This window comes from Mauremys mutica, chromosome 5, assembly GCF_020497125.1.
Source record: "Mauremys mutica isolate MM-2020 ecotype Southern chromosome 5, ASM2049712v1, whole genome shotgun sequence".
Lineage (NCBI taxonomy): Eukaryota > Metazoa > Chordata > Testudines > Geoemydidae > Mauremys > Mauremys mutica.
This window is the reverse complement of record NC_059076.1, coordinates 85,497,956-85,786,313: the sequence shown is the minus strand read 5'-3', so window position 1 is coordinate 85,786,313 and position 288,358 is coordinate 85,497,956. Positions and strand designations below refer to the sequence as shown.

Genomic DNA, 288,358 nt, shown 5'->3' with positions numbered 1-288,358 from the left:
CATATAAATTGTGTGCAGTGCTGTTGTAGCTGTGTTGGCTCCAGGATATGAAAGTGGTAAGGTGCGGGAGGCAATAACTTCTGTTTGTGAAACAGGCAAGCTTTTGACATCCACAGACCCTGAAGAAGAGCTCTGTAGAGCATAAAATCTTGTTTCTTTCACCAACAGAAATTGATCCAATAACATATATTACCGCACCCACCTTGTGTCAAGCATATAAATTGTTACTTATACATTTATACTTTTCATTAATTACACCCATATGTAGAGGCAACAGCAGGGTGGGGTTTGATTTTGTTTGTTTATTTGTTTTTAAACATTAGCAGAAATTCACTTTACAGTCATTTTGTTTCTTTTGGCCAGCCCTACATGCTTTGTGATTATTTTTTTTTCATATTCATGTGTTGTGGTCAGGTTTTATTACATGCAGGTCATGAAGCAGCTTGATAAACCAAGAAAAATTGGAACTTACATAGGAAAAATACATTCTGTACTCTTCTCATGCAACTCTGCAAAAATGTTATCAGACAATTAATTTTTTCATTAAAAGGGCACACAATATTCCTTGGTTATTTCTCTGTTATCAAAATGATATTATATTCCTCAGCAAAATAAACCAGTCTCCTATTAGCTTCACAAAATGAAACTTGCCTGTTTGTATTTATTTATTTTAGCATTTAATCCATAATTTTAAACCTTTGTTCATTTTTTTTAATATGCCACTTGGTATTTTTATATGAACAACGTCAAAGACTCGCCTCTGTTGTTTAGCACAGAGAGTAGCAAACATATGTAAGTACAAGCCAAATGTGGCTGACAAGTTCAAAAGGATACGGTAGCAATACTATATACTTGCCTTGCTCCCAAAGCTTTCCTATGATGCTCAGTACTGTAGCACCTAAGCACTTCACACTTGTTAATGAGTGTATCCTCACGTCACCCCTGTGAAACAGGAAAAGTGTTATCCACATTGTACAAAAAGGGAAGTTAAGGCATAGAGAGAGAAGTGACTTGCCACAGGAAGTGTGCATTAAAAATGGAAATCAAAGCCACATCTTTTGGCCAATCCACATCTCTTGGCCAATTCAGTGCCTTAACCACAAGATCATAGTTTTGCTATAAAAATGTTCAGTGTTGTGTGAAGATTGACCATGAAAAAGGGAGGTGCTAAGAGAAGCAGCAATACCACACAATTTCAGTGGAAACTAGTTGTGTTCCTTAAGGCCTGTTCCTGACCTAGCCAACTTAATGGCAAAACAACCACTGACTTAACTGGAATCAAGTTCAGTCCTTTAATTTTGCTCCTTATATTATTACATCACACTTCACATCTGCTAGCCTCCTCAGAAGGGGATGCAGAGCACTCTTGTAGGGGCCATTTTGATAATCATGTTATCAGGAAGAAGAGAGACATTGGAGAACATGTCAAAGGGTAGGTTCCCTTGGGGGTTGCCTCTTTTCTCTTCCTCCAAGATGGAAACCATTGCATTGTCTGTGCTCTTATTCCAGTGTACTTTGAAACTTAAGGGTTTTTCCCCCCTTTTTTTTAGTTTTTCCACATAAGAGAGGGATTTCACTGCACTAAATAACAAAAATGTTTGCTAATTGAAGAAACAACTGAGGGGGGAATAAAAATAAATTGAGAAAGGATCATATATTGTCAGCACTTCAAATATTTAGGGCTCGATTCTCAAGTCTGCTACATTCATTTTGCACTGAGAATGCAGCGCAAGTGAACATACACTGCCTAGACACTCCCCTGGACAATTCCCACTGTGTAGGGGGAATCTTCAGCTAGTATAAAAGAGGTAAAGGCAACCAGCTGCATCACCCATTCCTGTCACCTGGAGCATAAGACATTAAGTAGTTAATGAAGAAAGAATTTATAGTCTCATAAAAGAAAAAAACAGGCCAATCAATGCAGAGTCTCATAATTAGTAGTGTGGGTTGTCCTTCTGGATAATTCAATACATGACATTTTGTATGTAATATAAATAAGATGAGACTCTACTTTTACAGCATATTTTCCCACACTGATCATTTACGTGGTGTCCTTTGCTCCTGTTTTCTCTGCACTAGCATCTCTTTCAATGGTTTTGTACTTGTACATTTTTCTTGCATAATAAAGAACTGGTGTTTGTGGCTATCCTGTGTTTGAGATCCAGTGCACACAAATGCCCCATAATGCCCTCCATTTGTCCTGTATCCAATGCATTGGTCAAAGTGCATATTTCATCTCCAATTATGTTCTGTGATATAGGCAATGTTCTTTCTCTGGAAAAGAGTTGGTGAATGTATGTGTTGGATTTTGTGTGCCTGTGCTGGATGGGGTTCGTAGCCTATGATATGCAGGAGGTCAGAGCAGATGATCTGGTGGTGGTCTCCTCTGGCTTTAAACTCGGTGACTCTATGACATGCCTTAGGAGAGCAACACAGACTTGCACAAAATATTTCCATGCTTGTCATCTCTCATTTTTGCTCCAGACCTTTTTGTTCATATTTCTAAGTGTAAGCCTAAAAGTCATCAGAATTCCTAATTAGATTAATATAACATGACATGTAATTACTTTTTTGTACCTGTTCATACATACGTATATCCTCATCAGCGGAGAGTCCATTACTGGGCTTCTAAATGCAGATCTTTGTAATTAGCAATTCAAATGCTTTGTTATTTCATTTCCTCTTTGTAAAATTCTTTTGATATACCACAGTGACTTTGGTTTCACATACCTTTGTTCTTTTCTATCTTTGTGTGTCTGTGATTTGCCATGGTGATTTTTAGAAAGGGTGCTCATAAGGAAAGGGGCAAAATCATGGAAACACAAGATTGAAAATGTCCAAAGTCACAGGCATTGTTCTGTGTCTGAAATAACTTTTATCTTTCCATGTTTAGGGTGAATTACAAGAATAGCACGTTTTGTGATAATAGCGAGTAATTTAGAATACAGGAATTCACAGACCACAGCCTATTTTTTGTAAATTCAACCAAAGACCCCACCTTTAGATAGATAGAGGGGTCCTTCTCAACCCTTAGGGATATAAAGTTTTCAGAAAGAGGTCTAGTCCTATATTTTGTTCCCCTTTTGTTACTGACCATTCTTGTAGCCTCCTATGAAACCTAAGATTTAAACAGGAGACTTTTGATGAATGTTTAATGCCCTCACATTCACTCACTTGTACACAACAATGTCAAGAACTTAGAGAAGCATAACAATCAGTTGAATCCATGACCTTCTACGGCAGCTGTAAGAACATTTCTGCTTAAGTTCTAAGATATTTAAAACAAACTATAAGATGTGTTCACTACCTCCACTCCTCTCACTGGCTAAGAGTGGACTTAACCCTGGCTAGTGCTAGTCAATGCAAAGTAGACAGCTAATGAACTCAGCAACATCCATGATTTCAGGGATTTCTTGTATAGCCTAGGCCTGCCTGAATGACTAGCATGACATGATTTTGGCTTACCATTTTCCAGCATAGCATTCAGATCAGCATGAGCCTAAGGAAGATCAGGGAAGGGGAGTAGCTGTACTTTCTGTCTCTATGGTGTAGAGGCTTCTTCATCACGCCATCAGATTCCTGGTCCTGCATTTGTCTGGCCTGCTGTTATTTGTTAACAAATACAGCCTATTTGTGGTTTGCAAATGATTTCATTTAACTATGTCTTTAACTTTTTTGTATTTGCTATCCATTATTTGTGGTATGTGACTGATCACGGAAATTAAATGGTGATATTTCTGTTAATTGATTGGATAACAAACTTTATAAACAGGCAAACGGTGAATGATGATTAGTGAATAATAAATAACAAATAATGCATTTCCAGGATAAATTTTCAGGACTGGCAAATATTTTCATGAATACAATGACAGTCATCTGAACACTCATGAACACCGAATAATATGGCAAACACAACATGTTTGCTGCTTTATTTCCAAAAATATTCATGAACCACATTTTTTACTATTTAAGTAGCTCCGCTTTCCACACTTCCACTTTTACTTTTCTATTTATATTCATGTTTGTTCCCACATGTGATGCATCTAGATTCCACTGTGATAGGTGCTGGTTTCCACAATGTGATTATTTCCATAATATGAGTATTTCTCACCTTGATTCATTACCAGTTCACTCACTGGTCTCCTCTGTAACTATTTATCAGAGGGACTCCAATCTGTAAGTTAGTGAGTAACTGTACTACAAGACAAAGTTGCAATATGTCCAAGCCAGCAGTCCTCTTTCTCCAATACTATCAGACACAGATGCTAGCCAGCTCTTCTGGCACACCTCCTTGTTTGTTATATAGTGGTACTATCTCACATTAGCTAGGCATGTTAAGCATGTGAAGTTGAATGCATCAAGGTATTTAGCACAGAGAGATTCTGAATTATTTCATCTTGCCAACCTATTACACATAGATCATCACAATTATATGTCCAAAAGAGTAAAATCCTCCCCTACCTTTATTGCTTCATTACTATTAGTGCATTCTCTCTCTTAGTTTTCTTCCTACTTCAAATATTGTATTATCTCTGTTGGGACTCTGTAATGTTTTCTTTGTTTCGTGACACTATACAAACTCTATAGGACAAATCCTACCTCATGATGTATATAGATGTATATCTGCAAACCTATGGCTGGCAGCAGAAATATGAGCCAGAAATTAGCTACGCCAGTTTTAAGTCTTCTTAAATACAGTGCTGGTGATCTCCAGTTCTCTGAGACAGGAGTGAAGAAGGGTCACGATAGAGCATAATCAAGGGACCAGTACATGATCCACATATTAATTTGCCAATATTCGCTGAACTAGCAATGGCTGCTGTGCACATCCATCCATGCAGATCATTTCTGCTTTGTAAGGGCTGTTCTGATGTAGGGAGATATCAGAAGTATTTGAGGGCAGGTGTGGGCTATTGGGCTGCTCATAAAGATGTTAAGACTGAGTAAATTGTCAGAACAGTAAAACAAAGAGTCTTTCATAAAGATGGCTTCCCTCCAAAATCTTTATTATCCAGCTTGTGGCATTAACTAAATTTAAAAACAAACAAAACACAAAGTGTTTATAACAAGCAGAAAAACAAAAATCCTCACTCATGTTACAGATAAAGAACTACTTCTCCATCTGATGTAGTACTCAGCCTCCTCACAGCACCAACCCAGGTAATCTAAGAGTTCTTTTTATGGAGCTTCCTGGATTACCCTGATCTCTTTAACTCCAAGGATGAAGGCCGAGATATCCCCTTACCTGCCAGTGGTACTGTAGGGACACTGCACTCTATCACACACTTTTTTTTCAGTATCTATGTGTACTGGTTTGGGAGCACATTATACCACTTTCCCCCACACTCATCAGAGTTTGGTGTTATGGTAACAATGTAGGGCAGGTTGACAATTTTCAATTTAAATGAAAAATTGGTTTTTTACTAAACTAAATTGTTCACTAAAAGTGTACAATTTCTGCAGAAAATTTTAATAAAAAAAAAATCAGTGCCCAAGCACCAAAATACTGCCACAGTGTCTCATGAGAGACGTAGTCCTATTGCCTCATGTTCCCATTCTCCTCCACAGGCCAGGCTTCCCAGCCAGACCACATCCCCAATGATGCACTATGGCCAGAGACTCCATTTATGGATGCTGCCGCTTCTCACCAAGAGGGGAAATGGCGGCATGTCATGGGAGATGTAGTCTTATTGGGAAGTCCAGTCTATAGAGGAAAATGGGAGCATGAGGCACTGCAGAGGCATTTCCAAATCAAATTATTTCAAAGTTTTTAGCCAAAATATTTCTGGTATTTATTATTCTCCAAAAAGTCACAATTTTCCCAGGGATGGGGATGGCAAATGATTCTGATCAGTTCTACAAAAGTGTTCAAATGCAGAGGCCTAATGCTAGTCACTTAAATCCTCATATAGGCACATCAATAACTGGCCTGATTTTTTTTTCAGAGTTGCTGTTGACACTGACGTGTATGAAAGCTGCAGGTGCTCAGCCTTTTGACATCTCTTCCTTGACAAAGAAATCCCAAAGAGAAAATGGAGAGAATTATTTCTAAAAAGCAAAATTAGAAATGGTCATATTCTGTTATAAGTCATAATTATACTGATATATACATATGTGTATATGTAGATAGATACTCTATAAGGTTTAGATGAAGAACACTACATAAATATACCAAAAATATATACCTGAAATGGCAAGGCTTGTGCACATTTGCTATTGGAAATTGTTGTTGATCATACAAAACAGTTCTTCCTCCTTCTCACCTTTCTATGTATATTTGGACACTCATTGTTCTCCCCTTATAAATATGTAACTCCCATTGGGCTATATTTCTCTACTTGTGCAAAGAGAAGCAAATTGTGCCTGCCTGTCTTGTTCTGGCCTGCGCCTCTTAGTTAGGGGTAGCTTTAATCTCCACTGAGGGCTCAAGTCCTTCCTTGGAAATTTGCTAAGGAGATGAATAATGCAACATTTCTTTCAGCTGCCCTGTACATGCCCCCTTCTTGACTGCCCACTTTCTGGGCTACACTGACTGGCTGCAAGCCCCTGAGGGGAAGGGACAGTTTGCAGGCAGCCTTCCAAAGCTGGTACGGACCCTGGGTGAATGTGGCCCATTGACTTCAATGGAAGCAAGATCAGATTGTAAAAGAAGACTAGATCTTAACTATAAGGATGTAGATTTTATTTTCACACAAATATTTGCTTACTACAAACCCGACATTCATGCAAATTGCTACATTCCTAAATTTTCTCAGCAGATTAACATTTCATTATGCGTGGGGAATATTTTGAAAATATAACCGCCAAAGTGTTTTCTCTCCTTTTATTTCTCCCTCCTCCCCTTATCAATTTAAATAGTTTTCACATCCCAGCTGAATTCTTTCTATTTTCACTTTCTGTCTTCTTCAGGTTTGCTCTTATCACATTCGCTATTCATACTTCTTTACATGCATACTGCCTTCCTCAAAAACGGTCTTATTTTCCAAGGCTTGTCACAAATATGTGAGAACTAAAGCAACACAAAAGAGTAAAATAAATAATATCTGCTTTTGCATACAGTGTCATTTTAAAATGTTAGTATTTGAAGGATGATAAAATAGTGAATGGGGATTTTTTTTTAAATGTTTAATTTATAGTTAATTAAAAATAGCAAAAACCATCAGGCTTTTTTTAAAAAACCTAATGGATGATACTTTTGTGTGTGTGTGTGTGTGTCAGGGAGTATAATGAAGGGCTCAGAGGACTGGCAATGGACTAATAGAGTCTCCTATCTTTATATCACTCATTAGCTGAAATCTTGACTAAACTGGCAAAGAAATTACTAACAGATTGCAGTGTTGTTATAGCTGAGTTGATCCCAGAATAGGTGAGGGACAAGGTGAGTGAGGTACTATCTTTTACTGGACGTACTTCTGTTGATGAAAGAGACATGCTTTTGAACTATACAGACTCTTTGGAAGAAGGCATGATGGCATAACACAAGGTCCTCTGAATAATGGTATAAGTCATGTGAAATTGCATAGAAACAATGGGAGTCTTGTAAACTGTAACTTTTATCAGCTATTTCAGTGAGCCATTTCAAATATATAAATGGGGTCAAATTTATCCCTAGTGTACATCTACTGATGTCACCAGAAGGACACTGATGTGTAAATCCATTGACAACATCAGTGTCTCTCTAGTGATGTCAATAGATTTACACCAGGGATGAATTTGATCCCTTCTATAAAATGTTCAATATGCATCACTGTCTTCCACCATAGATTTCCAAACTTTTCAATAAACTATTTGCATTTTGGACAATAATGCAAATCAATCCCTGGTTGTACACAAAGTGTGATGATTATATGATTCTCGTGCCTTTGTGTTCAGAGAAGAAAGGCAGTGACTGTGCTGTTCCTGAAAGTCAAAAAAGTGCTCTCGAGCTAATATTATTGTCTATATCAATAGCAGCTTTAGTAGCCTGATGTGATGCTATCATACACACCAGAGATTACATTAGAATGACATCAGTTAAAAATACTAGTGTGCAATCTATTCAAAGCTTTGGTGTACATTTTATTTAAAATATGATAATATACAAAAGTACCATAAAAGTACAGATGCACAAAAATATAGAGCAGGCCTGATTCTTCACTGCCTTGCACATTGTGTAGGCTTTTACCTCTGTGTAAAGTGAGTGTTAAGTAAAGGTCCAATCCATTCTCACTTGGTAACATTTTACACCCACTTAGCATTAACTCTGCACCGGGGCAAGGATATGAGAGGCAAATAGATGCTGGGGAAGAAGGAGCCTAATTTTACAGATGTAGAAGCAGAGGAACTGAGTAGCTTAATCAGTGGCTTAGTTGTGTCCCTGACTGCTCTTGGCTGACTAAGGGCCTGAGTGCTATTGAAACTGCAAACTGGGCAGCCACCCTTTTAATTACACCCATGTGCCATCCACTTGAAGACCTCTACCCCCAGATCACTCAAGACTCAGGAGAGTTGGGTACAAATTGTTTAGAAAATCACCTGAAGTGATTTTGAAGTTCACAACAGGTCACCTGTGCAAGCACAAACTTTTGAACATCCTGGCTCAGCTCCTATAGCCGTGCTTACATTGCACCCAGGCCCTGATTCTCTTGACACTTACACCAGCTTTATGCCATTACATCTCCACTGACTGCAATGAAGTTATTTCTTGTATAACCAATGTACATGAGATCAGAATCAGGCCCTCAGTAGTTGATCATGCTGCCACTGAAATCAACAGCAAACTTTCCATTCATTTCAATGGGAGCAGCATGGGCTTTACGTGATTTTATTGCATATTGAATAACACACAATCAAACCTGATATCTGCCATGTTTCATTATAGATAAGGGGTATGGCCCCAATCCACAAAGGGACTTGGGTGTTGCGATGCTCAACATCACAATCCCTATCTTTGTGTCATCTAGAAAATTGCTGGAACAACAATGGGATCCACAAACCCTGAGTTAGGTACATAGGCTCCCTATACAATGAATGGGGAGAGACGGGCACCTAGGCATGGGATCTACAAAAGCCAGCATGCTAGGTGGGAAGCTGCCTAATGCAGCCTATGGGAGATGGTTATTAGGGAGGGCGTGTCTATACTAAGGGCATCCCCTCTCACAGAGATAGGCGCCTAAGTCTGGACTGCAGGGAGGCACCTATCTCTGCTTGTGATCCACAGCCAGAACCCCCTGTGCTAGAATAAGGCAGTTCAGGATCCTAAGCTGTTTCTTGCATGAAACATTGGAGGAAGAGCAGGAGCTTCTCTTACAACATTAAGACCGGTGGGTAGAATGCTTACTCAGGACGCAAGACACATGGGTTCAATTTCCCCTTTGCCTCAGGGGGAGAAGGATTTGAATAAGGGGTCCCCCACCTCTCAGGAGAGTGACCCAACAGCTTGCACTATATAGTATTCCGATGAGAGTTCTCTCTCAATCTCTTCCGTTACAGCTGCGTGTATAAATAATTAAAAAGTCATTGGAGCAGGATGGACTCTGGGTCTCCCGCTTCCCCTTGGGAAGTTCTAACACCCAGCCAATAGAATTTTTCCTCTCTCTCTTTGGCCCAATGGCTATTTAAATATTTTCCAAAGTGAAACAGCTTCAATGGGAGAGACTGAGGGAGATCCACAGCAGGGGTTTTGTGAATCATCATTGTGCCTACATCTGGGATTAAGGAATTTAAATCTGGTGTTTAGGCACTAATTATCTTTGTGGATCTGGGCCCAAGGGCCTCTCTCAAGATCTGGCTTCTTCATGCCATATGAAAGCACCACAGCAGCATAAAGGGACTGTAAAAGGCCTTTGTGCAGCTGCAGAACTCCTCCAGTGCAAGTACTGCAGAAGACAATTATAAGGCTACCTTCTGAGGACCCCCTTACAAGCCCTGCCAGAGATTCCAGGGAGCACTGCGTCCCTTGGGCAGTCCAAGGAGGTTGCTGTAATTTAGACAGGCCTCCAGGGCTGTTTAAATTATGCGGGGGCCCTCTCCCACCTCCAGAGCACTTAGGTGGTGAGTTCTGTGATGCACTTCCTAGAAGCACAGCATAGAACGTCACTTAAGAACTTGTCATTCTTGACCTGGGTTCACCCCTTAATGGAAGCTGGCAAAACCCAGGCTGTGGGTCCCACTCAGCAGTAACTCCTGCTCTATGCTGTCCAGAACTCCTGGAATTGAGAAAAAGGCAGTGATTAGCTAGTGTTGACCCAGATTTAAGCAGAGTGTTTTACTCATTCGGTACACTTATTAGGGAGCCTCTATAGGCATGGCTTTATGAAGCCATACCACCTATTAAAACCAAAAAAAGTGTCACTTCTCCATAGCTGAACTCCTGGGCATGGCAGCAACAATACTGCCACCAGCCCTACCCCAGGGGTGAAAGCCTCTGACAGCATAGATTCCCTATTAGGCTCAGGGGTTAGAATTTACACACCCATGCCATTGGAGGGAGAGGCAAGACAAGGAGTCAATCTGACTCTTAACAGAGGAAAAAAAATTGAGCTCTAAAAGTAAGCAGCAAAATCTACTGGCGATGACTCATCCAGGGCCTGATCCTCCTCCCACTGAAGTCAATGGGAAATTTACCATTGACTACAGTGAGATTACGGTAGTGCTCTACAGTTGCTACATGCGTAAACCTGCTGTAAAATACATTCTATAATCTGTCTTCCATTAGTGGGGTCACATAAACATCAGCTATGAGCATGTTTATCAGAGTCCTTTTTTTTCCCAGTGCTTTAAAGAGATTATTTATCTATGCCATAAATCTCAAAGTTTCCAGCTCAAGGTCACATACAGTGTTAAAACGTGGTAGAGTATCTGCTCACCAAAGAGATGGTCAGAATCACACACAAATGAAATGTAAGTATCATGCATGCTTTTAAGGGCTTTGCATACTTATGGTTGAATTGCTGGAGAAGTATATTTTCTATTAATCAAAACGTGTGTATACACGCAAGCTCCAGACATCTTAAAACAAGTGTAGCAGTGTGTGCCATTGCAGCCACTCTAAGAGCAATCTTTGGCATAAATTGTGCTCTTTTATTTGAAGAATTGTAGGTCCAAAAGTAAATATCAAAATTTAAGACAGATTGCCCAATGATAGCTGCTACAAGCATAAGCCTGAGTCAAAATACGTTGCATAATCTGTCTTCCATTAGTGAGGTTATTAGTAGATGTTGTAAACACCAATTCTAAGCCTATTTACCAAAATTATTTCCCTCCCCATTGCTAAAATAAAAATATTATTTATCTATGCCAAGTTTTTTTTTTTAAGTCTGTGAAACATGTCTTGTTCCAAAGAAAAGACGCGGGTTATAAATCTTTACTTAGATTAGAATAAAATACAACTTCTTATTTCTTATTTCGTTGCTTTCTGCTAGAATTAAAATGGCTGTGGGCTATCTAATTGTTTTAGCATTTCGAACTCAGCAAAATGGGGTGAGAAATGTAAACCACCAGAAGTAAACTAGTATTCTGAACTTGTTAGTTTGTGTATTTTATATATTTGTTTGCATTAACTGCTTTGAACTAGGATGATGTGATTTATATTGAACTGCCTTCTAGAAAATGTGCTTTGTGAAGTGATTCCAAAGTAGGCAGCATTTTTTTCCTTTGATAGATTCACCCCATTATTTTGTATTCTCTCCCTTCTGCTTAGCTGTTCTATAGAGTTGGGGGAGGTATTTTTGAAATATTAACAGAAGCACATACACATACACACCCTCTGAAGCCCATTGAATGTATACTGAATGACTGAACTCTTACACTAAAAAATATTGTGCATTCCCTATTTTTCTCTCTTTCTGCCTTCATATCTGTTTTACTTACTATATTTTTTCCCTCTGAGATCACTAGGTCAAGATGAACTAATTGGTAGCCAATCCTCTCCTAATAGTTTTATATATGGAACAATCAGTTCTTATCCCTTGTTAATTCCAGAGCTTGGGCAGCTGGTCAGCCCCACATAAAGAGCCAGATCTTCAGCTGGTGTAAATTAGTCTTACTCCATTGATGTCAATGAACCAATGCCAGTTTTATATCAGCTGAGGATCTGGCTCATTGTTTTTTTTTAATTCCCGATAAAGCCAGCAAAGCGCAATTCTCAATTCTGAAATCCCAAGGCAATTTAAGCAACCATTAGACTATTGGTTAGTTTTGTTTGTTTTTTCTCTCTTTCTTTCTTTTATTTTATTAAGAAAAGAAAGATGAATGTGTTAACATGTATCTTCTTGGCCTCAGAAAATTTTATATGCTCGTATAGACAATTTGATGCTGTTTTCAGAGGCAATAATAAGAAAATGTAGTCTGCAAATTATATTTTATCCACTCAGTTTCATGTTCTTAGTATTTTTCTAATAGCTAGAGGGATTAAAATTGCGAGTATATAAAAATTAAAAATTCTCCACATTTTGCACACTTTTTATTATGCATGCTATAGGCAAGCTAATAAATTTAGATATGCCAATGATTAGGAATGAATACATTATTGCTGTATTATAATGCACAAACAGGTTTTATGTTCTTCTGCATAATATTAGAAGCTCAAATTTATTGAGTCACAGCATTCTTATCATCCAGCTTTTAAATTAAGGCAGCAACCATTGATTTATATCAGACATAAAGAAGTTCTCTTGTCAAGGTGCTTGCTGATCCATAGTGTATAATTCTGATAAACCACTGGAGTCTGTGACTCGGTCATTAAGAATTTACTTGGGTGTGTGTTCAAAAAAAAAAGTTCATTTTTACTGTTAATCTCTTTAAAGTAGCATCCTCCTCTTACCTGCTATTATCTGCTATGAAATTGTAAACATTCACCAAATTCACATGCACAGTTTTTCACTTCATAGAGCTTAAAGATAAAATGAAACTGCAAGATAAAACATAAAAGGGTGATACATATCTGCGACAATGGGTTGTAATATATTTTGAATGAGTAAATATTATTTGGTAAACGATTTAGCTGTAGAGACTGTTCTGATAGCTAAACAATCATTCACTCATCCAGTTAGCAATGATTAAGGATCTCGTCCTGTCTGCTTTCTTTGAAATAAGCAGCAAAACTCCCATAGACTTCAATGGGATAAGCTAAAGGAATGGGTGGAAGTGGCTGTGCCTGTTCTTTCTGTTTGTTTGTTTGTTTTCATGGACCTTATCCTACAACCTGTACATATGTGAGTAGTCCCATTGATTTAAATTGGACTATTTTCATGATCAAGAGCTGCAGGATCATGCCCCATGTTTATATGTGCATTTTTGGACATTATTTATGTATGTTTCTCGAGGATAGTTTGTGAAACCCTCCATCATGCTGAATAATACCTGAAACCATTAATAGTCTCATTGAAGTCAGTTGAACTGTTACTACTTGAGGAGTAATGTACTACTCAGTATGAGTAAGAGCTTGTCTACATGATGAGGCAATGCTCTCTATGGAGGACATGATTTCTAAAGCATAGTAACATGGTGCATTTATTGGTTCATGTAAATTCTTCTGGTGTGCACAAAAGATTCCCTGGTGTGTCTTAACATAGTACTGTTACAAACAGCACTACATTAAAGCACATCAGCAGAGTCTACACAGACTAGTTAATATACAACATGTTAGTGCACTTTAGAAATCACACCACTGTAGGCTGTACCCCGTCCCCCACCTTGCAGACAATCTCTAAGTGTATCACAGTTGGGTACGTCTACACTACGGGATTATTCCGAATTTACATAAACCGGTTTAACAAAACAGATTGTATAAAATCAAGTGTGCGCGGCCACACTAAACACATTAAATCGGTGGTGTGCGTCCACGGTCCGAGGCTAGCATTGATTTCTGGAGCATTGCACTGTGGGTAGCTATTCCGTAGCTATCCCATAGTTCCCGCAGCCTCCCCCGCCCCTTTGAATTTCCGGGTTGAGATCCTAGTGTCTGATGCGGCAAAAATCATTGTCGCGGGTGGTTCTGGGTAAATGTCGTCAGTCACTCCTTCCGCTGGGAAAGCAACGGCAGACAAGCATTTCATGCCTTTTTTCCCTGGATTGCCCTGGAAGATGCCATAGCATGGCAATCATGGAGCCTGTTTCGCCTTTTGTGACTGTCACTGTATGTGTACTAGATGCCGCTCACAGAGGCGATTCAGCAGCGCTACACAGCAGCATGCTTTTGCTTTTGCATGATAGCAGAGATGGTTATCAGCCATATTGTACCATCTACCATACCATAAATTGGTAATAAGATGATCATGGCTACCAGTCCTTTTGCACTGTACCATTTGCTGCTGTCATAAGTGCCCCTGGCTGCTCTTAGCCAGGGGCGCAAAAGCCAAAATTGGGAATGACTCCCTGAGTCAATCCCTCCTTTTTGGTATCTAAAAATAGAATCAGTCCTGCCTAGAATATGGGCAAGTGTACTAGAGAACCACTGTATCAGAGAACCAGAGAGCACAGCTGCTCTGTGTCAGATCCTGCAGAAATTATGAGCTGTATTCTATTCACAGGGGGTGCTCCTGCAACAACCCCACCTGTTGATTCCGTTCTTCCCTCAGCCTTCCTGGGCTACCGTAGCATTGTCCCCCCACTTGTGTGATGAAGTAATAAAGAATGCAGGAATAAGACACAGTGACTTGTTAGTGAGCTATGAGTGGAAGGCAGCCTCCAGCTGCTATGATAGTCGAGACAGGACAGTAAGGAGTGTGTAGGAGAGGAGCCCAGCATCCCTCTGCTAGTTCAGGGGCAATTGAATCTTTTCTTTACACATGAAGGGTGGGGGCTGATGGAGCTCAGCCCCCTGTTGCTATGATGACGATGGTTATCAGCCATACTGTACCATCTACCAGGAAAAATTAGGACCAGGCGCCCTTGATCGACCTAACAGATGCTAGTCAGCATGGTTACCAGTCCTTTTGCACTGCCCCATGTGCCAATAGGCTGATGATGAGGACAGATACCAGTCATTTTGTACCATCAGCCATCCATAGCGTGGGGGGAGCAAGGATGTTGGTGTTGAGTGCTGCACCATCGCGTCTATCTGCAGCATTCAGTAAAGATAGGGTGACATGTAAAAGAGTCAAGAGAGGATTGTTTTCTCTTTCACTTCTGGGAGTGGGTGGGGGGGTGCATAAATTGCCTAGCTATGCCCTGACCCACCGCGGACACTGTTTTTGACCCTAGAAGCATTTGGAGCTCAGCCAAGAATGCAAATGCTTTTCAGAGACTGCAGGAACTGTGGGATAGCTTGAGTCCTCCAGTCCATGAGAGTCCATTTGATTCTTTGGCTTTCCGTTATGCTTGTCACGCAGCAGTGCGCTGAGTCCCTGCTATGGCATCTGTCGGGAGATATTTAAAAAATGATTTTGAATTTCGTCTTCTGTAACGGAGTGCTGATAGAACAGATTTGCCTGCCCTTACAGCGATCACGTCCGCATCGTCCATGCGGGAGCTCTTTCTTTCTTTTGATTTTTAACTGCATCACCACCTGTGCTGATCGGAGCTCCACGCTGGGCAAACAGGAAATATTCAAAAGTTTGCGGGGCTTTTCCTGTCTACCTGGCCACTGCATCCGAGTTCAGATTGCTGTCCAGAGCGGTCAGTGGTGCACTGTGGGATACCGCCCGGAGGCCAATACCGTCGATCTGCGGCCACACTAACCCCAATCCGATATGGTAATACCGATATTAGCGCTACTCCTCTCGTTAGGGAGGAGTACAGAAACCGGTTTAAAGAGCCCTTTATACCGATATAAAGGGCCTCTTAGTGTGGACAGGTGTGGCGTTAAATCGGTTTTACGCTCCTAAAACCGGTTTAAACGCATAGTGTAGACCAGGTTACAGTCTGTCCCTTTAATGCTAAAAGAAACAGAAGGTCCAAGGAAGAGACTTCAAACAGGTAACTTTGCCTATCTCCAGACATTTTGAGCTAGATTCTTCCAAACAAAAATGATCTATTTGTTTTTATTTTAGATTCTTAGAAAATTAAGAACCAGGACATTCCTCACATGAGTAGTCCCATTGACATCAACAAAACTATTCTCATGAGAAAGGACAGCTTGCACAAGTGTTGATATTCGGGTTATTTCAAATTTGAACAAATAGCTTCAGTGAGAATAATCAAACTTCTGTAGTGAAGGACAAGCAAAACTTCATAAATACTGAATTAGGCTAGTATATACTGCAAGTTATTTCATGGTATTACATTGTCTCTCAAAAAAGGTGAAAATCTATGCACTCCAGTTTGTCAACAAAATATAAATAACACTGCTGATTATGTGAATTTTATCTGATACTTTCTGTGTTTATACACATCAGATTTGATACCCATATGTGCTGTCAAATCTTCCCCATGTACCCTGTCTACAATATAAGATATATCTTTATTTAAAATGCAAAATGGACTCAGCCTGATTGCTGAGATGGATTTAAATAACGTCTCTGGTTATTGAATGTATATACACTGAAAAGAAAACAATCCCAGAAACATGCTTCCATCTTAAAGACTTGATCCTGAGAACACAGGCTACCCCAATTAACTTCAGTGCTCAGTATTTCTCAGGATCCGACCATGAAGTGCTTCAGGAATCACTGAAAATATTACAAATTATGTAAACATGAATGGGATACATTTTATTAATTTGCTGATGTGCCAGTTAGATTTTTAAAGCTGTAATCTAACAAATTAATAGGCCTATCATGCTGACTAATACTGTATCATTGGCTCCTTATACTCCTCCGTCTGTGTGTTTCCCTCTGTTGGATCATCTTATACTTAGATTCCAAACTTTTTGGGGCAGAGACCAGCATTTGTTCAATGTTTATACAGCATGTAGCATGATGGGGTCCTACTGAATGACTGGGGCTCTTAGACAGTATGGTAACACAAATAAAAATTATCATTATTTTAATTACAAGCAATGTACTTTAATTACAAAAGTCTGGTACAGAGACTTCATTGGTATATTTCCTAATTTTCATTCTTCATTTACACCTTTTCTTGCTTTTTCAATGTCCCAACAGTTAGTACTTTGCTTCCACTATGCAAGAGACTTGAGATCCACGTGCAGGTCTGGAACCTGATTCTCTTCTCACTTGAGGAGGAAATAAGGGATCTTTTATGAAGGATCCTTTTAAAAATTAAGAACTCTCACTACTACCTATCATGACTGCTGACACAGAACTTAGCTGAGCTGTGAGTTTTATGTCTTTTGTTCCATCTGCCAGATTTTGCTATCTTCCCTTTGATAGTTCCAAAATATTTCAAAGGAGTTTACAATATTATACCCATAAACTGTTAGCATTCTAGATCCAAGTCAAAATGAGATTATCCTGGGTATGATACAGAAGTTCCAATTTGACACAAAAAGAATACCTGCACACAGCCAAAAAAAAAAAAAACTTTCGTAAGGAGGATAAATCCAGTGCTTGTAAGTTATCACATGTCACTCAGCTGTAACTGAGCAATTTAATTTCTGGTGTCTGGCCAATTTAGAATCTATAAGAGAAATGTGGCTATTGGGCCTGATTCACCCTTCACTTATACTAGGTTACCCAGGCGTAAATCCATTGATTCCAATGGAGTTACTGCTACTGATTTACACTGATGTAAATCAGACCTGCAGTTTTAAATCAGATATCTGTCCAGTCATTAACTCTTCTTCTAATTTAACTTTGCACATTTCTGCTATTAAGAGAGAAATTACAGAACAAAAGAAAATTATTTACACTACTAACTTACCTAACAGAAATCAAGCACTTACTCTGCTGTTGGAAGCAACACCTTCAGAGCCACATTCTTTCTAAATTGTTATTGGAAGCTTTCACAAATATGGGAGCCAGAAGTTAAATAGTCTCAAAGATTGAAAAAAAGCCAAGATGCAGAAGAGGTAGATGTTATGTGTCTGATTCTGATTCTAATTCAGTTTGAATGCTTTTATGCTGGGATAGCCATTGAATTTCAGCCTCAAAAATATTTTTTACCCGAGCTAAACTTGCTTTCTACAAACATGAAAAAAAAATTAATAACACCCAGAAATGTAAGTAAAATTCCTGACTTAAAATCTAATTTAGCTTTCTAAATTGCATAGAATACTACTGCACTATTTTAAGAAATGACAGCAGGTGTATAAAATTTATAGGAAGCAGAGGTGAAGGGAGAGTTATTTTACTACATTTTTGATAGAGGTTATGCAAACCAAACTTGTATAAATATTCTTATTAAATTGAATTTTTTGACAAGTTTTGTCATGGATGGTTAGGAAAATGTGTAGGAAGCATGCTGAATGTGTAGAAAATAATTACAGAAATGACTCTATTTTGGTGCATTTCTGCATAATTCAAATACAGTAGATAGTATGTTACATTAATATGTAATAACCTACAATCTAAGTCATCTGTGGTTACCAAATAAGTCGCTTGTAATTACTATTGATGTGGCACATTCATGCTTCTGAATGAATTGTTCCTTCAAGATTTGTATTTGATTAAACACAGATAGGTAGTAGGGGATCATATAATATCTTTCAGTGAAATTATACAGACCCAGCTACAACAATCACATTTGAAAAATTACAGCTTTTAAAAGGACTGTCATGCTTTGTGCTTTTGAAAAACTTCTTAGACATTTGCATGAAAACCACAGGTTAATAATGCAGATTTTAATTGTTCTCCTTTGATTACACTTTTGTAAGTAATACAGTATGCATGTTAAAATGAATCAAGGAATAATGTTATCTGTCTTCATTAACTTAATTTCTCTCTAAATTTTGGGTCTAGGTCAATAAAAATATAACATCCTGTATGTGAAATATCCTCCGATGATGGAAGTATCTGCCTTAAAGAGTAGGAAAGTTGTAAAAACATGAATTATTAAGCCTGACTTTTTTTCACATTCCTAACAGGCTAGGTCAACAAAGAGTATTTAGGAAGGAATGAACTTTTTTTCTCCCTGCCAGATATAATTCCAGCATATAGTGGACCATGCTTTCCTTTTAAAGCCAATCTTTCAACTGTGTTCATCTGTGTCAATACACATAATGCCTAAAGCAATGAAGGAATTAAAAAAAATGAAACCCATTAACAGAGTGAGGCTGGACAGCTGTTATTTTTGGTTAAGGATATTATAGTTTACAGGAAAGCTCCCAGAAAAGAATGGAATGTTTATATGCACATTCTTTTGCAGATGAAAGTCGTTTAAGAATGGCTTGGGTGGTAAAGCCCTATAAATATGAATGTAGTGATTCTGGTAGTAAAGACAATTGTATATTATCACAATCCCCAGGAAACATTTGTTTTAAATGTGTTTATTATACGCTCATGGAAAAAGAAATGAAGTGGGCCTGATCTTGCTCTCATTGAGCCCAATAGGAATTTTGTCACTGACTTTAGCAGGAGCAAAATCAGGCCCTATAATTCTATATTAAAGAGACAGATCAGTTTATGTACCTCCAATCCAATGTAAAAATTTACGGTATGGCTCTATGCACCCAGCAAAAACACACGTTAAAAAGAAACTCCTTCTGAAAATTGAAATTCCATTCGTTTTAAAGATTCTTTCATACAGGTGGCAAAGAGATTTTGGTAAATGTGAGTTCTTTGACAATTTTAACTAGTATGCATAGCAGAATAAACAAGATAAGTTAGTATAGATAAAGTGACCATATGTTTCTGATCTTATGTAATAACAATAATTGTCACTTACATAGTAGATCTCATAGTATTTTATAAAGCACTATTATCCATTCCCATTTTATACAGATTTGAAGTGATGCAGCAAGTAAATGGCAGAACCAGGAATAGATCCCCCTATTCCTGATTCCCAGTGCTATAGTTGCCTTTCTGCTAGACCATAGAGACTTCCTACTACTTTGGTTACGATGACTAAACGTGGCATAGACATCACAAATGACACCCTAAATGTAGCTAAGGCACCTTTTTTCTTATGATGTATCTATTTCAAGCAGTATCTATAGTTAATTATGATTGAGCAATGGATAAGTCAATTACTGGCATCAAACTGCCTTTCTGTGGTTGGAAATGAAGGCAACCAATGTCAGACCTTAGGAAATCTTTGACTAATAAATAACATATGGTCAGACAATTAAATACTGTAAAGGTTTGGACCAGTGCACTGAGCTGAAGAACCACTTAGAAACCAGGTACAGAAATAGTCAATGGATATTTAAAGAGCAATTCTGTGAGAACTAATTTATTATCCTTTCAGCATTTCCATTTCCAGTCCTGGCTGGAAACCAGAATGGCACAATCAACAATTGCCCAAATTAACCTGAAAATTAAGACATTAAAATAAGGACTATAGATAGGATGAAAAAGGAGAAAAGTTTAATATCACTTAGAGTTTTGATAGTACTGCTAATAAACAGGTTATGCATCTAAATGTAAGAAAAAACAGAAGTTTGCACTTAAACATGAGATGATGAAAGACTTTAACTGATGCTATCAACTGACAAGACAGAAGAGTAGAAACACATCATCCACAATACGTAATCAATATCACAAGGTTGAAGAAAGGGACTAGTAGCAGGCCTTGTCGTGATAGCTTTAGGGATTCCCATAGGCCAATTTATAATTGTATAGTTGTGTATATACTAAGTTTATATCTAGTTAAGTTGATAAACATGTTGTCTAAGACTTCTGTTGCAAAAGAATGGATCTGTTATTAAATAGAATAAAAGAAAAGAGAAATGAAATGGGAAGAAATTAAAAAGGAATATTTTTCAAATCTCTAAATGAGTTGATTTTTGTTTCAGCTCATGCAAAGATTGGTTTCAGTTCAGTTCACCTAAGATCTGTGATTTTACTAAAAAAAAATTTCACTGTTAAATCCCACATCTTTTGGGGAGATTGAATGGAAAACTGCCTGTATACAGAGTCCAAAAGGATCGTCAATATAATACTCACAAATTACTGTCTGAGGGTCAAATTCAGTTCTCCTGTTGGGTCAAATTATTCACTGACTTGTACTCAGTGCAGCCCAGTTGAACAAAGTGGAGTTGCCCACAGTGTAAATCAGTACAGACTCAGATATGGTCCATTGTCTTTAATGAGACTGAGCACAACAGAATTCGTCTCTTTATATACAAATGTGCAAGTCTTGTTGAACTGAGTTCCAGTTCATGGTGGATTTTCTTTTAAATCATTTTTTTTCGCTGCTGGCTTCTACAGCCTCTATATTATCCATAAGAATCCAGGCACTCTTCCAACAAAGACTTAGCAGAGTGCTTTTTAACAATTTTTTTATACTCATGGTATGTAATAAGAATTTTCTTCCAATCTTGTAAAAATGCAATATTGTGAACATTTAGACATCTGATGTGGTACCAAATCTCTTACACTCATAAATGTACAGATACAAACATAAGAGAGGAAGAAGATGAAGAATAATATCACTTACTGTTTAATTAACTACAATGTATTTTGTTTGATTAGCCAATAGGTTTGTCATATTGTTCATTGTGTTATATTATTCTTGGTTGCAATGATGTTGCTTTAACAGAGATTGGCGTTATTACTCAGAGAAGGGGAGAGAGGGCTCTAGCATTCATTTTTCAAGTCTACTTCTTCGATACAGAAACCTCTGAGTTTCTTCTGTTATAAGTAGATGTTACCAAGCCAACTGTTTAATAAAATAAAAATTCTATTTAATAATAATAAACACTAAGCATTTACCAGTACACAATACTTTGCAAGCATTAAGTAATTAATCACCATGATGTATCTGTGTGGTAAGTATTACTATCCACATTTTACACATGGGGAAAGAAAGACCACTAGGTTAACTGATTTTTCCAAGGTTACTCTGTGAATCAGTGACACAGCTGGGATTGCATGATACTGTATTGTGCTTAGACTTTTCTTGCTACCCACCACCATCTTCCAAATCTCTAATCTTGATTAAATGCTAATAGGCTTTAAAGACAAAGAAGCAGATACAATAAGTTTAATCTCCTCCTATCCTTTAAGAAGGACAATAAGGGCCAAATTTTAAAAAGACATTTAAATTAGGCATGCAGAAATGTAAAAGAGGACAGAAGCAGTTAACTTTACAATGAAAATAAGAAGTTCCGCACAGAAAAGCAGGTATGCACACAAGTTAGTATTTGCAATCACTTTTTTTGTGTGCCCAAATCCACATATGTTTCAAGAACAACTTAGGAGTCCAGTTTTGAAAACTTGGGCTCAATTGCCCAGCAAAGAGACAGTCGAATGGCTTTTGAAAAACATAGCAATGCATTTGTAAGGCAGAGCTCTAGCCTTATACAAATACTGAAGTCTTTTCCAGGAATTGGCCAAAACACTCTGAGTACTATTATAATATGTAGGGTAACATTTTTCAAAGTTCCTAAGCAGGTTAGATTCCTAAGATCAATAGGAGTTAGGCACCTCACCTGCTTAGGCACTTTTGAAAACCACACCAGGCTCTGATTTCTCTCATCAGGCACCCAAAATGCCTTTAAAAATCTGGCCCCTAGTCACTTTTGAAAATCCTCCTGGTGCCTATCTGCATCTTTAGGCACATCAATACCTTTAAAAATCTACCCTCAAAGTAACATTGAGCTAGACCCACTAAAAGATTTAGGCACCTAACTGCCACTTTAGGCACCTCATTCACAAAGTTTAGATCCTCAATACCTGCTCAGTTGAAATCTAACCCTATAGGCACCTACATTTCCATAAGTAAAGTCCCTGGGTACATTTCTGTCAGTGCTCATTCACAAAGCTCCCTAAGGCCTGACAGCACCAAGCTACATGGCACCTAGCTCATGCCTAAACCCAGCAGGATTCAACACACTAGATGTTCCCCTGCCTATCCTGCCTGATCCAGTAAGTATTCTCAGAGAATGGCTAACCTGCACAAAAGACAGGCAAGGAGACAGTGGTGTACCACACTCTCCTTTTACATAAAAGAGTCATAGCACTCACTTGGGGGACCCAGATTCAAATCCTTCTCTTCTTGATTTTCAGTAGGGACTTGAACCCAGGTGAGTGCCTTAGCCAGTATTAGGATATTTGGAGCTGGCATCAAATGCTCCCATTGAAGCTGTTCCACTTTTATAAAATACTTTAAATAGTCACTGGGCCACAGAGTGCGTGAGAATGCCTCTATAGCCTAGGGGTTAGCATATTCACTTGGGGACCAAAGTTCCAGTCCCTGCTCCAGGGAATATTTATATAAAGTGGAATAGCTTTGACAGGAGAGAAACCCCAACCCTAGAATACTGTATAAGCCACTGGTTAAGGCACTCAGCTAGGAGACCTGGGTTCAAGCGCTGGTTCTGAATCAGGCTTATGTGGGAATCTGAAGCTAGGTACATCCTGGGTGAGAGTGCTAACCTCCACCACTATTCATTGTGAGAAAGGGTTTAGACACCTAAATCTAGGATCAGGTTTGTGGCTGTGAATCCTAAGTGGAGATAGGCACCTCCCTCCAGTCTGGGGTTTAGGGGCCTAAGTTCCCTTGTGAGGCAGAAATGTGGACCTACCCCTCTCCTTGGCATTTACCACTGGCTATCTTAGGCAGCTCCCTGCTCAGCTTGCTATATTCTTTGAATCTCATTCCAAGACACCTAATTCTGCCTATATACTGCATAGAGAGCCTGGGCACCTCACTCGAAGCTCGGAATTCTACCTTATCACAGGGTGCCTAAGGTTAGGTATTGCAACTCTGAGCAGAAGTCCCCTTTGTGGAGATAGTCCTTAGGTACTTTGGGAAATGATACTCCCAGTGTTTTGAACTAGTATTGAAGAATGCCACAGTACATTTGAAAAGGGTGAGTACGATTATCTCATGGAAAAGGATAAAGTAGAGTAAGTTAATTTAAGTTAATGCTCAATGAGTTTCTAATCAGATACTACTAAAGTGATCTTTAACTTTTCTGCAAACTGTGTTAATTGTCATTGGGACAGATCCTCAGGTGCTGTAAATGGATTTCAGTGGTGCTACCCTGATTTATACACTATCTATTCCGAAATGTTTATGGTCCTTCCCTATTCCTTTTGCCTTCATCTTTCTTTTTAAGACCAACAGCATCTGTCTATTGACAGTTATATAATATTGTAACTGGGGAATTAAATTAAAAATTTAAATCTCAGGAGATAATGACTCCATTATGTGAGATGCTACTTAGGTCTCATCACGAAGCAGCAGGAGCTGATGTTAAATTGGAATAAAGGCTTAATATTGAAAGGTGGCTTAATAATGATATACAAGTATATGTGAGGGTGAGGTGTTGGGGAAAGGGAAGATATGAAGTAGGAATTCACTTGCTTTCAGTATAGTATTACAATAAAATTCAGGGGAATAAGCTAAAATGATAAAACAGATATTTAACCTGGGTCGTAAAAAATAAATGTTTCATCCAGAGTGTTGTTGATATATAGAAGAGTCTTCCAAGGGACATAGTTAAAGCTAAAAGCATCAGAGAATTTTAAACTGATATAGATGAGTATTTGTAGTCCCATCACATTTTGTGATATATTTGCTGAAAGCCAAGTTGAATCAGTGATATCCAAAAGGCAGCACATGAAGTCCAAGAGGCCTGCAGTGAAATACAGGCACCACCATTGAGCACTCCTCCCTAATTTCAAAGATGAACTTGGGACCCAGCTGTAGCAGTGTTGGATATGGTACCTTCCGGTTGAATTGCTGCATATTTTAGCACCCAGTAGACTCTGGGGTGTTCCAAATCCCATGTGAAACCAGATTGTGTGACACAAGGCTCTGCATATCCCAGAGTCTTGCGTGATCTGAAGCACAACACTTTGCTTATGAAGTGGCACCTCAGGCCCCAATAGATATGCATGGATCTCAAGATCAACAATGTAGATAAGGAGGGTCCACTAGAGATCACTACAGAGGAAAAGGGGAAGGAACAATGTAAGAGAATGCCTCTTGTGGGTTTTGACTGTAGGATGGAGTGATCCAGCTCACTGCCTCAATCTGTATCATGTAAATGCGCTCAAAGTTTCAAGGCAAATAGGTGCTATTTATCTTTAAAAGAACAGCTCACCAGAACTACATTATTTTGCATCTATCTATTATTATTATTGTTCTTGACCTTTTAAATCACTAAATCATCTCCATAGCACCACACATTAAATAGAAATATTTTTTGAAGTAAAGCACCAGACACAAAATGCATGTGTAGGCCGCAAAGTCGAAAACATCCCACATTACATGGTGCTGCTGCTCCAAAACCAAAAGAAATGTTTTCAAGCACTTGCCCAGCTTCTAAAAGCTTTTAACATTGTTATTGCCACCAGAGAACTGATGTCTCTTCTTGCTAACTGGAAAATACAACTTTATAACTGCATTAAAAAGCTGCTGTGCAACAATGATCCAGAGATGTGTCTAGAAGCATTTGTCAAGTCATTATTTTATTGTGTGGCATTATATGCTTAGGGCACCTTTCATGACAGGGACAAATGAAAGATTACATTTGGATGGTCAAGGATACCTACAAAAATAACAATAAGAAATCTTGAAGTGCCTTTTCTTTCAGGCTATTGCTGTGGTTTTGAGAGGGAGAAAAAGGCTTTAAAGACAGTGAGTTGCACTAGGTGGCTTGGATCTTATGACCCAAATTTTTTGAATGAATTTCAAGTTTAGGCATCAAGGATCAATAGGGAAACAGTAGGATGAAGTTAAAACAGAAGTATATAATCTTTCAGTCTCATGGCAAGTGGTTTTGAAAACTTGAATTAAAATTGACTAATTAAAATGAGGAAACAGATTTTTACCCTGTGGGTAAAACAGAACAAACGGCAGATTAAAAAACTGATGTCTGACATGTTAAGCCCTGTGCAGGTACCAGCTCTGAATCTTCACAACAACACTGAGGGCCCAGTCCTGCATTCCATGCTCATGCCAAACTTCTTTTGAAGTCAATGCATCAAGAAAATACAGGACCAGACCTTTTGATTGGTGTCATCATTTTGCAGTATTTATGCTAGTTTTAATTAAATGCTAATACAAAAGCCTTCTGCTATAGGGTAATTAAAAGAACAAGGCTTACCTTTTCCTAATTTGCTCTGTTTGGTAAAAGGAATGTCACTAATGTAATTCATTTCCTGTAGTGTACACCACTGGCCTTCCCACATTAAACATTGCAGCTCATATCTTTAACAAAAAAAATTAAGACATGTAGAAACACAAACCTCTCTTAACAATTACACTTCTGTTAGGAGAAAAGAAGACACGACATAACACAGCAGAGCAGGTAACATGCTGCTTCTTTCTTAATGAAAAATAAACTGGTTTGATTGTTACTGATGTAGATAGTGGAACTACACTGAAAGGAACAGAAGAGGCTAGACAAAAGTATGATTGACCTGAGTCTTTTATGCAGCAATTGATCGTGCTCAGGCATCAAAAGAGCTGTATTATTATGCTGCTTGTGACAGATTCTAGGGCTGGCAAGCAAGCCCCTTCAGGATCTCACAGACTTTCACATGTGAATCAGGAGATGAAGAACATGTGAAAATCATACAAGACTAAATTGTGTCCCTCCTCTCCCATAAGGAGGAGCAACCCCATGTGGGTGCTCAGTGGGAGAGATAGGGAGAAAGGAGTTTTCTCCTTATGTAAAAAAGAGGCCCAGAATTTCAACTCTGGGTACTAACAAATATCACCTCTCTGGGAGCAGGCAGAGCTATGATTCTGTTTTCATTATGCATCAGTCAGCAGAGCCAGCCAGCCAGCTGAGGGGCAAGAGAAGAGATGTTTTAGACAGCATTCCCTCCCAGCCTTCTGGTGCTGTCCCTGATTATAGTGCAGCTCTGGGCCTCATGGTGTTAGCATAATCAAACCCAGAAAGTCAAATGTGTGACAACTTGAACAGATGAGAATAAGGGCAGCATGGACTGAGCCCTGAAGATATGGCATTGTCCCTATATGAATTTCAATAAAGTATCCATACAGAAAGGAAAATACAGGAGAAGCCATTCCCTACTGTGACAGGGTCAGGCCAGATGGCTACAAGAGAGTGGTCGAAGGTAGATACATTAGCTCCAGGTTAAGCTGGGTAAGATAACAGGGACTATTCCAGAACACTCAGGAACTTTCTAGAACTAATTAAGGCAGGCAGGCTAATTAGGACACCTGTAGCCAATTGGGAAGTTACTAGAATTAATTAAGGCTAATCAGGACACCTGGTATAAAAAGACTTTCACTCCAGTTAGTTAGATATGCATAAGGAGCTGGGAGTGAGAGGACGTGCTGCTGGAGGACTGAGGAGTACAAGCGTTAACAGACGTCAGGAGGAAGGTCCTGTGGTGAGGACAAAGAAGGTGTTGGGAGGAGGCCATGGGGAAGTAGCCCAGGGAATTGTAGCTGTTCCAGAAGGCACTCTAGACAGCTGCAGTCCACAGGGCCCTGGGCTGGAACCTGGCATAGAGGGTGGGCCTGGGTTCCCCCCAAAACCTCCCAACTCCTGATCCAACACAGGAAGATCTCTGAGGCTAGCAAAATCTGCCAATAAGTGCAGGACCCACCAAGGTAGAGGAGGAACTTTATCACACTACATAAAACCAGACTGTGTCTTGCCATATCCAGGCACCTGAAATTAAGGAGGGGAGAAGTCAAGTGAACTGAAACTGGAAAAAAGATTCAAGTGAACCCACTGCAAACCAAAACAAGCAAGCTTGGCATTGGCACTGCTCTGATTTAGCTGTTTGAGCTAGAATGAAAAGGCCAAATTGTGAGCCACTACTCACAGGAGTATAAGACAGACACATCCTATCCTTAAATATGTAGGAAGAAATCCTGGCCCCAATGAAGTGAATAGGAGGGTGTATTTTTTTTCTCCATTGACTTCAATAGGAGCCAGGAGTTCACTCTTGTTTTCAGTTTGTATAACATTATAGTGTGTTTAAATAACCCCTGGGGCCAAATTCATCCCCGGTGTAACTCAAGCAACTTCCATGAAATAAGACCATTTCCCTTTAGTGAACTGATCCTAGGAATTGTGTTGTAATATCTGAACTATGATATTTTAAGGACCAGAGGGCAATGTCGTTCACAGCAGCTATGGCTCCTCAAGTTTAAATAAAGACCTGACAAACAGACAATGCTGGATCTCTGTATGCAACAAGTCAAAAAAGTATGAAGAAGTCATGCTTTGCTTGTATTTGAATAAACCTCATTATCTGTAACCTTTTTACCAAAAGGTATCCTTCAAATAACAATAACTGAAATATGTTTTTATAACTACTCAATATGTTTATCTAAAGGAAAACTGAGAGGCTTAATACGAGGGGCAGTCAGAAAGTTTCTAGCCTGACAAAGAAAAATACATAGTTTGGGTTCAGTTGTTTTATTTTCAGTATATATCCTCCCCCCTTGACATGAATGTATTTGGTCCTGAGCAGCTGCAACTTGACTATGCCTATTCTGTACAAGTCCTTGTCCTGCATATTTAGAAATTTCTCAGCTGATAGAAGCACCTCATGATCATCACTGACACTCTTCCCTCAAAGGTCTTCCTTCAACTTGGGGAACAGGTGGAAGTCTGAGGGAGCCAAATCTGGTGAATAAGCTGGATAGGGAAGCAGCTGAAAGCCAGATTTGGTTGCTATGGTCACTGCAACCTGGGATGTGTGAGGTGATTCATTGTACTGGAGAAGCAAAAAGTTCCAAATGTTCCCTGAAAAGGTCAAATCATTCTCTAGTCTGATCATCCCTCAACATTCTGGGCACCCAACTTGCTGACACCTTTCTCATGCCCACTGTCTCAGCTATGTGTCTGACTTGTTGATCTTCTGTCATTCATCCCCATCTTGTGAACTGCATCAACTTTTTCAAGGGTAGTGGCCTCTCTGTGGTGTCCTGACCTTGACTCTTTCTCAGTGCTTATTCTCCATATAACTTAAATTCAGCAGCCCAATTTTTTTACTGAGTCATATGAAGGAGCATCACCCTCTGTGTTGCCACCATGTCTTCACAGATTTTCTTTGGGGAAGCTTTTCTTATGGAAGTACTTAATCACCACTCTGATTTCATTCTTCTACATTTTTCAAATCTTCAGTGACTGGCTCACTGGGATACATCCATGTACAAATTCTGAACAGATGGAAAAAGTGACTTCTAACAAGGAAACATCAAAATATCAGTACTCTAATCTGTGAAATCTGATGGGCCCTAGGATATCATTAAATATATCATGCTAGACCCTCAGTAACTTATCTATTAATTTTGTTAAGCCATTTTGCTTTCCTGTGTAACTATAGTTTTACTTTAAAGGTATATAGTTCAACTTCAAAATTAAAAATCAATTAAAAGTACAGTAAAGAATTTTATGTCATCAGGGACCATGGTCATTCTGGATAGGCCCCCAGATGTACTCCCTTATTGGAAGGTAAATCCTGTGAAGCATTCCTGGAGGATAAGGATAGCAACAATATAAAGATAATACTTAGCAATTATATAGCATCCTATATCTTGAAAGCACTGTGCAAACATTAAATAATTAATAGAGCTGGTCAAGTTATTCATTGCAAATAAAATATTCAATTAGTTCATCCCTTTTTTCTGCTTCCAGACTATTCAGCATTTAATTCTGATTAATGCAGTGAAGGCAGCTTTATGCAACTAATAGCTTATGTGAAAACATTTCAGCCTATGGATTGTCTGCAAACTATTCATTCCCTGTTCATTATTCCTGGTGGTCACTTTAGTCACTAATACACATATTAGGTTTAGATATATGTTCCCTGTGTATATGGACTGACTGAATATAATGTGTGTATATGGACTGACTGAAACTGAAATAGATTAGTAAATTAATAAGTCATCCACGGCATTTTTATAGACTTTTTTGTCAGGCCTTTGATTCAGTGCACTGAGCAAACTTGTGGGAGCTGATGAGGAGGCAATGTGGTGTCCCTTGGGAAAATTATGCCATTGATCATAGAGCTCTATAATGGAACAGAAAGTTGTGTTGGTGTTAATGCTAGACACATGGCATGGTTTCCTATTTCCCAGGGACTTCAGCAAGTCTGGTTCCTGTCACCATCATAGTTCAATATCTGCATTGATTGGTTGATGATTAGGTTTGAGGATGCAGCTGTTGGCGGTGTCAAGCTGAATACCATTTTGTTTCAAGACCTTGAATAGGCCATGATATTGCCTTGTTGGTTCCATTTGGTGAATCACACCAGGTAATGCCTGATCTGGTCAGGCAAGAAGCAGCGCAGATTGGTCTGGTTATTCTGGATAAAACTAAGTCCATGCCCATGACCATCAAGCAGCCTCCAGCTCTAGATTACAACCAGCTCAGTATTAACGTGTCCAGATTGGATATTAAGTAGATGGCAACCATCAAATATTTGGCAAGCATCATAGACAATGCTGGAGAATGCTAGAAAGATGTGGCTGCTAATGTAACAGCAGCAGAACCATTGTCATGTTCTGGGCCCTTCAGAGGCTTCTGTGGTGACATTGTGACATCAAGATTGCTACACAGCTATATCTATATCTATATATATCTATATATCTATACCATGATTATACCTGCTTTATTGTATGACAGTGAAACATGGGCAGTGAGAGGGGCTAACGTGTGGTGGATTGATATTTTTTATTTTCGTTGTCTTCATCAGCTTCTCCATTTTAAGTGGCAGGACAAGATCAGCAATAAAGATATTCCTAGCCAAACTTAGCAATCAGCTCCATCAGCATTTGTTCAGTTTCCGGGGGCTTTCTTTATAATGGACATATTATTAGTCTGGAAGACTAACAAATTACAAAGTGTGTTCACCAAGGAATGCCGCTACACAACCAGTGATCACATTGTCACCAAAAGCTTCAGTGGCACAATACGATTACCAGCTATGGATATAGACTGAACAACCAGCCAGACCAGCTTAAGGTCTTAGCTAGAGAACAATCTGGGTGGCACTTGATATGCAAATAGTCTATGTCCCTTTTGGATTTGTCATGATGATAATGATATACCTCCATAACTATGGAAAACTAAATATATTGGCTAGTTCTTAGAAAAATATTTACAGATGATTCCTCTTAGAAATCAACCTGTTGGTAAAAATATTATAAATATTATGATTTGTACAAATAAAGCATTACTCAGTTATGTTTGTTTGACTCTTCAGACCTGCTTACAAAGATTCCACATTGTCGTTTTGCAGTATCAAATTCTTATTCCTCTGTGAGGTGCTGGATATTCTGATTTCCTCGACTTTTCTTTCCCATTTGATATCACCTTATGGTTTCTAAGGATCTTCTTCCTTTTAATTAAACCTAAAGGTATATTAGCAGCTGAACATAGGGTTTTCTTGCTTTCATTTACTGCAAAATTTACTTAGTTGATAGAGAGACAAGGTGGGTGAGGTAATATCTTTTATTGGACCAACTTCTGTTGGTGAGAGAGACAAACTTTCAAGCTTACACAGAGCTCTTCTTCAGATCTTGGTGACAGAGACAAGCTTTCAAGCATACACAAACAGAAGTTGGTCCAATAAAAAATATTCCTTCACCCACCTTGTCTCTCTAATATCCTGGGACTGACACAGCTACAACAACACTGCATACAACAATTAGTTGATAGGTGCATTTATATTAATTTATCTAATACATAATGGAAGCTGCCTACACAGTTTTCAATTGAAAATCACACCTGCAGAGGTAAGTTATTGCTTCATTCATTCCCCATTAATCTTTGCATGGTGCAGAAACAATTGCACATGCATGTGACTGCCTATCTGACTACCCTCTTCTTTGGGGAAAATCTGCAGGAAGGATCTAAAGGGAAGGAGATCTCTGAGAAGCTGTCCTCACAGAGATTTCCCACAACTTGAGGAGATAAACACAAGGGATCCCAGGAAATCAGAGCCATCCATGCAGAAGCTCTATATCCCCAGACTCCTGGTGTCACTTTTCCCTCCACTCCCTGGCACCATTAGAGGAGTACCAGCAGGCCTCTTGCAGCTGAATGTTGGCCTCGGGAAGGAGGATGAGGACCTCACTGTGTCAGGAGCCCAGCAGAAAGGCAATATAATCAGATATACTATCTTTCTACTCTGAACTCTGCAGATATCCTTCCATAGGGCTCAGGGACAAAGTGTCAGAGATGCATCAGGGACTCCCTTCCATGCAGGAGGACAGTCTCCTTTACACACATAGATCAGAAACACAACTAAGCTGTCAGTTACAGCAATGCACTTCCAGTGTGTGACACTCTGTACCTTGAGGGAACACCCAGCACCCCCATGTTCACCCTTGTAAAATGATTGTGTGGTATCCAATGCAAAGTTTGTCATGGTGGATGTCTTCAGAAGGCTCATGATGCCCTGAGCATGGTTGTTACAGTAATGTTATAGTAAAGTTATAGGTTATAATTTCATGTATGTAGTTATGAGGCTTAAAATGTATCCTCATGGCTTGAAATAAGCCCAGGCAAAAACTCTCCAGGAGCTCAGAGGCAGTTCACACTTCATCAGGGCATGTATGGGACAAACCCAGCCCAGCCTCATAGCAACAAAAGAATCTGTTAGACCCCTTCCTTTGGTCAGATTGGAACTGCAATGAGGTAATGCTCACCTGACTCTGAATGGGGGGAGGGAAACCCAAGAGGGAAGAAAGGACATGATAAAAAGGAGAGACATTTGCTATGCGCTCTCTCTCTCTCTCTCTCTCTCTTTTCCACTTACATCTACAGACACCACCACCACAAAGCGACTGAAGTGCTGATCAAAGGGGAGAGCCTAGCTGAAGAGCAACCAGCCAGCACTGTGGTGAGAAGCATCTAAGGGCATGGCTATGCTGGAGACTTCAAAGTGCTGTCGCGGGAACGCTCCCGTGGCAGTGCTTTGAAGTGCAAGTGTGGTTGCGTGCTCCTGGTAATCCACCTCCACGAGGAGATTAGCTCCGAGTGCTGAGAGCATGGCTCCCAGTGCTTGGAGCCTGTTTACACTAGTGCTTTAAAGCACTCAGACTTGCTGCGCTCACGGGGGGTGAGCCAGCAAGTTAGAGTGCTATAAAATGTAAATGTAGACAAGCCCTAAGTTTTTGTAAGGACATTGAAAGTGTTAAGATCATCTTAGGATGCATTTTGCTTTTATTTCATTTGACCAAATCTGACTTGTTATGTTTTGACTTATAATCACTTAAAATCTATATTTGTAGTTAATAAATCTGTTTGTTTATTCTACCGAAGCAGTGCATTTGGTTTGAAGCATGCCAGAGACTCTCCTTGGGATAACAAGCCTGGTACATATCAATTTATTTGTTAAATTGACAATTTTATATAAATGTTCAGTGTCCAGCAGGTATAACTGGACACTGCGAGACGGAGGTTTCTAGGATTGTGTCTGGGACCAGAGATATTAGTTAGTGTCATTCGGTTGCAAGTAACCGGGAGCAGCTTACATGCCAGAGGCTGTGCGTGAACAACCCAGGGTGGGTTCTCACAGCAGAGAAGGGTAAGACATGCTCCCAGAGTCAAGGATTGGAGGGAGCAGATCACCAGTCCGGAAACCAGAGGGGAACATCACACAGTGAAATCAATGTACGTTATTGCCATTTAACTGAGAGGAGAATTTTGCCCATTAGGGGCAATTCATTTGTTGTAAGATTGTCATTTTGTGCTAATGCATGCCAATTGTCTGGGGTTTTGTCAAAGTATAATTGAAAAAAAATGGTTGTATATTATGCATGAATAACATTTGATGTACATTTCATAAATTATAATATGAAAAATATATCTTACAAGTTTCATTTTAGACCATGACATTTTAGGCAGAGGGAAAGGAGCTGAAGCTATTAGATATATAGCTTTTTGTAGTCCTCTCTTTAGATGTTCCCCATCATCCCATATTGTTTCATGTGTGTTCTCAAGGTTTCCACAGATCCCAAAGAAATCTGGCATCAAACTAATGTATGCAATTTGGTGTAAGATTTAATAAAAGGATCTTGGTTTTATTAGATAATATACATTATTATGCATCATGTTTTACTGACTTGTATGAACATGTCTGTACTGACTTCTAAATAGAGCTTGAGGAAGGCATAAGTCTTGTATCTGCTTATGAGCTGAATTATTGAGATGTCCTTGGAAAGTGAGTGTTTCTCAGACCATGCTGAACAAAAAGGCATAGCCATGAAGGAGTCAGTCATGCCATGCGGTAACCTTCTTCACAGTTGGTTGAACCATAGGAGTCTGTATTTTTCAACTTTGAAGGAACGATGAAAAACAGACAATGTTTCATTGGTTTTAATGTTTTTATTGTTAATTATTTACGGTAAACTAACTATCCCACATTTCATGGTCTAAATCCTTCCCATGTGCAATTAAGCAGATGTAAAGATCATAGCTGCTTGTTCTTTTTGATGTATTATTTTTATTATATAGTTGAAAATGTACTTCCTTTTTGGGGAATAATAGTAATGGTATGTAGCCGGTGACCATACACTGAGTTTGTTCAAAAGCGTATGCAAAGGTTAAAACTAAAGGGCAGATTCTGCACTGATTTTCTCCCTATGTAACTACCTGAAACTCATTGCATAAAAGGCACTGCAGAATGGCACGTATGCTTATGGAATTAGCATCTTGGGCTAAGATTTTCAAAGCTAAAAGAGCTGTACTACATAATCTGAAAAGGAGCAAGTTATCTGTGTGATCCCGTTTAGCTGCCAGGATTGATTAGATGTCTTCTGGAATTACTTCATGGAGATTTCTTGCATTTAAGATCAGGGGTCAAATTGGAAAAAAAAATAGTGCTACTATCCGACACTCTATCTCCAAACCCAGCTCTGGGTTTGGTACACTAAAATGAGATGCCACATAAAATAGATTGTGCAGATTTCTAATTTATGATTATCCCTCTGTGACCCTTAGAATCCATCAATGCCAGCTGGCAAGAGGGTTGCAAGAATACCCTGTTCCTGGTCTGTACATTCTGGTTTTCCAAAGAATATCATGTGAAGCCTTAAATGAAAGCCAAAGTCTCGCTGCTTATTAATATTGTTGTAAAATGTACGTACAGATACTATACAAGAAGTTATGTGTGTATACTGAAAATATGTTCCTAATTCCTGTATCAAGGCAAAGTAGACAAACAGGTTTTCTGTCAGATCAAAGATGTTTATGCACCTCTCTCTCTGGCATGTAAATTATGCATTGTAAGTTAACACAATGGAGAGTTATTTACATACAAAATTAACAGGAGTGTGTGAAATCAATAGGGAGGCATAAGAGAATAAGCTAGAGGGGTCATTCTGATTCTGATGTACAGACAAGGAAACTTGGGGAATACAAGGAAAAGGTGAGGAGTTCCTGAGTTGGATCATTCAAGCTGTTCCTTTGCGAACAGCAGACCGAGTATTACTGTGAGTGTCCAGTGGCAAAAGAGCTGGACACTACAGGCTAATGCTTCCATTGGCCTCAGGGACTGGGGTACGCCTATAGTTAACCTGCAAGGCACATGAAGGGCTGACATAGCCCAGTGGAGAGTTCTCAGGTGGCTGACAGGCTGGAGCTGATACTCAGTTAAAGACAAGCAGGTTTCCCTCTTACTGGAGGCTGGGGAGTACAAGGTCACTCAAAGTCCTGGCTACCCCTAGGATCATCACACCCTCTCCTTTCTTTTGTGATTTCAACAGTAATGAAATAGTTAACGATCTTTAAAAGTCATTGTTTCAAGCTGTCTGCAGACTCAGACAGACTTCACGGAATTGGTTTACATTGGATCGTATTTTGAAGATTGTTTTTGAAAAGGTACGGAGGAAAGACCAGATTTACAAAGATATTTAGGCATTTACAAATGTAGACAGAAACACAGTAGGGTTTATAAACACAGCTAAGTGAGTTAGGTTCCTAACTCCCATTAAATGACTAGTGGGATTTTCAAAAGCAGGGGAGGCACCTATCTGCATATTTAGGCACCTGAATAATTTTGATAATCTATCCCAACTGTTTTAGATCACGGAGCACCAGATAGTAGTCCCCAAAAAAAGTATTTGCTTGTTGCACCACAATGAGTTGGCCCAATTTTCCCCCCTGTATAAGATGGTTCTTGCATCTGTAAGCAGAGTCAGAATGAGCTCTATCCTGACATCTGGTGGTGAATTATGGCGAGTGTGGAAAAGAATTTCAGAGGCTGATCGTGTTTGCATAGGCACACCCACTCCGCCTAGCATAGCCCATGGCAGCCTAAAATGGTTATTTTCACAGCTGTGGGATCCCCAATTTCTTTGTTATTGGGGCAGGAGGAATAAAGTGTTGTCACCCTGATTAAGTAAATGAGGAACTATGAAACTGTTTTATGATAAAGGGTTTCACTATCAACTAAATAGCACTTGCTAGACAAGGGACATGTGTTCCAAAACCCAGTGAATTGAGAGAGGCTGGGGACAGGTATCTGTACCTGGTGGTATAGGTGCCTTGTGTGAGCCAGAAGCACCAGTTCCACCTACTCCTCTCTCCACTGTGGAATATCAGAGTTGATTTTTGATTCCCTTAAGAATCTAGATACAAGTTAGTGGGCTGAACTCACTTTGGGCTAATGGTGCACTAGCACTGGGGCTCCCCCACTGTGAGCTGAAATCACTAAGAGCTGAAATCACTAAAGAGCTGGAATTGTGAGCTGAGAGCACTGAGTACTGTGCTAACTAGTGGGGGAGCCTGAAGATATACTGCGGAGCAGAGCAGTTTGTGGGGACGGCTGGAGCGGATCACGGGACAGCTGGTGGAGCAGAGCAGCTGGCGGAGTGGAGCAGTTTGTGAGGATGGCTGGAGGAGCAGAGTGGAGTGGCTGGTAGAGCGGAGCAGTTCGTGGAGAAGGCGGAAGCAGAACCCCACTGAGAAGCAGGGCAGTTGGCCCCGGACCACGTAAGGTGCCCCTTTCTACCCAGGCTGGGGGGGAACCTCTGCAGATAGACTCTCGAACTCTGGGGCTGCACTGACCTGGGACAGAGACTTTTGGATTGTGGGACTTTTGGGACTGTGAGTGATCTTTGGGTTGCTGGACTCTAGGGACATTTGGGGTATTGGACTTTGGAGTCTTGGGGTGATTTGGGGGTTGCTGGACTCAAGAGCCCAGGGAAAAGGACACGGCCCAAATTCCTGTGGTGGGTCTTTGCTCATGGTTTGATCTATGAACTCTAGTTGAGGTGTTTTCCCAATTTAATGCTTGTTGTTTATCTCATGTAATTAAACCTTTTCTGCTACACCGAGACTCTGTGCTTGCGAGAGGGGAAGTATTGCCTCTTCGAGGCACCCAGGGGTGTGTGTAAGATTTTCCCAGGTCACTGGGTGGGGGCTCGAGCTGGTTTTGCATTACGTTGTAGGGAAGAGACCCCTATGTATTGAACCTGGCCCTTGCTGCTATCAATTCGGCCTGGCAGAAGGGTTACACATCTTTTCTTTTGAATTACATTAGTAAAGATATGTGATGCTTGCTGTTGTGTTGTCTAACTGAAATTTAATGGGAATTAAGCTCCTAAATCACTTGGGTGCTTTGGAAATTTTTACCCCGGGATCCTAACTTTAAGCATCGGAAGTTTTTTTTTTAAATGTTGGTCATCGGGTTCAATCCTGCACACCCTTTTAAACTTCAGTATTCTTACTTAGAGTAATCCAATGGAATTTCTCGTTTGAGTGAGTAAAAGTTTGATATTCAGGCCAGAGTCAGGTTCCCAGATTTGTTCTGTAATTCTTTGCTCTTTGTTTCTTCGAATGATTTCTCTCTTCAGATTTTCAGCTCCAAAATCATCAGCTGTTCTATTATATTGCATTACCATATCAACTTTTAAAGAATGGTTATACCTTTTTACATAGCCTGAGAGCAAAAGACCTTGATTTTTAGCTATCTGACAGCACCAACCTTCAGTGGCAACTTTTAACAGTGGATAGCAGTTTCTCTTGTCCAAGAGCAGATACAGCAGCAATGGTAATGTCTCATAAGAATACAGCAAAAATAGAGTTTGGTACTGATATTATCCAATAAATGGCTTCAGTTCTGTGTTGTGTTGGGCTTTGTTTATCTGTCTTGAGGGCTGGGACAGTTGCTAGATCAGTATTTAATCTTTAAGAGGGCCCATATGCACCCATTTAATTTTGCTATGTGTTGTGTATTTGGTTGTCATGGGTTTTGTTACTATGGCAACTGAGTTAGACTATTAAGGGATAGCTCAGCCGGTTTCAACCGGCTGAGTGAGCTCTCTGTGTCTGTAAATAAAATGGAGGTTTTGGTTAGCTGTCTGCTCTTTGGCCTCAAGTGATTGCTTCCTACACCGGCTGCCCCTAGGACATAACACTGGCAACGAGGGTGGGATCCTGGTGCTGCTCCAGTAACAGAAGGAAGTAGAAGTCAAGGTAAAGACCAAACAAAGAAAAAAAGCTGCTTGTTTGCACTGACTGTGAAAGTGAAACTAAAAATCATGGCTACTCTGACCAGGCCCCTGGAGCCTTTTGATGAGAATACAGAGCAGTGGCATGTGTATACTGAGCGTTTTGAGCTTTTTGGTATTGCAAATGACATTACAGAAGCGAAGAAGGTGCCAATATTCTTAACTGTTGTAGGGGCTAAAACCTACTCCCTGCTACGCAGCTTACTACACCCTGTTAAGCCTGAGACTAAATCTTACAGTGACATTGTGGAAATCCTGGGGTCTCATTTCTCCCCAAAACCACTGGTAATTGCTGAAAGATATAGGTTCCACAAAAGAGACCAAAAGGAAGATGAAACAGTTGTACAATTTGTAGCCATTTTAAAAAAGCTAGCAGAACACTGTGAATTTAAAGAGATGTTAAATGATGCCCTGCGTGACAGGTTAGTGTGTGGCCTCTGCAGTGAAGCTATATGGAAGCGCCTACTGACAGAGGCTCAGCTTACATTACAGAAGGCTGTTGATATTGCTGTCTCCATGGAACTGGCTACAAGGGAGGCACAATACATCGGTGCACCCCCTAGGGTGCAAAAAGTGTCACAAGAACCGACCCACAAAACTGTGCAGAGTCAAGAATGTTACCGCTGTGGTAAGCCAGGACACCAGGCATCAGAATGCTGGTGTAAGGACCTGGTGTGTCGACACTGTGGCAAAAAGGGACACATTGAGTGTGCCTGTAAACAAAAGAAAAAGAGGCCTGTGGTCTGGCCGACAAAAAGAGGAACCTTGCATACCCTAGAGCAGACCCAGGATGATCAAGGTGACATCGCCTCACAAGAGGAAGTGCCAAGGCATGTTTTGTCTTTGGCAGCGGGCTCACATGAATACTGGGTAACCCCCTTATTGGAGGGCAAACCTATACGCATGGAACTAGACACCGGTGCAGCTGTCTCGCTGGTTCCTGAGACTGTGTATAAGGAAAAGCTACAGCATCTTCCGCTTAAGGCAACAAAAACTGTTCTGAAGATGTATACAGGTGAAGCTGTGCCCATGTTGGGCACTATTGATGTTAAGGTGGAGCTCAATGGACGGGCAGCTAAATTGCCACTGTTTGTGGTGAGAGGTAACTACCCAGCCTTAATGGGTAGGTCTTGGCTTGGGAAGATTCAGCTGAACTGGGCAGAAGTGCACCGGATGACTAAAGAAGAAACCAGTCTAACCCCTATACTAAGGAAACATGCTGCTGTTTTTGGAGATGATTTGGGAAGTATGAAGGGAATCACTGTGACATTGAACATTAAACCTGGCAGTCCACCAAAATATCTGAAAGCCCGAACTGTGCCATATGCCATCAGGCCAAAAATTGAAGCAGACCTGGAGCACCTGGTCACCAATGGAGTCCTAATACCAGTTACCCATAGCTCATGGGCCACTCCTATCGTTCCAATAGTGAAGAAAGATGGCTCTCTCCGGATTTGCGGAGATTTTAAAGTCACTGTCAACCCAGTGTTGTGTGCAGAGCAATACCCGCTTCCCCGCATCGATGACCTCTTCGCAGGCCTGGCTGGGGGACAAAAGTTCAGTAAGATTGATCTGAGTCAAGCATATTTACAGATGCACGTCGATGAAAAGTCCCAAGAGCTGTTGACTATTGTGACTCATAAGGGGCTTTATCGATACTGTCGCCTACCCTTCGGAATCACATCGGCTCCTGCCCTGTTCCAGAGGGCTATGGACCAGATCTTGTGTGGCTTGTCAGGAGTTCAGTGCTATGTGGATGATATCCTGGTCACTGGAAGAAATGAAGAGGATCACTTAAAGAATTTAGAGGCTACCCTACAAAGACTGGAAGAGTATGGCCTACGAGTTCGCAAAGACAAGTGTGAATTCTTCAAGCCCTCTGTTGAATATTTGGGACACATCATCGATTCTGCAGGTCTTCATAAGGCCCCTGCAAAAGTTAAAGCTATTGTGGAGGCTCCCCCACCTCGAAATGTAAGCCAGCTGCGCTCATTTCTAGGACTACTGAACTATTATGGAAAGTTCATCTCACAGTTAGCCACACTGCTAAAACCACTTCATGAGCTCCTTGGGCAGAACAAGGCCTGGAAGTGGACTGAAGCCTGTGATGTTGCATTTAACAAAGCTAAGGATGCATTGTTAAATTCTGAAGTTCTAACACACTTTGATCCATCCTTACCCCTGCAATTGGCCTGCGATGCTTCCCCTTATGGAGTGGGAGCGGTCGTGTCACACATTATGCCTTCGGGAGAAGAAAGACCTATTGCTTTTGCTTCACACACTCTAAGCAAAGCAGAAACTAACTACGCCCAAATCGAACGTGAGGCATTAGGAATTGTTTTTGGAATTAGGAAGTTTCATCAGTACTTGTTTGGGCGAAAGTTTACTCTTCTTACAGACCATCGACCTCTGACATCAATTTTTGGACCCTACACAGGCATTCCCCCATTAGCTGCTAGTCGTATGCAACGTTGGGCATTGATACTTTCTGCACACACATATGAAATCAAATATCGGAAATCCACTCTGCACGGCAATGCAGATGGCCTCTCAAGGTTGCCTTTACCGGTCAAACATCAAGATAGTGCCCAAAAGGAAATCTTCTACTTTGAACAGGTAGAGAATACACCCATCACTGCTACTCAGATAAAGAAGGCAACCCGCGTTGACCCAGTATTATCCCAAGTTATGGACCTGGTGATGCATGGAAAATCTCGACAAACCTCTCCGGTCTCACCCGACCTTGTTCCCTACATGTCCAGGCGGACAGAGTTATCGGTCCAATCTGATTGTTTGTTGTGGGGGAGGCGTGTCATTATTCCACCACCCCTGAGATCACAGATGTTAGAACAGCTACATTCCGGTCACTGTGGAATAGTGTGCATGAATGAAATTGCACGAAGCTATTTTTGGTGGCCTAGATTGGACAGTGCTATTGAAGAGAAGGCAAAAGCTTGTATGTCATGTCAGGGTGTAAGAAATGCACCCCAGTTGGCACCCCTACACCCATGGGACTGGCCTGAAAACCCGTGGCAACGTATTCACATTGACTTTGCTGGCCCCTTGAAGGAAGCATGTTCTTGGTGGCAGTAGATGCCCATTCTAAATGGCCAGAAGTTTCTATAATGCAGTCCACTACTGCAGAGAGTACTATTCAAAAACTACGAGGACTCTTTAGTCGTTTTGGTCTGCCAGAACAACTTGTGAGCGACAACGGACCGCAGTTCGTCTCTCAGGAGTTTCAAAATTTTATGAAGGCAAATGGGATACACCACATCACGTCAGCACCATATCATCCGTCCACCAACGGATTAGCTGAAAGATTTGTGCAGACAATGAAAAACGCTTTGAAATCAGCAAAGGGACAACACTCCATTCAAAAGCGTCTGGATACCTTCTTACTTTCCTATAGAAACACACCTCATGCTACGACCCAGGCTTCCCCAGCCTTTCTAATGATGGGACGACAGCTGCACACTTGCTTTGATCTGCTGAAACCTTCTGAACCCAGACAAACTGTGCAACATCAGCAGCAATATCAAGTCATCAGACGGGCACCCAGAGCAAAAGACCGAACCTTTAGCCCAGGACAGACAGTTTTGACTCAGAATTATACTTCCAGAGCTAAATGTGTCCCGGCCACAGTCATCACTCAAACAGGACCTGTTTCCTATACAGTCCGGACTGCAGAGAATCTTACCTGGCGGCGACATGTAGATCAGCTGTTGCCAGGTCATGCCAGTCTTCAGGACGCATCTGCAGTTGAGGGGTCTGACTTCACCCCTCCTGGTGAGACACCGAATCATGAGTCACCTGTTCCTGACTGTTCTCCTCCATTACCGCCGGCAGCTGAGATACCCCTTTGCCCAGCACGAGCTGATACCACCTCCTCACCTATTCGTGCTGCGGACCCTGAGCCCCTAGTACTTTCGGGTGCAACAACACCAGAAGTTCGCCGTAATCCACCTAGAGACAGAAGGCCTCCTCATCGGCTGGATCTTTAGTTAGGGCGAACCCACGGTTATGGGGCAAAATAATCCCCAGGGTTTAGCCGAGAATGGAGGCAGTCTACCCTCCTTCTCTAGTTTAGTGTGTGTTTTATTTTGGGGATGTTCTTATTAGGCGGGGAGGAATATGTTGTGTATTTGGTTGTCATGGGTTTTGTTACTATGGCAACTGAGTTAGACTATTAAGGGATAGCTCAGCCGGTTTCAACCGGCTGAGTGAGCTCTCTGTGTCTGTAAATAAAATGGAGGTTTTGGTTAGCTGTCTGCTCTCTGGCCTCAAGTGATTGCTTCCTACACCGGCTGCCCCTAGGACATAACACTATGTATGTTGCCATGTATTTCTGACTTTGTTTCTACATAAATTAAATTTAAATGTATTTTGGGGTCTTGTGTACCCCAACTTTTGTTTGATGATAGATAAATATATATTATGCACAAGCACAATTTTAGATTTTGAGGTGGATCAATGAAATGTTTTCCTGGAACAGGCTCAAATTAAACTGATTTATTTTGTATAAAAATGGTTATCTTTCCCATGTTCCCCAGCCTTCTGCTACAGGGGAAATGAAGCCCAAATGCTTGTGATGGTGTCCATGTATAGTGTAGTTATTTTTCAAATATATTTAAAGTTTCTATCTCAGAACTTCCTATTGACTTGTACAAGCATTTCAAATAAATGGAACCAAAGTCAAAATACTTATATAACAAAATGTAAACCACTCAACTAACGATAGTTTTCCCTCATCCAACCTGTCCCCATAACAAAACCCAGAAGCCTTGCAGCACACTCAGAAGCTCAGTAATTCCAGTTTCTGATGGACCAAAGAAGGAAATGAGTTCCACAGTCCAGGACCTGATACGGAAAATGCCATCACAAAGCACAGAAGACTTAGTGTCTGTCCCTAATTTGTCAGAAATTGTTCTGTACCCATGGGGAGGACAGCTCAGTCCAGATCTAAATGATTATAGCCTCAAAATACTATAAGAATGTCTTATAACAAGAAAAACTCAACTCTCAGCAAGTGGAGGTAACTGAGGTTCATCAAGCTGCCCAGCATCCTGAACTGTTCTGCTGTTTGGGAGTCATTATGGTGATTGTTGAGGAGTGTAATACCCCTTTAATGGACAGCCTGGATCTTAAAATGGGACAGCCTAAGATGTAATCAAGGAGGACTTGTCCCATCCTAGGGCTCGGCTAAATATAAATCAGAAGAGGAAGCTGAGAGAGAGAGAGAGAGAGAGAGAGAGAGAGGGAAGTAGCAGTTATGTAGAGGGCTGTTTTCTCTCAGGTTCTAGGGGACTAGCCTAACCACAGGCTTTGTCTGTGGACTTTAAGTTTGAGACTGAACCAGTGGTGAGGACCTTATGAACTGCTTATTTGAATTATTCCTGACCATGAAGGACATGCTATTTTGTTCATGTGTGTTGGCTTCTTTTTCCCTTGGGCTGTTAAAGCAAACCTACTGTTGCCCAATCAGGAGAAATTAAGGTGTGGCACACTGACAAGACCACACTAGGTTGCAAAGGGGTGCACATGGACTGCTCACACCTTTACCTATGGTGCCTGAAAAGGGACCTGAGACCCATCTCCCTTCAAGGAGGAATGAGATTGCAGAGAGGTGCCTGCACTATCCTTGGCTATGAGGTGTCCAAACTCCCTGGATGGCAAATGAAGCAACTATGATGACCTCAGAAGCAGTGACTGGACAGACTGGCCCATCATGAATGCCAAAAGGAAAGGAGACAAATGGTCCTGCCAAACAGGTGTGTGCACTGTCACTTAGGCCTGGTCTACACTGGGGGAGGGTTCGAACTAAGGTACGCAAGTTCAGCTACGCGAATAGCGTAGCTGAACTCGAACTACCTTAGTTCGAACTACTTACCCATCCTGACGGCGCGGGATCGAAGTCCGCGGCTCCCCCGTCGACTCCGCCTCCGCCGTTCGCGGTGGTGGAGTTCCGGAGTCGACAGGAGCGCGTTCGGAGTTCGATATATTGCGTCTAGATGAGACGCGATATATCGAACTCCGAGAAGTCGATCGCTACCCGCCGTGGGTAGTATGGACGTACCCTTAGAGGGACATATAAGCTGGGTCTGCCCCTGGGGAACCAGAAACTATATGGCTTGCTGGCTGACATAGGGTGCTGAGACACCTGGGGAGGTCTGGGCTATTGAGTATACTGGGACCCAGAGTTGAGGGACCCAGACAGCTGCAGCAGTTGAACAAAGGACTGAGGGGACAAAGTTTAAGGCCAGGAAAAGTGACACCAAACACCTGGTTTTTTTGCCTTCACCACTGGCTTTACCCCACCTGATTTAGGGACCTCCAGGAGTTTTCTTCCTCACTACAATGTCTGCAGGCAGTTACCACCATGGCTTCTCTTCATTCCCTCCCTCTCTTACTTAGATTCCTCTTTCTACTTATATAGCCCAGCCCTAGAACTGGGCAGAGCCTCTTTAACTACACCCCAGGCTGTCCCAGCTGTAGGCTACAGCCTATCCATTAAAGAGGTAGTACGCTGAGACCCTAACAGCATCTCAATGCAAGAGGGCAAGGGCCTCAATGGTATCCAGCAGTGAGTTTCAGCTGATCTGGCCAAATGAATATACCCCAATGCACTAATGCCACAACTTGTATCTAAACGATATCAGTAGAAAATTAATAACATACTGATCATTAATATCATTGTCATGTATGTATGGAGGAAAAATTCAAAATTACAAACCTATTGGAAACTATGCTATCAAAGTGTGTCTGCCAGGCAGGGCTAAGGTTACTAAATGCTGGACGCAGGAATGTGGTTCTGCCATCTGGAAGGCATTTCCAAGGTACATTAATAGACAATGGGAATGCAAATAATATAGAAGGTAAACCAGACTATCAAAACAGCACGGGGATGAGACCGCAGGAAACAGATCAGTTTGTATTTTAGCAAACACCAGCAGAGGAAGAAACCAGCATGAAACTTTCTTCATCAGGAGACTCCATGTCGCCTTCTTCACAGCTTGAATGAACTTTACTTTGGAAGGGTAACCTTCTGAAGAATCCATTTCAGAAGTTCACTGGATCACAAAGAGAAGGGCAGAAAACCCCATGTTATCTTTTACCTAAGACAAAGGAAACAAGCACAGATGGGTTGGTCAGCCAACTTGCTGGAAGGTAGACTGGCAAGGTAACTACCTTGAACAAAGGCTGTAGCTTGTTTTGTTAAGTCTTAGCCTCTAGAAAGCGTTTTTCACTTTTATTTGCTTGTAACTATTCCTTTATACTTGAACCCATTTAAAATCCTATCTCCTTTTGTTAATAATCTTGTTTGACTTTTAATCTAAACCAACCCAGTGCTGTGCTTGATTTAAAGTGAATGATAACTCCAGTTAATGTGGCAAGCTGTGGGGTATTGTACTTTTAAAGGAATAAACAAACCTTAATATCTCTCTGGATGGTCCAGGAGAGGGCTGGACATTGCAGAGCACATGGTTTGGGGAAAATCTGGGACTAGAGCATGTTGGGTCATCTTTCCAGGTGTAACCAGAATGTGGCTGGGCGGTAAAAAGCAGGCTGCTGAAATCAGAATTGCTGAATCAGAGGTGTTTAACTCACAGTCCACGCAAGCTTCTATGCTGGTTGGGAGTGTGCTACAACCACAAAGCATTTTGAGGTATGGAGGGTTACAGGACAGCCAGTGACACAACCCCTCAGTGGTCTGAGCTGCACCCCAGAATGTGACAGACTCCTTCACAGAACTGAAGAAACTTCAGGACACCTTGGCATAATAATTACAGAAAAATCTTTGTTGCAATCAGTCCTTAGACTTCTATCACTTGCACTCTAGCTGTCTTCTAACTCACTTCATCTTTCATGAGCCACCACTACACCATGGTGACAAAGCCAGGGACGAAGGCGTTTAGGGGCTGATGGCTGAGGACAAAAGATCACTCTGAAATTCTACCTAGAATGTTGTGGTTTTGTTTTTTTAGACAAGCAGTATTTTCCTTCATTGCCATCTGAAAGCATATAGCCCAACAGTTGCCAATATACTCAAAATGCTTTCAAGGAAATAATTTGTCAAACAAACTGGGTGTTCAAGGGACACAAAGGGCCTAGCCATTGAAGTGTCTTGTGCACACTTTGATTTATTTCAACACTTGGGTGGCAGGGCTTTATAATCCCAAACTAATTAGTCATCACTACAGCCCTATAGGGTAGACATTATTATCTTCATTTTGCATGTAATGAAATGATAATATAAATGCTGAGTTTTATTTGACTAAGTTCCCAAAGTCTTCATTTAAGAAGAAAGAGAGGAATGCAAAGACTGACATTGTGCCTGGTCTTTATGCAGAAGTGCAAGGGGAGAAGGCACCTTGCACTTTCTCTGGTACACCTATTGTAAGTGGGGTCAGACACAACAGAGGCCATAGGGTACTGGTATAACGGAATATGTTAATGTGTGTCTACTTCATACTTCTGTAACAGGATAGGTATTAACTAATGAAAGGGTTACCATGGTAAAACCTATTCATTTAATAGCAGCTTGAACAGGAGCATAATTAAACTATGTCAGTTTATTTTAGAATAGGATAATTTACACACTTTGTTTCTAAAAATATTTCAAGATTTTAAATCTAATGGGGAAAACAGTTAAAAAGATCAGTTCTTGGTTAATTGTGTTCCTGTTTGATGACTGCATAGCCCACAAATGAAAAACGGAAAGGTGTCCACATATGAAATAAACTATCACAAAATTTACTTTGAGAATATTACATTTTTTCCCTGAATTTACTCCCATCAAACAGATTGGATTCATATGCAGTTTAAGACTTTGGTGGACAATTTTCCTTTTGATCTAGCTTTATTTGCGAAGTGCCCAATTTTGCAACCTTTACTTGTGTTGGTGGCACTTTTGCCAGAAGTTCCATTCAGTGAGAGTTACAGACCTGACCCTTAATTTTTAAAGGGGCAGTCTTTAAAATAAAACATTATTTTGAAGTGAATTTACTGCCTTTCTGAATTTACTGAGTTAACCGCCTTAGAAACTGAATCCCTCAATCCATTGAACAAGTACGCCACAAAGAGTGAGAGTGCAAGCTTCCCTGTATGCACCACGTGCACTAAGCTGGACAGAGGGTGTGTCTACACTGGAGCTGGAAGGGGTAAATTCCAGCTTGAGGAGACATAATCATGCTAGCTGTGATGAACCTAGCATGTCAAAAAAGAGAAGTGTTGCAGTGCTGAAAGGAGGGACTAGCCATTCTGAACACATACCTGTGGTCTCGGACGGGATCGTACTTGGGATAGCTAGCCCCTTATGCTGCTTGAGCTACTGCAGCTGTACTTGACTGGAGTAAGGAAGGGATGATGCACCCAAGATCAGATACTTCATCTGATCTGAGATGTAGACACTTTTGATCCAGGAAGGAAAGTTGGTGCAGTTTGTACTGATCCGAGGGCAGTCTTTGAAACTGTGTGACATGCCAGTCTGATTGCCAAGCTGCTGCAAGTTATTTCTTGTAGGCAAACAGCATGGTTCATGCAAGAAAGTATTAGCAAGTGAAACTTCATTCTGTAAATTGGAGAGAATACCAGTCACCTTAAATGTCCCCACAATGGCCGCCTATGGGATCAGTTTTGGCTCTCGTTTTTTCAAAATATGCACATATGACCTTCCTAAAATGCAAGGAAATACATATGTGCATTCTGATAACATCTGTGTTGCTGACACTGGAAACAACTTCCAGAGGATTGAAAGGAATCTCAGCCAAGACATGGATACTTTGACCACTTAATTCCAGCAATGGAGACTAATTCATAATGAAACCAAGACAGTGGCAACTAGTTTCCATCTAAACAATTGTCTTGCCAATCAACTCATCTTGATCCATGTCCAACGATAGTTACTGCCATTCCATCCAGTTGCCACATACTTGGGAGTTACACTTGAACATAGCCTGACATACCAGCCTCACCTGGTACATCTGAAAAGGAAGCTCTCTTACCATACTGCCTTGAAAAATTATTGGGAACCTCCTGGGGAGAAGACCCTTCATGCATCTGTATTGGCCCTGGTGTTTGCTCCAGCTGAATCCTGTTATGCAGTCTTGGTTGCAGCCACCACTATACGCTTGTCAACATGGAGCTGAATTCGGCCACTCATATTATTAGTGACAGTTTGAAGAATACAACAACCTCCAGTCTGTATGTGCTAGTGCATATAGCTCCGCCAGAGATGCCATTACTGTTAAGTCTGCTTGGAGAGCTGCCACAGATGAAACCAACCTATTACATCTCAGGTTGACTGATGCCCCATTCTCAGATAGGGAACAATATGCTGCACCAACTCAAAATAAATATAATGTCTGCTTTACAGAAGAGAAAACTGAGAAGGAGAGCCAGATAACTAACTTGCCTGAAGCCAGTGAGGGAGATAGTATCAGGTTTAGAACTCAGGACAGGCATTCCTGACTTATTCAGACCATAATTCCTATTGTAAGCACAGGACTATAACTACTTGTCAGAAAGAAAGAAAGCTTTAGTACTAATACTCTGCAAAATGGAAAAAAAATCACAAGGACAATACCAACCAAAGAAAATGTTGTTTAAATAGGAATTTGCTTCAAAGTGACTTCATACTGATATAATGTATTGGTAATGGCAAACATAAAATATCAATTAATTATCCACAATATTGCTTGTTACTAGATTTTCTCAGTTCACAAATCAACTGCAATATTTTTTCCTTTGAGTATTAGTGTGTCAATTAATATGCACTGTGAATTATAAAAACTGGGTTTGTAAAACATTTCATTTCAGTGGTCAGAGCATTAGCAACAGCATGGCCCCAAGCAATCTCTATGGAATTCCTTCCATAGGGCTGCACCAGTCCATACATAAGAGACAGTATCAGGACAAATGTCTTTGGGCATCAATATTAAGAGCAAGATTGTAGTTTTAAGACACAGCCATATCTAACTTTATTGGATCATTGAAAATCTGCATATAATCTACATAAACTTGCATGGCACACGATTACAATAAAACCATAGTATTACACATTTGCACATCTTTATTGGGACAAATGGTATGCCTGTTCTTCTGTGTCATCTTCATTTAAGGAGAGGATTCTTCCTTTCTTTCTTCTGCACTCCAAACTCCTTCTGCCTCAGCACAGTCATGCCCCACCATCTTTCTCTTGTCTTTGTCCCTGAAGTCTGGGTGCTGCTTCTCCTCTCAACCCTTCCTCAGCTCTCCACTCCAGCCAGCTTTCTCACAGACATCATTTCTCCCCTTCTCCCCACCCTGGCTCATCCCAGTCCGGATTCTTCTCCCAACTCTATCGTCCCTTCCCTGTCCAGATCCCTTCAACAAACCACCTCCTCACCCAGCCTGAATCAAACCAAAGGGTAATTTCACTGAAGTCAATGGGATCACACAATGTGAGTCAAGACTGTAGGACTGAGCCTTTTTGGCATTCAGCTCCATTTCAGATTTTACTGCAGAATTTGTTTTTGAGACACTGACTTGATAAGTACTGTCAATGTAAAGAATCATGCAATATTTTTTTATTTATAGGGCACCTCACACCTGAAGGTCTGTTGTGTAAATAAAAGTAGGTAAATATAAAATGATGTTACAGCTGCAATCAGGAAAGAACATATATGCTTTGATTTCACAACCATTGACCTTTATATGATCCCATTTAGGTGAAGAAATTCTTGAATACATTCACGTAATGCAATATTGGTCTAAATGAACAATTCTACAGTGTTCATTATATGTCTAATTTACATAGTAATAGCCCTGTCGGAGGCACCATAACAGTACTAAAGATAGTATAGAGACCAAACAAGCATTATAGCTTTGTTATGGGGGACAGTGCATTACATTGACCTCAGACCTTCTGTGTGGCCTTTAGTGATTTAATGATTCATAATATGAAACTTGGGGGAGGGGGGATTTCTTTAAGATAATAATAAAAGATTACTGGGAGCCTTGAAAATGCTGAAGCTGTTGGAAGAGAGGCTGGTTTACATAAGAACATAAGAAAGGCCGTACCGGGTCAGACCAAAGGTCCATCTAGCCCAGTATCTGTCTACCGACAGTGGCCAATGCCAGGTGCCCCAGAGGGAGTGAATCTAACAGGCAATGATCAAGTGATCTCTCTCCTGCCATCCATCTCCATCCTCTGACGAACAGAGGCTAGGGACACCATTCTTACCCATTCTGGCTAATAGCCATTTATGGACTTAACCACCATGAATTTATCCTGTCCCCTTTTAAACATTGTTATAGTCCTAGCCTTCACAACCTCCTCAGGTAAGGAGTTCCACAAGTTGACTGTGCGCTGCGTGAAGAAGAACTTCCTTTTATTTGTTTTAAACCTGCTGCCTATTAATTTCATTTGGTGACCCCTAGTTCTTGTATTATGGGAATAAGTAAATAACTTTTCCTTATCCACTTTCTCAACATCACTCATGATTTTATATACCTCTATCATGTCCCCCCTTAGTCTTCTCTTTTCCAAGCTGAAGAGACCTAGCCTCTTTAATCTTTCCTCATATGGGACCCTCTCTAAACCCCTAATCATTTTAGTTGCCCTTTTCTGAACCTTTTCTAGTGCTAGAAAAGTTTTCAGTTTAGATGTTCAAAATGAAGGTAGGAAAAATCAAATATACATGTTGTACATTAAATCCTTTTAGTTTAATCTTTATTTTAAAGTACATATTACTTTTGTTGACAGAATCTCTTGAACATACTAAAAATGAGGAATCAGTTCTATTAACAGTACAATTTTATACATTTTCCTACCAAAAGAAAGTGCTTTTTATTGTGCTGCTCTTAAGCTATGTAAAAATACTGTATCCATCCTGTAGTAAGGCAAACATTTTCAAAGTTGGGTGTCTAAAGTTAAACATCTAAATCTACATTTAGACACCTATATAAAACTGGCCTGATTTCCGAAGTGCTTTGCAGCCATAACTCCCACTGAAGATAATAGGGGCTGCAATGCTCAGATGTTTTGAAAACTGCTGGGGACTATTATTTAAGAGCCTTAAAGTGGATTTGGATGCCTAAGTTTAGGTATCTGTATTTGAAATATTTAGCCGCAGCTTTGAAAAATTTCACCTAAATTTTCATTAACCGTGGTGAAGATATTTTACTTTTCAAGGGAATTTATTTATGGATTGATTATTAATTGACTGAGTCCCAACAACAGAGTGATCCCTGCTACCATCATCTCTGTCATTTCTACTCTTAGTCGGAGGATGCTGATTAATTCCTTAAGAAATATATTGCTTCCAAGGAGGCTAGATTGCCTCTCTCACCAACCACTCCACTAGTTCTTCCTTACCATATCTCTCCCTATCCCTTTATGGCTCCTCCGTCATCTTCCCCATTCCCTACTTTCTGTAGCAGAAGTCCCAGGTGAAGAGGGATCCTTGCTACTCTGAGCATCTCTTGTTGGCTACATAGTTAGGGCTTGCCTACATGGAGAGTTAGTGCACAACAAGCCAGGGTGTGAATCTACATCACACCAGCCTGCCACATACTGAGTTATTGTGTGGATCCTGCTACTGTGCACTAAAACCTCCATAGTGCCAGGGCTGGCTCCAGCTTTTTGGCCACCCCAAGCGGTGGGGAAAAAAAAGAGAGAAAAAAGAAAAATCCAATTGAGCTGCCGCCAAAATGCCACCGAAAAGGATGAGAGGAACTGGAGGACCCGCCGCCGAATTGCCCTGCAGACCCGGATGTGCTGCCCCAATAACAGACGGAGTGCTGCCCCTTTCTATTGGCTGCCCCAGGCACCTGCTTCCTTCGCTGGTGCCTGGAGCCGGCCCTGCATAGTGCACTTTGTGCCTAGCAAATTCTACACAGCCAGTTAATGAGTGGCACCATGTACATTCACACCCAGGATTGCCACGCACTTTCTGTGTGGATAGGCCCTTAGACTACTGCCATAGGGCCTGATTCAAAGCCTGCAAAAGTCAATGAGACTCTTCCCATTTACTTCAGTGAGACTTGGATTAGGACCATATTGCAGCACAGTAGGTGATGAGAGAGGCTGTTAAAGTATTCTGAATGAGGTAGGGAAGCTAAGCAAAGCAGCTTGCTGGGTAGGCTGCTGTCTTCTGCATGTAGTTCCACTGAGTAGGGAGCTGCAGGAATAGAGAAGGAAGGAATTAAATTAAATTAAAATAAAATAAAAACCTTTACTCACTAGCCAACAAAATCTAATCAGCCTGGATTTAAATACAGTTTAATTACACCTATATATTTTTGCAAGGCTGGTTTTAATGTGGAGTGTATATATAGAGCAGTGGTTCTCAACCTGTTTATCATTGAGGGCCACATATGCGGCCCACAATGTGTTATGTGGGCCGCAGGTTGAGACCACAGTGACCCCCCAAACTGCCCACAGTCCCCTATGCCCAGCAATCCCGCCTTCCCCACACCACAGCGGGGCCAGGAATGGAGCCCTGGGTGCAGGCCAGGCGGCCAGATCACGGGACCCTGCTGTGTGGGGCCGGGCAGCAGCAGCCGGACCGTGGGACCCTGAGTGCTGTGGTGCACGGACAGGCAGCCAGGACCCCCAGCACCAGGCCAGGAGCAGAGCACCCAGCACAGGCCGGCAGCCAGGACCTGAGCAGGGGGGCCAGGAGCTGAGTCACCTAAAACCTGGGGGTGCTGCAATACCACGGCAACCCCCTAGTTCCCAGCACCCGCACCCTCTCAATGCCCAAAGCCCCCACCCCACCCCCCCCAGCCTGCCCACAGACCCATTCTCCTGCCCCCTACTCTCCTGCGGCACTCACCAGCTCCCTGCTGGCAGGAGCACTGGTGCAGGCTGCAAGACACTGTCTACCCTCAGCCAGCCCTGTCTCCTGTCATACCAGAGAAGCAAATTTTGATTTTTTTTTTAGCACACAGCTGGCCCGCAGCTGTGTGCTAATTGGGCCGTGGGTTGAGAACCACTCGTATAGATATTCATGTAATTGTAGGTTGTACATTGGCTTGAGGTAATCACTATTTAAAATGTATGTGTAAAAACTCTATACTATATTAAAGAATGTTAGAACGTCACTGTATCAGTTAATTAGTGTCAGTGGTGTTGGTTGTCAAAAAATGTCTAATTTTATGTCTTTCAATATATTTATGAAATTAATACTTCAAAAGTGTGGTAGTATGTAGTAAAACAGTTGCCTGAAATGATGCAAATATAAATCTTTATTACAACAGAATGTTAAATATTTATAAGAACTGTTTGAGACACTGATGTAAAAAAACCCACCCTAAATTAAAACATAAACGTTTTAAGTCTACTATATTGTAACTATTCAGTGAATTGAAATAACCTTAACTAGAGAATATAAAACCATGCTGAAATGGACACTATCAAGGAGTTTAGATACAACATTTAACTTTGGAAGAAAATAAATAGACTTTTCCCTCCATGAACTTAAAAAATTATTCCATGAAAACAGGGGTTTTTTTAATTAGCAAATTTCTTTCCAGGTTGTAAACTGGGGACACAGCAACATTGTGCTAGTGCAGGAACACCAGAAAATAAATTGTTATATCAGGCTTTGCTGGGTACTTTACAGGAATTATCACTTGAATCACTTTGAGTGAAAGTAAGTTAATCCAACTCCTAACAACACAGTACCTTCAGCTTCCCCTTTCAATCCCCTCACTAAATCACAGCCACTGAGCCCACTGACTACCCCTCTTCTGCTCCTGTATCCCAAGGCCAGACTTTTTCTTCTTACTGTCTTATGTACTTCACCACATTAATTACTAGGGCCCGGACCCTCCAAAGGTATTTAGGCACCTAACTTCCATCCATTTCAAAGGGGCCATAGACTTAGTTTTGCGAAGCCCATGCAGTGTTATAAGTCTAAATCTTATTTTCAAATATGACTTAGGCACTTAGGGCTAGATCTACAAAGATATTTAGGCAACTAACTGCCTCTTTAGGCACCTATATCCAACATGTAGGTGCCACTGACATTCTCAAAACCACTGCTCAGCTGCCACATAACCCTGTAGGCATTTGAAGTCTACTAGGAGCCTATGTTTCCCCTTGTAGGCATGCCCAAAGCTACCTGGGTCCTTGGGCCCAGATTTTCAAAGGTATTCTCTAAGTGTCAAGTGTTCACAATACAAAACTAACTACAGTCCAACACACATTGACTGAGCCATGGATAGCCAAAACTTGGTTATGTCACTGTGGCACACAAGTGATTGTACTGTATTGTTTACTGTACTCTGAGCTCCTCAAATACAGTATAAAGCACAGTGAAGAGCCACTCTCTAGCCTCCCTGAGGTTGGGGATTTGAAACTGATGGGGATGATGCTGCCAAGTCTGCCTAGCACTGAGCAGCAGACTACTGTGAGGGATCACAGGCCTCAAAACTAGGCTCCCAAGTAGTGTTCAGGCCATAATTACCACCCAGTTCACCTGAGTAACGAGGAAAGGGTCCAGGGAAGGGCTAGCTTGCAGAGGGCCCCACCCCCAAAGCTCCCAATTAGGAGAAACATTCAGCCCCCTGATTGGCTAAGGAGAGCTATATAAGCCAGGAAGTCACATCAGGATTCAGGAAGTTGTCTGAGCAACCAAAGGAATCTTTGGCTGGCTGCTACTATGGACCCTTCCTGCCAGCTCCTGATTCTTGCTTCCCTATCTGCTCCTGGTTCCTGTCTTCCCATCCCAGACTCCTGTCTATTCCCAGTTCCTGCTTACCTGCTCTACACCAGGCACCTGCTCCTTTGCCTTACCCCTGACATTGTCTCTGGCTCTGACCTTCTGCTTGGTACCTGACACTGTCTTTGGTTTTGTCCCTCTGCTCTAACCTCTAGGCCAGACAGCCCATGCCCCAGTCATTGCAGCTACATATTGGTTTGCTAGCCCCAGAACACAGTGAACAGTTAGATGGATGGCATTATAAAGAGCCAGTTGATCCATGAGAATTCCAGTTTGTTCACTATATAATGAATAGCTCATCTATGGGCCCAGGCTTTAGCCTAAAGTAGGGTGGTGGGGAAGAGTGTTGCGTTCTTAAGTACATATATACTCGTTCATAAGCCAAATATTTTTTAGTAAAAAAGGGAAGCACCAGAGAAGGGAGTCGGCTTATGAATGGGTATAGAGAGGGAGAGGTGGGACACAGCCCCTCCCCCCAAAAGAGGGAGCAAGGAGAGGCAGCACAGCCAGAAGGGAAGAGGTGGGGCCAGAGTCTCTCCGCTTCTGGCCATGCTGCTCTCCCCGCAGCCTCCAAAGCAGCTGCAGCCGTGCTGCTTGGCCCCGCCCCCCCAGAGCAGACTGTGGCTGCACCGCCTGGGCGCCGGAGCACACTGCAGCCGTGCCACCCGGCCAGCCCGCTGGAACATGCTGTGGCCACGCTGCCCGGTCTGGCCTGCCGGAGCAGGCTGTGGCCGAGCTGCCTGAGCGCCAGAGCACACTGCGGCCGTGCCGCCCAGCCCAACCAAATGGAACATGCGTGGCCCGGTCTGGTCCAGCCAGGCCAGAGACATCCTCCCCATATAAGGTGGGAAGGGATGGGATGGGGAAAGCGTTGGGGTCCCAAGATAGGGGTGGGTTCATGTGGGGGGTGGTCACAGGGATTACTCCCCTGACCCCCAGTTTCTGCCCCCCCCAAATTTCCCCACCAGTTGCTGTCCTGGCCATCCAGGGTAAGCAGCTGGCACGCCAGGACACTTTGTTTACTTAGGCTTACCTCCGTTCCTGTGGACGCTTGAGGTAAACAAACCATCTCGGCCCACCAGCGGCTTATCCTGATGGCCCGGGAGCCAAAGTTTGCCGACCCCTGAATTATAGTGTCGGTTTATGAACTGGTCATAAAAATTTTCCATTTTTACTTATCCATCTTCGGGGGGTCGGCTTATAAATGAACCAGTTTATGATCGAGTATATACGGTAGGTTCCCATTTCCAAAGCACAGTGAAGCTGTTCCCCTACTGTTGGCTGGTACTTAAGGGCAATTTGTGCCCTTGAAATGCAGTAATAAAAGGTTGCCTGTCTTGCTCAAGGTCAGTTGGCATTTGAGTGGAAGATGGATGGTAGGCTTTCCAAACTGGCTGTTAAGAGAGACGAGCAGCTGGCTTTTCAGATTAGCTAGTTCTCCCAATTAGTCAAACAGAGATTATCCAAAGATTTGGGTTGCCCCAAGACCTTTGGGTAATTGGAGTTCAACCAAAAAACAAAAAGTGAAATAATTGGAACGTTTTACCTTTTATTGTAAACCTACCAAAGACATCTTTATCACTAAATGTGAGTATCTTTAGTGGGAATCCACCATAGGGTCTAATGTTTGAGTTGCTTAGAGTACTTGTCTTCAGGCTCAGAGTACACATGACATACTACCAAATAGTTGTGAGGGCTTTTGCATTTCATGGTATTCATGGTGATATATGATTTGTTATTTTGAGAGTGTCTCTTTGAAAAGTCTTTATAAGCACAATAAAACAGTAACCACATCAAATAGTTGTGTTATTTCTACGTTGTGCAAAGTCCCTGGGTATAATTTCAGCAAAAAGCTAAATTATAAAAAATAAAATATTCCTACCTGAATACTGTCAGCTAATTGAGTGTGTTCAGTGTCAATCCTACAGATGTGTATTGGCCAAGCAAAGCTTTGCTCATGCATGTGGGCTTTCCTAATACAAACCACACCTTTTTCCTTCCATGACATAGTGGTGGGATCCATAGATAAGTGAAGGTGAGGGGGGTTGCTCCACTCTACTAGGTTTGTGGAGAGTCGGAGCCAGGAATCACGCAGCAGCTGGGACCTTCTGTCCTGCGAATCCTGGACCTGTAAGGAAGGGAAACCAAAGGCAGACCACAATGAGGAACTGCTGAACCTTTCCTACTGTCCAAAGACAGAACCACTATGGAGCACCTTCTTTTCCTGGGGCTGGAGGAACAAAGTGATGATTAAGCTACTGATGTTAACTGGGGGAAGAGAGCAAGTCCAGAACACAATTTGTACCAACTAGCATCTCCTCTTTTTTTGCTTCTCCTTTGAGGGCGTAAGTGGGATTTAAGGGTACATAGGCTCTGCACAGGAGTGAATTTCACCCTTATCATATCGCTTCATATATAACTAACTGAGAATTTGCGGAATTTGTGCCTGACCCCATTACTGAAAAGATATATTAGCCCTTTCCCATGAAGGCTCACAGTTTTACAGATGGTTATGGATCCTTGATTACTCCTGGAGGCCCAGACAGTTTTGATGTTCAGAAGTACCTTTTATCATCTGCACTTTGTGTGACAATTACCACCTTTTCTCTCTGATACAGACCTTGTCACAATTATCCGTGACCTTGTCATCTTTAAATTGGATGTAATTCAATGCGCTGATTTTGATTTTTAAATCTTCATGTAGTTTAGGTCCCTGTAGCCTGAGTGACTGCAACTTTCCCCAGATACAATCGCAACAGTTGAATGATTAGCTGACATGCATGAGAGCAGTCCCTCAATGTAAATGTCTGGGGTATGGTAGCAAGGTAATTTCTGCAGAGGACCCTTGACTTCAGTATTTACTTTCACTTTTGTAAGTGATCCATCAGAACTCTAATTTGTTAACTATAAGAGTAAAAAGCTCATTTGTGTGCCCAGGCTTTTGCCTGAGATAGGTTGTTGGGGAAAAGTGTTAGGAAAAGTGTTGGGGAAAAGTGTTAGGACTTTAAAGAAAGTTTTGTGTTTGGAGCAGGGGCGGCTCTAGCCATTTCGCCGCCCCAAGCACGGCGGCACGCCACGGGGGGCGCTCTGCCGGTCGCCGGTCCTGTGGCTCCGGTGGACCTCCCGCAGGCGTGCCTGCCAGGGCCGGCTCTAGACCCCAGCGCACCAAGCGCGTGCTTGGGGCGGCATGCTGTGGGGGCCGCTCTGCCTGTTGCTGGGAGGGCGGCAGGCGGCTCCGGTGGACCTCCCACAGACGTGCCTGAGGAGGGTCCGGTGGTCCCGCAGCTCCGGTGGAGCATCCGCAGGCATGCCTGCGGGAGGTCCACCGGAGCCGTGGGACCAGCGGACTCTCCGCAGGCACATCTGCAGGAGGTCCACCGGAGCCGCGGGACCGATGACCGCCAGAGCGCCCCCCACGGCGTGCCGCCGTGCTTGGGGTGGCGAAATTCCTAGAGCCGCCCCTGGTGCCTGCGGATGCTCCACCGAAGTCGCGGCACCAGCGGACCCTCCGCAGGCACGTCTGCGGGAGGTCCACCGGAGCCGCCTGCCGCCCTCCCGCCGACCGGGAGAGCACCCTCCGCGGCATGCCGCCCCAAGCATGCGCTTGGCGTGCTGGGACCTGGAGCCGCCCCTGGTTTGGAGATATTATTTCTGAGTTTCTGCTCCTTTTTGTGACGAGTCCTTTTATGTAGTCAGTTGCTGGGGGTATGATGTTGAAAATTTTAGTAGCTGTATCTTAGTAGCTGTAAATCTTCCCAGAATTTTAGACAATGAGTGTACGTTTCTTTTTTTTTTTTAAATCTGTCTAAAGAGCTAAGTATTATTAATAATTTACAGTGGAACTAGGTTTCAGAGCTAAAGCTTAATCCATTATGGGCACCTTTACAAAGGCTTGGTCACACTCATTGATCAGGTTTGTGATTACCTAGTCCAGAATATTCTTTGCTCCAAAATACACCGTGTTAAAGATCTTTTAAAGTAGTGTCCAAGTCTCTTCTCCCAGACTTCTCAATGTTGAGTCTGATAACCATGGGTCCATATGACTCAGTTTGATCCTATCAGAGACTCCCAAAGTGTTCTTCTCTTGTACAGACACCCTGTTTTCTTTTACAATAAAACAATATTCTCACTATCCACTGGTGCTGTATTTTGAATGCTCGCCTCTCTGTCTTGCTAGTGGGTTTATTAAATACCATAATAATATACTAATTTTCTTTTGGATAATATGTTAAGAAGTCACCTTGCAAGGATACATCCTTAAGTATGATGCTGTCAAATATAATTATAATTGTTTTTATAGACATTATTTGTAAGACCAAAAAAATCAAAGAGGAGAGAAAACATAAAATGAAAATAGAATATTGAGTAACCATCTTGAAAAAATTACCTAGTCATTTGGTTCATTATCTTAGAAACCTATTACAGAAGATCATAAAAATTATACACATAATAAAACTTACAAACACCAATGACTAGAGATCTGAGTTTGACCTTTTTCTTTTTCTTGAGTTGATAATATCACCACCCAATGTGTCAGAGTGATTGTGTATCTCCTTTGTTCCCTGTTTTAACTCTCTATGAACCACACAGCATAGTGTGAGAATGGGATAGGATATAGTATGAGTAGTAGTAGTAATACTCACCTAAATCTCAATCCTTCTAAATTTTGAATTTCTAGACATATGTACACCTTTATAACTTCCCCTAAGAGAAGTTCACTGGCCCACCTATGGATGGTCATCATTTAATGAAACAGCTACTTAATGTCTCCAGATCTTGGGAGTCTGTAACAAAGCCTATAAGGCTACCTTGACCAGTTATTATCTGACCCATGAAAACCAGCCAACAAGATATATAATAGTCAGCTTTGAATTACCGGGCTATAATAAGACTTGGAAAGATTAATTATTGGTAATTATTGGTAAACTTTGATTACATTGTACACATAGAGACTGATGGAAAAATATTTCCATCAATAAATCAAAATTTCAGATAGGCAACGTAATAAAAATGCTTATTAACTTATTAGAGTTTGATTTAAGAATATTTACTTCATACACTTTAATATGTGATGTTGACAGTTTGTGTTTTAACAGTTTATAAACTTTTAGCTTTTTGAATCTCAATGTCTGCTCCTATTAAATAATTTTTGAATGACTACCTCCATAAGTTTCTGTAACTGAAAATTTTGATCGCTAAAAATAAAATATGCTTAAGACCCATAATTTTGCCCAACTGCAAATGCTTAAATTGATAAAAATCAGAACAAAATGCTTAAAACTACACATTGATATTATTCATCTAAACTATAAAAAAGTAAAAATCAAATTCTGCCAACCCTATTATTCAGTTTTGGCATTTCTGGTGCCCACACAAGCCACTCAAGTTGGAAAGGCCTGTGTAAAAACCAGAGCCCCCAAATTGAATTATAGTCTTGTAATTCAAAATGTGGTTGTATTTATTTCATAAAATATATAAATGTTACAATTTAATCCAATTGAGGAAGTAAGCCATTTATGTGAAGAAGAAACCAAGTGCTTAGTCTTGGAATAATATGAAATGAGGAGTGAGGCGATGAATTATCCAGATTTGAGAAACCACTTAATTAACCATTGAGGAGACTTCACCTTTGTTTCACCAGAGAGGCTCATAGCTCCCTCCCAGTATTTCCATCTTCCTTCAGTATCCAGCTCTTCCTTTGGCAACGTGAAGAAAGAAGGGTACAAATGATCACCATCAATGAGGCCTATCTCAGGAACAGTTGGGCACTGTTGCAAAGTCTGATGTGGGTTAATGTCTTATTGTTATCCAATTAAGTTGGCCAACCATGAGGGCAAGGCCCTCTGTACCACGTAAGCTTCATATAGGAGCTGTTCTGAGGGATCTGCTGCAGAGACGATCCGTAACTCTTGATAGTGGTGGGGGACACAATGTAAAGGTTTGGGGGCACATGAGCACCCCACACATTGCCTCTGGGCCCTTTCGTACTCCCCCTGCACCTCCCACACTTGCTCCAAGCCAGCACCACCTTGCCCCCACTCCCTTCACAGCTCCTTTCTCACTTAATTCTCTTATCTCCTCCCTGCTGCGGGCACAGCATGGGCCAGAGTGAGCTCCAGACACTGCAGATAACTGTGGCTGTAGGTGAGGAAGGGATGAGACTCAGAGGGCTTCCCTGTGCCCCCTCCGGTGGAGCTGCACTGCCAGCCCCATCTCTCTTCCCTGCTCCAGGCACCTCCTAGCGGGGCTCAGCATGAGTGCTAGGTGTCGGTGCCTTTCCCAGCCACATCCCTCTCAGCCGTGCTCAGCCCAGCTCCCTCCCTAGAAGAAATCTGGGGGGACACATGACCTCGTGTGCCCCTGTCGCCTCTGGTCTGCTGGCATATCAACCTGTATCTGCTGTACTCCAAGGTTTCTACACCCTGCATAGTCCATTATAGAAGGCTAAATTGTGGGACACCTGAGGTGGGCTATAGGAGGGGCTTTAGTTCTATAGTTTAATTTTATACAGGTGCAGTAACCCCAGTACCTTAAGTGCTGGCAGAAAGGGGTTGTAGATGCTATTCCAGTAGGACCCTGGGAATCTTTCCATTGACTTCAACTGGCTTTGGATCAAGGCCATAGATTGTAAAGTGATTGAAGATCCTTAGGGATGAAAAGTGCTATACAATGCTACTTTGCACTTCTACTCCATCATCCACCTGAGAATCTCAGGGTGCTTAGTCTCACAACACCCCTGTGAGGTGCATAAGTAAGCAGTACAGTAGGAGCAGCAGGGACTGCTCTAGTTAAAATTTCATAGGCAAGTACCATTCTGTTTCATATGCCTTACCATTCTGACCCCCTGTTTACAGTTACTTGCAACTTTCTGAAATGTTAACCTTTGGGGCTGAAATGTTCCAGTCTGGTTTCTGCTGGAGGGTGAATTTTTTGTTTGAATGGATGAGCAAAACAGTTTATTTATGTATTTGATTATGAACAGAGTGAGAGAAAAACATATCTTTCCCCCGTTAGAAACAAAACCAACCCTCCCCCCTTTTATTTATACAGATCTAGTGCCAAAACAGCGGGGGAGGGGGGTGTCATTGGAATTTAACATAATAGCCCTTTTAGACTGTCCTGTTGACAAACGGCCTGGAGTTGATCCAGCTATGACCGGGTGGAAATTGCACCCGGTACATGTTCAGTACCCTCCGGGGGCTGGGGTGTTAGTAAAGCGTTTGAGGAGTAAATGATGAGAGCGGAGTCGTAGCTCAAAGGTTTATAAGGGGAAAGTTACCCAGCATTTGCTACAGGCTGTGCTGTGCTGCTGTAGTGCAGAGGCCGAGGGAGGGGGCGATACAGCAGTGGAGGAAGGGAACGGCAACAGCCCAAACTTCTGCTGCCAAGAGGGGCTGGAACGGTGACAGCGGAGCCCGACTTCCAGGCCAGGAGCTCAGACCCGTCGCCACTAAGCTCCAGGAAAGGCAGCGGCGCATCACCTGCTGTCACACACAGGCTCAGGAAACGCTGCGAGCTGTAGTGGGAGGGAGGCTCCGGCTCAGGTGCCAGTGCCAGAGGCAGAGACCCGCCCCCAGGGAGCCGCTGGGGCCAGGCTAGGAGGACAGGCTGCCGCCGCTGGAGAATCCCTTCAATCCAACGCTTGGAAGAGGGAGGGGACGGCGCTCCAGCGAGCGATGTCCAAAAGCGAGCGAGGGAGAGGAAAGGGAGTGAGTCAGTGATCCACTGCAGCTCGCTCTCTGCTGCTGCTGCGCCTGCTGCTCAACTCTACCCGCTCTTTGCCTGGACATGTCTTGAAAAACTTGAATCGTTCCGTCCCTTTCCTTTCTCCCCCCCCTCCCCCCTTTCAAGTTTAAACCGGGTACACGCCGAAATGCGGCCATCGGGATATGGGCACGGGCGCTGGATTTGCTGCGCGTTGGGCATGTGCTGAAGAACCGAAGGGTGGCAAAGTTCATACTTTAGAGTGACGCTTGACCATTTTTTGAATTAAAGTGTGCGGGGATCAATTAAACTAGAGTGGACTTTAGGAGAGAAGTATTAAGTCCAGCTGGTCTGGTGAGTTCTTTGATGTTTGTTTTCCTTGGATTTAAAAAAAATATTAAATGTGTGTATTGATGTTGTCCAGTAGCATAAATGGAAATATTTAGGCTTTAATGAAGTAGCGACTATTGTGTTTGTATGGCTAGTGTGTGGGGGTATATATACACACACTCCTATGTATACCTATGTTTTGATCCCTCAATGCACACACATATATTTCCCTCCCTTGATATAGACAAAGATATGTAGATAGCTCAGTCAAAACCTGTAAAATACAGAACCAAATTCAGAAGGCTTGTTGCAAAGATGTTCTACTGGGTTTTGCATTATTTTAAAGTGTAACTTGTTTTAGAAATGGTGCCTCTGGGAAGGAGAACGAGGAGTCCGGGACGATGTATTGTGGTGCAGCGCCCTCTAGCCTGCGCACTGGGTACAGCGGCTCCTTTCCCCACTCCAAGACTGCCAAGTTCAGCATTGTCCGGAGACACGAGGGACCGGGAGGAGCCCCCACTGCCCTCTTAGCCCGCTGGTCCTTGCTCTAGGGGGGCTGCAGTTCTGTCTAGAACCATAAATGAGGTTGCGGGGTCTTTGCGTCAGGACGACTCCTGACCCTCACATTTCAATCAAGCCATTAAAAAGGCAACCTTGAGATATGTGTGAGTCGATTACTTGTGATCCGGTCCTCAATATGTGAAGATTTAGTCATGGGTCAGGCAGGAATCGTTGGGGCTCCCAGTGCCAGACTGATTTTTGGTAGGAAAAAACGGTGCACGGCGAATGCGTAATAAATGTGCTCCTCTAATCTTTTCTCGCTCTTTGCTTGCTTCCTGTGGCGATGAACTCCGGCTTCTTCCAGGCAATTAGGTTTCTCAGTGAATCTTCCGAGTCAGAATTCCCCAAACAAATGTTTGATCGTTATTAAGCGTTTATCATTTATTAATGAATGGAGATCACTCCAAGGAATATTTGGGAGTATTAATCTTTAATGTTATTTACATTTACACACCAGGACGATATCATTTTAGCTTTATCCCAAATGGCTATTTCTTTATTGGTAGCATTTACTATTTCAAGGACTGTCTAGGAACTAAATCAAAGGTGTTGGACCTTTTCAAAACCCATGCACCTTTTATAGCTAACTTGCAGTAGAATTTCGCAAACATTGTAAAAGATAAGACCTCAGGATCCACTCAGGTAACCGCATCTTACATATGGTCATTTATATAAATAATTGGGCCAATCCCACCCATTGCTGTTGTTAAGACTTTCTGTCTCAGAGAACAGGGATACGTTTGTGTGTGTATGCATATTAGCTTTCAAGCTATTGTTTACTAAACCGCAAATTGTACACTGTTACTACAAATAAAAGTACCAGGGAGCCCAGGGTTATAATTTCAGGTCAGTGTAAAAGTCCTTTCTTTACATGGAACAACAGTGTTCTGTCTCAATGTCCCCTTAGTTGTTTATTTTTCCCCCTCTCCATAACTTGTTAGAGACTTTCATGTACACAGCTACTGAATGATGACAATTTAATTCAGCTGGGAGCCATGAAATACCTGACCTTAGTTTTTCCTCCCAAAAAATCCTTTATGGAGAGCTCCATACTGAGAACAGTCTCCTTGGATCCCATGATTTAGGTCTCCACTTATGCTTTTAAAGACCCTAAACACTTGTCCCCAAGGTTGAGTGAATAAAGGAGGGGCAAGAGAGATTCTTACACTGAGCCAAATCTTGCTCTTTTCAGTGTAATCACTGTGGCTACTCTGTGAGTAAGGCGTACAGGATTTGGTCCTGCGTCGCTTACATTTTGGACTTGATAATCTTTAGGCATAAGGTTTTATTTTGTTTTTGGTGTATCTTTGGACTTCCTTTTAGATTTTTACAAATGTCCAGACTACTGTCTGAAGAGTTCTGCTTTTTTCAAGTTTTAAATAAGCCGTCAAGTAAAATAACTGTACACAATGGAATGCAAAGCTGTCCTTGTCTTCTAAGTTGGTATTTTTGTCTTTTCCGTCTTCAATTTCTGGCCGGATAATGAGGAGGTTAGTGGTGTTTGGGCTACAGGGCGTAGTATGCATGCCGCTTTCCAGAGCTGGCGTTTGCAGAGTGTAGGTTTTCTTACCCAGCTGTGCATACAAGTGCCGGGGAAACACTCCCATTCGTTGCACTGGGAAATTTGTACTGTGTGGTGTGTTATGACTGGAGGAGGTTGATTCGGTTCTAGCCGGATTCCTTTTAAGAGTTCGTGGAATAAGGAGGGAACTATAAAGCAATTATGGTCCTGTAAATGAGACGAGATAAATTTAAATGCAGATTGCAATAATCTCGGATGGTTCGAAACAGGAAACTTCGAAGTTTTAATAACAAAAGAAAAGACCCCCCGTTTTCAGTATCTAGATTACTGACATCATATTCCGCTCTGCTCATTTTTTAACTTGCAAGTACCAACAGAAGCATGTGTTCCACTAAGAACAAAAATTAGCAGGGGGAAGGTTGGGTTTTCACTGCCTCTGCTACAGAAAGCTTTTTTTAAACAAAAACAGTGAAATGAGTCCTGCCATCGAGGAGAGATAGTGGATCTTTTGATGTGAAGGGTATAATAATTTAGGAGCCAGATGGTTGGGAGCCCTGGAGTCTCTTGGAAGTGTGGTTTAGGTTTTCATGCCAAGGAAATTAGTTCCGGAGGGGGGTTGTGGTGGCAGGCCTGGCCTGCGGAGGAATATAGAAATGCAGAGTACAGCGGCCGGGAGAGGGAGAGGGAGAGAGAGAAGGCGGCCAGGGGAGAAAGAGGAGTCAGACCGGTCACCATGCGGCGCTGGGCGCCCACGAAGCCCCTCCACCAATCTCCTCCCGGCCGGCAATGAGAGGTGAGGGGCGGGCGCGCTTGGCTCTGGCGGCCTCTTTGGGGAAACTTTCTGGCGAGTTTGAGGCGTGGGGCAGAAGTTTGGGGCTGGGGGCCCGAGAGAAAAGAACGCAGCCGGCAGGGTGCAGAGCCTGGGCTGCTGTCTGCGGGCTCTGCTCCCACTGCCCCGCTCGCACAGGCTGCAGCCCCCTGGCCCCGGGAGGGGACTTTGTCCTGCGAAGTTGGGCAGGGAGTTTGGGGGCAAGAAGGGGGTGGACGGTGAATGGGAAGGTGCCTGTAGGACCCCCCACCCCTACCTCCTTCCCGCAAGGGTGATTGCAGCAGCCGCTCACTTTCTTGCCTCCCCCGGGATCGATGAGCATGGTGGGGGCTAGGGGGCGGGGGATAGGAGACGTGAGGGGAATAGAAAGTCCCTAGAAGTGAGCTTGGAAACAAGAGGCTGGCGCGGCGTCATTGGCCTGGATTCATTTGCTGCACAATCAAATCAAAGCCACGATGCAGGGGTAGGGAGCGTGGGGGGAGGGAGAAGACCTTGATGAGTTAAACCTGCGCTCGGGTCTCTTTTCCTGCATGGTTCCATCAGGCCACGTTGTCGCTGAAACGGAGCTGAAAAATGTGAAGGATCTTCTCCCATTCTCACCCCTTCCAGCTACGCTTTAGAGACTTATTTTTGTGTGGCATGGTGGCTGCTTTTGGTCAGTTCATTATTAAGCTACCGTTTCTCTCGTTTTAATGCTTGTAAAAGGGTCTTGTTATTACGAGTTTAAATGAGCAGAGTATTCAGAGACTTGGCTGTAATTTCCTCTGCAGGATTCTATTAAATTACGCCTTGGAAGAGAGGAGGTGATAATTTTGTACCCTGAAGGGAAGGTGTCTGTCTGTATGCATTATGCATTTAATGGCCCATTGTAAACTTAATATCCATGGTAAGCCCACGAAGATTCTCAATGAATAAATATCTCTGGCTGATTTTCCTCTTTGTTTGTGCTTTTGCAATGTATCTACCATTGTTTGTCCCTTGGATTCCTTTGAAACTTAAAGAGCAAAGCGTGCACAGAAGAACTCAAGGTTCCTGATTCCTCCCTCTGTCCCCTCCCCCATGTTTCTATTTCTAAAATGCTTTAGCTGAAATTCTTCTTTAGGAGTTTACATTTTGTGTAGCAACCATAATAAATTGTGATGTTTCACTACAAAAAAAGTATGTTTACAAAAACAATGAACCATGTATTAAATCACTTACCATGTATTTATTACAGTTACAAATTTGACACGCTAATCAGAAATATTAATAATGCCACTTAAGAATTTCCCCTAAAATATTGTATACTGCCCTTGATATCTTTGAATATTAAACTTATGATAAGTTTTACACAGTTTTAAAGTACTATATTAATAGCTGTATGGGATGGATACCTATATTCTTTTTTTGTAGTTACTGTGTTCTTTAAGAGCTTTATGTATAGCGTATTTATATGTGCAGATTTAAATATTAGTTGATTGAAACTTCGTCTATTACTACTGTAATGTCTCTTCACTTCTCAGCTTTTTTAGATTTTATTTGTAAAAGAGAAGCAATAATAGGTGTCAGTTGTCCCAAGGGTCTAATAACTTCACTTGAAAAAAAGCTTTATAGGGCCCAGTTCCGCTTCCATTGAAGGTCAGTGGCAAAACTCCCATTCACTTCTGTGGAAGAAAGGAGTGCAATACTTAAAAGAAAAAAACTTAAAAAAACAAAGTTGCAATTAAAATGTTACCCCTTTTGATGAAGTGGTTTGGTCACAAAAATTTTCAAGATAATCACTTGCTACATTCAGACTTAACAGTTTCACTGTATTTGATAGTTTTCTGTATATTATAATAAAAAAGCATTATGTATATTGCACAAGAGATACCGTATCTCATTGCAGTTTTCCCTTGTGAAACTCATCAACAATAGTTGCTGATTAAGAGTCTTTTAATGATAGAGTATCATTAAATCCACGGTTATATATATGAATATAAGAAAGTTACAGAGCTGTTTTGGCATAGTAAGCAGTTTGAGACACAATAAAGATTAAAGTCTCCTTTTCCTGGAGTGAGGGTTCAGTCCTTCAACCTTGACTCAAGCAAGTATCAGTACTCATGCAAAACTTATAAATTTTCATTCTAAATTTTCTTTTTGCCTGTTGTGGGTTTCAGAGTATTTGTGTACTACATAGAGTAGTTAGGAAATAGATCAATTTCAGGGATTTAATAAACCAAAATGTTTATAGCATATAGGGCTTGTGTTTACTCACAAGTTTAAACTATTATGTTAATTTTCCCAACAATGTGCATTTTCCAAATAACTTTCTGGCTTTAGTAAAAGAATTCAACTGTAAGCTTTCATCATGTGTTAATTTTTTGAATACAAACCCTTCCCCCCGCTCATCCCTGCAAACTAGTCTCAGGGTACGTCTACAGTACAACATTAATTCAAACTTATTTTCGGAAGCAATTTTATACATTCAGTGTTGTGTGAGCCCACTAAAGCACTTGAATTTGGCAGATTGCGTCCACAGTACCAAGGCTAGCATTGAATGTTGGAGCGGTGCACTGTGGTAGCTATCCTACAGTTCCTGCAGTCTCTGCAGCCCATTGGAATTGTGCATGATGGGGCAAAAATATTCTCACGGGTGTTTCTGGGTGTGTGCCGTCACTCGCTCCTCCCTCCGTGAAAGCTACGGCAGATGCCATACTACCAGCAGATGGTGCAGCACGGTGCACCGTCTGTCGCTTGGTACTATGAATCCACCTCGCATGCCCTCTCGTCTTTCTGTCTACTCTTTCATCTAACCATTTTCCATCTTTTTTCGGCTACCATGAACAGAGCCACACAGCTTCCGCTTCTTTTTCCATGTTGTCTGTCCTGGGCTCCCATGGAAGCTACAGAAGGCAACAATTCCCCGCTGTTTTTCGGCCATTGTGAACAGAGCCACCCAGCTTCTGCCGCAAACTCTGCTCACGTTTCCACTGCAGCGGCAGTCTGTGGTCTTGCTGCCTTTCTTGCATTAAATCCACCATACAGCGGAGCATATCAGTTTGCTCCCCTGTGAGCTTGACCGTAGCGTCCTGCTTGCTCTCATCGCGCGCCTCCCTCCTCTGTTTGTGTTCGTGTAATGCTTTACGGGACTCAGCAGCTGTTTGCCTCCACACGTTCAGCAGGGCCCTATCAGTGTGGGAGGACTGCATGAGCTCGGCGAACATGTCTGCCTGTGTTCGTTTTTTCCGCCTTCTGATCTGGACCAGCCTCTGGGACGGAGTAGATAGGGGCTGCGTTGAAACATTTTCGCCTGCGGGAGGAGAAATAGGGAGGGTAGTATTTTAAAATATACATTTCAGAGCACAAAGAGGACACTTTGGTATGAGTAAGCCATCACACACAGCCAGGCAACAGAATTTAGCTTGCAGGCAGCCTAGGGGCATGCGGGGTTCTGCTGCTTCTACATTCATTTCTTTGTTTTCAAACTGCTGGGACCCCTTTCCCAGAGCAAGCAATGCCTGGTGGGTTTGCCATAAAGGAGGGCCTGCAGGCTCTCTGGGATGATCACTTCACATAACACCCAAACCCTTCCCCCCGCCCTCTGCACCCACCGCGTGGCTCCGATGAGGCTCTGAGCAAGGATGAGCCCTTTAAACTATACATGAACAGCCCAGAGTGGCTGGGTTCCCTCCCCGCCCCCCCACCATGTGGCTCCAATCAGGCTTACTCACCAGCAGTACCTTCTCCAGGGTCATGGTCCGGGAACTCACATTGGGAGTGGGGGGAGGCGATTGGCTCCAGCATTAAGCATAGTTCCTGGATAAGTGGGGAAATGGATTCCCCACTTGCTGCCTGTGCACTGTCCTCCTCCTCCTCTTCATCCTCTAATGACTCTTCCTCCTCGCTCCGTGCAACTCCCCCCTTGCAGGTGTCCATGGACAGTAGTGGGGTAGTGGTGGTATCACCCCCCATAATTGCATGGAGCTCACGGTAAAAGTGGAATGTATGGGGCTGTGACCCAGAGCACCCATTTGGCTCCCTGGCTTTTTGGTATGCTTGGCTGAGCTCCTTGATTTTTGTACGACACTGCTCTGTATCCCTGGAGTAGCCTCTTTCCGTCATGGTCCTGGAGACTTTAGTGTACGTATTTGCGTTCCTTTTTTTTGGAACGTAGTTCTGCCATAACAGACTCGTCTCCCCAACATGCGATGAGATCCAGTACCTCCCATTCGGACCATGCTGGAGCTCATCTGTGAATCCAGGACTGCGTGATCTCTTGTGATGGTGGACTCTGCATGGTTGCCTGTGCTGATGGTGATCAAACAGGAAATGAAATTCAAAAGTTTCCAGGGCTTTTCCTGCCTACCTGCCTAGTGCATTAGAGTTGAGAGTGTTGTCCAGAGTGGTCACAAGGGAGCATTCTGGGATAGGTCCCAGAGGCCAGTGACGTTGAATTGCATCCACAATACCTTTAACTTGGGATTGCGATCTCGATTTAAGCTCTACTCCACTTCCTGAAGTGGAGTACTGCAATTGATTTAAAGAGCCCTTTAAATCGAAAAAGCCGGTTTGGTCATGTGGATGGAATCTTTTTTTTTTTTTAATTAAGTAAGCTAATTCCGAAATAACAGACTAGTGTAGACCAGGCCTCAGGATTTTGACCTAAAATTTGACTCAACTTTAAACAGTCACAATCTAATATGGAAGTTTCAGGACTATAAGCAACTGTGCTTTTAAACAGTTAATGGTTAATTGCTGAGAAATGAAAATATAATAGTCATTATATTGGTAGGGCCTACAAACTCATCGTCTTTGTCTCCCTCTTCAGGCTGTGCAGCAAAGGCCTGGTCATGCAAGCTCTTACTCAAGTAGCAACTTTCTGAATGAAAAAAGTGTTTGCAGATTCATATCCCAGAAGTTTACAAATACTACTCCCCAGAGCTGTTTTGATGTTAATTAGTGATGTTGGTGCATAAAGATGTTTTGGCTTGTTAAGGTAGTATATAAATTAAAGAAGTTGTTGATGTAAGTGTGTGTGTAAGCATGTATATTTACATCTATCTGTCTATACATGCACACATAATATTAGTTTCCACTCATTAAAAAATCATGGAAAAATCTCAGTAGAACAAAACAGATGAAACTACGGTAGAGCCCAGTTTTCATTGGCAGAAGAATGTACTAGAGCGGGGTGGCCAATCTGAGCCTGAGAAGGAGCCAGAATTTACCAATGTACATTGCCAAAGAGCCACAGTAATACATCAGCAGCCCCCACTCAGCTCTCCCTCCACTCCCAGTGCCTCCCACCCACTGGCAGCCCCACAGATCAGTGCCTTCTCCCCTCCCTCCCTGCACCTCCCGATCAGCTGTTTCGTGGCATGCAGGAGGCTCTGGGGGGGAGGGGAGAGGAGCGGGGGCATGGCAGGCTCAGGAGAAAGGCGGGAAGGGGTGGAGTGGGGGCAGGGCCTCTGGCAGAGCCAGGGGTTGAGCAGTGAGCACCCCCGGCACATTGGAAAGTTGGCTCCCGTAGCTCCAGCCCTGGAGTCGGTGCCCATACAAGGAGACACACATTAACTTCTGAAGAGCCGCATGTGGCTCCGGAGCCACAGGTTGGCCACCCCTGTACTAGAGGCATTTCTTGAGTATGCAAAATTCCCACTGAAGTTTCCCAGTAGCTATAGAACAAACTGTGCTAATAAGAAAGGACCTAATCCTGTAGTCACTTATGCATGTCCCACTGAACTCAACTGGATAGTCTTGTGAGTAGATAATGGATAGTATTGTGGTTAAGGCATTGCACTAGGGCTCAGGAAATCTGTGTGTTAATTCTGTTTTTTTCCCCACAGTCTTTCTGTGTGACTTTGGGCATATTTCTCTGTCTCAGTTCCTCACAGAGGTGCGGGGAGGAGGGGAGGGGCGGACGACCATGCAAGGCCATGTGCCCTCCAGATTTGCTGCTTGGTTTGTACTGAGCATACTCCGTAACACTGCTGAAGCTGGCCTCCCTTACTCTGCCCTCCCCTCCTTCCCTCCCCCCCACTACTCTGTCAGCAGGCACAGGTCGTTTCTGGTTCCCGTATATAAAATGGGGACAGTTAAACTTCCTTTGTCTGCCATAGTCCCAAGCTCCTTTGTGTTGGAACTGCCTCTTGCTAAAGTGTGTGTATGTATGTAGTGCCTATTACAAGAGGGCCCCTAGCTTGGTTATAGTCTCTAGGCACTAGTATATAAATAGTAAGAAGTTGCATGTGTTTGTGAAAGATCAGTGCCCAGTTTAATTCCGTGATTTACAGCTATGGTACTGGTGGAACCATATTAGCCCTAACTTTTGGCCTAAATATAGAAAATCATTCTTTTTATTGCTGCATGAATATTTACTAATTCTAAAGTGTCTTAGTATTTTTTCTTATTCAAAATTATACAGTATCTTTATCAGTGAAGTCTCCTTTTATGTAAGAAAGCTCCCACTATATGAAAACAATTACATCATATATTTAAAATGGAAATGTTGAAGAAAAATGTGAATATTAATCAATCATTTGTTCCAAATAGGAAATCAAAGACTGTCTGGTTATGGCATTCCAGAGGAGTATACTGTGTACTTTTATGAACATGTGGCAATGAATTTTAGTTAAGCAAATAGTTTTGCTATATTTTGAAAATGGATAGAAAATCATAGACTTGTGATATTTCAGAGATAACAGAATTTTAAGAGTTTAAAATGTAGCTTTGGCTAAAATGTTTCTGGAATGTAGTCATTTTGGTTCACTAAGAATGAGCTGTAGGTGATAAAATACAGTCAAGTGTTTTTATAAAGCATTGTATACTACATCACCTGACATCTTTACATTGTTAGATTTCCCCCCCCCCTTCTTTTGTCTATAGAATTAACATTATTTCATATCTTTTGGGTCTTAACCATGACATATTACATAGTGGTCTTCACATAATCCGAGATCTATTATTTAAAATTTCCAATATCTGTCTAAATTATGTCACAAACTGAAAATTCCACATTTAAAACTTTGTTTTGAGGTACAGAAATGTTAATTAGTAATTTTATCTAAGCGGGTTATTATTCTGTGTAACTGATAGACATCTCTTGTTCCAGGTTTTAAAGCAGCAGTTTGTCTAAGCTGCTGTTCAGGGCTAGATTTCTTACTGACAGCAAGGCAATCATGATTTAAATATTTATGTACTGTTTAGAAATGACAGATTCTGTATTTGAAGTTCCTACAGAAAATAAGCAATAAGTGCTTAAAAGTATAATACTGTATTGTTAGATGTCACATAATAATGATGGAGTAGTTAGAATGCTAATGGTATTTACATCTATTCAGCTCAGACTTCTGAAAAGTTTAATGTATTTTCATAAATTCAAGATTCACTTTTTCAGTCAAAGTGAGATGTGAGGACCAGATAAAAGTGGAGTATGTTTACAGATGAATGCACTGTTCTTTATGAAAGGAATACGATCTTTCAAATTTGAGTACCATATTAACAGCTGCTGGTAAGTTTTAAGGTTGGCAGGAGTGTCAAAAGTCAGCAGTGTTAGTAATGGAAACACACACTTGCCAACTTTTGCGAGGTAAATAAGCACCCCAACTTTCACAATAAGCCAAAATTGAAGCTAATTCCATTTCAAAACAAGGCAAAAACAAGCCAATCCCTAAGAACCCCAACACTCTGTGACTAGTTCCCCCCGGCATGCAGTCTGGAACTGTGGTGGGCCCGCTGTGCACCCCTAACTCTCCCCCCCCATTGGCCCAGCTTGCCCCTCCCCTTCCCCCTTCTTGCTGGGGCGGAACAAAAAAAAAAAAAAAAAAGAAGCAACAAGCTACTAGCCAACAAGCAACTCACAAGCCAATTAAGCCGAAACCAAGCCCAATTTCTGATTTTTGTTGTTGTTGTTTTTGCAGGTTTGGTGTGTCTGATTACCTTTCTAAAAAGAAGAATTCCATAATATTATTGAGGGAGGAAAGGGGAAATTTGCATAGTGTCATATAATGAAAGCTCTATCAAAGAGTGGCTTCTGAAAATTTGCTTTTGAATTTTTAAAAAAAACAAAACAACCCCAGAATTGGAGGAATTTAAAATATAATCTTAAATGCAAAGACAAATTCAGATGCAGACTCCTTCCTCACCCTTTAATTTTAACAAATTGGCCAAATCATGCCTTAATGTGAAAATAGCCACAGGAGGGCACAAGAAATTCCGTAAGGGCGAGTTTGTGGAGTTTCCATCAAATTAGCCTGTGTATGGGGAAAGTTTAGGGAGTTTACAGAGGGTTCACTGATATACAGGCAGGGGATTAGTAGTGCCATGCTTGCATGGTGTGTGCCCCTCTGCTGCTATGTGCTTGACCCTGGCTTCTGCTAAAGTTGTTGCCCCCTCTAATGGGATGGATCCCATAATCATCAAGCCTCAGTTCTGCTTCCCTGCTTAGATACTAAGTTGATCAATGTTGATCAATGCTCCATAAATACCTTAGAGAGATGGATAAGGCACATGTATAATTAATCTGGACAACTCTTCCACTCCTGTCTATACCCATGAAAAGTGCAACGTGAACAGCTTCAGCGAGTTGTCCACCACTGTGGAGGCGACAAACCTTCCTATATTTTGGTGCTCTAGCAAAGTTCCCTCCGCTTGCAAAAGCAGAGATACAGTTGAGATCCTTGTATAGTCAAAGCACTTTTGTGAGATATGTTTCTGTTTAGCCTCTTGTTGATTGAGTTTAAAAAAATGGCTGAGTCATTTTATAACATGCCCTTTAGCACAATTTAATGGCCTCTTAAATTGCCCTGAGTTTTAGAACTATTGACATAACTATATATTTATTGGAGTAATTTTAGGATGAAACTGTTCATTTATTTATCTTGTTTAAATGAATTTATTGCTTATAAAGTCCTGGGGATCCAAGTCTCTATTTATTCACACAACAGGTGATAGCTCAGGTAAAGTGTGCAAGCTTCCTGACAAAGCTGTCATTTGAGGCCCACAAAATCATACCTCCCATCCCAATTTTAAGATAATTTAAGTACCAACTCTAACCTCAGATTTAATTTTTAAAGGGTTGTAGTCTTTTTTACTTATGGAAATAGCCTTGCTTGTGTAAACTAATTACTTGGTTTGAAAGATTCTCCCAGTGATCCCCCCCACCCCCCAAACAATTACTGGTCAGGTTATCAACCCTTCCCTCAGGCTTCATATGGCCACAGGCTTCATGATCCAAGCCTTAAGTCCCACAGTTTTCAGGGACTTTGACTAATTGATTTGTGGTTGTGGGTGAGCCATTATCTGGCTGCCTGAATGAGCGCTCTCTCTGAATTGTCATTGTGACATCTAGCCATGAGATGGACCAACTTAGTTCTTGAGCTAGGTCAGGTGCTTATCAGTATGTAGGGGAAAAAGGTAATGGGGCTTTGGCCCACTTGTCCTGTTTCAGAAGCCTGCTTGAGGGAGTGAGAACTAGAGGAGGGGGAATCCTTGTGAGGAGAGATGGAAAAAGAAGGCACAATGGGAAGGACTTTGGAAAGAGACAACAGAAGGGGGCTGAAGCCACGCTAGAAGCAAGGGATGGAGGGAGAGGTAGAAGAGAGAGAGATCACAGAATTCAGGAGGAGGGGAGGATCACAGGAAGAAGAACAATGGAAGGGCACAGTGAAGAGGCTGTGTGACACTGGATAATGGGTGTAAATAGGAAAGATCAAGTATGGTAGGTAACGAATTAAGAGAATACCAGATGAGAGCGAATAATCAAACATAGGAGAGAAGAATGGGATGAAGAAAATGAAGACGGGATTAAAAAAAAGAAAATATTTAAAATGTTTGGGTTAGTGAATTTTGTTTAATTTATATGTTTCCATATGTTTTTTGTGTTTTCTTGGCAGATGTCCTATGTAATAGCTTATATTTTGGGGGGAAGAAAATGGAACTCCCAGAGCCTCAGGTTATCTGAAGTGTGGTCTACTGCAAACCTCTCCAAACTAACTGTTGTGGTTCTTTTGCCATATTCAGCATTGTAGCATCTGAATACCTTTTGTAAAATCTAAATTAACCACAGAAGGTTCTCTGTCCATCTCGTCTCCTGTCAGAAGAACTATATTTTGCTAGCAATTATTACTGTACGATAGGAATGTCAAAGAAGAGGGTTTTAATATTTTGATTTGACAGCTTTGAGTTTTGTGGTGATTCTGACATCTTTTGGGAGTAAGTTTCATATTCATGGGCAAGTTCTGCCTCCTGAGCCCTAGAGATTTGCTCCTGTGGTTGATGGTTCCGTTCTTCCAGTGTAAACTAGCTGTTTTAGAAGGTCATATGCATGCTATATGAGGAAGAATCCTCTGCTAATCTGGGCCATTCCCTTAGAGAGCTTTGAAGATAATGAAAAAAGCCTTGAACTTGATTCTGTATTCAGTAGGGAGACAGAGTAGAGAGCAGACGACTGGAGTGATGTGGGCTTATTCTTTTTTGATGAGCAAGCAGGGCTGCAACTTTAAAAAAAATTTTTTTTTTTTTTTTAAGGTTGGTGATTTAATTTCTAGGTACAGTGCTTTACAGTGATGAAGCACGGAGGCCATGAATATGCAGATCACTGTGGTCAACTTTGAATCTGTTAGGATGGGGAATCTGTTCTCTGGTCCTGCTGCTGGTGGTAGAGTCGATTCCTTACATCTATTGATATTTGGGTATCTAATACCATTACTGAGTCCAGAAAGACCTTCAGGATGACCATCACAGTGGTCTGAGGGCAAACACTCCTAATGAAGGGTGATACTGTGGTAGTTGTGAGGTCCTCAAAGTGCTTCCCTCTCATCACAGTTTGTCCTGTATTGAAATGTTGGCAACTATGCATTGACATGTGTACAAGCAATTGGGCTCTCCTGCTGCTGAAGAAAAGAAAGCTAATGGTGATTTGAAGATTCTGCCTATGTCAGTTAAATATGGGGCATGTCAAAAAAAAGTTTGGAGAGGTTCTTTAAGAAAGGTAATTTTAATGGCCTCCTCAAATTTTTGGGCCAGCCCTGCTTTCGCCCTTCATAACATTTATTTGCTTCAACTTTGTTCTGACGGGGATAGTTCTAAGGCAGGGGTGGGCAGACTTTTTGGCCTGAGGGCTTCCGAAATTGTATGGAGGGCTGGTTAGGGGAGGCTGTGCCTCCCCAAACAGCCAGGCTTGGCATGGCCCCCACCTGACTCCCCATTTCTTCTCGGCCCCTGACACACACCCTCCCGGGACGCCTGCCCCATCCAACACCCGCTGTTCCCTGATGGGGGGGCCCCCCCCGGGACCCCTGCCCCACCCTCATTCCCTGTCCCCTAACTACCTCCAGACCCCCCGCCCCTGACTGCCCCCCGCCGCCCCATCCAACCCCTCCTCATTCCTGAGACCCATACCGCATCCAACCACTCCTTCTCCATGTCGTCTGATTGCCCCAATCCCTATCCACAACCCCACCTCCAGACCACCACCCTGAACTCCCCGCCCCCTTACCGCGCTTGCTGCCTGGAGCACCAGTGGCTGACAGCGCTACAGCCGCGCTGCCCAGAGCAGCAGCATAGGCAGCCGCGCTGCCCAGCGGGAACCAGCCACACCACCGTGCAGCAAAGAGCACTGGGTCAGGCCGGGCTTTGAAGCTGCGCTGCCTCAGGAGCTCATAGCCCCACCTCCGAGAGCATTGCACTGGCGGTGCAGTGAGCTGAGGCTGCGGGGGAGGGAGAACAGCAGGCCAGGGGCTGGGGGCTAGCCTCCCGGGCCAGGAGCTCAGGGGCCTGGCAGGAGGGTCCCGTGAGCCAGATAGGGCCTATGGGCCGTAGTTTGCCCACCTCTGCACTAAGGGTAAGAAAGTAGTTTATTCTCTCCACATGCTGAATCCTCATCCTCTCCACTGAGAGGATGCCAATTTAGTGTTAATTGGGAAAATATTTTTTGTGATGTGCACTGCAACCTGCTCAAGATGTAATATACAGACAGTTCCTATTCCAGAAAGCTTGTAAAATAATTAAAACAGAGTGGTTGCACTAGGAGGTACAGAGGAGTGAATGATTACACTCTTAACGTATTCTAAGAACTGGACTGAGACTATCTTTTGACATTAGCCATTGAACAGCCTAAATAGAAGGCATGAGAATGACTTTCTGTCACTATTGTACCGGTGCCATGTGTGACCCAGTAACCTGAAGTGAAAGGCTTGGTAATCCATTATGAAGCACTGGGGTTATCCAGACACCACTAATTTTTTTATTTATAAAACAAGTCAATAACACATGGTCTGTAATGGTGACATTTCAGGGACTGTTTTAGGTATGGTATAACTTAATAACAATTGTGGCAGCTAATCATTATCTGCTTTTTATTTGGGCTTGAATGAGATATATTTGTTACATGTGGAGGAATTTTATTCATTCATTTATAAGCTATATGACAAAGCATATTAACTTTGAGTAGCTATTGGTATAGTTGTATTCAATGAATACTTTCCAATTGATTTTCAGATTACAAAAAATGAGAGGAAGTGCTTTAGCGTAATTTTTTACTTAGTCTTAAATTTAGTTTTATATAGACAAACTTAATATTTGCAAGAAAATTCAAACTGAAGTTATTAGACTTTTTTAGTAGTTGCTTTCAGATGTTCCTTTCATGATGGAGTAAAAAACTGTGTAATTAACTTTGGCATTTAATTTATTAATCCTTCCATGGTATAGCAGTATTCCCTATTTTTCTAGTTTATGAATTTACATCATTCAAGTGTTACATTTTTGAGATTATTATCTGACTACCTTTAAATAGTCTGAAACCTACGGAAACTTTGAGATACACCTCTACCCTTATATAACGTGACCCGATATAACACAAATTCGGATATAACGCGGTAAAGCAGTGCTCCGGGCGGGGCTGGGCTGTGCACTCTGGTGGATCAAAGCAAGTTGGATATAACGCGGTTTCACTTATAATGCGGTAAGATTTTTTTGGCTCCTGAGGACAGCGTTATATCGAGGTAGAGGTGTATTATAATCTAGTCATGTTACTTTTAGCCATATTAGAGATGTAAGACTTTAAATCCTTTTTGTATTTTAAATCACATAATTAATCAAAATTAAAATAATGACACAAGTCATTTTTGCAAAGCCTCAGTTAATGATTCTTTATTTTGTTTCAGGGGTTTTGATAATTGCCACCATGGGGAGACCCTTTACCATGCTGCTGTTGCTGCTGGTGCAGCATTTTGGAAACTGTGAAGGAAATCAAAGACCATCACTAGTGCAATATACACAAGTCCAGTACAATGCCACGGTGTATGAAAATTCTGCAGCCAAGACTTATATTGAGCAGCCAGTAAAAATGGGCATTTATCTTGCAAATCCACTGTGGGATATAAGATACAAAATTATATCTGGTGACAATGAAAACTTGTTCAAAGCTGAAGAGTATATTCTTGGAAACTTTTGCTTTTTGAGAATACGGACCAAGGGAGGAAATACAGCTATTCTTAACAGAGAGGTGAAAGACCATTACATATTGACTGTAAAAGCAGTTGAAAAGAATACTAATACTGAAGCACGCACACAGGTCAGGGTGCAGATACTGGATACAAATGACTTAAGACCCTTGTTTTCTCCAACATCTTACAGTGTTTCTTTGCCTGAAAATACAGCAATAAGGACCAGCATTGCTAGAGTAAGTGCAACAGATGCAGATATTGGAACCAATGGAGAATTTTACTACAGTTTTAAAGAAAGAACAGATATGTTTGCTATTCATCCAACCAGTGGTGCAGTGGTTCTAACTGGAAGACTCGACTATGCAGAAACTAAGCTTTATGAGATGGAAATCCTCGCAGTGGATCGTGGAATGAAATTGTACGGCAGCAGTGGTATTAGCAGCATGGCAAGGCTAACTGTTCACGTAGAGCAAGCAAATGAATATGCTCCTGTTATTACAGCTGCTGTATTGGCTCCTTCAGAATTGGACAAGGATCCAACATATGCAATTGTAACTGTTGAGGACAGTGATCAGGGTTCAAATGGAGAAATAGCATCGTTAAGTATTGTGGCTGGTGACCCACTTCAACAGTTCAAAACGGTGAGGTCGGTTCCAGGAGGTAAAGAATATAAAATCAAAGCTGTTGGTCACATTGATTGGGAGAGCCAACCTTTTGGATATAATCTGACTCTTCAGGCTAAAGATAAAGGAAATCCTTCACAGTTTTCTTCTGTAAAAGTTATTCACGTGACATCCCCACTGTTTAAGTCTGGACCGGTCAGATTTGAAAAAGATGTGTACAGAGCAGAGATAAGTGAATTTGCCCCTCCAAACACTCCTGTGATAATGGTAAAAGCTTTACCTAATTATTCTCAATTAAAATACATGTTTAAAAATGCACCAGGCAAAGTCAGATTCAACTTAAACCCGCACACAGGTCTTATTACCACTTTAGAACCAATAAAAGCACAATATTCATCCCATTTTGAACTTGAAGTCATGACAAGTGACAGAAAAGCCTCTGCAAAAGTGTTGATTAAAGTAAGAGACATGAACAGTAATCCCCCTGAATTTACTCAGACATCATATAAAGCGTCCTTTGATGAGAATGTGCCAGTTGGTACTAGTGTCATGAGTGTGAGTGCAAAAGATCTTGATGAGGGTGAGAATGGTTATGTAACATATAGCATTGCAAATGTGAATCCTTTACCATTTGTGATTAACCATTTCAATGGTATTATCAGTACCACGGAAGACATGGATTATGAATTGATGCCAAGGGTTTACAATTTAAGGATTCGAGCATCTGATTGGGGCATACCATATCGTCGAGAAGTTGAAGTTCCTGTTACTATTATTTTAAATAATTTGAATGATAACACACCACTGTTTGAAAAAATAAATTGTGAGGGAACAATCCCTAGGGATCTTGGTGTTGGAGAACAAATTACTACTGTATCTGCTATTGATGCTGATGAGCTCCAGTTGGTGAGATACCAGATTGAATCTGGAAATGAATTAGATTTATTTATCTTAAATCCAAACTCTGGGGTGCTTTCCCTGAGGCAATCTCTAATAAATGGTTTAGGTGCTAAAGTATCTTTTCATAGTCTGAGAATTACAGCTACAGATGGTGAGAACTTTGCAGTACCATTATATATCAACATAACGGTAGCTGCCAGTCGTAAACCAGTAAACTTGCAATGTGAAGAGACTGGTGTAGCCAAAATGCTGGCAGAGAAACTACTGCAGGCAAATAAGCCACACAATCATGGCGAGGTTGAGGATGCTTTCTTTGATACTCACTCTATGAATCTACATGCACCTCAGTTTAGAAGTACTCTTTCAAGCAGTGTTGAAGTAAAGGAAAGCCTACCAGTGGGTTCCAGCATAATACTCATGAATGCCACTGATCTTGACATTGGCTTCAATGGAAAACTAGTTTATGCTATCTCTGGAGGTAACAATGATAGTAGTTTTACTGTGGATTTGGAAACAGGAATGTTAAAGATTTTATCTCCCCTTGATCGAGAAGTAAAAGATAAATACACTCTGAATATTACTGTGTATGATCTGGGAATACCACAAAAGTCGGCTTGGCATCTTTTAGATATCAACATTTTGGATGCCAATGATAACAGACCAGAGTTTTTACAGGACAGCTATTTTGTTGAAGTGAGTGAAAACAAGGAGCTGAACAGCGAAATCATTCAGATTGAAGCCACAGATAAAGATTTGGGGCCCAATGGGGAAGTGAAATATTTTCTTCTTACAGATACAGACATGTTCACTATTAACAGTACGACCGGTGTTGTGAAAGTTATAGGGGCTTTGGATCGTGAAATCCAACATGTGCATTTCCTGAAAATAGAGGCCAGGGACCAGCCAAATGAAGAACCTCAGTTGTTTTCCAGTGTACTTTTGAAAGTATCTTTAGAAGATGTCAATGACAATCCTCCTAAATTTATTCCAATGAATTATCATGTGAAAATTCGAGAGGACCTTCCAGAAGGAACTATCATCACATGGCTGGAAGCATATGATCCTGATGTGGGCCAGTCAAGTCAAGTACGATACAGCCTTTTAGATAGTGGAGATGGAACCTTTGATGTAGATAAATTGAGTGGAGCAATACGTATTGTACAAAGACTGGATTTTGAAAGGAGACAAGTTTATAACCTGACTGTACGGGCCAAGGACAAAGGAAAGCCGATTTCATTATCTTCTACCTGTTATGTTGAGGTTGAGGTAGTTGACGTAAATGAAAATTTGCACCCTCCACGGTTTTCCAGCTTTGTGGATAAGGGCTTTGTAAAAGAAGATGTCCCTATTGGTTCATCTGTGATGACAATAACTGCCTATGATGAGGATTCAGGAAGAGATGGAGAGATTAAGTATTCAATCAGAGATGGATCTGGCGTTGGCATTTTCAGAATAGATGAAGAAAAAGGTAAGAATTTTGTCAGCATCTTAATTCACTTATTCTGTTTCCAGTGTTTTGTTTTGTTTTTAAAAACACAAACAAACAAATAAAAAAAACCCAAACCAACCTAAAGCACTAACAGTGATAAAAATGTGTTTTTACACTATTTTATTAAACATTTCTAATCAATTTATATATTTCTCTTCACAGTTTTAGTGGCTGCACAGTTAGGAAGTGAAACAAAGTGAAAACATTTGATAAAGTTGCATTTTTCCTACTTGGATTAAATATTTACAGCACATATTATACATTGGTCACAAAACCTCTCCCACATGAGCACCAAAAGGAATATTAGATGGAGTCCAGATTGTGAAGCTCTTACTCACATTGTTGAGAACTTACTCATGTGAGTAGTTCTATAAGTGAGGACTCACCAGGATACCACAGTCTGGCCTTAGGGAAAGAGTAGAAACTTTAACTCTGGAATTTTCTTGCCCCCTCTCCCCCACCCAACTGTTAGATCATTGCTGTCCTTTGAATGTAGCTTCTCGATGTGTGCTGATTATATTTGCTGCTTTTGGTAAATTTATTTAGTAGCTTTCTCTGTTGTTCACCCTAATAATAGTAACTGTATATTTTTGGTGAATGAACAGAAATAAACTTCTTCCAAACAAAATGTGACTACATTTGCAGCTTGTTAAATATAGTATTTTATGGTGATAAAAGATTCATACATGCATTGATATAACAGATTCAGAGGTGTTTCTTTGTTGTGTCAGTGATTCGTAGGTTAAGCACTGTTATAGGCAATTTATTCAAGTATAATTCATTCAAAGGTGCTGTTGTTATAACCTCAGTAAAAGATTAAAATTCTATGAATTATTTCTTAAATAAGTGTCTCTTACACAGTTAAAATGAGAATTGCTACTCATTCTACCTTCCCCATACAATTTTTTCTTTAAAAAATAAAATAAATGAAATATTGTTAAATTTCACAAAATCAAAGAAATTCAGAGTGATTTCTTCTTGTACAGTCTTTCTTTTATGCCACTGTACTCAGATACTTTGTGTCCAATAATTGTACGCATTTTCATATACCTTCAGTGCTACATTACTGAAGCAAATAATAAAGTTAAGCAGAAATCCTGGGCAAAGTTCTGCACTGTTACACCATTGGTAATCTGTCATAACTCATATTAGTTCACTGGTATCTGAAGATTTCGCTTATGTTTTATTAATTGGTCTCACAGGGTATGTCTACACTGCAATTAGTCACCTGTGGCTATCCTGTGTCAGCTGACTCACGCTCCTGTGGCTCAGGCTGGGGGCTGTTTAACTGCAATGTAGACATCCTGGTTTAGGCTGCAGCCCGAGTTCTGAGACACCCCCACCTCGCAGGATCCTAGAGCCTGGGCCCAGGCCCGAGCCTGGAAGGCCAACACAACAATGAAATAGCCCCGCAGCCTGAGTCAGCTGGCATGGGACAGCTGCAGGTTTTTAATTGCAGTGTAGACATACCTCCTGTCTGTGGGTAACTCTAGTTACAAGTTATAACTCACTTAATAATAATTCCATATTTTGTGCATAGGGGTCTGCCAAATTCGTGCCTGTGGAAAAACATGTAATGGACCATGAAATCTGGTCTTTTCTGTACTTTTATCCTTTAGTAAAAGTACACACAGTTTCTCAAACTGGAGGTCCCAACCCAACCTGAACTGGGGGTTGCAAGTCTGTTGGAGGGTTCGGGGGTAGTAGTATTGCCACCCTTACTTCTGTGCTGCCTACAGAGCTGGGTGGCTGGAGAACGGCAGCTGCTGGCTGGGCGCCCAGCTCTGAAGACAGTACTGCCAGCAGCAGCACAGAAGTAAAGGTGGCATGGAATATACAACTGTATGAACACATCCACAAAATTGCTAACCAATTATGCCCTAACCAATCTGTGAAAAATGGTCATTTTGCTGCAATTTAGTTAGACCCCTATTTATACACGTCTTGTAGTGTCCCATGAGTACTGGTGAGTTATGCCCGTAAGATTGCTTAGCTGTTCAAGATTTAGAAGTACAAAATGTCACTTGAAACATTATTTAGAATGTCAGCTATTAATCAAAATAATATTGGTCCTTGTTAAAGAGCAGTTGTAATTAAGTCTCACCTCTTTTACCTTATATTTGTACAAAGTACACAGTTCAGATTACAAAGTAGGTTTAGAAAATGTTTAATGAACTATTTTTAAAGTCTTAGTAATTTCACGTTTAGTTTTTGGCATGCTTGACAGAATATTTATGCTTTTCAGTATTCTGTCTCTTCCTTAGTGCAAATATATTCAAGTTCGTTTTATGTAGAAAAGAGTCTTACTTTAGTCCCATATGTGGGTCTGTAGAATTAATCCAGTTTTGCCGTTTTACTACCTAGGTGCCATTCTTTCTTCTTCAGTACCAGTTCATTCGTGCATGGCCCTTGATTCTGCCACTCTCATTAAGTAGGTCGCAGAATCACTTGTCTAATGTTCCCTTTTATGCCTTCATTTACCTAAGTGATTTTTTTAAACCTAAGGCCAAATCTTGTTTGCCTTACTTTTTTGAATTTAATAGGACTACTCATGTAAGGCAAGCAGGATTTGGTCCCAAGTCTTCTATTTAATAATTTTGGCATGGATGGTGTTGTAGTAGATATGTGTAAACTCAGTTTTAAAAGTTGCTGTTAGCTAACCGTATTTTCATAGCTGATATGTAGTATTATTTTTGTGTTTTGATTTTAATAATCAATACATGCTGTTGAAATCAGATTGCCCTTTTTTCCCCAAAAAGCTGAAAAAGAGGCTGTACATAGAAGTAAGCAATTACCCCCTTCCTCCCCCCCCCCCAAAAAGTCTGAAAAGACATCTGAGAAAAGATCCTTAAAAGGTACCAAGCCCTTCCCAGTATGTTTTAAGAATATAGAGGTCCTTGACACTAAAACAATGCTTAAAAATAAATTTTAATTATGCTTATTTGAAGACCATACAAGGACTCTATTGCACTTATATGTCTAAGTATTTATGCTACTTATCACTGTATTATTCTGCCTCTGCTGTTGGTAATAGGGTAATAGGCTGATGGATAAGTGACTGGGAGGCCTGGTCTACACTACGCGTTTAAACCGGTTTTAGGAGCGTTAAACCGATTTAACGCCACACCCGTCCACACTAAGATGCCCTTTATATCGATATAAAGGGCTCTTTAAACCGGTTTCTGTACTCCTCCCTAACGAGAGGAGTAGCGCTAATATCGGTATTACCATATCGGTTTAGGGTTAGTGTGGCCGCAAATCAACAGTATTGGCCTCCGGGCGGTATCCCACAGTGCACCACTGACCGCTCTGGACAGCAATCTGAACTCGGATGCAGTGGCCAGGTAGATAGGAAAAGACCCGTGAACTTTTGAATATCATTTCCTGTTTGCCCAGCGTGGAGCTCCGATCAGCCCGGGTGGCGATGCAGTCCGAAATCAAAATCCAAGAAGAGCTCCAGCATGGACCGTACGGATGTGATCGCTGTATGGGCAGGCAAATCTGTTCTATCAGAGCTCTGTTACAGAAGACGAAATTCCAAAGCATTTTTAAAAAATCTCCAGACAGACACCATAGCAGGGACTCAGCGCACTGCTGCGTGACAAGCGTAACGGAAAGCCAAAGAATCAAATGGACGCTCATGGAGGGAGGGGGGACTGAGGACTCAAGCTATCCCACAGTTCCTGCAGTCTCTGAAAAGCATTTGCATTCTTGTCTGAGCTCCAAATGCCTGTAGGGTCAAACACATTGTCCGCGGTGGTTCAGGGCATAGCTCGTCAATTTACAGCCCCCACCCACCCCCAGAAGTAAAAGGGAAAAAAATTGTCTCTTGACTCTTCTAAATGTCACCCTATGTCTACTGAATGCTGCTGGTACACGTGATGCTGCTGCACTCAATTGCAGTATCCTCTTTCCCCCTCACTGGTAGTAGATGGTGCAATATGACTGGTAACCGTCCTCATCATCAGCCTTGTGGCAGATGGTGCTGCACAATAGGACTGGTACCTGTCCTCATTATCAGCCCATGAGTGCTCCTGGCTGGCCTCAGGTGAGGTCGGCCGGGGGCGCCTGGGTAAAAAGCTCCTGGTCATTCCCAGTAGATGGTACAGAACGGCTGGTAACCATCTTCATCGTAGCAATAGGGGGCTGAGCTCCATCAGCCCCCGCCCTTCATGTGTAAAGAAAAGATTCTGTACTGCCTGGACTATCATAGCAGCAGGATGCTGGGCTCCTCTCCCCCACACTGCTTAATGTCCTGTCTGGACTATCATAGCAGCTGGAGGCTGCCTTCCCCTCATTTTATCTCACTAACAAGTCACTGTTTCTTATTCCTGCATTCTTTATTACTTCATCACACAAATGGGGGGACACTGCAATGGTAGCCCAGGAAGGCTGGGGGAGGAGGGAATCAACAGGTGGGGTTGTTGCAGGGGCACCCCTGTGAATGGCATGCAGCTCATCATTTTGGCGGGATCTGACATGGAGGGGCTGTGCTCTCTGGTTCTCTGATACACTGCTCCTCCGTTGCTTTCCCGGAGGAAGGAATGAGTGACGACATTTACCCAGACCCACCCGCGACAATGATTTTTGCCCCATCAGGCACTGGGATCTCAACCCAGAATTCCAAGGGGCAGGGGAGACTGTGGGAACTATGGGATAGCTACGGAATAGCTACCCACAGTGCAACACTCCAGAAATCGATGCTAGCCTCGGACCGTGGACACACACCACCGAATTAATGTGCTTAGTGTGGCCGTGTGCACTCGATTTTATACAATATGTTTTACTAAACCGGTTTATGTAAAATCGGAATAATCCCGTTGTGTAGACGTACCCGGAGACAGAGTAGAAGATTGGAGGGGGGGAGAGATCAGATTGGACTTCTGACAAACAGCTGGGTGACTGATTTTCTAGATTCACTGAGAGGGTAGGGAAGAGCCCTTTATTCCTTGAGCCAGTTTTCTCCCAAGTATTCTCCTCTGGCAGCATCATATTGCTTCATTCGTGTTACTCCCAGTCCAAAGGTAGGTAGACTTCATATTTTAGGAAACTTTTTTGACTCAAAACTAAGATACAAAGTATCTAAAAGGAGCCACATATCTAAGGAATCGAAGGTGGGAATCACATGAAGTGTATGTGGGAAATTTAAAACCTATGAGAGGGGGGTGTGTGTGTGTGTGTGTGTGTGTGTGTGTGAAAACAGTTCTTGGGGCTGGAAGTGGTTTGTTTTTTCAGAAAGCTAGGAAATTACCTATGAAACTTGTATTACAAGAACCGTAAGTCTGCAAAGTCAAGCTCAAAAGTTAGGAAATACAGTAGCACCTCAATTTTATAAACACCAGTCTCTTATGAATGATTGCTTATATGAACCTTTTTTTTTCTCGATTTTGTGTGTGGGGGGGGAGGGGGGGATTAAATAATGACAGCAATGTAAGTGAAGAACAACATCCTTTCACATCCCAATGCCTTCAATGGATTGGAAATCACTTTGCAGTGGCTGAAAGGATAAGAAGAAAACAATGTAGTGCACTATACTAATACTTAGCACCTTACCTACTGCAACTTTTGAGATATTCAGTTTTATGGACTTTTTGATTTTATGAACTACTCAGTCCCCAATTAGTTAATAAAATAGGGTTCTAGTGTATTAGAATTAGGGTTGGTTTCTGAGTGCCTGTGCATCCTTAAGTTAGCTATTTCCTATCTTTTTAAATGCTTGATTTTTGCCACCTTAATATTCTTCTAATGCCTTCAGGCCAGTTGCCCTCCTCTAGAACATGCTTTTTCATATACTAGTATGTACATACCCTCATAGGATATACTTTCAGGCAGCCACATGTCCTTGTGCACCCCAACTCCCCACCTCGGCAACCAGGATTGGGAAACGATCCCCCTAGATGTGCTTCTGTCGTTTTAAATGCCCTTTTTGTTTTGGAGCTGTTGCGCCCTAGAATGCCCTGTGGTAAGAAAGAACTCTAAAAAGGGAGTATTTTCTAGTCTCACTGTTAATGAATGGAGATGAGGAAGTTGGGCACCTCTTGCATTCCCCTATCAATATTTTATTTGGATCTGTACATGGGACAGGCTTACTATATGGCTACCAAAAACCTAGAGTGGGGCAGTTGGCCATCTTTGAAGGTTCAGTGGGAGGTTTGCAGTCCCCATCTTCATTCTAGAAGACAGTTTAAAGTAGGGGGCAAACTTTTTGGGCTGAGGGCCACATCTGGGTGGGGAAACTGTATGCAGGGCCGGAGCAGGGGGTTGGGGTGTGGGAGGGAGTGTGGAGTGTGGGAGGGGGTGTGGTGTGCAGGAAGGGTCTCAGGGCAAGGGATTGGGGCAGAGGAAGGGTGTGGGATGCATGAGGAGGCTCAGAGCAGGCGGTTGGGGTGTGGGAGGGGTGTGAGGTGCAGGCAGGGAGTTGAGGGGTGGGGTGTAGGAGGGGTTCGAGCTCCGGGCAGGCACCGCTTACCTAAAGCAGCTCCGGGGTGGCAGCGGCACATGCCAGGGCAGGCTCCCTGCATGCCTGCCTTGGCCCCACGCTGCGCCGCTCCAGGAAGTGCTGCGGCCCTTGGGGAAAGGGGGGCGGAGGGCTCTGCATGTGCTACTCTTGCCGCGCTTCCAGGTACCTCCTCCGAAGCTCCTATTGGCTGCAGTTCCCCGTTCCCGGCCAATGGGAGCTGTGGGGGGTGGTGCCTGGAGGCAAGGGCAACACACGGAGCCCTCTGTCCCCCTGCCTGGGGGCCGCAGGGACGTGGTGCCAGCCGCTTCTGAGAGTGGCATGGGGCCCACGGCGCCACGGGGGGCAATCCCGTGGGCCGGATCCAAAGCCCTGAGGGGCCGGCCCATGGGCTGTAGTTTGCCCACCCCTGGCTTAAAGTCAGGAGGCCCTACTGGAGATTATTTGGGTGTAAGGAGTGGGGTAAAACTTTTTTATGAAACAGGTGTTTTGTTGGGGTTGGCTCAAGATTTGCTAGGAAACCAAAACTTCAAGCAAACCTCAGGAGAAACAACTGGGACCAAACCAGTTTAGGTTCACCAAAAATGTGTGAACCCAAGTACACATTTCACGCTGCTCCAGGGAATGATACCATAGCTCAGGGGTTCTCAAACTGGAGGGTTGGAACCCCTCAGGGGGTTGCGAGGTTATTACATAGGGGGTGGCAAGCTGTCAACCTCCACCCCAAACGCCGCTTTGCCTCCAGCATTTATAATGGTGTTAAATATATAAAAAAGTGTGTTTAATTTATAAGGGGGATCACACTCGGAGGCTTGCTATGTGAAAGGGGTCACCAGTAAAAAAAAATTTGAGAGCCACTGCTATAGCTAGTTCTGTGTGTTGAGAATCACCTCTGAACTAGTTCCCAGAGATGTGGCATGAAAGCTCCAAGATGTTCCATAACAAATATATGTACTACAGACAACAGACAGAAATATTGTATGAATCATACACGTGCACCTCAGGCACTGGGGATAGAATACGTTATCCTTCGATATCCAAAACCAAAACCATCTGTCACTTGAGCCTATGGAGAGCTTCCTCAGTTAGACAGATGCACTCGTGCAAATGGCTTAATTCAGTATTCACTATAAACCCTGATAAGGTGGGTTTTTTTTGGTTTTTTTTTTAATATTTTAACATCATGCTACTGCTAGCAGAACTTATATTATGGATTCTTTGCCATATTTACTCCCCCAAAGTCTGGTGAATTTAGAGTAGTTGTAGAAGCTTTTGAAAATGGCCAGCTACCAGCTGCTTATTAACATTTTCTTTGAGTTGTTATAGCAATTAGTATCTTAATAATATAAAATGATTTGTCAGACAAACATCAAGAATTCCAGCAGTATAGCTAACTGTGTCCACAACTTCAACTGCTGTGATTTGCTTATTAATAAAGACTTCAGATACAGGGATTACTAATAATATTAAAACAGCTTTTGTAGTTTTGTGGTAAACCCCCTCTAAAGTTTTTCATATTAATTTTTGAATGCATCATCAATCGGTATTTTAATGATAGTATTCATTTGAACACTCGTTACAGTACAAGCTACAGTGTTTTTTCAGAAACCAGTTAAATTAACCAATTGAATACACTGAAACATATGTTTAATGAAGTATATATTTTTAATTTTTTATGTGGTCACTTGTCCTTTATTGTATTTATTGATTTTATTTTTAATTAACTGAAATAAACTAATGATTTTTTTATAATATTAATGTGTAATAGTTTAAAATTGTATATTTTTCTTGGGGAGAACAAATACAGTAGTACCTTGCTACCCCTTGTTTCAGTACCCCCTGAATCTTCAATGATCATGGATTTTTATGTTTACACTTTACTGGATCACAAAATGGTGAAGCGCTGCTTCTATGGCAGAGCAAATGCAAGTGATATGTGCCATGTGGACCAGTGGGTGAATGAACTTACCCCCTGCTCCTCACTCTATTCTAGGTGATAATGCTCTACAATAGGGCTACAGCACTGGCTGCTGCTGCTTCTGCTCAGCCTCTCTCTTTTCTGTTGCTTAAGGCAAGGTCAAGATCTGACTACTCCCATAATAGCTTTCCTGTGACTTCCATTGAAACTGAGAGTAACCCAAGATCATTATGTGGAGTGAGAGACTCTAGTGAAGCAATTTCCCATCTCTCTTCCCCCTTCAACAGTGGCCGTGGCTGTTAGATAAATTGACTCTGATCCTCGTGGGGTTGAGTCCAGCTGTGGAAAGAGATTTAAGATGACATTTGGAACAGAAGCCACTAAAATCAACATAAACTGACCTCTGTTGTGTGACATGGGTATGATATTTTTGTAACCTTGACCCAGGTCAGGTGTCTGAGGGCAGGAAATAATGATCAGGCTCTTACTGGTGTTTCTCTTGGTTGCAAGTGTGTCACTCCCAGCACAATTTACAAATAAATACAGGCATAAAATATACTAAATAATTTTGTATACTCAGAGTAGTATCCGCTCAGTGTTAAAATTAAAAACTAAGATTGTTTCACAAAGCAAATCTATCCAGAAAAGCTACACCGGCATATCTGGAAAGGACAGATACCATACAGTAGACCTTGGAATAAAAGAAAATAAAGTCCCACATTCCTAGGTTGAAAAGCACTCTGCAAATTCAGATGATCAGATATATCTACTAAACAAGAGGTTAAATGTATTCTTAAAGAATTTGAGGAATTTAACAGTGCAATATATTAATGATAGAATGCATCACATTGATATAGATTCCAGTGTGCTGTTAAAAATACATGCACTGAGCAATGAAACTCAGATACATCATGCCAATTTTATGCAGCTGCTGCTGTTTGGAGAAGCTCTGAGGGGCAGCAGAGGGAGACACTAGAACTAGTCATAGGTGAAGACACAAAGCAGAAGCTGTTCAGGGCCATAGAAACACAGAAATCCCTTCCCTCCCTGTCCCTGTCCCAAGTCCTACGTTGGTCCTAGGATGATGCTCTGCAGAGGGAAGGGAGAACAAAGAAGAATGCTCATTCCCCTTTTCCAGCAGCTAGACATTTAACATCAGCCAGAGGCTGAAATGAAATGGAGCCCCTAAACAGTTTCCAGGAATAGTGTCTGATAGTCATCCCAGAACCCATTCCAGCTCTGGTGGGGAGACTTAATTTCTCATCAAGGCCACCCATGTTTGTGTTAACCTCTGGATTGTAAGTTTGGTCCTCCAGCTAGCAGGTGCCCTGGATATGTTCCAAAGCCTTAGCCAGTGCCAGGCAGGGTCATGAGTTAGATGGCTCACAATAATCTTGCAACCAACATTCAGTCCACATACCCAGTGGGTCTTTTCTTGGCCTCCCTTCCTATCTCCATAGCTATATTAATGACGTTCTAGCATCTTCATCTGAACAGTGCAAATTAAAGTTTGTGATAGTTATTTTTTGTGTATTACAGAATAACAATAATTTTGTTCTGAAACTAACAATCAACCATTTTTTGCTTTCAAGTTATTCAGAACATCTTATATCCCTGTGATTAGTTGAACTTCAAAGGGTTAATATACACTTGCCAAACTCATAAGGTTCGATGAAGTTGAGAAAGAAGGTTTTGTGGTTTGCTAAAAAGTGTAAAAAATTATAACGATTTATTGAAGAGTAGAAATCTCTCTCGCACGCACGCACTCTCTCTGTCTCTCTCTTTACAGGACTGTCTCTATGTGCCATAGAATATCAACAGTAAGACTTACTTGGTATCAGATATCCTATTTCCAACACAATACCAAACCTATTTCCAAGAGTGAAAGGAGGTAATTCATTAGAACTGTGAATAAGATTTATAGCTATTTAGAGTAAAATATTGAATTATGCTCCTAATAAGTGCAGGGCATTCTTAAGATGGCATATAATAAACTGAACATATTAAAATGCGCTTACAACTTACTTGTAATTATATCCTTTTTTTAAAGGAACATGATCTAAATTTATAATTAAATATTTAAAAGGATTATGTCAAGTTCTACATTTTCAATGGCTGCCCGTTGGCTTTATTTAACTTTTCTTGTTGTTACACCATTCTTTACTGTTGAGTTTTAATAATGTGTGGACATTTACAAAGATTAATAATTGTGATCATTAAATGAGCATATTACCAAATTCATGTTGCTGTTGAGAAAGGCTTTTTAATCCAGATTTATGATACAGAATTGAGACTATAGGACCTCTTGTTATTTCCTTTAAGCAAATCAGTTTTGTAACTCAGCAGTCCTACAACAGATCTCTTTAGATTTGCCTCAAATCCATATAGTAAACAATTTGATCTACTTGCCCTAAAACTATATCTTGAGAGGTTTTTTTAAAATACGTTCTAATTTGTTCTTTTTTGTAAAAAATAATAAAACTCAATCATAAGGAAATATGAGAACTTCATGCTTTACTCAAGTTTAAGTATTACAGTAATTTCCAGAGTTTTCACCTAAGCATTGTTATGGACTATCAGTTCCTTAAGCTAAATGGAGCATGCTCAGATCATCTTCCTATCAAAGCCATCTCTTGCATATTTTGTGTGTATTCCTAATCACGCTAAATCTGTCAGCTGTTTTAATATTTAAATAAATCTCCATATTTTAAATGGTTTACACTAACTGAAACTTGTAGTGGAAAAATTGGTGACCAGACCACCTTTTCTATAGAAGGTATTAAGTGTGAGATTGAGGCATTGTTAGTTGATTGGGGAAAATGTGTTTATATATCATATTATTTGCATGTGAGAGAGTAGAAAATTTAGTGAAACATTTTTCTTCCTCACCCTATCCCTCTCTACCCTTACATTGTATACCTGGCATCAGGCCAGATTATTAGAAGGGTTCCAATCTTTTCCTGAGCATGAATTTGAGATCAATTTGATCACCTGCAGCTAATCGGCAGAATGATTGACAAGGAAGCCTTTAGCAGACGCTTTCCCCTAGTTTGTCAAAAATATGGAGGAGTTTGCAAGCCAAAGGCAGCCCTTGGTGCTTGAAGGGAGATGTGTGGAGCCATTCCAAAGCCTCTAAAAGGAGATATGAAGGGACTACTGAAGCAGCCCAAAGAGGAATCAAGGGATTCACTTGCTTATGTGATCAGCAGGCATACAAAGTTGTTAATCCATGTGGCTGCTGTGGATGAGCGTCTTCCCTGATTTCCTGTTCCGTGTGATATTAAGAAGGGCAGAAAGGGACACTGCTAGTGGTGTAAAGATTGAGTCCATTCCCTGCCATGTTGAGGGAATAGAGTTCAGCAGGCTGGTAATGATGAAGCCATAGATGGGGAAAACAAACTGGCATATGAATGACTATGCTAAGCCACAAAGAATAGTAATGTAGGATTACTATGAGGGAAAGAACAGTAGCTGATCAGAAAGTTATGGGGAATTCCCCTGTGTTTCTGTCTCTCCCTCCTCCCAACTACTTCTGTGAATACTATGCTAGGATCAGACACTATAGTCTAACAGATCGCCACAGGAGGAAAGCTATGTCAAAGATCGGGATGAGTTGGAGAACTGAACAGCTGCATCTAACAGCCTACCAAGAAGCCGAGCTTGGTAAATAGCAAGATAGCAGAGTTTAGTAGAATCCTGGACAAAGGAGCACTTGAAGCCAGCTGGTTACATTAATTAAAGACTAATACAACCAGCAATTCTGCATTGCATGGCCAGATCAAGAATGGCAAAACAGTATATGAAATATCCTGATCTTGTGGGGGAGGTTTGTTGAGGAAATTGGAGACAAAGTGCATAATGACCCAAATTCTTCCTTTTCAGTTATGTTGGTGTAAATTCTATGTAACTCCATTTGTACCAGGATAAAACTAGTTTAAGTGGGATCAGAATCTAGATTTATGAGAGGATTTTGTATTAAAGGAAATAACTTTTGAGGTTACCCAGCATAGTCTGTAAATGCATTTAATGTGTTAAATCTTTTGAATGATTGATATGTAACCCTGACATTTTGGGTATCATTTAAGAGAACCAGAACTATCTGTCTAAGGAGAATGTGTGATGAAGATGTACTTTCTGGGGTGGAAAAAAAAAGCTAGTAAGCAGAGAGGCATTTTTGCTAACAATTTACTAGGATTATTCCTTGGAATATGGATGTGATAAGACTCTTGGCACATTGATATCTGAAAACAAAAAGGGATGGAAAACCTTTAAAGATTCCAGGTTTAGAATGCAAGGGCATCTATTATGTAGTAGTATCTGATTAAGCTCTCTATCTGGTTGAGATTCCACAATTTCTCTGAGTTTTGGTGATAGGAGTTACTTGTACCAGAATAAAAAGAAAAAATATTTTCATTTATGAGAAACTGTAAACATTGCATGAAATGTTTTTGTCTCTGTTTAACTGACAATTTTTGTTACTAAAAGAAGAAAATATTTTCTTAAGATATTTTTGTATTTCCTTTCATGGTAAGGATAATTGCTTTATGTAAGGGGGAAAGCTAGGCCACAGACCCAGAACTACCTTATCTCCTGCACATTCGTATGCAGATAATTTCTAATAATTATTAAAACTGGACTTTTTCCCCCAAAAAAGTGAGTATTGTGATTACTTGGCAGTTATTTGACCTGGAGAGCTCTTGTAGTGTTGATAATTCTGTGTAATTTTCTGTTTCTAGTGTTCTGGCAGTAATAATGAGCTTGTTTTGTTAGGTGGTTTTTCAGTATCTATCTACCCTGGCCTCTTAATTGAATTGGGGAAGCAGGACTGGATTGAGGAGAGATAAGCAAATTGAATTGATTTGGGGGACAAGACTACCCTTGTGTCTTCAATTTTGCATCTCCTAGTGGCCATGAAAAGACCATGCAGGAATTTCCTCCTTGGATCTTCCTCCCACCCACCTGAAGACTGCAAAACTAATTGATTTGATTTGCACATAAAACATCCTTAACAGATTTTATAGTTACAGACCATAATGATCCGCCAGTTATAGTGCTCAGCCAAAAACAGGCACCACATCTTACAAATTTCATTTCACACATTTGAATGGGTTTGTGTTCCACACTGGTAGTGCTGAAGGTTGAGAGGCATGAGTGGGAGTGGAGCTGAGGCCCTGGCTCAGTTTGTCTACTGCAAGGCAGGCTCTCCTGTCTAAGCGACCATGAAACTGCAGGGGCAATTTTAAGATTGCACAGTCACATAGACATTACAATTTCCTATGGTTTGGATTGGAACTGTTTTTATGCTCTGTATGTAATGATCCCCTGGGGGGTATGTATAGGGGAATAAGCATGATGTGGAATGTAGGGGAGAAATCTATTGCCAAGAAGCCCTGTGTGGTTTCAGTTCTTTGCTCCTGCTAGTAGTCTTGCACTGGATGTTAGTTCATGGCAGAGTTTGGCCTATCATATGTAAAGTCAGCTGGTGTTCAGAAACTTTTGTATAGGGCTGCAGTACCTGGGTTAGGTAAAAAGTCAAGTTTAAAAAGCCTTAGCTTAAAATTTCAAAGCTTCTTAATTTTTTTTACCGAACTCTTGTGCTTGTTTAAATGAGGTAGTTGGTGTTTGTTGGGATTCTTTGACCAGAAAGAACAAATATCTCTAATGGCAGTTTGATGACAATGGTTATTGGACATCTTTCTAAATCCATCTGAGCATTAGTGGAAATCTTGAGTGATGTCCCCTCAGCCTCCTGGAGAGCTAGTGTTAAATCAGAAGTGTGAGCCAGGATCTAACCCCACGTGCAGCAGAGCAGAAACTCGGCTCTGATGTACCATTTCTGAATGTAAGATTGATGCAGAACATCCTTAAGCCCAGTTTAAAAATGGTAGTATGGACACAGCTTTAAATAAATGTAGATTACAAAATAGAAGCAGCTTTAAATCTTTTAGATTTAAGAATACAGTAATATGAAGGCAAATTAAAGTGCTATAATATTTGTTTGGATTTTGAAATTTATCCCTTGGAATAAACTGTGTTAGTCTTAAACATGTTTATTTTGTGTGTTGCTGTTGGAAAAAGAAATATGGTAAGGTAGCTTGAGCAGTTTCTTAAATATCCTACTGGGTAAACCATAACCGTGACTTGTAAATAGAAATGCCATACAAAGGCTTGGGCTTGCTTCAAGCTCCACTTCTGCATGGCTGCTGAAAGTAGGGATTGTTTTGCAGTGAACCTTATTGATTAGGTCACAGTCTGGTCTGATGAAAACAGAACTGCCTACGGGCTGTCTCACTGTAGGAGATTTACTGACACTGTGTGTGAAACAGCCACATGTGGTCTCAAGATTACCTTATAAACAGGAATCAATCCAGACAGCAGAGTACACATTATGGGCCCATTAACTTGTTCAGTCCTCTCTCTGTCTTGAAAAGCACTTGTGAGGAAAGGAATAATAAAAAGGAATGATTGCCAAAAGCTGTGGAAGGTGCATCTTGCCATATTACTGTTGGTACATCTGTTGACTTGTGGATTTATTTCCTACTATGACATCTGCTTTGCTTTTGAAGTATGTTTTAAGGTCAAATGAGGAGAATTTGAAAATTATTATGTAATGTTTACTCTTTTCTTTGAGATTTAAAATTTTAATTAAACACCATTTGGGCAAGTTTAACAAAAGGCAATCCTACACAAGTATTTGGCAGGCTCCTATATTTTTATAGCAAGAAGTAGTCATAACTTTAGAATTCTGAATTAATTTTGAATTCTTGATCCCACTGAAACTCTGGCTTGCATGTCAGTTTCTTAATTTTTTATAATACTTCATCCATAATATAAACATACTTGTCTGAATATGAAGATTAATTTTCAAGTCAGTGTGCTCCAACCTAACTTAAAAAATGTGCTAAAATACTAGTGATTTTTTTTAAGAGGGCTTGTGGGAAATTCTAAAGTAGTCAAAGAATTAAAAAAAAATGGTTGCAAAAAATATTTCATCGTTCAGAAAGGAATCATTTCTATTAGCACTTCACCTTGCACAACACTTGTTACATTCACAATTAAATAGCTGGCCACGTTTCCGTTTAACTTATATATCTGGACAAGGCTCAAACAATAAACTATATTTCTTTTAGAGAATTGTATATTTCTGGTAGATATTCATGATGCAGGAGAAATTTATGGACCAGTGGATGTAAATTGTCTTGACCAGCCAATAATGAAGATGATCTGAATTCTTTGTATTCAGAGTTCTGTAGCTATGCAGAAATTGTCATTTTGCCATTAAGAATCCACAACTTGAGCATGTATAGCTATACAATGAAAAATTATATCTAAAATTCAGTGGTTGTACTCTGTTAGGGCTCAATGTTATAATCTCCTGAGTAATCTTTACAGACAGGAGTAATCCCAAGGGCTCTTTTTAATTACATCAGCCAGTTACAAATAATACATAAATCACAAGTTTAGTTATTTATACTACAGACCATTTCCATTTTGCTGATATAAAAAACCATGCTATTACTTTCAAAGCAAATAAAGGACCAGATCCTGCTGAGTCTGACTTAGACTGGTTTGCAGGACTGGGTCCTTGTTTTACTCTGGAGAGACCGTTATTTATATTTAGCTTCAACAAAAGGAAAACAGCCTTACAGGTAACAAACTTGACTTTTGATTTCGGTGTTATTGGTAACTGGGTGCTGGTATTATACAATTAATAAATTAGGCAGGTAAATTAGGTTAAGTATGAGTTAATCTGGGAATCCATTGTGTTAACCAATGTGTCTTTCCCTTTTAAGGCTCCCCCTAATTGTTCCCCAGTAGTAGCTATGCCTAGACTGAGCAGCGCAATGGACCTGTGCTACCAGGAAGCTTGGGGTGTGTCCACAGGAACTAGAATCAGTAAGGAGACTTGTGATTTTCATGCTGATGGTTGTGCCCTCTTCTCCCCTCCTCCGCCAAATGATCTGGATTTGGAAGGTTTGTGGATGGGCTCCATAGCCTTTCCGGTGGATGGGTGGGGTGAATCAGTACCTCTCAGAGATCTTTCTTCAGATCTCCTCTGTCACAGTAACTGCACTGTACTTCCCCACCCTCCTGGTCCACTCCAGGAGTGCCCTGTTTGGTCTCAGGCCTCCAGCAATCTCTGGGTAGGGACCTTTGTCCCACTCCCTTCTGACTGGAGGTTGAAGGCTGCATTACCCCCTGCCGTATGTGGCGATATCCTCAGCAAGCCAGCCTCCCTAAAGCCCAGCACTTGGGCTGTGCTTTTTCTCTTCGTACAGTGACTTCTGTTTTTACAAGTCCAATGTTCCCACAAATTTTTGTTATGTGCACCAATATTGAGGCAATGTGCGGATGTGCGCCACCAGTAGAAACAAAAAACCTAGATATGATATATATATCTATATATATATATCTATATGTATATATTTTAAAAAGTTACCATAGGGATAATTACTCTAGCCAAGACAGCTTAGGCATTTTAGAACTCACTACTCAATTATATTTAAGCATGCGAGAGAGATAAAATTATGAAATGCATAGATCAGTCAAAAAACTAAAATAACAGCCCTTTGAAATAATAAAATTACAGAGAATATATGTGCATTGCAGGAAGTACCAAGAAGTAACAACAACAACAACACAAGTACGTGTTGGGAAGTGTGACAGAGACTGTGTGTGTGAGAGAGAGACAGGGACTGCTGGCTGATTGAAAAGTCTGAGCGATCATGTGCTGTCTCTTTAAGGCACTCACCAGAAGGCTCAGACTACAGCAGCTGAGCTCTCCTGCTCCTGAGCCCTGTCCCCTCTCCCCTGCTCTGCAGAGATGGGGTACATGGGCAGAGGGAGGGGGAAATCCTGACATCAGCGCTCCCTCTCCTCTCGGCCAAGGCCCCAAGGCAGAGGGTAGGAGCAATGTGGCTGCAGAGCAGCGGGGGGAGGGGCACCTGAAGGCTCTGCTAATCAAGTGCAGGGCACTTAATTCACTTGTGGGCAGCCGTGACTTAGAGGGAACACAGGTGACCACACAGATCTATTTTAGCAGAGTACCTTTATTTTAAGGACCAAAATGCAAACAGAGGAAACACGAAAAGCATTAAAAGTTCTTACATGTTTGGTGAGAGTTTACTGGAGGTCTCCTCCAACTGCAGCATAATACTCTGGTAGGTGTCAGACTTTCCAATCCTTCATCAAGGGTTGGAGTTTCCCAGTGTATGTTTACTGGGAGGTGCAATTCCCAGTGCAGGTAGACAGACATGCTCTAGCTCAGTTCAAGCTCATGCACTAAAAATAGCAGTGTGGACATTGTGGCACCGGCAGCAGCTCATGCTAGGTGCCAGAGCTCAGACCCAGGGGTTGAGTGGGCTTGGACAACCAATGCTGCAACTTCCACACTGCTATTTTCCTCACACTAGCTTGTGTTTGTCTACTCATGCTGGGATTCACACCTCACAGCTGCAGTGTAGTGGTACCCCTGAGAACCCATGGTCCTGTCCATTTGCTGAATCAATATGAAAGCCCCGTGTCAGTCAAAACTTAGCTTTTTATACTAAAAGCCCTTTCTTTGTTTGAGTTTATGGGAAACCTAATTTGAACCAGTATTTGTGAACACCTCAGGTGGTGCTTCTCTGGAGTTGTTTGTAATCCCCAGGGTAAGCACCCAGCACTGTTTGTAAATCATGGATGAGCTGTGGTAACCCTCCCCTGTGGAATAGAACACAGTCATACATAAACCATTCATAAATTCATAACCATTCATAGTCCCCAAACATACTACTGCATGGGGTTGCAATATATTACATTTTCCCAAATGAAGAAATGGTTGTAGGTAGGATGTTTGACTGGCATCCTATAGGAACCAGGGTCTGTGTCGTGCCCTTTAAAGTGGTGTGTGTGTGTGTGTGTGTGTGCCTCCTCCTGTCTGTCCCCCTGAGCCCCTACCCTCACCCCATCCAAATTTGAGTGAATGGTGTTGCAACTGACATGGGGTCACAGTGCCACTCAGGCTTTGTCCAGCCAAAAAGTGGTTGGGCCATGGTCTGGATCGCCCTGCCAGCTCTTTAGCATATGAGGAGAACCCACAGGTTTATTCCCTGGGTGGTGTCTGCCAATTCCTTTTTATAACTTCAAATTTCAACAATTCATGCAATAAAGATTCTCCCCCCATAGCCAAATTTCTTTCTCTGTCCCACCTCCTTGGAGGTCAGGGCCTGGGAAGTCTTGTGACATAACCTCAGGGTTTCTGGGGCAAGGAGGAAGTATTGACTCACCCGCACACCCTGGGTTTTCAGTTTGTTCTGCAAACACTGAGTCAAGGTGAGCAGTGTTTCCTCCCCCACCCAGTTCAAGGTCCTTTATGTTTTCACAGACCATCAGGAAGTCAGACTGGGGGAAGAAGTTCTCCCTACTCCCTGGTTGTTTTATGTATCAGTTTCTTAGCTACCTGCAGAGGAGATCCAGCCCCCTCCTCCCATCTTTCCCCTGTTAGCTCCTCTTTCAATCGGGCTGACACCTTTCTGCATTTTGAGTCAGCTAGAGGAGTTTATATCACCCTGGCCATGTCTATGCTAGCAAGCTTACAGCGGCAGAGCTATACGGATACAGCTGTGCTGCTGTAAGATTGTTTGTGTAGCTGCTCTGTGCCGATAGGAGCGAGCTCTCCTGTTGACATAATTAAACCACTTCCAACGAGCGGCAGTAGCTGTGTCGGTGGGAGTGTGTCTTCCACAGACATAGCTCTGTCCACACTGGCTCTTCTGTCAGCGTAACTTACATCACTCAGAAGTGTTTTTTTTTCACACTCCTGAGTGATATGTTATACGGATAAAAGTGCTAATGTAGACATAGCCCCTGTCCGTCTTTGCTGGTGAAAAAGCTGAAATTGGGTTTAGAGCCTCATTTTCATTTCCAAAAATAACATGTCGCAAGATGTAACCACACATGTTCCCACAATCAGATTCCCAGAACTTTCTTTGGTGTCCATATTGACTCAGGCTACAGGCAGATCGCTGGGGTTCATCATATCCAAATCTGCCGGCTTGGCAGCCCCTGATTAGATACCCCCCCTCGCCCCCGCCCCTATGTTTTCTCTAAGTCTCCTGGGTGTGACTTGACCATCTTCTTTTCTTTGAGCCTGTGGTATTTGTTCTAATCAGCAAGCTTTTGTCACTCCAGCTCTGCCTCCAGTTCCATCCAGCTCCTGGGCCTTTTCAGCTCCAGCCTCCGCATCTCTGTTTGTAATCACTATTTCCACTACTGCTGGACCATCTATGGCACCATCTCCTTGGTCCCCTGCGTGCCGTGTAGGAGGAAAAAGGAGTTCTCCTAGATCCCTGTCTGGAGCGGGTTTCCCATTCTGCCTCAAGTCTGGGAACATAGCTTGGCTTATTACCTCTAATTTCTGCAGACCAGCAGCATCTTAACTCCAATACAAAATCAACAGCTGCTGTTTCTTCACTAGTTCCTAATTCCTGCTTCCCCCCTGCACTCCCTTCTATTAGCTTTTTGAAAAGACTGAGACCTCTTTTCCCTGGAGTTGTTTATAATCCCCTCACGTTTGTTAGTTCCTGGAGGAGCTGTTGTAACCCTACCCATGGAGTGGAACACAATCATACATGAACCATTCATAAATTTAATACAGCTGTTCCCCAAAATACTGCATGGAAATGAAGTATATGTCATATTGTACCTATAGGTTTTACCGTAGGAAGGTACAGTCTGTCTCTCTCTGAAAGTTAGTTTCCCGAGTGATAGGAACTTAGTCTGCTGTGTAGCAGGCATGTTAAAACTTCTGTCTGTGGAATTTTCTCTTTGATCCAAAAGTAATACCATTCCTGTAAGGAAGACAAGGTAGGGTGGTGAATCAAAGTGAGGCTAGATAAGACTTGAATTTGTGTGATGCTTTATGGGTATAATTTTTGGCGTTAAAACTCTGGTCATATACTTTACTTGCCCAAGAGATTAGCAACAGTCATTTCATTTATTTGAACCCCTTTAAAGACACTGTTTTAGTTACAAGTGTGAAGTTTTATTGCTGAATTCTGGACTCAGTTTGAGACATAAAAGGAGTTGCCAAAGTATCAGAGACTGGCATTTGCAGAAAAACTGCACTTCAACTGGTAGATGCAGCTGCTCTTGGATTACTTCTTTGGTGTAAATTTGTTGCCCTATCATACTATTCAGTTCTTTATTTTAAAGTTATTGCTCTGTGCATCCATTATGAAGATGGGGTATAGTAGCATGTGGTTTCGGTCCCTCCTTTTTTTATTAGCTGAACAGCTAATGATTAACAAATGTTCAGGTACTTATGTAAGGAATGTTGATTGCTTTGGGAAAATGCATGGTAATTATGTGTAGTTTCCTAAAGAAAGTTTGTACCATAGTTAGTTTACTCTGTTGAAACTAGGTTGCATATCACATTTATAATTTAAGTATTTCACTGTGTTCAGATGTGGAAAAGGAGCCTCTTTGATATTTTTGAAAAGTATTGCCTGTGCACGTGATTTGCATCTCATCCAGTAGGGGATATAGTTTTGACTTGTTGGTTTTTATGTTTAAAACATTTAATGGTAAAAACTTGTTGAGAGAAAATGCACGCTTGTCAGGAAGTGCAGAATTTTTGGTAGGTATATGAGGAGGTATGGGTGTTGTGAAAGACATTTGCCACACAGTTCATAGTCTTCACAGTGTCAGCTTCATACCACTCCATACCACTCCTAATCAGTTTCATAATGAGGAGTCACATGGGCTAAAGGACAAAGGTCCAGAGATCAGGAGTTGCATGTTTATTTGCCAGATATACCCCTATGTTTTGTGAGAAGTAAGTGCTAAACAATCGAATAGCCATCTGTAGTGTATGCTAGTGGTGGAATTTTAGATTTTTTTTAAATCCATCCAAAGGAAGGTAGTAATGACAGAAGTACTTAATCTAGCGTGTCGACATTTAATAGTGCTTCATTGTAAAGAGACACAGCTGCTTCAGATGAGGTAGGTGAAAGTCAGTGCGAGGAGTTTGGAAAAACAGTGATGGAAAAAAATGAGTTGTGAAGTAAGTGACAAGGACATCAATTTACAGATGTGCACTGGCTAATGAGCCTACAGTTAAGAGAATATGGTGATCACTGTGAGAGTAAGATTACTGCAGATTATTAAGGGTTAAGTGTAAAGTGAATATTGATCCAGCGTTTTCACTTCATGCATCCGATGAAGTGGGTTCTAGCCCATGAAAGCTTATGCCCAAATAAATTTGTTAGTCTCTAAGGTGCCACAAGGACTCCTCATTGGTTTTTATTGATCCAGCATGTGACCTTTAGGTTGAATAGAGCTGGGAATGTATGCTGTGCTGTGTGTGTAATTCAGGGAATGTAAAATTCTTTGAAAATTCAGTTGCTTTATCTACTCTAATAATGAGAATACAAAGTACTAGAGAATATAATGTAGGGAACAATTCTGGACTGGCAGGAGGATAGAAAAGGTCACCTACTGGTCTCTTCTGTTTCTTATTTCTGTGAGTGTGTGAATTTCTCTCAAAAACAAACAAAAACCTTCTAACATGGTTCAATAGAAAACTCAGTTTTGTCAATGGTTTACAGTTTACCTAAAATAACACAGTGATCCTTCACTTGCAGTACCTAAATCAGTGTAGGAAGAACCCCTCTCCCGACCCAGCTCCAGCCCAGCCCCGAACTTGCTGTGGCCAGGGGACAGGAGCCCCAGCCCTGACCAGCCCATCACCGAACCTGCCGGGGCTGGGGGACGGGCACCCCAGACCCAACCCAGCCTGGTTTGCACCTGCCGTGGCCAGGGGAGAGGCATCTCTTTCCCCCCGCCCCCTCCTGCAGCCCAGATGATGCTGTGGGAAGAGAGAGCTGGGGAGGAGTCCTCTCTCCCTACCATAGCCCCGGGGAGCCCCACTGCACCCCAAACCCCTCATCCCTAGCCCCAGCCCAGAGCCTGCACTCCCAGTCAGAGCCCTCACCCCCCCTGCACCGCAACCCTCTGCCCCAGCCCTGACCTCCTCATCCCTGGCCCCACCCCAGAGCCAGCACCCCCAGATGGACCACTCACCCCCATTGCACCCCAACCCTCTGCCCCAGCCCTGAGCCCCCTCCCACATTCTGAACCCCTTGATCCCGCCACATGAATTTTGTTATGTGCATCAATATGGAGGTGATGTGTCAGACATCACCTCCATATTGGCACACATAACAAAATTCATTCCGCACATGGGTGGGGAAAAATTAGAGGGAACACTGGTATTATCTAATAAACACTGGAAAAACACTGAAAATGGCTTCTTAGGTCTAAGGGCTTGGCTACACTGTAAACTCAGGTTACATATTGCACGTTAATTTTTCTATGTAGATGCTGCTGTTGTGCACTAAAGATTCCCTAGTGCAGTGGTCCCCAACCTTTTCGTCTGGCGGGCGCTAGACGAAGGACCACTGCGGCGGTGGAGCACCCGCTGAAATGCCGCCGAATTTCAGTGGCATTTCGGCGGCAACGCCTCTTGATGACGCTGCTTGCCATCGACAAGCGATGTCATTGAGAGGCATCCCCGCCGAAATTCGGGAGTGACGCCTCTCGATGACGTCACTTGTCGACGGCAAGCGGTGTCATCGAGAGGCGTCCCCGCCAAAATGCCGCTGAAATTCAGCGGCATCTTGGCAGGTGCTCTCCCAGGATCCAGGATGCAGGCGCACTAAGATGGCGCCCGCGGGCACCTCGTTGGGGACCACTGCCCTAGTGCACGTTAACATAGTGGTGTTTAAAACGGTACTACATTAGCGTGCATTAGGGAACATCACAAAAAGATTACTCATTACAGTATATAGCAGGCTCGTCGGCTCTTTTACAGTTAAAGTACAGCTCATAGAACCCCTCACGCTCCTCCCCATTCTCCACTGACCAGACTGTTTGGGGGAGCTCAGGGCTTCTGCCCTGTGGTAGGGTGGTAGGACTAGGGATTTCTGCAGGGAGGTAGGTGTTGGGGCTTCAGACCCATGGGAAATGCCCGCTGGGGCTCTGGGCTTCAGTGAGAACGGGGCTTCAGGCCCAAGCCCCAGCAGGCGTGCCCTGTGGGACTGAAGCCCCGAGACCCCCCTGACCCTGCTACAGCGCTGAAGCCCCGAGCCCTTGCAGGCATACCCTGACTCTCGAGCTTCTGAAGATCGTCGTATGCAGCTCAGAGGGTCAGTACGTTTGGCGATCCCTGGTATATAATACTGTAATGAGAAATGTATATACATTTTTCATTAATGTATATACAAAGAGAGAGCCCTGAAAAACCTTGATTTTTGGATGTCTACCTAAAACTCAAAAATTGCTAAAAATAACCCCCCCCAATGAAATTAATTAAAAAAAAAAAAGCCCTACATGTATTGAACAGAGCCCTGCAAACTTGTTATTCACTGTGTCTGCTTTAAAAAGATTGTAGCGTACTTTTAACTAATACCCATTGAATGAATAAATACATTTGATGCTGTCATATTTACCTGGTACACCGCTACCTCGCTATAATGCCACCCGATATAACACAAATTCGTATATAACGCGGTAAAGCGGGGGAGGGAGGAGCGGGGCTGCGCACTCCGGTGGATCAAAGAAGTTCAATATAACACGGTTTCACCTATAATGCAGTAAGATTTTGTGGCTCCCAAAGACAGCGTTATATCGAGGTAGAGGTGTATAATGAACTCTTAACTTTTGATTCTTCAGTGCATACTAAGAATTTGTTTAGATATGTAGGGTATTTCTCACTTGCTAATTAATAATCAAGACCTAAAAAACCCTGTAATCAAGGTAAGCTATTTGCCTACATCCCTTTAAATACTTTCTCTCCTAATTCAAAAGCAAACTTCAGACTATTTTTTCACATAGCTTTGTTTTAAAAGCTCCTGTACAAAAGTAAACAATACAAAATAGTGTAACAGATATTAATTCAAAAGTAAAATCCACACTGATTATATGAATAAAAATATACCTATCCTGATCCTGTAAGTAAAAGCCTGAGGAAATAAATGGATGCCTTTGAAGGTTAATATATTTGGACACTGTCAAAACATTGATGGAGGTGGCTCCCAGAATCACTGGACCCCAGATGTTCCAATCTAGGTACTTTTAGCCCTTGAATACACAAAAGAAATTGACTGTACTAAGAATTATTTGATCCTCCTAGCTCTTGTGTAAAACACCTTCACATCCAGATGAACAGATGCCGCAAATGCTGGAAACACTCTGTTAGCTTGCTCTGTTTTAGTGCCATTGTGAATATAGGTGGCAGGTTGTAATAGCATGGATGGTTCAAGTAGTCCTCCTACTGTTCCACGGTGCACCAGCAGTTGTTGATATCTCTCCATAGTATCCCGTGTTTCTGAGAGCTGTGCTAGGAACTGTGGGAAGTTATCCAGAGGATTTTGCAACTGAAAATGTTCCGAACAGACCTAGCGTGACTGTAGGGGCAAAACAGTGACAGCATAGCTGATATGGACACACTGAACTTTTGATTTGCACCTGGAAACCAATGGGAAGCCAATGCAATCTAAGGAGCACTGCTATAATGTCCTTCCTGTGACCAGCCCCACTAAGCAATTAGACCACTACTTGCTAAGCCAACTGAAGCTGCTGAATGGCCTTAGTGGAAGTCCCATGTAAAGTATATTACAGCAATCCAGTCAGCAGCACAGGTAGGAATAACTGTGGCAAGGCCCAAACTGGAGAGCAGTGACTGGTTATGACCATCATGCTAAGCTCATATGGAAAAATGCACTTTGGCCACTGAAATCACTTGAGACATCCTTATTCAAAAGTACTACTAAATTCTGAGCCATCTTGACACAGGTGAACAGGGATCCTAGAAATCCATTTGTCATGGGGGGGGGAGAGGAATTTGTATTTTTATAGAGATCTTTAGTTTTTACATTTTGAGAACAAATAAAAACATTTACAGTAAAACACCATTTATCCCAGCCTCCATTATTCAGCTCTCCATTAACCGAACCAGGGCTGACAGCTCCAGCCTGAGCCCTGACACCTGGAGCTGACACCCAGAAGTATTTAGTATATGTAAGAAATACAAATTACAATTATATTAATTTTATTTTATAATGATTGATGGCACTGGTAGGCTTTGAATTTGCTTTAAAATGGCAAACACATCAATAAAACATTGTGTTCAACATTGTGTTCAGCTATATATATATTGTGGCTAGGAAAACTAAAGTTTAGCATTTCATTTTAATTGCGGAAAAATGCAGATTTTTTTTCTTTTAATCTAAGAATTTTGGGATTTTTATCACAGAAAACTAGTATCCCTAGTGAACATGCTTCCTCAGCAGCTCTCTCACCACACACTTCCAAAGCTTGTCCTCCTCAGCCTTAGCTCAATGAGTTTTGGGACATGACTGCAAGCAGTGCACACCCAGGTGTGTTCTTCCTTAGCTGTCGCTCAGACAGGAAGTGTTCACACAGAAGATGAGATTTTGGTGCCCATCCCTTCTCTTGTTGGTTTCCCATTTGTTTTCTGCCTCTGGCTGAGCTGGCACTAGATGTCTATGGCTGAGATATTCCTTTCAACTTTTTTCCCCCTGCACCTTAGTATACATCTCACAATGCTGAAAAGATTGCTGGAAAGAAAAGGTGTAGGTTTCCCAATTGTAACTCTGTAGCTGTCCATTGTATCAAGAGAGTGTCTTTCTATAGAGTTTTTCTTCCCTCCTCTTACCCCTCTACTGTGACTCTCTTATGAAGGTCTAGACCAGGGCTCAGCAACCTTTCAGGAGTGGTGTGCGGAGTCTTCATTTATTCACTCTAATTTAAGGTTTCGCGTGCCAGTAATGCATTTTAACGTTTTTAGAAGGTCTCTTTCTATAAGTCTATAATATATAAATAAACTATTGTTGTATGTAAAGTAAATAAGGCTTTAAAAATGTTTAAGAAGCTTCATTTAAAATTAAATTAAAATCCAGAGGCGCCCCCACTCCCCAGCCCGGTGGCCAGGACCCGGGCAGTGAGTGCCACTGAAAATCAGCTCGTGTGCCGCCTTGGCACGCGTGCCATAGGTTGCCTACCCCTGGTCTAGACATAATCTCTACCCTCAGCACCCAGTCACCGTGGGTACCATCATCTCTGATCCCCACAGTCAGATAGGACAGGGAGTGTAATCAAGGGACTTAGAGGTGTTCAGAAAATTGTAGGACCTGAGGCCAATTCTAGATTTAAAATAGCTGAATCAGTCTGAGAAATATCAGAAGCTCAAAATTGAATCCCTCCAAACCACCATAGCTCTGATTGACAAAAGAAGCTTTCTGGCCTCAGTTGATTTGTTTCCACTGCTGGCCCATTACCTTTAGTTTGCCTCTTCTCAGGGCATTTATAAAAACGATGGTGGCAATAGCAGCATGTCTGGGAAGTTTGTATATCTAGATATAGATACCAGTTTTGTCTGTCCCTGAAGACAAGAATGTGTCCTGAATGCCAGCGAGGATAATTGGAGCAAAGATTGTGCCAAATCATGAGAACATACTCTTCATGAATAGCCCCAATAAAGTTAGCTGGACTGCTTTAGTAAGTCAGGTGAGCAGTATTTGGCCCAAAGTATTGTGGCAATTTTTGTTTTGTCAGTAATATAACCACTGTAGTGCTTCATTGTTACAGTAGCATAACCCTGGCTTTCAGGCCTCTCTCTCTTTTTTTCAAATCATGTTGATTGACCATGCCATAACAAAAGCTTCTTTTCCTTCCCCTTTCTGCCAAGAAATCAGATTGCACTTGTCTGTGCTTAACTACATTTTCCTAGCAATATAATAGTTAACATTTCATTTAATATACACTATAATTTTTTATGCCTCTCTACATCAAAGTTTCAGCAATATAAACTGTTTCTGGTATAGCAATTATACTGCTTGTCCGAAAATCTGACATACAAGTAGTGTAGTTGACAGAAATAAGCTGGAGCTATTAAAATAACTGTAAACCAGAAAGACAATAGGAGCTGTCTGCCTTTGTCCCAAAAGATTTCCTGAACTGGAAGTAATAGGCTGAATTCTAAGGCAGCGGCATCAGGGATCTTCTGATTGAGTGCATCAACTTTTTCCCCCCATATCTCTGAATGCATGCTTACTTTGTACCCTAACAATCTTTTTTCTTTTAACCCACATGTGGTTCTGATGACCTGTAATTTTTGTGAACAACTCTTTTAAAGGCTATTTTAAAAACATAACTGTATAAAATTCTTTCTTATATTTGTTTGTTTTTCTCATTGAGCTATGCACAAAGTTTTTAAAATTAATTTAATTGCTTTCATTCTTACACAAAATTAATGTGATCACTCTTTTGTTGAAGTGTAGTTTAACTTTTTTTAGTCTTAACTAAGGGTATGTCTATGCTACAAAATTAGGTCGAATTTATAGAAGTCCATTTTTTTAGAAATTGATTTTATACAGTCGATTGTGTGTGTCCCCACTTAAGACCATTAAGACCATTATCTCGGCGTAGTGCGTCCACAGTACCGAGGCTAGCGTCGCCTTGCAGAGCATTGCACTGTGGGTAGTTATCCCATAGTTCCCTCAGTCTCTGCTGCCGATTTCCTGATGGGGCAAAAACATTGTCGCTGGTGGTTCTGGGTAAATGTCATCAGCCCCCCTCCTCCTCCTCCGTGAAAGCAATAGCAATAAATCGCCCTTTTTCTTGGCTTACCTGTGCAGATGACATACCATGGCAAGCATGGAGCTCGCTCAGCTCACCGTCACCGTATGTCTCCTGGGTCTGCCAGATGTGGTACTGCATTGTTACACAGCAGCAGCTCATTGTCTTTTGGCAGCAGACGGTGCATTACAATTGGTAGCCATCGTTGTTGTCTCCTGGGTGCTCTTTTAGCCGATCTTGGTGAGGTCGGCCGGGGACACCTGGACATAAATGGGAGACGATGATGGCCAGCAGTCGTACTGCACCATCTGCTGGCGAGCAGCCAGGAGACAATGATGGCTAGCAATTGTACTGCACCACCTTCTGGTGAGCAGTCAGGAGACGACGATGACTAGCAGTCGTACTGCACCTTCTGCTTCCAGCCTAAGATGCATAAGAGAGATGGAGTGGTTCAAAACAATAAAGAGACCAGATTTATTTTGTATTCATTTGTATTCATTTGCTGCTTCCCCCCACCTCTGTGAATAGTGGGCAGAGGGATAGCTCAGTGGTTTGAACATTGGCCTACTAAACCCAGAGTTATGAGTTCAATCCTTGAGGGGGCCATTCTGTCTGACAACCCTGTAAGCCATGTCGTCAGTTGCCCCTCCCTCCATCAGAACAACGGCAGACAATAGTTTTGCGCCTTTTTTCAGTGCAGACGCCATACCATGGCAAGCATGGAGCCTGCTCAGATCACCGCAGCAATTATGAGCACTGTAAACACCACGCGCATTATCCTGCAGTATATGCAGAACCAGAACTTGCAAAAGCAAAACCAGGCGAGGAGGTAACGGCTGCGTGGTGACGAGAGTGATGAGGACATGGACGTAGACTTATCACAAAGTATGGGCCCCAGCAATGTGGACATCATGGTGTTAATAGGGCAGGTTCATGCCGTGGAATGCTGATTCTGGGCCCGGGAAACAAGCACAGACTGGTGGGACCGCGTTCTTGGGCATCTGGTTGAGGAGGCTATGGAACTTGTGGAGGAGGGTGGTTGGTTACACAGGGGCTGTAGCGGCGGTCTGTGCTCAAGCTGCCTTTCCTGAAACTCAACCATATGACGGAGCATATCAGTTTGTTCCTCCAGTAGTCTCAGCATTGGCTCTTGCCTTCTGTCACCAAGCTGACGCCACCTATCATCTTCAGCCCGCCACCTGTCCTCGTGTTCATATTGTGCTTTCCTGGACTCAGACATTGTCTGCCTCCACACATTCTGCTGGGCTCTTTCAGTGTGGGAGGACTGCATGAGCTGAGAGAACATTTCATCGCGAGTGTGTTTTTTTCGCCTTCTAATCTTTGCTAGCCTCTGGGAAGGAGAAGATAGTGTGAGCATTGAAACATTTGCAGCTGGTGGAGGGGGAAAAAAGGGGAGAGTGGTAGTTAAAAAGACACATTTTAGAGAACAATGGGTAGACTCTTTCGTAGTAAACCTTGCTGTTAACATTACATAGTACATGTGCTTTCGGTACAAGGTCACATTTTGCCTCTTATTGAGGGTATGCTGGTTTGGTGTGAGAGATCTTTTCACACAGAGCTGGGCAACAGAATTCAGCTTGCAGGCAGCCATGGTAAGACAGTCTTTTGGCTTCTTTAACCTTTATAATATGTGGGAATGCTTTCAAACAGCAGCACCCTCATTTCCCATACCAAGCAGCCATTGGGTTGGCCATTTAAAATGGGTTGGCCATTTAAAAGGAGGAGTGGCTGCGGTTTTCAGGGTAATGTGCAGCACAAACCCAACTAACCCCCCCCCCCAATTCTCTGGGATGATTGCTTCACCCCTTCCCCCACCGTGTGGCTAACAGCAGGGAACATTTCTGTTCAGCCTCAGGCAAACAGCCCAGCAGGAACAGACACCTCTGAATGTCCCCTTAATAAAATCACCTTATTTCAACCAGGTGTCCAAGGATGATATCACTCTTCTGAGGATAACACAGAGAGATAAAGAACGGATGCTGTTTGAATGCCAGCAAACACTGGGACCATATGCTGCCATGCTTTGTTATGCAATGATTCCAGACTACATGCTACTGGCCTGGCATGGTAAAGTGTCCTACCATGGAGGACGGAATAAGGCTGCCCTCCCCAGAAACCTTTTGCAAAGGCTTTTGGAGTACCTCCAGGAGAGCTTTATGGAGATGTCCCTGGAGGATTTCCGCTCCATCCCCAGACACGTTAACAGACTTTTCCAGTAGCTGTACTGGCCGTGAATGCCAGTGCAAATTAATAATTAAATACTCTTGCTTTTAAACCATGTATAATATTTTACAAAGGTGCACTCATCAGAGGTCCCTTCTCTGCCTGGTAGGTCCGAGAGGCAGCCTTGGGTGGGTTCGGGGAGTACTGACTCCAGGCCCAGGGTGAGAAACCATTCCTGGCTGTCGGGGGAAAATGGTTTCTCTGCTTCCTTGCTGTGAGCTATCTTCAACCTCCTCCTCATCATCTTCCTCGTCCCCAAACCCGCCTCCGTGTTGCATGCTACTCCATTGACGGAGTCAAAGCACAGGGGTGGGGTAGTGGTGGCTGCAACACCTAGAATGGCATGCAGCTCATCATAGAAGCAGCATGTCTGGGGCTCTGACCCGGAGCAGCCGTTTGCCTCTGTGGTTTTTTGGTAGGCTTGCCTCAGCTCCTTAAGTTTCACGCGGCACTGCTGCGGGTCCCTGTTATGGCCTCTGTCCTTCATGCTCTTTGAGATTTTTTTCAAATGTTTGGGTATTTCGTCTTTTGGAATGGAGTTCTGATAGCATGGATTAGTCTCCCCATACAGCGATCAGATCCCGTACCTCCCGTTCGGTCCATGCTGGGGCTTTTTTGCAATTTTGGGACTCCATCATGGTCACTTCTGCTGATGAGATCTGCACTCACCTGCAGATCGCCGCTCTGTGCAAACAGGAAATGAGATTCAAAAGTTCACGGGCCTTTTCCTGTCTACCTGGCCAGTGCATCTGAGTTGAGAGTGCTGTCCAGAGTGGTCACAATGGAGCACTCTGGGATAGCTCCCAGAGGCCAATACCGTTGAATTGTGACCACACTACCCCAAATTCTACCTGGCAAGGTCGATTTCAACGCTAATCCCCTCGTCGGGGGAGGAGTACCGAAATTGATTTTAAGAGCCTTTTAAGTCGAAAATAATGGCTTCGTCGTGTGGACGGGTGCAGGGTTAAATCGATCTAATGCTGCTAAATTCGACCTAAACTCGTAGTGTAGACCAGGGGTCAGATTTGTAAAGTCTCTTCTAAATGTTTACAAATGTATTCTTAGCTTAATGCTCAGTTTTTACTAACTTTAGCCTTTAAAACTTTGTATCATCTTTATGAGCTCAACTCAAGCGAAGTTTTAATTAGCCATTGGCTGACTCCAGAATTTCTCTTCCATACCACTGTATCCAACTTGATCCGGACTGTTTGAGCTACTTGTAGTGCCAGTCCATAGTGACTGTTCCTTTCTTTCCTCCATATTCGATCACAATTTATCTTGTTACCATCTGTTAATAATAGAGAAGTGAGGTAGTGACAAACAATTCTGCTTCTTAAGTTTTATGTCACGGTTTGGGTTCAGCTACATGCTGGAGCATTCTGGGTAGTCCAGTTTTGTTTGGAAGCAACATTTTTACTGTGTATGAATTTTTCAATCGCTTTACTTTGCGGTATTGAGGCTGTCAAGATTTGAAGCCTGTCTTTTTAGCCAGGATCTTTAAATATTAACCTGATCCTGTATAAGTAATGTAAAATGTAATATTTTCATATTTCATGGTTTCTTTGCCTTAATAAAAAGTTTCAGAACAGATACTGATATACATAATTCTTCTACTAAGGGGACTTTCTTCTATTATAGTAACAATATGCAGACATAGTCTAATTTTCATACAGTATGAAGAGGAGACGGTCCAGTCATGCTGTGAAGGCCCTTCAGCTGCAGAGTGGAACTGTCATCCACCTGTTAATGAATTTGTTAGTGCAGACTCACTACAACTCCATCAGATTGCTGATATTGCTAGTGATTAGTTATTAGAAATTGAGAAAGTTATGTATACTAGAGAATGGGCAGTTTGATATTCTCAAGGACCATCAGAACAGTTACTAGTATCCTCTTTCATTTATTAACCCTGTCTAAGCAGGATATATTAGTAACTGTCTTAGGTAGATCTTAGCATGAATATATACAGCTATATTAAAGAATCATCTTTAGTGGTAACTAAAAAAATCTTTGTTGACATCATTTGATTTTCTTTGTATGTTTACTATGTCTTTATTTAAGACTGAAGAAAAAAATTTTAATTTCAGTATGCTCTTCCCTTGCTTTACTTATTCCTAGCTGCACCAGCAAAACATTTTTCTGAGAGTTCTTTGAAGCAGAAATTGGGAAGTCTAAGAAATCTTTAAGCATTTTAATACCCTTCTTCTCCTGACTAATTGAAGGAGGAATATTGAATCTGCAATTCTGCATAAGACCAGTTAATAGAAAACTTATTAAATTAAGTAGGGTATATTTTATTTAATTATAAAATGTAACCATAAATGTGACCAAAAATTATCAAAATTGAAGAGAAAATAAGATGCTGAAAGATGGTGAGGTAATATTATCTAAGGACTGTTGTGGTAAATTAGAGAATCCCTGAATATATAATCCATTGCATTGTTGGATTACATTCTTTTTTTATCAGGCTTTTAAATTGATTTTGAAAGCATTAAAATACAAACAGCTTGAATACATTTAAAATGATAAAGCAATTGAATTATTTAACAAATTAGAAATGTTTTATGTTATTGTAAGGTTCATCTTTGCTCAGACATAAAATAAATGAGCCATTGAAGTGTCAAGAAACTATACAAATCAGTGAAAATACTTAAAACTAAATTGATTTCTTAATTATGCACATTCATACTTTTCATATAAGTTTACAAACAACTAATTTGCATGAGTTATGCAGAAGATAGTACATTGGCTGGCTGTTGCTAAGTTACCAGTCTCCCTATTTATGCCCAGTTAGAAGTTTCTAGAGCAGACGAAACAGCATGTACACATGCAATTCAGAAATTGCAAATAAAGGTTATATTTTGAAACAACGGCAATTTCTTATCAAATTTAAGAAATCTGATAGGTGTTTTACCTGGGTAATCCAACTTTATTGATGATAAACCTTAAACTGCCTAGCATTCAAGATCAAATATTTTCTGCATGGCTATCACTCCTTATTCTTTAGAAAAAATATCAAATAATGCTTCCTATTCAAAGTATATATACAATATAAGTAAAGAAAGAGAAAGCTCAGCATTTTTTTGCTTGGTTATGCTATCAAGACATTATTTAAGTCAGCGTGTATGTCATTTTTAAAAGCTCACATTGCCCACCACAGATCTTCAGCATTTTAGGAGTTAGACTGTGCCTCTTTTGGCAGTCTGCCCTGTTTATACAGCAGACAAGCTGACATTTTACTTTAGCAAAAGGAATCTCATTCCATTCCTTCTTTAGCAGGAGATTGCTTTAAGGAGTTCACAGGACTGAGGTTTTGGACTTTTCAACTGACATTTTAAGTGCTGAATAGTTCCTTGTCTCCATGACAGGACATTACAGCTTAAGTGCTTAGGGGCAATCGTTTTGCCTAGTTTAAAGATCCAGTAAGATCATGTGGTGGGTCTTTTTATGTGGCTGGACAAATAATATGCAGTTTTGTTGACATTACTCTTGGATGTTGTTTTAGCAAAACTGCAGACAAAGGGCTCAATTGTACCTTATAAGGAATGCCTCACATTGGGAGGTGTGGGGAGTTGCACCACCCCAGATTGAGGGCATGAAATAATTTCACTTTTGGGAATTCTGTAAGTTAAATGGTTTCAGACTCCCTTCCAAAGGTAGAACTCCTTCTGGCATACAAGACTGTGGCTCTCCATGGCTGTGGCTCAGCACAGCCCTTTCTCTTACCCACCCTTGGTGCAGTCAGGCATAATCTAGTCTAACAAATCTTCTAGAAGATTTATAAATTTTCAAAGGCTCAGAAGCACGGAATTGGCTATAACTTTACAGGAGTGCTCATTTTACATTTTTACACACTGTAAAGAACAGAATATACTGGACTAAAATGTGTTATCTCCGTGTGTTAGAAATATAAGTAAATACATTAAGTGAAACATTTTGCCTTCTGTCCATCTACCTTGCTTTCCTTTACCATGTCTGACAGTGAGCAAGAGGCTCTAAAAGACACATAACACATAGAATCACACCTGCCAACTCTCCTGATTTGTCTCTGTCCCTACTTGAGGGGGAAACAGTTGTGATGTTTCTCCTTGAAGCCTTGAGACTGCTCAAGAGCAGACAGACACTGCCTCTCCTCCTTTTCCAGATGGTTTTCACTTCTTCACCCTGCTGGTGCTGTTATCTTCTTAGTAACTTTACAGCTCAATGAGGCACATAGGATGAGGAGGTGGTAAATGGGCATTAGTAGCTTTCTCCCACCTAGCCAGTCTTTGTCAGTGGCAGCAGCAACCTTAAGGTTAGGGCCAGGGAGAGATCATGCTTTAGGAGGAACTCATAAACTGCAGAGGGAGATGCAGAGGGAGTTTAGGAAAGGGGGAATGGCACAGGAAGAGACAAAAGTGGGAATTTTGTGAAGAGGAAGAGAGAGACACAAATACATCTTGCCAAGACAAAGGAGGAGCAGGCCAGCAAACATTCCCATCTAATCTGGTAGTGGTAGGGGCCACACTTCTTCCAAACTGCACCAGAAAGGCAAAAACAGAAGCTAGAATTCCAGATTATTTGGATCAGAGAGGTGAGACTGTGTGGATATATGTACTTGTGTTCAGGTGCAGGGGATGAATTCATAGGAAAATTCAAATCATACTAGGATGTTTAATGAAACCATATAAAATGGGATTATGCCATCATTATTTGTATATAAATTTGCAATGAAACATCATTATTGTAACATCATTACATCATGTATTAAGGTGACATAATTATGTAATATAAAAGGCAGAGGATGCAAATATTGAATGATCTCTCTCTCTCCCCTCCGCACCCCCCCCCCCCCGGATCTTTGTCATTGTAGAAAAGTGGAGTTTTAAGAACAGCCTGAAAATTGTATCTGTTTTGAAGCCCTTATAATGAACAGAGAAATTTTGATAGCCTTGTTCATGCTTCACAGAAGTCCCATGAGTATCACTCAAGGAGCATGATACTAATGAGCAAAATATAAGTATCAGAATCTGTCTTTATGTGATTCATATACTTTAAAACAACAGAACAAACACCAAAAAAAGAACAAACCAGAAATTTGACCAGAATAGCCACACAGTCTTCTGGTGGTAGTGAACCTTCAGGCTGATTTGAACCTATTTTTCAAATATTGTCAACTGTGCATAGGAGAAATACAGCTGTGCATACATTCACATAGCAGAGAGGGACTGGATGAGAGAGTGAATTTCAATAAACATTAAGTTAAAGCCTTCTCTGGATATTTTTTCCTTTTCCTACTTGAAAATGGGTAGTATACAGCTTAAATACATTTTTGTACTTTTATGTCTCACTAATGAGTTAAAAGATTGGAGAAGATAGGATACTGTTTTGCTGTCAGTGCAGACTGGTGGCAGTAGAGAAAACATGACACTTGGTTTGTAATAGATTTAATTTATTTAATTTTTAACACTTCATTTGGACTGTCTATTGAAGGTCATATTTGATCAAAATATATGTTCATGCAGTTTTCAAAATAGTACTGCTGTTACTTCACATAGCAGTAACAGGCTTTAAAAGTGGCTGAGGAAGGTTTTGATTTACCAAGCTTATTAGAACTTAGATTAATTAAGTTTGTAATCAGATTTCAAGCATCATGTTCCAGGCCAGGGATTTCTCTTCGTTTGTTTCAAATGTCATTCCCAGGGCAAGCTCTGCTAAACTGCATTTTCATGCTTTGCTGAGAAATGATTGCAGGTTTTGATTTCCATTACAGAGTCATTAATATTGTTAATGAGAGTTTTCATGGATAAGCACACTTAAGGAGGATCATCCCTGGGAATTGGTAGTATTATAGTTTGAGCATTTGTTAATTGGTTGGAATTGGCGTATATAAGACTGTCTGCCTTTCATTAGATTTATACATTTATTCTTGCTTTATTAGTGACTTTGGTCATAGTGGTTTGGGCTATTTAATTTAAATTAGACATACTATTAAGACCCTGGAAATTCACATTTTTGTCAACAGTTCTTTTTTGTTGAGAATGAGACATGTACTACATTTTAAATAAATCCATTTTGGCTTTTGTAACCTAGATAAGCCATGATATTCTCCAAATTGTGAAGTGGATAAAACATGGGGCATGTGGCCGTGGTGGTGAAGGAAAAAGAAGGTTGTACCTCTCAACCTGCAATCCTATTTCCTCAAATATTGTGCTCTTGGGGCAATTTATTCTTCCAGACTGATGCTATCTCATTTAATTCATTTAGGATCGTCTGCTCTTACTGAGTACCTCTTACTGAAGTCATTAGCTCCAGTGGGAGCAAGATCGTGCCCTAAATTTGCAACTGTGTGTAAATGAGGGAAGAACTTGGCCTCATGCTCAGCTCTAACTGGAGAACACTAGTGAATTTTTTTAACTCTAGGTTAGTAATTTTTTTCCCCAAAAGGAAATATCAGTGCTGATGTCCCTTTACAGATTACAGTCTGAGATAAGAGTCATCGCATAATTATGTTTTCTTCTCACTGGTCTAGGAGTAAAACCCTAATTTTGTCCTGATCTCTTGAAAGGCTGAAGAACTTCTACATCTAGCCTAGTGAAAAAGAGTTTTAGAGCTGCAGATTTCACCATCCCCCAACAGATCTAGATTTGATGGACAAGAAGTCTTTAGCAGATACAGAAACCCTAAAGAAACTTTTAATGGTGATTTTCCTTCTTTGGAGAATGCGGTTAGCTGTAAGAGGCAAGATAGGGAAGGGAGCATAATATTGGAAAAGGGCAAGATTATCAGGTTGCCTAGGCAAAAATGGGTGATGAATTCACTGATAAAATTTCCTTTCTATGAAAGGAAAGTGACAAGAAGTAGTAGTGCCTATCCATAAAATGTTTAAAATGTAGGGGGAGGCCATTCAATCACCTTCCATTAAAAACTGCCTAACAACACTGAAAAATATTAGTGATGCTTATAAAGGGCCAGATTCTAGTTTACATTAAAACTGCTTTATACCACCCTGGGAGTGTAAAAAGACCTTTCAGTAGGTGTCAGTGTAACGTAGTGCCACTTTTAAGACCTCTTTACACTGCCAGAATGATATAAAAGGACCTTAATGTAAACGAGAGTCTCGCACAGTTTGTACATTTTGATATTCTACCTTTCCTCTTCATTCTAACAACATACATTCTGAAATACTGGCTTTACTGTCAGTGTGATATAAAAAATCATCCTTCAGCATCTTCATCTTTTGTCATGAGAGCAGGTCAGTTGGAGGTGTGTTTAAAAAATCAGAAATATATATCCCAAACTCTCTGTGGTGGGGAATGTTTTATATTTATGTGAATTAAGCACTTGTTAAAGTGATGGGCTTGCAGCATGAATTAGAGCCAAGTGTAGCGCAATCAGGAATTGAAATGTACATTTGACTAAGTCCAGCACTTGCTGTTTGTTCTTGGACCCATGCCAAAAAGCAATGGCGGATGAAGGGATAAATGTAGATCTCATGTATCTTAAGATCTGATACCTTGTAAACCACCAGAGCTAGAAACAAATACATTTTTTTCATACTGCTGAAGAGATGGAAACTCTACCCACAGCTATCCCAGTGGAAAGAGCATTTATTTACTGCCCTTGGCTGGTCACAAGGTACCAGAAATCACGCCTTTCTGATTCTTTCTTTCTTTCTTTCTTTCTTTCTTTCTTTCTTTCTTTCTTAGTATTTGAAGTCAAACATAATTTTTGTGACTGCTCTCTTGAAAACCACTGGAGCTGTAATCCAATGATTTACTCTGTCTGAAAGCTTAGAATGCTGGCTTTCAAATGACATAAAGCATTAGTCTAGCTAGCATAAAGCATTAGTCTGCTCTAACTCTGTGTGAGATGGGCTACTAGAATAATATAGTAAACATTACAAAGAGGAATAGTTGGCAGACCAGTACAAGACCTTTAAGGACCAATACACTTTTGGGAGCATTGGTCCTGGACCAGTGATAGGGAAGAAAATATTGTTATCCTTGTGAAAAGCACCTTCATCCTGGTTTAGCTGATTTGTTCCAAGCCTGTAACTTCATGAGCAGAGATTGCAAATTGTATTGAATTTTGTGTGTTTTTGTGTGGCCCAATATCCCTTGAGATCTAAGGTGGTCCTGTTAGTGTCATTTTTTATTGGTGATTTAAAATGTTTAAGGTCAGGTCTGAAGGAGAGGGGCTGGTAAGAGATTGTAAGGTGTGGTTTTGTGTGTAGTTTCCGATACAGACCGGACTGTGATTTTTAAACTATTGAATGTGTTTTCAGTTATATATTTCTATAGGGGGAGCCCTGGCTTGTCACAGCCAGAATTCCTCTGGAGGAGTGCACATTGGATTAGTAGCTCTGCCCCATTTTGAAAGATGAACTCCTCAGAGCTGGCCTGGTATGAAGGGGGAAAGCTGAGTCATGCCCACTCACTCACCCCTCCATATCCCTTTTGAAAGTTTAGCTCTACTGACCATGAATAGTAGGTCTGGCCCCAAAATAAATTGTGGCTGACCTGTGTGCAAAGGGTGAGGGAAAGCTGCTTGGCCTCATTTCTTCCAGCCCCCTTTTGCATGTACCATATACTGAAGTGACTTTTTGTACCTTCATTTTTAATATTGTCTGACTAACTTAATTCTTAGAATGCATGTGTGTCCATTTTTAAAAAGGTGTCTATCTTCTCTAATGTGCCCGTCACTGATATCTGTTCTAAAGTGTAGGGAGGTGGAAAAGTTTGTATTTCTGCTGTATTTTGTTTGCAAATTTGAGGAATCTCACATCAGGTAATGTTTTATTTTTAACATTAAGTTCAGGTCCCAGTACAGATATCAGTGTTGTTGTTTCCTCAACTGGTCCATAGAATGAACCTCTTTCACACTTGTTTAATCTGATTCAAACTTTTAAACAGCAGTCCTATTGAAGAAATATTTGTTCAACAGTTTGGGATTTGTTCCAACATGAAAAAATGGAAGAATGATTCATTTCACTCTCACTGTCAGCTTAGGTAGATTAGGTTTCCGGATGCTAATCACTAATGCAGACTTACAGTGCAGGTTACCCTAGAGCAAGTTAAAATTGGAAGAATTTCTGAAAGCCAACACTATCCTGTTGAGTAGACATCTGTGCTAGATGAGTTGTTCACTGGTTAATTAATCAGTAGCTCTGTAGGTTTGTCATTATAAATTTTCACAAAAATCATAGCTTTGTCATAGTGAAGAGTTTTTGTAGAAATCATCTGATGGACCCAGACCGAATTTGAAATAAAACTAAAAATAAATGTGCTAACATTTTCAGGAGTGTCATGTTTCTAGTTGTTACCCTGATAATCCTTTTATATTAGAGTTGCCAGGTGTCTGATTTTTGACTGGAACATCTGGTTGAAAACGGACCCTGGCAACTCTGGTCAACACTGCTGACCAGGCCATTAAAACTCTGGTTGGCGGTACTGCTGGCACAGCAAGGCTGGCAGGCTCCCTGCCAGGCTCAACGTGGCTTCCAGCAGGCTCTTAGGTGGAGAGATGGCCATGGAGTCTCCGTGTGCTGCCCCTGCGCCAAGTGCCGACTCGGCAGCTCCCATTGGCTGGGAACTGTGGCCAGTGAGAGCTGTGGGGGCGGCGCCTGCCGCCGGAGGCAGCACGCAGAACTCCATGGCTGTCCCTTTGCCTAGCAGCCGGAGGAACATGTCGCTGCTTCCAGTGAGCAGCCTTAGATAAATGCCATCCAGAGCCTGTGCCCCAACCCCCTCCTGCACCCCAACCCACTGCCCAAGTCCTGTGAAAATGAGTAAGTGAGGATGGGGAGAGTGAGTGACAGAGGGAGGGGGATGGAGTGAGTGGGGGTGGGGCCTTGGAGAAGGGGCGGGACCTCAGGAAAGGGGTGGGGCAAGAATGTTCGGTTTTCTGCAATTAGAAAGTTAGCAACCTATTTTATATGGTTCCCTTCTGAATCTAGGTTTCTTTTGTTTTTGGGCATTAACATTTTTCTTGTTTAAATAGTTGATTTAAAGTTTTCAGGTGTTGAGGAGAGAGATGTCAAGGGAGCAAGACTTTGACACTCTGTAGGTAGGAGTCACCATAACTAAGGAGAAGTGGTGGAATTTGTAAAAGACGGTGGGTGAGTGCCTTGAGGAGGTCCGTCTTAAAGTTAAAGTCTACCCTTCTGAGAGCTTCAAAAACCACACACGGCCATTTTAAAATTAATCTGCCATTTTATTTTGAGATCGCTGGTGTTAAGAATGCAGGGGGGGCATATTATGGTGATAGTTGCTCAACCCAATAAATAAGCATGCCACTGTATTCTACACAAGCTACAAGCGACAGAGAAGACCTGCTGAAAGCCCTGCTAGGAGGGAATTAATGTAATCTAGTCTTATGGTTAGTAGGGCATGTAGCTTTTGCGAAGTTGCTGCAGGATAAATAAGGGCACAGCCTGCGCAGATTGTACAACTGAAGCTCTTGCATGCCACATTCAACACATGGGGTTTCTATGGAAATGCTGTGTTTAAAAGTGAAGTCGGGATTCTTAATCTGGTTCATTAACTCTCAAGTAAGACTTCTTAATAAGTAAAAAGACAAAAAAAGTATACCAGGAGTAAATAATAGAAATTGATCCTGGAAATTTGGGGGGGAATACAGATCACAGACGGATGCACTTAAAAAGAATTTGTTTATGTTCTCTGTGATATTTAGAAATTATGATTGCAGGATGATGCCCACAGCTAATTGACAACTTCTTAACAGAGATATAGTGATTGCATATGATTATTATTTGTGTTTTTTTGAAAGAAAATTCTAGATAAACAAAGTACAAATACAAAGTTGAAAAGTGGAAAATATAAAAAGCAACTTATTTTAAAGCAATACCTTATCTTTTCAGTACTTTGCTGGTATTAGTGGATTACTCTGCAAAAAAATGTAACTAGATAGCCACTATTATCTGTTTTGTTTTCAAGACCATCCTATACAGAATATTAATTTCTGTTTTAATATACAGAACTCTTATTTGCCCTTCTCTTTGCCCCAGCCCTACCACTTTCTACGTTTTACACAACTTGTTTCCAGAGTGACATCTGGTGGTGATTCTAAAATGTTGAATGCTGTATTTTGAAATTATACGCATTTCTGCTTTAACTGTGAAAGGTTACTTGAATAGTCTTTCTTGTATTAGAAGCTAGCTTTTCCAGAAATAACTCTATCATTTTGGATTTAGGGTTTTTCTCATCAGACTCTCATGCAATTTCCTATAAGGACAAAGACATAATTAAGAGTTTGAGAAACGGTTAATCTGATCTTCTTCATGGGCCAAATTATGCTCTCTGATATGTTTATAATACTCCTAATGGGACCCCAGTGGCAGTTATGTTTGGACCATAATTTGTCCTCAGTTACACAATCTGAAGATATACATTTAACAATGTTTAAACCTCTTAGAGTAGCATTTTTTGTTTTAGTGAGGGGCAATATGCCTCCCCCCCACCTACGAAAAGCAAACATTAATTACGTTTAATGAAGGAAGGGGGATTACAGTGCATCTAAAGGAAGGGAAATACAGCAGTACTATTTTTACAAACATCATGCTTCAGAAGGTACACCTATAAATGTGTATTTACCTAGATCCCATTTTACTGAGAGCATGCATGAGCAGAACAGATAGGCACAGGATAGGAGAAAATACTATATGCACATCATGTAAATGTGTCCACAATCCCAAACCTAGCTGGAATGTCACTGTTTTGGCTCATTTGGGCTCCAGTCACAATTAGGTCTTTATGCATTACTGTAACATAAACAATAACAATAATGATTAATAATGACCAGCCTTCACAATGCCCCTTTATGATTATCATATACTGTTGCTTTTTTTTGGTCCCTCTCATTGTAGATATTAAGGTATTTTTATGTCAGGTCCTCTTTGAGTCTAACTAGAAAATAATACCTGGGAGAAGACGGTCTGGATGATGTAAGAAAGATTGGCGCATTCTGTAGCTGCTACTCTGTTTCTTCAGAAATAGTGAATTTTAGTTCTTTTTAGGGGTACACAATGATTTGCCAAAGTAACAGCAAACACTGTAGCTAAGGCTGAGAAGGGCAACATAAAACACTCTATTTTCAGATTTCTCAGACAGGTTGCGTATGTGGATTCAAGTATTTATACACATTAAGAAACATTCATTTACATAATTCACACAGACACATAGCTACATATGAGTGTATATTCCATCAAATTTAAATAGGTTCTCACTAATTTAAATGGTGGTAAATAGTTCAAAACTCTGGTACTAAATCAGTTTGATAATTTAATACAGTGTTAAATTCTCATTGTCAAAAGTGATGAATTTAAGAGGGTAAATCAAGTCCCAAAGACTGCAAATAACTCATAATTAATATCTTCTGGGCAGAAATATTTCAGGAATGATGTTAAATAATCAGATAATTCTCAAGGGAGGTTAAAAAAGAAAATAGATTTATAAATATTGAAATAATAAAGTATAAAAATTCAGACCCTTTTAACATTTCCCCCCCCCTAACTTACTCTTTATGCTTATGGGGCATTTAATATTGTTCCTTTTTCCCTTCCTGTTGAACAGGTGTAATAGAGACGGCTGATCTGCTGGACCGTGAGACTACCTCACATTACTGGTTAACTGTTTATGCAACAGACCAGGGTGTTGTGCCTCTATCTTCTTTCATTGAAATCTACATAGAAGTTGGGGATGTTAATGATAATGTTCCGCAGACAACAGAACCTGTTTATTACCCAGCAGTCTTGGAGAATACACCTAAGGATGTATCTGTCATTCAGATTGAGGCATTTGATCCTGATTCCAGCTCTAGTGAAAAGTTGACCTACAAGATTACAAGTGGAAACCCACAGGGATTCTTTTCAATAAACCCCAAAACTGGTATGTATATATGATAGTTTTATGTGACATATGTATCAATTAATTTATTATCCTGTGTAAATGCAGTGGAATGGAGATAATTATTTTTTACCTATTGAGTAGCTCTTTGATTATAATGTTCTAGTCATACTTTGACATCACACAGTTACAGAGAAAACCAGCTATTTCAGTGATTTTTAAACTTGTTGGGCATACTATCACCCTCATGTAATTTTCTTTCAAGGTGTTGTGTTTATTTTTTCCACTTGAGGTTTACGTTGATAGGCAAATAGTGTAGTAGTCCCACTGAAATCAATATGGACAACAGTACTTGTGTAACTGTTCACCTGTGTAAAGAGTTTATAAACTAGCACAACATTTTGAAAATGGTAAACTGGAGAATGTTTTTATTCTCAAAATATATCAGTTACAATTCTGTTGCAGTGTTATGCCTAACATTTGGGGGATACCTAGAAATATTGCAATTTCTAATAAAGAAGCATCAATAGAAGAAAGGAGTGATGCTGACGTTAGAAGTACTGAAATGTGTGTAAGAATCGAGAGATGGGAACCTAAATACTGTTGTCAGTTTTAACTGAAACAGAACAATGAATTTAAAACAAAGTAAATGTTACTTAAAACAAGGTAAAGGTTACCCAATTAATATCTGCCTATGGATGACTGTAGAAAACATTCAGAATATGTGTGCTGTTTTTTTAATTAGGTACGGGAAGTGGTGCAAATGCCGAGACTTGTCAATGATTCTCAATTTAAGAATATATCATTGCTTAGGGCACAGCTCTGCATTTTATGTGGGAGGTATGTGCAGCTGCTATATTACAGTGGGAGTCCCAGGAAGCACTTCTGACTGAGTCAACTAGAAAAGCCTCCTGGGTATCCAGGGAGGTATATACTACAGCTGTGCTTTGTCTTCACCCACACCCTGTCACTCTCTCTGGCCAGGTTAGTATTGCTTGTATTGCTAGTACAAGCAGTGGTTTCACGCTCCAATCACACAAAGTCAAGGGAACAATAGAAGTAATTCTGCATTTCCCTCCCCCACCCTACCCCTCACTGCCCTTGCCCATTCACACAGAGGCTCGTCCAGGGGTTAGTCCAGGGATCGTCCAGGGGTTAGTCCAGGGATCGGCAACCTTTCAGAAGTGGTGTGCCAAGTCTTCATTTATTCACTCTAATTTAAGGTTTCGTGCACCAGTAATACATTTTAACATTTTAGAAGGTCTCTTTCTATAAGTCTATAATATATAACTAAACTATTGTTGTGTGTAAAGTAAATAAGGTTTTTAAAATGTTTAAGAAGCTTAATTTAAAATTAAATTAAAATGCAGAGCCCCCTGGACTGGAGGCCAGGGCCGGCTCCAGGCACCAGCATTCCAAGCAGGTGCTCGGGGTGGCCATCTGCAAGGGGCGGCAGTCCGTATGTTTTTGCCCCCAAGCAGCACGCCAAATTGCCACAGCGGACGGCGGGGGCAGTCTGTGTGCCGTTAGGGTGGCAAGCGCGTTTCCGTGGCGGCATGGCAGCTTCTATGTTCAGCTGCCTGCGGCGGCAATTCGGCAGCTTCTGTTTTCTGGCTGAAGACAGAAGCTGCTGCCGAATTGCCGCGGCCACGGAAACACATGTGCCGCCCTAACGGCACACGGACTGCCCCCGCCGTCCGCAGCGGCAATTCGGCGCACTGCTTGGGGCAGCAAAAACAGTAGAGCCGGCCCTGCCGGTGGCCAGGACTTGGGCAGTGTGAGTGCCACTGAAAATCAGCTCGCGTGCCGCTTTTGGCACCCATGCCATAGGTTGCCTACCCCTGGGTTAGTAACAGGGGATTCAGAGGACCAAAGCTTAAAGTTAAAATCCTATTTCTAAATCTAAATAATATAATTGGGAAGTGGTGATTACAGACTAACATAGCTATCCTGTAACTTTGCTAGTAGCCTTGCACAGATGGATGACATCTGACACGAAGTACAACAGTATAAAAAAAGCATAAATAAATTAAACTAAATGCCCTAACCAAAAATTTGTGTGCCTTTTATTGCTTATTTCCTGTTTCCATTTCTTTATCTCATTTTTCTCTCCATCCATATCTGACCTATTATTTCCATCACTAAAACACATTCTTTCCTCTCACTCTGTCTACTCTTTTCTCTTGTTTTGGTTCACCTTCTCTATTGTCTCTGTAAAGCAACATTTCCTTTGTTCACATTCTCTGTTTCTTTCTTGTCTCTATTCTTAGTTGTCCACCTCCTTGCTTTCTTTTATGTCCCATTCTCTCTTCTCCTTCTTTTGTCTCTGCATTCCTCATCAATGTCTCCCCTCCCTCTATATTATTACTTAGCATACTACAAATTTTAACTAATTATTACACTCAAAAATCCAGGGAGGTTGGCAAATACATATTATTGTCCCTATTTTACAGATGGGAAAACTAAGGTAAAGGGAGGTTAAGTGACTTGTCCAAGTCTTCAGAGAGCATTTGGGTGAAAGCTGGCGTTAGAAAGTAAGAATTCCTCATTCTCAGTCTGATGCCCCAAAGGGCCTTAGGCTCAATGCCTGGCTGTTCGGCTTTAAAATATTGAGCTGCACCAGATCCCCAGTCAGTGATCAAGATGCATTTGGATTGAGGTTATGAGAGCCATTATCTTCTAAGTATCCATTCTGTCTCTCTTGTAAATCAAATACACTTAGGGCTTGGCTACACTTACAAATTTGCAGCGCTGCAGCAGGGTGTGAAAACACACCCTCTGCAGCGCTGCAAATTGCGGCACTACAAAGCGCCAGTGTAGTCAAAGCCCCAGCGCTGGGAGCCGCGCTCCCAGCGCTGTCTGTTATTCCCCACAGGGAGGTGAAGTATGGACAGCGCTGGGAGAGTTTTCTCCCAGCGCTGGTGCTTTGACTACACTTAGCGCTTCAAAGCGCTGCCGCGGCAGCGCTTTGAAATGCAAGTGTAGCCAAAGCCTTAGACTGATTAGGCCCTGTTTAGGGCTAAGTTTTTTCAAATTGGTTAGAATGTGAAGAAGTTTCAAAATCTCTTTAAAAGACATTAGATATTGTGTTAACTACAGAATAAAAAGTACAGCATGCAATTTACATCATTCTATAATAGTAAAGTCATAACTAATTAAAATAGGACTGAACTGAGCAGTACATCTGAGTACAAGCGATCTCATTATGAGTGAGATGGTAACCTGCTCCACTTACTTGCCTGCATAGTGGATATAAGAGAATTTAAGTTCCTTCCTTATAAGGGCTACTGAACCAAGAGTTACTGCATAGGGGAAAAGCAGCCTCCATGGTGCAACGATGCTCCCTCCCACACGGATAGACTGAGATGGAGAGCGGACAGAGACTCAACTCTGCCTCCACCATACCATCCAACAGCTGAGCCCGCACAGAAGGGGAAGTGAACAGTACCAGATAAGGGGATGGTGCAGATGACTTTCTTTCTCTGGGGAAAGGAGGAAACAAGCATGAATCTATGATTCTGTGTGTCACAGTTCAGCCCCTGTACATGGGGCTGCACAGCCATGTGAGGCCCTGTAGATAGCATCTTGTGATAACTCTGTGGTCAAACCCTATGCTAATAAACCAGGCATAAATGATCAAATTATTAGTAATGGTGCATTCTTTAGAGCCGTCTTGTTATGATCCTTAAAGTGTATGGTGAGTCCTGGAAATATGCTTGAAATGGTTTTAGATTGTCTCCTACTCTTTGAGGTATGGACTGTCTTTTTATTGTGTTTGTACAACACATAACACAGCGGGGTCCTGCTCCATGACTGGTGCTGCTGCAGTATAAATAATAATAACCTAGATGTAACCTGTGCTAACACAGGGGTTCTCTGTCCTCTGCTTGTGGCTAATCCATATATAGAGCTTTATGGGTCTCTTACAGCCTTTGCACTAAGGGACCATGTTCTTAGGCTATGTCTACACTACAGATGAGTCCAAATATAAATAGCAGTGTAACCATGGTATGGCAGCGGAGTCACAACTCAAGTACATACTCACCAGTTTCAGGTGGGTTGCTATGTGGCGTGGCTCAAGCATGCTTCTGCTGCTGCTCCCTGTGCTACCATAGCTATACAGTTATTTATACTTGTGCTAGTTCATTGATAGCTAGCGTTCAAATGTGTGTACATACCCCTTGCTCGTAATGTAGACATAGCCTTAGCATCATGCAGGAGAGGCTTATTTTTTTTTAGATCCGAAGGTCTTGGTCAGTCCTCACAGACGGTCACCTATCTAGGAGTGTCATGCTGCATAGACCTTAAAGTGCGAATAAATCTACTTTTATTAGTATTGGTGAACTGATCTGCTTTCAACAAGTGGTACCTGTAGAAGTGGTATCTCCCATGTGCCTAAGGAAGTCCAGGTCCCAGATATCCTCTCCTTCAGTAAACATTTAGTAGCCCTTGAAAGCAATTTTTCTGATTATGTTAGTTAGTTATAAACTTGACTGCATTTTAAAAACTTTTTACTAACATTTCCTTATTTTGTAAAGAGAAATGCTATGCAATAGCCCTCTTTGAAATGAGAAAGCATAGCACATTTCCTCTTTATATGCAACAGTTTCTTATCTTATTTACTTCAAGTACATCTGTGCTTTGATGAGATTAATGAATTATCATGTTTTTGGATCTTGGAGTTCACTTGTAATGAAGAAAGCTGCTGCACAAAAGAGCTAGCCAACAAGAATGAGACTAGTATCATAGTATTAGTCATTTAGCAACTGACAATCAAAGCAGAGATTAATTGCAAAACTTTCCTGACTTAGACTGTAGCCAAATATGCAATCCATGATAACTATTCTGTGGTTTTGATCATTGAATCCATCAGTATGAAAGGATGACTTTCCCTATTCACTAGCACGTGTAGAGCCCTTCACTGTTCCTTCATTCTTTGCAGAAATGGATTAAGGCTAAATATGGCTCAGGTTAACCAACATTGTGGGACTCCAGATCTACTCAGAGATTTTGGAAGGAGGTTGAAATAATAACATTTAATAGCCTTTCAGAGTACATGGCTCAGGCTAGTAGATCAGTTTGATCCTACCATGCTCAGAAATGGAAGCCAGAGTGGAGAGATTGTACTTGGTCCTTATAGCATCTTATATGTATACATTGCTTTTTATTCTGATGGTTGTTCAATAGTGTGTGTCCAAATTTACCTACCACTAAAATGTAGCCACTTCTGGGTGGAACACAGCAGATGTTTAGCAGAAATAATTGATTACCTAAAAATCTGGATTTCTCTGACTCAGGTCCACCTCTGTAGGCTCATGTTCAGCTCTTCAATTTTCCCCTGATATATCTGATAGGGAGCATTTTACCCATTTTCCCTACCCATTAAGTGCAGTCCAATTTTCTGATTCTTAGCACTGGAAGCATCTTATAGCAAGGATTCATAGCATAGTCACACAATATGAATTAGTTACTAGCTTTTATATATGGAAATGAGAAGTTTCTCTTTTACTTTGAGAACGGTGAGCCAAAGTCACAAAGATCCAGTTTTTCAAATAAGAAATTGCTGGATTCATTTTGGCAAACACAACTGACTAACCGAATTTGACTCTGAGTCTTTTCCCATTGCTTTATTAGCAATTTACAACAACTGGGAGATTTCAGATATTATTATGGTCTTGTCATAGTGCTGGCCCTTTAAGGGAGTCAAATGCCTAGCCTACCTAGGCCAAGCTCCACTGAAGAGAATGAGCCAACCTGTGTCCACCTGGGGATAGTTAACTGCCTAAGTAGCTAGAAGGCAGTTAATTAATTAAAAAGCACATGGACCTAATAAAAAGTTTAGGAGAGTTCAGCTGAATAAGAAGAAAGGAAACTCCAGAGGAGGGGAGCTCCTAGGGAATCTGAACTAGGCAAAAGCTCTCCAGATAGGGAGAGACCCTTAACAACTAGGAGAGAGACTACAAAGCTGTCCAGCATGAGGCTTTACAGCAGAAGGAGCTGCTGCTGGAACCTAGAGATATTTTGTTTTGGGACTTGAAAGTTTAAACCCATGCTCCTTTCAGCAAGCTTTTTCTGCTGTAGAGTGGCTTCTCCTCGACTGAGATGTTTCTATCACCTCAGGGTTACCTTATTAAGGGGAGAAGCTGAGGCTGGCCACATTAGAGCCACACCTAGTCACAAGGGGGTGCTTGGGAGGCAATGAGGCGCCTTCTAGAGGTACAAATTGCTATATAGAAGACAAATATATAAAAAAAAAACTCCACAAAATTATATAGCACTAACCTTTTACAAATGCTGCCAGTTTACAAAGAGGCTATTTAAACACAAGTATAGTGCTAAGGTTGAGTAGAGGAAAGTATAGTGCTAAGGTTGAGTAGTGGTGCATTTCAATTTGGGAAGAAAGTCTAAAGCAAGATGAGTTTTGACCTTTCCTCAGATCCATTTCTTCACCAACATACTGGGACCCCCCTGGAACAATACATTTACTTGAGATTCAGTATGTGTATTTGAGATGCTATAGTAGTACTTGTTTTAGTGCTGGGTGCTATAGATTCTCTACTCGTAAACCACCTGTTTGTCTTTAGATAGCTAAATAAAAGTACAGAACTGGTGAGAGTCAGGAGATCTGACTTCGTGTTTGACTAGATCTTTGACAAGTCACTTAATCTTCATTTTACAGAGGAGTTATATTTATCTATTCTCCAGGGGTTTGGTGAGTGTATTCATGAATTCTTTTGTAAAGCACTGTATATTTTTGTTTATGATTTTATTTTACATAATGCAATTACTTTAAAATATATATTTCCTTAAGGTAAAATCTCCTTGCGGCAGGAAGCTGTTTTTTTATTATTACTTCCTGTAATTTTGTACTGTGTATATTATTTTTTGTTAGCCTGAAAACTCCACTGAAAGGAAAGGGTTGAGCTTTAACTGACCAAGTAATAATGGCTCAGCAGGTAAAACACTTTAATTCAAGTGGTAAAAAGGAGTTTTGTTAATTACCTCTGGACTAGAGCCATTAAGTTGTTGTCCACAAACAAAGGGGGTTGATTGACTCGTTGCAGGGCAGCCTCTGAATATGTTTCACATGAATATGTTAGTTCTGCTCTACTGTGGTATAAACCAGGCTCTTTGTTAAAGAATTCAAGCTGTATTAGAACTCAGGATAAGTCTAAACTACAAGTGCAACAACGGCACAGTTGCTGTGCTCCAGCAACACCACTGTAGTGCTTGTATTATAGACACTTGCTACAGTGCCGGAAGGGGCTTTTCAGTCACTTGTAGCTGAGGGCTTGGCTACACTTGCAAGTTGCAGCGCTGGTAGAGGCTTTCCAGCGCTGCAATTAGTAACCGTCCACACCTGCAAGGCACATCCAGCGCTGCAACTCCCTGGCTGCAGCGCTGGCTGTACACCTGGCCAGGTTGGGGTGTAGCGATTGCAGCGCTGGTGATCCAGCGCTGCTCATCAAGTGTGGACACACACCAGCGCTTTTATTGGCCTCCAGGGAATAAGGAGATAAAAGCATTCTGGGATAACTAAATTACTTCCTTTGTTTTGTTATGCAGCCTCTCTTTGTTTTGTTGTGAACTCCGATCGGAGCTCCGTTGAACTGCTTATCTAAAAAACAAACACTGATCACAGCAAACAGGAGCTATCTGTACCTGGCTGTGAACGATCAAATGAGAGGCAAGCAGTTTGCTTGACAGAGAAACAGTGTTGGATGCAGGCTGTTTGCAATTAAGACTAAGGGTTCGCGAACATTTTGTGATTTTTCAGTCCAGGGAAGCTAACACACAGTGTTGGCTCCAAAAATCCACTCTCTCTATCTTCCCCGCTCCCTGTCACAGTACACCACCCTCCACCCCCCTCTTTTGAAAAGCACGTTGTTGCCACTTGAATGCTGGGATAGCTGCCCATAATGCAGCACTCCCAACAGCGCTGTAAATGCTGCAAATGTGGCCACACACCAGCGCTGGTAGCTGTGAGTGTGGCCACACACCAGCGCTGGCCCTGCACAGCTGCATGACCAGTGCTGTAACTCCCAGCGCTGCAACTTTCAAGTGTAGCCAAGCCCTGAGTGTCTACCTAGTTGTGTCTGCATTGGGGCATAGGTCTTCTTAACTATGTGTCTCTGGATGTGAACTTTTGCACCCCTAAGTGTGGCAGATGGGTTGACCTATGTTTTAGGTGTAGACCAGCCTTCAGAGTGAGACATGAAAGGATGATGTTTTGAGGTGTCTGGAAAAGAAGCCTGTGCTGCCTGCTGTTACTTGGAGGACATGCATTGGGAGGGTGGGAATAGCACTACTAGTCAATGTTATGACAGAGAGCCACAATGCAAATGGGGCACCAGTTACCTTGGTAGCTGATTTCCACCAAGAATGCCATTAAGCATGAGGCTAGAATCCTGTTCAGCTACCAGAGAGGTGAAAAGGCTCCATGCACTCTCTTCCCCAATAGAGATCCATCTATTCAGGCAGGAATTTGTCCATTAGACTGTAGAATAAAATTAATTTTTGCTAGATTGATATGTCTAGTTTTTTTCCCAGAGGACTCCTGCCTCATTCAATGCACAGGACAGACTGCATTTTGAATGAATTGGGCATGTGCAATGAATGACTCTACTATCTGTAGGAATCTCTGCCACATTTTGTTGCAGAAGTCAGGTAGCGTTAGAGAATGACAGGCAGAGAAAGGATGGTCTCCTGTGTAAGGAAGTTGAATGCCACCTTGGAGAATTGGATTCTGCCTCTGCCACAGAGTTCCTATGTGATCCTAGTCAAGTCACTTAAACCCAAATTATCACAGGTAGTCACTAATTGTGTGTTCCTTGTTTTCTGGGTGCCCAATATGAGACACCTGGGATCAGAAGTGTTGAGTGGTCATAACTGCAACTGAAGTCAATTAGATCTGTGCTTTGTGAACATATAAAATGTTATGAAAATGCTAAGAGCGCTGAAAATCAGATAGTAGGTATTGTGACAGGGTCAGGCCAGATGTCTACAGGAGAGTGAGCGAAGGCAGATATATTAGCCCCAGGTTAAGTAGGTCCCCTTTCCCTGGGTAAGGTAACAGGGAAGGTTCCAGAACAATCAGTAGCTTTTTGGAAACAATTAAGGCAGACAGGTTGATTAGAACACCTGCAGCCAATCAAGAAGCTGCTAGAATCAATTAAGACAGGCTAATCAGGGCACCTGGGTTTAAAAAGGAGCTCACTTCAGTTTGTGGTGCGCGTGTGAGGAACTGGGAGCAAGAAGCACAAGGAGCTGAGAGTGAGAGGGTGTGTTGCTGGAGGACTGAGGAGTACAAGCATTATCAGACACCAGGAGGAAGGTCCTGTGGTGAGGATAAAGGTGTTTGGAGGGGGCCATGGGGAAGTAGCCCAGGGAGTTGTAGCTGACATGCAGCTGTTCCAGGAGGCACTCTAGACAGCTGCAATCCACAGGGCCCTGGGCTGGAACCCAGAGTAGAGGGTGGGCCCGGGTTCCCCCCAAACCTCCCAACTCCTGATCAGACACAGTTGACCTGGACTGTGGGTTCCACCAGAGGGGAAGATCTCTGAGGTGAGCAAATCAACGAAAAAGCGCAGGACCCACCAAGGTAGAGGAGGAACTTTGTCACAGTATGTTAATCTGGGCAGCCAAAATTAGTGGACACTTTTTTGACAATTTTTGCTTTAATCTCTGTGCACCTCAGTTCTTCACCTAAACTCATGGGGTGTCATGAAGATAAAATGCATTTGTATCTATGAAATACTCTGTTACTATGATGAGAACACCATAGCCATGCCCATGAAGAAACAAATAATTTTGTATTCAGTTCAGGGTTTGGATGGTAGGTTGCAAATACAGCTGGGAGCCACACATTTAATGTGGAGGATAAAAGGAAATATTGAATAGCTATCTATTCAGTGAGCATAATCCATCCTGTACACTGAGTCAGGGGGCTGGAGAAAAACTACTATGTTGTCATGTAATTAAAGACCACAGGGTGGACTGATTTAAATCACCAACCAGGAAATCTTGATTTAAACAATTTATTTTAATCCTATTTCACATGGGTACTTTTAGCTAGTTGATGTAATCATCTCACGCCTACTTTTTGTTCATAGATTGGAAGAGAAAAACAAACTTTTTTTCTGCTTTTTGAACTCCCAATTGGTTTCTTAACTTTGAGTGAACTAGTCATTGAACTATTTGAATATACTTAAATGAAAAAAACATTCTCTTCATACCAGCAGAAGAAGTTAGTGCTGTCAAAAGCTGATTTAGCACTTCAAACTCTGGTTCCAGATGCTCAGCCAATGACTTAAAGTCAAATGACTGAAGTGGTTGAAGACTTTGGCAGCAAACATGTATCATGTATCAGAGGGATAGCCGTGTTAGTCTGGTTCTGTAGAAGCAGCAAAGAATTCTGTGGCACGTATCATGTAATATATTTTTGTGTGTTTAAAAATATATATATTAATATATTATAGTAATTTTAGCCCTTAATGCAGGTTATAATAATTTCAAATGTACTTTTTATATAAAATCTGTATTTAATTTTAATGTATGTAATCTGTGTTTAATTTAATCTGTATTTTTAAAATCTGTATTTAATTTTTATTAAAATATACAATTTTAAAAACCTGCTTTATTTATTTGTTAAAATCATCTATTTTTTTAATCCTCCCTGAAAGACTGTATCATAACATGTACACGTAAAGGGAGTGAATTAAGGTTGCCTGGGCAGTGTTATCCTGGTATTTCCTAATTTGTGAGTGCTTGAGTTTGCAACCTTAGTGTTCTTTTAAAATAACTTTTTCGATGTAAGACTGATAGTTTTGCTGCACTTTTTTGTTTTGTTTTGAATGTTAATTGTTTTTTTTTTTTTAAAAAGGCTGATAGGAATTTCGCTAGTGTGTGGCAGCTTCTGTAGTTCAAACCATAGCCATTGGACCTTAAAATGTGCATAACATTTGAGCACAGAAGTGTTTGAATTAAAAGCCTTTTTTTTTTTTTTAAGAAAATGCCACCTTTATTTTTATATGTAAAGTCCCACTGTGTAATGCAGATTTAATTTAAAAAGTTTAGCCTCAGACAATGAGATTAAAATTTTGGTCATGCTTAGTGTAAGGATCCTGCTGTCAATTGACTAGTCTTTGCTAATCCGTAGAGCATTGTGAAGTCATAAAAAGCTAATAGTCAGTGGGTATAATAGCAGATCATCCAGGTCACATGCTCATATCAGTTTACAACTGTTCCTAACCTTCAAAGCAATGTCAGTTTGCTGTGGCTGATCCAGAGACTGAGCAAAGTGTAATAGGAAATGGCTACAGCTGCAAACAACTTCCAAGGGTTTCCGATATCATTGGAGAACTACTTAGTGAGGAAATGAAGGCTCTGTGGCTACATTTGGGTATATACTTCTTTTTAACAAAGGAAATATCCATTGTTTAACATTGTGGTTCTTCATCCTGGTTGAGCTAACATTTTCAAAACTAGAAACAAACATCTTTTTGTTAAATCATGTGCTAAATCTGCTGAAAAACCAAAATTGGATTTAGCTGCGATTTTTAACTATTCAAATTGTGCCGATTTATTCCCTATCCATTTCTGCCACTAATCTTGGAATGAATGTAGTAATTATATGATTAGCTGTTGTTTATTTGACATATACTGGGGAGAGGAATAAATGAAGATGTGCAGTCGTGCTATCTTCAGGCCAAATTTTGGTCTTATTGAAATTAATAGGCTGCAAAACTGCCATTTCAATCAATGGGGATTGCACATACAGACTGTGGTCAATATATCTACATTTGAAGACAGAATTTAATTTAGCACAAGACTACTGTTCTTTATAAAAGTTCTATCAAGAGTTTGAAGGTATGTGACTAGACTATTGACAGATTTATTTCAGACATTGTCTGCAGTCTTTTAAATGAATATTTTTTTCTTTTTAAATATAGTTCCACTCTATTCTTTTTAGGAAAGAGATGGGGTTTGAAGCAAGAAAAATAAAGAAAATGAAAGAACACCATTACCTCAGAATTGCTGTCTCTCTAAATTGTAGCAGGATAGGCCATCTTCTGGCCTGGCTTGAATAGCACTGCAGAGGCATAAGGAAAAATAAGATCCCCTTCCCATACTTTTGTGCAACCACTCCACATCCCTGCTGCAGGCATGGTACTATGTGCTTGGTACTCTGCTTGTGTGAAGGAGGATTGGGTGTCATCACAGATGAGTTGAGCTAGAATGCGGAAATAATAGTAATCGTAGCACATTGGAAAGGTAGAAAGCACATTACAACCTCTGGAATCAAGGAGAGGAGAGTATTGTGGCTTTCTGAAGTATGGTTCTTTCTCTGTTGGATGCTAAGTACTGCTCCTTGCACAGAGCTGATTTTTGTACCTGCAATGTATAGACCCGGATGAAAAATGGAAAGCCCTTCCCATGAAAAATTTTGTGCTTTCGAAAAACATTTTGCCCCAAAATGGGACGAAAGGTCAAAACCAATATATATTTTTGTGTGTGTGTGTGGGAAGGTTTTTCAATAAAAATTCCATTTAATTCTGTTTTGGATCTTCACAAGTAAAGTTGACAAGAGCCTTCCAGCCTTGCTGCTGGAGAGTCAGAGAGTGCACAGTTCCAGCACTGGAGAGGAAGTGTACCCAGGATGGTCCTCCAGGAGCTTGCGGGGCAGATGGAGTGCCTGGGCTCTCTGCTGCTCCAGGCACAGAGTTTGGGGCTGGGCACTCAACTTGGCAGTTCTACAGGAAACCTTTTTGTCAGTTTCACTGCCGGAAAGTGAAATTGACAAAAGTCCTGTAGCAGGGTACCATCAGTTTGATTTTTCTGGACAGAAAATTGAAATTTTTAGATAAAACTGAAATGTTCTCAAGAAAAATTTTGGTTGTGCAAAAAGGGCATTTTCCCCCCTTTGTCAGAAAATCACTTTAACTAGCTTTAAGAATGTATGTGTGTTTAATATTACAGAATTTGTTCCTATTCAGAAATGGTTAGGTAATCAGGTAACTAGCTGCAGCTTGGCTGTCTGTTTAGTTTTTATTTGATGGAAATCCAAAGACAAACCTAGCAAGAAAGAACGTCGAGGACTTTTTAGTGTTAGCTGTGGAAGACTTCACAGTTGAATCACATCTTTGTCCCACTTGTTCCATTTAAGTTAGTTTTTTCTATCCCCCATCTCCCCCTGAATGGGTAGTAGACGGGAATGAAGGAGAAGTTTATGGAGAAGAGGAGGAAGGAGCTGGGCCTGCTCAGGAGGAGGACACTGCCCTTCTTTCTGACCAGGAGAATGAGACTGGGTGGGTGGTGTGGGGGAGGTATTTTTCCCCTTAGAAAATTTACCAGGATTGGGTTGGCAGCACCTACCCATGAAATTTGCAAAAGGACCGAGTTTCCTCATGACTTGCTGAGGGCATCTCACTAATCACCTTTTTTCCTTGGGTCCAGGGAAGGAATTTCTCTCTCTGCCAGATTGGCCAAGATGAGGTGAGGATTTTTCTCCTTCCCCATTGCAGGTTTGGCAGCCAGTGAAGTGCTGTTGGAGAGTTAGGTTATAACCTCACAATTTAGTAAGTGAAACTTGTGACAGCTGTTATGTGCAAGTTCTTGTTATGGAAGGGATACATTTAGACACAATGGATCTGAGAAGGATTTGAAGGAAAGCATCCCTTAGAGAGCTAAGAAGGGGGAGTTTTGGGGCATCTGTGTCTGGTACAGTGGAGAGCCGACCCTCCTCTTGCAAGGGGACAGTCACGGGGTTCTAGCTACAGTGTGGCCGGAGCCAGGTAGGGGAATATATGTAAATGGTTAAGGAAATGATAACCTGCACTGTACAACTTATTGCCAGGTATTCCCAGATATTTTTGGTGAATAAAGTTACAGCCTAATTAAATCACATCCCTTGCCTCCAGTCTTCTGGCATGGCTGGCCAAGTCGTCTTGTTGAAATATTTCTACACTCAAACATTGTCTGGCATTGTTCTGTGTCCTCCTCTCTCCCTACTAGCAGTATTGAGCACTATCTTAAGATAGTGTATATTCTAGGGCTCTGTTTTTGGGAAATCCCTCAAAGAAACTTTCAGCATCTAGAATGGGTTGAAATTCCATCACTGAAATAGAAGAAGAGGAGTAAATTTGCTCATGAAAAGGAAGAAGCGGGTCTGGAGGAGAGGGGGAAGCGTCAAGTTCCATTTTCAAGTATGGGCAGTGTGTTAGACGAGGCAAGGATAAGTTAGATGAAAAATGTTGGGGTTCTTTGTGTGTTAATTCTTAATCTTGAATTTGCTTTAATTTATTATTTTAATAACATGCATATGGAATGAATAACCTGGAACAAATAGCCTGCAGCAATGCACGCCCACAAATCACATAAAGAAATCTTAAGATCTATAAAACTGTCAGGAGGAGTATTCCTGATATCATTTTGAACTTCTGCTTCCTCTGGATTTCTGTCAGTGCACATATGTCCAACATAAACCATTTTGAATATCAAAGGATAAAAAGACAGCGGACAAGAATCCCATCTCAGAGAGTTGCTATACTTTCAGGTTAACTTGTCTTTCATTTTGAGAAGATTTAGATATGTAGTCAGGGAAAATTTCAAGAAAATCAGCGTTAAACTCATGGTAGCCCAGCAAAAAACAAAAAAAAACCAAATACCAAAATGTTTGGAATTTCATATTTTCCTTTCAAAGACAAGAATTCTTTTTGCTGACAAAAAAAATTAATTATGAAGCTGGCTGGTTAATACTATATTTGTACGTCTCTTTTTATTACGTTGGGAAACCAGCCATTATTTACTGTTTCAGTTTTGTGAGAAATGTATCATGACTAGGCACAGTCCCTTCCAAATCTGCTGTTTCAATATGCATATTTTGAATCTTTTGGAAAACTCTCCAGTTTTCTCTTGGTAGTAGAGAGGGAGTTATGTATATTATAACTTTTCTTTGTGTGAAGCCATCAATCAGTTCTCGAAGTTGCAGCCTTCCTATACTACAGGAGACCTGATTCTCAACTGGAACTGAGTACACCAGTTGTTAAAGATGATAAATGAAAGCCGTTTTTTACCACTGAAAAGCTTTCAGTGGAAGCAGTGAATTTAAAGTTTAGTATCCTAAAGAAATCCCTGTAAGTCAGATAAATAGAGAACAAAACAATTAAAACAGGTAAAAATAGCAAAGCAATCAAACAAAAATCTAATCATTTAGCTCAGAAAGTTGTGTTCCCCTGTGTCATGTGTAGTTTAAACAGAACGGAAAGGAACATGTTTTTGTCACCTAAGCAAAATGCAATCAAAGTAGCTTAGATTTTCATCCTTCGTTTTGAGATTTTTCATTAAAGTGGATAACATTTCTTAATCATTTTTTAAAAATATTTTCTCAAATCAAACTGAATTTTGTAATTTGCTGCTTCATCTTCTCTAAAATTAATATTTACCGTGTAATGTGTTTTATTTTCCCTGCTTGTTATAAGGCATACTGTGGTAACACTGAATGTGATGGGGGGGACTGCAACTGAATTATCAGCTGCATCTGTATTCTTTGTGATTTCCAATATAATAGAGTTTATTTTGGCCTTGTTTAGGCCAGGGGCTCTCTTACCAATCAGCAATGAGCCCTTTTGAGGGTAAAATTGAATATAGTATCTCTTTACATTTAGTGGAGTTACTCTGGAGTACACTAAGGTAATCACAATGAAAATCTGCTCTTTAATGTTTGCTTTCCAAGGACAGAGTTACAACACTGTAATAGGACAGAATAACTTAACATATAAAACCTGTATATCCTATACAGATGTAAGATAGGGTATTTTGGAATGTTTTATTTCCCAAAAGACAGTTCCTTTTTATATAGTACATTAAGTACTAAAAGTTTCATGTTAAACCACACATTATATTTTTTTTATTTTGCTTAAAGCACATCACTATAATTTTCCTGAAATCTTTTTTGATTTCATGCAGCTGACTACATAAACTTTTGTGGACCAACAGCTTCTCTGTTGCACCAGTATGTAGGAGAGCAGAATTTGGCCTTATCTCTGTGCATCAGACTTAATGAGAGAGTTTCTGTGCTATTTTTGTAGCTGGCAAAATATTGATTTTTTCAAGTATTAATAAATTTTCTGTTTATGTTCCATGATGCATTTTGAAGTCTGTAGAAATGTCATGTGTCCAAAAAGAGTTTAAGTTGGTGAGATTTTTATTTTGTTGTTGTTTTTTACAATTTTCAATAATGTTGCCATTTTTCTGGTGTTATAATTGAAAATAAAGCTCAAATGAACATTGTGGGAGTATTTTCCCTATCTAGGTAAAAACAGTTTAATTGCATTGAAACAAGTTTCCTGACAATTGTAACAGCTTGGAAAAACTGCTCACTATATTTTAAAATGCCTGGGATGTTTCTCTCTGAAACGAGACATTGCTAATTTCTAAATAACATTAAAATGGCAGGTTTAAAGTTCATAAACTGTTTGCGCAGCAGGGCGAAGCCACCATAAATACAGTGTCCAGATTTATGGTGGTTGATAGCTGGCTCCACTGTACAAAAGTACTGGGTTGAATGGATGGGTATCTTTAAAGAATGCATGGAAAAAAGTTGACTATTCAAGTTTGTTTAGCTACGGTAAATGTCAGATTCAGTATCCACCAACCAAAGGTTTCCAATGAGCAGAAAAGTCCAAAGAGTTATGTATGGTCTTTGTTTTTTCTATCCTGAGGAATTCATCACAAGCTTCTGCGATCCATACTTAGGGTGCAGACATTTTATGGCAGATAAATCATGAAGTATAAAAACATCTGGAGCAGATGAAGTGAACCTTAAAACTAACTAATCCTTTAATCATTACTCTTTTATGTTTCTGCTTTCAGCCGATCATGACTTTATTACACATTAACAGCTAAAATGTTGGTCTCACTGAGATTTTGCTGTTTGAGTAGAGTAGTATATATTTGCATTAGCAGAAATAAATCTTATGATTTTTATGGAGGAGATAATTTTTAGTAGCTGTTTAAACAATACCATTGTGACAGCTTGAAACTGTCTTGCCAGGTGTCATGAGACTGTGGGTAAAGAGCTGTGAGCTTACTATTAAAGAGCTTATGACTGAAGAAGAGGAAAAAATTGGAGAACAATGAAGAGGAAGTAACCTCACATACTGATTTCTGAATGGATTTGAACTGTTGGTATTTTGATTGGTTGTGGCTTTGGTAATTTGGCTGTCACTGAAGGCAGTATACTGTTGCAAGGAGAGAGGAGACTTAACAGGAGTTCAGTGCTACTTGCTACCTAGTGGTAATAAAACCAAGGCTTGTTCCAACAGAAACCAAGGTTTGTTTCACAGGAAATTATGTATTGTTAGCAAAATAGCAACAGAACCAAACACGAATACTTAGAAGGAACCTGACTCTGCACAAGTATACAGAGTAAGAATAAGCAAACTGAAAAAAAATTGGGAGAAATTTGTTCTGTCACTCATCAGTTTCAGTTACAGAAACCTTAGGTCTCATCAACACTTAAAAGTTTTACTAGTATAACTGTTTGGTTTGTGGTGGACATGGGAGGGAGCGTGTGTGGTGTTCCTCTCTCCCCCCGCCCCCCTTTTTGGAACCAAACTAGTTAGACCAGTAAAAAGCCGTAAGATGCAATGGAAAAACTGCTGAGAATTTATTTCCTTTTTTTTTTAAGAAAAGCACCAAAAGAATATTATGGGATGGAACAGAGTTTCATCTTAAACTTCCACAATTCCCTGAGATGCACACTGATGTCCCACAATGCACTGGAAATTTTTTCCCTGAGGCAGTCCACCAGACAGTGGCATGGAAGATAACTGGGATTCCTACCCACACTGCAGCACACCTTGGTGATATAACCTGTTGCTGTGAGAATGCATTGCAGCAGCAAAGACGGCCAAGTAAAACTGCATTGTTGGCAGCTGTATGGCAGCACTAATGCTGCCGCTAACGCTTTCTAATGGAGACGTGACCCTAGTGTAGATGTAGTTTCACCACTTATAAAGGTGACATCTCAGTATAGTTATGCCCCTTCCTGTGTGGGAATAGCTAGATCAGCGTAAAGCATTTTTATACTAACATATAACTGCATCCACAGGGTTGTGTGTCCTGCTTTAACTGTACTGGTGGTTTGCTTAAAGTGGTACCATTTTCTAGTGAAGATGAGGCCTTAGTGGTTACTTGTAATGATCATAGTTAAAAATCAACTTCCTTCTGGATTTAAAGTTGATGATGTAGAATCATTGAAATGTAGGGCTGGAAGAGACTTGAAGGGATCATCTATTCCAGGGGTTGGCAACCTTTCAGAAGTGGTGTGCTGAGTCTTCATTTATTCACTCTAATTTAAGGTTTCATGTGCCAGTAATACATTTTAATGTTTTAAGAAGGTCTCTTTCTATAAGTCTATAATATATAACTAAATTGTTGTATGTAAAGTAAATAAGGTTTTTAAAGTGTTTGTTTAAGAAGCTTCATTTAAAATGCAGAGCGCTCTGGACCGGTGGCCAGGACCCGGGCAGTGTGAGTGCCACTGAAAATCAGCTCGTGTGCTGCCTTTGGCATGCGTGCCATAGGTTACCTACCCCACTCTAGTCCATCCTTCTGCACTGAGGTGGGACTAAGTATATCTAACCAGAGGTTCTCAAACTGGGGGTCAGGACCCCTCAGGAGGTCGCGAGGTTATTACATAGGGAGTCACAAGCTGTCAACCTCCACCTGAAACCCTGCTTTGCCTCCAGCATTTATAATGGTGTTAAATATATAAAAGAGTTTTTAGTTTATAAGGGGGAGGGTTGCACTCAGAGGCTTGCTATGTGAAAGGGGTCACCATTACAAAAGTTTGAGAACCACTGATCTAAACCATCCCTGACAGGTATTGTCTAACCTGTTCTTAAAAACCTCCAATGATGGGGATTTCACAACATCCCTTTGAATCTTATTCCAGTGCTTAACTATCCTTATAGTTTAGATATTAGGAATAAACTTTCTAACTTACATCTCACTTGCTAATGAAGCTGATTGTTTCTTGTCCTGTCCTCAGTGGACACTGTGAACAGTTGATCACTGTCCTCTTTATAACTTTCCTTAAAGGTTGTTAATTTAATCACTTGTACTCCCACTTTTTTAAGGCAAGAAAATCTAAATGTTTTTTGCAGAAATGTACATTATGCACCTTTACTAAGATGTATCGTATTCTTGCCTCATATGAGTGAGTGTGTGAACCAGCACAAGAAATTAAGACAACTGAACAACAGCACAAAATTTACAAAAGCACCTAAATTCCATTGTAAATTGATGGGACTTAGGCATTTTTGAAAACTTTTACCCTCAGTCTGAAGGTTGGGGAATCATTATCTTTCTGGGGGAAGTTTTGTTTATTTAAAAAAAAGTCTTGGTGGAGACAAAATGATAGTAATATTATTTAGTCCTTCAGTAATCTGTGAATAAAGTAAAACCAAATAGTTGCTATCAAAACAAAATTATTCATTTCACATTTTTTTTTTCATTTAGATGTCTTTCTCTCATAAATCCAGAACAGTGATTTCCTAGTTACAGTTCATGAAAAGTCAAAGCTTATTGATTATTTTGTCTGGCTGATAAAAGCTTATTCATTTTTTCTCAAATTTAAACAGAGCCTCATACAGGAATAGTTAATTTGCTTCTCCTTTGCAGTTAAACTGAGCATCCCATTTACTACTTATACAAAAATTAATTTTAGAAAGAGTTTTGATCTTTGTAGTTTAAAATTCTAACAGTTCACACTAAGAGCTAGATCCACAAAGAGCACTTAGACTCAGTGTTCCAACACCTGGAATCTCCATTCTAGAATTAGGCACCCAGGCTCCTTCTACAATGCATGAGGAGAGTTAGGCACTTATGAAATGAGGCCACAACACCTAGTACATTGGGTGGGGAGCTGCCTCAGGTAGCCAATAGGCAGTGCCGAAGAGAGGAATGGCCAAAGTTGGCTTCTGCTTGAACCCTTTCCTAGAGTTGGATGCCTAAGTGCTTTCTTGGGAGCCAGGGGGAGGGGGAGAGAGCACGTCTCTTCTCCCTGTCAGGCAGAGGAGAGAATTGACTCTGTTTCACACATCGTGGGTGAGTGCTCTAACTGCTAGGCTAAAGGTTATAAGAAGCAACTCCTACTCTAGCATTGTGTTTTGTGGGGCCTGATCCAGGTGGTGACTTCTGAGCATGCCTACTGGGTTGGAGTCCACTGGCAAGATAGGTTGGAGAACCTTAGTTTGCGGATCCTGGTGCGACTTAGGCATAAGAGAGGTGCCTGGGCATTTAGACAGAGATGTGCATATGCTCACTGACAGACTTTTAGGTGCTATGGGGAATTTACTAGTGGAAAGTTAGGCACCTAAAGTCCTTAGGTGCCTAGAGAGTGCTAAGCAGGGTTTTTGAGGACCTGAATTTTGGATTTAGGCACCTAAAGTAGTTGCAATTAAACATCTTAAATCCCTTTGTGGTTTGAGCCCTAAAATATTCCAATGTGGAAACAAGTTTTTTTAAGTCTAGATATTAATTCCTCAAGAAAGTATGCCTTCATAAAGGGAGTCTGTACAGCCTGAAAATAGCTGTGCTCAAATCTGCATGGTTACCGTTTGATGCATATGAGCAATTTACCATAATATACTCACCAAACTAGTTTTCAGCCTTCTAATACAAAAAGTTAAAGATTCAAAATGTTTATTCGCTTGACTGACTTTCAGATGTTTGTGTAATGCTGTTTTTTTTCCCCTCTCTAGCCCATATATTAATCTCTGGGAGGCTGCAGGTCCTGTCTGTACTTCCTGCATGAAATCACTACAATGATTAATGCCTTCTATGATCAGCAAATTCCAAATCTTTGTTGCTGATGAATGTTGTGCGGGGAGATAGGTCTGACTGAGAGAGATGTGAAATTCTTTGGCTACTGATAACGCTAGTGACTCTGAAATATCAGATATGGGATAAAGTAATGACCTTTGATCCAATATATAAAGTCCTGCCCTCTGTCATGGCAACGCACACAGCAATCATAAACATTGACATCATTGTACTTTATTGAATTTCTAACTTTATGACACAAGCTCATCAGTGAGGGCCAGGCTGCTACCTTTTTACTCTCATTAGGTGAAATCCTGTAACTATTGAAGTCAATGACAAACTTCCATTGACGTGTTATTTTTACCTTGTTGCACAGTTCCATGGGACTGTTCAGAGTATGGCACTACTTGAGTGAAAATAGCAGAGTCCGGGCCTAAGTGTTGGAGCCATGTACATAAGCACTTAAGTAAGTACAGTAGAATTTCAGAGTTACGAACTGACCAGTCAGCCGCACACCTCATTTGGAACTAGAAGTACATAATCAGGCAGCAGCAGACACCCTCTGCTGCTATGTGGGGTGGGGTGTCATAAACGTACATCTAAGGGTAGCATAACATCCCTCTTTACCCTGCAAGGGATTAATTCCTTTTTTACCTGTAAAGGGTTAAGAAGCTCAGGTAACCTAGCTGACACCTGACCAATAAGGGGACAAGATACTTTCAAATCTGAGGGGCGAGGAGGGGGGGAGGGGAGGCTGTGTCTGTCTGTTCTGTGTGCTTGTCGAGACAGATCAAGAAAGCAAGCAATCCAACTCCATTAGTATTAGTAAGTACTAGCAAATGAATGCATTAGCTTACTTTTTATTTTGGCTTGTGATTTCCTTTGTAGGAGGAAGGAGGTTTATCCCGGGTTTTGTAACTTTAAGGTTTTGCCTAGAGGGAAGATCCTTTATGTTCTTAAGTCTTTTGTTATTCTGTAAAGTACTTACCATTCTGATTTTACAAAGGTGATTCCTTTACCTTTTTTTAAAATTAATTTTTTTCTTTTAAAAACCTGATTAATTTTTCATTGTTTTAAAATCCAAGGGTTTGGGTCTGTGTTCACCTGTACCAATTGGTGAGGTGATTATTCTCAAGCCTGCCCAGGAAAAGGGGTGTAGGGGCTTGGGGGGGATATTTGGGGAAGGTAGGGCTCCAAGTGGCCCTCCCTAAATGTTTGTTTAAATCACTTGGTGGTGGCAGCATTACTTAATCCAAGATATAAGAAGAAAATTGTGCCTTGGGAAGTTTTTAACCTAAGCTGGTAAATAAGCTTGGGGGTCTTCATGCGGGTCCCCATGTCTGTACCCTAAAGTTCAAAGTGGGGAGGGAACCCTGACAGGGGAGCAAATACAGCACATTGCTGTGTTTAAATGTAAACTACTAAAAAAACAATAGGGAAAGTTTAAAAATGTTTTTGAGAAGGTAAGGAAACTTTTTCTGTTTTATTTAAATGAAGATGTTTAAAAGCAGCATTTTTCTTCTGCCTCAAAGTTTCAAAGCTTTATTAAGTCAATGTTCAGCTGTAAACTTTTGAAAGAACAACCAGAACATTTTGTTCAGAGTTACAAACAACCTCTATTCCTGAGGTGTTCATAACTCTGAGGTTCTACTTATGTACATTTAAATCAATGGAACTACTCAGGCTTTAAGTTACACACATAGAATCACAGAAATGTAGGACTGGAAGGGATCTCAATAGGTCATCTAGTCCAGTCCCTGGCACTGAGCTAGGACTAAGTACTGTTTTATCTAGTATCAGAGGGGTAGCTGTGTTAGTCTGGATCTGTAAAAGCAGCAAAGAATCCTGTGGCACCTTATAGACTAACAGACGTTTTGCAGCATGAGCTTTCTTTGCTGTTTTATCTAGACCATGCTTAAATGCTTTGCTGAATAGGAATGGAGTTAAGCAGGTAAACTGCATTGCTAGTAGCTATGTGACTATTTAGTTATATGCATAGTCCACTCGTTCTTCACTCAAAAAGTTACTGGAGACAGCTTTTTTTCTAGATTTAAACACCATTAATGTTGAGACATTAAGGGCAGGCTGGGTCAGAGGAATGGAATCCTATCAAAGTATTAAGGATCTATCTTTGAGTCTATATGTATCATAGCTATTCAGTTATTTTTACTGTGTTTTCCCTTAAGTGCAGTGGTTGGTTAGGCTGAAGTGTGTGTGTGTGTGCACACGCAGTTTTGACTCAGCAGCCTGCATTCATAATCAGAGATGTGCTGCAACAACGTATTGACCGGCTTTAAATCATCAGTGCCAAATGAAAGAGAAAGAAAGTATATTTTTCTCTGTTGAAAGGCAAAGCCTAATATTCTTTTCAGTTGTTTGAAAACTGGTAGGAGCTAACCGTGTTGCTTTTCATTAACCTGTTAATTGCATTAGGTTTTGAAGCTATCACTTTAAAAACATGTCGAGAGAAAAACAGTTTGATCAGTCTTGACTACAATATGTATGAAAAAGATAAGAAGAAAAGACTATTAGGAAGGAAATATTTGTTGTTCTGATACTGAGTGTTTAGGAAGTGAATTAGGTGTAAATCAGTAGTAAGTTAATTGAATTGAATTACAGGAGTAGAAGTAGAGAGGCATTATTGTTTTTGCATATAGCATTGGTGAGACCATTACTTGGACTACTGTGTTTAATTCTGGTGTCCATGCTTCAAAAAGGTTGCTGGAAAAATTGGAGATGGTTCAGAAAAGAGCAATGAGGGGTCCGCCTGACAGTGAAAAACGTAAGAAGCTCAGTCTGTTTAGCTTCCCAAAGGGAAGGTTAAGAGGTGATTTGATCACAGTCTATGAGAGTGAGAAGATACTTAATACTAGAGGGCTTTTTAATGTAGAAGACAAAAAGTATAACAAGTTCTAATGGCTGGAAGTCAAAGCTAAAATTTGAACTGGAAATGGAGTGCAAATTTTTATGTGAGGGTAATTAACTATGGTACTAATTTACCTAGGGATGTGATCGATTCTCTGTCACTTGAAGTCTTAAAATCAAGATTGGATGGCTTTCTAATTCATCCAAAAGTTATGCTGTGTTATGCAGGAGGTCAGCCTAGACCAATGGTTCCCAAACTGGGATTCGCAAAATGTTACAGGAGGTTCTCAGGGGGAAAAAATTCCCCAATGGCAGACAGAGTTGTCCCTAGGGACCCCAGCACGGGACCAGCAACCCAGATCCCCTGGACTTCCAAGAGCTAACCAGATCAAAGCAAGCATATCTATCACACTGAGGAGATTTAAACTTCAAGACTCCTTATAAAAAATAGAAAGGGAGGTGGATATTTTTTGCTGTTTTTAAAATTAAATAGGCAGCTAGTATTTTTTAAATTATGAAGAACAAGTTTAAGCTTTGTTGTAATGTGCACTGTTTGCCTGGACTGCTCAAGACCTGAATGCTTGTGTAGGAGGAACTCTTTGAGTTGGCTTCTTAAATATCTTCCTGCTGTTTCACATCTGATACTCCTTGATGACACATAGGAGCCTTGTCTTATAACAGGCTTATTCAAAGTGATACAAGCTACGAAAGTGAGATCTTGGAAGAGTGTTGCCATTTTCATAATGTAATAAAAATATTGTAATGATAAATAATAATAGTGTGTAATAAGCATGTCATAAAAACAAATGTTATATTTCCAAGATCACTGCTTTTATAATTTATACTCAAGTAAAGGAGAAAATCCCTGGAAATATTCATTTTTAGGAAGGGGTTCATGAGACATGACATTTTAGTGAAAGGGGTTCACGAGTTGGGAACCACTGGCATAGAGTATCTAGACAGTGGACTCTTCAAAACATTCAATCTATGCTGCTGTAAACTGGTATAATGTTCAGGCCCTAAGACTTTATAAAACCAAGATATCTATTTTCAACACTACATAACAATTTTTTTGTTTTTTTCCATAAATGAGATAGCAATTTTATTGGTTTTCCAGTCTGTTCTGTGTTAAAATAGATTTTACATTATAGAGAATGTGTACAATTTTTCAAGATAATTCAATAAAGTTTTTCTATGATTACTGGATTATAAAAAGAATTAAATTTAGAGAGGGAACTCTTCTCTAAATGAGCATTTTGTCTTGAGCGCCGAACACAAATGCGACCCTACCTGACCATTCAATATTACGAGCTTTCCTATATTAGAATACTTGCATCAGTGCAGTTATCAATTTAAATGACCAAATTAAGCTACATCTATTTAAAGGCAATTTAGACTGGTTTAAGTTCATTTACATTAAGAATTTGCACCAGTGTAATTTACTTACGCAAAAAAAACCCTTGTGAAGGGCAGCCCTAAATCTAGTGAGGTGCTATGTGCCTCTGAGTGATCTATGATCCCCTACAGAATATAAGACTCCAATAAGGAATTTCCATTAAATCTGTACACCTGAGGTTTTGCCAGACTAGCTCCTGTCCCCAGTTACATTGAACTCTGAGAGGTGTGAGCCCTATTAGAGAAGAGGTCTGCAATGAGTGGTCTACCTCTGTGCAAGATTCCCCACCTTCCACATAGCAGAACTCCGGTACTTCTGCACAGTCTCTCTCCGCAGCTGCAGAGGAAGCCCCATACTTGTGCTTGAGAGAGATTTCTGTGTGCCTCTAACATATATTACCTTTGTTTTCTGCTAATAGGGTAGTATTTAGTGTTTATAGAGCATTCTAATTCACAGTGAGGTTCACATGTCCATGACATTAGGTCTTTGCTCTGTGCAGCCCTGGAGGCAGACCAAACCTGTCATTAAGTGGCAGGGAAGGCATAACTCCATCTTTGAGAAACCATCAATTTTTCCTTTGCCTTTGGAGCTGCAGACTGGCAGACCAGCTGCTCCCTGATGCAGAGCAAATTTAGAGGAGGAGCAGAAGAAGAATAAGAGGGTGTTGGGGGATGGTTTAAATCTCCAAGCTATCAGGGTCTCCTTTATTTTGCAGAGGGAATTCCCTTTCTCCCCATTGTCTGTGGGACTCTGTGCCCCCTGACCACCCATATGGAGTGCAGCATGGCAGAGAAGGATTAGGAAGATAGTTAGAAACTGGCTCCTACACCTCCCCACTCACTGAGTAGCTGGCTGGAGATCTGTGCTCATTCTGTGGAAACCCAGGCCCTTTTCAAGTGCTCTGGAAGGGGCAGAGTTTCCTGTCACCTCCCTCCCCAGGCAGGAGTTCTTGGGAAGCGGCAGCAGCAGCACCTCAGTAGCAAAATTCCCCCATAGCTGTCACGGTGGTGATCTCCCAGGACCAGCATAAATGGGGCCACCTCTCACACTTTAAGTGGCTCAGGGCTACTCCTTTCCAGCAGTTCAGCCCAGTTCTGTCTCCCAAGCAAGCAAGCAGGGTAAGAACTCCTTTTGAACCTTTCGGGTTGGAGCCCGGTGTCCCCAGGGTGCATTAGCCTATGTTCAGGCCTTGTCCAGGAATCTCCCTTGAACAAGGCAAGGGGCCTTGGAAGCTCCCATTAGGACCCATTCCAGCACAAGCCTACATGTGAACCTCCTCTTTCTCAGGACTGGTGTCACTACCAAGGTAAGTGTGGCTGTTGCCTTGGTGGTCATGGACTGGGTGTATCTAACTGGGAGAAACTTTTACCTGAAAAAGAATGGGTAAAGGAGTAAGGATATCACACCCCTAGTTTGTAATGTAGACATAATCTACGGGGCACAAAGTGAAGCCGTTTTCCTCAACCTATATAAATCTTCAGAGTACAGCAGGCCAGATACTCCTCAGTGCTTGGGGTCACACTTCAGGGCAACTACACCTGTATTTCCGCTTAGTGGTCCAGTAAGGGCACCCACTCTGAGACAGCCAGATCCCCAGCTATTGTCCTTCTTTGGCAGAGAACCTGTGTCTCTGTCCCACTAGACAGGCTGACCAGTTCCCTGCCTTCACTGTGTTATTCCCACCAAAAGACAGTTTGCCTAAGCAGGCTTGCTTCACTTCTCTCCTCAGAGACAATACACCATGTAATCATTAGTTATAAGTTACCACACAGCTCTTCCTAAGCAAGTATATTTTATTTTTAAGGTAAAATCATTATAGAGGAAACATTAAAACAATAAAAGAACCTGCACTTATACTTTCCTCTCCCCCATCTCTACAAGGCTCTGGTTCCTGTCAGTCCTTCCAATCTTTCCCCAAGGATGGGACCCTCCCCTTGAACAGACAGTCCTGTCTGCTTGCTGAATCAAAATGAAGGCCCTGAATCAGCTTAAATTGAGGCTATTTATTCAAAAATCCTTTTTTTGTCTGTTTGGTCCCTGGAGAATCCAGTTTGTGTCTTTGAACTGTCCTCGTATAACAGGTGATCAGCAGATATAAAGTTCTCCCCTCAGTACAAAGATTCAAAGACTCCTCCCAGTGTGGCATATATATTGTCCCAAAAGATCAGTTGTGTCTGCTCCATTGTTCAACATAGCCTTTTGAAGTTCACAATACTTTATCCTAAAGAAGTTCCATATGATTGCACATAAACATGTGCATTTTGTAATACAATGGGCTTCTGAAATATTTAAGCTTAATTCAGTCAGAGATTTGTCCAGGAAATTGCCATCTGTTACACTGGGTTCCCCTACTTACCCTCACATAGTGCAGCATAGGGAATACCCAGCTGTGCTGGGTTTCCCAGCTCATCCTTGCAGAGTACAGCATGGCAAATCAATGCAGGAAAAAGCAGTCCACGTTCTGATTCCTCTAGGAATGCATACACCGCCCTCGCCCCATCCTCTATTCCCCTCCCTCCCCCAAACAATGAATTCTTCCTTCTTTGTAGAAGAAGGCCAGATTCTAAGTCAGCATTAGAGAACCAAATGGGAAAATAATAATAAAAACTCAGAGAGGGTAGATTCTTTCAGGCAAGAGTGGACTCAGTATTGTAAGCTATGCTGATGAGATCTGTAGGTACCGTAGACAAGCCATAGTGTACTGCCCTCTTCATGCATCCTGGGAAGTCACAATAGTGGGATAGTGATTTCCTGCCATATCTAATGGACTGGGAAAGTATCTGGCTGTCAAGACTCCTGTGGGTCACCAGGCCCTACTGTCCCGGTTATTGCTCCCAGTTGCAGGTTGCTATGCCTCATCTCCTACCCCCCGCTGATAGCTATGGAGTAGTTAGAGGAACAGCAACACAGATGTGGAAGAACTGACAGGCAATAAGAGGCCTCTTGTCCCACAGGGCCAGTTCCATGGGCAGGCAAGCAGGGCAGTTACCTAACTTCCAGAAGTTGCCACTTGGGTTGTTTTGTTTTTTTCTCTGCTGATTGGCTGGCTGTAGGTTGGTTGGTTGTTTTGCTTGGCCACTGAGAGGGTGTGTGTGGGTGTGAAGGAGGCACCGAAAAGATTCTGACCTCAGGAAAATGGCTAGGGCTGCTCCTATGGCCTACCATTTCTTTCTTTCTCCCTGCTTGCATACTGTAAAGACAGATGGTTCCTCAGTGTGTTCCAGTCAAAAGATATACTAGTGTCACTAACAAAGATAAGTGGGGTTCTTGCCTTGGTAACTGGGAGAAACTTTTACCTGAAAAGAGTGGTCTTCTCTATATACTGACCCTTCAGAGGCAGCCAAGTCCAGATAAGCTATGTCTCAATTCTCTCCTTTGGCCATGGAAAACCATTGGGGGCATCTGGCCAACAAAAAACAAACAAGCACCCAAATGTGAACTGTCACCTGAAGCCCTACATACACTGCTGGCTTTCACAAGCAGTGCCAACAGACATCACATGTCCTACGTGCTTAAGGAAGAAGAATAGTCAGAGTATGCAAACAGCCATCCTAGATCTTCTCTGGATGGGAGCAAATAGAACCTGTCCCTTCTCTGTACAAGAAACAAGACCTTTACTCCATATTGTTCCCCATCCCCTACCCTTCCCCACAAATTGTCAAGGTTCTCAGCCTCATATATCAGAACAGATCCATGAAGAAATTAACATTCAAGATGCGGACATTAAAAATCCACACTGGCCTCCATTGACTTGAAGGATGTCTCTCTCCATCTCTCAATTCAGCAGTCTCATAAATGCTTCCTGTGCTTTGTTCATGGAGCACAACACTGCCTGTGCAGATCCTTGCTCTTTGGTTCAGCAACAACATTGCAAACATTTATGAAACTTCAGGTAGTACTAATAACTTCTCTCAGACAGGAAGGCTCCTTCTCTGAGCATCATTCAGAATTATAAATGGCACCACCCAGGTGTTAAGACTGCTGCTTGAGCCATGGTTTTGCGACATAATTAACACCATCTCTTATTCACCATTTCATGTCTCACAATGTAAATAGACACAGTGCTCTACAAAGCTTCTTACTGCAGGAAAGACAGGAAAAGCTGAAGATTCTTATCCAACGACTCTGCCTCTCAAGGGAAGCAGGAGGATTGTTCAATTTAATCTTAATGCTTAATTTTCCTTACCAGTATAGAATGGTTAAAGATTTTCTAGACTATGACAGTGTCACAACTGTTGGTTTCTTAGAGGGGGAGCCATACCTCCCTTTCCACTAACAGGTTTGGTTTGCCTCCAAGACTGCAGAGAGTGAAGACCCAACATCATGGATCTGAGGACCTCATTACTCCAAGAAAGGAAATTTTCCTAGTGTGAGCATAGATCATACGCATATATTTAGGCACAATGGGGTAAACTAGGGATAGAGTGGAAGACTTTTCTCTGACTGTGAATTAAAATCTACATTTTAATGGAGATGTATGTATTTAAAGTACTGGTTTTAAAAATAGATTTTTTTTCGTTTCCCATAGTTTCTGATATTCTCTTGAGGAAATAAATGTTACATTTACACGTTTGTCAGTTTTGTCCCTTTTCTTAATGATCGTTTTAAGAAAAACCTTCCCTTCTGTTTCTGCACAAGTCAGCCTGGTCGTAAATTATTTACTTGATATTTGTGAAAAGCATCATCATTAATGCCTGCATGATTCTAGGACTAAAGTTTGATCATTGCACCCTCTGCTCACTGGATGGCTGTTTGTTTCATCAAAACAAAAAGTGATGGGACATAATACGTCAACAGTGGTTGCTTATGCTTTTTTATTTGAGTCATATTGGTGAATTTATAAGAAAAATAAACAAAACAAGCAAACAAAGAAACAGATGGGCCCTGTCAGATTTAAACTATTTTAATAATAGCACCTCACTAATCAGATTTCCTCCCAGTGTATTGTATCTGCTGACTTTAGTGACCCCCAAAATATGTTTTTACTGCTTTTTACTTCTGTTAAGCCTGCAGAACCAAGAGTGAGCTGGTTCTTGTGCATTTGTCATAGAAAGAATTATGTTCTAATTATTTACACCTGTGCAAAGCCATTAAAAATAATTGATGTCATTGAGGGCCTATTTTAGACTGCAGAACCTTTATTACTGGTGATGATTTATTTGGGGGAGGAGGGAGGAATTCCCTTAATTCTCAGATCCCAGGTTGAGTTTGCAAAGCTAGCAGAGGGAGAGAGGAGAGGAGGATTTTTTACCTGTAAACTGAGTGTGCTTGATGCATAAAATTCAACAAAACAGTAAATCTTGAAATCCCTCCTCCTCCTTTTTTTATGCCATTTTTATTAGCCATACTGTATAAATAAATGATCCACCTTTTTGTGATAGAATAAAACAAATAAAAAGTATAACCTTAAATTAAATACATCTTCAAATCCTTTAAGTAAATTTAAAACATATTTGAAATTTAATTTCCCCTTAACTTACCTGCCAAGTGTCAAATTCAGGAGTTCCCTTTTCCTTTGCAGAAACTGAGATGACATTATAAAATGAACAGGAAGTGTTTTTTTTTTTAAATTCAAATTAAAGCTTTTGCTGATGGGTATTAAATGAAGTATTACTTGGGATCCAACATCTTGAATATATCTTTAATGTAATCTTAGTTTTCATATGATAAATTAAGAGTTATATAGCACTTTACAGGGTTTAACTAATAGTCCCTGAATGGCCAAAGGGAGGATGGTAGACCGCTATACTGTTTTAATTTGGAGAAACTGAGATAGCCAGGTTAACGTGTGATTTGCTCACACAATGAGCTGGTAGCTGAGCTGAGATTTGAACACAGGTCTGTCAATGATGCTTTATCCATGGGATGATGCTGTTTGTATAAGGAACAGTCTTATTTATGCTATTTACATAAAGTTCTAAATTATTACATTTTTGGTCTTTTATATTTTTCCCCAAACGTTTCAATGGTACTTAACCTAGGCCAGACGAAACTGAAATCTGGAGGTTAGATGCTGGAATAGAACTGTTTAGAAATTCAAGCAAAAAGTATCACAAGAGTGCGAACTCAAAAGAGGAATGAAAGAGAGCAATGAAAAGTGTTAATCATATTTTGTTCTGTGATTCATAGGATGACTGGGATTTTTAAATGTAGCCTCACCTACGCTTGGCATTTTTTGTTTAGTGTGGCACGGTAGCTGTGATCTGTTCAAAGACTGTCTAAGTCAGGGGTAGGCAATTTATGGCACGTGTGCCAAAGGCGGCACATGAGCTGATTTTCAGTGGCACTCACTCTGCCCGGGTCCTGGCCACCGGTCCGGGGGGCTCTGCATTTTAATTTAATTTTAAATGAAGCTTCTTAAACATTTTAAAAACCTTACTTACTTTACATACAACAATAATTTAGTTATATATTATAGACTTATAGAAAGAGACCTTCTAAAAATGTTAAAATGTATTACCGGCACGAAAAACCTTCAAGTTGAGTGAATAAATGAAGACTCGGCACAACACTTCTGCAAGGTTGTCAACCCCTGCTCTAAGTAATTAAGTTGCCTTATGAAAATGTGTTACTGATGTGGCAAGTTTTGAAATATTACCGACTGTAAAATCACACCAATTTTCTAGAAATATCACTTGTTTCATCATTAGCTCAATAATGATTTTTTCATAAGGTTATGTTTTCCCAAGATGCCTGACCTGTCTCTCCCACTCTGTACGGAGTGTACGTATTGATTCACATGTAGAATCACAGTTAATATTGTAAGTTATTAGAATTTATTTGTGTGTCTTTCACTCAGCAAGGGCAGATAGAATAAAAAATAGAAAAATCTGATTGTAAAGTGACACTCTCCTGTTCTGAACAAAAATTGACAGTTTTGTCACAGCTCAGTACTCACTTCCCTTATTCAGAAGGTGGTCCTCACCAGATAATAAGGATTTCAGAACAGACCTAATTACAGTCCTAAACTACTTCAGTGCTAAATTAAACTTCATCCTTTACTTTCCACCACTTTAGCATTCATTCTGTATTTCCTTCTTTTCTGACTTTAAGGTAAGTATGTAAAAATGTTTAATTAGAATTTTTGAATTCATGTCCCCCATTTTCAATCTAAATTGTTTTCTGATATTGATACCCATAACAAACGTGGACGGGGATTTGAAGAATGGCAAGAGGGGAAACAAATGAAACCTTTCAAAGTGTATTAGAGTCCAGGCAATATTAGAAATGTATTCTATCAAAATACATTGGTAACTGAACCATTGAGCACACTTATCCTTATCTAAGTACAGAAAGTAACTTTATTTTAAAACACCACAAAACCCTTAATTAGCAAAGGTCATGTTGTGCCCTTCATCTGTACACACAGGGTGCAATCCTGGCCCCACTGAAAAGTTACTAAGAATTTGGAGCCAGGATTTCACCCACAATCTCTGTTGACATTAATGGGTGTTTACTGCCTGCATAATCTGTGGCCGCATCAGGCCTTATTACTATGCCCTCTGCCCCAACTTAGTAAAGCTCTTAGATACATCCTTGAGTTAATACTAGAGCTGAGTGTAAATTTTTGGACTAATAGTGTCTTTGCTGAAAAATTCAGGTCTGGTCAACGTGAAATTATTTGAGAATTTGACATGAATTTGCCAAATAGTTTTGGCAACCAAAGGGGGGGGGGTTGGAGGAAGGGGAAGGCTTCCTCCTTTTTGAAGCAGTTAGCTGAGTGGTTTAGGCGTTCACCTGGGATGTGGGAGACCTGTGTTCAGTTCCTCTCTCTTCCTGATGTGGAAAAGGGATTTGAACTTTGATCTTCCCCATTTAAGTAGAGCCCTCTATCCACCAAACTATGGAGTACTGTAACTATGGAGTATCAATCTGTCCTGTTGAAGCTGCTCCACTTTGCATAAATCGGAGCAAGGTTCGAACTTGACTCTCCCACAGCCTAGGTGGATGCTCTAATCACCAGGCTATAGAGTCATTCTTACTCTAATTCCCAGGCCCAATAGCTACTGGCAGTGAGTTGTCATTCATAGTTCAAATCCATGCTCCAGTGACTTTAGTTATTTATACACAGTAGAATAGCTTCAACAGGACAGACTGAGATGGACCTACAGCAGTATATTCTGTAGCACCATGGCTAGGGTACTGTCCTGTAACATGGGAGACCCAAGGTCAAATGCCTTCTCCTCATCAGGCAGAGTGAGGAGTGGAATCCAGGTCTTCCACATCCCAGGTAAATACCTAATCACAGTGATAACAGTTATAAGTGACTGCTGCCTTCTCTTCCTCCACTGGAGAAAATATTTTTTCATTTGATTTGTTGGACCCTAAATTTGCTGGATTTTTTTTTTTATTTTTGCAATTTTTATATTCAGTTTGACTTGAACTGATCTTTTTTTTTGGAATTTCCAGTGTACTAAAACATCAGTTTTTCACCCATCTCTATTCAGGACAACACTAGACATTCAGAATCTTTCAATGTTTAATAGTGTGTAAAGGGTTTGATTTAAATTGCAGCATAGCAACTATAATCGGATAAATGTTTAAATACACCTTATTTCTTTAGGAAAATGGATACCAGTAAAGAGTTAAATGCAAAGTGTGTGTGTGTGTGTGTGTGTGTGTGAGAGAGAGATTCTAAATCCAGAGGTGTTAAATTTCCTTTGTTGGCACTAGTTTCTGCTGAATGTACAGGATATATATGGTGAAGACTAAACCCTTCCGTTAACAGTCTGAAGTGTTTTAACAGAACTGCGTGGCACGCAACATCATAAAACTTAGTCAAAAGATTGTATTAACAACCATTTTTTAACATCAAAGCATATTAATTTTAAGTATATTGCCTACTTCTTTGTTTCCAAAGTGTATCAATCAACTTTAATTACAGAAAAGTCTAACCTGATAAATTCATTTCACAAATGGTAATGTGCAGAACTAGGTTAGACCTTGGACTCCTAATTTGGGGCATTTATTTGCAGTAAAGATGTGTTATGTTAATGTATATTTGTAGTATGATGTAAGCTTTACCAGGCAGTATTTGGCATTCACTAGTGCTGCTCCCAGGGTTCACCTTATGGAGTTAGGTCTGCATGCTACTGTTGAAAGGGAGGGGTTCCCAGCCTGGTGGAGTCTGAGAATCTTAAGGGTCGACAGGGCAACACAAAGCATAAGCACATGGATCTCCTAGAATGACTTTACCCTTCACTGTGGTCTTTAGTGGGCTCCTCCCTGCCGCATTCCCCAGCCCCTTAGTAGCAAGACACTTCAGCAGCTGAGCTGGCACTCTGTTCTGCCCTGCCTTTTTCTGTGAGGGTGGTCATAGCTGCAGAAAGGAGGCTACAGCTTTAATCCCATCTCAGATTTTCAGTCAGAAATCTGCAGGGTCTCAGGGTACTCATGCTTCATAGAGTGGTTCCTTCCCCCTGCATATGTAAAGTTTCCTCAGAAGCACTTTATGGACTCCCCAGAACAGGACATACAGCAGAGGTGCTGCTTCCCAAAGTCCTGTCTAATTTTTTTTGCTCCTTTTGCCTACGTAAGGGGAGGTGAGCATCTGGTCCCCCATTTGTTCATTTCCAGTTAACAATTCCAAGCTGGTCCCTAGCGTGCAGGTGACAAGAAAAGGGATGGAATGGTCAGCCTCAGCCAAGAGGCTTGGCAAATGCTTTGTCTTTGAGTATATGAAATGTTTGAAGCTTGCCAGTGTTCACAACAAAATGGGAAGAATGGTCAGAAAATGTTAGATAGAAAAAAGTACTCACTACAATGGAAGAATGGAATTGGTGGAAAACTGAGGACAGTTTTGACCATAATTGAAAGGATTGTGATTTATGCTACCCATTTCTTGAAGAATAATAGTTGTCTGTATAGTTGACAGCTATTGTCATGTATAGGAGTTACTCATATTATTTAGAAGTGACTGTCCATTTTGTTGGTGTATGTAGGCTAGAATTATTTTATGGCAGAGTATTTGCTAGCTATGCCAGATAGAAAGAAATGCCAATAGAGTAGAATTCTATAAGTAAAACTGGAAACTTATTGATGTAAATTTTTTTGAGTTTCAAGCTCTACTTCTATCAGGGCTGTGACACAAAATAGATTTTTTTTTCCAGTGTAACAATTCAGTTTTCATTAGTTGATAAGTTTGTGATGTGTTTGTTTTGAAAGGTGTGTTTATAATAAAAAAAGCGGTAGCATGGAACTGGTAGTTAGGAGACCTGAATTCTATTCTGGGTTCTGCCACTGATTTACTGCAAGACCATGAGCAAGTCACTAACTTCTCCATACTTCAATTCTGCCATGTGGAATCAGGATAACAGTACTTACCCATAATTGCAAAGTGCTTAGCGAGCCTCAGATCAGAGGTGCTATGGAAGCTCAGTGTGGTGCAGGGGCGTAGTCACGGGTGGGCCACGGCCCACCCACTTAGCATCCGGGCCCACCCTCTAGCCCTGGCTCTGCTTCAGCCCCAGCTTGCCCCACTCTGCCTGTCTGCCTGGTGCTCCAGCCAGGGAGAGCGGCCAGGGGCTTACCCAGCTCCCTCCGCTTGCCCGGTACTTCTGCCAGGGAGCAGGGACAGGGTGGGGGGGCTTTTCCTGCTCCGCCCGCCTGACATTCCTGATAGGGAGCGGGGGCTTATGGTGGGGCACCCATTTTTCTGGGGGCCCCCAATTGGTTGGGGCCTCTGGCCATACACCTTTGGTCCAGTGGCTAATCTGCCACTGGGAGTAGGGCGAGCTTCAGGTGACCCCGTGAAGGCAGAGGAATCCTCAAAAAAGGTAGGCCTGCCGCTTGGGGAGCCAGGCCCAGCGTGGGACTGGGCTGGGGGCCATTGCCGCACCTTCTCCCAGAGGTGGGTGTGCACCTGGCACCCTGGGCAGCCCTGGCCAGAGCATCCATCACACCCTGCAAGGCTGGTTGGAGGTGGTTGTAGGGAAGTGGGCCCCAATCCCTCCCCGATCATTTCCTGCTCTCTTAAATGTCCCATCCTGGCTATGCCACTGATGTGGTGATGGTATTATTTTATTTCATTTTCATGTGAATGTGTCTCACTGACTAATGTCATTAGCCTGAACCTAGGAAGGATTAATTTGGGTAGGACCTCTTCCTAGTCAGATATTAGTGTCTCTATTCCATCCTCCTCCTCCTTGGCCTCTCCACTGCTTTGGATACTATTGAGCGAAACTTTCTTCTCGACATCTTATTCAAAATGCTTGTCACTTTCCCCATTCTCACCATCACTTGCTCACATAACCTGGTGTTTGTCTTTGGCTCCTCTCTCCCTATTGCAATACCAAGCCATGTGCAATCCTTATTACATCTTCCTCCATAACTTCTCTAATATCCGCCCTTTTCTTTTTTCCCTAAAGTTAAAAATATTCAGCTCCACATCATCTCCTTTCTTGATTACTGTGAACTCCTCCTTATTGGCACTGCGCCATAGATTTCGCTCTGGTGGCCAACTAAACTAACTTTAAAGCTGTTTTGCACTGGTGAAGCAGCTTTAATTTAACACGGGAGGATCAGTGCCTAGTCTAGAGTCCTAGACTAGCTGTGTGCTTCTGCTAAAATGATTGACAGACATTACAATTGACTTACGAGTGAATACGCTCCTGCAATGAGTGGGGTCAGTTCACATATGTCTTTGTGTGTGAGATGTAGACATGCAATTCCCATTGGCTCATAGGAGCTGTACAGATGTATCTGAGAACAAAATTGGATCTGCTGTCTAGACACTAGAACAGCTCTACTTTGGTTCACATTCTAAAGGATATCTTCACAATTATAAAGACTAGAAACTTTTTTTTTAAATGAAAGCTTTAATTCTGCAGACATGTATGAGACCACCAAAGAAGACGTCCAGGTTGGGCATATCACTGATTACTGATTCAATCTCTATCACAATTACTTTTCTGCAAGGACTGATGAATTACTCTTTTATATTTACAGGGCTAATTATAACCACATCAAGAAAGCTAGACCGAGAACAGCAAAGTGAACACATACTGGAGGTAAATGATTCTTTTAGATCTCTGAAATATAACAACTGCATAGAACATAGAACCCATTAATTTACAAGGAATAATATTTACCATATGAGATACTCTGCATAATGAATTTTGGAAACAGAATTAGAGAGAGAAATTAAACCTTATTTTTAACAAATAACAATTCACAGAACTAAGCTCCTGATAGTAACATAGTGTGTCAGTATTGTTATTTTTAGAACATATGTAAGACAGAACTAACATGCGCGCTAATTTTTACCCTGAAACTGAGGTGTTGTGGTTCTTCCAAATATGGCCTGAGATCAGAGGCATTACCATGGGAATACTTTGGTTTTCTTTTCTTTTTTTGCTGTCTATAAATGTGAGAATAGTTGTTTCATAGCTGCCTTTTGCTGAATGTGACTATATATCTCCAAAAGATGGATGCAGACTTTTAATGTTAGAATATATGGATGACATGTTAGAAGGATAACATGGAATTTTTCCACCTATTGTAACACAATTATCTGTCACATTCAAAACTTAAGGATAATTCTGCTTGGGAACCTGCATTTTGACTTGAACATATGTCTGGTAAGTTAATAGGTAAAATATTAAACGCATGTCTTGTGGATTCAGAGTCCAATAATCTAGCTATGAAACCCTTGCCCGTTTCCTTTGCTTACTTACATCTGCTTTTAATGGATGAACTGGAGTTTAGTGCTCAGCTAATACCATCTATTTGTTCTGGAAAACATTATTTAGAACAGAAACTCAAAAGATTGTGCTATATATAACCCAAATATACAACTAGATCAATATTTTGTGCTGTTACTGTGCATGTTGCAGTTTCTCTGACATGAAACTGCCAAATTTACATTTGTATGCATTCTGTAAAGTGTAGACCCTGTCCTTTATTCAACTTTATTAAATGTCATTTACCAAGTAGTGCATCTGCTCCCATTTTAAGAGTTGATCTACAGTTTCTGGGCAGATGAAATACTTTTGAACCAGAAATACAATGAAAGCATACTTGTCTTTTTACTTTTTCTAGTACAATCCTTTTGTTAACAATCAGTAACTGTGCTGTTACTTGAACTTCTTAACACAGTTTATAAGCATTATAAACACCAATTAAATCTCTTGCAACCCCTGGGTAAGAATTACTGTACCACTCAACCAGACGGTGGCTTTTTGTTTTAATTAGTGGGGTGGGTTAATTATCATCAGGTAGAAGTACAGAGCTCACCCTTTGCTGAAAAATAAAAATAAAAAAATCTGGCTGTGGTGACCAGTGTGTTTGCGTGTAAGGTGAATGAGTCAAAGCTTCCGTTACCTGCTCAGGAAGGGGAGTTGGCTTCCTGCTCCCCTCTCAGTGTATCCCCCAATATAGGCAGTCTGTGCAGGGCAGTAAGAAGGCACTTTCCATACCTAAACCCTCAGCATAAACACATACGTTGACCCACAATCTTGTCCAAACTAGGTTTGAGAGCTCATTCACATGTAACATCATAGTATCTGTTCCATTGGCCTTCATATTATAGGTCACTGTTTTCTTCATCAGCCCAGTAAAATCCTGGGTTCTGTTAGATAGGCATCTTTGTGGTACAATCCTGTGTGTTAATTCATGAATCTTGCAGAATATGATGTGTTAGATGAGCCCTTCTTTTGACTGTCTTATATCATCACCTTTATTGATATCCCAGAGTTTCATCAGCCTGGAACTTATGTCTGCTCAGGTTTTGTTCTTGATCAGGTTTTGTTTTGTGGGTCATATTTAATATCCCATCCAGTATATTTCAGTTTCTTCTGGTTCTTTTGTACTTGTAAATGGAAAAGGTGGTTGAAATTTTCTCTTCTTGTTTAAATTCTTGGATTACTAAGTGCTACCATACCACTTGCTTTCTCAGTTCTGTCATGGCACAGTGCTGATTCCAACATCCACAGTGAAGGCACTGATATTCACAGTGATATTTACAGTATATCTAATACTTCAGTGGACATTTACTTGTTCCTGAGCTCTAAGGCGATAAAAAGAGACTGCAGTGTCAGCTAGGGAAACTAACAGTAGGGCTGCATCATCAGTCTTGGGTTTAATCAAAATTTAGAAAGACACTAAGCCTCTAGAAGGATTCTATGAAAAAAATTCAAGAAATAAACTAAACTAAATATACTAGTGAACTTATTCCTTGATATCATCTGTGATCCCCTGCATGCTACCTACAGCACAAGAGACCTCACTGAATCAGGCTTCACAATGTGCTGGTTATGCACACCACCTTCTTGACCCACGGCTACATCCGTGAAGCTGGGGGTTGAATTTAGCCCTTCAATTCCAATTGAAGAGCCAATTTTTGCCATCAATTTGATTTTCTTATCACCTTTGGAGACAACGGGATTACACAGCTCTAACAATAGGGCAGAATTTAGGATGCAGAATATTTTACTAGTAACAATGAACAGGAAGATACCAGCTTGACTTACAGAGCTCAGACTGAATTTGCAAGCGTGATGTTTTAGTTGGAAAAATCATCTTTGTACATGTAAATCTGCAAAGCCATTGCATTATCCGCCGTTAAATCACTTCCTAAAACCCACTTATACTGTGATCCCTACAAAACAGTTGGGATTGGTCAGGCCGCTGCTGTTTGTGCCCACTGCTTATTACACTGGTTATAATCATGTCAATATTAGAGTTCCATACTTTCACCAATATTTGTTGTATGCATCTTTTTTTTCTCATCCTATGCGTCCATAGATTTCAAGGCCAGAAGGGACCACTGTGGTCATCTAGTCTGACCTCCTCTATAACACAGTCCATAGAACTTCCCCTTTCTTCCATTTGTTACGTATTGTAATTTAAAAAAAAAATTTAATAGCTGCCTTCACTTGCCTTCTAAACCGGGTGGTATTTTAACCTGCATGACTTTCTTCCTCAATTGTGAGGTTGTGGCTAGTTGAGCATCTGGTAAAGTTTCTTTAAACGATTCCCAGTTATCATTCACACTTTTCTGATTAAATTCTTCCTCCCCAGCTGAGTTGGATTCATAATTGCTTTCAACTTTGTGAAATTGTACATTGTAAAGCACCAAGCATATATATTACTGGTTTGGATTTTGTTTGGTTTGCATATTATAAATATGATCAAGTCATGATCACTTGTACCTACGCTACCATTAATTTTTAGTTGTGTGATCAGTTCCTCTTTGTCAAGACAAGGTCTAACAGTATTCCCCATGTTGGGTGCAATACTTATTGAGTTAGGAAATGGTCATCTATTATATTTAGAAATTCCAAGGATGTTTTAGTACTGGTAGCATGAGACCTTCAACATATTGCACTCAGAATCCCTCCCATGATCACAAAATCCACACCCCCCCCTCCACGTTATAGATAGGTGTTTGAGGAGGTCATCCTGTTCCCTAGTGTGAAATGGTGATCGGTAGCAGACGCTAGCTAATACCCATCTTGTGTTTTATCTATTAGGACAAAGATTCATGAGTTTTTGAGATCATTCCGAGTTGCCAGTGGCTTGGAAACAAGTAATGCCATTTTTGATATAGAGTGCAACTCCCCTCCCCTTTTGCCCACTCAGTCCTTCCTAAATAGATTACAACCATTGATTTTAACATTCCATTCATCTAGATCATCCCACCAGGTTTCAGTATTACCAACTGGATCAAAATTTATGCTAATAAATGAGGAATTGTGAGACCTCGTGTTTATTACCCAGGCTGCTAGCATTGGTGTATTGACAGCTAAAGAATTTCTTCTCCTCATGTCCTTTGGTTCATTTGATTAATTTTGTTCTCAACAGTTCAATTTTGTGCTGCCTCCTCCTATCCTCTGTCTTTTCATTCATTACTTTTCTTTTTAGTTTAACATCCTCCTCATTACCCTAGCCAGCCTGTCCCCCTTATGAAATGGAGACCATTGCAACTGTACAGCTCCCTCTCCCACAGAAAGTAGACCAGTCTTTCACAAAATCAGAAGCTTCCATCCCATGCCACTTACCACGCCAGCGGCTCACTTCCAGAATCTTCTGCCTTCTGTCTTCCGTTGCTTGTGGGTCAGGAAGGATCTCTGAGAAGATTACATGTACACTCTTCTTTGCATGCTTTTGAGTTCCTTAAAGTCATCTATGATCTGTGATAAGACCCGCAACACAGATTGTAAGCTCTTTGGAACAGGGATCATCTTTCCATTATCTGTGTAAACAGTGTTTAGCACAATGTGGCCCTGATCCTTTTGGCCTCTGGTTGCTACCACAATACACACAAAAGATAATAACAAATAACTTGTAAACCAGGGGTAGGCAACCTATGGCACGGGTGCCGAAGACGGCACACAAGCTGATTTTCAGTGGCACTCACACTGCCCAGGTCCTGACCACCAGTCCAGGGGGCTCTGCATTTTAATTTAATTTTAAATGAAGCTTCTTAAACATTTTAAAAACCTTATTTACTTTACATACAACAATAGTTTAGTTATATATTATAGACTTATAGAAAGAGACCTTCTAAAAATCTTAAAATGTATTACTGGCACGCGGAACCTTAAATTAGAGTGAATAAATGAAAACCTGGCACACCACTTCCGAAAGGTTGCCGACCCCTGTTGTAAACTGAGCAAATTTGATCTGAAGTAATTTCAAGGCAATAGGACATGATTTTTAGATTAGGACTTCACCTAGCATTATATAAATATTACTTACTGTAATGTGCTCTATGCAAACAATAATAATAAAAGTACTGATTCCTCTTTGGGTTTGGTTATTGGTTATCTCCTGGTATTGGTATACGTTCTCCTTTAGTTCTCCTTTTCCCTTTCTAGGCCATTGTGACCTAATCAATAAAGCTTTAAATTAGAGTCTGCAAAGTATCAAAGGGAAAATTATTAACCATTACAGTATAATGAAAGCCAAAATGTGAATTAGACATTTCCCCATTTGTTAATTTTATGCTGATAACCTTGAAAATAGGTTGGGAAGAAACCCAGAAATTCACAGAATGGTGGCAATAATAAGATGCTGTGCATCTGGCTAATTAATTGAGCGTTGAACAGTCCAGATGGGTTGGTGGGTTTATTCCTTGTGTGCTATTAAAATTGATCCTTGATTGCACTCTTGTTTGCATAGTAATAAATAATGTGCTCCATTCTGTTTGTTTCTAACATTTCCCTATTTTATATGTGTGCATTAAATGGTGTTTTTCTTTTAAATATAGCTAATTTAATTTAGGCTGTCTTCACATTACCCTTTACTATTTGATTTCTGTTTTACCTTTCTTATCACGAAAAGTGATACTTTTGTATCAAAATTCACATTTAAACAATTGTTTTACTTAGTTATTAGTAAGAAACCTACAACTGATATAGTTTTCAGATCATATTTGACTTTCTTCAGTTTTGCAACTTATTTTGTTGGGCAAGGGTAATGCTAATTTTTTTTGCAAGCAGATCTGTTATTCTATACAACTTGGCATTGCCTGTTCTCTTGTTTCCAGCATGATTTCATCATACTTTAGTTTTACTCTAGAAGCCTGTGTGCAGTTTTCTCCATTCACCTTTTTAAGAGAAGTAGTATTTAATAGTGCAGGAAAGCTGCCATATATTTGGATATGAGGATGAGTACATGTAATTTATATTGTTTAATGTATTTGTCACTGATAAAATGAAGATGTATAAGTGCTTAGATTTATTATTTATGCTTACAAATTGTATTATACTACATTTCCAATCCCATCCTTACCCAGAAGTCAAACAACCCTTCCCTCTTCATGTGTAGACAGTCAGGGTGAAATCATATCCCCAGTGAAGTCAATGGCTCAGCTCCCATTTCTGATGTTACCCTCTCCCACAATCTTGTTTTATGTTCATGATATCCTTGCCTCCTGCATCATTTTCATATTCAGACTCCTGAGGTCATCCAACTAATTTGTGAAAGGACCTGGAGGAAAACTTTTTGTTCTCCCCTTACTGAATCCCACACCAGTATTCTCCATAATCCCATAGCAAGCAGCAATCTTCCCTAGAGCAAGTTCTCAACAATATTGCAGAAACTCTCTACCAGAAGAAGTTTCTCTCACTGACAGACTTCTTCTCCCCCATAAAATCCCATATAGAATTAAACTGATGTAGGGAAGAAATTTCCCCCAGAACTTACTGGCAGAGACCTTGGGTTTTTGTTTGTTTTTTTTCCATCAAGCAGGTATCCATTCGGATAAGGTGAGCATACTCCCCACTATCAGTTTCCTAGGATTACATACTGGTGACCCTCAGGCATTCCTGTGTATTTCTATGTTGTAACAAAGAAAATAAAGTAAAACAACGACATAGAACACAAGGGCAAGGAAAGAGAATCAAGAAGGGGAAAAAAAGAGGCAAAGGAAAGAAAACCAGTAGAGGACACAACAGATAACATGGAAGAAGCGACTGCTTCTCTAGGTCAGAAAACACTGTATATTATTGTACATGTTTTGTACGAGAAATAAAAGGCAAAAAACAAAAAGGAAAACCTGAGAAACTGAAAAGAGAAACTAAGGGACAAAAAGAGAGTGAGAGAAAAATGAATGAATGGAGCAAATATTAGATCTGTTTTAATGAATATTATTCTACACATCTTCATTCTGTTTGTCTGGAAAACATCCACAACATCAACTGGAAGGCATGGGGCAGATGGGCAATTGCAGAATACTTATGAGACTTAAATTACTGCTGTTATTTTGTACAGGTATTGTTTTTTAAGAATGCTTATCATGCTAGCAGCTAAATTCTCCCCCCATTGTCACCTTATTTGTTGTGTAGAAGGGCTGTACGTACAGCATACAAACATTGAGCCTGACTCTCTAGCTGTTACATTAATGGAATTGTTCACGTGAGTGAGAGCTGCAGGGTCAGGAGCATTAAACTCAAATCTGTTACCTCTTTACGACAGATATTAAAGTAATTGAAAATACATATTGAACACCTTCTTGTTGGAATTGCTCTTATAGATGTGTTAAATTCATCTATACATTTGGTTCTTTCCCACTTCATAGCTATTGATTTCCTCTTTGCTTTCTAAATAAGTTCAAATTAACGTAACATTTTTATTATTTATTTATGCATCACTATGCTCAATAATGTCAGATCGGCCCTGGAATTAATGTTGAGAAAGATCACTTATTTTTGTGGCCTTTATAAAAATTGTGACTGTTGCTGGGAAAGTAGGGGTAGAGTTTCATTTCCCATTTCCTTTAAATTCGGGAAATATGTGTTCTGTGCTTAGTATTTTTTTTTTTAATACTATCTTTTCAATGTTAATTCAAACTGCGTAGTGCTTTTATGTCTTAAAGTGTTGTTATCTTTTAATGTATAATCCTGTCAAATTTTTAAAGTTATGCACTTGCTTCTTATAAATTGCATCTTTTGAACAGGGAAATCAAACAATAATTGCAAAATAAAACCTTTAAGAAAACACTATGCTAAAAATATATATAAAAATGTTACTACAATAAAGCCATTAACTGAAAAAGCGTGTTAAACTTGTTCGCTGTGGCTGACATTCATGAAGTTAGTATTTCAGCTAGAATGCTGGAAAATAATGCAGTTGCTTTAATGTGTGCCTATTAACTCCTACATGGCACACTTCAAGAGTCAAAATGTTAAGACAAAAAGCTGAATAAATAGAGTCCTTTTCAAATATTAATTGAATATCATTAGCCAGCGTTCTTTGAGTAAATATAGTTGAGGAATTATTCTATGGTTTGTGTTTGAAAGGTATTGGATAAAAAAATGCATTAGCATAATCTTGAAAAGACCATGCTTGAGTTGAAGACTAACCTTATTATCTTTTCTTATAAATATAGGTAACCATTACGGACAATGGTATTCCTGCAAAGTCAACTATTGCCCGGGTGGTTGTGAAAGTCTTAGATGAGAATGACAATAAACCTCAGTTTTTACAAAAGTTCTACAAAATCAGGCTTCCAGAGCGTGAGAAACCAGAACGTGAGAGGACTGCCAAGAGAGAACCTATTTATCGGGTTATAGCTGCAGATAAAGATGAAGGCCCCAATGCCGAGATATCTTACAGCATTGAAGAGGGCGATGAACATGGCAAATTTTTTATTGAACCGAAAACTGGAGTGGTATCATCAAAGAAGTTTTCTGGAGCAGGAGAATATGATATTCTTTCAGTGAGTCAAGATCTCATATGCCATTAATCTGTTAAAGTGCTCTTTTATCTGTACTTTCATCACTTGTTATTCAGTAGCTGGTGCATGAGTGTTTCCAGTGTTTGCAATTTAACAAACATCAGAAAATACTTGATACTGGAACAGAAGTTGTGTTTTGTTTTTGTTTTTGTTTTTTTTTAACTGTGAATTCAACTGTGTCACTTGCATTGAGATCATGAATCCAAGCAGCACTGTTCTTTTCAAGAGCTAGGTTGATGGCGACATATTGCAGAAATGAAAACAGCAATTGAACTTTAACTTTCTTCAAGGAAGCTAGTGAAATGAATGTGAAATTTATGATAAGCAAAGGTACAAACCTGTGAGGAGCTGAGTGCCCTCAACTCCGACTGGCTTCCTAGGTGTTTGAGGGCACATAGCACCTTTCAAGAGGCATTCAAAACTTTTCAGATCTGTTTGCTAGTGATTTTTTTGTTATATTTTCATTAATGTGATATAAAGATTACATGATTGCTTTAGCACAAAGTTGTCTTTTTTTGTATTTCATAGATTAAGGCTGTGGATAACGGTCGCCCACAAAGGTCCTCGACTACTCGGCTTCATATAGAATGGATTTCAAAACCTACACCTCCCACAGACCCTATTTCTTTTGAGGAAACATTTTTTTCCTTTACGGTCATGGAAAGTGATCCAGTAGCTCACATGATTGGTGTAATAGCTGTTGAACCTCTTGGCACACCGCTCTGGTTTGACATTACTGGTAAGGTGGCCTTAAAGTTATTCATTATTAATATATATTGGTGAATGTTGTGCTAGCTGAGATTTTGCACTATTCCTTGCAGCCTTTTTGTCCTACCCTAGCTCACAACCTTATAAGGAGTTGAAATTCTCTATCTGTAAACACAAAATACAACGCTGCAACATTCTGTTAGGACAGCTTTGAAAATGACTTGCAAATATTTTGTATATAAACTTAGTGGGACTGAGTTACTCCTAAAGTTTGTGGTGGGGGAGGGGAAGCAATAAAAATGGCTCTTCTCTGTGCTAGTGAGGGTTGCTGCACCCAAGGATAAATTCACCTATGGGAGAGAGCAGGCAGTTCACGTTGTTCACGTTGCTTTATTACATCCAGCCCTGGGTTCATCCAGGAGAGGGAAGCTTTAAAGTGCTGCCAAATCTTGGAGCCAAACTAACGGCTTCTAATAGGCATTTTGTTCCACTGAAGCACCCCTTCATACCCCATTTTGGGTTGAATTTCTGCCACTGGGGGCAGACACTGTGCTGGTAGAGTGAATTGGGCCCATAGGTGATGGAACTAAGGGTTCGGGGGGGTGCTGCCACAGCCCCTGGTTTTCCATTACATACAGGGTTTACAGTTTGATTCAATGGCTCTCTGCACCCCCACTACAAAAATTGTTCCAGCACCATGGGTGGCAGGTGTCAAAGGCCAGGAGAGCCTGAGCCTCCCCAAACAGCCCTGCGTGGCCCCACGGACACTCCACCTCCCAGCACTCTGCTGCAGTTCTTCCCCAGGACCCAGCAACTGCAGGGTTATCTGCTGGATACCCCAAAAAGAAAGAGTGTGGGGAGAATTCAACATGAAACCAATATTACAAATAACTTATTTTGCCACTTCAAAATCAGAGATTGCCAGGACCTGCTTCTGGAAATATCCCATGATGCAGTATGGCTTGTCATGTCACAACCTATCTGATCCGTACACATTCTTGGACTAGGATTTTCAAAGGCATCTGCGGGGATGAGGCACCAAACTTGGTGTAAAGTCAGTGGGAGCCTATGTAAACCAGTAAAGTTGGGTTCCTAACTCCCTTACTTGCCTTTGAAAATCTTAGCCGTGTGCATGGAGCTGGACTATGTTTGAGTTGTGAGGGAAGGATTTCAAGAATAGTCCTATTTAGTTTCAGTTTAGGCTGGCTTCATGTTCCAGTGAGATTTGTGGTGGCTGTGATGTCGTTGTCACTATTAAACATCTACTGAACCATACACTTGTGTGGCACTTTATAAAGAATTTAAAAAGACAGGCCACTGTCCAAAGATTACAATCAGATTTCAACAAATGCATGAAAATAAAAAAAGGGGAGGAGTATAAAAGTCTTCTGCCCTACACACCTATGTAGGGGAGAGAGAGAGCATAGATGCTCCTTTGCATCCCTCTAAGGGCTGTTTGCATTGTTGGTAACTGCATAGGGGAGAGAACAAACAAGGGACTAATACTCCTATCCCCATGCGCACGTGGGTGGACAGTGGAGGGGAATAGGTAAGTTAAGAGGTGGGCAGGGGTAGGATATAAGCAGAGACTTGAGGCTGCTCCCATCAGTGTGCCAGCTGGGTCAGCCAAGCCAGGTTGGATGGGCAAAGAAATCTCCTGCTGACCACAGGCAGACAGAAGGGAACCATGAAAGGAAAGAGTCATAGAGGCTTAAGTGGGAGATGGTTTCAGGAGTGGTTAACAGAGAGCAAGAAAAATAAGTCCATAGAAGAGACCTTAGACTACGAAAGAAAGAGGTTATGGGTGACTTTTATTAGGTATTTTCAGTGGAGTAAAGCCAATAGTATTTGAATGAAACAGGCTCTTGTGACCCCCGGTTTTGGAACATGCTATACTTGTGTCCCTACCATATTCACGGCCATGAAAAATGTATCATGGACCATGAAATCTGGTCTTTTGTGTGCTTTTGCCCTATACTATACAGATTTCACAGGGGAGACCAGTGTTTATCAAATTTGGGGTCCTGCCCAAAAGGGAGTTGCAGGGGGGTCACAAGGTTATTATAGGGGGGGTCATGGTGTTACCACCCTTATTTCTGCACTGACTTCAGAGCTGGGTGTCCAGAGAGTGGTAGCTGTTGGCCGGGTGCCCAGCTCTGAAGGCAGCACCCAACCAGCAGCAGAGCAGAAATAAGGGTGGCAATACCGTACCATGCCACCCTTACATCTGCGCTGGTGCCTTCAGAGCTGGGCAGCTGGAGAGTGGCGGCTGCTGACTGAGGGCCCAGCTCTGCAGGCAGCAGCATATAAGTAAGGGTGTCAATACCATACCATGCCATCCTTACTGCTCCTGGTGGTGGCTCTGCCTTCAGAGCTGGACTCCTGGACAGCAGCTGCTGCTTTGCAGCTGCTCAGCTCTGAAGGCAGCACTGTAACCAGCAGCAGTGCAGAAGTAAGGGTAGCAGTACCGCAACCCCCCCCCCCCACCATAACCTTGTGAGACCCCCCTCAACTCCTTTTTGGGTCAGGACCCCACAGTTACAATACCATGAAATTTTAGATTTAAATAGCTGAAATCATGAAATTTACAATTTTAAAAATCCTGTGACCATGAAATTGCCCTAAATGGACCCAGAATTTGGTAGGGCCCAAACTATGCTATTGGACACTTTTATCATTTGTTTCCTTTGTTTCAGCTACTATGTACTGTGTATAGTGTGTTAATATTCTAATATTTTTCTTCTGATTTTTCTTCTCGGCATGCTGCATAGCTTAAACATTTAATGTTCATATTTATACGCTTAACCTTTTTGTGAACATACTGAAGACAAGTTACCTTGTCCTGCTATTGTTCCTTAAGCACAGCTCCTACTGGGATTTTGTGTGTGGATTGATGGTAGAACTGGGTCCAGGGACCGTAACTTGTTGCTTGCATTGTAAGATTTATTTCTTAATAACAAAGTATTTTGAATAGATTGATAGCTATGTGGCTACATCGCATTGTCAAATTATCAGCTGTTCTTACAAATTCTTACTGTACCTCTTTACTGTTTCTAGTAGCATGAAATAATTTGATTGACAACTTTCTTTTATGTTCTGTGCTTGCTTTCCATGCTTTCTTTCTTTTTGGCTGTGCCAGGAGACAAACTTGCTAGTGAAGTTTTTTACATCTTTCAGATGGCTTGTGACCTGAACTGTACAGCAGAAGGTATCTGCTGAGATCACATAATTTATTAGCCAATTATGAGATCTGAAATAAAACACACAATTTTAGAATATCTTATTAACTCTTCAAGAATGAAAGTTTACTTAGATGCTTTTGTGACTTTTCGTTTTGTTATGTTAGCTGTAAGTACACACAGCACCACATCAGAATTCTAGTTTTGGATTTTGGTCTAAATTGATGCGTCTGCACCTTAATTTGCCAGATGGACTGGGTGCTGCTTCACGAGATTGACAGATATCAGCACTAATAGAATAGTAATGTTAGGCAAAGCATCTGTGATTTCCTTGTAAAAATGCTGCAAGACTTGTAGGCTTTCCAGGCCAGAAACTAAAAGTCTGCTGCTGAGATTGTCTAGATTTCAGAAGACGTGCAACTGGATACGCTCTCATCCATTCACCCTGCTGTTTTACAGTAGTGAGTGTGACTAAACTGAGACATGAAATTCTCCCTGTCATTTAAAAAAAAAAATGTATCGCCCACCAGCAGTAAAAGATAATTTTATGGGCACACTTTTTGAAGTTTGACTTCTGGCCCAAAACCAAACCAAAATGTTATATATAAAACCCATTCAAACCAAAACTGCTGAGTTTCACATTGCTCAATTTATATCTGTGTTCATGCTAGGGAAACTTCCTCTGGGACAGGAGCTGGGCTGTAGTGAGACTCCCAAGTCACCAATACACTTATCATTCATAGTTACTAAATATCTGTCAATCAGTAAGGCAGAATCCACACCAGGGGTAGACAATAATTTTTTCAGGGGGGCCTCTCCATAAATTTTGAAAAGTTGTCACGGGCCACACATTTCTACTATATTAATGAAGGGGGTGCGGGGTCTGGGAGGGAGCTTCGGGCTGGTGCAGAGTGTTGGGGTGCAGGAGACAGTGTGGGGTGTGGGCTCTGGCCAGGAGGCGTTTACCACAGGTGGCTCCCAGCTGGCTGCACAGCAGGGCTCAGGCCGGCTTCCTCCATGCCATAGTCCCATGCTGATCCTGGAAGCGGCTGTGGCTGGCACGTCTCTGGACGCCTCTTGGGAGGAGGGAGGTAGCAGGTCTCCGCGTGCTGTCCGAAAGCACCAGTTTCCAGCCAATGGGAGCTGAGAGGACGGTGCTGGGGGCGGGGAAAGCGTGCCGGGGCGCACAGAGACATGCCTGCAGCAGCCAGCCACTTCTGGGAGCAGCGTGGGGCCATGGCAGCATCCTGCTGTGTCATGGCCCAGAGATCACGAGGGGGCAGCCAAAGAGCTGGTGGGCCAGACAGAAATGTTAAACGGGCCGTATTTTGCCCACCCCTGCTCCAGATGTCTATCCTTATCTGATCTGTCTGTCCTGCAACTTGTGAAGGCAAACGTTTTCAGGAAATGGAACTAATTTCAGTATTTTTCTTATTTTGATTAAGTAGAATTTTACCATCCCTGATATTTCACTCCCTCGTTTCTATGCATGGCTCTTTATAGTTGAAATGCAGTGATTTCCTAATATATGCATTTAATATCTTTAAAAAATCACTCCGCTTATGTCTAAATAATCTGCTTCTAAATATATAATTAGAAAAACATATGCACAATGTAATTAGGATAAATGGGTTAGCCACAACTAACATTACGTTGACAGCAATAGAAACTAATTTCTTCATTTTAAATAGTTTATCTAAAAGTCTAAACCAATTGATGTTAATGGCCAGTATTTATCACTGCTAAAAACATTTGGTCTTAATAGCTAGTATGTTGTCAGGGCAAACTGCTTAGAGTATCACAAATTTATTATGATCAACTAAACATTTAAGTGATTGGCTGTTGGTTACTGAGCTACATTTCAGCATGGTTATTGAACTATATTTCTTAGGTCAATTTGAAGTTTTAGAAGTAAACAAATTTGTTTCAGAAAAGGAGCTTAGTGCCTTTCAAGGAGCTATGTTTTTTTGTGATTTTTCTTGAATTTTTCCATATTTTGGTATTACTTCCTCTACCTTGACCTCAAAGACCCTAATAGTGACAGCCCTCTTGGTTTGAAGGACTTGCTATTCATCATAGATTTTAAAGCCAGAAAGGACCTTCTGCAAAACACAGGTCATATAATTTCAAACATTAATTCCTGCAGCAAGCTCAGTAGTCTGTGTTGAAGCTGGAGCATATCTTTAGAAAGGCATCCAATCTTTAAATCAAGATCTCAAAAGATAGAGAGTTGAGAATCTTCCCACAGGATGCAATCAGTGCCACCCCATGAGTCAGCAAAGAGGCTCTATCCAAAGCCATATGAAGGATTAACTCATACCCAAGCTTAAATGTCCTAAGACAGCAAAGTGTACATACACGAGAAAGTACACCACTGCAGTGTTTTATGAACTTCTGTCTCTTTCAATTTCTTGAACCAGGTGGCAACTATGACAGCCGGTTTGATGTAGACAAGGGCACTGGAACCATCATTGTAGCTAGACCTCTTGATGCAGAACAGAAATCAAATTACAACCTGACAGTAGAGGCGACAGATGGAACCAGCTCTATCAGCACTCAGGTAATGGATTTCTAATAGTGTTTGTTAGAAGAACTTGTGAATGAAGAACTTGTAGCCCTTCTTTTTCTGGCCATGCATATGGTATGTATAAATTAGGGACTGCATCTGAAAAAGAAGTGGATTATGATGTTGATACTGCCTTAGTGTTGGGCATTTGAAGTGGAAAGGTTATGTGTAAATAGATTAGTACAATTTGAATTAACAACTTTCAAATTATTCTTATAATATCAAAGTAAATGAAAAACAGGAGCTCAGCCTTACATATGTGATTCACTTACAAGAAAAGGATTAATAATTTTTAAAAATCAGCAACCTCCATGAGTGTTTCAGCAAGGCATTAAATAAATCATTGTCAATCACTTTGAGAGCTGTGGATGGAAAACTTTCAGTATAGAATCAATATCATTGTTATTCCGCAACAAAAAGCTAACTGCAACATATTATGAGCCATCTCTTCCCCCTCCTGCATTAAAAGCCATGCGAGCAAGTTCTGTATGATGACATTTCAGTTAACATATCCATTGTGGAGATTCCCTCAAACCACCTTTCAGGGGAGGTGAGGTTTGCCACCTGTGGAAAAGGGTATAGGGCTGGAGGACCCATGAGAGGCCATGTGTCTCTGTACCAGCTCTGGCTTGCTTGGAACTTCACTAGCAGGGAGTTCTCCTTGGCTTGGCAGCCTTTGGGGAGGTTACATAGAGAAGAAAATGCAGCCTGTGGCCAGAGAGGATATGACGTACATCACCAGAACCCATCCAAGTCTCCTCCCCTAGTGTGAACCTGGATGCACACAGAGCACTCCACCAGTTCCACGTTGCAGTGGACAATGCCATGGAGGTGTCTGAGTCCCCCTTCCACATTGAAGGGAGTAGATCCATTCATGGAATACCCCTGAATTGGACTGGAAGAGTATGCTATGATTCTCTGTAATCTATAGTAGCTCCTCAGTTAGAGCATGAAGTATGCATCACTTATAGCTATTTATCTTTTATTTTCAATTAAATGTGGAAAATTCTTTAATGTGACGTATAGGTTAAAGTAATGTATAGTTAAAATATAAATGTCAAGAAAAGCTAAAGTGAAGGATTGAATACCATTTCCTCCCTGCAGCATTGCACACTCCTGCATGCATTTATGGCATATGTGTTATGACACAAACAGCAATATATTAAGCTATATAATATTTGATCAAAAAGCAGGAGCTGCACTTACTACATTTGTACAGTGTAGAGACCTAAAGTTGCTGTTGAAATTTAGCATTATTTTTACTTGTTAGCACAGCCTTCATATATTAAAAATGTCTTTTGCATTTCCCTTTCTTTTTAAAAGAGAGAAAAAGTTTAAGAAATGTTTTTCCTTAGTGTTGGAATTTGTCAGGAGCATAACTGCTCTCTCTGACCCCCACAAAGCTTAGAGGCCCCTAAATGCTAGAGGGAGAATGTCAGAGTTGCTGCTGTTGCCATCAGTGAAAGTGCAACCAAACTTTGGTCCAGATCCTGGGCTGTTCTTGGCACAGCTCAAGAAGAGGCAGATGGAAAGGTCGCTGAAAGGCAGCCACTCCCAGTCCTTATTCAAGCCCAAATTGATGGTGTTAAGTTTGCAAATGAATTGCAGCTCAGCAGTTTCTCTTTGAAGTCTGTTTTTGAAGTTTTTTTTGTTGAAGTAGGGCTACTTTTAAATCTGTTACTGAGTGTCCAGGGAGATTGAAGTGTTCTCCTACTGGCTTTTGTATGTTACCATTCCTGATGTCTGATTTGTGTTCATTTATCCTTTTACGTAGAGACTGTCCGGTTTGGCCAGTGTACATGATAGAGGGGCATTGCTGGCACATGATGGCATATTAGTAGATGTGCAAGTGAATGAGCCTCTGATGGTGTGGTTGGGTCCTGTGATGGAGTCGCTAGAGAAGATATGGGAACAGAGAAGGCAACGGGGTTTGTTATAGGGTTTGGCTCCTGTTTCTGTGGTGTGTGTAGTTGCTGGTGAGTATTTGCTTCAGTTTGAGGGGCTGTCTGTAAGCAAGAATTGGCCTGCCTTCCAAGGCCTATGAGAATGGGGGATCGTTTTCCAGGATAGGTTGTAGATTGTTGATGATTGCTGGAGTGGCTGGCTCACTACAAAAGTAATTTTCCCTCTCAGTATTGACACGTCCTCATCAATTATTGGGAGTGGACAACATCCACCCTGACTAAATTGGCCTTCAACATTGGTTGCATCCGAAGAAGTGGGCTGTAGCCCACGAAAGCTTATGCTGAAATAAATTTGTTAGTCTCTAAAGTGCCACAAGTACTCCTGTTCACTTGTAAGGTAACTCTCTTCTCTTCATGTGTCAATATATATTTATGCCTGTATCTGTAATTTTCACTCCATTCATCTGAAGAAGTGGGTTTTTTATCATGAAAGCTTATGCCCAAATAAATCTGTTAGTCTTTAAGGTGCCACCGGACTCCTTGGACTCCTTGTTGTTTTCGTTAGATGCACACAGACTCCCACTCATTGTGATTAAATGAGCTTGTTGTTCTACATTTTGTAAAACAAGGTGAACTTTGTAAATACTTACTTTCCAATCTCCCCCAGGAAAATTGGAATGGAAGTAATTAACTTGTCTTCTTTTTTTCCTCTAAATTCACTGATTGCTTCCGGTGGTTTTCTTTTTTTCTCTCTCTCTGGCCTTTCCCTTCTTATCTAGAGTTGGCAGAAGCAAAGGTTGCGGTTTCTTTTGCAGGAGAACTCAGTCTTCCATTTCATTATCTTTCTCTTTCCTCTGTTGGTGGGATAAGCATGGGCTGTGCTGTTAGACTCTCATATGACTGTGGCACATGGATTGACGAGTGTCCGTTAGTAGAAACTATAAAACAGGTGGTGCGTGAACAGAATGTTCATTGGCTTTACTCTGGATATATCACCTTTCAGAGCTCGTTCATCTTCCTCCTCTCTCTCGTAATCCCTGCCTAACCCAAATGCACCAATCTATTTAAGAAAATCCACAGGACTAGAGTTGAGAGGGTATGTTTCAGGAATGCATCCTCACATTTGATTTAACTGAAAAAGAGCTCCTGTGTAGCTCAAAGGCTTTTCTCTTTCACCAACAGAAGTTGATCCAATAAAAGATATTACCTCACCCACCTTCTCTCTTAGTTGATTTCACAGACATGTTAATTTATTTTCCCTGAAAATGAGTTATTTAGGACTACCAATGTGAAAATAGAGTTGCACTTAAATCCTGACACCTTTAGTAACAATGATTATAGTTCAAATGCTGAAATCATGCTGGATCTTTGTAAGAACTGATGAGTAGTAAGCTAACTGTGATAAGCACAAATAAATTATAAATCTGAATATTGTGTTCAGAAATATTAAGTGTAATAAGCCTCCATGGACACCTTTTAACACACAAAATACTTTGTCTAAGAACTTGAATACAAAGAGCAGTTTAACAAGCCTTGATTAACAGTAGTAGTTGTTTCTAAAGTAATCTTAAATTTTACTTGCAAAAGGAAATGACTTTATCATATTATTGTCTATAGAAAAATAACAAATAAAATATACAGCCCCATTATGTAAAAACAACTCATTGTATCTGACTTCTAAACTATAAGGTTTTGGCTGGCTGTAAGCCATGAACATCTGTGGAACATTTGACTCTTTCATGACTTTAAATTGCTTGTTTGAAAAATATCCAGGCAGTAGGCGTGAAGCTGTTAGAGTTTCATATGCAGCTAAATGCTAAATGCATGATGCACAAAGAGAATAAACACATTCCAGGCCTCCTGTAATGATATTTGACAGTGGTGGAGATGACTGGGACAATCGCATTGAAAAAAATCAAATGTATTCAAAATACTAATCCTTTTGGATTATACTATTTTGGCCTTAAATGGGAAAGATTGTGCATGGGAAATAAGAACAAATGCATGAACTACTCAGTTGATTTTTGTGAAAAATACTGTCTACTACTTCAGCCACTTGTAGCCATTGGTATTGCTATCCATTTTTCAGTAAGTAGAAGTAATAGATAAGGTAGTTTAAGGCTAATTGCAGCAATTTACTTGTTGCTTTTCTAGAAGCAGAATATTGAATTTTGCTTTATGTAAAATGTATACATATGTTATTCTTTGGGGTCAATTTGGGAAAGGAGGATACAATAGAATAGATAGATACAATAGAAACACTTATCTGTTAGTAGAATAAGGTTACTTTATCTCACAAGCGTTAACTTTTAAAACAGCCTATTCATGAGCAAGAATATAACTGTAGATAGATATAATTATTAGTAAGAAGATGATGATTTTTTTCTTTAAACTACATAAGGAAACAAGAGGGTAAACTAGTAAAAATGCAAAAAAGAAAATAATTGTTTTTAAACTATATTTTACAAGGGTGAATGTATTCAAAAGATGAAGACAATTTTTTTGTGGATGAATATTCTCATTTTGGAGTTTTACTTGTTGTGGTAATGACATGTATTTTCTCTATAAGTTCCATCTTAATATATTCCTATCACAGTTTAGCTGTCGCCCTTGTATTCATCCTTGTATTCCGGCTTACTTTCAACTCTGTTGTTCCCTAGATCTGCATGCACAGATCTCACTGATGTCAGTGAAGAATGTGTGCACAGATCAGTTATGTGATAAGGCCATTTATATACCTCTGTAAAATGATTTGAAAGTCTGTGGTTTGAGATTGCTTTATTTTAGAGATCCCATTCCAATCTGTTAGCATCAAGCATTTCTATGGTATGCTCCTGCGATCTGCATCTTCTCCCTTCAAGCTACTACCTTATTGTAATCAAAGCAATTTTATAATATTTTCTTTTGAATGTAATCTATACTGTACTTTCTGCTTTATATAGCTATTTTTATTGTATTCTGGTTTTCATTTTAAAATGGTATCATACAGATTGTGGTTTGTATTGTGCTTACCCAGAAGCCTATGCTTTCTGGAGTGGCCTCTAAAATTACACCTATACATTTTTTGCATCCAATTTTTGTTTGTGTAAAAATGAGGATCTGAAAATACTATGTGAAAAACTTGTTTGTGAAAATTGTCAGTGCCAGGCAGAGACTGATTTGAAATAGCTTTGAAAATTTGATCCAGATACATTTTTATTTTATTTTTTTACACATCCAGAGACACTGTACACTGCCATCATGGAAGTAGATAGAGACAAAATAATAACCTTTAATGATTGAGAAGTTCATCCTGAAACTTAAAATTTAGTTTTTCAACTGCACAACTAGGTCAATCATAAAATGTGAGTCTTAAGTTTTTGGGCTTGATTGTGACTTGACTGATGTTTGAGCCAGAGACAGAACGAGTGAGAATGACGGACTCAATAGCTCAGTGGTTACAGCATTCGCTTGGGAGACCCAAGTTCATGTCCCTGCTCTAATGCTAATTTATACACAGTGGAACATCTTCAACAGGAGAGCTTGAGAGACACCTGCAGCGGGATACCTTATATAGTCCAGTGGGTAAGGAACTCACCTGGGTGGAGGGAAACCTAGATTCAAATCCTTGCTCCACATTAGGCAGATGGTGAGTCCTCTGACCACTAGGGTATTGGGTAAAAAGAGGCATGTTCTTCTCCTTGTGTTTCTTTAAAACAAAAACGGGGGAGCTTAGGCACATAACTCCAGGAGAGTGCAACTGTGAATCCCAAGCAGGTGTCTTCCTCTGGCCCAGATTTAGGTCTGATCTACACTACAGACTTACAGTGGTATAACTACATTGCCCATGGGTGTGAAAAATCCACACGCCTGAGCAATGTAGTTATACTGACCTACCCCCCGGTGTAGGCAGCACTATGTTGGAGAGACAGCTTCTCCCGTCAACATAGCTACCACTTCTCGAGTAGGTGGAATAACTATGCCAAAGGTGAAGAGTGTTTTCATTAAAGTGGTACAGCGGTGCTGAAGTCCTTCTGTGGTGTGTGGTTTATAGTCTACACCCCTCTCCTCATTCTTTCCTATTGTCTGGATTTAGGCAGCGCCCCACTCAGCTTGCTGACTTTTGTTCCCTAACTCTTCCCATGCATTATATAGGGATCCTGGGTACCTGACTTGGTGCTGTGGATTCCATTAGGTGGCAGAGTGTCTAAACGTTAGGTGTTGCAGCTCTGTGTCTATGTCCTCTTTGAGGAACTAGCCTTAATTTGTTTAGTTGGCAGCACTTTTCGTGGCTGGGATTAAAGCTGATGTGTTCAGTTCCAAAGCAAGACTTGAGCTCATATTCAACATTAACAATGTAGTACACTATTAAGAGAATGCTCTTTGATAAAGACAATTGTCCTTCACTTCCTTAGTGAAGTGTTAACCCCGAGGTCCCTTCTGCTTGTGTCATTTGGTAGTACCAGGGGAAGTTAAAGTTGATAACACTGGTATTGTGCTCAACATTCCCCTTCTCAGTTAAACCAGTTCTTCTACAAGTACTTGCTCATGTCGAGTCTACTCTAGGTATGCACATGCCTATGTGTGCGGTCATCAGTGATTTTTGCCAGTATCCACTCAAGGCTGTGGCACCCCCTTGAGTGCCATGCTCATGCATCGGTATATCAGGCGGCGCATCGAGGTCTGCATTTCTTGGGACAAACCAAGACCTCCCATTTGATGGAGATGGACTCTTTGCAGAGCAGACAGACAGTTGCATAGGTTGGAGGACACTCGGTCCACACTTTGCTCACTGGGCATGCATACACCGCAGTCTGCAAGGAAGCAGTTCTGGCCATCACCATCACCAAAGCCTTGGCAGCCTTGATGGGGGTCTGCAAGGAGAAAGGATAGACACATGAGCTTTGGTTGTCGCCGGTTTTCCTCCTGCTCACCCACACAGCCCAGTCCGGCAAAGCATCAGGAAGCCAAAAGCACTCATTTTGAGGGTGCACTCGAGAGCAACAGCCCAGTCATCCCCCCAGATCCACTTGGTTCTTTCGTCAACCGTCTCCATCCCATCATTCAGCCTGATTCGTGGGTCACCTCGGACCGCTGGGTCCTAGAGATAGAATCTTGAGGCTATCCCCCGCAATTTTCGGATGCCCCTCCCTCCCACGCCCTCTCTTCCCCATCCCTCTTCAGGGACCCTTCTCATGAGCAACACCTCGTTCAGGAGGTCGAGAACCTACTTCACCTGGGTGCAGTGGAGGAGGTACCTCGGGACCAGGAGTGAAAGGGGTTCTACTCTTGCTACTTCCTGATCCTGAAAGCAAAAGGGGGCCTCAGGCCTATTCTAGACCTGTGACGCCTCAACAAGTCTCTTACGAAGTTGAAGTTTCGTATGGTCTCCATGACCTCCATCATTCCATCCCTGGATCCGCAAGACTGGTACGCCACCCTTGACTTGAAGGACACTTATTTCCATGTTTCATGGTCACAGATGCTTCTTCCGTTTCATGGTGGGCAGACCCCATTTCCAGTTTATGGTGCTGCCCTTTGGCCTCTCATCAGCCCCAAGGGTGTTCACAAAATGTATGGCACCAGTGGCTGTTTACCTGAGATGTCAACGGGTCCAGGTCTTCCCGTATCTTGACGATTGGCTCATCAAAGGCAAATCTCCAGAATAAGTGCAGAGGAGCCCCGATCTGGTGCTCTCCACCTGCCGCAACCTGAGCCTGTTGATAAATGACAAAAAATCCACCTTAAGGCCTGTGCAATGGGTAGAGTTCATTGGAGCAGTTCTCGACTCCACGTAGGCCAGAGCCATCCTTCTGGAGGCATGTTTTCAGGCCATGTCAGACCTGATCTCCCATGTGAAAAACCACCCAATCACCATGGCTCACACCTTCCTGCAGTTGTTGCTCACATAACTGCATGTACATACATAGTCAACCATGCCTGGCTCTGTCTCCAGCCTCTGCAAGGGTGGCTGGTGTTGGGGTGCTGGATTGCATCCGGTTGTCCATAGAATGGTGGTTGGACCCCGGGTCAGTGTTGGAAGGAGTTCCCTTTGTGACCCTGTCCCTATCACTGACCTTGATCTCCAATGCTTCGGACCTGGGCAAGCTCAGCACGCAGGGACGATCTGGCCCTCTGTATCAATGTCAGGGAGCTCAGAGTAGTTCACCTGGCCTGCCAGGCTTTCTTGCTCCATTTGAAGGGCAAGGTGGTGCAGGTCCTGATGAACAATACTGCAGCGATGTATTACATCAACGGAAAGGGCGGATCCAGGTTGTTGGCCCTTTGCCAAGAAGCTGTCCGCCTTTGGGGCTTTTGTGTGCGGCATGCCATTCATCTGGTAGCTGTGCACCTGCCCGGCACTAGGAACATATTAGCAGATCAGCTAAGCAGGACCTTCTCATCTCACCACGAGTGGTCACTCCATCCAGCGGTAGTTAGTACAATCTTCCAGAGGTTGGTGACTCCCTAAGTGGACCTGTTCGCATCCAGGCAGAACAGAAAGTGCCATGTGTTTTGTTCGATATAGGGGAGGGACAGGGGCGCCGTCAGATGCCTTTCTCATCCTGTGGTTGGGGGCTCTGATGTACGCCTTCCCACCAGCGCCATTGATTCACAGAGTCCTCATGAAGATCAAACAGGACAGGGCGAACGTTATCCTGATAGCCCCCACGTGGCCTCACCAGCACTGTTTCGGCATGCTGCTGGACCATTCACTAGCTGCTCCGCTGGCTAGACCTGCTGTCCCAGAACCAAGACCGACTTCCGCACCTAAACGTGGCGGCACTACACTTGTTAGCATGATTGCTGCGTGGCTAAATGTGAATGAACAGGAATGCTTGGCCTGCATTCAGCAGGTCTTGTTTGATAGCAGGAAACCCTCCATCAGAGCGACTTACCTGGCCAAGTGGAAAAGGTTCCCATGCTGGAGCTCAGAATGGTGTATCCGGGCTGAGCAGGCCTCGCTGCAGGAGATCCTGGATTATTTTCTGCACTTCAAACTCCAAGGTTTGTACCTGTCATTGATCAGTGTCCATCTGGCCACTCTTTTGGCTTTCCACGCTCCATTCCAAGGCAGGTCAGTCTTCACTCATGACATAACGGCATGGTTTTTGAAAGGTCTGGAGCGTCTCTGCCCGCATGTCTGGGATCCCATCCCTGCCTGGGACCTGAACCTCATGCTGTCGAAGCTCATGGGGCCTCCCTTCGGGCCTCTGGCTTCCTGCTCTCTCCTGCTTCTCTCCTGGAAGGTTTTGTTCCTGGTTGTGATAACGTCAGCCTGCAAGGTGTCTGAGATCAGGGTGCTTACTTCAGAACCACACTATATGGTATTCTACAAGGATACAGTCCAGCTGCGACCGCATCCGGTATTTCTGCACAAGGTAGTTTCCCAGTTTCATACTGGCCAGGACATATACTTACCTGTCTTCTTTTCAAAGCCTCATATGTCAGATGAGGAATGCAGGCTGTATGCCCTGGATGTCAGGAGAGCGCTGGCCTTCTATATAGCAAGGACAAAGCCATTCCATAAGTTGACACAATGGTTCGTTGTGGTGGCAGACAGAAAGAAGAGTCACCCGATGTCTACTCAAAGGATTTTGTCCTGGATCACTGCCTGTATCCGATACTGCTATGAGAAGACAAAAGTGCCTCTGCTGGAAATCGTGATAGCACACTTTACTAGAGTACAGGCATCAGCAGCAGCCTTCCTGGTGCAGGTTCCAATCCAGGAGATCTGTAGGGCCGCTACCTGGTCATCTGTCCACACCTCGCATCTCCTTGTGCACTTACCCAACAAGCTTGAGACGACGCTGACTTTGGCAGAGCAGCGCTGCAAACTACATGACTGTGAACTCCAAGCCCACCTTCATGGACACTGCTTGTGAGTCACCTAGAATGGAATCAACATGAGCAAGCGCCCGAAGAAGAAAAAACAGTTACCCACATTTTTGTAACTTGTTCTTTGAGATGAGTTGCTCATTTCCATTCCATTGTCCACCCTCCTACCCCTCTGTTAGAGTTGCCAGCAAGAAGGAACTGAGAGGGCATAGGGCCAGCAGTGCCTGACATACCAACGCTTGAGCGCGGAACTCAAGGGGGCGCCATAGCCAACCCTACAGATACCGCTAAAGCAAAAACTCCCAACGGCCACGCATGTAGGTGTGCGCGCACACCTAGAATGGAATGGACATGAGCAACACATCTCGAAGAACGACAGTTACGGAAAGGTAGGAAACCATTTTTTCTAATGTTAATGGCTGTGGGAATGAATGCTGAGCTACTATATTTGCTTACACAATCACAGCACTGCTGATATTTAACTCAGTACTTTGCACAGTGTTTTGAGATACCTTGAACCAGATACTGTGCTCTACTCTGTCCCCATTGCATTGCACTGTATTGCTCTGGCAGGGCAAAGTGTGTGGAATCTGACCACAGTTTCCCTGCTGGGATTCTCCCAATAAGACGTATGAACACCTACAGCAGAATCCACACTGACTATAACATATCAAAGAACCACAGTTACTGTAGAATAAGTAAACATTATTTTCATTGTACAGCATACACAAATGGTTTCTGTTTAAGAGACCTCTTCTTAAAGATTTTTAACTGTCTGGACTTCTGGCTTTATTCTGTGCATCTTTTTTCCTCCTCCTGATTCCTTAGTGTCCTGTTTTCTTCTGTATTTTCACCAATATTTATCAACATAATCTTTTTTTCCATTGTGTCATTTTAGGTATACATCAAAGTGATAGACACAAATGACCACAGGCCTCAGTTTTCCACCTCAAAATATGAAGTCATTATACCTGAGGACACAGTGCCAGAGACAGAAATTTTGCAAGTCAGTGCCACCGACAGGGACGAGAAGAATAAACTAATTTATACAATGCAGAGTAGCACTGATCCCATCAGTCTCAAGAAATTTCGTTTGGATCCTGGAACAGGCTCTCTTTATACATCTGAAAAATTGGATCATGAGGCCATCCACCAACATATACTTACAGTGATGGTAAACAAGTATACCTGTTATTCTTTAACAGATAACATAATTACCTTTTTCACATTACAGTTAATATGCTTTTAATATACATTTAGGTCTTGATCTTGGAGAAATTTACAAATGTTTTTTACTTTACACTCTTTGAGTAGTCCCATTTATTTAAATGGTAAGGTTCAAGGCCTAGATTCATAATAGTTCTCTCAGAAATTGGATTAGTAGTTATATTAATAAAGGTTGGTGCTAATGATTAATAATGTGTTCATTGTTTTAGGTACGAGATCAAGATGTTCCTGTCAAACGCAACTTTGCTAGAATTGTCATTAATGTTAGTGACACAAATGATCACGCGCCATGGTTCACCAGCTCTCCCTATGAAGGACGGGTATATGAGTCAGCAGCTGTTGGGTCAGCGGTACTCCAAGTAACAGCATTAGACAAAGACAAAGGGAAAAATGCAGAAATTGTGTACTCTATTGAATCAGGTATATCCACAGTCTTGTAAGTCTTCTATATAGTTTAAAATTTACTTTGTTTGGTCATAGTTAGCTTAAAATGTAAGTATGTAAAAATAATCCATTATAAAATCAAAGGCCAATATAAATGTTTCTATAATATTTTTTAAAAAAAAACCATACAAATTCAAGTGGACATATTATTACATCCTAAACATTATTTCATTTGGCTACTGCTTGAGAACCTCAAAGTGAAAATGACTAGGAACCAAATAGAAATAAATATGAAACTGATTCATCTGTTTTTTGTTCTCCTAGTGGAGAAAATTGAAAAAAAGTTACCCATAAAAGAGCATAAATATTATAATTAGTGAAAAGTAAATTACATTTTTAAATATGTTTTGATTTTATCATCTAAGATGTATTTTTTAAAATAGATAAATAAATGTTGTAATTTGAAAAATACTAGGTCATGCTTTTGGATCTGGCTCATTGATACGTGGTACAGCATGGAGAAGGGGTACAGAAAGTTCACTTTAAATCACCTTCACGTTCCTGCAATGCATGGAGCACTGCCTGGTTCCAGTCTAAGAGATGTAGTGGCTCCCAAGCTATAACCCATTACTAGGTGGTTTTAAAAGGGGTGAGAGTTTGCTATCCTAGCCCTATACCACCTGAGGATTGTCCTTGATGGAAGAGAGTCCTTGGGTAGCCAGTTAACTTGGGTTTGCAACTGCTTTGTGCTGGCAAACCACAATGGAATCTAGGATTCGGCCACTTATTTTTAACCTCACAGTATCTCTTTAATACATTTCCTTGTCCATTCTGTTAATTAATTAATTACACTTGATTTCTTAGCATTAGAAAATGAGGTCTTCCATTTATCCACAGAGTAGTGACAATATGGATAGTATCCCATACCTGACTCACCAGTGTTTCTCATCCCTTACATGGCGAGATCATTGGTGGTGACAGTTCACTTTTCTTGCTTCTTCATTCCAATGCCTGTCTTGTTGGCGTCTCTCCTAAAGTGCCTACAAGTGGCAATGATAATAGCTTTAAGAAGTGAATAAATACCACAGGAACCAGACTGAAATCACTAACCCATTTTATTTGGACTACCAAGCATCCACCAGTCGTTAATGACTTTTGGTCACACCGATAAATTATATATGAATGGCTCTATATCCCCCTTGCCAAGCACCTGAACTATCCAACCACACATCTGCAAAATGAACATGCTCTACGTTTATGTTAGCAATAAAAAAAACCCCACTATTGTAAATGGAGTTAAATTATTTTCTAGCTTTACAAAATGTTATGAAACAAAAGTCAGTATGAAGCATCTGAAACTTTATTAAAAAGTACAAGAAATACACCAACTATGTGATCATTACATGCAAAATTATATCTTATGATTTGTCCCAGCTATTAAAGCATTTTTAAACCGTACAGCTTCATTATTATAATTAAAAAAGAGATTTCTGTTGCTGAAATTTCATTCAAATACATAAACCATTGCAACTATAATATAATACATGCTTTATTTTCATAATTTTTTAATAAATTTTGATTATGATGCTCTAAGGAGGAAAATGAGTAAACATGATAAATTCCTTTAAATGTATCAATTGTTTTCTATTATTTGTATAAATATTATGTATTTCCTAAGGTAATATGTAAGGGTTAATGAAACTCTATTCTTGACTTACCTAGATCAATAGTGCATTCCATTTTATGAATGCCAAAGCATTTCAAGAAAAGAGTTTGAGCATTCTCTCTCTTTCTCTTTCATCTCTTCCTCCCCCCTCCCGCCAATCTCTCCAGATTTTTGTGGGAGTTAATGTTAAGCTTTATCTTTCTTAGCTTAGTTTTTTATAGAATTGTCAACTACTGGGAAGTTAAAGCATTATGGTTGATGTCATAAGCATATGGAATGAACATTCCTTAAATGCTTGTAATGGCTGATGGGATTTGTAATGGGATATTCTAAGAATGCCACTGTGCTTAGAGCCTTAACTAACAGAAAAGAAAATATCAACTGCCCACTCATCTGCATAATTCAAACATTTTAAATAAAATATTTCCATGTTGAGAACATGGTTTTAGTAATATTTGCTCTGTAATTAAACTTTTGAGGAACCACAAATTCTAGTCTAATTCAGTGCATGTGTTGACATCTTACAGGCTGCAAAATCCATTACAATTTCTTTTACTTGTAAAAGGCTTATTCATAACTACTTGTTTTCAACTGTTATATATCAAATTGCAGCTGGTAAAATTCAGAAAGTACAGGGTATAGCCTTAATTGGTAGCAATTTTGGGGGGGGATGTTTGCTCTAGTTCTCTCTCTGTTGCCGCTCTATTCCATGCCTTCATCACTGCGTTCCATCTTTGCCAGTCTCCTGTTGCAGTTTTAGCTTATTCCCATGTCATTTGGATAGCTGTCAATTCTGCATCTGTTGTGTTTCCATGTTCTGCTTCTGTTGTGTGTTTTTTGGTCTTCCGCATCACCACTTCTCCTGAGAGTTCCAGTCCAATTCCTGTCTTGTTATGTTATTTGGGTCTTTCATCCATGCAAGTCCTACCCATCTCTCTTTAGTTCCATATTTTCCTGGCCTATCGCTTTCTGTTTCATTCTCCTCCCGAGTTCTTCATGTGTGATGTTTTTTTCCTGGCCATCTGATTTTGAGGATTTGTGTAAAGCAGCTGTTTATGAAAACTTTGAATTTAGATAGTAAGATCTTAATAGGACCAAGTTTCAGTGCCATATAGTAAGGCCAACTTTACAATGGTGTTAAATATTCAAAATTTAGTTTGGAAGGCAAGATTTCTGTTTTTCTTAGCTCAGCTTAAGAGTTGCACAGGCTTAACTATTTTGCTTTAATTTCTTCATCTGTTTCACCCTGTTGTACTTAAAATGCTTCCAAAATATGCGAAATATCAGACCTCTTCTTTGTTAGTCACAGAAAGCATTATTGGTGTTTCTTGTTGTGTGTTGATTCTCATGGTTTTTGTTTCCTTGGTGCTGATTTTCAGCCTTGGAGATCATTTGTTGTGGTTTGCATGTAAAATCCGGTGGGTATGGAATAGCTAGTTGATGTCATCTGCAAAATCAAGGACCTTTAACTTCTGTGGTCTTTCTCATTACCCTGTTCACTACTAATAAAAAGAGCATGGATGACAAAAGACAAACTTGTTTGACACCCGTAGTAACCTCAGATAGCTTAGTCAGTTCACTGTTATATATTAGTTGGCATGTCATATGTTCATAGCTGTTCTGAATGATGATCATCAATTACTGAGGGATTCCATAGTGTCTAATTCACTAAGGAATCTTTAATTAAAATCATTACTTCTAAAGGACATTTGAATTAACAGTTAATTGAGATGCACTTGAGACACATTAAAAGCACTGTTTTTTCCCACAAACAAGGCAATTAATTTTAATTCCTGAAATATAACTATTATGCTACTAACCTAAGTTCCTAAATATATTTTTTTGTGTTTAATGGCTGCTTTGATTTGATTGACCATGACCTCATTAAGAAGATTGATTTAAAGAAGGAACACCACCAGTAATTTTTTAAGGTTATAGAAAACTTGGCATATTTTAAGACATTTTATTTTATTTTATTTTATTGCATTGGACAACTAGTCCAGTTATGTTAAGGCAAAGTATCGTAAAGTAAAAGAAAAGTTAGTACTAACAATTCTTTATAGGAAAATTCCAGATGACTAGAAATTGTTTTAGAACAAAATTAAGAAACATTAATGCCTCCCTTGCTTCTCAGCATGTACGCATTCTTTTAGTTTATGGCCAGTTGGGCACAGACTCTTAATTTTTGTGCATTTATCTTTGTCTCTTTCATTGTTAACTTTTTGTTTCTTTTTTTTTCTTTTCTCTGCAGGGAATATTGGAAATTCTTTTACTATAGATCCCATCTTGGGCACTATTAGAATTGCAAAAGAACTAGATTGTAGTAACCAACGAGAGTACAATTTGGTGGTGAAAGCTACAGATAAAGGAAATCCTCCAATGAGCGAAGTAACTTCTGTGCTTATCTTTGTCACAATTTCTGATAATGCCTCACCAAAATTCACACTGAAGGAATATTCTACAGAAGTCACTGAAGGTGCCAGCATTGGTAGTTTTGTTGGAATGGTTACTGCATATAGCCAATCTTCTGTAGTTTATCAGATAAAAGATGGTAATGTAGGTGATGCCTTTGATATCAATCCAAACTCAGGTGTCATCACTTCTAAGAAGATACTTGATTTTGAAACTTTGTCTTTTTACATGCTAACTGTTCAAGGAACCAACATGGCTGGGTTGTCTACTAATACAACTGTTTTGGTGCATATTCGGGATGAGAATGACAACTCACCAGTTTTTATGCAGGCAGAATACACAGGACTCATCAGTGAATCAGCTTCAATTAACAGTGTAGTTCTAACTGACAAGAATATCCCATTAGTAATTCGAGCTACAGATGCTGATAAAGAATCAAATGCTTTGCTGGTTTATCAAATTGTTGAACCATCTGTGCACAAGTATTTTGCCATTGATTCTAGCACTGGTGCCATTCGTACCATAATGAGTTTGGACTACGAAGAGACAAACATTTTCCAATTTTCAGTACAAGTACATGATATGGGGACACCACGTTTATTTGCAGAATATGCAGCTAATGTTACTATTTACGTAATTGATATCAATGATTGTCCTCCTGTGTTTTCAAAAGATTTGTATGAGGCATCCCTTTTGGTGCCTACATATAAAAGAGTAACAGTCATCACCGTAAATGCTACAGATGCTGATTCAAGAGCTTTTTCACAACTAATTTATTCTGTCACTGAAGGTAACATTGGAGACAAATTTTCAATAGATCCTAAGACTGGAACTATAACTGTACAAAATACAACTCAGTTAAGAAGCAGATATGAATTAACGGTCAGAGCATCTGATGGGAGATTTGCAAGCACTACATCTGTAAAAATTAATGTGAAGGAAAGCAAAGCAAGTCAACTCAAGTTCACACAGAGTTCCTACTCTGCAGTAGTGCGAGAGAATTCCACTGAGGCGAAAACAATAGCTGTCATTACTGCTGTAGGGAATCAAATAAATGAGCCTTTGTTTTATCATATTCTAAATCCAGACAGTAGATTTAAAATCAGCTACACTTCAGGAGTACTTTCAACCACAGGAATACCATTTGATCGAGAACAACAAGAATCTTTTGATATACTGGTAGAAGTGACAGAGGAGCATAAACCATCAGTAGTTGCACATGTTGTGGTGAAGGTCACTATAGAAGACGTAAATGATAACGGTCCAATTTTTGTCGATCTTCCATATTATGCTGCTGTTAAAGTAGACACTGAAGTGGGCCACATTATTCGACGTGTTACAGCAGTAGATAAAGATATAGGGAGTAATGGAGAGGTACGCTATTACCTTAAAGACCATCATGAACACTTCCATATTGGGCCCACTGGTGAAATCACACTCAAGAGACAGTTTGAACCGGACACACTAAATAAGGAATATCTTGTCACAGTGGTGGCAAAAGATGGAGGAGAACCAAGTTTTTCTGCTGAAGTTACAGTCCCAATCACTGTTATGAATAAAGCCATGCCAGTTTTTGAAAAGCCTTTCTATAGCGCTGAAATACCTGAAAACATTCAGTTGCATAGCCCTGTTGTCCATGTACAAGCAAACAGCCCAGAAGGACTTAAGGTGTTTTATAGTATCACAGAAGGAGATCCTTTCAATCAGTTTACTATCAACTTTAATACTGGAGTTATAATTGTTGTTGCCACTTTAGATTTTGAGTCCCATCCCGCCTATAAACTGAGCATACGAGCAACTGACTCTCTAACTGGGGCCCACGCTGAGGTGTTTGTAGATATAATAGTGGAAGATATAAATGATAATCATCCTCTGTTTACAAAGCTATCTTATACTGCAGTCCTTTCTGAGGCATCTGTAATTGGGACATCTGTTGTACAAGTTAGTGCCACAGATGCTGATTCTGAAACAAACAGAAGGATTTCCTATCACTTGGTTGAGAACAATAGCAAAAGTCATGAGTATTTCCACATAGATAGCAGCAGTGGGCTCATTCTGACAGCAAGAACTTTGGATTATGAACAGATCCAGCAACACAAATTACTAGTAAGGGCAGTAGATGGTGGAATGCCCGCACTGAGCAGTGACATTATTGTAACTGTCAATATAACTGACCTCAATGATAACCCACCGTTATTTAACCAACTGGTTTATGAGGCTAAAATTAGTGAACTGGCTCCCCGTGGACACTTTGTAACCTGTGTAAAAGCCTCAGATGCAGACAGTTCAGATGTAAGCAAACTGGAATATTCAATTCTGACAGGCAATGATCACATGAATTTTGTAATTAATAGCAAAACTGGCATCATCTCCATCTCAAACCCACGCAAACAGACCTTGAAGCGTCTTTACAATCTTAATGTGTCTGTGTCTGATGGTGTCTTTAGAAGTTCAGCTCAGGTACAAATAACTGTTACTGGAGCCAATTTGCATAGCCCTGTTTTCAGTCAGAATGAGTACGAAGTGGAACTGGCTGAAAATGCTCCATTGCATACCTTGGTGACTGAAGTTAAAGTGACAGATGAAGATTCTGGGGCTTATGGCCAAATCAGTTATCATATTGTAAATGACTTTGCCAAAGATAGATTTTATACTAATGAGAGAGGTCAAATATTTACCTCTGAAAAGCTTGACCGTGAAACACAAACAGAAAAAGTAACTTCTATTAGTTTAATGGCAAAGGATGCTGGAGGAAAAGTTGCTTTTTGCAATGTTAATGTGATACTTACAGATGATAATGATAATGCCCCTCAATTCCGAGCAACAGAGTATGAAGTGAATATTGGATCTAATGTTCCAAGAGGAACATTTATCACCAAAGTTTTGGCATCTGATGCTGATGAGGGTACAAATGCAGACATTACATATGCCATTGAAGCAGAGTCTGAAAGTGTCAACGAGAATTTGGAAATTGATCCTTTGTCTGGTGTAATTACTACAAAAGAAAGCTTAATTGGTTTAGAAAATGAGTTTCTAACGTTCTTTGTTAAAGCCCGGGATGGTGGATCCCCCCCAAAACAATCAGTGGTTCCTATCTATATTAGAATACTCCCACCAGAAGTGACTCTTCCCAAATTTGCAGAGCCATTTTATTCTTATACTGTTTCCGAGGACATTCCTATTGGAGCTGAGATTGATGTTATACATGCAGAGCATAATCAAACATTAGTATACACTCTAGTTAAAGGGAACACTCCTGAAAGCAATAGGGATGAATGCTTTGTGATTGACCGACACAATGGAAGATTGAAAGTTGAGAAGAGTCTTGATCATGAGACAACTAAGTGGTATCAGTTTGCAGTGCTAGCACATTATACGAATGACAGTTATAATGTTGTTTCCTCAGTAGATATAAGCATTCAGATAAAAGATGCAAATGACAATAAACCGGTTTTGGAGTCCAGTCCATATGAAGCATTCATTGTGGAAAACATGCCAAGCGGAACGAGAGTCATCCAAGTGAAAGCAACTGACTTGGATTCAGGACTCAATGGGCAGGTTACATATAGTTTAGATCCATCACAAGAACTGGAAATCACAGAGTCTTTTGCCATAAACATGGAAACGGGTTGGATTACCACCCTCAAAGCGCTTGACCATGAAAAACGGGATAAGTACAAAATTACAGTGGTTGCATCTGATCGTGGTGAAAAAATTCAATTGTCTTCTGTGACAGTGGTTGAAGTTACTGTTACAGATGTAAATGACAATCCTCCACGCTTTACTGCGGAGATATACAAAGGGACAGTTAGTGAAGATGATCCACCTGGTGGTGTGGTTGCTATCTTAAGTACCACTGATGCTGATACAGAAGAATCTAACAGACAAGTCACCTATTATGTTACAGGTAAACAGTTTAAAACATTTAATATTAACTTGAGTTATAAAACTAGAATGAAGTGAGGTAACTCTTACGCTTTAAAAAGATTACAAAATATTTGAAATGGGGCATCTATGACAGAAGACATTTTTTTTAATTTTTAAAATATTTCAGAAGCCATCAGGATGCACCATTTTTCTTTTACTTACCTTGTTTAAAAATGATTTAAATAGAATTCATTTTGTCTTTGTGATATTTATATCTACAGGAGGAGATAGTTAGACTGAAATAAATAATTCAGTGAAAAAAAGCAAAAAAAAATCCATGAGATAATAGATGGAACATAGTTTAAATTAATCTTCAGTAGATTTTTTAAAATGTTTTTCTGCTTAGTGTAACTGTTTAAATATGTCCTCCTCTGTAATGCTACATTAATCACCATGGCAACATTAATAGCAAATACTTAATGCACTTACATTCTTTTTATGTGTATTTATATAAGACCCGAGTTAAAATGCTACTTTTACCCCCCCCCCCAACAATCAAGATTTTTTTTTATATTATATATAATATAGAAAGCCATGAGGTGTGATTGTTGGGCTTTTTTTTAGATTTTTCTTTTCTTCTAAATAGTAGAATTATCTCTTTTTGCTTGAATGACATATTTTTAACTGTTTAGGAGGTGATCCCTTTGGGCAGTTTGCAATCGAAAACGTGCAGAATGAATGGAAAGTCTATGTGAGAAAACCTCTGGACAGGGAAGAAAAGGACCATTACCTTCTAAACATTACAGCTACTGATGGGACCTTTGCAACAAAAGCCGTGGTTGAGGTTAAAGTCCTAGATGCTAATGACAACAGTCCTGTTTGTGAAAAGGTAGGCTTGAATTTTACACAGGCAGCCATTTTCAGTGTATGTACACTTTCATTGTAAAATCCTCTTTATCTTAGGTGCCCACTCAAAAGACTGACAAAAATTGATTGCTTTATGGAAGTGATTTTCTAATAAATGTGGAGAAGAAATGTATTTTGGGCTACTGAGACAAGAGGTTGCTGAATAAGGGTAGTCTCTTGGGTAAATTTCACTATAATTTAAAAACTCATAGGGCTGACCCACCGACCTACTCATATCTCACTGTGCCACTATGCAGAGGATTGGAAGACTATGAATTGAATTTCAGTTCTTAATTTCCCATGTTAATGTAAGCATTGCAAAGATAAAGCAAGGAGAGAGCATGCTTTATGCTGCTGCCATGGCAGTGCATACTAACTGATTTCCATAGGAAGTGTGGCTCCAGAGGGTCCAGGTACCTGCACTTGGCAGAATGATACTGCTGTACACATTCTAATAGAGGTGAAGTTAAAAGAGTGCTGTGCTCAGTAGTGCCGGAGCTATCCTTGATAGGAGTGGAAGGGTTGTTTAGCCAGGGAAATTGCACTGTCAAAGCCCTAGAATTCTGTAATCCATATCTGTTCCCTAGCCTGCTGACGAAGCCGTCCTTTGCCACTTTTGATTTCCTGATTTAAAAAAAAAATGTACTTCTGCCATCTCACCGATGAGATCTCACCTATGTCTTTAAAGCCTGTTTGTGTTGTCTTTTTGTTTCTAACTGGAGACCTATAAGTCTTATGCTGTTTTATAAAAAGGGTGAATCAGTTCTTTGTAGGTCAGGCCAGACCTGGGTAATATGACCTATCAGTAGCTCGAGATAGGAAGTTGAATGAAATTCGCAACACAAGGGGTTTGGATATCAGGAAATAATTAATCATATGTTCAGGTGTTTGGAGCTCTTGGCTGTGCTTTGGCACTCAGAATCCTCAAGTTTGTGAATGTCAGTAATAAATAATTACTTCACTGAATAATTTATTAATGGTGAGGCAATTAATTAGAAAATCACATCTTTATCATTTTCAGATGTTTCAACCTCTGGTTCACTTCACATGTTCCAGAATCCTCTAACATCAAGCAGATAATTTCATCTGTCCTTGTCCTCTTTTCCCTCCTCCATTAAGCATTGCTTCTCTAATACATTTTAATCTTTCAATGTTGCTTTAAAACCTTTTAGGCTTTATACACTGATACTGTTCCAGAGGATGCCCCTCCTGGCAAACTGATTATGCAGGTATCTGCTACAGATGCAGATATTCGTTCCAATGCAGAAATTACTTATACGCTGCATGGCACTGGAGCAGAAAAATTCAAGCTCAGTCCAGACACAGGTAAAATTCATGATATATAATATTGCATATAAAACTGCAGACACTGCCTTTTTAAAAAAAATATTTACAACTAAATAAAACATATGTAAATGTTGATACTTAAATCAATCTATGCACAAAAACAAATGTTATTTATTTTTTAAAATGTTAATTTAATGTTAAATTGTTTTAGAGGAAAACCATAAATATTCAGTATGTGGAGAAGAAATAAAGAAATGAACACACAATTAACTTGTGGAACTCCTAGCCAAGAGATTTTGTGAAGGCCGAGGGTATAAATGAGTTTAAAAACAAATTAGATATGTTAATGGATGATAGGTCCATCAAGATGGTTGGAGCACAACCCCATACCTTGGGTGTCTCTAAACCTCTGGCTTCCAGAAAATGGGACTGAACAACGGGGGATGGATTACTTGATAATTTCCCTGTTCTGTTCATTCCCTCTGAAGCATCTGGTACTGGCCAATGTTGGGAGACAGAATACTGGGCTAACTGGACTATTGGTCTGACACAGTATGGTCATTCTTACATTCTTTAAAAATATAAAATACCTTGAAGCCAAAAGTCAGGCTTCTTTAATTGCTATCAGACTTCTTTGCCAAAGAAGTTCAGAATAAGAGGATACTTTAAATATTGTTCTTTTTTATATTTAATGTATTGGTTACTAGCCATAGCTTTTGACCTGAAAAATAGCAAGTTTCATTTCAGTCAGATTCTGGTGGCCAACCATCTGGCTGGATCTAAATCTTGCTGTACACATAGAGAATAGTGCAAAAGGGAAGTCCAGTGTTCTCAAAGCTTTGCAGCTAGTGGCAGGGAATTAAATAGGATGAGTCAACCAGAACCACCCCAGACTTGCTTGGAAGCATTAAGTGAGTGGTCTACACTCCATCACACTCTTATTGGTTGAATTCATGCCACTCAGAGCTACTTAAGTAAGAGTTAGGTCAAGCTGGACCACTTTGAGGTCCTAAGCATCCCACTCCCTAGACCAATGCAAAGCAGGGTGCAGAAGCAAAGGATGACAAAAATAAAGCAAAGTAAATGGTGGAGCCATAAGGAGGGAGCCAAGGGTAGGTTTCCCATGCAAGGATTGCAACTTAATGGATTTCCTAGGTGTTTGGGCAAAGGGGAGGTCTTCCCTACCAAATCCCTGGCAAAAATCTTTCATTTTTGTTTTTACTACGTAATGAAGCTGCTGCCTTCCCTCACCCCAAACCATTTGTAACTGTCACATGACCATCTCTTCCTTTCCTCACTTCAAGGATAATATGTCATACATTTTCTTCTAACTTTGCATTTCATTAAAGCAAAGATTCAAACATTTCTTTTATTTATAATGTTTGTTTTCAAATAATGCACCATGCACTATCGTGTATGTGTATGCATAGATGTATATTTTCTGTGTTATGTGTGCTGCACATTTGGTCAATTGCAATTTCAGAGGGATTTTTTAGAAAGCAAAAAGTTTCAGTGTTTAACGTTTATAAGCTGAAAAGACAGCCATTGACATGTTTTGCTCATTAGTGTGGTACAGCTGTTGTCTCAGCCATTGACAAAATTATCATCAAAAGGAAAATGGTTATTTAGCTTTTGTGAGTAAAAAAGAAGAAAGATTTTATAAAAACATCATTGTAAAAATCATTATGGGATACTTAATTCTGGGGGCTCAAGTAAGTCAATTTATTTTACATCTGTTTTTCTGTTTATAGGTGAACTGAAAACATTAGCACCACTTGATCGTGAGCAGCAAGCAGTTTATAATCTTTTAGTCAAGGCCATAGATGGAGGAGGAAGATTCTGCAAGGCTAATGTGATTCTCACTCTAGAAGATGTGAATGATAATGCCCCAGAGTTTACAGCTGATCCTTACTCCATTACAGTGTTTGAAAACACTGAGCCTAAAACACTATTGACAAGAGTGCAAGCTACAGATGCGGATGCAGGTACATATTACTTAACTATATTTACTAATTATAGTAATCGTTAGCTAGTGGAGACTTAGATGTGTCTTTCAGTGGGACTTGCAGACACTCAGTACTTCTCAGGATCAGGTCGCTAAATGATATGTTTAGGTCTAGTGAATTCTATACAATTTTCATCTTAGTGGCTTTGAATGTATATACTTGTGCCTGTATCTAGTGCTAGGCAGGGTATAGCTTTCACACCGCAAAAAATGTTGAAACTTCAAACATTTTTCCCATTACACATCGGGATTAAACCAAAATCTTCTGGATTTTTTTGTGGAGGAAAAAAAACAAAACAGAGGAAGAGGAAGAGGGAGGCCCACCCACCGCAGAAAAGCCAGTAGCCCAGTAGTTAAGGTACTCACCTGGCAAGTGGGAGACCCTCATTTAAGTCCTTGTTATGACTGATTCAGAAGAGCCTTGAATCTGGGTCTCTAATAGGGTGACCAGATAGCAAGTGTGAAAAATCAGGACAGGGGATGGGGGGTAATAGGTGCCTATATAAGAAAAAGCTCCAAATATCGGGACTGTACCTATAAAATCGGGACATCTGGTCACCCTAGTCTCCAACATTCAGGTGAGTACCCTAAGCACCAGTCTGTTGGCTGTTCTAGGGTGGGTTTCTCCCTCTCTCTGGTTTTGATGAGAATTTCCATCCTAGTCCTGAGAAACTTCAGGTTTTGATGAATCTGTATTTTCTGACAAACTGTGTCATCAAAAAATTCCCAGCCAGCGCTATTTATAACTAATTGTGTGCAAAATATGGAGGGGAGTGAAAAGCGTGGGCCCAAGTCTCCTCTCACATACACTAATTTTACCATGTTGTAAGTCTGTTGGCTTAGTCCTTATTTTCAGGCTGTGTGTGCTCGAGGGAGTGTCTGCTTAATAGAAGTCACATTTTTAAAACATGACCCTCAGTCTAATAGACCATAACAGTATCACACAGTATAGCTCCATTAATTGTACTGTTATATGATATGCAGTGGTATTGAGATAAGTAGTTTGTTGTTCATCATTGTTTAGCTATAAAGTGTTATGTGAATATGGCCTGAATGTGACATTAAAATGAACTTAGAGTCATGCTTTGTGCTTATAAACTCAACAGGAGAATTACAGAAGCGTATGATGTCTGTGTTTGAGGGCACAACACTGTCACATATCTGTCAAGTCTTGATGGTCAAGTTGTAATGTTTGGTATTGCTTCGGTGCTCAGAAAAACATTATGTATTATGATAACGTTAAATTGCATAATAGAAGGTAGCATCAGAGAGCCAGTTTTATACTTTGCCAGTCTCTGGGGCTCATAAGCAAACTGAATGGCACAGAATGCTATGTTGTTGTTTTAATACAGAACTCTTGCCAGAGAAGGTGTTCCTGTTCATCTTGTGTACTTGATTCTTAAATAAACTTACTGGATTAAAGCCTAGTTATTTGATGCAGCCTGGTCCTTTATTTTTATTTTTATATATATATATGTGTGTGTGTGTGTGTGTGTAATATAATATTTTTAAAGGATTTAACCCTCTCAAGTAGAAATGATCATTTTGAAGTCATAATTAAATTTGTACTACTAACCAATATTTTCATATTAACAGAGACTGTGAATAAAACAGATAGCTACTTTACTCTTTCTGTAGTAGAAGTCACGAAGCTTATGGTATAGTTTATACCATATCAGTAGCTTCTACTCTTGACAGTAGCCTCTATAGTTATTTAAATTTGCTTTAATGTGGATGTCAGTGTTTACACTTTTTTCATTTGTATTGTTATCTAGATTAATCAGTATAGCAATGTATTTTCTCTATCATTTCATGTTCCATTAAAACTTCTTCTGTTTTTAAATGCAGGGATGAACCGTAAAATTCGCTACTCACTAGTGAACTCTGCTGATGGACAGTTCTCAATTGATGAATTCTCTGGAATTGTTCGGTTGGAGAAGCCTTTGGATCGGGAGTTGCAGGCAGTGTACACTCTGACTTTAAAAGCTTTAGATCAGGGTTTACCTAGAAGGCTGTCCTCTGTTGGTAGTCTTGTGGTTTCTGTTTTGGATATAAATGACAATCCACCTGTGTTTGAATATAGAGAGTACAGTGCCACTGTATCAGAGGACACTTTAATTGGAACAGAAGTTCTTCAGATTTATGCTGCTAGCAGGGACATTGAAGCCAATGCCGAGATCACCTATTCAATAGTCAGTGGAAACGAACATGGAAAATTCAGTATTGATTCAGCATCAGGTAACAGAACATAAGGGTGAATTAACAGAAACATATGTTAATGTATATTTAGCTGTATCGTTTTCACCAAGTAGTGTGTTATTAAACATCATGCAATTGATTAGCCAAGCAGATAGACTTAAAACACATGTCCTGTAAAGTCAGTGATACTTTAAACTGATGTGTTTTGTTAGTGTCTGCTGAGATGTTCATTCGTTTAAAAATAGTCTTGGAAAGAAGTGTAATAGAATATGAAAAATTATCTGTATGTAATACTTTTGGTAGCTGCTATTTAGGATACCTTTACTTAGTCTACAAAGTAGAGTAGAAGTTTCCTAACCACCATGCCAAAAATAAAAAACAAACACACAAACAAAAAACACCTATAATTACAGATAGCAGTCTGTTCACAAAAGCTGTTATGTATAATTTAAATGAGGTTTTGTCAGAGAGACCTGAGATTAAACCAACAAGGAAAATTGATCATTGGTCCTCAAAGATGGTAATTACAGAAAAGTTGGTATGGCATTAAGGAAAGATAGAACTATGTTACCCATCAGTGTATCCAGCCTAAAGATGAAAGATTTTAGGACTGAAAGTCAGTGGGACTGCGGAGCTAAGTCACTTAAGTGCTTTTGAAAATTTTGTCCATTTCTACTATTTTAGTAAAGAATAACTTATACCTCAATTCTCCTTACATCATAATTCCTGTAGATTCTGTAGCTTTTTTGCAAAGCGTGTTTTCAAGAAAAAGAGTTTTTCTCTCTCCTAAGGCCTTATTTGCACACAAAAGTTGTACTACTTTGGTTGTTGTTAAAATGGTACAACTCCATCCCTACTCCGCACATGTAGTTATACTGGTATAAAAGTGCTTATACCAGTATAAATTATTGTCACATGGGAAGGGAAACTAACGATACTGGTATTAGGCACCTTCATGTAAATATAACTGTGTCTTGTATAACGGTGTGGTACCACTTTAACCATTTTGGTTTACAAAAGAATCACACCCCTAAACAAAATCCTTCTAGTGGTACAAAACCTGTGTATAGCCTGGGCAGTTCTACTGCTCCCACTGCTTACTACGTACTTGACATAATACTCTCCTATTTTTGACATCAAATCTGGTTTCTGTTTAATTGAAATCAAAGGTTGTTTCGTTTATTTTATTTATTTTGATGGAAAATGAAAACAGGACATGTTTTCCTAGACATCCTTAGCAGTAAAAGAACAAAGGAAAGTAAGAGTCAGAAAAAACGAGTTGGATCTGAGACAGTTTTTCATTGCAGCAGCTTCTGAATGTTTAGGGTTTGATTTCATTGCTGTGCATCTCCCATTTTACACTGTCATAACACAGGGATTAATCAGGTCATTGAGCTATTGGGAAATTAATTAAAACAAATTGAAAAGCAATAGTATGTAGTAGTACAGTAATATCAAAGTATGAAAATTTTTCTTTGTAGGAGCCATTTTTATTATTGAAAGCCTGGATTATGAAAGTTCCCATGAGTATTACTTGACAGTGGAAGCCACAGATGGAGGCACACCTTCATTAAGTGATGTTGTAACAGTGAATATCAATGTAACTGATATCAATGATAACACTCCAGTGTTCAGCCAAGACACCTATACAGCAGTAATCAGTGAGGATGCCATGCTTGAACAATCCGTCATTATGGTACGTATTATTATGTGGTTTTGGTTTTATTTTTTTCTGTATTTTACTCAGTTGAGCCAATCATAGTTTTCTCTCAGAGAAATAAATATTAATATTAATTTGAAAGTGGCCTCTAATGAATGGAAACCGATCTGCTCTGTATTAAATTGTTAACTTTTTACGAAATCTTTCAGAACTGGGAATATAAAACATATAGGGAAAATACAGAGTATTTTGTACTAGTTGTAGTCCATTTATATGAATTTTGATTTCATTTGCAGAGAGATTCCAGATAAATTAGTTTACCTGACTTTGGTGTATTCCAAATATTGGAGTTTTTGCCTTGATAACTCTGTAATATGCTAGACCTGAAACAGCAGTGCCTTCCATTAGAATGAATTTATTGAAAGAGCACCAGTGTCTACCTAGATCAGTTTTAAATGAAAATATGGTGTCCTCTAGGTTATGGCAGATGATGCTGATGGACCTTCAAACAATCACATTCACTACTCAATTATAGATGGCAATCAGGGGAGTCCTTTTACAATTGACCCTACCAAGGGTGAAATAAAAGTGACTAAACTTCTAGACAGAGAAGAGGTAAGTAAGTTTTATGCCCTTTTTTTTTTTCCTCCACATGGTTAGATTAAAATACAGGTAACTTACACCGCCATTTTCTGGGGTGATATTTATGTAAATTATGATGACTTCAGGTGTTTTAAAATTAAGGTAAATGTAATTTTTTCAATGAGGACACTAAAAATGTGACACCGTCTGTTTATGGCATTAGTTTGTGTTTGTTTTATTCAGATTGTAAGAGGGTCTTTTATTAATTATAGTACATGATATATATTAGAGCTTTGTTGCTGGTCTGAAGTACCAGTGTATTATGTGGGTTCAAATATTTTTCTCAATTAATAAAAATTCTTCAGTTTGTCACTTTTTTCTTTCTTTAATGAATTTGTGGAATTTTTTTTTTTTAAGATTTCAGGATACACCTTGACAGTTCAAGCTTCAGATAATGGAAATCCATCCAGAGTCAACACAACTACTGTAAATATTGATGTATCAGATGTAAATGACAATCCGCCAGTATTCTCAAAGGGGAACTATAGTGTTATCATCCAGGTAATCTAAACACAATACTATAGATGTTATGACAATCAAACTAAATACAGGTTTTGGATATTAATCTGTGACTTGAAAATTTTTGCAACAGAATTTTTTTATTATTATTTAAGGCTGAAGTAATATAAATTGGACTGTTAACCTGAGTAAGTGCTTATCAGTGTAAATAAGTGTTGTAAAATCAGGACCATATTGTGCCGCCTTGTTACAAAAGTTGCAGAGAAATACTTCATTCATAGGATGTGTGTCACTTTTAACATGTGCATTATTCTATTTTTATTTTGTGTTACACTGTACAACATTCAACATACATATACAGTAAAGCTTAAAAATACATACATTACAATTGACCTATTTTGTTTCTAATAAATAGAGATTATGCTTAGAAAACTATATTTTAGCTGCTCTGTTATTGTAAAGCAGATGTTCTGTACTCCTGCACATAGACCATTATTTAATTTATGTTGCTCCATAGCACTCTTCGGCTGATTAAGAGATGATGCTGAGCAGCTGTAAAGGAGATGTCATTCACATCTCACGTGGTACGGATGGTAGATGTGAACTGATGTTTTGAGGATTTAAGTATTGAAACAAGGAAATAGAGAGAGCAGGAATACTCAGAATAAATATAACAAAATAATATGATATTAAACTAACTCTCTGAAATAAGAAACTTTTTTGTATTGGTTATACCCTTCGGGTGTATGCCGGGGCATGACACAAATCTGAACTGGGCAGGACATAATGGCACTGGAAAAAAGATTAAGCGAGTATTCCTGACTTAGGGAAACCCTGAACCATATTTCACTCAGATTGATGACTGATCATAGTTAACTTGTCTGTTTGGCTCTTGTGGTTTATGCCTTTGTCCTTTCATATGAAAATAAAAATAGGTGCTCAGAGTTCTCCATATTCACAAAAATGTGACTATGACAGAACCAATAACTGAGTGCTATTCCAAAAGTATAATTCATCTATAACAACACACAAGCTTTAGTTTTCCATTATAAGGTGGTAATAATGGATCATAGTCTCAAATGACTGGCAAGTAATTCACTCAGATACAGGGAACTTCCTGCTGGCGGAGGCAGTTCCTGCACCAGCTGTTCCCCTTCCTCTGACATGGGAACCATGTTGAAGGAAGTAAGAGGGACTTGGGATAGTTGCATTAAAGACGTTATGCTAGTGATGTAAATTAGAGCAACTTCTCAGATGCTTTCTCTTGCTGGCACGGGTCAACGTGGACCAGAATGAGGGAGTCATAACTCATCCAGTGAGTCATCCTAACATAGCACTTTTATTCAAGGCTCTTAAAATGCTTTATGAAAGTAGGTAAAATTATTATTTCCATTCTTTAGGGGAAATGAAGGCACTCCTAATGCACATGAACTTGAGGAGCTGTACTAGACTCCCCAAAGTGGTCAGAAAGGGGTGCACCTGCCTCGACTCTAACTCTTAGAGCGTGGGAGTAAGGCACACTGTTCAAGGAAGTAATAGATGCTGCTGGGTGCATGTTCCCTTGTGCTCTCAAAGGATTGTGCTTTTCGACCAGTGGGCCAGGTTTTAAAAGGTATTTAGGTGCCTAATTCCAACTGAAACCAGTCGGAGTTAAACACATACATATCTTAAAAAACCCAGATCTGTGGAGATCCTCAACCCCAAAATATGAGCAGTTTTTTATGGCCACTTTTTTGCCCTAACCTACATACCCAAGATCACTCAGTGAATATCCATAGAGCCAAGAAAGGAAACCTGGTCACTGGTTCCCATCATCTCTCTTATCTGTGCCAGCTGAAGTACATCTTTGGAGTTTCTTCTTCCCCAACAGCTCACTCTAGCTCGAGGAGAGGAGGAAAGAATTCTGTATTACATGAGATCCATATCACTCCCATCTAAAGAGTACCTCAGGGAGAATGGTGAACTCCCGTCCAGTCCACCCACATGTAACAAGGAAAGGAGCTCCAGTGGATTCAAATGAGGTGGGAGCCATAAGTGCTCAGTAGCTCTGAAAATCAGGCCATTTAGGTGTCCAACTTTAGGCATCCACATTTAAAAATATGGCCCTGGTCTGTTTTATGGACTGCTGGCATGAAGAGTATCAGCTGCAAAGCTCAGACCACTAAACTGTTGACCTCAGAGAATTTCACCTACTTCCTCAAGTCATCTCTGCCCCAGAACCTTATCAAAGAACAATAGCAAAAGGGCTCAAAAGTTGATAAACGGAGGGGGTGCATGTTGGGAGGGTGGGTATTTTTTTTAATGGATGGCATTTTACTGATATCCTGCATTGCAATACCACATCATTCTACCAGTGTATTCAAATGAAAAGGGCTTTGTGCAGCACAGCTGTCACATTTAAATATTTTGCGAGAAATGGTGTATAATCTTTGTTCCAGAGGGAAATGGAGATTTTTAGAGTACAGTAGTTGACAAATCTGATTAGTGGTTTCCAAGTATATATAAATCCCAGTGATGCAAATAGTTAGATATTATAGAAGTGTAAAAAACTCAACTTGAGAGCTATTTGATGGGGGCTAATTTGTGGCATTTACCCACTGCCTCACTAGGAGCTCTGGCCAGGTTGTGACCCAGAGACTCATCTCCCTTCTTCCCACTTTGTGGTTATTTTGCAGGAGAAAAGCAGTCCATGTGCTCATCTGTGTGCAGGGACTGTGATTATCCTTAATAGGTAGAATTTGCTAGATTTGAATATTTGGTGAGTTAATAATTAATCCAGAGGTACCATGCTTATTAAGACCAAAGGTAAAAAAAAATGGAGTTTCAAAGCCGTGACATTTTTTAACACAATAAGCCAAGAGAACTAGAAAATTTTCCAGGAAGTAGAAAAAACAACTGTTGTGTGCCAATACTGTGATACCGATTGACTTTTTTCTGTTGTGGAAAGGAAAACCAATCAGAGTATCTCACTGATTACATTGTTATAATGAAACTGTCTGATGCAGTGTTCCTATATGTTTATAGGAAAATAAGCCTGTTGGATTTAGTGTGCTCCAGCTCACAGTGACAGACAAGGATTCTTCCCATAATGGTCCACCTTTCATCTTCACCATTCTTAGTGGAAATGAAGAGAACGCTTTTGAGATTAACCACCAGGGAGTGCTTACCACATCTGTTGCACTGAAACGCAAAGTGAAGGATCATTATTTTCTCCATATTAAGGTATGAAAGGCTTATCTCTAGCCAGTTTGTGTTTTTAACCAGTTTAATTACCCAGTTCACTTTTTCCCTGTGGTTGGAGGATGGCCATTTGCATTTGTGTGACATGACCTGTATATCCCAAGTAGTGGTTCTTGCAATGAGATCACCACAGGCAAACCTCATTGACCTCAGCAGGACTCCAAGCAGGTGTGAGGACTTTCTTTGTGGATTTCATTGCAGGATTAAGGCATAAGTGAAGAGTAAATAGGGTGAATATTTGTCCTATGGTGTTTGTCCACCCCTTCATTTTGCGTCTGTTTTTCAGAATTCTGTCTCTCTCCTTCATTTCTTATCAGACATTTTACGGCACAAGAAAACAGCCAGACTCTAGATTGGTGGATCTCAGCCGGGGGTCTGTGGCCCCCTGGGGGGCCTCAAGCAGGTTTCAGGGGAGCCCCCAACCAGGGCCAATGTTAGGCTTGCTGACGCCCAGGGCAGAAAGCTGAAGCCCGACTGCATGGGGCTGAAGCTGGGGGTCCTGAGCCCTACCACCCGGGGCTGAAGCCTGAGCATCTGAGCTTTGTGAGGGCCCCAAGCAATTGCCCTGCCTGCTATCCCCTAATGCCGGCCCTGGCTTTTATATGCAGAAAACCAGTTGTTGTGGCACAGGTGGGCCGTTGAGTTTTTATAGCATTTTGGGGGGCCTCAGAAAGAAAAAGGTAGAGAACCCCTGCTCTAGATCTGCAGTGCTGTTCCTGAGACCATCTACTGGTGGTAACAGAGGGCAGTGCCTTGTTGCATCCTTCTTCCTATTCCAACTGAAAGTTGGAGGAATAAGCTAGAGAATGCTCACATGTCCATAACAGGGATTAATAAAGACTTCACAGCATTGCAGCACTGAAAATTAAAAAAATAATTTAAATAAAAATTAAAAAATACCTTTATATAGCACAGTCTTCTTTTTACATGGCTCTATAGCAATACAGGTTTGGTTCTTATGATACACATCAGATACTAATTTACATGTTGTATTGTAACATTATTTCCACAGGATGGATCAGATTCTCATCTGATGTAAATCAGCACATTTCATTGATTCTATTTAAGTCAATGGAACTGCACAGATTTTACATCAGCTGAAGATCTGTCTCTGATATTCTAACTTTTTCAAGTGCCAGATGTTTTTTATACTTTTGGCTTAATCTCTAACCCAACAGGCTGCTATCAAAGCAATCATCAATAAAGGGAAGATGGTCTGACTCAATAAATCTCACTTCCTTTGATAGCTTAGTTTTCCCAGATACGTTTTTATATCTGTTAGATGACTGTGCCATAAGAAAAGATCAAACGACTCTTCATTGTCTTAATTCAGCTATAGACCGATAAATAAGATAACTATGAACAGAGGAATCAAGATTCTAGGGCTAAAAATTTTTCCAAAATGTTGCACATGATCAAGTCTTATATTTCATTTCTAGACCTCTTGTTTTGGGAGAAATCTTCTGCTCTGTTCCTATACATTCTTTAAAGGCCAATAATAATTCCTCTCCCCAAAGCTCCAAATTATTCCTCCAACTAATATTTAACATTCATGAAAAAACAGAGCTTTGCTTTCCACTAAAGCTGGGTGGGGAAACTGTTTTCCCATCCTGCAAAAATATTTGAGATTTCCAACATTGTCTTTTTCCACAATGGGACGAAACCGTGACCTTTCTCATTTTTGTCATGAACAGAGAGAGGCACCCAAGAATAGGCATTGGTCTAGTGGTTAGGGAAGTCTCCTGGGATGTGGGAGACCTCTGAACCAGTCAGAGTAGGGACTTAAACCAGAGTCTCCCACGTCCCTAACCACTTGGCTAACTGCCAGGCTACTCTGGGGTGAGTGTCTTTCCCTCTGGTTTTTAAATGGAATTCCATCTTCAGAAACCTTGTTGAAAGCAGCCTTTTCCCAAAACAAGTTTGTTTTGACAAATTGGCGTTTTCAGGCAAAAAAATACTTCATCAAAAAAATTCAGATAAGCTCCTACCTGTTAATGCAGGGGCCTGGAGAAGTCCTGTCCACTCTTCTGTGTATGCTAATTCAGTCCATATTGAGATAACAACCATACCATACTTACCTTAAGCAGGAAGAGAAAGAGAGAGCCGTGGTTTACTTTTGAGTGTCATACACAGATGCTCTGGTAATGGGCACTAGTATAAGAACGTAGACAAAATCTTTATTTGAATGCAGCCCAAGACTTGGGGTGTTGGCAGGAGGTGGTCAGGGTAAGAAAAGGATGAAATGTAATAGTGAAAAGTCCAAGGTTATGCATTTAGGGATTAATAACAAGAATTTTTGTTATAAACTGGGGACTCATCAGTTGGAAGTAACCGAGGAGAAGAAGGACCTCGGAGTATTGGTCGATCACAGGATGATTATGAGCTGCCAATGTTATATGGCCGTGAAAAAAGCTAATGTTGTCTTGGGAAGCATCAGGTGAGGTATTTCCAGTAGAGATAAGGAGGTGTTAATACCGTTATACAAGGCACTGGTGAGACCTTATCTGGAATACTGTGTGCAGTTCTGGTCTTCCATGTTTAAGAAGGATGAATTCAAACTGGAACAGGTACAGAGAAGGTCTACTAGAAATGGAAAACCTGTCCTATGAAAGGAGACTCAAAGAGCTTGACTTGTTTATCCTAACCAAAAGAAGGCTGAGGGGAGATATGATTGCTCTCTATAAATATATCAGAGGGATAAATACCAGGGAGGGAGAGGAATTATTTAAGCTCAGTACCAATGTGGACACAAGAACAAATGGATGTAAACTGGCCATCAGGAAGTTTAGACTTGAAATTAGATGAAGGTTTCTAACCATAAGAGGAGTGAAGTTCTGGAACAGCCTTCCAAGGGGAGCAGTTGGGGCAAAAGACATATCTGGCTTCAAACCTAAACTTGATAAGTTTATGGAGGGGATGGTATCATGGGATAGCCTAATTTTGGCAATTAATTGATCTTTGACTATTAGCGGTGAAGATGCCCAATGGCCTTTGATGAGCTGTTAGATGGGTTGGGATCTGAGTTACTACAGAGAATTCTTTCTTGGGTGTCTGGCTGGTGAGTCTTGCCCACATGCTCAGGGTTTAGCTGATCGCCATATTTGGGGTCGGGAAAAATTTTTCCTCCAGGGCAGATTGGCAGAGGTTCTGGGGGTTTTTCACCTTCCTCTGCAGCATGGGGCACGGGTCACTTGCTGGAGGATTCTCTGCACCTTGAAGTCTTTAAACCACGATTTGAGGACTTAAATAGCTCAGATATAGTTTAGGAGTTTATTACAGGAATGGGTGGGTGAGATTCTGTGGCCTGCGTTGTGCAGGAGGTCAGACTAGACGATCATAATGGTCCCTTCTGAGCTTAGTCTGTGACTCTAAAAGCTTTTGAGAAACACAGATCTTAGGGCTTGGCTACACTGGAGAGTTGCAGCGCTGGTGGAGGCTTTACAGCGCTGCAACTTAGTAACTGTCCACACCTGCAAGGCACATCCAGCACTGCAACACCTGGTCTGCTTGGGGTATAACGAGTGCAGCGCTGGTGATGCAGCGCTGCTCGTCAAGTGTGGCCACACACCAGCGCTGTTATTGGCCTCCAGGGTATTGGGAGATATCCCAGAATGCTTTTAACTAAATTACTCTCTTTGTTTTGTTATGATGCCTCTCTTTGTTTTGTTGTGAATTCGGGGCTCAAACACAGCTCTTGTTTGCTGTGATCAATCTGTAACTGACTGTGAACAATCAATTGAGATAACCCACTACCTTGCTGTGAATGAGGCAGGCAGGGGGATGAGTGTTTGCTTGAGGAGAGAAACAGCGGGGGGAGGGGGAGAAATGGAGTCCATTGGAGCAGCTGCTTATCTGGTCTGCAGGCTATTTGCAGTTAAGAGTAAATGAGGGGTCGAGGAAATTTTCAGATTTTGCAAGGCAGGGAGCTGAAGTGTCGGCTCCAAAAATCCACTCTCTCTCTCTCCCCCGCTCCCTGTCACACTCCACCCCACCCCCCCTCTTTTGAAAAGCACATTGCTGCCACTTGAACGCTGGGATAGCTGCCCATAATGCATCACTCCCAACAGCACTGCAAAGGCTGCAAATGTGGCCACACTGCAGCGCTGGTAGCTGTGAGTGTGGCCACACACCAGCGCTTTCCCTACACAGCTGTACGAACACAGCTGTAACTCCCACCGCTGCACATTTGCAAGTGTAGCCAAGCCCTTAAAAACAATCAGTCTGTATACATTCCTGCATTACCTAAGGCTTACAGATTCCCTGGATCTAGAGAAAGACAGAGCTCCTTCTGACTTCTCTGTAGACCTTTTCTCTGTGTCAGTCTGTCCCCTGACAGCCTCTGACAATTGACATTTTTCTGGGGCACCCTATTTTTCCGGGAGCCCAGCAAGACCAGTTGGAGGGAGGGAGAGGTGGCCAGATCACTCCTACCCCTCTGCCTCTTCCCCCCGCCCCATCATTGCCTGCCAACCAAGTGTCCCCTCCTCCCTACGCCACTGCTGTACAGTGGGTCCCCAGTATACGTCATTTTGACATCCGTCGCCCTTTTCAAGAACACAACCCTGACCCGCTGTACCTGAATCAGACCAGGGACTTGATCCTGAATCTCCCACCTCCCAAGTGCATACTCTACCCTAGCCAGTGAAACACTATTCTATAGCCTCATGGCTAGGGCACCCAATTAGGCAGAGTAGGGTTTTGAACCTGCATCTTCCATCTCCCAATGAATGCCCTAATCAGTAGGCTCTTCTGAGGTGGGTGTCTCTGGTTTTCACAAAAATTTCATCCTGGATGTGAGAAACCGTCCTGATTAAAGCACTGTCTGAACTGATACGTTTCCACAAAAAGTTTGTGGCAAAAATGTTACGGCAAAAAATTCCTAACCAGCTCCATTTAAAATACTATCAATATAATTATTTTAAATATATCCACATTAGTTAATTCTTCTTTCTTCTTTTTTCTACATGCCCCTTTGTGGGTTTTTTTATTCTTTCTCTTTTCTTCATTCTTACCTCTCCCCGAGATCCAAACTCTGCCCTTTATGTTTAGAACAACCAGTCAGAAATCTAGGCAAATCCAAACCTAGCATGCGCTTGAGTCCTGTCTCCCTATTTAAACATTTGGGTTACTAAAAGTCAGCGTTCCAGATATAAGCCCATCTTTCTACAATGATTATACAATATTAAAATGGTGAATATTGCACACATGTAATACCTTTTAAAAATCTTATGTTCAGATTTTCATAAGTTTGGATTTGTGTATGAAAATATAAAATGATTTTCCTGCGCCTATCTCCAAGAGCACTAATCAGCTCTAATAGTAATACAATAGCTATACAGATTTTTTTTAACACAACATATGATTTTCCTGTGCCACTCTGTACCATGTGTCCTGTTAGAGTTACAGTGCTCACTTCTCTGTGACAGAACTCTGCTCCAGAGAGGTAATGCAAAGAGAAGAACAACTGAGAAGGGAAGGATGAGAACAATGGAAGGGAAAGGATGGGAGGACATTATCTCACTCTCCTTTTCTATTTTTCCTCTTTTTGTATCACAGTATGCGTCCTTGTGCCAGAATGGGTTGTGGATTCACTGGCATCATGTTTTAAAAGTCTTTGAATTTTGCTGGAACTAGACAGTCTGATACTGTTGAAGATAATTTGCATAGTTATTTGAAGCAAATACCATCACAGGATGTTTTTATTCATCACAATGACAAATCATGAAACACAATATAATTAAACATAACTTTCTGCCTTTTCAATTTAATATAATGTTTGGCATTTCGCAATTTGGATTTGTTTTAACTGAGGTTCTCCCAGTGACTGTATGGAGAAGAGTGTGTGTTGGATGTTTATTGCATGCGTCACTGTGACTTTGTAAGATATTTCCATGTTTCAAATAAAAAAAAAAAACTTCAAGCGCCATCTGCTGTCTGAAACAAGCCACTGTGCATTTTTTAACAAGGTATCTGGAAATGCAAAGAAATCTACTCTTATAAACAGCATATCTGTTTAATCTTTGAAGACTGAAATTTTTGTAGATACTTAATGAATCACTAGAACTTGAAACTTTATTTCAGATCCTTAGCTTTTCATATTTACTGTGATATTATTGCCTGAAAACTATGAATCAGTGGCTAGTATTGTGTAATAGTGTGTTTGTAGCTTCACACTGACAACTTTTTTCCCTGTTTTAATAAATAGCAGAGACACTATTAAAAGGTGTCCTTGCTGCTTTATCAATTTAAATTTTATTGCACAGATAATAGAAATACATCTGTAATTTTGATATGAACTATTTATGTTGTCGCTGCTAGGTTTTCTATCAAGACCTGTGTTATGTATGAAACTTTAATAAGTCGTCATCTTATCAGAAAAATGATATTTTTTTCCTGAAAGCAGCATCTTGCAAGCGTGTTTTACTCTCTACAGTACAGTAAATGTTTCTGTTCAAATCTGATGAGACAAAGCAGAAATTCATTCTTTATTTCTCTATTTTCTAATAGGTGGCAGATAATGGAAAACCACAGTTGTCATCTTTGACTTACATTGACATTAGAATTATTGAGGAGAGCATCTATCCTCCAGCAATTCTGCCGCTAGAAATCTTTATTACAGCCTTTGGAGAAGAATATTCAGGTGGTGTCATTGGGAAAATCCATGCAACCGATCAAGATGTTTATGACACTTTGACATACAGTTTGGATCCCAAGATGGAATCCTTATTCTCTGTCTCTAGTGCAGGTGGTAAACTGATAGCACACAAAAGGCTAGACGTAGGACAGTACCCCCTGAATGTCACTGTTACAGATGGAAAATTTACTACTGCAGCTGACATTACAGTGCACATCAGACAAATCACGCAAGAACAGCTAAACCACAGCATTGCTATACGCTTTGCAAACCTCGCTCCTGAAGAATTCATTGGTGACTACTGGCGTAATTTCCAGAGAGCTTTAAGAAATATTTTGGGTGTGAGAAGAAGCGACATACAGATTGTTAGTTTGCAACCCTCTGATCCTCCTTCAAACCTCGATATACTACTGCTTGTTGAGAAATCTGGTAGTTCTCAACATCCAACCAGAATTCTACTCCAGAAGATAAACTCCTCTGTAGCTGACCTTGAGGAGATCTTAGGTGTCCGGATACTTGACGTTTTCCACAAGCTTTGTGCAGGCCTGGATTGTCCTTGGAAATTTTGTGAAGAAAAAGTGACCATAGATGAGAATTCCATGTCAACTCACAGCACAGCCAGGCTGAGTTTTGTCACTCCACGTCACCACAGAACAGCAGTTTGTCTTTGCAAAGGTAAGGAAAAGATGTACCCTGAAAATAAATGGTATAATTTCAGACAACCAGAGACATTAATGGTACATTCATTTTATAGTCCAAACACTAAAAATATGCTATAGCTACCATTGACACGATTGTGTCATTTCATGCTAAATAAGAGAAGAATAAGGAAATGATTTCAGGGTAGTTCTTGGCCCACATACAGCTGTCCACCTTTTGATAGCTTATCCAGCGTAAAGCCATAAGAGGGTTTTTGGTTTCTAAAGCATTCTATTTATTTGTTTTATAAAAGCGAACATCCCAATTTGCAGCCCTACTTTGCTTCTTGATTGAAGGCTGGGATAGTTGCCTGTCTTTTGACATGCAAGTCCACACAAAGCACCTGTCTATCTCCCTGGTGCTGCTTAGAATGTTGCTCCACACAACCTCTGGACAGTGCCAGGAGCCTTACCTTCAACTGGCATAGTACAACATGGCTGTAGAACAGGATATATCAGGCCAGATCCTCTATGGAAGTAAATGAAGCTATGCTGATTTACACCAGAGGAGGATCTGTCCTATGAATCTTTTTTTTTTAAAAGTAGGTACAGTATTATTTTCTAAAATAATTAAGGTTTTATAGTAGGTGAGGGATCACATCTTTTGATAACCTTCAAAAAAACAAAACAAACAAAAAAAACCTCCACCCTTCGAGAGTTTAAAAAAAAAACCCAACAACCGCACACTAAAATAATATCTACCTGGATTTACCTTGGTACACCAGCACATTTTTATTTCAGAGTTTCTGCTGGCAGGAGTTGAAATTATGACTGTTTAGGAATTCCATAGCTACCGTATATACTTGCTGCCTAGCCTATTTTCTTGTCAGTCACCCAACATAACTACCACTTTACATTCCCATTGTCTAAAGTTAAGAATTGTGTTTTGTTTTGTATTTTAAGTTCAAGATGGTTTTGCTTTAAATTACCATGCCTGAAAAATAAACCACTTACTCTGTTTTACAGAAGGGACGTGCCCCCTTGTGAATAATGTGTGTGAAGGAAACCCATGCCCCGAAGGTACTGAATGTATAGCAGATCTTAAGGAAGGAAAGTACACCTGTGTTTGCCATAGTGACAAGCCTGGCCAGTGTCCTGGTGAGATTTTAATTCTGAAATGCTTTGGATAAGTCTGCAGTACTTTGAAAGGGAACTTTGGCTTTAATCTTGTGTTAAATCATTTCATGCCTGTCTGTCTTTTTTAAGCATCAGTTGGTTCGTCAGTGACATTTACAGGGAGCAGCTATGTGAAATATCGTCTCTTGGAAAATGAAAACAAAGAGGAAATGAAGCTCACAATGAGGCTTAGAACATATTCAACCCATGCAGTTGTCATGTATGCCCGAGGAACAGACTATAGTATCTTAGAGGTATATTATAATCTACCATTGCATAGAGCTCTACTTCATACTTTGCGTTTACATCAGCCTAATTAAAAGATATTTTATTACCAGAGTGTAAAGATTTAATAATTCCACCATTGCAGAATTCTCATAATGAATATTGCCTTCAAAGTAAAAAATATTGTTGTTTTATCCAGATGACAGCAAACCTTTATCAAAAGCTTTTTTTAATGTGTAATAATTCCTTTTCTTTAATAAAATTGATCCTTTGCTCTTGTTACAGCTGATGGTATTTATCTAAAACTATCAACTTTAAAATAAAGATCAGTCTTTCTTAAATATATTGATATATCATACAGAAATGATATTGAAGATATATTCTCGAAACAGCTCCCAAGTGGGAACACTGAAGAGGGAGACCCTGGTTCTTCAAACAGTCTCTAATTAATCTGTTTAACAATCTGTCACTTCCTTTACCACAGGAAAAATTAAAGACAAAGTAAAGCGCACATATTTTAATTAAGCCAAACAAAGAGCCATATGCGCAATGATTCTTCATCATCATGAAATATAACATCAATAAACCTCCCATATGACCAACATCTAATAATGCTTTGTCATTTCTTTAACATAATTGGAAACCTCTACTGGCATAAATATTTAGCATATTTGCTTAAAGTGATAATGTTGGTTGATTGTCACAGAGTAAAATAAAAGCTAATGATGTGTGGGTGTTTGTTTTTGTTTTTATTTTTCCCCTATATAGATTCACCATGGGAGGCTACAGTATAAATTTGACTGTGGCAGTGGTCCTGGCATTGTCTCAGTTCAGAGTATTCAGATTAATGATGGTCATTGGCATTCAGTGTCTCTTGAAGTGGATGGAAACTATGCCCGGCTGGTTCTGGACAGGGTGCACACTGCATCTGGTACTGCTCCTGGCACGCTTAGAACACTAAACCTAGATAACTATGTATTTTTTGGTGGACATGTTCGGCAACAAGGTACAAGGCATGGGAGGAGTCCTCAGGTCAGCAATGGTTTCAGGGGATGTATGGATTCCATTGTACTTAATGGGCAAGACCTACCACTAAACAGCAAACCGCGAAATTATGCACATATGGAAGAATCTGTAGATGTATCTCCTGGATGTTTACCGACTGCTACTGAAGGCTGTTCAAGCAGTCCTTGCCAGAATGGCGGCATATGCAATCCACTGACCAATGGAGGTAGGCCTTATTTATTCTTTTGCTGGCTGTTTTAAGTCACTTTTCCAATCCTCTGATCCTGGGCCATAAGTTTTTTTTCTAAAAGGGGTGTTGAGTGGGTGTGGGTTCTGGAATTGTTTATATTTCTATTAACAAATATTGTCTCCATCCAAATGCCATTTTGTGTTCTTTTTTCTATTTGTTTTAATCAAACTTGAGAAGTTAGACTTCCTTTCCCTTCAGAGGGGATATTGACTGCCAACCCTGCCTCCCCCCTGCCCCCCCCCGCCCCCAGTAGGTTGAAATGGTAGTTTCTTTGAATGCACTAAAGGCATGTCTTTCATACAGTGTTTGCTTGATTTTAGGTTATTATTGCAAGTGTGCTGCTTTGTTTATGGGAACCCATTGTGAAGTGAGTGTCAATCCATGTGCCTCCAATCCTTGCCTTTATGGTGGCACTTGTATTTCGGTCAGTGATGATTTTGTCTGCCAGTGCAGAGGACAGTACACTGGTCAGAGGTACATCTTCATTGTTTGTTATAAAAAAGCAAGTCATTACATTAAATGTCTATACTCTTTATATAAATCTATAATGTTACTGTAACAAGAATGCTTCTGGAGTCCTACAATATAAATAAGATTCTGTATATCTTCTTCCATCTACTTTATTTAGGGCCTAACCCTGTGAGGTCTTGGACACCCTTGTGTCCACTGAAGTCAGTTGAAGTTGATGGCACTCAACACCTTACAGGATTAGGCCTGTAGTTTGTACTATTTATGGGAAGAAGATAATTTATACATTTTTTCCCTTTCCAGGTGTCAGTTGGGTCCATATTGCAAAGACAACCCTTGCAAAAATAGTGGCAAGTGTATTGATAGTTTGGATGGGCCCGTTTGTGAGTGTGAGACTGGTTTTCGTGGAGAAAGGTTTGTAGCTTTGTACATCTGGTTACATTTACAGTTTTAGCAACATTACTTTTATTAGCACATAACTGAATTAGTACGAACATAAGAACATTTAGCTTGGGCCAGAACCCTTAGAATTTTGTAACAATGAAAACTCAAATTTTGCAGGAAGGTTCTGTCACTCAGATTAATTATGCTTAGTATGTCCCACCCTTAATAGTTCTAAAATAGGTGCTTACCTTGTATGCACAATGTTTATATCTTACTCAAATGCACATTAGAGTTGTGATCTGGATTCCTTCATGACAAATACTGTCCAGAATATTAAAACTTCAAAGCTCTCATAGTAGTACATCACAGTGCAAGCAACATAAATTTGGAAGCTGTATTCCTTGCACATTTGATCATTGGAACCACACTGTCTTAAGAGAAGAGAGTTTCTTTTAGGGCCGTCTTTTCCATATTAGCCAGTGTGGAATTTATAGACCTAATTTCCCTTTCTGGAGGAAAGACTCATCAGTATGTTAATATTTTCAGTTTGTACATTTGTAAATAAGGAAGCACTAATATTTTTGTGTCAGGATCAAAAGAGGCAGTCTTGTCCTAATCTGTTTTTAATCAACTAATGCCGTAATGGAAAATTGAAAATGTCATTTGCAGTTCATTCTGTAAACTGCAATGTTTTTTTCCTTATTCACATTGTTTCTGAGCAAATTGCTCAAACATAATTCTTCAGCAGCTTAGCAGCAAAAAAGCATTAGAACTTCCCTATCACACCTCAAGCATGGGTGCTCCTGCTATTTGCAGTATAAGGTGCTGCTCAGCATAAATAAAGATGGCCAAATCTTGCCCTAATAAAATTGTTTGTGTCAAGATGAAAAATTATTAAAGTGACATGCTCACCACATATAAGGAGGCATGAAGCTTACAACTGAAGCTCCAGCTCCTCCAGTGGAATTCACTTATACAGAAGCCTGTACCCAAGTGGAATTCACGTCACTAGAACCATATGGGATATGGTTTAGGGACTCGGAATCTAGTTTGGACATAGACAAAGCAGTTCAGTTAATATTGTTGATGGTACAAGGTTGAAATGGTGAAGAAAGTTTGGTGTCTTGGCCTTGTCATCTTTGAAATGCTTATATTTTAGGAAAGTGTAAAATGGATGTCACTTAGCAATAAGAAATTTATGCTTGACCTGTGGTAACACCGGTTTATGTGCCCTCCATAGTATATGTGACACTGTGGAAAACCAGCACTTGAAGAGTTAACAACCCCTTTTTTTATTTTGGGGGAAACAGCAGTGAAAAAATGCAGGTAAAAATAGTAGCTGTACTCCTCAGATAAGAAAACAATATAATAAAATAGCTAATTGTACAGCAAAATGTAGATTCTGTATATTAAAAAACAAAACAAATCTGCAACTGCTGAGTACTAGGAGTTTCATGTAGTATTAGTTAAGTAGCATTAATGTTCACTATTATTTCTCGGCTCTGACAGGTGCCTGACTGATGTTGATGAATGCACAGAAAACCCATGTCTCAATGGTGCCCTTTGTGAGAACACATATGGCTCATATCACTGCAATTGTAGCCATGGATTTGGAGGAAGATCTTGTGCAGAGATTGTTCTCAATAAATACGTTTCAACATCTTGGAACATTAGCTTAGCAGAAGTAATCGGAATTATTGTTTTCATAGCCGGAATCTTCTTCTTAGTTGGGATTTTTGTTTTCTGCCGCAAACTGATCAGTAGAAAGAAGAAACGCCAGCCAGAGTCTGAAGATAAACACCTGGGAACAACAACAGCTTTCTTGCAAAGACCATATTTTGATTCAAAACTGAATAAGAACATTTACTCAGATATCCCACCCCAGGTGCCTGTTCGGCCCATTTCTTATACTCCAAGCATTCCAAGTGACTCCAGGAACAATCTTGACAGGAATTCTTTTGAGGGGTCGACCATCCCAGAGCATCCGGAGTTTAGTACCTTTAACCCAGATTCTGTACATGGCCACCGAAAGGCAGTGGCTGTCTGCAGTGTGGCACCTAACTTGCCTCCGCCACCTCCATCGAACTCTCCTTCAGACAGTGACTCAATTCAGAAACCGAGCTGGGATTTTGACTATGACAGTAAGCAATCTACTTTTGTTAAAATACATTTGTGGTACAACTGTATTTAGAATTCAGAGTTTGAATCTATAGTACTGATATAGGGCTATGAGTTTATGGATGTGTTTTACACAAAGACAAAATATTGAGTCCATTAGATTTTATTGTAAACAGCAGGACACGAGATACATCATATACGAGGAACAGTCTACACAGATATATTTTACTGGCTCTGGGAGTTGCCTCTTGCTCAGAGGTTTTCTCACAAATATTTTCGGACTCCTGAGGGGCATTAATTTTTATGAAGAATGTTCAATCCATAGTACATTAATTTTTTGACATTACATTTCTTTTTGCTTTCAGCTAAAGTAGTAGATCTTGATCCTTGCCTTTCAAAGAAGCCTCTGGAGGAAAAGGCCTCTCATCCTTACAGCACTAGAGAAAGTATGTCTGAGGTCCAGTCCCTTAGCTCCTTCCAGTCAGAGTCATGCGATGACAATGGTATGTAATGCCTAATCATTCTTTTCTATTGCTCATGCTCATTTGTTTCCCTCCCTGCCTATCACCCCATATAGAAGTGTATAGTTATCTATATCCATAGATAGATTTTATATCTATATGTGTATGTATGTAATATATGATATTTTTATTTACATGCTCTATAGGTTAGTTCCTGAAGGCTACTTAAACCTGTACAATTAAATAAGTGTTTCAGCTAGATTACATTTCATGTTAAATACTGTATCCTGACAAAATATTTACTCCACTGTAAAGTACTAACAACGACAAATTCAGTATTAGGTCTTTGGTGGTGTTGGGAGGTACAAAAGTTTCTTGATATATCTAATGGTTATAGGTTTATAAAAAAATTAGCCTCTGCACAAGTGTAGTTTTAGCTTTGACATTCAGCTTTCAGTAAAACTTTTTGGTGTTACAGTTTCATTTGTTTCCTTTTTTTTCTTGCTGCGGCCTCAGCTCCCATATGGATCAGATCAGTACTGAGTGAGAGCAGAGTTTAAGGGACTGCTTGTAAGTTTGATTATATTAGTAATGAAGGAAGTTGTGCAAAAGGGATTTTACTGTAGAAGTATAGTAGTAATTATCTGGCTTTTGTCATGATCAGATATGAATATATACAAAACCTCTGTGTATCAAAAACATGCCAATACATAAAACAAGAATATTATTCTATAATCAGTGTAAATAGTATTTTGATGGTGACTGGTTTATTTATATATATATATATATATATATATATATATATATATAAAAAGCAGGTTTTGGGGTTTTTTTTTTACTTCTGTTTTCATTAAAAAGCAAGCTGCTGTTATATTAATAGCACTTCTTCACCTCCATAATCTCCAAATATCTTTGCCTGGAATCTCAATCACGTATTGATGGGAAAGTGAACAGATAAAGATGGATGTGAAAAGTACCATATGTCACGTAATATCCTACCTGGAGCAATGAAGGCAGTGAAAATGTAGTTATAGGGGAGAGACTAACCTTTAATCCGCTTTAAACCACTGAGGCGCACACAACTCCCCTGGCTTCAGTGGGAGTTCTAGACATGAAGCAATGGCAAGTTTGGACCCTCATTTAGAACAGTTTTGGCCAGAACGGTAGTCAGCCACTTTTCTTTCTTCCCTCCTCCCCTTTTAAAGGATATCAATTTTAACTTGAATGCAAGAGAGTTCTTTTAATACCTTATCCCAAAAGGGGCAGCTTTAGCATCACAGCAGTGCTTCTTTCATGCCATTTTGGTAGCTAGAGAATGTCACTCAGCTCTTCTGCTGGACATTGGGTCAGAAAGGTGTCCATGAAACCAAATCCGCTCTCAAATATGTACATACAACTGCTAGTCACTTCAGTAATAATGTGTATATGAGGTAGAATCTGACTTTGCAAGAGTACTTCTTTTTTTTTCCTGTTCCTTTTTCCCTCCCTAGACAGAGAGTGCACACACACACAGTCTAGTAAGCTTTTTGTTTTCATTTGTATTCACTTTTGTTTGTTTGTTTTTAAGTAGAATAGTATTGTGACATAGCACTTGCTATGCCAAATCAAAGGCCTTTGAAATTCAGCTATGCACAAGACCACTTAGCTTACTGGTGCAGCTTGCTACTATAAAAACACATTGCTCAGGTAACTATGTAGATACTTGGTATTTTCCTTATTCGTTCTCTTTTATATCCTCGCTAGTATTTTCAGTCCCATTTCATTGGAAGATTCCCTAACAATTTTTGGTTTTAAAGTAAAATATATATATATATATATGTAATGGGAGCCCTAGTTTAATCCCTTTAACCTCCCCATTGGGATCCTTTAGAAAAGTCCATTTTATAATCTTTATAGAGTAAGTACCACAGTTAAAGTCATTTGGTGACAAAACATTTCAGAAATTCCTATCTAACCAAAAAACCCTGTGCTTGTGCATACATTATTTGGGTTTCAGGACTAGTTATGGTATCAAGTTGCCATTATACAGAAGAATAAATTAACAACTATATATATCATATTACATTGTTATTTGCTAAGGTAGTAAAGCACTGAAAACTTATTTTTATTGTTATGTCTTTATATACATGTATGCTGTTTAAATTGATACTAACTATAGGTTTGTTTTAATTTGCTCCTTCCATACCATTTACAAGCTTCCATAGTGACTGTAATACACCTTGTCAATGCTGTTGTTGACTCGGTGGAAAAAGAAGGTATATATGTGTTTTCACTTTTTTATTTACTGCTTTGGCAGAATATTGCATGTTTTTGTCTTGTAGTAATGTGGTAGTAAAGTAGATGGGTAATTATGAAATGTAGTTTACTGATCAGAAAATGTATGTAGCATCTGTTTTTGTGTGTATTCTCAGTACAGATATATAAAATGTATGGACAATTTTTCAAATGTGAGTGCCTACATATACGCACCTAACAAAATTTGGCCTGTTTTTTGGAGGTGCCTCCTCTCCACAAATACTTGTGCAGCGTATCAGGCACAATCCTAGTCTTATAGTCTTGTTGCACAAGGCTCTAGCGTGTAGACAGGGTGGGGAGAGAGTGCTGCCATGGGCTAGTTGTCCATCAAAACTGTGCAACAAAGCTGGGCCAGCAGTGAGGGGAGTTGGCACACATTGCACCAAGTAAAGGGGAGCGGTGGGGCTCGTGCAATCCAGTTGGCATTTTTCTGCCTTAGGCACAATGGGCTTGATTCAAAGCCCTGTGAAGTCAGTGAGAATCAACCCACTGACATCAGTGGTCTTTGGATCTGGGCCAGCGCACAGCCCCTACTCTCATCCTCACACACAAAGACAACTTTCAATAATGTAATTATTTACACTCTGTAATCTCCAGAAGATACAAAACATTGCCAACAAGTCTGTCCCACTTTTTGGTATACTGAGAATCTGTAACACAAAGACTGCTTTCCTTATAAAACGATGTGCTCAAAATATTGACTGTGGATCAAATCCCAGGCCCTTGCTTTGTGGCTGCAGAGGTCCCCCTACCTGCAAACCCAAGATATTTCTGGTGTCTGAGCTGGATAGTCAAGGTAGGGACTAGAGAATCAAGTCCATGCAGGAGTGCATACCCTGTGAACTGCATGGAATCCCATTCCAGACCTGTTGCCTTCAGGTCAGAGGAAGGGTGAAGCCAAAGGATCCAATGCAATGCAAATAATCCATTCTTTCCCAACCCCCTCATGGATCTGCAGAGGCTGATTCAGGCATTGGGCTGAAATAGACTCCAGGGATCAGCTACTGAGAAAAAGTGTATTCCTGCCCCTATGAATATTCCATATTCCTTAATTAGAAAGGATGTATTACGCTTTCCTAGAAAGGATTTATCAATTAAAACCTTGTTCAGAGTGAAGCCACCTCTAGAATATAAAACTGTTTATTGTAGCTGTGGCTGCCATTTGAATTATTGCCCTATAAAAACTAAGTACTGTGTAGTATTTAGAGTAAATATAGAAACAGAAGGGCAAGTAGATTAAAGCACAGACTTCCCCTTCTAATTACAAGTGCCAGGAAAACATTTCACTAGTATACTTGTCTAGTGCTTGATCAAAGGTTTTCAAAATTACAGTGTATTCCATGTATAATGGGCATGGTTGTGAGAATGGGTGGGAAGAAACCTTTGAAAAAATAAGACTAATGTAATTTTCTGTGGTTCTGATGGTTAGAAATTAGAAAAAAATGATGTTTGTGGGATTTTTATTGGGAGTTACAAGTGATCTGAACAGTAGCCAAGTATCAAGATAAGATGGAGAGATGCAGACATTTAGTATCCTTTAAAACAATTCTTCAGAGACTCACGTTTTTATTTTTAATCATTTAATATTTTACCTGGGTTGATATTTAAACTACCCTGAAGCTTTACCAAACACCCTGCAAATTTACATCTTCTGTATGCGTTTAGTGGTAGACTTATGCTTAAAAAGAAAACCCAGAGCTCTGTTTGTTGTAAGAAGAACCACATATAAAACCATGCAGAACAAAGAAACAATTATCAGGCCAAATCCTGCCACCCTTATTCAGTCAAAACTCCCAAAAATTACTTTAATGGGAGTTTTGCCTAAGCAAGGACTGATTTTTGCCTCTGCTCAGCAATATCTGGAGAAGTCTCTACATTTGTATTCATTCTCTCTTTCCCTGTGTTCTCATAATCAATGTCTCTAAAGTAGGCACTCCAGCCCATCTAGATTCAACAGGACAGGAAGCAAATTTTGCCCTCTGTTACCCCCAAAATGTTACCCCATTACATTGGTTGCACAGGTGTAACTCAGGGTAGGTCTACGCTGCAATTATAAACCTGTGGCTGGCCCGAGCCAGCTGACGGGCTCAGGCTTAAGGGGCTGTTTAACTGTGGTGTAGACGGCTGGGCTCAGGCTGGAGCCTGGGTTCTAGGACCCTGCAATATGGGAGGCTTCCAGAGCTTGGTCTGCAGCCGATGTCCAAACACCAACACCGCAAAGCAATTAAACAGCCCCTTTGTCTGAGCCCCGCGAGCCCAAGTCAGCTGACATAAGCCGGCCACAAGTGTCTTTGCAGTGTAGATGTGCCCTTAATGGCAGATTTACCCTCCCCAATATTATAATAGAGAAAAGTAAGGGAGCATAGCATGTCCATCAGAAGCATCATGCTGTACAGCTGTTATTTGTATGCCTTCACATTAGTTCACCTATTTGATACCTAATTCAGATCTTTTCTCCTTTTTTCTTCTCACTTTGCCATCTAAAGAGTCTTTTGCTGTTCCTGACCTCAGCAATTCAAGAGGTGACTTCTGCATGCAGTTGTTCCTTGATATTCACTTAACTCTTCGTTAATATTTGGTTTTTAATACTGACTTACCTTCAGTTGTTTGCTGTGTATTTGTTTGCAGTAATTACTGTTTATTTGCTAGACTTCACATCTTACTTAGATCCTGTAACATTTTTCCTTTTTAGTGCCTATCTGAAAAGTAAAAAGGCTTTAAACTGAGTGGTGTTTTCTACCACTGATACTAGTTTGGCTTATACTTACTCAGAAAAAAAGCTTACAAACAGGGAGCAGTTCTGTTATTTATGCATGATAAATTTAATCTTGTGATTTTGTTTTTGTTTGAATGCAAATGTCTTTACTAATAGAGATGAAAAGGTTTTACAAATATGTTTAAAAATTATATGCTGCAGGATTCAGTTACTGAAGTAGTCATAGAGTTGAAGGACAGTAATTAGTGGAATCAGTATGTTAATCTTAAGTAGAATGGTAAAGTTACTTTAAACATTCTATATACTTTACCAAACATAGATTACTACTCTTAGTAGGAAACACAAGGTTTATATGTTCTAAATATATATATTCATAGGAAAAAAGACCACTGATATCAGTGTAATCAGTAATTATACAACAAGTGTCGATCCATAGGAATTTAGGTTCCTCAGGGAGGCTGTTTTGGTTATTTTTTACCAAAAGAATGATTGTATACCATTGTGTGTGTCAGCACATCTCATAGATGAACTGCAGCGCCTCCCACTTTTGGTGAGATGACCAAAATATTAATACTCCAAATTTGGACAAAATAATAAAATGTTTCATGCATGGCATACTATAAAGTTGTTTTGTGTTAAATGTCTTTGTGAAACCGGGAGCAGATTGCTCCAGAAGTAATTAACATAAGTTATGTCCTTATTACTAGTGGTCATGTTGTCTTCTGTACAATGTGTTGATTTTCCAGTACGAGTGTACTTTGAGGGCAAAATACTAATACAATTTTTTTTTAAACCCACTTCACACTGCAGGTTATCATTGGGATACATCAGATTGGATGCCAAGTGTTGAACTGCCCGGTATCCAAGAGTACCCAAATTATGAGGTGGTTGAAGAACCAGCTCCCCTTTACACAGATCCAAATGCCATTGATACAGATTACTATCCTGGAGGCTATGACATAGAAAGTGATTTCCCACCTCCACCTGATGACTTTCCTGCACCTGATGAGCTCCCGCCATTACCACCAGAATACAGTGACCAGTTTGAATCAATACAGCCACCCAGAGACATGCCGGCAGTGGGCAGCTTGGGTTCTTCTACAAGAAGCAGGCAGAGGTTCAACCTTAATCAATACCTTCCCCATCACTACCCAGCAGATATGTCAGAACCTCAGAATACAACCAGTGGAGTCAACAGTAATTATAGAGAACCTTATGCTCCTTACACTTTAGTGTACAATAGAGACTTTGAAGCACCCACTGTAGACAACATGTCCCTGTCTGTGTACACTTCCACGGCTTCGTGCTCCGATGTGTCAGCATGCTGTGAAATGGGGTCTGAGGTAATGATGAGTGACTATGAGAGTGGAGATGATGGCCACTTTGAAGATGTGACAATTCCTCCACTTGATTCTCAACAACATACAGAAGTCTGACACTCACACTCAACAAAAGTGCCTAGGCTTGAATGAATTTTAAGGATTCTCGAAGAGCTTTTTTTTTTTCTCTTGGCAGCAGTGCTTGAATGCGTTTGTTTAGTGAGCTAAAACTGGCATGGCTGCACTGGATCATGCAGCTCATTTCAACATATTAGCCTATTTCCATTTCCTAACCTACTGTAATTGGACAGATCAAAGGTTTCCATTGGCTGTGCCATTTCTGAAAGTGTTTTTTGTACTTACTTTTGTCTGTTAAAGAAATTTAAAAAAAAAAAAACCAAACAAACCACATACCACTTCACCATGTTAGCATGATACATGTATTTATATAGTTCTAATGCAAATTAATTTTCTCCAATCTTTTTTGTAAATTTTATGTACAGTTTTGATTTTAATAGTTTTAACTAGATTTTGTAGATATTTTGTGAATTTGTTTTCCACTGAATCTAGTGGTGTTAGTGTGCCATTATACTAGCACCCTGACTATTATTATAATCAGGGCTTCACTGTATGTATTTTTTTTTCCCCCGTTGAGGTTTGGCATTTCATTATAAGGATTTCAGCATGTTCATGCGATTTCAGCTGTACATAGGTTAGACGAGATCTGATATTTTCTGGGTCAGATATATGGAAATGTCTTAAATGGGTTGCTGTATTTTAGAATTGTAAACATTTTTTCCCTTCTTGGAAAGTGTGTTGGGGACCCTCTGCATACCTGTTTAGAACCAAAACCACCATGACACAGTTTTTATAGTGTCTGTATATTTGTGATGCAATGGTCTTGTAAAGGTTTTTACTGAAAACTACCATTTGCCAGTCTTTCTTACTGACAATAAATTATTAATAAAATACTTTAGCTTTCCTCTGTGTATCTGTTATGTATTATACAAAAAAAGACAAGGCATTCAGTGCAGCTTTTTTGAAATCTATTTATTTTATACTGAATAATATTGGCTCCAAGCAACACATTTTCCTTCTTCAAAAATCAAACTGTAGTTATGTTAGATGCCCACTAGATGGGAGTGTGCAACTACTTAATGTTTTTGTTTTGCTTTTTAAAAGAAATCTGGCTAGTATGAATAAATATAGGTACAAAACTTAAGTGGCCTTCTCGCTAGTTCACATTTTCTTTTAAAAGCAGATTTGAATTAATTGAATTACCAAATGTCTAAATTGAGAAGCATTTAAAACCACAGCAAAAATCCATATAAAAAGCAATTTTCCAAAGCTGTTTTTCACAAGCAACTTTTTTCCTGTATCATACATGCAACTTCTTACAAGTGTTGCCCAAAGAGTGCATCAACTTTTTTGTTATTTTGTTTTCTTTCCTGCTAATTTACTTCCATTGTTTGAAGTTGCAGAGTTATTTCCTGCAGGTCCTGTGGTGTTAAGCACCATGTCACTGAAGAAAAAATCTACGGCTGAAGTATTCATTATTGCATCATAGTTGGCTCAAAATATTTGACTTTGATAAATATAAAATTTCTGCAAGGAAAGAAATGTGCCATGGTAGAACCAGCTACCTTGCTTGTACTTATTTTATTTATTTATTTATTGCTCTGTGTTTGTTTATAGGACTAGAAAGGGGTTTAAAAAACAGAAGGGCCAGTTTTTTCTGGGTATACAGAATAGGTGCACAGGTGGGGAGAGGAAGCAAGATGCTTTTCTTCCCCTGTCCCTTGCACAAGGAACCTTCCCTCCATGTACCACTAGGCGTTCAATCCACATTTAAGAAGGTGGCGAAGGGGCTGGGCCAAAGTGCCTTGCTCTGCTCCTGGCCTAGTGAACAGAGGGAAGCTGGCTGCACCATCCCCACAGATGATATGCCTGCATATTCCCCTGTGTGCCAGCGAGCATTAGCACAGTGCAGCTCCACACCTCTGTCAACATGAGCTAATAACTGTGCTGTCAGAGATCATACCACTCACTGACAAATGTATAAGATGGCCAAATAAAGGGAAAGGTAAAAACACATGACTAAAACAATCAGCCCAATGCCCTACTGTAGTCAAAAAAAATAAAAATAAAATAAAAGCAAACGGATGAAAAGCAAAACAAGAGAAGGTGATGCTATTCTTGTACAAAGCACTTGTTACATCTCATTGGAACACTGCAATGCACTGCACTACACAGGTTGTTATTGCCATGGGGTTTGCCTGAATTCTTACTGAAGTAAATGAGTCTTTCCATTGATTGCAGTGGGCGTTGGAGTGGGGCCATACATAGGATGCAGTTTAGGATAATAAAGATAATGTAAGAAAAGAGACTTCAAGGTGACCTTACAGAGGTTTTAGAAAATATACATGTAAATTAAGGAAATAAATTGTATCCATGGGTGAGGCTTTCAAATCTAATGAACATCATTTGAAAATTTAGGAACTCATTAGTAAATAAGGAATACAGAAATAAGATCTGCTAAGGTTATTAATCATGGAATAATTTACACTATAATACTATGCAATTGCAGTTGAAAGTGTAAATAAATGAGATTATTATAGTAGATTTTTTTTTTTATGACTAAAGAGACTAAGATTAAGATAGATAACAGACTGGGATGTTGGATCAGATGGCCTTTTTCCTTTATATCTCTTACTGCGAGAAAAGAACTGTGATATAACAATTACTTCAAAGAACTTCGTTAATAAAAGCATCTGCTTATTAAATGGCTTAGAGTGGTTAATAACTCTTGTGTTGAGTAGCTGACTGGGAAGTTTACTGGTGCAGACTTTGACAAACTGGGCCAGTATTTTGGGTAAGTCCCTGACTGTCCTATTAATGGTAAAGCCAGTGGCAGTTTTTGCTCAGGATTGCTTAGTGCTTGGTTTGCTGTAGGATTCAACTTTGAAAGTTAACCAGCATGGGACCCTGTCAGTGTAGGGAAAACATGACTGTGCACAAACTAAAGCTGCTTCCTAATTGGCATGACCCCAATAGAAGGGAGAGGTGACAATCCGTCTAATATACCAGACTGACATTTTCTTAAGCAACTGAAACCGAACAAAAACAGTGGGCAAGATCAAAGGGTTGATATAAACAGGAGCATACGTTTTTATTCAAAGAGTTTGTGCCTTTAACAGAAATTAAGTTTACATGTAAATCGATTGAGTTCGGAAAACCTGAAAGTCAGTCAAGGTTTTTAGTCTATGAAGAAAACTGCTGTAAATTTTGAGACTAAAAAAACCCCAAACTTTTAATTATGGTTTGTGAAAAATGGAAAGCAGTAGAAAATGAATGGAATCTCAGTGCAGACGATGTCATTTGGAAAAGGTAAGTGTATTAAAAATAAAGTATAGCATAGAGTTACTCTCAAGTGATTCAAGGCTCTGGTTCAATTCCTTGCATCAATCAGGACCAACTCCATATTATACGTTCCATATACTTACCTAATCTCAGATTGAATACCTCTAATGACTTTACAATGACTATATTATTAGGCAAAGTATTCCACCCGCTGATTGTCTTTTACAGATAAAAGGGCATTATACTGATCATTGATTTAAAGCAGAGTTTCTGAAACTGTGGGACGGGACTCCAACGTGGGTCGCACCCCTATTTTAATGGGGTCACCAGGGCTGGCATTAGACTTGCTGGGGCCCAGGGCCAAAGCTCAAGCCTCACCGGCCAGGGCCAAAGCCCGAGGGCTTCAGCCCTGAGTGGTGGGACTCAGGTTACAGACTTCAGCTTTGGCCCCACCCCTGCCTGGGGTAGCGGGGGCTCGGGCAGGCTCAGGCTTGGGTCCCTTCTCCTGTGGTCTTGATGCAAAGAAGTTTGAGAATCCCTGATTTTAAAGGAAGGGAGAGGTCAAGGGTAGAGAAGATGATGTGCTGTAAAAGTATTTGAGAGAGTGAAGAGAGTTAGCCTGCCCTCTAATAGAGAAGAAATGCCATACATGCTGACTTGTCATGAGTGCCAGAATCTATTGCCTGCTTTGGTTATGATCACATTTGTTATCGTCATTAAAAATACAATGAATATGTTGAGGAATGCAAAATAAACAACCTTGTGAAACTTTAACCCTTTTAAAACACAGACTTGACACTTCAGTTGCTATCTGGGTGGATCTCGGTCCCTCAACACTCAGGAATGGTGGGGAGTCTGAATGCTGCCATGGAACCGTGCCATTTGATTTCAGAGGGTTCCTTTTCAAACTTTTGTACTCTCTACTCCTGAAACTGAAAAAACTTTCAGGGAACACACCAAGGCTCTGCAGTTGCTGCAACAGTTTTAACATGATGCACCAAAAGGCAACTGCTTTTCCTAACTGGTCTCAGACACCCTCTGAAGGCAGGGGTTGGTAACCTTTCAGAAGTGGCATCCCGAGTCTTCATTTATTCACCCTAATTTAAGGTTTCACGTGCCAGTAATACATTTTAATGTTTTTAGAAGGTCTCTTTCTCTAAGTCTATAATATATAACTAAACTATTGTTGTGTGAAAAGTAAATAAGGTTTTTTAAATGTTTAAGGAGCTTCATTTAAAATTAAAATACAGAGCGCTCTGGACCGGTGGCCAGGACCTGGGCAGTGTGATTGCCATTGAAAATCAGCTTGCGTGCCATAGGTTGCCTACCCCTGCTCTAAGAAATCTTAACAGTTTGTTTTGTGAGCTTGTTATGACACAGGGATGTGTGGTGGGGTTTCTACTGCTTTTAATGTGAGCTACAATAACTACAAATATTAATCTTGGTGGGCTAGATGGTGCCGTTACATCTAGCCCTGTTTAAGGAGAGGTGTATAGTTGTCCTGCCCCTCAGCAGTCCAGGGAAAGAATTTCAGTACTGCCAATCCCAAATGTTCAGAACAGTGAGTATGATAGGCTGTTGATTGTGGTAAATGAGTGTGAAGAACAGTAGGGTCTGTATAACCTGCTCTCCCCACTCCCAGAGCGGCAATCTAGAGAAGCCCCAGGGTAGAGAGTGTAGGGGTTTACACCTGTTTTTCCCCCAGCACAGTCTGGCCCTGCACCAACCATTATTACTACTACATAAATAGCTCCACAAAAAGAATTGTGAAAACTTCAACAAATAAATGCCATACAAGATCTACATTAAAGAATGCTGAGGGTGCAAAGTTAGCTACTCAAAAATCAGGAAAATGCCCTGTTAAAGTTTTGCATCCTTGTGTCTATGCATTTACACAGCTTAAGAGGCGGAGGGGCAGTGACATGGCACTTGCAGAGCATGCTGTAGTGATCATCACTGTTTCTTGAACATTTGGGTTGGGAGCTGGGTTGATGAGTAAAGGGGCCAGACATGTTGGCATTGTGGGTGACAATTATTACAAGTGCAGTCCACAATGTATTTCATGGTGTGAGTTCTGTTTTTGTAGCTGTGCATTTTAATTGCTGTAAAAGTGCCCAGAGTCAGGGATAGGGGCTTTTAGTTAAATCAAAAGAAAAACTAATTAATTAGACAATCATTATTTTAGCAGGACCTTGTTTCAGTCAATGTACAGGGTGGATGGCACCTAGGGAATGCCTATGAGACTCCCTGCATTGTGTCTAATGCATTAAAATAAACACACTGTGAGAAAAAATTGCTTACTTTGTGTACTTCCTCCCACCGCCCCTTCTGTTGGGTTTATTATATTTATGGGGGCGGGGTGGATTAAATGTGCTCTGAGAGGGGCACCACAAAGATTCTCATACTCCTTTTGATTTGTTCACACACTCTTGTGGTTTTTACTTGTTCTTTCTCAGAGATGATTAGGTGAAATTTCAATGAATTTACAAGCTGGGAGAAGGTTGATCAATCAGAGTTCATCTCTCTTATTAGTAGCTTGTACATAAAGCCAGATCATGGAATGAGCTACTGCAGACATCGTCTTAAATATTTTAGGGGAAAATCTGAACTTAATTTCACTGGGCAGAATTTTAATGGTATTTAGGTGCCAAAAGACGCAGATAGGTGCCTAGTGGGATTTTCAAAAGCACCTACATGCCTGGTTCCCATTGGAGTATCTGAAATCAATGGGAGTTAAGCACCTAGGTGCTTTTAAAAATCCCTCTAGGCACCTATCTGCATCTTTTGGCACCTACCATTGAAAATTTGTCTGAAAATGTCTTGATGATCAACATATTCATTTGAGAGAGGTCTTGGAACACCATCCTACTGAGATCAATATGAATGTTTCGTTCTGGGTTTTGTCTGAAAAAACAAATGCTAGGCCAAATTTGCAGATGTTTGTTAACCTGACCTTAGTTTTGAGCACACTTGGACAGGCTTTTGTGTGAACCCGGGCTGATTGATGTCTTCATTTGGAAAGCATATGCAACTCAGTGGTTCTGCATGGCTTCTACCTGATGCAAAGCAAAACTTTATGGTTCTTGCTTAATTTAATTTTGAGATTGGGGGTTGGGAAGTTCCCCCTAAAATTTGGCATTCAAATCCACACCAATGTGCATAAAATAAAAATAAAAGACAGAAAAAGGTGCTCATGGAGCCCATCATGAAGCTAATACATTTTTGACAGGTCTAATCATTCTTCTGCTACTGAAAATAAAGTTCAGTTGGCAGCAAGGATTTTGTATGTGATATAGCATATTGAAGTGGGAATGTGTAACTTATTTGCTTTGATCTTGATTGAAACCTAAAAGGCAGAGCTAGTTTGAGAGAAATTGACTAATTAGGATAGTTTATATCAAGTAATAAGTTCCTGAATGGTTTTGACACAAGTTGTGTTAGTTAACACGGCAGGCCTTAGAATATCAAATATCAATGTCTATTTGCTGTTGAACCCACCACAAATATTCTTCATTTGCGACACTATGTTGCATGAGTTTTTGTTACAATGAGGCCTACTGGATGGCAACCTTATATAACTTGATAAAAAGTATGAATAAAAATGTCTGTAGGATTAGCTACCAACCATGACTATAAAAATATAGTAACTGTAATCAGAGCTAGAAGCAAGAAGTTTGCTTTTAAAAAAAAGTTCTCAAAGATTATAGTTTTGTTTCATGAACATCTCTTGTAAACCCCCTGCTGCTGTTGATTAACTTTGAATTTCTTTATCAATAGTTGAGTATTCATTTGGGGAGAAGAGTTTTACAGTATGTATGAGGAATTGCACTCACACCTCTCATTAGTGATAGCATGACTCATTCGCATAAGCCCCAGTGCACTAATTTGAAAACAAGTAGTGTTAACTGTTTTCAGAGCTGGCATAAATTTGAAGTGGTATATATTGGAAGAAATTATACTGTATTAAACATTTCAAACTTTTCCACCTTTTCCCTTTTATAATATTTAACCTACACTGTAAATAATTCTTCCATGTGTGATCCAAGACTTCAGATGTCCCACATTGCAGTTAAAGATGGTTAGAAAAATTCTGACAATACATTATTTTCCATCAGAATTTGCTGACTTGTTGGAATTGAAACATTTCACAGAACTGGTTCCATGTTGATGAATTCTACATGGAGCTCAGGCAGGGTTTCAAACTCCAAGCCTGCTCTAAGCAGGTTTCAAAACCTGCCTGGTTTCCTGACAGCTCATTGGTAGCCCTCCTGCTAGGCTACAGAGGAACCTAGGACTCCAAGCTCTTCAGTAGTCCACTTGGGGAGTGCCTCTGAGTCAGGGACCTCAGGGTTTGCAGCTGCAGGACAGCTGTCAGACTGCCCCAGAGCCAGGGTCCTATTCCTTTTCATGGAGAATTTTGAAATTTTTGGTTTTCAATAGGAACAAAACAAAATTCTGAAATATCAAAATCCTCAATGCAATGGAATTACCTTTCTCTGCTCAGCTCTACTTTCAGGAGTTAAAATGTAAAATGATAAAGGCCTGGATGAGAGTTTTGGTGGTTTGGGCAAGGATGAAAGGCCAGATCTTTGAAATGTTATGTAGGACGGAGTAGCAACACTGAAAAATGGGCAGGAGGGGTGGGCATAGAGCATGTGCTGAGTCAAAGACAGTGCCTGAGTGACCTGAGCTGCTGACCAGTTACTGAGTAAGGAGAACTTGAGGGGAAAAGTCTGGAGTTCAGTTTTGGCTATATTGCGTTTAAGTTGATGGCTGGAAAGCCACAAGGAGAAGTCAACAAGAGAGGCAGAGGTCAGTGAGGAGGCTGAGGGGACATAGTGGGCACTGCTGATTTCTTGACAGAGGAATGGTCTGCATGGTACCATCCTATCTATTGATCAGAGGTATTTACATGGCCCTCATCACTGTAGTAGCTGAGCATTACTCAATCTCTAATGTCTTTATCCTCATAATATCCCTGTGAGGTTGAGCAGTGCCGTGATCCCCATTTTAAAGATAGTCTGTCTGCACCTTAGAATCCCACATGACTTGACCAGATTAATGCAAGAAGTTTGTGGTGCAGCAGTAATTGAACCCAGTTCTTCCCAACCCAAGCTTGTGTGCTGGACCATCCTTCCTCAAAACTGGAACATACTGTGTCTTCATACCGGTCTCACACATGCATACACTCTACTACTGAGCTACATCCCTACATGTAGCCTGTGCAAGCAAGTGCATGAATCAATGCACCATTTTATCTCAATGAGGAGAAAACATTTAAATGGGTGTGAGCTGCTCTTAGTTTCATACTTTTGAACAGTACAACGCGTGGGGAAGATTTTTAGGAGGGAGTCAAATTGTTCTGTGTTAATCTGATCTGTTATGCATAATAGCTGCAATATAACTGAGGGCAGGAGACTGGACTCAATGACCTCTTGAGGTCCCTTCCAGTCCTAGACTTGAATCTATAACCTTTGTCAAAATGGCTTAGTGATTAGGTTTTATAAGGATATATTAGAATGGCTTGAACAGCTTAATAGATATACACAAGTGCAGAGAGCTAAAGATAGGCACTTTCAAACTAAAACTAAATAAATATGCAAAATACACAAAAGGTCATCTCTGCTTTTTGACACAGTTGGGAAAAGAACTATTGAGAGAGATGTTAAAGTTGCAATGAGGATGTAAAATCTTTTCATGTACAAATGATGTCTTATTTCTCCTGATAGACCAAGAGAACTCAACCAAACTTGGAGATAACAATTTCTGTACTTTACCATTCCTAAAATTAACTAGGAGGAAAAGTCAGGTAAGCATGTTGTCCCTGTTATACACCTGAATAATAATTTGTCAATGGAAGTTTAAATGAGTATGTAAGGTTTCTATTTTAAAAAGCCTTAAATATTATGAAATATAATATTTATACAAAGTGTCAAATATTGTGAAATGGTTTAATAATGTGGGATGGAATGCAAATCACTGAAATAGTTACTACTCGGGCTTTTTAATGTTTCCTTTCAATAATCCACCCTTACAGTTATCTAATGGACTCGTAAAACAATTATTGAGGGTAACCAAAACATCTGAAATCTCAGAAGTGTTCAAAAGGATGGAGGTTCAGATTTGGGGGGGTTTTTTCTGAACATTATCACCCATCCGTAATTATAAAGTTAATAACCAAAGTACAAGAGCTAATTAGGTTAGAAAAGTATATACATTATATTTTTATGTTTAAAATAATGACTTTGTATACAATGTCCTATGCTATTTGAATGTCGATCATCCATTGGTACTGTAAAAAAAATTAACAGATAAATTTAAGTACCATTGAAATATATTATTTTACGTTGATCATTCTGAAGTAAAATTTTACCCGAACCCTGCAACAGGGATATATAAAAGATATTTGTAACATTCTCCTCTGGTCTTATCTGGACAGTTGAACTGCTAGGTCACTCCAATCCTTGACTTTGGGAGCCACCCTTACCCTGCTCTCCTGTGAGAACCCCCACTCCTGGGCTGTTCATGCACAGCCTCTGGCATGTAAGCTGCTCCTTGGATTGTGCAACCAAATGACACTAGCCAATATCTCTGGTCCCAGACACAACCCTAGGAACCTTCATCTTACAGTGCCCAGGTATGCCCGCTGGACGCTGCAAGCTTATATGAGTTCATCAATTTAACAAAGAAATTGATATGTACCAGGCTTGTTATCCCAAGGGGAGTCTCTGACACACTTCAAACCAAACGCACTGCTTCAGATTAAACAAACAGATTTATTATTTACAAAGATAGATTTTAAGTGATTATAAGTCAAAGGATAACAAGTCGGATTTGGTCAAATGAAATAAAAGCAAAACGCATTCTAAGCTGATCTTAATACTTTCAGTGCCCTTACAAACTTAGATGCTTCTCACCACAGGCCGGCTGGTTTCCCTTCAGTCAGGCTCTCCCCTTTGATCAGCGCTTCAGTCACTTGGTGGTGATGTCTGTAGATGGAGGTGGGAGAGAGAGGAAGAGCATGGCAAACGTCTCTCCCTTTTATCACATTCTTTCTTCCCTCTTGGCTTTGCCCCCCCACCCCCTCCCACTTCAGAGTCAAGTGAGCATTACCTCATCGCAGTCCCAAACTGACCAAAGGGGAGTGACTCACTCAAGAGTCCAGCAGCTCCTTTTGTTGCTACCTAGGCCAGCGTCCTTTGTTCCTGTGAGGCTGGGCTGGGTTTGTCCCATACATGCCCTGATGAGGTGTGAACTGCCTCTCTGCTCTTGGAGAGTTTTTGCCTGGGCTTATTTTAAGCCATGAAGACACATTTTCAGCCTCATAACTATATACATAAAATTATAACCTATAACATTGCTGTAACAACAGTGCTCAGTGCATCATGAGCCTTCCGAAGACACCCGACATGACAAACTTTGCATTGGATACTACACAATCATTTTACAAGGATGAACATGGGGGTGCTGGGTGTTCCCCTGAGGTACAGAGTGTCACTAAAGGTTTCTAACGATCTCTCTTCAGCTTGTTTCCACAACATGGAGAGAGCAATACTACCAAAGTATAAGTTTGCAAATGTATCTTCCAAAAACAATCATAGCTATTTTATAAAGTCACTTAAATTGGGCCTACGCAAAGAATTATGTGCCCCCACTGCTGTCAGAATTCCCCCGGCTTGTTTTCCTCAACGCAAAGGAGGTTTCTGATCAATCAGTGTAACTTCTGGCTGTGTTAACTCTCTGCTAGCTTTTCTCCACTGATATTTGGGCAGATGATGCTCATTTATCTACTTATTAAGGTATTTATAGAATGCCAGTCACTGTAGTATCTAGGCATTCCCCCATAACCTGTCTCTTTTTTACAGGTAGGCCAGGGAAATTGAGGCACAGAGAAGTGACTTGTGCGTGGTTATCCAGAGACAGATTGGGAATACAAGCCAGGTCGCATGAGGCCTATTCCAGCACTCTGCCCACTAGCCCACTTCAGCAGACATTGCAGGTGCTTAGTCTGTAGTGTAATTATACTATTCTTCTGGGGAAAGGACAAATGTAAAATATATTTTTGAACAATGGGAAGAGCTATGAAACTGGCCGACTCTGGTTTTAAATGGCTTGCAATATGCACATTAATTTCAGCTGAAAGAACTTTTGAATGTAAGCCATGTGGTATGAGAGAGACTAGGTTGACAGTAGTTGAAGCATGATGTGTGCCTCGGTTGGGATCTGAACTTGAAATCTCTGGAGCAGAAGTGAGTGTGTTAGATACTGAGTTACAAGCATGACAACCCATCACTACGAGGGCTTACTAATTACTTGTGTTTCTACTTGATAACTCTAAAGCTACTGGGATTCTGTGTGCCAGGTACAGTTTGTTTTCATTAAGAAGGCACAGTATGTGGATGTGAGCTCTTTGTCAGTGATGAGTCTGTGCAGAGAGTAAAACAAGGGCAATGAGATTATTTGCAAATACTTTGCAGCTGGAATGGTAATTACAAAGAAGGGTCCAGCTCCACTTTGCCTGTCTATTTTGCTCCATTAAATGCAAAGGGAGATCCCAGGTATAGAACAAAAGGTAAATAACCTCAATAAGTGTTAAAAATGTAAAAAGGGTTGAGCAGAAGCTCTGTTCAATGACAGAATGATAATATGGATTTATCTCTTGTGGAGAAGGATAAAAATCATCTTGGAAAAAAATTAACAAGCACAGGTGTATTATATTAAAAGGGCCCAGGGAGCTTTGTATTGCCATTATACATTTCTTTCCATGCTTGGATCCCTGCTGTATTTGCCTGCTTAAAGCCACACAACAATGGAGAGTTTATTAAGCAAAGCCTGTTGTTGTATAAAGTGAAATTAACTAAGAGGTCTCTTCTTTGTTAATCTGGATAGCTCTTTTCATCAAGTATATATTCATGTGAAGGCAAAGACAGGCATGCTCCAGGAATGACATACGAAAGCTTTTTGGTCTGAAAATTGGACATTTTTTTCCCCATTGATGTAAGCGCTTGCTTAATAATTAGGGGGAAAGTGTTACCATGGTGTTAGGTAGAAAATGCAGTTGGAAAGCATATTGGCTGGCAACATTTCAATAACATTTCTGATGATGTGCTTTCCGTAAATGGCTTCCATAGATGATAAGGTAGGCAGTCTAATAAGGAGGCTCTCTTCCCTTAAAGAGAAAAAATACCACATATTTGCCAAGGTCAGTTTGGTAGAGTGCTAAGTTTGTTTGTTGTTTGCTTTATATGAAGCTGAATGCTTGAAATATAGATTCCAATTCTTAAAGAAAAATAATCATGTTTAAAACACTCATTAATTTAGCAGCCCCTCTTTGATCATAGAAATCTTAGCTTGTTGAGGCAAGATTTTATAACCTGCGGTACCCACAATGCTTTGCAGCAAGGAAAGAAAATGTTAGTAACAATAACATACACAAATGTCCTTTAAAACAAGACGTCTCCTTTAAATGGTCCCCATTTTAATCTTTCCTTCCAGATTTTCATCAGTGAGGGTGGAAATTAAAGATGGAGGGAAAACCTCTATTTTTTCATTGTGTTGCTGTATCCGCAGTCTCCTTCCTCTCCCCTCAAAGAACTGGCTCAGTCCAACTGGTTACACATAAACAGAGGCTTTGGAGGTAGGCTGTCTCCTAAATGAAACCTGATGGTGGGGCCTGACAGCTGAAGGACACTAGTGTTAATGCCTCAGTACTGTCAACCCCAATTGCTCAAAAAATCATGAATCAGGCTCTAAAAATCATGAGACTGGTGTGAAATTAATGAGATTTTTAAAATAAATTTGTGGTTCTCTTTATTCCCCTAGGTTTCTGAACCTTTAGGGCTCATGTTTTCTCTGTAAGCTTTCAAGCCTTTTCTCTTCTTTCTTTCCAAATTTGTCTCTGCAAGCGTGACAGCTAGAAACTTTTTAAAAAACGAAAGCTGAGAGTCTCATGAATTTGCGTAACTCCAGACACTGGGGCTTTTAGAAAACCATGAAATATAATGATGGAGTGGCAAGAACTTAATGCCAAATTTTCAAAATTAGGAGCCTAAAGTGAGGCCTCTAAATCCTTTTGTATGCATCTAAATAAGTTATCTGATTTTCAAAAGACTGAAGCTCAGCAGCTCCCTTTGATTTCAGTGGCAGCTGCTCCATGTTCGGCATTTTTCAAAATCAGAAAAATATTCTGAAGTCTAGGTGGGGATTTATGAGCTAAACTTTAGTCACCCATTTTTTGAAAATCTTGGGCTTGTTCTCCCCACAGAGAACCCCGCTTGCCTTTGGGACTAGAGTCTCTTCTGAAGGCTCCTGTTATCTTTCCTAGCAAAGGAAACCATTTTCCTTCCAAGGACTGCAAGTATTTCTTCAAATATCCTTCTAACATCAACATAAGGCTCCCTAGAAACTCAGGCAAAGGAGCCATGCTGAAAACTCACTGGATTTTTTTACTACTTCTTAATGAGCAGATCTAGGAATAGAATTTTGTCCTTAAATTAAGATGTTTGCTGAAGAATCTAAGGAACATTCATCAGCAGAACCCTTGCTATACTGCCCATCTCTCTCTCTCTCTCAAAATCATATTAAGGGTCAGGGTTACACTGAGGGAAGCCAAGATGTTACAGACAAAAAGTTTTTCACAACATGTGCTGACATTTAACTCAGACTGTAGCCAGATCCAGAATTATAGTGGGTCATATCACAGAAAGAGATTGCGTGGATTTTGCACTTTAAATACCAAAGATGATTCACTGTAAATAGGATACAATATTATGGGGCATTTTGTGAATCTATTTTCCTCTTTCCCATTTTCTAATTGGTCAGTTATCTCTCTGTTAAACCTAGTTATGGTTGAGGGTAGGTTAAATGTTTGTCCTTTAGTTGTAAGGTTCCAAATTCCTTCAAAAATGCAAGTTCCCCTTGGATATATTTGGTTGTGATTTGATCTGTTCAGTAAGAACCTATGCTTATGTAAGCAGAGTCAGGATGAGCTCTACCCTGACATCCAGTGGTAAATTATGAGGAGTGGGCAAAGGAATTTTAGGAATGTGCATTTGCATTGGTAAACCCACTCCACTTAGCATAACACACAGCAGCCTGGGATGGTTATTTTCACACTGTGGAATCCCCAATTCTTTGTTATTGGGGCAGGAAGGAAAAAAAGTGCTGTTACCTTAATTATGTGAATGAGGAACTATGAGACTGCTTTATGACAGAAATGACTCAACCTACATTAAATAGTACTTGCTAGACAAGGGACATGGGTTCCAAAACCCAGTGAAAGGAAGAGAGGTTGGGGACTGGTGTGTGTACCTGATGGTATGGGCCCCTTTTGAGGGCCTGGAACACCAATTGCACATCCTCCTCTCTCCACTGTTAAAGAGCAGAGCTAATTTTGAATCCTTTAGGAGTCCATCTAGAGGCTGCTGACCTGAATTCACGTTGGGCCAATGTGGCACTGGAGCTCCCCTACTACAAGCTGAAATCACTAAAAGAGCTAAGAACACTAAAAGAGCTAAGCTTACTGAGCTGAGATCACTGAGTGGGGGAGCCTGAAGATCGATTGCTAAACGGCTGGCAGAGCGGAGCAGTCTGCAGCATGTTGGAGCCAGCCCATAGAACAGTGAGCAGTGTGGAGCGGTTTGCGGGGATGGCTGACGTGGTTCACGGGTCTGCTGGAGGAACAGCACAGCTGGTGGAGTGGAGCCAGTCGTGGTGAAGGCTGCAGCAGAACTCCACGGAGAAGCAGGGCAGTCGGCCCTGGCCCACGTAAGGTGCCCCTTAACACCCTGTGTGCGCCCCCCCCCATTTCCACCCAGGCTGGGGGGTGGTAAAACTCTGCAGATAAACTTTTGAACTCTGGGGTGGCACTGACCAGAGACAGAGACTTTTGGGTTGTTGGACTTTGGGGTGATTGGACTTAAGACCCTAAGGGGGAAAGGACAGTGCCAAATGTACTTGGAGGTGGGTTTTTTTGCTTATGGTTTGTGTATAGTCCTGTTTGTGCTGTCTCTCCAACGTGATGCCGCATTGGTTCCCTCCTTTATTAAAAGGATTTTGCTACACTCGGACTCTGTGCTTGCGAGTGGGGAAGTATTGCCTCCTAGAGGCGCCTGGGGGGGTAGTAGGTAATTGTCCCAGGTCACTGGGTGGGGGCTCGAGCCGGTTTTGCATTGTGTTATTGAAACGGAACCCCTGGATACTGAACCCGGCCCTTGTTGCTGCCAACTTAGAGGGGCAGAAGGGTTACACTTAGTTATAAAAAAATTTCAGTTTGAGCAGCCTGGATGGAAAGGAAACTTTTAGGTGAAAGCCAGCAGCAGCTGAGTGGTTGATCCCTAACAACTGGCCTAGTTGCACAGACCCAGTGAAATAGGGAAGGCTTAATTCCTAAACTTTACCAAGGCTAATAAGTTTAAAAGCAAAAAAGTTTCTCTCACTCAAAAGCTTTCAGCAGTCTGTGCTGACTGGAAAAACCTCCAGGCCAGGACCCCTCTCCCCAGTTCAATGATGCACACTTGTCTTTCAAGCAATCTTGCCGCTATTAATAGAGATAGGGGAGGAGAGGTGTCTAGAGGCATTTCCCTCCTCCTTATACTCTGACCTTTTGTACTAGAAATGTCTTTGCTGGGTCATGGGGTCAGGAAGTTCCATGGCCTAGCTGAGTTGCCAGCTGTCCTTCAGGTGAATTGTAAATTTCTTGTTTACAACTCCCCTACTGGTGAATTAAGCAGGTAATGGCTCTTTAGCACTTTGCTGGCATGCCAATGTGGCTTTTTATCTCTGAGGAATGGGTTTATGGGTGTTACCCAGAATTACAACATATTTCAGTATCAATCATGCAGCAAAATCTCATAATTTCACATGAAGTGTCATTACACGCATTTCAACAGAATAATAATATTCAGCAGATTGAGTTTTCAACTGATAACATCATAAGGCATACTTTGTACAAAATATATCATAACCATATAAAAGTAGTGAACATGGGGTACTGTGTGTCACAGACAGGGGCAGCTCCAGGCCCCAGCATGCCAAGCATGTGCTTGGGGCGGCAAGCTGCAGGGGGCGCTCTGCCAGTCGCTGCGAGGGCGGCAGGCAGGGTGCCTGCCGTGCTTGGGGCAGCAAAATGCCTAGAGCCGCACCTGGTCACAGATGTACAAACCCCTCACTGGAGAACAAGGAGTTAAAGAGCCACTCTGGGCAGAGGAGGACCTGCCCATGCACCTGAGCCAAGCGTGCTCTGCTTGGAGGCAGAGTTTAAAAGGGAAGTGGCGGGCTCAGCTGGGTGAGCAGAGCAGGGAGGAGGACCAGCACTGGGCGCTCTGGAGCAGAAGGCTTCTAGGTCCAGATTGGACGAAGACGTATCAGGGAGTGGCAGCCCTTGTGGGACAGAGGCAGGTAGGCAACCTACAGAGCAGCATTCACCAGGACAGACTGGAGACTGCTGAAGACACGAGGGAGGTAGGAAGTGGCCCAGGGAGGGTGACTTGAAGCAATCGAGGAGGCCACTGGATAGGCCTTGCGGGGCCCACAGTGAGAACCCAGTGGAACAGGAGGGCTGGGTTCCCCTACCTCTCAAACTGTAACTGCTAGGCAGGGAACTGTGGGTGTGATCACAGGATATTGGTATAATAGCCATCATGGAAACTTGGTGGAATGAGGATAATAATAGTAATACACCTCTACCTCGATATAACGCTGTCCTTGGGAGCCAAAAAATCTTACCGCGTTATAGGTGAAGCCATATTATATTGAACTTGCTTTGATCCACCAGAGTGCACAGCCCCACCTTCCCGGAGCACTGCTTTACCGCGTTATATCCAAATTCGTTTTATATCGTTTGGCGTTATATTAAGGTAGCAGTGTACCTGGGTACAAAATATACAGGAATGACAAAGTGGGTCTCACTGATTGGGGAGTGGCACCATATATGAAAGAAAGCATAAAGTCAAATAAAGTAAAAGTCTTAAATGACTCCAACTGTACCATAGAATGTCTATGGATAGAAATTCAATGCTTGAACAATAAGAGTATATTATTAGGAATATACTACTAACCACCTGACCAGGAGGGCAATGGTGATTGTGATATGCTCAGGGAGATTAAAGAGGTTAAAAAGATAGACGATGCAATAATAATGGGGGATTTCAACTATCCTCATTTGAGTGGGTATTTCTCACCTCAGGAGAGATGCAGAGATAAAATTTCTAAAGACTATAAATGACTGCTTCTTGGAGCAGCTCGTCATGGAACCAACAAGGGGAAAGGCAATTCTGTATTTAGTGCTAAGTGGAGCACAGGATCTGGTCCAAGAAGTGAATATAGCTGAACTGCTCGGTAAAAGCAACCATAATGTAATTTAATTTAACATCCTTGGGGAGCTAGGGGGAAATGACAAAAAACCCACCACAGTAGCATTTAACTTCAAAAAGGCGAACTGTAGAAAAATAAGGAAGCTAGTTAAATGGAAATTAGAAGGAATAGTCACAAGGGTGAAATGCCTGCACTCTTCATGAAGACTATTTAAAAACAACATAATAGAGGCTCAAACTAAATTTATACCCTAAATAAAAACCATTAAGAGGCTCAAAAAAAAATCACTGTGGCTAAACAAGGTAGGTGAGGTAAGGACCAACTCCTGTTGGTGACAGAGACAAGCTTTTGAGCTATACAGAGCTCTTCTTCTTGTCATGGCTAAACAGCAGAGTAAAATAGGTGGTTATAGGTAAAACAAAAATTTGTTAAAAATAAGTCTAATCCTACTGAGGAAACTAGAAAAGAGTATAAATTCTGGCAAGTCAAATGTAAAAGTATAATAAAATAGGCCAATAAAGAATTTGAAGAGCAACTAACTAAAGACTCAAAAACCTAAAAGCAAGTATATTTCTAGGTATATCAAAAGCAGGAAGCCTGCCAAGCAGTCAGTGGGGCCACTGGATGATTGAGGTGCTAAAGGAGCACTCAGAGAAAACAAGACTATGGTGGACAAGCTAAATGAATTCTTTGCTTTGGTCTCCACTGCCGAGGATCTGTGGGAGATGCCCACACCTGAGTTATTCTTTCTCGGTGACAAACCTGAGGAACTGTCCCAGATTGAGGTGTCAATAGAGGAGGATTTGGAATAAATTGATAAATTTGAGAGTACTATGTCACCAGTACCAGAGTGTATTCACCCAAGAGTTCTGAAGGAACTCAAATATGAAACTGCAGAACTACTATCTGTGGTATCCAACCTATTGCTTTAACCAGCGTCTGTACCAGATGACAGGAGGGTGACTAATTTAATAATTGTATTAAAAAATCTGCAGAGGCAAACCTAGCAATAAATGCCAGTAAGCCTAATTTCAGTACCAGGCAAATTGATTGAAATTACATCAAAGTACGGAATTATCAGACACAGATGAACATGATATGTTGGGGAAGAGTCAACACTTCTTTTATAAAGGGAAATTATCCCTCACTAATCTTTTAGAATGCTTTGAAGATATCAACAAGCTTGTGGACAAGGGTGATCCAGTCAATATAGTACACTTGGACTTTAGAAAGCCTTTGACAAAGTCCCTTACCAAAGGCTCTTAAAGAAAAGAAAGTAAGCAGTCATGAGGTAAGAGATAAAGTCCTCTTATGGATCAGTAACCGGTTAAAAGATAAGAAACAAAGGGTAGGAATAAATGGTCAGTTTTCAAAATGGAGAGGAGTAAATAGTGGGGATCCCTCAAGGATCTATAATGGGAACTATGATGTTCAGCATGTCAATAAATGGTCTGAAAAAGGGGGAAGAACAGTGAGGTGGCAAAGTTTGCAGATACAAAATTACTCAAGATAGCTAGCAGTATATGTAACAGATGATAAGCAGACTTAATACAGGTAGATATGGGAGGAAACTTTCAAGGTAAAAGATGACTTTAAAATCGATGGCCTAGGGAGGAAAGTTAAGATTTTAATTAAGGAGAATGATAGCAGACTAAAAAATGAAAGATAGAATCGCAGAATCGTAATACTAGAAGGGATCTCAAGAGGTCATCTAGTCCAGTCTTCTGCACTTATGGCAAGACTAAATATTATCTAGAACATCCCTGACAAGCATTTGTCTAAACCTACTCTTAAAAGTCTCTGATGATGGAGATTCCACAACCTCCCTAGGTAATTATTCCAATTCTTAACCACCCTGACAGTTTGGGAGGTTTTTTCCTAATGTCCAACCTAAACCACCTTTGCTGCAATTTAAGCCCATTGCTTCTTGTCCTATCCTCGGAGGTTAAGGAGGACAATTTCTCCCTCCTCCTTGTAACAACCTTTTATATACTTGAAAACTGTTATCATGTCCCCTCTCAGTCTTCTCTTCTCCAGACTAAACAAACCCAATTTTTTCAATCTTCCCTCATAGGTCATGTTTTCTAGACTTTTAATCATTTTTTTTTGCTGTCTTCTGGACTTTCTCCAATTTGTTCACATCTTTCCTGAAATGTGGCGCCCAAAACTAGACACAATACTTTAGCTGTGGCCTAATTAGCGCAGAGTAGAGTGAAGAATTACTTCTCTGGTCTTGCTTACAACACTCCTGCTAATACATCCCAGAATGATGTTTGCTTTTTGGCAACAGCATTACACTGTTGACTCATATTTCGCTTGTGATCCACTATGACCCCCTTTCTTCAGTTCTCCTTCCTAGGCACTGATTTCCCATTCTGTATGTGTGCAACTGGTTGTTCCTTCCTAAGGGCTAGTCTACACTTATCTGCCGGGTCGACGCGGTGAGTTCGACTTCTTGGAGTTCGAACTATCGCGTCTAATCTGGACGCGATAGTTCGAACTCCCCGCGCACTCCGGTCGACTCCGGTACTCCACCACTGCAAACGGCGGTGGTGGAGTCGACCTTGGAGCCGCGGACTTCGATCCCGTGGCATCTGGACGGGTAAGTAGTTCGAACTAGAGTACTTCGAGTTCAGCTACGCTATTCACATAGCTGAACTTGCGTACCCTAGTTCGACCCCCACCCTTAGTGTAGACCTGCCCTAAGTGAAGTACTTTGCATTTGTCCTTATGGAATTTCATCCTATTTACTTCAGACCATTTCTCCAGTTTGTCCAGATCATTTTGAATTTTAATCCTATCCTCCAAAGCACTTGCAACCCCTCTGCCTTTGGTATCATCCACAAACTTTGTAAGTGTATTTTCTATGCCATTATCTAAATCATTGATGAAGATATTGAAGAGAACCAGACCCAGAACTGATCCCTGCAGGACCCCACTTGATATTCTCTTCCAGCTTGACTTTGACCCACTGATAACTACTCTCTGGGAATGGTTTTCCAACCAGTTATGCACCCACCATACAGTAGATCCATTTCCTACTTTGTGAGACAGTATGAAAAGCCTTACTAAAGTCATTGAGTAATGGGCCTACCCTGTCCTTGGTCTTCCTCTTGCTTCTAATGTATCTGTAGAATGTTTTCTTATTAGAGAGTACTATTTGAGCAGAAGGAGAATTCCAATCTCTGAAGAATTTACTAAATGAGAGTTATTCTGCAACTAGGAGCTCACTGGACAGACAGGCAGATAAATGGGAAACAGATCACCACTGCTTGTGGATTCACAGAAAGCATCCATTATAAGAAGCAGCTCCTCCTACCAAAACCTGCCAAACATTGTGCCTGAATGAGGACCTAGTCACAATAGCCTATCTACGCTACAGTAAAGACAGTCATAAGTGACCAAAGCTGGTACTACTGGACACATAATAGCTTTTAAGTCTTTTTTTTTTTGGCCCCTTCTCTTCAAGGGGATGTTTATTTGGTCCCATGAGTTTCTGCATAATTCCTTAATATATTTTTGTATTACATATGAACAGATCACATCTGCCTAGCAGTAACTTTATGAACTATCTTCAGTCAGGATACTGAGGAGGTCAGTACAATACAAACAAACAATAGAAAAGGTGTATCTGGAAAACAGACTCCCAGCCTTACAAAGTCACATTGTTACTATACATCATTACAAGATCAGGCTGCAATATCATTTTAAAGAGCTAATTTAAATAAGGACTAAGCTAGTGTAATTGTAAGCCTTTTATTTTGACACAGTGTTGATGTGGCCTATTTCAAACAACTGCTTACTGTGGGCTCAGCTGTGTCCATCCCTGTATGGATACAGAGAAGGTGGATGGGAGGAGGGGGAAGACAGCACAATGAGGTTTCCTTCCTTGCACCCATGTACAGGGACCAGACATAAATGCATTCTTTCTGCTCAGGAAATGCAAGGATTATGAGCCTGATTCTACTCTCCTTAAAGTCACTAGCTAAATTTCTATTCACTTCAACAGTGCAGCATCGTATCCTAAGTGATAATAATAGCCTCAGTGTCAGTAGCCTCACCAAATTGGGCATGGAAGGGTACAAAAGGGGCAGAATCATACCGCTATGCTCCCTTCACCCTGCTCCACACCTGCCAGTAGAGCTGGCTACATAGTTCATGTTGGGACAGAGAAATGCCTACACTTCACTCAGTCCAGTCAAGGGGTGAAGCAGCAGCTTCACATTCCCTTTGAATCAGAGATACAGTGGCCTTGATCCTGCAAGGAGTTGAATGTTCCCCGGGAAGTCCCGATTGCCCTCATCATCTACTGAAGTCAACAAGAGTTGACATCACTCACTCCCTTAGGGGAATGCTCAACACCTTGCCAGATTAAGCCCATTGCCTTTAAGTGCTCCTGCTAGCTCTTTCCTTCCAGACATATTTTAGCCTTGTATATGCTTTAATAATGTGCCATTCCCACATTTCTGTGCAGCACTTCAGGTGCACCCTACCATAGTTTCTCCCAATTAAATCATCAGTAAGTTAAGCAGGCTTTTAAGTGCCAAAAGTACCTTTCTTCTGAGGGTCTCATTTATTAACAGAAAGTTCAACACCAACACGAGGAAAAGACAATTGAGTCTACCAGTCCCATATTCAGGCCCTTCAATCTGAAAGATTCTCTCAGCCTTGATTTCCTCCATAGAGCCAGTACGTCAGCAGGACGTTGCTAACAGCAACTTTTCTCCAGGCAACATATAGCTCCTCAGAGGCTGGATCTCCTGAAGCTATAATGGAGAACTCCCCCTAAAGTCCTTTCCTTAGGAGTTCTTCTGTTCTGTTTCCTGGGAGCTTGTCTCCTTAAGAACATCTTCTCTCTAGAAACAATCCCCTATAACTGATCTGTGGCAGTCCTTTTTTAGCCAGTTAGTTGCCAAGCAGCCATGTATACAGCTAACTACCTACAGGAGGGCTGAAATGGACTCATTCTCATAAAGCTCTTCTTGGATAGACTGGCCCACCCTGTAACACATACACTATAAATATTCCAATCAAACATTTAGCTGAGACTGGTAGGAAGCTCAAGAAAGCTTTAAATTTCTCTCTGCTTGTAATCTCACCACCGATATGGAGAGGCTACTTCAACTCTCTCAAGATGAATAGAATGCAACATTCAGGAAATGTTAATTCTTCAAGCACATTAAACTGTACAATAACAAGGCTGAAAAATAACAGCAATTATCAAATAATGTATACCAGGGAGTATTTGACTAGCTGTTTGAAACTCTAGCAGCAGATTATTAGTTTTGCACACTGACTCTGTTCATAATTAGCATTTTTACAAGAACAAAAGCATATCCATATATGATTCTTTTAAATAATTCATTTGAACACACAATGACATAATTAACAAGACAACAGTACACAACTCCAGAGGCTAGTCATACCGTATCCTTACGGTTGTGTCCTTTCCTGCTTGCTTGCAGCACAGGAGTTGGATTACCTTGTGATAACCATGCTGTATTTTATGCCTTATTACTGAAATATGTATTGTGGTGGTCATTTTGGGAAATTGTCACACTACACCAGTGCCAAGGCAGGCTGTTTATAGTTAACAGTCCGTTCAAAATTTCCCTTATGGGTGCTGGGTTTTTTAAGCAATTTCTATTTCTGCCATTTTAACTAACATTAGGTTTAAACTGGCATGGAAGTTTTAAAGGCCATATGAACATTTCCCACCCATTAGTTTGGATTTTAATCTGCTGGAATATTCTTTAGCTAGAAGGAGGAAAACAAAATATTACTTTCATTTTTTAAAACTATTTAAAAAATCAAGTTGGAGTATTTTACGGTACTAAAATAGGATAGGATGGATATATATGGTGCCAATCCTGCCACTCTTCCTCTAAAATGAGCCTTTATAATGATAGAGACAATGTGTGAAATCCAGATGTGGGTTTGGATTTCAAACACATCCATGTATACACCAAAGTATAAAAACTTGGGAATATTAATTCAATATTATTATGTCATAAACTATTCCTTCTGGGCACAGATACGGTGGTGGTTATTTGCAAATGCCTACAGCTGAGGAATGAGCTGTAAATAGGTTGACCTAATAGTTATACCACTTATAAAAAAATCTATAAAATGAGAAGGATGGCCTTGTGGTAAAGCACTGGACTGGGACTTTGGGATCAATTCACAGCTAGGATACAGACTTCCTGAGTGAACTTGTACAAATCACTTACATTCTCCCTATCAATTCACCCTCTCTAAATGGGAACACTAATTTCCTATGTCACAGAAGTAAGAATAAAATCTATTAGAGGTGCTCAGATACTATTGTTATAAGGACCATATAAGACAGATACTTGTCCTTTCTCCTCTATAGCTGACATTTGTGTCTGGTGGGCTTCTGAACCCCATGACCCTGCATGAGCATTATTGTCTATGAATGAAGCAGCAAAATCTACCTGCATGTATCTATCTACCATTAGCATTTCTAAGCTTCCTATCACCATGATGCCTAACTACTAACTAAGGGATGATTTTTTTCCCTTCTTGAATGTTTTAGAACACGACTTTCTATACTTAAAATTTGATCAAAAGCAAAGACAGGAAAACTGGAATACTTTTATCAATATGACTAGAACAAATATATCAGAGAAATGAAAAAGGTTGGTTGCAAAATGTTTCCTAGTAATGAAGACAGACTGATCAAAGTGCTTTTATCAATGTACATAAAGAAATCTTAGCATAGAAAAATAGCAGGAATCCAATGAGCTTTAAAAGGTGAAAGATAGGTCAACATATATCCATTCAAGGTTCTTTATTTAGCTAAGACAAAAAATTAAAACTGGAAACTGAACTCACACAATAATATCAAAGGACACCTTGAAGTACCAGTTGTAAAATCTCTACCTACACGTAGTTTTTGCTTATTAACTGCAAGCCCCTGTGTGACACACGCAGAGCCCAGACAAAGCTCTCCCTGGCTGGGCGCTCACAAGGCTGTTGTGTTTGGAACCCACCTTCTTGGGCCCTGGGTGCTTTAAGCCTCCTGAATCTGAACAGAGTCTAGGCACTGTCCCTGGCTGGGATCTCTAGGCACTTTCTAGGGGTGAAGATCCCCTGTCAAGCACCCCCTTCTGAGATTTCTGACCCTACAATCCAACTGCCTAGCCCATGGAGCTACAGCTGGCACCCCAGAGTTCTTTTATCTTATATACACCCTCTCCCATAATTCCACCTTGGGGTACTCTGGGTTTAGGGTTTAACTCTTCAGGGGCATGAGACAGCACAAGCAAACAGACATACAGACAAACTTTGCACAGGATTCTAAACACCATCACTCCTTTCTTAGATAGCCCAGAAAATACACAGCTCTAGCCAAAACAATAAACACACCTGTAGCCATTTCCCTGTCTGTTTCCTCACCAATTCAGAGAGTCCTTTAATTTTAGGGCAGAGCCCTCTGAGTAGTCCAGGTTGCTGCTTCTTCACACAGCTTCTCAGCAGAGTCATGGAGTCTCTTCCCCTGAGGTCTGCCGTTAATGCCCTTCTACTCTCCTAACCAAGCTGCTTCTGCTTCTGGTCTCTATTCAAAATAATAGCTGTCTTTTATAACCTCCTAGCTCCTTTGTCAGGTGACCTTGTGTTCAGCTTCATCAAATGATCTGTTTTCCACCTGGCCAGCCTAGTTATTATGAGTGACAGCCAACTCTTTCTCCAAGGGTGCTTCTATTCAAATAGAGGACAACTCAGGTTTAACGTCCTTCTATTGTTAGCCCTGTGCCATCAGCCCTTGAAATTTCAGTCCAACATGCAGATAAAAGGACAACAGCAAAGGCAGCAAGCCCCACATTCAAAATGGAGTTTGCAGTCTCATAGATACACATAAAGATTCCCCCCATGTCAAAGAGAATTCATAAGCTATGCATAGATTCCCCAAATCATCACACCATTCCTGCTCCACTTTCACTGAATAGTACCTTATTCTGAGGGTAGCTCCATTAAAGTACTACTCGCATGAGTAAGTGCTACTCAGTGAGCTGGACATTTGCTTTTAGCTACTCAGACTATACATTTGTGATTGTAGGGGAAGGCAGGGCCAGGACTACTGACTAAAGGTGTGAATTACAAATATTTGACATAGGGTAAGAGAATCTATGAACAATAACTGTGTTATATGAAATTTACATTCCCTGTTTGTGCCAATTTTTAAGATAAACATGTTTGATCTCCTTAAGGACCATTCTACTTATCTTCATCATCATAGCAAATCCCAAAGGCATGTAACCTCCTTGCAGATCAAGCACCAACTAGCTCAACTAGCTAGGTCCTTAAAGTAATTGGCCTGAATATTTAGTTCATGTACATCACTGGTGACCTTTTACACCACTCAAGTTTTTGGTAATGATATGATCACCAGCAGTGTAGTGGCATTCTTTGGTAAACAAGCTTTGTAATTCATTGGTCTTTCCATTCTAATAATATATCTGTACTAAGAAAGCTGCCAAAATTAAACCTGTCAGAGTCTACCCTCACTTGAAACTGGGCGGTTTCAAAGTGAGGACCCGCATGTCTTCCCCCCACCCCAAAATCCTAGGGTAGGTCTTCCCTTCGGCTGCCACCACCCGGTCAATTCCGTGGGCCGGGACACCCGTTTCCCCCCTTGGGAACACAGATCAATTCACAGAGGAGGAACCTTCCCCCTCCCCCCTCTCTCCAGCTTGCTCTGAAGACAGAGATGCCTGGATTCAAACGCCTTGAATCTCTACACACAGGGAAGCAGCCCACTTCCCCCTCCCCTTCCCCTGAATTTTCCCAAGGGAAGGAATTAACCAAGTCCAAAGAAAAGAAAAGAATTTATTAAAGAATAAAAAGAAAAATACAGAATCTCTATGAGCCCAAGCTGGACACTCATAGGGTATAACCTTATCAATCTCTGGAGAGAATCCCCTCTCCCCCTTTTCTCAGTAAAAGCAATATCAGCAAACAGGAATAAAGCATTTCCTTTAGCAAACACACAATTGCAAATATAGAAATCAAATCATAAGACTAATTTGCCTTTCTAATTAATACTCACTATTAATTAGTAGAAACTACTCCAGGAGAACTTGGAGACATGACTGTCCTCTGTTAGATTCAAGAACAGTTCTCACACAGACAAAGGCTTCCCTCCACAGAGATTTGAAAAAATCTTATCTCTGATTGGTCCTCTGGTCAGGTGGTCACCAGGTACTACATGTTAACCCTTTACAGGTAAAACAGACCTTAACCCTTAACTATCTGTTTATGACACGCCCCCCAAATCGCCAACAGTGGGAACTACTGGTGGTGATTTCCTCCTAGAACTGTAAAATAAACAGATAAACAAAACACATGCACTATTACATATACTACTAAGTATGTAAACAACAAGATATTTGACACTGAAGAACACTTTGTATGCATTTGAGCGGACATACTTGGCATCGTCCTTGCCCATCCCCTCCCAGTGGAAGGAATGTTTTTAACCTGTTTTTGCTTTGTTGACCCCAGAATGCCCCCTGGGATGTTAGGGCCCAAGCTTAAGAGCTTGTCCCAGTACTTAGTTGGAACTACCAACTGTCTTTGAGGATGCTGGCCTTTCTGGTGTTCACCAGAAAGAATGTCCTTATATAAAAGTCCTTGTTTTACAACAAACTGGAATTGGGTAGAAGAGCTGAGAGGCGGTGGGTTGCTGCGTGCCGCCGCCCAAGCTTTCTTAAGGCTGTCATCGGCTTCCTGCTGTGTCTGGAACTGTTTCCTTGAGGCGGGAGACACCAGTTCCTCTGGGAGCGATGTAGGTGATGAGGTTGTTTTTATGGACTGTGGACCGCTGTCCGCTGGTGCACAGGGTGATATTTTAGGCTCTGGCTGAGCCTCTTGGGTAGAGTTGTCTGCTGCTTCTGCCAGTTTAGGCCCGTTGGCGCCCCCTGGCGGTGGAGTTGCAAGCGCTGGTGTCAGTGCTGGCGCTGGTTTTGCCGCTGGTTGCTCTTCCAGTTCCGGTCCTGGGACTGGATGTACTATGGCTGCTGTAGTTGTTGGCATGGGATCCGGTTCCACCACCTCTGTCTGGGTCTCTGGTAACACAGACAGGGTCCTGGTGGATGGCTCAGGAACAGGGATGGGAGTGCCTGCTTGTTTGGCCTGGCCGCGGGTGACCACTCCCCCCTCTTGGCCAGCTGCACATGGTTGGCCAAGTCTTCCCCCAGTAGCATGGGGATGGAATAATTGTAATAGACAGCAAAAGTCCTTTTTCCTGACCAGTCCTTGTACTGGTCTTCAGGGATGCTGTACCCATGGCAGGTCCTTTTAACCTTTTTGAAGAAGGCCTTAGTGTCCTTACCTGCCATGTAGGTGGGAAATTTCTTGGGATGGGGAACAGTGCCTTCTGGTGCTGGCCACACCCCTCTGCAGTCAGTGAATTTTATGTGTGGCTTGCTGGTGTTGCTTTTTGGTGCTGGCCACACCCCTCTGCAGTCAGTGAATTTTATGTGTGGCTTGCTGGTGTTGCTTTTTGGTGCTGGCCACACCCCTTTGCAGTCAGGGAATTGGTTTCCCCAATTCCTAACCCTCTTTATTCCCGAGAGACTGAATAGAAAAGAAACAAAACCTTTTCATTTGCAAATGTGTAGTTGCTGTTTGCTGATATACTGAGAAGACCCAAAAAAACTGGTTTGTCCTGTTTCTAGCACTTGCTAAGTACCTCACAGTGGGGGTCCTTTCTAACAAGCCTCCTAGAAAAACTTGCACCTCTTTCCTAGCTGTTTTTAAGCAGACAGAAAGAAAAAAAAAGGAGAAAAAAGAAAAGAAGAAGGAAAAAAATCCTTTTCTAACACAGCCTGTTAGAAACCTTATGCCTCAGCTAAACCCAGCTGAAAATCTGTTTCCAAAAAAACAATCTTCCTAATAAGCCCAGCTGACCGGCTGGTGCTACTTAGTACCTGCAGAAAAGTGTAGTAAATCCTCTCAGAGATTTGTATTCCCTGGCTCCAGAGGATTTGAAAAGACACAGGGAAAAAAAAATCTGGCTGGAGGGTTTCTGTCTCCCCCCCCAAACCTGTTTTCCCTGTTGGATGGGAATGTACTTTGTCGAGCACTTCCCCCCACCTTAGGAATCCTGAGTGATACCTGATATCACAAAGGAAGGACACACCTCTAGGGAAGAGTTTTTCCTCAGCATAGCCAGCAGAGAAAAAAACTCCTCCTAACCCTGAAAACTGCTTGAAACTTGCCTTTTCCTCAAGCTGCCTGTCCAAGCAACAAGAACGAAAATATGCTTCCAACAAAGCCTGCTGGAAAACTAAATTGCCTCCAGCCAACCTGGCTGAAACTGTAAACTGCCTGTGCTCTGAGTTGCTGTACTCAGCAGCCCAGCTGAAAGGCTGCTGCTAACAATACCCTTGAGAAAAATCTGGTCTATTTCCTCAGTGATCTGTGTTCTCCTGTCTCCTGATCCTTTCAAAAGACACAGGGAGAAAAAAAAAAACCTGGCTGGAGGGTTTGTCTCTCCCCCCCCCAAACCTGTTTTTCCTGTTGGATGGGAATGAACTTTGGCGAGCCCTTCCCCCCACCTCAGGAATCCTGAGTGGTACCTCGTATCACAATGGACGCAAGTACCGCTTCACAGGAGGCTTTGTAACAGAAAGCCCTGCAAAAAACTGAAAATACTTCTAACCCTGAAACTGCCTCAGAGTGCCTCTGGTAGAAAAGCCTTGCCTCTCTCTCTGGGTCCGAAACACCACTGCCACCATGTCAGAGTCTACCCTCACTTGAAACTGGGCGGTTTCAAAGTGAGGACCCGCATGTCTTCCCCCCACCCCAAAATCCTAGGGTAGGTCTTCCCTTCGGCTGCCACCACCCGGTCAATTCCGTGGGCCGGGACACCCCTGTTTCCCCCCTTGGGAACACAGATCAATTCACAGAGGAGGAACCTTCCCCCTCCCCCCTCTCTCCAGCTTGCTCTGAAGACAGAGATGCCTGGATTCAAACGCCTTGAATCTCTACACACAGGGAAGCAGCCCACTTCCCCCTCCCCTTCCCCTGAATTTTCCCAAGGGAAGGAATTAACCAAGTCCAAAGAAAAGAAAAGAATTTATTAAAGAATAAAAAGAAAAATACAGAATCTCTATGAGCCCAAGCTGGACACTCATAGGGTATAACCTTATCAATCTCTGGAGAGAATCCCCTCTCCCCCTTTTCTCAGTAAAAGCAATATCAGCAAACAGGAATAAAGCATTTCCTTTAGCAAACACACAATTGCAAATATAGAAATCAAATCATAAGACTAATTTGCCTTTCTAATTAATACTCACTATTAATTAGTAGAAACTACTCCAGGAGAACTTGGAGACATGACTGTCCTCTGTTAGATTCAAGAACAGTTCTCACACAGACAAAGGCTTCCCTCCACAGAGATTTGAAAAAATCTTATCTCTGATTGGTCCTCTGGTCAGGTGGTCACCAGGTACTACATGTTAACCCTTTACAGGTAAAACAGACCTTAACCCTTAACTATCTGTTTATGACAATCTCCTTAAGGACCATTCTACTTATCTTCATCATCATAGCAAATCCCAAAGGCATGTAACCTCCTTGCAGATCAAGCACCAACTAGCTCAACTAGCTAGGTCCTTAAAGTAATTGGCCTGAATATTTAGTTCATGTACATCACTGGTGACCTTTTACACCACTCAAGTTTTTGGTAATGATATGATCACCAGCAGTGTAGTGGCATTCTTTGGTAAACAAGCTTTGTAATTCATTGGTCTTTCCATTCTAATAATATATCTGTACTAAGAAAGCTGCCAAAATTAAACCAGTGCTGATGGAGAAGTTTTCTGAGTTTGTCTATGAATAGCCTCATGGCTGATCTTGTCCAGCCACTGAATATGGAGCAGCTTATTAAGACAACGAGAATCAAAAACATTAATCTACCACTCTTCAGACTTCTTCAGTGCCCACCTTTCGCTGCCATACAATAGAGTGGGTATAACTGTGGTTCTATAGTTCTGCAGCTTCACAACAAGCCTGATGTCATAATGTCCCCACAGAAACCACTGAAGTGCCCAAAACATGGAAGCAGCTGCTGCTATGCGAGTCTCCACATCTTTAGAGTATACTTCAGCATTGTCTAAAGACTTTGCAACATATGATAATCTAGCTTTCTTCCCTACCCCAAAATTTATCAAATTTTTTCTTGTGAAGCTAAGAACTCCAAATGTGAACACTAATCAAGTCCTTGGATTTTTGCAGTACTACTGGATCCCTGTTGAGAAATGACTTTAATAGCTGCTGGCTTCTATTAAATTATACATAATGTGCTACTGAAATAGTTTGTATCCATACTGAAATATCTGTCATTAATACTAGAAAACCAACATACAGTAGGATTTGAAGAGCAGGTTTCACAAACCTTTTTGTAATCACATGCAGAAATTGTTTCTCATTGTAGGATTAGGAAGATTAGGGCTCCAAACAATAAAATAGATTTGCCTGCTACTAAGCTGAGCCTTTGTGTTCTTTGCTCTCGCAATTACTCACAGTTTTTGCAGAGATCAAATAAAATATTAAGTCTTTTCAGTATACTAGAAGTAACCTATGTTAAATTGATGGCGTTCCTACCTGCTCATACCACAAAGAGATTATATTGTTAAAACTCACCCCCCCCATCTAGGGTTTTTCCTTCATTATTAACTAAAAAACAAGCATGAACTTCAGGTTGAGCTACCTCCTGAACCTGACTGTTCCTAGAGCCCCTTTCAGAAATTGTTCCTTCTTCTAGCCCCTCCTGCTTTAGAAGAGTCTCAGCCAGCCCTTTAGGCGATGTCAGTAAGACCTATTTGGCCTGACACAGTGAGTCAGAGGCAGCAGAATGAATGGTTCTGCACTTGTATGCACAGTCCTGTGTATATAACATCACCAAATGAAAAAACTCCCAAAGGTATCCCAGCTGCCAGTATATCAGTCACAACGTATGTTAACAGACACATCAGATCACATTGTAATACAACCACCTCAAAAGGGGCCAGCCTAAAACCAAAATGTTTATCAATGGCAACAGGTTAACATTTGCCATTATTTTGAGAAAGCTGACTGTCAGAAAAATACTTTTAGACAAAACTCTTTAATCTTTTCCTGGCCTAACGGGGTGTCTTTAACAAACACAGAACTCTGCTGGTATAACAGCATTGATGGATAAGTACATTTATTTGTATAAGAAAAGAAATTGGATGAGTTGCTCCATCTGCTTCTTGACATCGGTTTCATCATGTCCAATTCTTGCCTTCCCAAGACCTTTGTGATTTGGTGCGGAAAAATTCTGCATCACTAACCTGAACATGAAACGGCACAGTTTCATTCACAAGTCAGCTGTGCTAATTAAAAGTTACACACCAGCCAGCAATTTCTAGCATTGTCAGTTTGAGTTATGCTTATCAGACCTACAGCCACTTTGTTGACACGGTTGATGTAGCCCAATGGTTAATCAGTTGAAAGCCAATTGAAGGTATGCTGTGCTCCCTTAAAATCCCAACTCCCTACTGTGGATTCCTTTTAAATTTGTCAGTGTACTTTCCAACATCTTTATCAACAGATGCATCTCTGTTTAATGTAATTTACATAGCTAAAGATACTAAGCCATGGCAGGTTTCAGAGTAGCAGCCGTGTTAGTCTGTATCCGCAAAAAAAACAGGAGTACTTGTGGCACCTTAAAGACTAACAAATTTATTGTAGCATGAGCTTTCGTGAGCTAAAGCTCACTTCTTCGGATGCATAGAATGGAACACACAGACAGGAGATATTTATACATACAGAGAACATGAAAAGGTGGAAGTATGCATACCAACAGGCAGAGTCTAATCAATTGAGATGAGCTATCGTTAGCAGGAGGAAAAAAAACTTTTTGAAGTGATAATTAAGATGGCCCATAGAAGGTGTGAGGAGAACTTAACATAGGGAAATAGATTCAATTGGTGTAATGACCCAACCATTCCCAGTCTTTATTTAGACCACAGTTAATGGTATCTAATTAATATGCAAACTAGATACCATTAACTGTGGTCTAAATAAAGACTGGGAATGGTTGGGTCATTACACCAATTGAATCTATTTCCCTATGTTAAGTTCTCCTCACACCTTCTATGGGCCATCTTAATTATCACTTCAAAAAGTTTTTTTTCCTCCTGCTAACGATAGCTCATCTCAATTGATTAGACTCTGCCTGTTGGTATGCATACTTCCACCTTTTCATGTTCTCTGTATGTATAAATATCTCCTGTCTGTGTGTTCCATTCTATGCATCCGAAGAAGTGAGCTTTAGCTCACGAAAGCTCATGCTACAATAAATTTGTTAGTCTTTAAGGTGCCACAAGTACTCCTGTTTTTTTTAAGCCATGGCATAATACTTGAATTGTAAACTTTTATGTGATCTCTGACATACCCTAATCATTGTAGCAGTAACATTACACACACAAAACACCTTTAATTTATTGTCATTCTTTGCTGTGTTATATCTGAATTACTGTGGAAGCTCCTCAGAGCAGGGGACTGCCTTTTATTTGATCTTTAAAACTCATAGCACTGGTTAAATAATTAAGAATAATAATATAATACCTATGTTTTTGCAATTTGTTAATTTCACATACTCTTGGAGTCATTTTTTAACAAATTTGCAATTTCACTATAGAAAATGTAAGTCTATCCCCTCAATTGGTATAAGTCAACTTAGCTCAATTGACTTCAATGGAGCGCTTCATCTCCTATAAAGAAACCACCATTTTGCTTAAGCTTATGCAGGTAGTGTTAGCCATCTGATAGGTGCTCATTTTTCAGTGACTTATGTGAAATGAGTTGGTGGCTTCAATCGAGTTCAAAGGAGACGAGCAGTGATGAGCTGCCAAAATCTTAACAACCGGTTCCCTATAAAAAGTTCTGATTTAAGGGGGGGAGCGGGGGAGGGGCGGAGGGAGACATCCTCGTGGGGCCGGGGGCCCCTGCAGGGCCTGGACCAATTGCCCCACTTGCCTCCTTCCCCTCCCCTCCAGCCAGCCCTGGAGCTTGCAGCAGCCCCCCCCCCACACACACACCTTGCTGGGCCATTCAAAAAGCGGCAGCAGGATGACTCCAGAGCTCAGCTGAGCTGCCCATCTGGTGCCGGCGGCTGGCCACGCTGCAGCTGGGGGGAAGCGGGGGAAGGGCTGGAGGAGCCTCAGCCTCCCCAGCTGGGAATCCTGGGAGCAACAGGATGGTCTGGCCTGCGGACCAGAGTTCTTTGCCCACCTCCTGGCCCTTTAACAACCGGTTCTCCATGGAGATCTAATTTTAGCAACCAGTTCTTGAGAACCTGTGGGAACCTGCTCCAGCTCACCACTGGAGACGAGTGTCCATATCACCAATAAAATATCATATTAGCTCTAACAGTTATTCTTGTTGGCAAATTCAGAGGACAGAATAAGCAGTGAGTGAGGATGAAGAATGAATTGCCCTTCCAGCATTAAAAATTCTAACTCTAGAACTAAATCATATTGTCAGGGTTAGGGTGTTCTGTGGATGCTTGCAATGCTACTTCTCACTCTACTTGATCTGCAAAAAGAAGACTTTCTTCTCCATTGTTATCTATCCAGAAATTTTTGCAAGCATAAAACTCACTTAAAATCATCTTCTCTGAATCTCTACACCACTGCCAAAGGTGTGAGGTAAAATATATCTTGCAAAAACATTTTAATTGAGATATGTCTGTTTTTCAATTGGCAGATATTCCATGTAATTACAGAATGGTTGAGAATTTTGAATCTGTTTTAAAACAAACAAACAAACAAACAAAAAAACCTATCCACTAAGCTTTTCACTATTATGATGAAATTTTGCAACAAATCTTTGTGTTACAGTTTTGATGTTTGAGCTGGATTGATTGTTTAGTATTAGTCACCTAAGTCGCATGGTTTTGGTGTAGCAAAGCCTGCCTTGGCTGAGGAGGGTTATCAGAAAACACATATGTCTGAGGAATAAGGTGTAGCCAATCATCTTTTTGTGAGACAGAAAAAAGAATAAAAGTCACCTGTGCTTGGTGTTTTGGGATTTTTTTGTCACTGGGGTGGGGTTAATTTGTTTTTTTCTTTTTTCAATCTAAAGAGGTTGAAAATGTTAATTGATTTGTATCATAATTTTTTTTCATCTAATTTACAACCTGTGTGTACACAGTGCCATTAAACAGACTTTCTGTCCTTGTCTGTGTGAGGGCTCAGGTACTATAATGATGGGTGCATACAAGAACATAGAGAGAGAGATTGGCTTGTCTCATAGTAAAATAAATGCAGCAAAGAATCCTGTGGCACCTTATAGACTAACAGATGTTTTTGCAGCATGAGCTTTCGTGGGTGCAAGTCTTGCATCCGAAGAAGTGGGTATTCACCCACGAAAGCTCATGCTGCAAAAACATCTGTTAGTCTATAAGGTGCCACAGGATTCTTTGCTGCTTCTACAGAACCAGACTAACACGGCTACCCCTCTGATACTTGAGTAAAATAAATGTATGTTATTGTGCCTAACTCTTATTTGTTACACATTTTCATTTTATTTTTTCCAAAATGTACAAATGCACCATTTATTTGTATCTCCTTATCCTAAAGTCATCTCCTACTTTGATTTATTTCAGGTGTGGGTGGGTTATTCACAGAAATATTATTATAGGTCAACTTGCCATGTTGAATCCCTTCTGATGAATCATGGTCAGGTTTCACAGAACTACAAAGATGATAAAATGCATAAAATGAATTTCCAAAGAATTTGTTTGAAAAGAGATTTTACCCATCTGTAATTGTCAATATTGACAAAGGACTAGGAAGATTCCCAGCTAGAAAGATTCTCTCTTTTACTGGGTCTACAAAAAACTTATGCTATGAAACAACTTAATACTGATTGGTTCTTATATTTCTGTGTCCATTTCTATACTATACTATACTATACTATACTATACTATACTATACTATACTATACTGTTTCCCAAGTTATTTTGCTCTCCAAATATAGTTGGTGGATTTTGCTGTTAGGTTTTTATATACTGTATGTCTTAATACACCATAATATTTCAGTCTCTGCACTCTAGCCCAGACTGTAATATATTGGCCAGTTTATTTTTGTGGACCACAGCATGGATTTATCCTATTAAACAAATGTCAGGCTTGGTTCACTTTAATTCTTTGTTCTGAACTATTACTGGTATATATACTGATGGCTCAGGAATTATAAGTGAGAAATATACAAGTGATGGATGATAACAATCCTTAGCAGGTCATTGTCTCAAGATAATTGGACTATAGCTGTGAAGTGATCGCTTCATTTCAAAAGCTCCTATTCAAATTTGTCACCAGTCATTCCGTGATTATTGGATTCATTTTTTAATGTGACTCTCCCATTTGTCATGCCTTTACTCTCGGAAGGATGACATTTGTTGGTAGAAAATAAAATTTTTCTAAATCTATTTAAATCAGTTGGTTCTCAACTTATTACACATATGTGGCCCACAATATGTTATCTCGTCCATAGGCGCTGGGTGGCAGGACAGCAGCAGCCTGTACCCTGACCCTGGACCCCACGGTGCGGCTGCTCCGACCTCGGTCACCACAGTGCTGCTGCCCTGGACTCCAGAGCTCGTGGGGCTGGGTGGCTGCCCCAGACCAATGACCCCACAGGGCTGGCCAGCAGTCCTGAACGTCTGACTCCTCAGGGCTGGCTGGCAGCCCCGACCCCAGACTCCTGCCAAGCGGTGTGGGCCAGGACCCCTCTGCACCAGCTGGCCAGGAACCTGGCGTACCCTGGCATGCAGTCTGGACTTTAAATGTTCTGGCATCTGGATGTCTGGTTTAAGTATAAGTTCTTAGTCTATTTCCAAACTAGTGAAGGTTGTACTGAAAGTGCCAATAAATACAATTAAAGCAATGATTATATCATATATTCAGTGCCACAATGTGACTGGCTCTTGTGTAAGAGAGCAGTGGGGAAGAGTGCATGGAGCATTGGGAAAGGTGCAATCGTGAATTCAGGGGAGCCTCCCACCATGCCGTCCTGGGAGTGCACAGCCCCACAAGGAGGCAGGGGAGAGATGATGATGGAGCAGGGTGGGAACAGCTCATGGATCAGCCTACACATGTGCACATCTGCACAGTGACAAGCCGGGGGGGGGGGGATTGTGTCCCATACTTAGGGCTGTGCCTTATAGACACATTGTAGCCCTATATGAACATACATAAAGTTACTATAGGTATACATACAAGGTTAACGTTTCCAGTGTTATTAGGCAATGTACAATGTTGTCAATGCCTTTTTTTAAGAGCATAATTTTGGTTTCACTAATTTGATCAACTGTTATTTAATACTTTTTTCTCTGTGTGATCATTATATGAATTCAGATTTGCATGACAATATTGGATGTGCATAGTTATTGCCTCCAATGAGCATGCAATGTGTGTGTTTTAGTTGCACAATTTAGTTATTTCAGAAACAATTTGGAAGCAGCAGCCCAGAAAAGATGTCATCATTGAAGCGCAAGGCCAATTTCAGTACAGCAGAATCAAAACTTATAATGAAGATGATAATAAAATGTGAGTATTTCCAGTCTGTTGAAAAATCAAGGAAATATATAACTTACTGTCTGTGGGAGATAATAGAACGGATTGTTGTGTTTTTTTCTTAATGAATGCTAAATTCCACTGTGAAGTGGAAGACTTGGGGAAAAAGGTAATCTGAATTCAAACAAAGAGCAGAACAAAAAGACTGACTAAGTTTCAGGCATAGGATGCAGAACCTGCAGTTGGTTGTAGGGGGACCAATGTTGGAAGGGCTGTTGTATTAATTTAGATGGAATATATAGGCCAATGGTGTTCACGTAACCCAGTCACTTTCCAACTTTAAACAGTGTTAAACAAGGTCTGGGGTTTGGCATACAGAGACTGCAGCCTGCTTAGTACCATGGCAAACCCACCATTAAACATCCTTTTAGCTTTCATTAAAGATAAAGAAAAGAAGGAAAAACAGTTAAAGCATTTGAAATGTAATGTATTAAATCACTTCCATTGTTGTATGTAATGTAGTTGTAGCTGTCTGTGTTGGGCCCAGTATATTAGAGAGACAAGGTAGCGGTAAGATCTTTAATTGAACCAAGTTGTCCCTCTCATCAACAGAAGCTGGTCCAATAAAAGATATTATTTCACCCACCTTGTCTCTCTATGTATTAAATAAGACTTTCATTCTGACTACATCCCTTGTTTCCTTTCCCTTTAACTGGAGAGAGTCTTTAGAATGAAACCTCCTCCCCCAACCCCCCCTGTTTGACAGTCTCTTAGATAGTATCAAAGATGGTCATAACTGTCATTTTGGCAGGGAAAGAAGTTAGGTGAGAGGGGCTGGAGCTGGTAGTGTTGCTGTCATTGTTAAAGTCTGATCCTGTTTCATCCCAGGTTAGGATTATCTGGAGCTGATCAAGGTGGCGGTGTCATCTGGGTCCCTCTTTGGCTCAGTCTGGTCAGGACATCTCTCACGATTACGATGAAGAAGGCCCGGGGCCCCAAGACATGGTGGAGGTGGCATCCAGGATGATGAAGCTTTTTTCAGTAGACACTGTCTGTTCTTTTTATTCTCCCTGCCCCCAAAGTTTGGATCTTTCAGGATCCAAAAAGGGAGTGAAACTTGAACTTACTTTTTACAGTTGAATTCACAATTAGGGTAGGCCTAATTATCACTGCAGTTTGTTTTGAGCATGCTCCACTCCTCATTCCACAGACTAGGTGATGACTATTGAGTAGGGTGACCAATTCTTCAAAACAAAAAATGCTCCTCTGTTCCTTTCTTCTTCTCTCTATATTCTTCATTGCTGTTTTGTGTTTTTGCTTGCAACCTTTGCTGACTTTCTTCTCTGATGGTCACCCTTCTCATTCTCCTTTTAACCTAACATGACCTGAAAATGTTCAGATACACTTCTCTCTTCCCCCAAGTCTGTCACCTCTTCCTTGCTTCTTCTGTTTTTGCTCCTTCTTACCTTTACTCCAGTTTTCTTTTCCTATATTCCCTGTATTTCTACTTCCCCAGTTCTTTTTACCATCCATGCTCTCTTTTCAACATCCTTCTTTCTGATTTCTTTTCCTATCCCTTGTTCTCCTTTCCTTCTCCAGTTCGCCTTGCCCCCTTTCCTCCCCTAAACATATTTTCCCACTTCAGAACTTCAGTTCTCTTTCTGAGGCTCAGAATGGCCCAAAGATGCTCCCTAGCACTGGTCCAAAAGTGGCTCAATGTTATTCTAGGAGCACAGGTGTAGCTTCCTCCTACTTTGCATCTAGTTGCCAGAGCCAATCTTAGGAATGCAAAGTCCCTCAACCCTCACGCACATCAAGAATTGACTTTCCCTTGTCGTTACCTCGTGCCCCGCCTCTCCCCAAAAACAAAAATTGGCATAGTTTATAGGAACTGAGTAGTATCCCTTTAAATAGTTTGTGAGCCCTCAGGTAGCATCCACTGTGGGCTGTGTATATAAACCTGCCAGAGAAGCAATGTATATTGTATATGATCCTTGTATGTTGTACAATAAAACCTCAGAGTTATGAACACCACGGGAATGGAGGTTGTTTGTAATTCTGAAATGTTCGTAACTCTTAACAAAATGTTCTAGTTGTTCTTTCAAAAGTTTACAACTGAACATTGACTTAATACAGCTTTGAAACTTTACTATGGAGAAGAAAAATGCTGCTTTTAACCATCTTCATTTAAATGAAAGAAGCACAGAAACAGTTTCTTTACCTTGCCAAATCATTTAAAAAATGTTCCCTTTATATTTTTACTAGCTTACGTTTAACACAGTACAATATTGTATTTGCCTTTTTTGAGGAGGTGGGGGGGTGGGGAGGAGTGTCTGCTGCTGCCTGATTGGGTACTTCCAGTTCCAAATGAGGTGTGTGGTTTGCCGGTCAGTTTGTAACACTGGTGTTTTGTAACTCTGGGGTTCTACTGTATACAGGTAGTAAATATGGTTATTTTGACCCCACTGTGCCTGTGTGGGTCCTTCATATTATATTTATTGTGTAAATAGCAAAAGACACACCAATTGGTGACAAGGATGGGATCCTAATCCAGGAATACAGTGAAACTGAGAGTGCCACTAGAGGGCTCACACTTTATTTAAGGGGATGCTACCAAGTTGCTATACAAATGGAAAAGAAACAAAAATCCCAGACTGAAAAACACCACCAAATCCAATCAAACAATCAATTCTCTTCCTCTCTCCACAAAGTCAACCAGTTACTGCTGCTTCTTTGCAGGGCTTCTGCTGCCCTGCTCCTCCCTGAGTATGCCTCAGCTCCTCCTCTTGAATTTTTGCCTTGTGTGCCTGATTCCCCTCCTCTTAGAGGTGCTGCAGCAGCCCCAGCTCCTCTGTTTCTAGCTCCTCATGTCCTTCTGGAAAACAAGTGCTGAGCAGCTTTAGTCTCTGCCTCCCTCCTCCGATCCATGGAGCTGGCTGAGAGGAGAGGTGACCAAATGTCTTCAAAATCTAGTGAAACCAGAATAAAATCTATTTCACTAAAGCTGACCAAGCAACACAGAACTGTTCTGGTCATCCTGGACCTGTCTGGAATGGTAGATTGAAATCTGAGACTTCTCTATTAGCTGATTCCCATTCTTCCTCCCTCCCTCCCTCACTGCACCAGCATGGCTCCTTTCCCCACTTGAAATAGATTTGGTATCAAGCACATTTCTCTACATACAAATAGTCCTTTTGAATGAATTTGGAGAAGGGAGGACTCTAGATTTTAAGAGTAGACTTCTTTGAAGCTGGCTGGATAGGTCCATCGCTCTTTTCCTCTTCTATCCTATTCCATGTCACTTTCAATTGTTGCAGCATCTGCAGAAGAGCCACTTGTGATCTGCACTCCCAATCTGCTTGAATTGGCCCTGCCTAGAACTGGTTATAATATATGTATATTATAACTGAATTGAAAGGCATGTTGCATTCTTTATTATCTTTATATTACTAATCCTGTATTTTATCAGATAGTTTCTGAATGGCACCTAAATTAATGTTATTTCAGAAATACTTTCACACACACGCACACAATCATACACTGCTGTTGTAAAGAAAAAGCTTGTGCCAACCAAACCAAGGAAGTCAGACGTGTATGGTTAAATTCCAGTGCAAATTCTATGCTGATTTAGATGCTGTCCGGTCCTACTGACATCATGAGGTCAACAGGGTTTCCCATGATACAAATGAGTGGAGAATTTGTCTTTATCGTTAACTCAGCCTGTTTTAACAAAATATTATCACTCAAATGGCCCACTAGCTCTATGTTTTGGGAGACTACAGGGCATTGGGAGATCTTTCATAATATTCCAGATGTACTTAATAACATAGGCTAATAATCACAATAGAATGAGTTAAATTAAAGGCTTTCAGGTTTAGAATCATAGAACTGGAAGGGACCGCAAAAGGTCATCTAGTCCAGTCCTCTGCACTTATGGCAGAACTAAGTATTATCTAGACCACACCTGACAAGTGTTTGTCTAACCTGCTCTTAAAAAATTCCAATGATGGAGATTCCACAACCTCCCTAGGCAATTTATTCCAGTGCTTAACCACTCTGACAGTTAGGAAGTTTTTCCTAATGTCCAACCTGAACTGCCCTTGCTGCAATTTAAGCCCTACCCTTTGTTTCCTATCTTTTAATCAGTTACTGATCCATGAGAGGACCTTCCCTCTTATCCCATGACTGCTTACTTTGCTTAAGAGCCTTTGGTGAGGGACCTTGTAAAGGCTTTCTAAAAGTATAAGTATACTATATCCACTGGATCACCCTTGTTCACATGTTTGTTTATCTCCCCCCCACCCCACCTCCCATTCAAAGAATTCTAATAGATTGGTGAGGCCTGATTTCCCTCATGAAAGGGCTGACCAAAATTCAAGCTTCTGAACTTAGATGATCAGATCCTTAGTGAAGTGTAGTCATCACTCCTTGTATTGCATATCAAGGGAATTCCAGAAATATTCTGTCTGTCTGAGACACATTGTCTCTGGACGATGCTCCCCAGGTGTGCCTCTGCACCATTCCTTGCCACAGGCTGTGCCTATGAAGCACTATTTAGCCCTTACGTAACAATATACCAGCACTTCAATGTATTACACAAGCACTGAGCTGCCAAAATAACACTTCAATAAAGCAAGTACAGTAACAGCCTTTATCCCATAAATGAGGTTAGCAAAGAGCTGTATTGCCTTTGTATAGCTGTTAGAATGAGTCCACATTTCAGGGGCATCTTGCAGCATTTTGTAGCACATGGAACCCTACAATGTACTTATATGTGAGAGGAAAATCTATGTTGTTGAAACCAATGAACTGTGTATTTTATGAAGCTGAATCAGTCACGAGGGATTCTGTGTGCTAAGATCTCTGAATTTTGTCTTGTTAGTCGATGAAAAACGAAAATGTTGAACTTTCAACCCAGCTTTAAAAGCCCAGTGTATATGGTGATGAGTCAACAAGCAGGACAAAGGTGAGCAATTTAAGGAAGGGAACTCTAACCAATAAGAACAAACCGGAAAATGTCATTGTTGATCTAAACCTATATGAAGTAAACATGGAAAGAGGCTTTCTCTAACAAGCCAGTCAAACAAGAGGATTAACTAGGGGGAGAAAGACAAGCTCTCAAGGATAATGTGTTATTGTTATCGCTTATTATTTTGTGAGTGCCCAAAAATATGCAAGTAAAAAAATAAACAAACAAATGTAAAGACATGGTCCCAGTCCAGAATAGCATACAATCTAAATTCAGCATGACAATAAAGGAGACTCAGAACTGGACAAAGGTTATAGACCGGTTAATAAGGAGAAGAGAGACGGTAGCATTATCCTGTGGCTACTGTGTGAGATGTATACAAAACTTTATGGCTCCAATAACATTTTTCATTTTAAAATGTTATGAGTCTATGCATTTAATATCCCTCTCCTCCCTCACTTTACACAGGTGTGGTGGCAGAAGAGAATCATTTAAGGAAGGATTTGAACGAGGCTAGGGAGATAGTTTGGTCAATAGATTTAGGGAACACATTCCCAGTGAAAGGGGCAGCATGAAAGAAAGCACAAAGACATTTGTCGATGTCAAGGCTGAATCCCCACTCTGTCACTTTGAGTACAGAAGGTGTGGGCTGCTAGAATTTTAAAAATTAATACTTGACACTCTAGGCTTGTATTAAATTCCTGAGGTTACAGCTTTTCTCTGACCTTGGCTTGGTAAACGCTGCCACCACTCAAATGCAAAGGAAAACCCTTGAACCCAGGAAGGAGCACTTGGGAATTCCTCCCTGTGGGGTACCCTCAAGCCCTTTCACCCCCCGCCCCCGGAAAGAGCTGAGAAAGAAAACAAAGGACATTAGCTGTTGGTACCAGCTAATCAAACAACATGCACAAATCTCTTAGGATACCAAAAATCCAATGCTGTTCTTAAAAAAAAAAAAGTAAATTTTATTAAAAACAAAAAGGAAGAAAATACAGCTGGAACTTAGGCTTTTTGCTAGATCTTAAAAGAAACAATTACAAGAATTAAGCACCAAGAATAGCTCTCTTGAGGTTCAGCTTAAAGGTTACAAGCAAAACAAAAGCATCTGGGGTTAGCACAGAGGAGATCCACAAGCCAAAATAAAGAAATAAACCTAATTGCATCTGTTTAAACATGCCCTGTCCAATGATTTCTTCTAGGTATGGAAGATGAATTTTTATACGTGGTTCAAGCCTTACCCAGCATTCCTGCTTATAGCATTGCTGCTCCATGTCTCCTTCTCCAGAGAACAATGGAAAAAGGGAAAGTTTCTTTCCCAATTTTAAAAAGTTCTACCTTCCCATTGGCTCTTTTGGTCAGGTGCCCACTTTTTTTTTTTAAACCTTGGGGACTTTTTAATCCTTTACAGGTAAAGCAAGTAGAGAACAGCTACCAAGAGGGATTTTACAGCTAACTGGCTGGCTGGGTGTCCATCAAAGGGAGCTACTCTTCCCCCCCACACACACACACTTACTTCATTTATCACAGTCGAGGAGGAGATGAAAGAGGCATCAAGGCTGTCATCACTGCTGGAGAAGATAGGGTGGCAGGAATGCAAAAGGGGACAAGACAAGTGCTGTAGGCAGGGGCTGTGTGGTGTGGGACCATGGAAGCAAGGACAAGAAGTTTGAAATTGATATATAGTATGATAGTGAGCTAGAGGAAGGTGTCAAAGAGATGGAGGACATGGCTGAATCAAGGGATGAGAAAGATGATAATGGCAGGATCATTTTGGATGGACCAGAGCAGCAAGTTTAGTATACAAATATAAGAAAAGAGATTTTAACTCTCTTTAGCAGAGTATGGGGATGGAGGGGATTAAATCTGTAATAGTTTTACATGTTCTAAATAGTTGTTGTTTAGATGGTGATAAGAATGGTGTAAAGGCTTTGAGAGATTATGGAGGCATCCATAGTAGCTATTAGCCTCTTCCTAGTTAGTATTGTGTTGCAATTTAATGTTTAGAGGTAGAAAGAAAAATCTAATGTTACTTGAAAGTTTAATCCCTTGTGATACTCTAAAACAGGGGTTGGCAACCTGTGGCACGCGGCTCTCCAGAGTAAGCACCCTGGCTGGCCGGGCCAATTTGTTTATCTGCCGCGTTGGCAGGTTCAGCGGACCATGGCTCTCACTAGCCGCAGTTCGCCGTCCCACACCAATGGGGGTGGCGGGAAGCCACAGCCAGCCCATCCCTCGGCTCGCGGCACTTCCCGCCACCCCCATCAGCCTGGGATGGTGAACCGCAGCCAGTGGGAGACGCGGTCTGCCGAACCTGCCGACATGGCAGGTAAACAAACTGGCCTGGCCCACCAGGTTGCCGACCCCTGCTCTAAAATGTCTATTGTGTCATACAAATGTTTGACTTTGTGAATATTTCTAAATAGTAAATATTATATATCATTTCAATCCTTTGCCCTCCGTCTCTGCTCATACTGATGCCAAATCCTGTAAAAAAATTTCTCCCCATCATCTCCAAAAATCCACCTCTTCCTCCCCATTCTTACTGCATAAACCCTTGTCCAAACCCTGATCATCTCTTTCTTATATCATTACATTCGTTTAATCTCCGGCCTTCCTGATTCCTACCTTGTTCCATTCCACTCCTCCCAAAATGCTATTGCAAAACTATTCACCTTACCCACAACTTTTACTCTGGTTAGCCCCTCTTCAAATCACTGTCTAACCAACTCCTTAGTATTTTCCTTCCACACATGCTTTCTTCCAAGCAGCACAATACACCTGAAACTCCTTCTTTCACATAGTCTCTCACACTCTCTCCTTCAGATCCCTGCTCAACATCGACCTATTCTATATGGCCTATGAATTTGAACCTGGTTTTCTAGGACAGGTACCAAAGGGGAAATATACAAAACAAAACTACCAAAAATACAGGCTTAACACAAGTTGTCTCCTCCCTTCTGCTTTTGCCCTCTGGGTGCCACATGAGTGATAAATCACCATAGTAATGAATTATTTTTATTTCACCTGATAGTTTTAAGTGATGTATCCTGTGGTTGACCATTGTTGATTTTTTAAATGCCTGATTCTAACCATTCCTCATGGAGACAAGATTGCATGTAATGATCCCATGACAGAATGTTATGCCATTCTGCTTCTGCTCTAGTTTCTCACCACTGTGAAGAATCTTCCAATCACACTGACCACATAGGCTATGGACTTCTTGTTTTAATGGAAATAACCAAACATGTAATGCCACAATTAATGCAGTTTATCCCTCAATATAATTCCATCTTCTTCCATGCAGTTCTTTCATGGAGATCCATTTCATTGACTAGACTTTATATGAGCAATGTAGTACTCAAAGAAAACACCATCGAGTAATCCTAGTCTTTATTGGGGTAGACTCTTTAAAATACCTATATATCATTTAACTCATTTTGAAGACAGTACTAAGCACCAACAGAGAAGTACGGGGGGAAAAAACAGATGTGGTTCCTTCAGTTCCCCTTTAAACCTCTGTTCTGGATGTCTGACACCACAGCTGCATCCATTACCAAATTATCTTATAGTGATAACAACATTGTTAATTGTCTTTGGGTTAACACTTCAAGCATAGCTTGGGACCAGAAACACAGAAAAAGTTCCCAATAGCCTATGTCTTCTGTCAATACCTTTTCTGTCTTAGATTCTACATTTCTGTAACAGTTGCATTTCTCCCTCATGAAAACAATACCTGCATCCTCTTGAGTTTTCATTTATTTTTCTCTTCCTCATGGGGGAAAGATTTCCTCCCTACTTGGTGCACCAGGCTTCAAGCACTATCTTGCTGTATCACTTGCAGTTTCACTAATTCAGACTGGCATGCCATCTGCACCATCTATTTAAGGGTCAGCTCAGACATTACTTGTAATTCTGTAACTTCCAGGAGTGCTGCTTGTCCCTACTATGAACCAATCCCTGTGTACTCTGTTGAAGCGGTTGTAATGTTGTAAGGTCCAGTTAAAAGCATCTAGGTCTCTGCAGTTTGAGGTGATAAGACGTGTATCAATTAATTTGATGGGTGTACCTCAAAACTTTATGTACTTATCCAAAGCTCACCTCTTTTTCTTTGGTCCTGACATGGAACTGGAAGTCTCAGGAGTGGAAACTGTCTCACAGCATTTCTGATGTATTACAGTATGTCCTGGTAAGAGAATTCCACGGGGATATCCTTTTACTGTATTCCATTACTTCTGCTTCCAGTCCTGGCCCAAACCAGAGAGGGTAGTGGCACATGAAAATGAGAAAACAAACGTGAGCTGGACTTATTCAAACTGCAGTAAAGGTTTGATCTGAATTCTGAGGAAAGGTGCAGTTCAGTTCTTATTACATCCAAACTGGTTTGCCTATCCCTTATTTTTATGTCACAAGATTCATATCAAACTGTTTAAGTTCAGAATTGATCCTCTTTCACAGCAGTTAAATAGTATAAAACTGTCTTCAGCTTCATTTCCTACTGCGTAGTTACTGATATTATCTGTACATCCCAGCTAGGTAGGTTGTTTCATTATGATTCTAAGGGCCAGATCCTCAGCTTCTGCAAGCCAATGTTGCACCATTTACTTCAAAGGAAGGCCATTAATTTACACCACCTGAGCATCTGGCCTTAAGTGTGGTTAAACATGGTTTCTATACAATCTAGTCTGTTGGCTTGTTAAATCTGAGGATTTAAATGGCATTTTCATGATCTAAAAATTATTATTTTCTCTGTTTTGCAAGATGACTCAAAATCTGACAGTGCAGAACATGCCAAAGACACAGAATGAATACTATCCCGTTAATGCTCTCCTATAAATGAGTATTAACAGTATCAAGGAAAAAGATGAATCACTGGGTGACAGAACATCTTTCTCTTCCTCTCCAATGCTACGTCTACGCTACAGACTTGCAGTGGCACAGCTGTACTGCTGCAGCTGCACTATTGTAAGGTTCCCATGTAGTCGCTCTATACTGACAGAAGAGAGCTCTCCTGGTGGCATAATTAAACCATCCCCAACGAGCGACAGTTGGGGAGAACATCTCCCGCTCACATAGCACTGTTGTCGGTGAAACTTATGTTGGTCAGGGATGTGGGTTTTTTTCCACACTCCTGACGGACAAAAGTGCTAGTGTAGACAAAACCTTAAATTTTCTCAATCCTTCTCTTGCTCTTTCTGCTTCACTTGCTGAATAGGGCTATGGGAAAATTCTCAGTGCAGGGAAACCACTGGAATATAATGGTAATGTTTTATTTTTTTCTTCCTAGAACATGTATATATGTCTCTTTATAAATAATCAGAACAGATGTTCTGTATATTCCAAACTCAACCTTGAGTCCTTCAGCCTCAAAAATGCAGCCCTTTGTTCAGTGTGGTAGTAGCTGCTTCAGCTTATACTACACAAGTCAGTAGGTCACATGAGACTTCAGTATTGAAAACTCTTGCAATGTTTTCCTAAATACATGAAATTTGGTGTTTTTCTTAAAGCCCTGGTCCCTGGAGTCAGGTGATGCATGAGAAGCTCAGTTCCCTTTTTTTTTTTTAAAGTACATTGCTAGCCCTCATGGCAACAAAGAAAAGTTTGAAAAAGTAAAAGGCTAAAAACCCAGAAGGCACATACAAAGAACCCCAAAATTATTATTTTCTAAAAACTCATTATTTTTAAACCAGTGTGGGGGTGATTATGGATGCTGTGATCCTTGAACAGTTTCTACAGAGCCTCCCTCAAAACACCGAAGTATGGTTCAGGACACATCAGCTTGCCACACTGGAGGGGGTGTTAAACTGATAGAATCCATAGGGGCAGTCCTCCCCAGGAAACAGGGCTGACCATTTAGAGGAGGTTAGACCAGGGGAGTAGGGCAGGGGAACTTGCCCTCAGAAAAGGCCTGGGGGAAAAAAAGGAAGAGCCCAGAAGAACCCTCAGTGGGGGCTTGGGCCATCCTGCTACTGGTGTGGGCATCAAGGATACGTAAAAAGAGACTGCTCATACATGCAATGTTACTGGACTGAGTTATGTGATTGTGCTGGGACCACTGGGAAGGGGAAGAAAAAAACTGTAAACCACACCACTAATGGTGGGGAAGAGGAAACTAAGAGGCCTACTGGACACAGTCTTGAGCTGTTTACTAATCCAGCAGGAGCTGGTGAAACCCCACTGGATGATTAGAACCGGAATGGATCCATGGTGAGAAGTACTATCCTATGGCCCAGCTACCCCTGGAGATCCAAGGAAGGTTTGGGTGGGAAAGGCTTGGGGTAGTATACAGGTTGCTCACCTCATTGTATTGGGCACAGATTGGATCCCATTCCCATTTAGGATGCAGTATGGAACCAGGGAGCCCAAGCAGTGGAAAATGAAACCCAGGTAGGAGGAAATAAAACTGCGGGGAAGAAATACCAAACCTGAAAGTAGATGGTTTGGCAAACAGCAGACTTAGGACAACAGGCCATCAGAAAGGGAATGAAAGCAGTGTTCCCTGAGAAACAGAGAGGAAGGAGAAGAAAAATATGGTTTTTGAGGCAGGGGTAATAAATAGCCCAAGCCTGGTAGCTGGGGTTGAGTGGTCATCAGAACCTCTCCCACCCCATATGGCCGAAACCAAGGAGACAGGGCCCAGACAGTTTGGAGGGTTGGGAGAAATGGGGACCCTGAGCAACCAGGTGGAGGAGGAGAGGCCACAAGCCCCACAAAGTCAATGGGTCAAGTGTAGGGAGGCTGGTCCCCTAGGTAGCCCCCGGGTGTGAGGACCTGTTGGCAGAAACAGAATTGTGGGGGTGACCTCCACCCACCAAATGTGATTTCTGTGGATTAGACCTGCACAAGGGGACCCTAGATGACCATCCTGGGGGTGAGAAGAGACTTAGGTGGAGTAACACCTATTGCAAGGGAGGAAGAGCCCAAAGGAAAAAAAAATAGCATCAGCAGGCAAGACAGGGTGGTTTGTTAGAGTGCTGGGAACTAAAAGCTGAGACAGCATTCTGGTCACTTAAACACCAATTAATTCCCCCTAGGGTGGACCTGATGGGACCTAATTAGTGTGTTAGAATGGGCTGGGAAAGGACTAATGAGCAAATTAGTCCATTAACACAGGAGATATAAGAAGGCACAGGAAGGCAGTATAATCTCCCAGGTCTAGACTATAAAGGATCTCTGGGAAAAGAGTGTTCTTCCCTCTTTTTGGCAGAGAACTGAGGAGAAAGTGAAAGTGGAAATAGTTATGGTGTAAGAACAAATGTAAGCCAACTCCCCTGGGCTGTTTAACAACCGACCGTCTCTGAGTCTGTGAAGACAAGCAGGATGTCACCCTGCTGAAAGCCCCATGATTTTGCAGCCATAATATTGGCTTCTTGCGCTGTCACAAGAAGTTCCTGGCAGCTCAGGATTTCTGCATCAGCTGTAAGAGATGTTGCAGTTCTGGCTGCAGCTACTAGAGGCTGCTGTTGGGAGCAAGAGGGTAGGCATTGGGCTGTAGTTCTGGCTGTTGCCTGCAAAGAATGCAGCTGCACTTGCTGCCTCCTTAGTAAAGCATGGGAGCAGCAGCCTATGGGGATAGAGACAGCACTGGGGTGTCAGTTAGTGGGAGCAAGCAGAAGGGGCACATGAGCAAAGAGGGGGGTGGGGAGTTGGGGAATCCCAGGAGTTTCTGCCCCCTTCCTCTCTGGCCTGCAAGGACTCAGCTCTAGCCCACCTGCACTCTCCCCTGTGTATCCCACTGCTACTGAGCTGCTATATGGAAGGGACATAGCCAGAAGATGGGAACAAGGGGGACAGTAGGTCAGGGAAGTCACCAAGGGGAGGAAGCTGGATGAGAGCCAAGGGTAGTGTCTGGGCAGGGATCAGCAGTCACTGTGCCTAGGTGGGTGTGAAGGAAACAGGGGGAGATGTTGGGGTGATCCAATGTCCAGATTTGGGGTGGGGGGGGGAAGGATGTTGGTTGGCAGGGGAGTGTATCAGTGGGTGGGAGCTGGAGGGGGAAATAGCCATGTAAGAAGAGAGTGCTGAGTGGCAGGAGAGTGTCAGGGGAGGGAGAGCCATTCCTAGAGCTGAATTTGGAATTTTTCAACAAAAAAGGAATAGGGGGTTTTTGTGTGTGTGAAATGTTTAATAAAAATGTTCCCATTTATTTTAATCAGCCCTACTACTGTCCATTGGCAGGAAGGTGCTACAGGCCTAGGGCATAGCTGAGAGAGGAAGGGGGATTGAGGAAAGATATTAGGAAAGTAAAAGGGAATCCTCTCCCTGCATTTAAATTATGTTGTTTTGTACATTTTAGACTGAGTTTTCTGAAATACAACCAGAAAAATCAGAAAATAGACCAAAAAATGGGAATTTAAAATAAAAAATAAATCTCATCATTTGTAAGCCAATTTCACAATTGGCCCATGATTTTTGAGCAGGGAGGGGTTGGCAACATTGTTTGTTGCTCTTGCCTGCTGTCCTGAAATTGCTAGTCCTTCACTTTCCTGGGCCCTAAAACACGTGTAATTGAAATACAAATGTAAGAAGAATGAGAGTGGACCAAATTCTGCCCAGGTGTAATTCCACTGGCAGTCAAAGGAGTTGCACCTGGAATGGATTTGGCTCTGTGTATCTAGATGAAGTGAGAAATTTCCCTGAGTGCTAAATAAGTTTCTCTAAATAAAAGCTGACAATTAATGGTGTTTGGAATTGATACTTTTGAGAAGTGTTTGGAAATAAGCAACTTCAGACCTTAATTCTTCTATAATATGTTCCTGCCTTGGTATTCAGACTATGCAGACTCAAGATCTGTGGCTCTAGATAATGAGCTTCAGACTGTAGAGTCTGACACCATCTTTAGTTATGCTGTCAATCCGTGCAATAAAGTTGTAGCCTTAGAGATGAGTGGAGTGGGAGAAAGAATAGAGGTTTACTAGAGCTGATGTTCCAGGCAGAGCAAAAAGGCTTGAAATTACAATTAAAGCTTTGCTACAAATAGCTAACCTTTTAAAAAATGTGGAACTAACAAGGGAGGTGCCAAACATGAAGAAAGTCATTGTTTCTGTGGCATTCTCCCCTCCATTTCTGCATTATTTCTAATTTAGATGCTAAGCTTCTTGAGGGGAGGGTCTGTTACTGGGGTGTCTTGTTGGTTTTGATAGCCAGGAAAGTGAGAGCAGCTTTATGCTATGGGACCTTTCAAGGCTGTTGGCATTTGGATAGTGTGGCTATGAGATATGCAGCAGTGTGGCTGGAGAACTGTGTCAGGAAGGTGAGCAACAACAAGGGAATTTGGGCAAATGCAAGAGTACTCTTTCCTGGGGTTCTTGCAGATGGTATGTGGGCACCTTGGGGTGTCTGGCATGAGTTGCTGGTGGGTTTTGGCCGCTGGGAGGAAGTTCAGTTAGGAGGAGCTTAGTACTGGAAGTTGCCATAAAGTCATAGTTTTTAAGGCCAGAACGGACCACCAGGTCATCTAGTCTGACCTGTGTATCACAGACCACCACCACCATCCAGCACCCGCATAGGTTGTAGAATTGGGGTGTGGGAATTTGGAAGCTAGAAAGGAAGTCACATCGGTCATGGGATAGCTTTGGGAGCTACAAGAGTTGTTGGTCTGAGTGGTTGGCATCTCAAGTAGCAGGAGAATTTTGGCATTTGGTTAAATTTGGTATTTGTCACAGGGTAGAGGTCTGAGGATTTGGAGGCTAAGAGACCTACAGTTATGCAAGATGTTGGGAAAGCTGGATGGTCTGGAATTGCTGCTTGACAATGGGAGGAGCAGTTGATGTGCAGATTGATGGTCAGGCTCTTTGTCACTGTGTCTAATTGCAGTGGTGGTACAAGAACCTATAAACGTCAAGGTTGGCATTTGGTGAAAAAGTCCCACGGACATTGATCCCAAACTACTGAACCTATTTCCTGCTTTTGTTCCTGAAGTATTTGTTCCCTTTGTACCTTAATGTATATTTTGAACATAATTACTACCAGAAAAAATTCAAAGACAGCATGAGGAACATGCATGAAAATTCAAGCATCTGCAAACAGCTGAGTAGCTCTTCACAGTGGTGAAGTATTTATCTATGTGCCTGAGTACTTATCTGAAAAGCTGTTAACATGCCCCTTGGCTTTTCCCTCTCATGTTGCAATGTTTCTAGGAATGATCACAGGGCCAGTTGTCAAGTACTGTAAGCAGAGGACACATTATTTCATGTAATTTCACTAGATGGAGAAATAGAAATATTCAGCCAAGTCACTGGTAACCTATATTCATCTTGGAGTGGCAGTGAAGCTTGTATAGTACACCCACGCAGTGTGAGCTGAGGGGGGAAAGATGTGAATGCAGCAATACCTGCTTGTAATACCAACACAAATAGGGACCAGGGAGAGGATGCTGGGAATTCCTTGTACTCAGATGCTGCACACCAGAGTGAGCAGCTCAAGAATAATGATTTTTTTTGGTGGGGAAAAAATACAGAAAGTTGCTGTTATGTACTTAATAACATGAAACTGCCCTAATGGGTCAGACCAGTGTCTATCTAGTGTAGTAGTCTGTCTCCTGATAGTGGCCAGTGCCAGATGCTTCAGAGGGAATGATCAGAACAGGGCAATTTCGAGTGATCCATCCCCTGCTGTCCAGTTCCAGCATCTGGCAGTTAGAGGAGGTTTAGAGATACCCAGAGCATGGGGTTGTGACCATCTTGGCTAATAGCCATTGATGGACCTATCTGCCCATGAACTTCTCATTCTTTTTTGAACCCAGTTATACTTTTGACTTCACAACATCCCCTGGCAATGAGTTCCACAGGCTGACTGTGCACTGTGTGAAATAAATTCTTCTTTTTGTTTGTTTTAAACCTTCTGCCTATTAATTTTGTCAGTTGACCCCTAGTTTCTTGTATTATGTGAAGGGGTAAATAACACTTCACTATTCCTTCTCCATACCATTCATGATTTTGTACACCTCTATCATATCCTCCCCTTGGTCATCTTTTTTCTAATCTGAACAGTTCCAGTCCTTTTAATCTTTCCTCGTATGCAAGCTGTTCCATACCCCAATCACTTTTGTTGCCCTTCTCTGTACCTTTTCCAATTCTAATATCTTTTTTTGAGATGCAGCAACCAGAACTGCATAGAATATTCAAGGTGTGTGGGTACTATAGGTTTGTATAGTGGCATTTTCTGTTTTATCTATCCATTTTCTAGAGTTTCCTAACATTTTATTAGCTCGTTTGACTGCTGCTGCACATTGGGCAGATTGTTTCAGAGAACTATCCACAATGACTCCAAAATCTTTCTTGTGTGATAACAGCTAATTTAGATCCCTTCATTTTGTATTTATAGTTGGACTTATTTTTTCCTGATGAGCATTACTTTGCACTTATCAACATTGAGTTTCATCTGCCATTTTGTTTTCCAGTCACCCAGTTTAATGAGATCCCTTTGTAATTCTTCACAGTCAATTAAGACCAAAGCACTTTTTATGATCCTGCACGTTTTGAAATCCTTATTTGTACCGTAATCATTTTGCACTTTGACGATTGTAATTCCTTCTTTAAAATAACATCATGTCAGTTATTTCAGAGTTAAGAAAAAATTAATATTTTAATTTAATTTTAATTTAATTTTAATTTTTTACTTTAAAATGTATTTTCCAGTAAGGATTGATAACAATTATAGATATTCAGATCCTCAGCTCATGTAAATCAAAACAGCTCCACTAAAATAAATTTACATCAGAATATGTACATAATTATGATTAAGGGACGAACTGTAACTGGTCCAAATGCTGCTGCACAAGGGACCAAAGGGGGCATAATAATGTATAAGGACAGCCCCTGCTCAACACTGAACTTCTAGGGGAGGCATGCTTCTTTACCAAAACAGAATATCAAGTCTGAAACAGAATTTAGATTTCTTTAGCTCAACCTGGATTAAATTATAACTAAAATCAATAGGTTACCACTCTCAATTATTCTCCAAGGGCTTCACTCTCTTACTTTAGGTTTCATTTTCTTTCTTGAATGCTAGTGACTTTGAAGTGAATTTGAAATAGCTTCTCTCATCTGGTACTCACTATAGTGACTGTGAGATTCTGATATATTGACTGTGCCTTAGACTTCAATGAGATCAAGATTAGGCAATTGCTTCATTAGGGACAGAAGGAGATCCAGTGTCCAATTTCCACAACTTAGAGGTAAGAGTATCTATCAGTCTCTGTGGACAAATTCTCTGATGTCTATTACTCCTGGGGGAATTCTGCATCACTGTGCGTGTGCAGAATTTATGTCCCCCACAGATTTCTTTGTTTCCCTGCAGAAAAATGAATTCTGATGGAGAAGCAAAGGGAAGCCATAAGAGTGGTCACGCGCCCCTCCCAGGCATCGCAGGCAGATTGGTTTGGGTACTTGGAGCAGCCTGTAAAGACGTAAATCACTGCTGGGGGTGGGGAGGGCTGGGCAGGTGTGTGTGTGTGAGAGAGAGAGAGACACTCTGTCCTTCCCTCATGCTATTGCAGCATGCTCATCATGGAGGAGCAGGGCATCGGGGTGTTTCTGAGGAGGTAGGTCTGGAGCAGACACTTTCCCCTCAGGCAGAGCAGAATTTAGCAGCCTGCCTGCTTAGTAAATTGTTCCCATTGTCTTTGTGAATTCCCCCAGGAATATAAAACAGGTGTAAAAGTTTTAAGGCTCCTTTACATAGCCAGAGTGGTGAAAAGGACAGCATGGCCTTATAAATGCTTATGATGCTTTAGTGATTAGAACTGAAACTAAATTTTTGGGTTGAAAAAATTTCCTGTCAAACTCTGCTACATGAACTGTTTGTTACTGACCTTTCTGGGGGTGGTCAGTAGCCAATATAAATGGTGAGTTTGATTCCCCAGCCCTCATTTGCTCTTTCAATTTCTGTGATGTAACACTGAGCATATGGCTGCATATATTTGTTGACTAATAACTAGAAATAGAGGGTCAAACCTAGCTATGTTACTGTTAGGCAAGGGGGTTTGGGGATTTTCTCCAATGCTCCCCACTCCCATTCTCCATCCATTGTATTGTATTTTAAATAAATTACCAAAATAATTGAAACCAGCTTGATTATATTGCATTATTTTGATAAATAAAATATGCAGAATTTTAAAATATTGTGTGTAGAATTTTTAGGTACAGAATTTTTTTATTTTTTGGTGCACAATTCCCCCTGGAGTAGTCTATGCACCATACAACCTCTAAGTCAGTAGGAATGAACAGTGTAAATCAGTAAAGAATTTGGGCCCCAGGGCTTTACATATGGGGAAAAGGGGGATATTGCAGGATGATCTCAGGCCCCAAATAGATTTAGTGTTCTCTCAGGGTCCCTCATCTTAACTGGAGTAAGTGAGCTCTAAAGGAGGATTGTTTGGTGGACACTCCTTTTCCAGCACTGAGACACATTAAGTTCAGGTACCAGCTAATCACTTGAAGAGTTTTTGTGCTCTTGGATATAACTTTCCATCTCTCTCTCTCTCTCTCTCTCTCTCACAGACACATACACTTTTTTTTTTTAAAGGGCATCACAATTCCTTACAAAGAAAGCCAAATTGGACTAAATAAATCATTATCAGGTATAGATGGGGAAAGAAAACCGTGGGAGGCTGAAAAAAGCCTCTGTCTAAAAAGCAAGCAAGCGCTTGGGCTGAGAAATGTTTAGCAGTAGATAGTAGAGTTAACTGTACAGTTCAAATGGTGGCAGCCATCTTAAATTTCCATGCACCTAACATTTAGAGTAAGAGAAGCATAATGAAACAAATAACAGGAGTGCAAACTCCAGCATTCATTACTTCCTTAAACTCAAAAGTACCACTTGCATATCATGCACGCTGGAGGGGAAAACAAGAAATAAAAAAGGAATCCTACAGCAAAAGAAGCTAATTGTGCATTATGTGAGAGTTGGATTTAAATGTCTCCTCTTTGCTACGTTACAGCATGGCCAGGCATATAGCTAGAAGGGGGTTTGGGTGGGTGTTTGGTTTGTTTGAAATTTTTACTGAAACTGGAAAAAGTTTGATATCTGAAAAAGCCAGAAATGATATCTGTTTACATGTTAGTTTTGGGTACTTTTTTGTTGTTGTTGTTGTAAGGGAGTGAATCCTTGTTGCTTCGTTAATTTCAACTTGACTTCTTTCATGGAGTACAAAATAATTGGTGTTGGCCTATGCGATTTCAAGAGCTCTAAAGATTTCTGAGAGCTGTAAATAGAAGCATTTTGCCATATTAGGTGAAGAGGGGTTTTAATTCTGTAAACGGATTTATTTAAATAACAGTATAAGAGCTCAATCACTCAGACACTTACACAATCTTACTTATGAGAGTATTCCCAAGTATTTTCAGGATCAGGGCCTCTGAGTACAGTATTCTTCTGTAAACAGCTGGAAATGAACCTTCATGTGAACAATACCTGGTGCTAATTGGGTCAAATCATTTAAAATTAATTTGGAATCAGTGGGGTTTTTGTTACATTATTTGTTTTCAACATTGCTTTTTGCTGTTTGCTATTCATAATTAATTCCTTTGTTTTAAAAAGTTAAGTAGTATAAAGAATACAGAAAAGTGAACTTTAAGCACAAGGATTGCTTCAGATATGTTCCTTGTAAAACCTCTAATCTATTAAACATCATCGGCCTATGCTTAATGATGATTGTATTCATTGTGAGTGGTAGTTGGTGACTGATTAGTTGTCTTTACACTTCTGTGTTGGTTTTAATGTATTATCTTTTGCTATCACATTCATCTCTTCTGCACAGATTCTAGTGGACTCTTTGCTGACAGTCTTGGGGGGCTAACATGAAAAGATAGCTTATGGAGGACTAGCGAGCCCAAGATAATCAGTGATAATACTTGGCATTTATATAGCACTTTACATCTTCAGTGTATTGCCAAAACACTAATCTACATTCTTATAACATGCCCATCAACATTGAATCTGATCACCAAATCGTCACAAACCTGTACGGTAGGTAAGAAAGTATTTTATTGCCATTTTGCACATAGGGAACATGAAACTGAGGTTATATGACTTAGCTAAAGCCATGACTTAGCTTGCAAATCATTGGCATAGCTAGAATTAAAACTCAGGAGTCCTAATTCCCTGTCCCATGTGAAGACTTTCACCTCTACTTCACCTTTTCAAATTTAGCATAGGTCAGTACTGTCCAAAAATCTCATAACTGATTGATGGTTAGTGTGAACTGAGAGAACTAGGTACTTTGATCTCAGGTTAGCAGCATGGTCTAAGAACCTGAACAGAATAAAATAGACTTATCTCCTGGCAGGTCCTAGCATAACACTGTTCATGTCAATATAACCACTATCACAATTTGCAGTTTCAGCAGAGATGCCAACGGCTGAATCAGCATGGAGACAAAACTACTCTCTCATCTCTATAAATTGTCCCTTTAGTAGAAGTTCAGGCACATTGACAATGGAGTCTGTACTACTACCCACTGTGTATACTATATCTTTTCTATGTATAGAAGACTTCAGTCTTCAGAACTGTCAGTTAGGTACCTTTAAAGAGCTCTGAATTCTCTTTAAAAAGAAAATTATCCTTTAGTTACTGAGCACTGCAAGATTAGGTGCTTCCATTCTGAAGTCATTCAGGTGTGTTATTTGTATGGTCACTTGGTGAGATGCAAAGATTTTTGACATTGAGACACTAAAAGATTTAATAACTATTTCAATATTTTGCTCAGCTGATGAGCAGAACCTACTTTGTGGCAGTGCCTTAGATTGTCCCATGGACTGCTAACTAGCAGAAGGGGTATTACACAAGAATAATGATAAAACCCAATGCATTGTATTGAAGAGGAGGTGATGAATAGGTTACTGAAAGAATGGTCATTAAGCCTGGATTTATTTATCGTCTATATTAGTGATCTGGAAATAGCAGTAACTGTCAGGAAAATGAAATGTGTTAACAGAGACATTAGATAAAATATGTGGAATTAATTACCAAAGGCAGCAAGAAAGTTGTCAGGAGATGATCGAGTACTTGGAAGAAAAAACTCTGAGGGGCACAATTGGTATCTTTAGAAAACTGACCTACTTGGGTTTCCAAGCTTCCATCTGTTCTTACAGATTTTTTGTCCTCCTAGGAAAAAGTTTAGAAAATGCTCACAGTAGTATACCATTTGTCTGAATCTGTAGAAATTGTGTGCTATGCATATGGTTATTTTCACAGGCGCAGGGTGAAAGGCAAAACTACCCCTGTGAAGCTTTACACCCATTTGCAAAGCTTATCCTGACCATATGGTATGTGTTTGTTTTAAAGCCAGTAGTGTCTACTGTCATAATAGGTTCTGTCCGTGCTAAAATCTAAGGTACACTGTAGACAAGAAAGATATTATTAAAGCTCCCTTTATTGATGATGATATTCTAAATCATGCAAATTGCTCAGCATATGTTTGCGGGATAAAGTTAAAAAAAGCAGTCATGGCACTGATTCCTTTTGCTGAGTTCTGTCAAAGATTGGTTAATGCAAGATGCAACCTCGGATGATTTTAATTCATATTTTCAAAACCTTGTAGTTATTTTTCCACTAACATATTTGTTTACATATTTCTTGTCTCAGTGATGTCCAATGCTAGATATTCTCTAAATTTATTTCCAAATAAATCATTAAGCCTGATTCACCACAGTTTACTCCAATTTTATGCCAATGTAATCACTGATCTCAATAGTGTATCAGAGGCATAAAACTTAAATAATGTGGTGGCAACTTAGGCCCTTCACATCTCATCCCAGTCTTAAATACTACTACTTCCTTCTCTTTTCCTGCTGACTGATATCCTCATCAAACTTGGTTTGAGTCTTGTCTTATCCCAGGTCTTCCCATTCCCCCTCACTACCTTCATATTTTCTTCCCCATTCACTTTACCCTGAGCCAATATCTAATTTTCCACCTTTCACCATTGGATGGGAAATTGAACTGGCTGAATTTTGATAGCTAGTACCAGTTGCGTTAGCAATCTTTTTCCATTTCAGTAACCTTCAACTCTAAACATGGACCCCTGGCTCTTCTGCAAAAGCACAAAACTGAGAAACTAGTAACTTGATTGAGTAAAGAGCTTCCATGGAAAAGAATTCAAGGAAAAACAAGATGATGCTGCAGTTTCTGAGGAGAAAGAAGACTACCATTTAAAGGAAAATAAAAAGGCAAGTAGTAAAGAGAAAACTTGCTGTTGTTGAATTCAGTAAAATTACTTAGCATGTTTCTCCTATTATGAGGGAATGGTTCTGGTTCTAAATATGTCATGGGGTATAGCAACCTCTTGCCCCAAATCACGTACTCCTCCCCAGGAGCAGTAAGCACCCTGCATCTGGTCAGACACAGGGAGGAAACTAGACAATAAATGTGTGAGTAGGAAGGCAGTATGCACTCCAGAGTTTATAAGGTAGCAAAGCTAGATACTTATAGGCAGGCGGCAAAGCAGCGTGATAGGTGGATGAGAGAGCTAATAACCTAGGCATGTTGGGACAGAT

General features: G+C 40.8%; 1 protein-coding gene across 1 annotated transcript; it reads left to right on the top strand.

Moving 5' to 3' along the window:
* Positions 1 to 65,886: 65,886 nt before the first annotated feature.
* Positions 65,887 to 229,618, top strand: FAT1 (FAT atypical cadherin 1). The gene is made up of 29 exons (XM_045018049.1): positions 65,887 to 66,001; positions 79,162 to 82,434; positions 125,288 to 125,602; positions 162,597 to 162,658; positions 170,482 to 170,811; positions 171,358 to 171,568; positions 177,137 to 177,276; positions 187,903 to 188,178; positions 188,441 to 188,651; positions 192,533 to 196,600; positions 197,253 to 197,449; positions 198,639 to 198,792; positions 200,505 to 200,738; positions 202,607 to 202,996; positions 204,439 to 204,653; positions 205,095 to 205,232; positions 205,617 to 205,760; positions 208,743 to 208,940; positions 215,466 to 216,267; positions 217,257 to 217,388; positions 217,497 to 217,660; positions 218,400 to 218,862; positions 219,207 to 219,360; positions 219,658 to 219,768; positions 221,248 to 221,879; positions 222,222 to 222,359; positions 224,513 to 224,572; positions 227,099 to 227,134; positions 228,139 to 229,618. The coding sequence occupies exons 1-29, from the start codon at positions 65,995 to 65,997 to the stop codon at positions 228,762 to 228,764; spliced, it is 13,881 nt and encodes a 4,626-aa protein (XP_044873984.1). The 5' UTR covers positions 65,887 to 65,994; the 3' UTR covers positions 228,765 to 229,618.
* Positions 229,619 to 288,358: the final 58,740 nt, after the last annotated feature.

What these genes read in the sequence shown, in the direction of transcription:
- FAT1 (XM_045018049.1), top strand. An exon ending in CAAGCTCAGTCCAGACACAG is followed by an intron (nt 198,793 to 200,504) that starts GTAAAATTCATG and finishes TTCTGTTTATAG; the next exon opens with GTGAACTGAAAACATTAGCA. An exon ending in AGCAGTTTGTCTTTGCAAAG is followed by an intron (nt 216,268 to 217,256) that starts GTAAGGAAAAGA and finishes TCTGTTTTACAG; the next exon opens with AAGGGACGTGCCCCCTTGTG.